This window comes from Ursus maritimus, unplaced genomic scaffold (assembly GCF_017311325.1).
Source record: "Ursus maritimus isolate PB19 unplaced genomic scaffold, ASM1731132v1 scaffold_7, whole genome shotgun sequence".
NCBI lineage: Eukaryota > Metazoa > Chordata > Mammalia > Carnivora > Ursidae > Ursus > Ursus maritimus.
The window spans coordinates 36,098,885-36,302,614 of record NW_024426885.1 but is presented as its reverse complement, the minus strand read 5'-3'; the positions used below and the strand labels follow the sequence as shown (position 1 = coordinate 36,302,614).

The following is a 203,730-nucleotide window of genomic DNA, read 5'->3' as shown; positions in this document are numbered from 1 at the left end:
GCCGTCGCGCAGTAGCCGCGGTGGACCGAGGTGGCGCCGTCGCGCAGTAGCCGCGGTGGACCGAGGTGGCGCCGTCGCGCTGAGCGCTGCGCGGTTGGGTGGGAGCGGCCGCTGGCCGTCCCGCGGTGCTGCTGTGGGCGGTGGTAACTGACCCAAACGGGAGGTCCCCGGCCGAAGAGCGTGCAGAAGCCGGTGAACGGGAGCCTGAGCTGTTGCCGTGCAGAAGTATAGGCTGTTCATTGGCGGGACGCCACCCCGGGGAACGGGGAGCTAATGCTCAAACGTCCGGAACTCCTCGATGACTTGCCCGAGGGCGTTTTTAAGGGTAAAATTTGGGGCAGGGGGTCTCCTGAGCAGGCGGCCCTGTGATTGGCGGCCCACCAGGTCATGTGAGCAGATGTTACTTAATAACGTCTGAGGCCACTTTGGTTTCCTGGAGGTCTGTTCCATCTCGAAATGCTGGGAATTGGAAACATATCTTCATTTTACATTACGACGATATCTTTAGAGTAGTGCTGATTAACCGCTTGGCTTACAGATTCCTTCGGCTGGTAAGCAGACACTCCTCTCCCTCGAGCGTAGGCCTGTGTGTTCCTTGGCCTGCACTGCGGGACTGCGGGCCATAGGGCCTCCAGGGTTAGTTCGTCGGGGAGAACACAAGACGGACACTGTCTTCGCAATTGGGTGTGACCTGCCAGAGAATCAGGAAGGTCTGTGTGACGTGTGCAAATCATTCTTAATGCTTGTAGCAATATAACCGTTAGTACAGTGATTCTCAAATTTTAAGTATTTAAGGTTCATCTGGGGTGATTTTTGAAAATGCATTCTAGGGGCGCCCGGGTGGCTCAGTCAGCTAAGCGTCTGCGTTGGGCTCAGGTCATGATCCAAAGGTCTTGGTATCGAGTCCCGCATCAGGTTCCCTGCTCACGGAGCTCCCTCGCCTTCTGCCTGCTCCCCCCCTTGCTTGTGTTCTCTCTCTCTCTCTGTCAAATGAATAAATAAAATCTTTAAAAATGCATTCTGAGGGGCGTCTGGGTGGCTCAGTCCGTTAAGTGTCTGCCTTCAGCTCAGGTCCTGAATTCCTGGTCCTGGGATCCAGCAGAGTTGGGCTCCCTGCTCACTGGGGAGTCTGCTTCTCCTTCTCCCTCTGCCCCTCCCACACATGCTCTCTCTATCTCAAATAAATAGATAAAATCTTTAAAAAAATGCATTCTGAGACCTCCCTCCCAGAGATTTAGATTCAGAAGGTCTTGAGAGAGGTCCCCAAACAGAACGTTAAGCAAACTCTCCAGGTTATTCTGAGGCCTGTTGGCCTACGCCACACTTTAAAATACTCTGTATTATAAGCAAGTTCTTCAGTAAAAGCCATCTGACGTCTGAGATGCTACCATTACTTAAGTAGTTGCGCTGGGTTAAGTTACTGAGAACAAAGCATTTGATTTACAAAAAGAAAACTGTCTTTGGTCTGCATCGTTTCTAGGGACAAAAAAATTGAACAGGAATAAACATAATTCAATAAAAATTCTTTTTTAAAACTATTTTTAAGGATGGGAATAGATTTAGAAGACAAGATCTTTATAATATAAATTATAATCATGACAAAGTGATAGGTCATTTAAAAAATTAATTAGCTATTGAAAAGAGGTTTATTCACTGAAACTAAAAATTGCATCACCACTCAAAAATTTAAATCTAATGAGAAATACTAAAAACCAAATACCATAATTTCTATATACTCTCTCACAAAATTTATAATTGAAAGATTAGTTAAAAAAAAGAAATCGCATCAAGATGAACTGGTTTTTATGAAAAATAAAATACTCAAAAGTAACATTAGAGCTTAGAAATGCAAGTTATTGAATAAAATAGAAAACATCTATTTCAAATTCATAAGAGAGAAAATTGACACAGAAATCAATAACCATTCCATTTTTCAAAAATAATTTGAGCATGGGTCTTTGCAATCACAAGTCAGTATTTTATAGAGTCAAGTATTTTTTCCTAGACAAGGTGAAATACATATTTTAACCACATAGACGTTTAGTCAATATACTTTTTTGTTTGTTGTCTGTTTTATAAGTACTCTCATATGTACAGGCCTGGCATCGGTGTTGGTGTAGAATGTGATGGAAGTATGAGGAAGGACAAAAGAGAGGCCAAATGGAAGAATGTTAGTATTAACTGAATAGCAAGGAAGGAAGGCACCTGGGCTAGGACCTCAGACCGGCCAATGTGAAACTGTGGAGAAATTTCAATGAGATGAACTGTAGGAGTGATAGTCACAGTCAGGCATTGCCTCTAGACACAATCCCTTTTGCAGAACAAGGGCAAATGTCTGGATCATTCAGACCCAAAAGAGCCTCAAGTTTCCCCAGAAGGCCGTTTCAGGATTCTTGGCTATTGGCATATGATCAGGGGCGTGTTCCTTTACCTCGTCGAGCCTCGGTCTTTTCCCCTGGGAAATGGAGATAGGAACCCCCACCTCCTTCATCGTCTGGGTGGACTCGAGGAGGTTACAGGAGCGCCAAGCACATGAAAGGCTTCATCTGTCAGCGCCGCAATTGTTAGGAACTCTTTTCCGTGTAAACACCTTTCATTCCCATGCAATAGCTTTGTAAAGGGCAGGCCCAGCGCCCGATGCTCAGAACCACAGAAGCTCAGGTTTAGAGGGTGTTAAAGGTCATCTCTGTTGCAAGCCTTCCCTCTTCATTCGGTGACAGGTCAAAACCTTTTGAGAGTTTAACAGAGTTCAAAGCAGGCTAATGATCTGGCACCTTCCTAAGGGACATTTTTTAAACAGTTGTCTAGCATTTATTTGGGAATTTTTAAATTAGAATGACAGCGGAAAGTCGAATTTTCACTTCTCATACTTGGTAACCTTACTTTGGGCAAGGCCTTTAGCATAGTTTTGCAATTTACCACTTGAGTGATCAAAGGTAACTTCTCCTGAGTTGAAAGATAAGACTGACTGCTTCCACTAAAGCTCTTTTGCAGCACTGAATCAATGAGCTGACATCGGAGCATAAGTAATAATTAATCAGTAATTAACATTATATAATGAGTTTATAAATCTCTAGATCTTAGAGTTTGCATGCCAGCATATTTAGAATTTGCTTGGCATCCCAAAACTAGGCAGTTTGGTGTTTCCTTTTTAAAACCAATCTTAATGCCATCTACCCTTTTTAAAAGGTTCATTTCTTATATCCAAGTGAGGTTCCATCTTGGTAGTATCTTTCTTGATGGCCACCAAAACAGATTATGCCACAGATGAAATAGCCCCTAAGGTTCTCTGAGAACAAGCTTTATAATGGACAGAGATCCTCACGGCCTGATTTTGCCAACACAGACCTCATGCTTAATTCACCATCATCGCTGTGATGGCCACAGACAGCGGAGGTCGGACACAGACCGGAGACGCAGGGACAGGAAGAATTGTGTAACCAACTAAATGCTCAGGGCAGAGCCAACAAAACTCAATTGTTCTGGACAACCAAGCTGTTTTCTCCAAAGTTGCTATAAATTGTGTGGGCAGGGGGCGCCTGGGTGGCACAGCGGTTAAGCGCCTGCCTTCGGCTCAGGGCGTGATCCCGGCGTTATGGGATCGAGCCCCACATCAGGCTCCTCCGCTATGAGCCTGCTTCTTCCTCTCCCACTTCCCCTGCTTGCATTCCCTCTCTCGCTGGCTGTCTCTGTCTCTGTCGAATAAATAAATAAAATCTTTAAAAAAAAAAATTGTGTGGGCAGGATCTACAGATAATCGCCTCCCTTCTCCACTCTGCTTTGCCTGTCTAAACATTGTATAAATAACTACTTGATAAATTCAATGTTGATGTTGGCACACAAACAGATAGACAGGAGTGACTGCTCATTTCACAATTTATAAATCCAATATAAATAGTAATCAAACTCCAAAGGAAAATGCTTAAAACTGTTCCTATTTAAAATTCACAATCACATTTAACTTGCCTCATTTCAACCCACACGCTTCTGGAGCTCAATACAAAAGCACTTCTGGTCTATATTTAAAAATAATGTGTCACTTGACAAACTATTCAAATATCTAATTTAAAAATATACTCTGCCAAAATTACAGTTTTGATATAAACTCCAGATCCATTACTTGCATGATTAACTTGGGGTATGTCTCTTTCCAAGTACACCACATATACAACACACACACACACACACACACACACACACACAACGTAAATACTAGAAAACACAGTCTGAGAACGTACTATAAAACATATTTACTATGTCAGGGTAAATAAACTGGAGTACTTAATGGAAAACAATTATTTTAGAATTTATAGTTTTCTTTAAAAGTAAAACTTAGGTATCTCTTAAAGACACACAAGATTCACCTGTCTCACTTACGGCATATGCTAAAATAGACCATAATTCGTTAGCCGTGTCATGGCAGCCAAATGGCATAAATTCTTCAGATGCCAAACCTGGCTAAAATAGCAACAGTAAATCTCATTGAACTGAGTGAAGGGAGGAAGAGAGAAGAGAAAGTGCAATATATTTTAAAAGGTCCAACTTTTTCATGTTGCTTTATGACCTAAGGGAAAATTTAAAACTCTCCTTAAGTTGCAACTGCAAAAATTAAAAAGGAAATCCATTTGTTTAAAAAAAAACCTCACACACCCAGCAATTTCCGTAACTGGCGCTGAGGCTATTTGCCTTTATATCACAGTGCCCCTACTGTCACCACGTCAACTTTGGGCCACACAAATTTGACTAAATGCACTTGGCAATTGTGTCTAAAAATGTGATCATTCAAGAAATGTACAGGGAAAAGAAGGTGGAAAACCAAAATAACAAGTAGACCATTTTGCAAAATTAAAAATGATGCCAGTTAGGTTTAAAAAAGACCATCCATGTATTAACATACATATTTTCACTTATGTGCAATATTCAAAGGATTTTTTGCAATCTTCAAATTTAACTTGCTTTTGAAAAAAGAGCTTTACCAAAATATAATTCATATGCCATTTAATTAATCCATTTAAAGTATCTAACTTGGGACACCTGGCTGGCTCAGTCGGTTGAGTGCCCACTCTTGGTTTTGGCTCAGGTCATGATCTCACGGGTCATGGGATCGAGCCAAGCCACACGTCAGGCTCCATGCTCAGCAGAGAGTCTGCTTGAGATTTTCCCTCACCCCTGTCCCGCCCCCCACTTGTGCTCACCTTCTCTCTCTCCCAAATAAATAAATAAATATTAAAAAAATAATGTGTATAACTCAAAGATTTCTAGTTGAGTTATACAACCATCACCTCAATCAATCTTAGAACATTTCCATCACCCAAAAAAGAAGCCTCATCTCTATTAGCAGTAACTCTTCATTTCTCCCAAATTCCTAGCCCCAGGAAGCCACTAATCCACTTTCTATCTCTATAGATTTGCCTATTTAGGACATTTTATATAGATGGAATCATACAATATATGGTCTTTTGTGACTGTCTTCTTTCACTCTGCATAATATTTTCGAAGTTTGTCCGTGTCATCATAGGCACCCGTACTTCATTCCTTTTTACAGACAAATGATCTTTATGGCCATAAATTTCCCCCTAAACACAACTTCAATGGCATCGAATAAAATTTTGACATTATATGGTCATTGTCATTGATCTCAAGACATTTTCTGAGTTCCTTTGTAATTTCTTCTTTGATCCATTGATTATTTAAGAGCGTATTAATTTTCACGTATTTGTGAATTCCCCAAATTTCTTTTATTATCAATATCTAATTTAATTCCATTATCATCAGAGACCATAACTAGAATGATTTCAATCTTTTTAAACTTAATGAGGCTGGGTGAATGGCCTAGCATGTGGTCCGTCCTGGAGATGGCTCCATGGGCTCTGAAGGAGAAGGTGCGTTCTGCTGCTGTGTCTTACAGCGTCTTTCTTTGTTCCGCTGGAGTGTTTTACAGATGTCTGTTAAGTCTGCTTGGTTTACAGTGTTGTTCAGGTCTTATATTTTCTGGTTGATCTTCTGACTAATTGTTCTGTGCACTATGGGAAGAGGGATATCGAAATCTCCAACTGTTGTTGAATTTTCTATTTCTCCCTTCAATTCTACCCATTTTTGCTTCATGTAATTTGGGGTTATGTTGTTATTTTATTTTTAATTATAAAAATTTTTTTCTCACTTGATAATATATCTTTGCCTAAATTCTTATGAGGTAATTTTCGGGAAGCCTTATAAAAGACTCTGAGATGACAACCATTTTTAAGGATCTGTCCCTTATACATTCATAATCCCTTAATGGATCCTTAAAAATAGGCAAAATTAGGTTGATCTGACTTATAATAATATAACACAAATACAGCAGCAACTTAGTTCATTACCTTGCAAAATGGATGTACTACTACCAATATTAATTCTAATGCATTTGTAAGGGGAATATTTTAACTATTTTGTACAGTTTCCAAACACCATTAGACATTTTAGAAATGAAGCACATTTTTCTATGAATAACTGTTATGTTAATTATAATTCATCCTTACCCACTTACTACAGAAGGCATTCATCTATTACACCAAGTTAGCTCCCCTGGAATAAAGCCACACTTTGGCACTTCCTGACTTTTAAAATCTAAATTTTCATCCAAGATCTGCTACCAACTTATTCTTTTAACCTAGAGAAGCTTCTTTGGCTTTTCATGCCTTGATTTTCTCAACTGTAAAGTAGAGATAATGTCACCGGTTTCCCTAGTTCATAAGGATACCATGAGGATAAAATAACCAATAAATGAGACATTTTGAACATTAAATGTACTTAAGAAGTGTACTTTCATAACCTATAGACCTTGCATAAAAGGAAAATGATTGCTTACACATAAAAAAAAACAAAAGACAACCCAGCATTTGCAAAAAGACAGAAAAGAAAGACAATGTGGCAGGTCACATCCATAATTCTTGGAGGCATTGGCAGAGGTGGTGTGAATGGGGGCGCCTGGGTGGCTCAGTCATTAGGCATCTGCCTTCGGCTCAGGGCATGATCCCGGCGTTCTGGGACCAAGCCCCACATCAGGCTCCTCTGCTGGAAGCCTGCTTCTTCCTCTCCCACTCCACCTGCTTGTGTTCCCTCTCTCGCTGGCTGTCTCTATCTCTGTCAAATAAATAAATAAAATCTTTAAAAAAAGAAGAAGAAGAAGAAGAAGTGGTGTGAATGGCAGCTCCTGCTGAGGTTGCCCAAGGCTGACTTTTACTGAGCATTAGCCCCAACGCACAATTCTCAGCTCCTTCTCATCATCATTTAATCCTGCAATCAACTGAGGGAATAACTAATTTTATCCCCATTTTACGGATGAACCAACTGAGGCTTCCAGAGGTTATGGGACTCATCCAAGGTCACACTCTAGCTTAAAGACAAGCTTCAACCAAAGCAGGCTCATTGCAGAGCTTTTTTGCCAACTCACCCAAGTGCGTTGCCCTCCCAAAGACTGTAAGATGGCTTCTCTTTTGATCTGACAAGTTTATTGTAATTCCTAACATTAGAATCAAGATCTCCAGATCGGGAAGATCTCAAAGACTTTCCATGCTATTCAAATGGGTTACCATTTCTCATCTATGCGATTGGAAAATATGAAAGGATTGATAATACCTAGTGTGGGTGAGTGTGTAGGAAAATAAGCACTACCAAAAATCATCTACAATGTGTATACTCGTAATGTTTGGGAGGGCAATTTGGCAGTAACTATCAAAAAATAAAATATAAAGGAGACTGTCTGATGCGGGGTAACTGGTCACCATGACTGTGACCACCATGACACTGTAAAGGTCAGCAAATTGGCAATGTAGTCCAGGTGTACAGAAAGATATATCCATCTACATGGAGTGGGTACAGCGTGAGAAGGCTAATGGTACAACTGTGCATGTGGGCATTCAACCCAGCAAGACTGATTTTCTCACCCCAAGAGGTGGTCATCACCTGGCTAAAACTGAACAAAGATCGGGAAAAAAAAATTCTTGAACACAAAGCCAAATCTTAACAAGTTGGAACAGAAAGGCAAATATAAGGAAGAACTTATTGGGAAAATGCAAGAATGAATATACCCTGCTGTGCAAGCATGGTTGAACTGTAGACTTTTAGACTGGTGTGTTCCTTTGAAACTTTTCAAGATGTCTCTCAAACATTTCTTTTCCTTCCTGTTTTATTATTGATATGTAGCTCTGTCGATCTGTTTTTGCTGTTTTGATAAATAATTTTGTGAAAACAAAATAGCAAATAAGAAATATTGAGAAAGCGAGAGACCTGGTTGGATCCACCACATTTGGCATTGTTGTGGATAAGGTATTGGGGAATTAAGTGAGTCTATTTATGATAACAGCCAACATTTACCTGCTGCTTGGGTAGTCTTTACAACATTTTACATGTATTAACTAGTTTAATCCTCCTAACAAATTTGGTTTGCTTTTAACAGTTGAGGAAAGTGAATCACAGAGAAGTTAACTTGCCTCAACTCATACAGCAGGTGGTTCCAGAATGCCTCTTATTCTAAAAGTTCAGGTTCCTCCACTCCCAGTGTAAGCTGCGGTCAAGCTTACACCTCCAGAGAGGAGCTGGGAAGCACCTTCTGTGGAGGATATCATCAATCCCGGAGAAAAGATCCAAAGGTACTGACAGCGGGGCTCTCCAAAGAAATGGTTGAGCCAGATCACCTTACAGTAAAGTCCAATCAACAAGTTCCACCCCTTACTTAAAGTTTCAATTAACTTTTTATCACACTGTGGAGGATCACAAGACATCTACGGAAAGCCTCTAGAATGAAAGACAGAACTGAGACCAAAACACAGAAAAAAGCAACTTAGAAGAGAGATTATTCAGAGATGTAAAAACATAAAAGACAATATATCTTTTGAGAAATAAAACATAGGCTACAAAAAAATCAAGAGTGGGAAAAGAGCTCTTGGGAACTCCGGCATCATGGTAGAAATAGTAGCAAAAATAACTCCATAGAAGAGCTGGAAGATAAAGTTGAAATGGAGCAAAAAAATTAAGATGAAAAATAGAAGAAAAACAATATGAAAATTAGACAACCAGTACAGGAAGTCCAACTTCTAAACAGGAGTATTTCCTGAAAGAGAGATTAGAGAGGTGTTGGAGTTACCAAAGAAATAATATAAAAAATTTTCTCAGGGGTGAAGGATACAAATTTCTAGTTTGAAGGAATCCATTATGGAACCAGCTTTGTCAATGAAAATACATTCACACTAAGGCCTATCATTACACATTTTCAGAATACTGCTGCTGCAGAGAAGTTTCTTTTAGTAGTTTAAATATTTTTAACCCATTCTCTTATTACTTGTGTGGTCTCTGAGTAGAAGTCCACTGTAAGTCTTAGCACCGTTCCCCAATATGTATAGTCCCCCCAACTCCTAGCTTCTTTCAAAGTTTTCTCTTTGTCTTTCATTTTCTGCAATTTGAATAGGATTTAGTAGGTGTAGATTTTTTGGTATTTATCCTGCTTAGATTATCAAGCTTCCTGGATCTGAGGTTTGGTATTTGTCATTAATTTTGGAAAATTCTCACCTGTTATTACTTCAAATATTTCTTCTGCTCCATTCTCTCTTCTCCTCTAGTATTCTAAGTATGTGTATGTTATACTGTTTGAAATGTGCCACAGGTCTTTGGTATTCTGTTCTATCTTTCTCATTCTGTTTTTTCTTTGAATTTCAGTTTAGAAGCTTTTATTGACATATCTTCAAGCTCACTGATTCTTTCCTTAGCCATGTTTGGTCTGCTGATGAGCCTATCAAAGGCATTCTTCATTTCTGTTGCAACATTTTTAATTTCTAAGATTTCCTTTTGATTCCTCATTAGATTTTTCCCTCTCTCTGTTTACATTGCCAATTAGTTATTGTTCTTTTTCCATTAAAGTCCTTATCATATTAATCATGTTTATGTTAAATTCCCTGATTGAGAATTCCAAAATCTATGTTATATTGGAGTCTGATGCTTGGTTGGTCTCTTCAGACTGTTTTTTTCTTGCCTCTTAACATGTCATATAATCTTTTATTGAAAGCTACATGGGATGTATTAGGTAATAGAAACTGAGGTAAGATGGCTTTTAGTGTGAGATTTATGTGCATCTGGTTAGGAGTTGGGCTGCATTTAATGTTTGCTGTAGCTGTAGGTACCAGAGGCTTCAAATTCATCTTGGGTCCTTGTTTTTAACTCTCCGTTGTCTTTGAGTTTCCCTAATAAGTCCTTCTTAAATAGAATCTGCACCTTACAGCTCTCTTTCAGCGGCAATCCTCTGTTATACTGAAGCTGTGTTGATGTGGCGGTAGGATAGGAGGAGGGGAAGCATCCATAATCTTAAGATGAAATCTCAGTCTTTCTTTCAGTGGGCCTGTGTCCCTGGGCTGTGGTCTCAAGTGTTTCCCAGCATTCCTGTTTCCTCAGAAATAGGTTTCCCCCTCCTCTTCCCCAGCAACCCCTCCTTCTCCCCTAGCCTTGGTTGAGGTAGGGATGCAAGACTAGGCTGAAGTTAGGTAATTTCCTTTCCCCCTGGGGTGAGATAAGTCTCTGATAAACTCCTGTCCCCTGGAAAGCAGCCCCTTTACATGGAGAGCACTCTAGATGTATTTTAAAGTGGTTACTTTTACTTTCCCCCCTGCCAGAGATACAGGAGAATTTTTCTCTCCTCTTTACCACTAGAACTGGGTGGGGTTCCTAGAAGAACAACCCATGAAAGTGTGGAGATGCTCCCTAAGACAGCGGGTCCCCAGGAATTTCTCACTCTTATGCTAGTCCACACTCAGCCTCCACCAGTTTATCAAAATTGCCATTTAAGTGCTCCTACCAGTTTATAGGTAGTAGGTAAATTGATTTCAGCTGTGATTTTCTGTATTTCTTGTCTCTTCAAATTTCAGTGTGGCAGTTTACCCTATGACCTTGATTCTCTAATAGGTCCAAGAAAAGTCATTGATTTTCAGTTCGTTTAGCTCTTTTCTTTTCTTCTTTAAAAAGATTTTATTCATTTAGTTGTCAGAGAGAGAAAGAGAGAGAGCATGAGCAGAGGGGAGGGGCAGAAGGAAAGGGAGAAGCAGGCTCCCCACTGAGCAGGGAGCCCAACTCGGGGCTTGACTTGGGGCTCAATCCCAGGACTGCAGGACCACGACCTGAGCTGAAGGCAGACACTTAACCCACTGAGCCACCCAGGTGCCCCAACTTTCTTCTCATAAGGATGGGAGTGATGAATTGTGAGCTCCTTACATGTTAGGGTTAAAACCAGAAGTTGAAAAGTTTCTAAAAGCTTCTAGAAAAGAGGAGGAAAATAGTTACATATGAAGATCAGGAGCCAGAATGACATCAGGCTTTCTCACAGCAACACTGGAAGCTTGGCACTAATAGGGCTATGTCTTCAGATCTAACCTAAAATTCTATACTTTGCCAAACTATCAATTGAGTATGAGCATAGAATAAGATTATTTTTAGAAATTTTTGGATATACAGCTACTCAAACCTTTCTCCTCATCACCGTACCCTTTCTCTGGGAAGCTGCTTTGCTCAGAACAGTGAAATAAAACAAGAAAGACCAGCAGCCAATGTTGAAAAATGAGTTCCTGATAAAAAAAATACATCCAGGCATCATTGGTTGGAATGCTGGGCATACCCCTCTCCAAAATCCTCCAATCAGGACAGTCCCTTTGGCTATGAGTCTTAGCTACAACCTTGGTGGTCTGACATGTCCAAGTACCCTTTCCTTGCCCTTGGCTTTGCCTTTATGCACTGAAAAAGTACCATATATCATAAATAAAGTGTAAAGAGAAAGAGGGGGAAAAAACAAAAAAGAAAACATGGGTATTGCTACTTTTTTCATAGCCCTATTATTGCCAAGCTTCTGGAACTATTTAACTTTTTAGATTATAAGCATATAAAACTTACTGAAATTAAAATAAATACTTAAGTGTAGGAAGATGAATTCTAACTGCAGACTGGTTGAGAATTGTTTGGTGACAACATTAACTGAAATCACAATTAATTCTAGTTGGGAATGTTTGGTGTTTACCTGATAGAGTAAGCATAAAAAGAGGCAAAGACTTTTAATACAAATTTTCTTTTATTTTTGTATTGCAAGTGATGAATATTTATAAACTAACCTTTTAAAGTTGACCATAAAAGGCACTACATAAATGGTTACACTGTGGCATCACCAATATAACACCTTTTGGAAAATGAAACAAATAATTGAGGTCATTGTGGGAATAGGTGCTCCTGGCTTGGTTAAAAAAAAAAAAATCCAGTGTCAATATCATAAGTAGATTCAAAAACTGCTGTGCGTCAGACTTGGTGTGCTCTGGAAACCACGAAATGACTCTGGCCATGACAAAGGCATCGACGATAAAGATTCAAGTGAACAGCTTAAATAATATTGTTTTGTGAAATGAGCGAGTAGTACAAAGGGAGCATTATTAAATTAATCTATTGTTTCATGTAACATACGATTTTAAATTCATATGGGAACTAAATTAAATTTTCTAAGTAAAAAAAAAAAGAAAATGAATTAGCTCTCAAACTGTTTCCCAAAAACATCTTTCATTTTCATTGAGGAGGTAGTAATGAATGAAAGCAAGAAACACCTGAGGGTCATTCCTCAAATGCTGAGGCCATGATTTCATATTTGTATTTCATGCCCAGCTTACTAAGGAAGTCCTTTGCCTTCCTCTTCACCACATCACCCTGTTTCTTCCCTTCACAGCTGCTATTTTCCTATTTGTTGGCTTATGTACTTAAAGTCTACCTCCCTCATGAGAACGGAAGCCGATGAAAGGAGGGACCCTGCTGTCCTACAGCTGAATGTCTCCTGAGAGTTACCCAATCTATGCCTCCCAGATCACAAGCATTCAGTTAAAATTAAATAGATGAAAAGTGCATCATAAGCACTGGTAGACCCAGTAGAAAATGTGCATTAATTTAATTTTTCTCACAAATTTGGGGTCATCTAGTCACTGGGAGGAAAAGAGCCCTCTCTCCAAACAATTCTTGCAAGGAATAGAGTTAATGGGGATCAGTGATGTTGAAATCTTTCTAGTCACTAAATAGAATCATAGCAGGGTGGTAGCTATTAGCAGCCTTGGTCCTGTGGGAAAATTCTCAAGACCTTATATAACCCTCTTAGTTACAGAGAAATCTGGTCCACTAAGCAGCTACTGCCTGAGGTTGGACACAATAGAAGAACTAAAGTAAACATGATAGTAAGAATGGTGTTGTGTATTCAAAAACACAATAACTGGTTTACCCATTTACCTCAGTAGGACACTTTGTTCTATTATCACTTTGAAGCCAGATTAATTCTAGTTTCACTTTACTTGAAACCCTTTGATGGCTCTCCACTGACTACAGAAAACACCAGAATCTTTAGCATGGAATGTGAGTCCTTCCATAATCTGGCTGGTTTCCTCTCTCCCAGTATCTGGTTTCTCTCTCACTAACCAAGGCTCCAGCAGAAGCAAACAGTTTCTAATTCCCTGAGTAACCCAACTACTGTTTCTTCTCTCAATGCCTCTCTCACCCCACTCTCTCTGCTTGGGAAGCCCTCCTCTCCAGGTCCACTCAGTGGCCTCTACTCATTGGTTAACATTCTATGGAAGCTTCTCGACCTCTCTTCTCCAGGAGAAGTGACCAATTGCTCCTATGGGTGCAGCCTCTACCCTCACATACAGACCTTATATTGGACTTGGCCCATGGCTACTCCCAAAACTGCATGCCCAGTCACTCTTGCCATCATTTATTCCACACACAATGGAATCCTTGCAGTTCCTCAAAACCTCCATTCTCCTTTGCCAGGAGTAAAAAATATTCTCCCAGGTATTTACACGGTGAGTTCCCAACTTCATCTGACTCTGCTCAAATCTCTCCTCTTGTAGGAGATGTCTTTGACCACTCTACCAAAGGAGTTTCTTTCCTTCCGCTTTCTAAATACAACTACCTCCTCTCTAGTCCTTGACCTTACCTCATTTTCTCCTTGTAGTACTGATCTAGCATTATCTACTTAGTGATTATCTGTCTTCCTTCTAGAATGTAAGCTCTGTGAGGGTGGGTCTTTGTTTTGTTCACTGCTGTACATACTGGTGAATGAATGAATGACACCCATGATACTTTATAATGTGAACTGGTTTGAGACTTGTCTCCCTTGCTGAACAGCAGGGGTTATAGCCAATTCTTCTTGGTTTCCTCAGCTCCTTCCTGGCACAAAATAACTTCTTATTCCTTCTATGACCAGATGATGTCAAGCATAAATTACCTGTAACAACAGTTCCCAACAAAGGGACTCTGAACTCATATATACTACCTAACCTGAAGAATACAACCATACCTTCACAATCCCTTTATCTAAAATTCTTGAGACCAGATGTCTTTCAAAATTCAGAATTGTTCACTCCTTAACATCCCTAGTAGGGTCTGGGGCAGCACCCCGTAATCAAACGCATTAGAAGCTTTGCAACAAAACATGTGAAGAATCCTACAGAGTGATAAATAATGCTCAAGTCAGCTTTTCTGTTAAGTGACTGTCAGGATACATTTTAAGAGTGTGGAATTTTGGAATTGTGGACACAGGACTGTGGACATGTACTAGCATAGGGAGATCTGTATCTCTGTGCTAAAATAGGTTCCCCACATTCTAGAAGATTAGATATCACAGATTTCACATGTTAGCTTAAGACATCTATTTTTCTTTTCCCAGTACAGCTACCATTTACTATTTGCCAGCCTTTGTGCTAAGCTCTTAAATATGGAGGTGAAAACTACCCCGTTTAATGAATGAGGAAGCTGGCGTTTAGAGAGAGGGTTAGTGGCTTGCCCACACAGCTAGGCAATGGCCGAGCTAGATCCACACTGAAGCTGTCTCACAATCAAGAGCCATGCTCTGGACTACCTGACCATCTTGAGTTCACATAGTTCATGATAAAAATTCTTTAGTCTTGTCAAGTTTCTTCTTAATGTTGAGCCACAGGAAAATCCCTATGATTCGAGTGAATGTAAAAATCCTCAGGCTACAAGTTTCTCATTATAAAAAAAGGCTGCCTATATGTACCCAACATGTACTGATATTTGTATAGTGGAAGAATTGATTTCCTCAGCTAAACCAATGTCTTACACATTTGCAATAAAAGATCAAGTGATTCCAGATAATTAAAAAATTATATAATTATACTAACTTGCCCTGATTCCTTTTGCAGAACCATAATCCAAGGTCTACTATTCCCTGGCAGAGGAGAGTAAGACTGATAGAAGGGAACAGTCAAAAAAGGCACTAATGTAGATCATATGTACATTTTTACAGTTATCTTTTTCTTTCTTTTTTTTTTTTTACCCTTATCTTTTTCAAGAACATCTTAGTTGCCTGAATTTTTTAAAGCCAGGTAGAAGTTAATAAAATGTATTTGTGATGACCAAATTTTGAAAAATTTTTTGAATTGCCAAATATAGTAATGATATTTTGGCGACGAGTCAGATGTAGAAGAACCACAAAGCTATTAAAACAAAAATCTCTGCATAGAGTTACAGCTTCAATTGAAGACACCCTTATGTGAAAGCCTCAAACTAGGAAATGTAGGGTAGCAAAAATACAACACATTCATTGTATGGTACAAAAGCAGATAATATGGACATGAAGATTAAGAAATGAAAATAACATATACACTAAGAACATCACAACAGAAACAGGCTTTATTTCAACCAGACAAGTGAATACTTCAATTAACATCAAGTTCTTCAAGACTTGAAGATATGGTAATTAAAGATGGTGCTCAGGAGGCAGAAAAGGAAAGATTCATCATGGAGGAATTGTACTGCCTTCAAAAATCCCTTTCAACAATATGCTCAATTCAAAAGATTAATCAGTTCTAAATCATTAGATCTCATGCGTTTCGATATTTGTACAAGACTCTCATTTGAAAGTTACCCATCTGTTCCAATGACATCTTTCAAAAAAGAAAAAAAATACGTATAGATAGATCAGTATCATGATTTTTTTTTAAATATTAGAAACTGGGATTGAAATACGGTTTTCAGTTTGAAATATATCAAATGAAAAAATGTTATTACTTAAGATGCCTTGTTACAAAGCTCCTGTGTACATACATGTACAAAACAAATAGGTATTATTACCTAACACCTCAACCCATGACTTCTCCCCCATCTCCCAATGTGAAATGTGAATCTCCTGGGAGACTTTACCTGGGAAGTTCCAAAGTCCTGGTGGGCACGAAGGAGGACATTTCATCAGAGAACATTGCAATTTCATATAACCTAACAGAAGATAAATCCAACAAAACATTGCATATTCGTAAGGGTTAAGACAAAATTGCATATCATTTTCAACTTTTGCCTGACTCATAAAATTCATGAACACTTTCAGGGTTTTCTCATCAAGGGCACTTTTGAGAGCTTTCGATCTCGTGCTTAAAACTTCGTATCGAGTTGGTCAGCACCTTGATTGATACAAACAATTAGGTTCAAGAAAGGTATTGGGGAGGAGAGGGAGTCATTTGAGGACAGAAACAGGGGGAAGGACTCTCTTTCTCCATAAGACATTCCAACAGAGAAAAAAAAAAGGAAAACAAGATGAAAAAAGGTATATAAACAAACAAACAAAATCGTGTTCACAGTAAAACATGCCAGATTTGTAGTTTCATTTGAAACCAACAGCAAATCATGAAACGTCATGAAGAATATAAGTAAAGGTAGAATCTCCTAGAGTAATTACTAAATGAAGTTAAAATTACCACACTGATCAGTAAACCCCAGAAGAAAAATAAACAGCACTTACATTTCGGGTCCTTCCTACACATCATACAACTTTTCAAGGTTAATGCATAAAATTCGTAGGTTTGGCCTCGCTGCACAAAATTTTTTTTTTTAAAAATACAGTATACAGAAAAAATTCGTCTTCCCCATTTTGAATCATCAGCTCAAAACCCAAGAGTAAAAGATCAGCTAGAAGGATTTTAAGTTATTTACAGATCCAGCAGGTACGTCTGCCATAATGGCTTAGCTTCCGTCCCCCAGCGGCATCGACCTCCTCCGGCCGCGGCTCTCAGCTCTCTGTTCTCACAGAAGGCGCTTCCATCCGCCGGTCGTCACTACTGGTCATCAGGCATCTTGAACAGTTCCAGCAGCGCCCCAACAGCTCCGAAATAACCCTACGAAAGCGATGGGAAAACTTGGGCACCATGATCTCTTAACAGCCAAGTGCCCACCGTGTTTAATAATTCTAGGAATGCTGCCCCCTAATGTTGTAGATAAGAAGAACTTACAGCCTGAACTCTGCCATGCACCATAGAGTAATAGTAATAATACTTATGAGATATACCTGTTTTTCTATCTTAAATACGTTAACGGATGTAAATAAAGTGCTTAGGGAAATGTCTGGCACTTAGCGCGCACCACGTGAGTGCTGGTACTGCTAGAATTACAATGATCGCATTTTAACCTGGGCCACGGCAAAATTCATACTGTGACCCCCATTTCACTGATGAGCAATGGAAGGTAATCAAGTAAGTTTCCCTTTCCGAGTCACACACTCGTGCCAGGGCTCAACGCCAAGTCTGTCTGACTGCAAAGTTGTATTTCCCGGGGGGCGAGCACTCTAAGTTCCCTCAGCAGATCCCGGAAACGCATCTAAATCAGCTGGGGCTTCACTTTGCTCCTCTGTAAATGCAAGCCCGTGTTTTTGTGAACGTGAAAGGAACTGAAAAATGAAAAGTTTTAGAGAACTTGGTTTCCAAAAGATCTGAGACTCCACTCCTGTTGCCTGAGTCAACAATCACCAACACAAATCAACGGGTGGCCGCGTGCCAGGACTGGCCGTTACGTGACAGGATCTCTGCTTGGGCTGCTGCCATTTACTGAGGCCTCAATATATACTAAAAATTGTTCTAAGCACTTTACATGAATTTACTTATTTAATGTTATTTACAATAACTTTATGAGGCAAATATTATCAGCCCATGTTACAAAGGCTAAAACAAAGATGGAGAGGTAGAGTCATCGTTCAAGGACTCCTAGTCAGTGAAGAGGCCGTGTCTTAACTGCTTGGCTGACGACTTCTCAATCTGGTTAGTTGAATGAATGAGACACCGTGAGTGGGGACTCCCGAAGCAGGGCAGGAAAACTGCCACACCAGAGCCTCCCCAAAAGTTCTCTCTCCACAGTATCCTCCAGGAAGGTCTGCCTAAGCCAGAGAGAATTTAGAACACAAAGCATTTTCTGAGAGATCCTTGTTACAAGGGCTATAAAAATGCTCTACTTTCATTAGCCGTAAGGACCGAGTTATGATACGCGCACGACGAAGCCAAGCCACAGTCCACAGAGGCCTAGGATTGTACAAACTAATGTACGTGTTTTCACCTGCAGAAGTGAGTCTCCCCAAAATGTTGGATCTCACCCCCTATTTTACCACTAACTAACTCCCCATGCGACCTCGTGGATGGCTTTTAATCCCTGATGGCTCCCAGAGTTTGCTTTCTGCCTTAGTTGAAGAGAATCTGGACTTGGGGTTGCCAGCTAAAATACAGATAAATGCCAGATAAAATAACTGTGTCCCGTATTTTTAATCACTAAATATGGCAACTCTAGCTGAACTGGAACAGTGGTTTTCTTTTTTCATTTTAATTGCTTTTTAAAAGCTGAGGTGCGTTTTCCTTTTTCAAACAAAATTTTACATGGAAACGATAAATAAGTAGATAAAAAGGGAGGTGCTCTGGTTGGGGGGGGTGAAAATTCTGGGACTCCATTCCCCTCACCCCCTAAAAGTTCTAACACTCCATACTTTAAGCCTGCTTAAAAAAACGGGCTTTCTTTAGTATTAAGTTCTATCACTGGGCCTTAACTATTTAGTATTTAAGTTCCTATTGTTTTATCCGCTTTAAGAAAACAAAATATGGGCTTAGGAAACTCTAAATAACTTAAAATTACACAGGCAGCTTTTCAGATAAATAATTTGGTTTGAAGATGAGAAAAATGCCATAGTAGTTATTCATTATAAATTTGTGATATTAGTTTTTTCAAAGTTTTTTCAACTACAATACATGCCAGGGATTAGGTACCCCCCATGACAAATAAATAGTTGCTCTCTACAGCACTGATTTTTTTTTAAATTTAAAGATTTTATTTATTTATGTGACAGAGAGCCAGCGAGAGAGGGAACACAAGCAGGGGGAGTGGGAGAGGAAGAAGCAGGCTCCCAGCAGAGGAGCCTGATGTGGGGCTCGATCCCGGAAAGCTGGGATCACGCCCTGAGCCGAAGGCAGACGCTTAACGACTGAGCCACCCCGCCGCCCCACCTACAGTACTGATTTTAAAGAAGGTGGCAGAGGAGGTAGGGAAAAGAGAGGAAGGTCCCTCACTTACTCTTAGAAACCTGATTTATAGGATTGTAGAAACTCAATAGAAGGGACTCTCTCAATTAACTGAGGCTCATATCCTCTGCAGACAGGCTGCTAACGCCCAAGGCCACCAGCCTCTCTGGGCCACCAGGCTACTCTGAGCAGCCCCGGCACTTCTGTTCTCACCAGTGGAGTTGTCTGCTTGAGTCAGCTGGGTTTATCCTCAGATTTGTTTATGACAGTTTTATGTTAATGTCATAATCTAAGTTAATTATATATCACCTAACAATAAAAAGAGTACAACATAAATTGGTCACGTCTATGAAAGTCCAGTTAAATTCTCAAAAAAGATTGAAAAAGGCAGTCACAAACCATTACTCTCTACTTAGGTGGATATCACACATGAAAGGTTGAGGGAAAAAATCTAGAAGGATTATGCAACCAAAGTGCTTCGTAGGTTATCTTTAATCTCTTGATCCATTTTAAAGAAATAAATCAGAAATCAAAGAAGGCATATTATACTTGTGGATCATGAAAAAAAGGGTAACAGCAGAATTCTAATCAGCAGAAGCCATGGTCAAAAATAGGCCTTGGTCCTACATCAAAGAAATTGGTGAGGGAATGAATATTTATATGTTTTATGTTACAATAAAATGGTTAAAGTAGAAAGATATTTTTTAATGATTACCTGTTTTAGCTGATTTTTTTTTTTTAATTAACCAGCTATTAGTCCTGATTGCTGGAGAAGAAAGCTTCCATTTTGTATATAGTTCTTCTTTATCGTTTGTTTAAATGCAAAGTTTAAATGGCAACTCTTTCTACTTGACCAATATTAAAACTGAGGGACTCACTCAAAAGTTAGACGACACCAAATACACTCCATGTAAGTCAACTAAGTCCATGCAGATTTGACCTACCTCATGTTCCAAAAACAGAGCTTTTAGCTGTCCTTTGGACCAAAAATCCATTGCATATGCTAGCAGCTTCATGGAGACCATATTGATTCTGAGAAAGTTCCCAACAAACACAACTCTGTCAATATTCTGGGAAAGAAAATGAAAGAACAATTAAATAATGGTATAAAAATAGCATTTTGTAAAGACCTAATGTTCCATACTTCACTGTACTCCCAGGATTTTGCAGAGTCAATTTGTTTCTTAAGTGAAATTATTTCAGCATTTCCAAGATGAAGTCGAACAAACTTCATAGTGCATTCCACAAGAACAAGATGGTGAGATTCTGGTTGGGCGAGGCAAAGACTTATATTGGGCTTATTTGCAGGTGTTATGTCAGATTGACTTAGGCCTGATATGAGATTCAGCTACCAACGCACATATATAAAATTGTAACTGGAGTTCAAGTTCAGCTAAATTTGCCCTTGCATTCCTTTCAATTCCTCCAAACTTCCAACAATAAAATGTTATTATAACCAACTCATAAATAGAATGGCCATGGTATGGGATATTCATCTAACAAGTTTGCTTAGTTTTCTCTATGCCAAACACCATAATACAAAAAGCAACAGTTCCCAGTCTCTATCCTTGGGATATATGGTAGACTATCCTATTTGATCGACATGTGGGTTGAAATATGATAACGAAAAATATGTCTATACCTTTCTTGATACGGATATGGATTTGCATTCTGTACACACACTTAACACTGAGCTCAGCCTGTCTACCACGCAGGGGCTGTCACCACCCACTCACTCACAGAGCCAGTTGCTATGGTCACTTATGCCAAAGGGAAGAGAGTCCTGGAAGCTGGCATTCTTTTCTGTTGAGTCTATCAAGAGTCATCAGATCTAGGAATATGGCCTCTTAACTGTCTCAAGTTTTGACAATGTAAGTTGATGAGTCCATTAAGTACTGTGAATATTTTCTACAGGTAGAGGGGTGGGAGGTGGTTTTAGTAAGTTTCCACCAGTAAGGACGGTAGCTACAAACTGCCCAGACTGAGATGTGACAAGAAACACTTGGAGTAAGTAACTCAGATTAAAGAAGGAGTTAATTAAATTTAGGAGTTCTGCCTTTTCCCCTAAAACAAAGGAGACCAACGTAGGACTTGCTCAAAGCCCCAGTCCTGCATTATTCTGGTAATGAGCCAGAAGGAATAGAATGGCAATAAAAGCTGATGGACATTTCTTATTTCAAATAAATTCCAGGTGGGTCAAAGATATGACTGTGGTGGGAGGAACAAAAAGGAAAGAAAGAAAAGAAAAAAAGACTAGAGGAAACCACAGGAGAATTTTTTTAAAAATAAGGTTGAAGTAGGGAAGGTAACACTCACATGTATTATCGTGTAAAAAGCATGAGGCAACATTTCCAGAAGTACATACTGAAGTATGTAAGGTAGACTGATGTAACCTCTGGGATCTGCTTTCGAATATGTTAGTAAAAGAGAGAGGAAGAGAAGGAGGAGGAGAGAGGAACAGAGGGAGGAGGAAGAAAACAGATGAAGCATGTGTGGCACAGTTTTGCTAACTGTTGAATCAGGTTAATGGCTATAAGGAGGTTCTTTATACTATTCTGCTCCTTTATGTATGTCAATTTTCATAATAAAAGGTTGATACACAACCAAAGCAAGACATAAAATAGTATGTAGAAGGTGAATTGTATGAGATGTGTGATTGTATCTCAATAAGATTGTTAAAAAAGCAAGAATGTGACGTAGAGTTTGCTGCCTTTGGAAGGATCTGTTTCTGCTATATTGCAGACAATACAGAATAAGAAGCCAAAAGTGAAAAACAATGGCTACCTTCAATAAGGCTAACATTGCAGGACAGGTGCACACAGTTACCCACTTCCCTCTACACCCTTCTGGTGTCTTTAGAACTCTGTATTACGTGTTTGTATTTTCTATGCAAAAATGTGAATAAAAACTTTGATGTTGAGAAGCATTTTACAGGATTCCAATAATCATAGCAAAAAAAAAAAAATATCTTAGAGTCAGTAACTGTGGTGTCGCCCTATGAAATAGCTCACTCTCCACTCAGTGAGTCCAGCGCCCTCAGCAATGACGGAAGCTTGCGTTTGGGCTCTCACAGGAAACACTGCTGCCACTTCCGGGGGCGCCCGCGGGGAGCCTGCGCTGGCAGGACGTCCGCTAATGCAGCTCTTGCCCAAGGTGATTGGTGATTGAATCCTCTCACTGGCCATACTTTCAAATAGCCATTTTTGCTTTATTCCAACAATAAATGGTATTGAAGTTGAAATCAAAGATGAAAAATAAAATCCGTTGTCCTCCCCCTAAAGTGAATGTGATCATTGTGAAAAGGCCTGCTGGCGCACTCAAGGTCTGTGGAAAGCAGGGGAAAGGGTATCTACCACTCTCTGGGGTAGGGGACATTAGGGCTCATTGACCTTTGAGAGTGCACGAGGACGGCCCACAGAACACGTATCAGTCAGCCTTGTTTGGCTACTTGGAAAAACTCCCTTTAAAGGTTAATGTCAAAAAATAAATCCTCTGTTAAAATGAGTCCCGTGACCGAAGTGGACTTTGAAAGGCACATGTCTGGGATACATTCTTTGCATTTCAGCCTGGCATTTGAACTCCCATCTCACACAGGGACGTAAAAAAGTTGTGACCCTGAGGCACAGACCAGCGACATGTTCTACTCAACGCTGTAAAGGAGCATGTTTCTCTCATAACCCCAGAGCTCCAAGGCAGGACTGGCACTGCCCATCAGCAAGATCGCCTCTTCCCTTGTTTAAACCCCTAACTGCTCAACTAGGAGGGGAAGGAGGGGGTTTCTGCAGTACTTGTAATGTTCTATTTCTTGATCTGAGTGGTGATTATACAGGTGTCTGTGTGAAAATCCAAGCTGTATACACACTTCGGATTTGACTGTCTTCTGTGTGTGTTTCTATTAAAATTATATTTTTAAAAACTCTATTACTGAGGCGACTATGATTCTTTAACCCTTCTATTACCTGTTGCATGTCCCAACCCCTTTCTTGTCTTCCTAACACAACTCAGTGAGAGCTGTTGTACTTTACAGGTCTTGTGTTACAGAAAAGGGTTCTAGTTTCCCAGAGGAATTTTGCAGTGTTTCAAAACACGTTCCCAAAGCTTTGTTTGTCACCAGCTCCACCCCTTCTTGTGCTAAGGGCTCTGGCTGGCCTCAGCTGTAGCAAGCTCTCTATGCTTTGATAGCCCTGTACAATGCTGCTTGAACTCCATGCCACAAGGCAACACTGTAAAGAAGCTGAAAGCAGAGAGAATATCGAATATTGCAAGTGGAACGTTTTACCTGCAATTATTTGCAAGGATGTGCCAAGCTTTTCCTCACACTTCGGTAGGTGGGTGGTAATAATGACGGTCAGAGAGGCTATGGCCTCTCTGGGTTGTGATTTTACCTGGACTCTGTGGTTGGTTGGCTTATCCTTTATTATCCAGTGCCTACTTAAAAATAAGATGCCTATCCCTCTCCATTCCCCAAAAGACATCCCTCATGACAAAGGGCAGGTTTTCCAAGGATCTATCATTTTGTTAAGGGTCAACAGTTTTGCACTGCTAAAGATGATGTGTATGAATGACACAAGGCTTCCTCTGGATTAAGGCCTTACCTCATTCAACGCACACATCCGAGCAATGGAGCCAATGTTGTTGGTGATGGTGACCAGTGTGGCTCGGGCGAGGTCTTCCTTGCTGATGGAATCTCGCTTTTCCTTACTCATCATGTTGCCAAAGCTATGTTGGAAATATTAGTGAGAGTATTCAAAATCATCCTCAGGCAGGCCCCACGCTTCCACCAAAGTACTGTGGAAAGCTTTATGAATAACTCTGTTAAAATTTAAATGACCTGATTTGGCCACCATGTTTTACAAGCAGACAGGATTACGATATGAATGGTTGGCTGCCCCCCCTTTTTTAATAGGGGCAAAATAGCATGGATATTAATGGGAAAAAATTTTTTTTAGTGCTCTCCAGATATATTGACAAGAATGGAACAGGGGAAACTGTTGCAGTTTTCCAGAACCTTCTTTCAAAGCTGCCCTATTTTAAGCACAAGCATCAAGGGCTAAACATGTCAATGCTTCGTAAAGGGCGGGAGATCAAGTCTGAGCTCCAATAACTACAGATACTTGCACCAGGCTGGTGGGTTGACATTTTAAAAGTAACTAAGTGAATGGCCAGGGTGGAGAGGTTGCCTTGTTTACACACTACTACTCCTAGCTACTTTGTCTCTACCTTGATGCTACAGCGGATCCTTGAAGGCCAAATCGTTCATAGTCTCCTCCGTAAATGTCCTTCACCAGCTTATCAACATTGGTGCTGTCGCCTTTAGCTGCCATTTCCAGAGCTTCTTCAAAGGTCTCACAACCAGTCAGCAAGCAACATAGGCCTAGGAATGTTCCACCTCCAAGACTGAAGGAACAATAAGGTTTATTTTTAAATTTTACTTTATAATATGCCCGTCCAAGTCCCCAACTACATCAAGATCACTAATAGGGGTTAATACAAAACAGGAGAAGAAAAACAAAGGGGCACTTGAATTAAAGTGTAGGGTGCAACACAGTCTTAGGGTAGATTGGATTTTTTAAAAAAGGGCAGAGGCTAAAAAGAAACATCAGGGAAAACTTGCCCCTGAATTTAAGAACAAAAGCAGAGAAAGACTCTCACTGATTTCCGTTGTGAGACCTTCAGCTAGCTGCTAACCTAAATACCTCATTCAGTCCTCTCACCAATAAAATGGGGCCGAATCAGGGTCTCTCTTATTTGGGTGGTCTGAAAGCAGCAAATTACCAGAGAAATGACTGCTATGAAAAAAAAAATGTAGCCGAATACAAATACTTGGAAGAAGAAACCATATGTACATGTAGTTCACAATGCAGCAAGACTGATCTAGGGCTGCCAGGAACGGCCCGCCCAGACACCACATCATTTACCTCGACCTCGATCTTCTAGCAGACATAATCTCATTGAACCTTCTCAGAAATTTCTAAAAAGAACCCACTGATTGCTTACACACTGGATTTTTTTTCTCGTAGACTATGGAAAAGGTTATTAATATTTTACTTACTACCCAATAGTCAAAAATAGTAACAAAGGTCATAAAGCGGTTTCAATGCTCAACTATGTTTTAAAAGCTTTCATTTGCTTTGGGGAAAATTCCTCTCCTTTTAAACAAAATTAGAAACTAATTATGGTGGTTGAGAATGAATTTAGTTGTGGATGAATATCACAGTTACGTGACAGGAAGGAAAGGAGACTGAGAGTAAAGCCGTCACCAGTGACCTCCTGACAGCACGGATGTGGGCGTGGGCTTTACTCTCTTTACCACGAGCAGATGCAGATGAACATATGGGAGGAGCCAACTGCTCGCATCAATTTGTTCTCAAGCTCCAGGGGTTGTTAGCCCCTGGTTTTCCATTCTGAGAGAAAATCCACGTCGAGATTGAGGTTATTTGGAATTTAAATTTGAAGAAAGAAGCTTTAGGGGAAATTAGATTTACTGTCAATAACTTAACAAGAAGGTGCCAGACTGTAGACAGGCACACAGTTCTTTCAATTACATCTAAAGTGAAACTGTACGTAATATTTCTTAAGTATTGATTGTCACAAAAATACAGACTTGATGGAAAGGATAACTCCTTGTGGAAAATTCCCTAGCGAGGCACCACCGGTGGCAGCTACCCAAACCCAAGGTGCGGAACCAGGAGGAGATCGAGAGCGCCACGGACATCACCACCTGGACAGCTCAGTCATGGTAGAGATTTTGAATTTCCTCTAGGAAAGCTTATCTTTATTTACATTTAACATGGCGTGTCACGCACGTTGTTGGGTTCGGTCTGCCCTACAAAGCTCGTGTATTTTAAGGGGAACAATTTTTGGCTTGCGTGCCCCCGGGATTTGTCTTTGTCTATTTTTAAGTCTTTTCTCACACTTCTAGCTGCTTTCATCCACGCTAATGAGGTCTCTTTGAACATCAGCTATTCGTATTCATCAAGGCATTCGATAGCCTACTCCAAGCATAGGCAACAGGAGACATTGGCTGACTTAGAAAGAAGGCCATTCATCAGCTGATGTGTCGGTATGAGTGAGAACGAAGTGCTTTGTGTGTCGGGAAGATGACCGGGGACTACAGACAACGCATCGGGGCTGCGTGGGGAAGGCGAGCATGCATTTGTACAGCCAGCGCACTGCAGGCAGGAGGCAAGAATGCACAGTCGCAGAAGAGCACTTTATTCATATCCTCAACCTGCTGACCGCTAGTTAATCCATGGGGTGCCCCTGCTCACAATCAGATACATCTGTCTGTGGAGCAGACACAGGAAGACCCGCAGCAGATCAGGGACTAAAACATCTGGCTAGAGACAGCTGTTGAATAGCATCATTATTTTTTGAAAAAACCAACAACCTTGTAGCGAGGGACTTTAGGGGAAAGTAGAAGAGACCTTCAATGACCGAGTGCTTGTGCTCTTAAAATAGATTCCAAAACAATGAGATGAGCTGTATTACTCCTTTCACCGAAGGAAATCCTTTACATTCCTCTTTTAATCATCTGCATATTGCAACCATGTCGGTTGCAAAGTCCTCTTTTTCCTTTGGCTTCTACAATAAGATTGGAGTAGCGTCAATAGAAAAAAAAAAAAAAAAAGCGTTCCTCCCTAAACTAAGATGCAATAAAATCACACATGACACGAAACAAAGCATTTAAAATCATATGTTTAAAAGAAAACTGATCTCCTGTAATGATGTGGCTTCCTAAAAATAAAAATGTCCCAGGAGAAACTAGGGTATAGCCTAATAACAAAAACCCCAGAGTTACACCTATCAGCTCACAGTAACAGTAGCAAACGTACAGCTGAAGCCATTTGCTTACATCAGTGATTCCCAGAGTGTGTTCCGCACACTCATGTTCGCTGCTCACTGTCATAGTTTATATCAATGGTTTTGTAACTTAGATCCAAAGAAGCCTTTCGCAGAACAGCTCCGGTTGGACCAGGAGGAGCTGCAGCCCACAGAGTTGACGATTCCTTCCCTTCCCCTGCCTCTCCATTAACCTTCGGTCTGCTGTAGCACATTTCCAAAACTACTGGTTGAAGAGCACTCGCAGGGGAGGTTGGACATCCAGACAGGATTTGTTGAGGATTGCAAAACACTGGTCATTAATGGACATTTACCAATAACTGGAATTTATGAGCACGATTACACATGTAATAGAAGCCAAAGACCACAATGAGCTCATAAGCTGCTGTTGAAGAAGATGATCCAGATTGCTGGAACTTCCAAGTTTGAGAAAATAGAACTGTGATCGTGATTGATGAGTTCGCTAAGTGTTAATCAACGCTTCGATAAATACCTCCAGTTGAGGACAGTGTTTAGCTTGTTGTTACCTTGGGACTCGCTCTATCAATTCAATGACTCCTTCTGGGAGGAAGTCTGTAGTTTCTTCAAAATTGTACTTTTGTGAGGAGATCGTCCACTAAGGTAAAACCAGCTCGGCTGAAACATTTCATTTGCTTTGATGCTCCTGACAGTCCTCATAAAGCCATGGGTCAGTTGTGACTCTTCTGTAAGCAAGGAAGCTTAGTTTCTGTGTGCTCAGTGAGAAAAGGTATGCCTAGGGGCAATTAACATCCTATATTCTGAACACAGGCAGGATTCAGTGAGAATGTGTGTGCGTGCACGCACATATGTGTGCACACACGCTGGGGTTTCTCATCAGCAGTACTCTATTGACTTTTGAAGGTCAGTACTTTTTTTGTTGTTGGGGGGCTGCCCTGTGCATCGTAGGGTACTTCACCATACCCCTGGCCTCTAGCCACTAGATGCCAATCGCACCCCACCTCCAATTGTGAGGGCCGAAAAAACATCTCCAGACATGGCCAAAATTCCCTGGGGGGCTCAATCTTCCCTTTCCCAGTGGTGAGTCACTGACTGATGTAGACCTGTCACAGGTCATGGATAGAGGGGAGACAAACAGTGCGCTCCTCCTAATGGAGGAGCAGTGCTGCAGAATTTCAGCGCTGGAAATGCCCAAAGAACCTAAGGAACAACTCTCTTCATGTCACAAACAAGGCCACTGAGGCCCAGAGAAGTTACATGATATCTTCATCTTTTAAAAACAATGGTGTTGATATCATGTCCAAAAGCACACGGCCACATGTTCCTTAAGTTATTCCTCCAAAAATGGGTTCTGTGGTCTCATAAGCGGGAGAAACACCTCATACCAAATCCTTCACTTGGAAGTGAGAAAAAGTCCTGAAATTATGTTTACACTAGGATTTCTCAACGATTTCTGACCCTGGATTCTTTCCCCAAGGCCGAATGGCTATAACAGGAAGCCGAGCACATCTGCCCTTGGGGCACGTGTGCACCGAACAACAAGGTACGCTGCCCGGCTGCGCTTGCGGGCTGTCTTCCTGTCTAGGGTTCTCCAAAACTCCTCGTGAGGCGTGCCAACTAGTCCAGCGTTCAGGTGGAACAGCTAACTGAGGGTAAAAAACATTTTTTGGTAAACCCAGTCTGGTTTCCTGGTTGGAATGATGGATTACGTCAAGCAATTCATCTTGTGCCAGGCACCAAGGAAATTCCAAAAGGTTTCCTTCGAAGCCCTCTCTGACCATCCCAAGCATCCCTTCTTCTGGATTCTATTTAATTCCTGTCCCCGCCATTCATCTGGCACTTACCATGTACTGCCTTTTGCTGTTGTGTGTGTGATCCTTCTTCCCTCAATCTGACCAGTTTCCAGCAGGCTAAGGACTAGGTTTTATGACCCTTCACATAAATTACCCTCTTACTATTTTAACATATCATGCAATAAATCTTTTTTGATTGGCCGAGAAGGGTAAGATCTTTCTTTGAAAAATGTGTTCGATACAAATCATCTTTGTATAAACTGGTCTTCAAGGAAGAGGCCTGGGTTTAGGAACAGAAAGGTTCTCCTAGTAGAAACTGTGTTTACCTGGTCCCTGTAACTCTTTTATAGTTGTCCTTGGAGTACACTGCTAGAATGCTGACCCCTGAGCCCATGTTCACCAGCAACATAGGGTATGGGTTATCAAGGCAGTACGGCTTTTTTTGACACAATTCAGGATTTGTGGGATTTTCAAAATAGTAACATTCCGGCTTGCCGTTGAAGCCAATGGAGTCAACGTAAAGCAGGCCCTGAATCAGACAGTCCAGTTCATCCAGTTTATGGAGCTGCAGGTCAGCAATCTGAAAGAGAACAAAACCTCGTGAGAGAGGCTATGAGCACCTCAGGAGAAGCCCCAGGGGCTTTTAGCTGGACTGAACACGTGTCATTAACTGTAAAAGCATGGAACATCTTTAAAAACTCCAAGTTGTGAAATCCTGTGGATCGTTAGTCGCTTTGCCAGAAAAGCAGCCTTTGCTGGACCTCTTCTCTGCCCACAGTGGGAACCAAAGTACAGGAAGTTGCCTGGTTGCTGGAAAAGTACCCACGAGCATGTGTAATGGGTTGACTTGGTGGCCCTTGAGAAGCAGGTGCAGGTCCTCATTTTTTAGGACCCGTGAATGTTACCTGATTTGGAAAAAGGGTCTTTGCAGATGTGATTAAGTTAAAGATCCTGAGATGAAGAGAACATCCTGGATTATCTGCATGGACCCTATATCCACTGACAAGCTTCCTTATGAGACACATGGGAAAGATCTGATGGACAGAGGAGAAAGCCCCGTGAAGACGAAGGCAGAGACTGGAGTACTCTACCACAGGCCAACAAATGCCCAGAGCCACCAGAAGCTGCAAGAGGCAAATGGAAGCTGCCCGAGAGCCTCAGAAGGAGGAGTGGTCCTGCCAACACCTTGATTTTGGTCACCTCCAAACTGTGACCGAACACATTTCTGTTGTGGTGGTAATTTGTTAGGGTAGCCACAGGAAACCAATACAGTATATCACGAAGACCAGGGTCTCCCGCAGGGGGAGGAGAGTGAGAATGTTCTGAAAGCAAGAAGAACCCCACACTTGCCCACATACGAGGTCCTGAGCAAGGCATGGTGAGCAATCACCTTTGAGCCCACAAAACCCAATTCTCCTCTTCCCAGGCCTGGGCTTTGCAGTGAGATAGACCTGGCTTTGAATTCTAGCTCTAGCACTTAACTGAGGGATGTGGGGCAAGTTATTTAACTTGAGAAGCCTCAGTTGCCTCTCTGTAAAATAGGGATATTATTCACTGTACAGTGTTGTTGTAAAGATTTCATGATAATAATATGTGGACAAAGGGCTCAAAAAAATGTTGGTTCTTTCACGAATAGCGGGGGTGGTCCCAAAGTGTCCTTTCATGCTCCTATGAGACAAAAACTTCCATTCTCCCAGGTATGGGGGGAAAAAGTAAATGGGGATGAGTTGGCTGTGGGGCAGCCTTAGGGGAAGTGGCCACTTCACATCCTTAAAAGTTTAATTCATGGTCCCCCAAAGTAGTATTATTTGATTGTCCAGATGATCATTTCTCATGAACAACAACGACAACAACAAAATAATAATAAACCTAATAATCACCAACATGATACCGACCCAACGAAGGAAGATAATTTGTAAGATCTAACTTAAATTTTTAAAGAAATATCTTTAAGAAAGTAATAGCTAGTATTTATTATTTATTACACACCAAGAACTAGATCGTTTAATTCTCACAAAATCCTCTAAGTAGATGTTTTATCCTTGCTTTATGGTCAAGGCTTGCAGAGCTTAAATAACTTCCCCTAAGTGATACAACTAGCAAAAAACACCCAGGGACTCACTGTTCTTCTCTTGTTTTCATAATGCATACTGCTTCTGGGATCTGGAAACAACCTAAACAGGTTATATACTTAGATATTTTACCAAAAAGGCATCATCTTCATTACAAAAGTTAAGAGCTGGAAGAACACTCTTGACTTCGTATCACTCATCTGAATTTCCCATTCAACGAACTCCACTAAATACATACCTATAGAGCAGAATCAGTTTGAATAGGTTACCAGCAAGGTGGTACAAGTTTTCTTGATACAAAGAAACAATCATCCTGGGTTTTTTTGTTTTTTGTTTTTTGTTTTTAATATAAAGATCTAATTGGCTCTATTCAATGACTCATGAATTGGACAGCATACCACCTAGCAAGTAGAAAGGGGGTCCCCAGAAGCCATCATCCTAAAAGACACTAGCTGATAAAGTAAATCTATCTCATAAATGATTCCAAGCATTTCATTTTTTACTGAGTGAAAAGTCTGGGTGAGATGCAAGTAACTACACGTGTTTTAAGGGGGTACTGTAGGTCTAGAACAACCTGGAGATCTGAAAGACAGTAGTGAGACACAGCAGTGTAAATGCTGTCTTTGTCCTCTCCATTCCACAGCCCCATTAGCCTCTTCCACTTAACAGCACTAATCACATTCCGCCTGGTTTTCTGGTTCATCAGGTGCCCCTGAGCACCATGCTCAAAGGCCTGTCCCATAATAATGGCTTAATAAACATTTGTTAAGTGGGACAGGGAAAGTTACCACTTCTTGCGTCAAACCAAACTGAAATTCAGTAGCAATTTCACCAGCCCGTTGTGGGACTATAGGTTAACCTGCTTAAAAATTAATCAGAGGCCCATCGACAATATTGACAGCCCATGCCCACAGCCAACATCACAAACACAGACAGAGACGCATCGTATTCACATGGACATCCTGAACCGATGCTGTGGAAAAAGAAAACCTATCGAGGCAAATAAACTAAGCACACACACAACTTTGATCTGAAAGGAAACACTGTTATCTCATCTTTCTCATCACATTCAGTTTCAAATAAAGTGCCAAACGCAAACAAACATCTCTGCTATACGTTTTACTGAAGGATAGATATTTCTGAAGCCTGGGTCATGCATTCCCAAACTGGGCAACAGAAACATTTGTCACTTTCACTGAGCCCTACAGAGAGCTCCCTTAAAAGTCTTCACCGTCCAGAGAAAAGTCCAGGCTCCCAAGTGTAAGCAGTGAGTCAAATCATAACTTGGACATTCACACAGGCAATCTGAAATTCCGAACATGACAGGAATTACTTCTCACACTCTGGAGTTTGTAAATACAACTGAACGGGCTCTGTGGAACATTCGGCATGTTCAGATCCTAGCTGTGGAGAAACACTCTTTCTCTGGGCTTAGTTTTCTTTCTATCAGGGGTACCAAATGCAAATGCCTACAGGAGAGAGTAAGAAAACATAAGAGAGTGAAGCCCTGGGCTAGATGCAAAGTAACAGAACACACACAGAGGACAATACATATATTTACAATTCACCTGCAGCCCATTGTTGCCATGTCATAATGGGGCTCAGTGCAATTAATTAGCTGACAGCTATTTAATGTTTTTTTTTTTTTTGTAAATATTGCAGGCCAACCAAACATATCTGTAGGCTGATGCTGACTTCCATCCTATTAATTTTATATATATTCTAATGCTGATCTCTATGATGGGTCCTAAATGATGACAGATCTGAAATATCAGATGTAGCTAACATGCAGATGAAGTTATAGCTCATGTGAACATAACCTTGTAACCAACGTGTGCTGGTGAATGTTTAACAACCAGCTCTCTGGGAGCAAAAGCCCTGGTTTATAGCATTTACCAATTTCTGCAGTATAATCGCCTCCACGACGGCTAATTTCAAGCTACCAACATGATGCCACTAAACACAGAGCTGGGAAGACGTGCAGAGAGACTGGCTCTCTTAAGCCAGTAGGAACTGGCCCCAGCACCCCACTGCTTGTAAGTCTCCTTAGCACTTTCAGAAAATATGGGTTCTGCCAATTCCTAAATCATTAAGCTTAAACCACTTCCCAAATATAAAAGCAACAAACCTCAGCTTGTCCTAAGATTCAAACAAACTGTGTAAATAATGGAAGCTAATAAAAAAAACTATATGGATCTCATCTGTAGGACTTCAGCCAAGGGAGCTATTATTATTACAACCCATTTTGCGGATGAAATATATCACCAGGGGTCAGTGTGTTAAGTGACCTATTCTGGATCCCAAGGCTAGCAAATAGGGAAAGAAGGACAGTAGAAAAAACTTTCAAATTACAACCATGATGAACTAACATGGTTGTGCCTAGTACTAAAGTTACTCAAGCAAGTGTGTGGGTGCAACGGGATTCTCCAATTACAGGAGCCATCAGAATCACTCAGAGGGTTTGCTGAAACACAGATCGCTGGGCTCCACTCGCAGACTGCCTGACTGCATTTCTAACAGTATCCCAGGTTACGTTGATGCTGCTGGTCCTCGGACCACACAGTAGTAGGCGCTGAAGAACTGGGATGAGTCCATGACCCCAGTACAGTCAGAAGAGGCATTGGATAAAGTCACATACTGTCCCTAATAGCACCCGCCCTAGCTAACTCACAGGGCCACCTTCAAGAATCAAATGAGACGCCTGTGTGGAAATGTTTTGGATCCTGTAAAGAACTATACACATGGGTTCTAATTATGTGAGAAGTAAAATAATTTGGGTTTTCTTATCTCAAGCTGAAATGTGCTAGTCTGCTAGTCAAAACACTATTTCCACACTGAAGACTCAAATCTGTAGAGGAAATTCAGGGATTCTGGTATGCTAATATTAGAAAAAAAAAAATGGATCCCAAACACAAGGCATGCTCAGGAGACAACTGTAAAAGCTTGTCTGTGTCTGCTTCAGCTCAGTCTGTCAAAAATAACTAAATAAAGAGTTAAATAGATAAATCCGGTAAAAAACCATCCCAAGAGATTCCATAGTTACTCCTATGGGGGTATTCTATGGACCTGCCCCAAACCAGTTATATTACTCCCTGTAATTGAGAAATAAGTCATCAAATTATATTTCAGAAGTTTGAAGAAAATACACATCTGTATGATACCTTACACTTCCCAAGGTGGTTTTGAGGACACTGACTCCATAAATCATACTGGAAATGGCAGAAAAGTTTATCTTACTAAACTGAGAGTAATTTGCATATAAAATAGTCCACTCTGAATTACAAATTTCACTCAGGGCTCTTTTCTCTTCCCAAAGGAGACCTAGGAGACCTGAGAGAGATGAATTTCAAACATATTCTGTGAGTGAGAAATATGACAAAACTTCCAAGATGGCTTCTTCCTCCCGCATCCAAATGATAAAGAGGCCATAGCCCAGTGGTCATACGTCAAGCCAAACCCAAGTGGAGAATGGTGCTGTCTACCAAAACTCATGCTGTTGTAATGCCACAAATCAGTCCCTGGGTTCCTAATAGGAACCAAGCTAATAAATGATCTTGAATGGTCCACTTAGATTTAGAATTTCCCATTCCACAACAGTCTCTCACCTCCTGATAATTTTTCCACTATTCTTAACTTTTTTCGATTGTTTCCTTAGAGATTTCTGGCTTAAGAAAGGCCAATTCTTAAGTTCTCACACCTTGAGAAAAATATAACAAAGCCACCAAAAGATCCTTTTCTGTTCCCTAAATCTCATGTCAACCAAATAAGATTATTGTTACATCCTGTTTGTTAGAGGATAGGTCTTTTTTGAAAAGTAACTGAAAGAGTCACTTCTAACTTCTAATTAAAGTTAGTCTTAGCCTGAACAAAACTCACAAGGAAAAGTACCTATTGTAATGAAGAGCTAGGTAGACAAAAAGGATGAATTTTTCCTATACATTCTCTTATGTTAGAATACTTCGCATTTTAAAGAATATTCTTGTTGAAGTTAGGAAGTGTAGTTGTGGATGAAAATACTAGATTTGGTACATAAAATATTCTGGTGGGTACTTCAAAACAAAACTCACAGAACAGAGACAGGGGATAGACAAGTCTTCCCCTTGAGGATCACTTTCTTCAATGGTGGGATTCCTCATTGGCTTATCACTTTCTTAGACCATTTGTAGTTAGATTAAGTTTTTCTTTTGTGTCCATTTTGGTGTATCATTAATTCAGAAGGCTAATTTTTGCCAGCCAGAAATTTATTTGTGACAGTGATCCCAAATGTTAAAAGAATCAGAGAGGAAACAAGGAAGGAAGGAAGGAAGAAAGGAAAGAAAGGAAAGAAAGGAAAGAAAGGAAAGAAAGAAAGAAAGAAAGAAAGAAAGAAAGAAAGAAAGAAAGAAAGAGACAGGGAGGGAGGGAAAGAAAAAGGAAACAAGAAATGCAGCTCTGTTCAGTTGAAGTCTTCTACACAGGGGTCTAACTCAATGCCTGTCTCGTAAGCTCTTTCTTGTACATTCCAAATTGGATGAAGACTAGTTGACATTATCTGAGAATTAAATATATTCACTATAAATGAAAAGGATGTAGTCATTAGATGTAACAATTATGAACTACTCAGCGTCTGCTAAATGTCTTTTAGTTAGCTCTATTTATTTAGGTTTTTAAAAACACACTTCTGCAAAGCTGTATTATACCAAAAACAGTGATTTTATACAATAACAATGACAGGACTTTATTATATATATAGAGAGAGAGAGAGAGAAAGAGAGAGAGAGAGGGAAAAAAATATATATGCAATGCTTTATTTTGTCAGATTGCTTAATACATACGGTAGTAAATATTGATCATCTCCAACCAGGTTTCAGTGTTCTATTCTGGAAAGGGGAAGAGGGAAGAGCTTAGATTGAGCACATCTAAGGGTTTTAGCATTTACTGTTCCTATGCCTAAAATACCCTTCCTGGGATACTGGCCTGCTTTGCTTCATTACTTCTGGTTCCTGCTCCAATGTTACCTCATCACCTAAAACTCTCCCAACTCCCCCAACCCCCCTTTGCCTTGCTTTTCCCCTCCCCCTTCCAGAACATATTATTTACACACACACACACACACACACACACACACACACACACACACACAGGATATAGTGGTATATTCTGTACTTCGATATTCAGTTGCTTATTTAATTACTGACCGACTCCCCACACTAGAATATAAGCTCCTGGAGGGCAGGGGTTTTGTTTTGTTCCTAACAGTACCTGGCGCACAGAAGGAGCACAATAAATACTTGTTGGGTGAGTGAATGAAGGCCTAGGCAAGAGGGTGAGAAGACCTGTCCATCCTCACACACTTTGGAAGGATAAGGGCACATCACTTCGCGCACTGACAGACCAGCTATGGGAAGAGATCAATTCTGTCCTCACTTTGGCTAAGCCTGAGCGTGGACACAGAAGGCAGCCCTTTTCCTTTCTTTTACGGATGTATGCCCCTAGCTGGCCAGGCTCTTTGGCAAATATTCCAGACTTGCTCCCTGCTCCAGTCTATTCATTAGGCTCCAGCAGCCTGCCTGAAGAAGTAGAGGCTTCTTTATCTTGGTTATTATAAAATATGACCTTTCTCAGTTCGGAACTTTGAGAAACACACTTGCTCATAGCCAACATATATTGAGTAACTTCTTCCCAGAATGTACATTACCCCGAGGAGGAAAAGAGGGATGTTGCATAAACGCCCAGGTCACCTGGATTCTTCAGGCTCCCTAGTGGAGATGTCCAGACAGGGTGACCTGGAGAGTCCTCAGCACTAGGGCTGGGTCAGCATATTCTTCTGAGTCAGAATTGAGCTGACACCCCAGCTCTTACTAGGAGGCACTACTAGAGCCCCTTAATCCTCCTTAGCTTTAGTTTCTTTGTCCATGTAGCACAAGAATGCTGTACTGCCTGGTCTCCAAAGGTGACTTCAGGTTCAATGTTCTAGAACTCCTCCCTCCTCTCTCCACTCTACTGCCTCCTTTTTGCAAATGATAATACTGAGGGCTCCAGTATTCTCACTCAAAGTCATCCAGCTAGGTCAAGGCAGAGATAACGCTAGAATTCAGGTTCAATGCTTTTCCAACTATGAACTCAAATTTAATTTTCATGCCTCTGGATCTCAGGCTTTTCAGTTTCAAAACTCTTTGATCATTGAGTCCCTTTGGTGGGAAAAAAGATGCCATGGATCATTCAGGTGAGAGGCAGCATCAAATTCCACAGACAGGTCGGGGAAAGGGGACCCAGAAGAAAAAGCCAAAACCTGTGGTCATCAGTCTCCCACAGGACACTGTGCTAGGACTCCATTGCCAGCTGTCCTGGAAACTACTTACTACACTCCATGGGATAAATGATGTTACTTTTGATGATACAAATAAAATTTGTATGTATAGCTTTATTAAATGCCATGAATAAGGTATTGATTCATTAATTTATTCATTAATGATAGACTTTACAGCAAGACTGGATATGCCAGTTCCATGGCAGAATGTAGTAATCTGCACCCCAGGCTTTGAAAAAGTGTATTTTACAACTTATCTCACTGTATTTTCGACTTTCTGGCAAGCCCAGTCACTTCTGTTGAACTTAACTAACTTCTTCTCTCTTTTCATTTTCTACATCCTTTATTGCACTTTATTCTCATTGTATTCCCTGTGAGTTGAGGCTGGACAGTACAGAGATTATCTTGACGGTAGAGATGGGGAAATTGGAACACACAGCTGTTAGAAGATTGCTAAATAAAAAGAAACAGGAGATATCTTATTCATCTGTGTCCTCCATTTAGCCAGAATTGTCAGGTGTACGTGAGCAATGTAGGCTGGTATGGCCCGCCACGTAGGAGACCGCATTATTCTTACCACGTAAAACCATACTCCTGAAACCTTACTCACTAGTAAAGGAAGTCACCTATGAATGACACCAAATGTTTCCTTTTTGTTTCCAACAAAACTTCTGAAGGACATTTGTAAAACAAAAAAGACACTTACAGCAAACAATAGGGAGACAGCAGTCACCATTTTTCACAGGATTTATAGAAAGCCTCTCTGGCAGGGCCTCAGTCTCTACAGCTATAAAACCGGAATGATGATTATGCTTTCCACCACATGGTAATAAGAGTCTGTGGAAAACGTTACAACACTCCGAAAGGGATTGATATCATCTTAACTTTAGCATATCGTGCAGCGGTAACTGTAACAAAAGAGATGACGATAGCTAATATTTATGAGCATTTATTAAGTGCCAGGGACGTATTTTCTCCTTCGATCCTGTGTGGAACAACCCTAGGAGGTACAAACTATCCAGACACGGGAGGGAACTGAGGCACAGAGCGGTGCCGTGACCCCATCTGGAGTCCCAAGGCTAGCAGTCTAGCTCTTCCACACGAGAAAGCCATGATTAGGGACACAGGAGGGGCTTTTCTTTCCTTCTCTGAGAGGTAGTTTTGTTGTGGAACAAGCACAGAGCCGACATACCATTCTGAAGTCCTTTTCGAACTTGAACGCCCCGCCTCCCGTGGCGCAGAGCGTGGTGTGAAGGCTGGAGAAGTTCTTCTCGCTGCCCATCTGGATGAACGTGTGCATGGCACAGCTGGGGAAGCGGATGAAGTGCAGGTTCCCTTTGCGCCCACACATGGTCAGATTTTTCAGTTCCAGGTGGACGTCTCGGATCCCGGTTTTCCCGTAGGCGGTGTTGGAAGTCAAATATTTCCTGATGCTCTTCAGGTTCTCCACCTCCTCTTGTTCCTCTTCGGCTGTAATATCCTTTGGTTCAAAGTAGACCAATTTAACCAGTGTTCCACCGATATCCATGCCGAACCAGGGGAATGCTGGAGGACAGAAAGATAGTACTGTTGAGTTCTATGCATTTAAAGAGATGCTCAATTTCCGAATATCTGGTAATGAAATGCAGTGGTGTCACATCTGTATGTGCATTTACCATCTGGTGCCTCTAATTTCTTTTTTTTTTCTTTTTTTTTTTTTAAAGATTTTATTTATTTATTTGACAGAGATAGAGACAGCCAGAGAGAGAGGGAACACAAGCAGGGGGAGTGGGAGAGGAAGAAGCAGGCTCATAGTGGAGGAGCCTGACGTGGGGCTCGATCCCGTAACGCCGGGATCACGCCCTGAGCCGAAGGCAGACGCTTAACCGCTGTGCCACCCAGGCGCCCCTGGTGCCTCTAATTTCAACGCTATGTGCCTAAAAGAAGAGACAGGCGAGGAGAAATGCACCATTTAAACGGTGCCTGTGATTCTGCCCATACTCTTCTGAGAGTCTGCCTCAGGACTGAGCCTGAGAAGAGAAACATGGACTTTGCAGTCCCTTAGGCCCGTCTCCATTCCCAGGGCTTCTTAGACCTCGAGTATCCTCCCAAGCTGAGTACAATTCCAACTCTTAAAGATCTATTTCTACATACGCCATGGCTCCCACATGCTGATGATTTTATCAGAATCTTGGCCAAGGAAACAGCGATCTGTTCCAATGCCAGAGAAAAACTGGCTATGCCAGGTGGACCACGAGGCGTGCCGGTCTCTAGGGTGCACTCCTAGGGCACTTCTCAATGACAACTGTTACAGCATTCAATTTTCACCTCCACACGCTGACACTGTAAGGCATGAGCCCGCCGCTTTAATCTACAGAGTAGGCAGGAAGGAGAAAGTGAGCGGGTTATGCGAGACGATGACCCTACGGGGCATAACTCTAAAGAGAACAGCTCCTGTCATAGCTCATTTCTTTCTCCATGAAGCGGACACTCTCTTCGCCTCATAATGGCCTGTTAAGGAGTCCTCAAGCCAGCTGTGGGCTAGAATCACCTTCAGCATCCCGATTCTCACCTCCTCTCCCACAGGTTCTGATTTAATTCCGGGCTGCAACCTGGGCATGAGTGTTTTCTGACAGTTCCCTAGTGGTTGCAGTCTGCAGGCTTGGGAACTGCAGAAGAACCATGGCCTCTGGCAGGCAAGCCCGGCAGGAAGCTTAGCTCCCAAGCAGGTGTGCAGCGTGAAGGCGTGCGCTCAGGGGACGACGCTGGTGCCTGCGTGTGTGTCCCTGCGTGTGTGCGTGTGTATGCTCAAGATGTTTATCTACAACAACATAAATCTCCATCATAATCATTTTTCTTGTTATTAACAGAACAGGCTGAGCTCCCCGAACGGGCCGACTTCATTTAGCGGTGACCTAGAAAGTTAATGCTGTGCGGTCAGATGCTCTGCGATGAGCACAGAGCAAACCCGAATGAGACCGCGAAATCTGGGATCTCCCTTTTCACTTCCCTCAGCAGACTCCATGGGCTCAATTGGAAACTGTAATATTGAAGCTGAGTTTAAAGATACAGGGAGCTCAAATGACTTCTTTCAAGAAGTTTATTTTATTCAGCCCTGGAGAACATCCATACGAGCCCTAGTCAAGTTGTGCATTGTCTCACCCAGATTACATTGCCAGGAACACCAGGGAGACCTCCAGAAGTTCTTTTTTTTCTGGGCTGCCCTCCTATTCTGCCCTCTCCATTGGTAAGTTGGGGAGGGTGGGGGGGGGGAGAGGCACATAGCAGGAAGCCATCCCTGCATATGCAATGTTTCCCTCCCGTGCTTCACTACTGTCATTTCAGCTGTAATCCAAGCCAGCTGCTCCACCCTTGGAAGCAGTAACTCTTAACAAGTATAGAAAAATAAAACCCCAAACTCCCCAAAACATTAAGAGCAGCAGATTCCACTGACAAGTCCAAGGTAACAAATGTCCTATTATAATTGTGGAAGTTTGTAAAGCAAATCCCACACAGCCTAGTGGAGGTTGGGAAGCTTGCTTGTCCTAGCAGGAAATAATAGAAAACTGGAACAGTTCACCCCTACTAGTCAATTCAACTCACAGATGACATTTCTTGGTCCCTTCTCTAAAACTCACAGTCAGCATGGCCCACAGTGTAGGTAATGGGTCGAACCTCAAATCAGGATTCACAACTGCTTCCCATAAACAGCAATCAGTAACCAGCTCACTGTCACTCCCTCTACCTCTCTGGATCTCAATTCCCTTATCTGTGAAAGGAATGGATTGGAGTAGAATGGTCTGCAGTTCTCTCCCTACCATAAACTTCCTACGGATTCTTTCAGAAGTATAAAAAAAATCACAACCACCCCCAACCATGTAGGCTGACCAGAGCCCTAATTTTCATCTCCACTGAAATACTTTATGGCGTGTCAAAAGGTGCCTGGGCTTTGCGATCAGTGTTGCGGTTATAATCCATTCTTATTATAGTAGGAAAGACACCTACTACTAGACAGGATGGGGGAAGGGTGTTCTGGAACATTGCTAGGCTAATCATTTGGAAGAACTCTAGCAACACCTATTAAAATCAAAAGTACACATACATTTTTAACCCAGCTAATCCCTCTGCTGGGCCATATTTAAAAAGCACCAGTATTTGAGTATAGGTATAAGAAATGTTCATTGCGGGGTGCCTGGGTGGTGCAGTCGTTAAGCATCTGCCTTCGGCTCAGGGCATGATCCCAGCGTTCTGGGATTGAGCCCCACATTAGGCTCCTCCACTAGGAGCCTGCTTCTTCCTCTCCCACTCCCCCTGCTTGTGTTCCCTCTCTCGCTGGCTGTCTCTGTCAAATAAATAAAATAAAATCTTAAAAAAAAAAAAAAAGAAATGTTCATTGCATACGACCCAGCAATTGCCCTACTAGGTATTTATCCAAAGGATACAAACACAGTGATTCAAATGAGCACATGCGCCCCAATGTTTATAGCAGCAATTCATAACAGCCAAAATCAACAGATGAATGGATAAAGAAGATGTGGTATATATATAATGGAATAGTACTCAGCCATCAGAAAGAATGAAATCTTGTCATTTGCAACGATATGAATGGAGCTAGAGGGTATTACACTAAGGGAAATAAGTCGGTCAGAGAAAGACAAACACCATGATTTCACTCATATGTGGAACTTAAGAAACAAAACGGATGAACGTAGAGGAAGGGAAGGAAAAACAAAATAAGAAAAAAAAAGAAAAAAAAGAGAGGGAGGCAAACCACAAGAGACTCTTAACTATAGGGAACAAACTGAGGGTTGCTGGAAGGGAAGTGGGTGGAGGGATGGGGTAACTGGGTGACGAGCATTAAAGGAGGGCACTTGATGTAATGAGCACTGGGTGTTCTATGCAACTGATGAATCACTAAACTCTACCCCCGGAACTAATAATACACTATATGTTAACTAAATTGAATTTAAATAAAAAAGGGGGAGAAAAAGAATGTTCATTGCAGCACCCTTTACAGTGGCCAAATTAAAAAAAACAAAAATGGGGGCACCTGGCTGGCTTAGTCAGAAGAGCATGTGACTCTTGATTCATGAGTTCCAGCCCTGCCCTGGGTGTAGAGATTACTTAAATGAATAAAAACTCAAAAAAAAAAAAAAAAAAAACCAAAAAAAAAAAAAAAAAAAAAACACCCACAAAAACAAAAACCTGAGAACAAAGTGCATGCCCTATAACAGGAAAACTGTTCAACAAAGTTTATTATTTCCAAGCCATGGAATATTGGGCAGCTGTTGAAAAGAATGAATGAGATCTGTACCAGTTGCCTGATATCCCTAAGCTTCTGTTAATGAGAAAAGCATTAGATGCCTAGAAGTGCAAATAATTTATTTACCCTATTTGGTTTGGGGAAAAAAAAAAAAGGAGGGAAGGAAGGCAGGAAAGAAGGAAAGCAGGTGGAAGGGAGACCCCTATGTTTATGATTACATGAGCCTGCTGAAAGATAGAGAAGGCTATCCCTCCAGGCTGTTAATATCTTTAGGAGGTGGCAGGATGGGCAGGCTGTATGGGTGGAGGCTAGAGATTAGGGGAGGGGATGAAGAAAATTCTACACTCAGATCGTTCAGTACATGCAGAAGTAAAAAACAAAGAAAGAAAGAAAGAAAGAAAGAAAGAAAGAAAGAAAGAAAGAAAGAAAGAAAGAAAGAATTCAGTGATAATGGAAAACAGGAGACATCCCAGCACAGAAAGAACAGAACAAGCTGTGTGAAACCCAGAAAATAATCTAGTTCTGTAGTAGAAATCCAGTATTTACCCAGCCACAGCTGTCACCAGCCCTCGGAAATGAAGAGTCCCTCCACGGGTTTTTATTTGGTTGGCTATTGGTAAGTACAAGCAACTGCAAAGAGGTCTCACTTTTAAAAATGTGACAGGGGACACTTAAACATTTCATAAGTCATTTAGAATCCTGCTGTCTTTCCTGCTTCACCCCCTGCTCATTTCAAAGCTCTTGTTGGCAACTCAACAAAACTGTGGGGAAAAGTGTAGAGTTCTGAAAATTCAGTTATGTCAGCAGTTTTGTTTAAGGTAAAAGGGAATAAAGATCGGAACATTGCATTAGTTTAAATGGCACTAGAAACTGCTTTCACTTACCTATGTTCATTTCTTACCTTTATGAAAAAAATAAATGCTCTTCTATTCACATTTTAATGCTTTTATAGAAACTGTCAGATTTTTGAATGCACAGTTTTATTCATCTTCCTGATATCAAGGTCTACCTAAATCTTACACTTCCCAACCATAAGCCGTGGCTGGAGATAAAAGACAAGGGGAAGGAAGAACATCTCGGTGCAGCTATCATCCATGACTCTTGTGTTCTTTAATCCAGAATATTCAAATGCTTTGATAAATTCAGCTGAACCACTGGTAATAATCTGTTCTGTGTTTGCCAGAAGTGATGCTGGTTCTAGATACAGAATGTCTGCATTCACTCTCTACTCCTTCTTCAACCAGATGGCATTTTTAAAGAATTTCTAGAATATTCATCAAAGACGTTCANAGCAGGAGTCAAGGCTTAAAGTGCACAAGAAGACTTTCACAAACAACTGATTTACTCATTCAAGATGGTTTCTACCATAGTGAGATGTGTATAAACAAGATACCAACATTCATAAAGCAAGGTGTTACAGATAAGTGGTGGACTTTAGGTCTACCTTCTCTCAGCATATTATAAAGAATCATCATAATAATAAAGAATAAAAGGAACTATTTCCCAAAGAAACTCTTGCACAGGTGCAATAGGAAACATACACAAAGATGTTCACTGTGACAATGTTTAGCAATGAAAAACTGGCAACAATGTAGACATCCATCAGTGTGTTAATAAAATGTAATATACTTACATGATGGAATACTATATAACTAGGAGAACCAACTGGATTTATATGTGTCAAGACCGAGCCCAAAAACAATGCTGAAGGAAAACTGCTTTAATGGTGAGCCAGTGACATATAAGTTGTCTCTCCCAGGCCAGAACATTTAATTACAGGCACGAGACCCTTCTGCACTTTCCCACAGCGACAGGAAGCATTCTAGATGTTGGCTGATCTGTCAGCTTAAGTCCTGGACGCGACGATGTAGCCGGTCTTCAATGCACATACAGCATTGACCACGAAATCAACCTTTGTTTTTTAAACCACCCAGACTTGGGTACTGCAACAGACCCTGATCTGACTGCTACTTGAAATGGACTAACTTTAACAGCAACAAAAAAAGGTCAGGCTGCAGGAGGGAGGAAACGGATTTTGGAAGCTGGCAAAGCATTTGGTAAAACCAACCTGTATGATAACTTGAAAGGCAGGTAATATACCTAAAGAATTAGTATGATATTGTGGAAGATATTGAAAGTCAAATGTTAGTAGCATGTGCTGGTTACTGTTGGCTGCAGTTTATTTTTTAATTTTTATTTATTTTTATTAAAGTAGGCCTTGAACTTGGGGCTTGAACTCACAACCCTGAGATCAACGGTTGCATGCGCTACTGACCGAGCCAGCCAGGTGCCCCTGTTGGCTGCATTTTAAAAGATGCGCCCAGAAACAAACTGAGGGTTGCTGGAGGGGGAGGTCGGGAGATGGGGTAACGGGGAGATGGGCATTAAGGAGTCACGTGATGTAATGAACACTGGCCGTTATATACAACTGATGAATCACTGACTGAACTCTACCTCTGAAACTAATAATACACTATATGTTAATTAATTGAATTTAAATTTAAAAGGGGAGTTTACCATTAAAAAAAAAGTGCGCCCAGAAAGTAACTGACCGGTTTACAAACAAAAAGAAGAGGAAATAGGTTCCATCAAGTCAGACTTGCAGGGTTGGAAAAAGCAGCTGCTTCTCTCCCCCAACAGATAAACAATGAAACGGAGAAATGAGAAGGCTTTGCATGAGAGAGGACAATTAGCACTTAGCTGTGGGATGAGGTTCAAAGGAAGAGAACAGGCTATCACACTCACTCTTAACACTTTGAAAGGGTTACGACGTCTCCAAGTAAAAATGCAGTTAAGGTCAAGGCTTCTTAATTAATTCTTTCAATTAGAAAACCTCAGGGAAAAAGAGCCCAGAGGTGTGGCTTCCCCATCAAAGGCTGACAGGTTCAAAGTATCATCAATTAAGTCAATAAAGAAATGTTGGAAGCAAAACTACAAAGGCATCCAGTGAACCTAAGTATGCCAAGGACTGAGGGCTTGGCATATGGAAATAAACTAGAGTTAAATAGATAGGAAACTTCCTTGTGAACAGAGTTGTACTGCCAGAGAACGCCTGAGCCCCCAACCCTCTAAAGTCAGCCGAGAATGCGGCTCAGCTTCTACAAAGGCCATATTCTTCAGTCTCACCTTAGTTGTGATCCAGGAGGTTATGGGAAAAAGCCAAGGTCTTAAGAGAGCAATGGACTGGGGGAGCCCCTTTCCGAAAGAACAATCAAGACCCCAAAGGTACATCCACGACCTACAAGTCAGGGAGCCCAGACGGATTTCAGAATTGCTTCAGCACTTTAGAATGACTGAGGATCAATGAATGGATGTCTCCCATCCACCTCCTTTCTGAATAGGAATGTATATTGGGTTTTCCAATCTTTCTTTCACTGGTATTTATTAATATATGATGTGGGCGAGGTGGCACAGCTGGTAACTGGCCTCTTTTAGTTCATTAGTCTCTAGCTCAAGAGGACATACATCCAGAGTTGATGTCAAAACCACTTTGTATCACCCCCTAATTTCGATCCCCTGCACGTCATCCAGACGCCATGACTGGGCGAGGCTTCAGGGCTGTCTACTTTGGGGCAGGAATGCCTATATTCGCCTGCAGTTGGGAGAGCAAGGCAATCATCTGGTAATCAGAAAAGTAAATTGTGGTAGTCACTAGTGCTGCTGGCCTAATATTTCTGGTTGTCTTCCTTCTGGGCCCATGGGGTCAGACTGCAGCTCGTGGGCATTTTATAATTGAGCTGGGCAATGTGCCTAATCCAGTCAGTGCGCTGTGCATGGACATGGTGTACGTCACTTCCAGGCGAGAGCACTTACGGCTGGGGTGAGACCCTTCAAAACGCTTTTCTCTGTTAACCACGATCAGCAAAATCCAAGATAACGACTGTTGCACCCTCTGGGTCAGGGTGAGGATGAGCCAGAATGGAGCCCCCAGACACCCCCTCAATGGGTTTATAGTGTGAATGAGAAATAAACCTTTGTTGTTTTAAGGATCTGAGATTTGAGGGTTGTTATGCAGATGATCTGCCTATCCTGACTAATACACCCTCCATCAAATCCCAGCTATTTTCCCCTGGAACGGAGCCCTACCATGCAGAACCAGATCCCGGGACTACCAGTATTGCTGATAAACATGTGGCAGCTGAGTGTTAATAAAAAGGTATATAGGTCCTGTTGCATTTATTTCTGTCTAAAAATTTCTCCAAACACAAACCAGGATCGGCAATCTGGTAGTAATGTAAACTGTGAAATAAATCTGTATTCCAAATACTATGGTGAAGATGTTTAAAAGTTTTATTGGTAGTTGATGGCTTGAAAACAAAGCCTGTTTATCTTAAACACCTTTCTGGAACACTAGAATAGTCTCTGAGAGGCACCCATGCTTCCTGCAGTAAATTTCAAGGGTTACACAGTGAACTCCAAATAGTATCAACGAACAAAGACAAAAAAAACAAAAACAAAAACAACAAACAAACCCCCAAAAACCCAACAACCACAACGCAGAAAAGGTTTCCTACCGGTCAAAGAAACAATTTTAAAGGGCTAAGGGAGCCTGACACTAGAAAATCTACCTCCTCTTGAACAACCAGCCAGAGCTTTACAGTATTCCTAGTGAGGCAAAGTTCACGAAGACCAGTATTTCTTCCTGTGTGTAAGATTAGTGCCTTTGGGCACAGGTCTGACTCAGCAACCAGTTGCTGTCCTGCACAGTTGAACACATCTCTCGAGGTTCCACCAAATTGGAATTTGTTGAAATAATTGTGAATAGGGAACAGTGGTATTGAATTTCTTTTCATTACTTGCGAATAGATTTTTTTTTTAAAGATTTTATTTATTTATTTGAGAGAGCGTGCAAGTGGGGGGAGTGGAGTGGGGGAGAGAGTCTGCTTAGCGTGGAGCTGAACTAGGGGCTCGATCCCAAGACCCTGAGATATGACCTGAGCCTAAATCAAGAGTCGGACACTTAACGGACTGAGTCACCCAGGCGTCCCACAAATAGATTTGTTGAGCTAACTAATGGGTAGAAAAGATATTTGAGGTTTGTATAATCAACAGGGGAAGAAAAAAAGACTTTTAAAGCGCTGACATTTTGGGGCCCCTGGGTGGCTCAGTTGTTAAGCGTCTGCCTTCAGCTCCGGTCATGATCCTGGGGTTCTGGGATTGAGCCCTGCATTGGGTTCCCCACTGAACAGGGAGCCTGCTTCTTCCTCTGTCCTTCCCCCCTGCTTGTGCATGCTCTCTCTCTCTCTCAAATAAATAAATAAAATCTTTAAATAATAATGAATAAATAATAAATAATAATAAATAATGAAATCTTTAAAAAAAATAAAGCACTGATATTTTTATGCTACATGAATACTAATTATGTTGAAGTTGCCTAAGGACCTCTCCATGTTTAAAAAAACCCAAACTTTGTTAACTTAGATCCTAGTGTGTAATAGAATTATACTTCTTAAAAAATTAGTTCTCTGAGGGCTAGCCTTCCCTTCACCATATCTAAATTTAGCTGGTAGTATAATGTAGTCTTTGCTAATATATTCATAGAAACATTTAACTTTAAGAGGTGAAAGGGACCTTAGGTCGAGTCCAACATCCTGTTTACAGATAAGAAAATTATGGCTCAGAAAGATCAAGGATTGTCCAAGGTCAGTCCCAGTAGTTTGGACCCATTTTCAGTTTCATGAGCCAGTAAGCTCCCCATTTTGCAAGGCTTGTCTGAGTTAAGCAACTTGTCACTTGCGGTGAGAGCACCTGGACCGATAGGATGGGCAAGTTTCTTCCTTGAGCCACTAAGCTGTAAGGTGGAGTTGGGCTCACGGATCACCGAGGTCCTGTCTACTTCTCACACCCCTTCAATTTCAACACACACACAGCTCACCAAAACCATACTTTTAACTGCATAAAACCTAACAGCTGAAAACCTAAGAGCTATTTAAGGGCTTTGAAGAAAGTGGTAAACGTAAAATTTAATAAAAGGGTTTCAGTAACACTGTAGAGGAACCCATAATTACTGCACACAGAGCAATCTGCTAAACATGAAATATTCTATGCGAAGAAACTTGAGTCATGCTCTCTTTCAAAATAACGCACACCAGGTTCCCTTCGTTTGAATTTTAGTCACATAGCAATCCCCAGCGTTGGCAAGGGGACAAGGACACAAGTACTTACAGAGTACCGGTGGGAATGGAAACTGGTACAATCTTTCCATGGGCTTTTTGGAAATATCTATTAAAAAGCTCCAGATTCCTCCTCTATTCTTTAATACATCAGTTCCACTGTACCCTAAAGATATAATTATGCATGCATTCAAAAATTTATCTTAAAAAAAAATCACTAAACTTTTGCTACCGAGAGTGAGAAAATTATTGTCCAAACATACAGATTGGGTTAAATAAACTAAATAAACGATTACCCATTAATACAAAGAAACAAAACACCACCATTAAAATAATTTTGTAGGATGGCATTTAATGATGTGAGGAGAATGTTCATTATATGTTGTTAGGTGAAAAGGGCAGGTGATTCAATGGTACACTGTACATGACTACAATTCTGTATAAAAATTAAATAGCTATTTGTGCACGGAAAACAAGACTAGAAACTTGAGGAAGGAATGTTAACAGCTGTTATCTCTAGGTCGTGGATTAGGGTAATTTTTTTCTCCTTCTGGCTTTTCCGATGATGCTTTTCAATTGCTTACAATAATACATTTAATCTTAATAATCAAAGTTATTTATTTATGTATAAAGATTTTATTTATTTATTTGAGAGAAAGCGAGCACGAGCAGGGGGCAGGGGCAGAAGGGTTGGGGGAGAGGGCAAAAGCAGACTCCCCGATGAGCAGGGAGCCTGACACAGGGCACAATCCCAGGACCCTGAGATCATGACCTGAGCCGGTCAGACGCCTAACTGACTGCACCACCCGGCTGCCCAGTAATCAGAGTTATTTTAGAATTCTCAATCAAAAACTTCACTGTAATGATGCAAAAGAAAAAGAAATCATTTTACCTTTGCTTCAGGGAGCTGACAGCAGATCCCGTGGTCCCGCCCACGGGAACCTGTGTGCCTGCATTCCCCAGCTCCACAGCCCCTTCGTGCTTAGGCAGTACCCTGCCCGTGGCCAGTCTCTTACTGAAATCCACTAGACACAAGCTATCAATGACCAGGAAAGCCTGACACCCTAGAACAAAGTTTTTTCATCAGTTAGACAGTTGACAGGTGGGATTTACCCACCTGCACCACTGTGAGGGCAAAACCTGTAGGTTAAACTTGGCCATTCATAACGCACCTATGGGGGCAGAGGTATGTCTGCAGGAAAGATCTCTGCAGGAAAGGCCACACAGCCCTGTGTGACAATAACCCTCCTGCCACTGGCACAGCCTCCGATTCCTGTCAGCTTTTCCCCTCTCATGCGCACTGGGATGGGAACAAAAAGGCTGATCATATTCTCATATATGAGAGAGAAAAAGGGAAGAGCGAGGATTCCTTTCAGAACGTCTGAGGCGGGCAGAAGTGTCATCACATCAGCCCCCAGAACTAACGCCTGCATTTCACCAACTCCGCTCTGCAGGCCCGAGTGGTCTGCTCCACACAACAGACTCAGTGCCTAGGGCCTGCGACCTTTTTGGGCACCCATGAAAATATTGTAATTTCTTTTAAAATTAGAAGAAAACATACAAACGTTCAGGTCAGAGACAATGTTGTAATATGTCATATTAACACATTCGTCTTTATATCAACAGAGTTAAAAACTGTAACTTTGAATTTCTTATGAAGGAAAGAGCATGTAAAGGCCCAGTGCTGGGGGTCCACGGAAGTGAGCCTCTGTTTACAGTTTGCGCCACACCCAGTCACAGGTTAGATATGACCAGATGCCAGATCAGAGTTGGCTTTGCATTTGCAATTTGAACCGGGTAGCTATGGTTTGTTTACAATTGTATTTCCTTAAAGCAACTTCAATTTTAGTATTTAGTGCAACTAAATTTAAAGTCAAAGTTTTAATGACATTTATTTTTAAAAACCACAGGCTATATTCAACCACATGCTTTCTCAACCTTGGCTCATTATAAAAACTGCCGAAGGCACTTGTTAAAAATATGGACTCCCAGGCCATCGCCTGGAGACTGAGATGCAGGAGGACTGGAGAATATGGTTTTTTTTGGGGGGTGCTGTAATTCTTACTGGTCAAGTTCAAAACTGCTGTTCTAGTTGAATCAAAATGAAAGTTGTAAGAAGCTAGACCACAACTTAAAAGTGAGAAATCAGAGTTTGAATGGGTTACTCTTGCTTTTAACTGTGAGGAAGCTCTGAGGTGGACCGCTGGGGTGGTGCCTGGCAATGACCTGGCAGATGGTCCCATTCCCCAAAGGTCCCATCCCCATCTAATTGCTTGTTAATGAAACTATTAATGGACAATTTATACCATGAATGCCACAGGTGATTTTTAAATTTTAAACCCAGGTTTTGAACTTCCAGGTATCACCCACCCACAACTAAACCCACGGTTATGGGTTTAGAAACGTTCCACGTATGATTAAGTTTCATCAGTGTGCTCCTCTCTCCCGGTGACTCCCATGTTAAAGGCAACCATGCGTTCCTCCGTGAAGAAGCGAGCTCACGACACGGTACTGCTGTATTTAGGTCAGGCAGGCAGATGTTCTTTGATTTGCAACCCATGTGGTCGACCTTTATACACACAACCACATGAAATCTGAACAACAAACAGAAACACCAACATAAAAGCTGTGTTACTTTTTTTTTAGGTTAAGATTTGAGAAAGAGAAAAAAAAAAGGTCTTGCAGGGCGCCATTCTGGTGTTAATAAATGTATTCTTAGCTTGAACCTGGGCCAGGAGGAAGCAGGGGCAAGATGAAGCTACAGATGAGGGAATCCAAAATGTCAACCTGTGATGTGAAAAAAACTTTCCTTGAGCGTCTTCCTCGAGTCCCTGAGCAGCTCAGTGAGGTGTGGTTTCCTTCCCAAGATCCTGGAGCCTCTCCCTGCCACCCTCATGAGAGAAAATCAGAGCTGAAGGAGGGATGTCACTCTAGTGACCATCGAGCTTATTCTGTTCCTGTCACCCCCACAGTCAATCCCTGGATTTCTGTCCTAGGTCCTAAGGAGGGGAAGTGATAGTCAATGAAATAGGAAATGAAAACTGTGCCCCACTCCTCAGTCACATTGTCAAGCGGGGGGGGGGGGGGGGACAGACAATCACAGACAGTTAAGGTCATTGTCCCTATTTCTCACCAAGAAGCTGTCTGTCCTGCCCCATATAGAGGCAACAGAAGTTGCTTATCGACCTTCCATGTGGTCCTCAGCTTTAATAACGCCACCTTCATCATCAGAAAGAGAGTCCTTTGGACTAAAAAGAAGATCCTGCAGAGATGTGCCAAGGGACAAGAGTACAGTGGCCCTGTGTGATTATGTCCAGTGTGAGCATTTCAGCACCCAGAGCTAACCAGAGCGTGCACGCAGGAATGGTTCCTCCAGCTACCTCACGCCCTGCACTGAAGCTCAACGTGGCAATCTCATTACCTGCTTAAACAAATCCCACGGTAGACCGCCAAGAGGTTTAGCTTTCTGTCTTGATCAGCCACCAAAGCATACGTACTTACTCCAGGGATGCTACTGACAATTTAATACCAGGGAGTGGCTAATTGGAGGCTTCGGGGAGAACCGCAGGGCTGGGTAGCACCACTGGGCGGAACAACAGGTTTATCAGAAATGGGCTTTATTCATTCACTTTAGCTTGACTGTGAAAGTCTGGCAAATCTTTAAAGTCGAGCTGAGTGGGGACTAAGGAAAGATGCACCCACTGTTCACATGGCATTGCAAGCTGAAAGAAAGAGGAGATCACAAGCCCCTCTCCAAATAACCTGCAAGCAACTGCATGCTGATGGAGCCACTGATTCACGAACAGCTTTCTATGACAGTGAGAGGCACTGTGGCACAGAGCTGGGATATGGCCATGAACCTGCCCCTGTGGCACTTACATTTGGGTCTGCGAGGATGGATCGTTCATCAAGAACAATCAGGAAAGAGTGAAAACTCTGCTAGGAGTGAAATACATGTTGTCCTAGGACCAGACACCATTGAAAACAATCCTTTAGTATTTATGAATGGCAGCTCTAAGCAGGGTTCCCTCTTAGGCACAATAACCATCAAACGTTAAGCTTGAGACTTCCGAGCCATTCAAGAACCTTATCATTAAACTGGAGATGACACTCAAACCTACAAAAAAGTTTAAAACCACAGATGTGAGTGTTGGAGGGACATAAGAGCTCTCTGAAGGAAATGCACATCAAAATCACAATGAGATACCATTTCGAACCCACTAGAGTGGCTATAATTTAAAAAATGGAAAATACCCAACTGTTGGTGAGGATGTGGGGAAACTGGAGCCCTCACACACTGTTGGTGGGGATATAAAATAGTGCAGTCACTTTGGAAAACAGTCTGATGTTCTGCGGGAGGTTAAACGTAAGCTAGTATATGATCTAAGAAGTTCACTCTCAGGTATATACCCAAGAGCGTTGGAAGCGCTGTCCACATACAAAGTTGTATGCGAATGTTCATAGCAGCGTTACTCATAACAGCCAGAAAGCGGAAACAACCTGAATGCCCACCAACTGACGAATGGATTAGTAACCTATGCTCTCTCCGTGCAATGAAGTATTATTCGGCAATAAAAAGGAATGAAATACTGATGTGCACTAAGACACAGATGAACGTTGAAAACACTATGCTAAGTGGAAGGAACCAATCACAAGAGACCACATATTGTATGACTCCAATATATGGAAGGTCCACAATAGGTAACTCTGTAAGAGGCAGAAATATTAGTGGTTGCCTGGCATCGGGAGTTGTGGGGGCAAAAAGGAGTGACTGCCAATAAGTTTTTGGGGGCGGCGCGATGGAGTGTTCTAAAACTGACTGTGGTAATGGTTGCACTCTGTGAATATGCTACAAATCACCTAATTGCATATGTTAAATGGGTAAATTGCATGTGAATTATATCTTAATAAAGCAGATTTTATGCATATATGAAGCTCTGGCCTAATCCCTTCATTTTACAGATAACTTTTAAAATATAAATGCCAAATTGGGGCACCTGGGTGGCTCAGTCAGTTAAAGGTCGGCCTTTGGCTCAGGTCATGATTTCAGGGTCCTGGGATCAAGCCCGGCAGGCATCAGGCTCCCTGCTCAGCGGGGAGCCTTCTTCTTCCTCTCCCTCTGCCCCTCCCTCCCTGCTTATGCTTTCTCTCTCTCAAGTAAATAAATGAAATCTTTTTAAAAAATAGAATAAAATAAAATATAAATGCCAAAGTATAATTGTTTTTGAAGCAAATCTTTCTAAAATGCATGACCCACTTTCCCATATTTTTAAAGAAAATAAACAGTAAAAAATTTTAGCTCTTCCTGATGACTGATGGCCATTTGAGAATCAATTTTTGTGCCCACTATAGACTGATGCCCTCAGGAACCACATGAATCTGCGTCCCAGGCTGTTATGACTTGAGGATTCTTTTGTCTCTCTTATAGCTTTCTCTGTCGTGTTTTTGGGCTAATGCTGTTAATTTCTTGCTGCTATCAATGTTACTGCACTATTTCTATCTCAAACCTGCCGTATATGAATGCAGATAAACCAGAAAATCAAGTCTGTTAAAAACTGTGCCTTTGGTAAGAGTAAATAGACTCAGAGAGAGCACAGGAAGTACTCTGAATGCAAAATGCAAAAGCATCTCCAATTTTATCTACTTTCCAACACTGATTTGGGTGGCTTGTAAGTGTTTGCTTCCTTCATGGTTCTCAGCTGCCTTCTGGCTTATCGCTGGCAAGTTTCCAGAAGTGACAATCACTGTCATTAGTAATAACTGTTTTCTTTTACTATAACAATTTTTATCAAAGGCACAGCTAAATGTAATATCTAGTTGGAAAAAGGGGTTACAACTTAAAAAATATAAATATGAGTATTCAAAATATGTTATTTATCCGGTGCCATTTAGTTTGGGGACAGAGTGCCCTTCTCCATCATTAAGGTGAGATTTTCCGAACAACTTAACACTGGAAATTTATTACATCTGAACTCCGGACCTCACATACGAAAGAGATAAAAGCAACATCTTTACATTGGTTTACTTTACAAAACACATTACACATTTAATGTAAAGTTCATCTATGAGAACAACGCTATTTTGATGAATGTAAAGGCTGGACAGTGGTCACTTACAGACGATAGCTGTAGTCTCATAAACTTTAGCGTCCAATTTATTTTTGTACTTTGTTTGGATTACACAATATGGAGAAAAGTTTGACTCACAGAGAGTAGGTGCAAATCCTAACTGTTTTTTGAACAGCTTTCCTTGCAATCCTGATTCAGTAACTTGGAATCAAAACTGATTCAGTAACTTGGAAAGATTTACTGAAAATGTTTCACAAAAAGCTGAACACTGAAAATAACTAACAACTCCTCAGTTTGCTTGTAAGAAACATGAAAATCAGACAAGAGCATCTAAACCTTATAGTAAGTGCTAAAAATCTCAACTGGACAGGTTATTCATTTACTTGTTATTATATAACTGACCTATGCCAGAGTGAGAGCATTTGCCAAGCAAAAACTAAGCCTTGCCTAAAAATTAATTGAGTGTGGTACACTTGTACTGAAGTAGTGTATTAGCCTGTGCAATTTTATGTGGACATATGTGTACAGACCAAACTTTTTTTTTTTTTTTTTAATTTATTTGACAGAGAGAGAGACAGCCAGCTAGAGAGGGAACACAAGCAGGGGGAGTGGGAGGGGGAGAAGCAGGCTCCCAGCAGAGCAGGGAGCCCGATGTGGGGCTCGATCGCAGAACCCTGGGATCATGACCTGAGCTGAAGGCAGACACTTAACGAATGAGCCACCCTGGCACCCCCAGACCAAACTTTTTAAAAGACTTCAGAGCTACCAACTTGGCAATCAATGGTCTATTTATAAGAATTCAGGAGAAGCTTCTTCCAAGGTCTACAAAAATTGGGTTAATCCAGCAGCAGCGCTGTAGTAACTAAGATTAAGGGCTTACTATGTGCCAGGTTCCATGCTATGAGCTTTACATGTAATATTTGATTTAAGTCTCATACCCCAATGTGGTAGGCATTCTTATTATGCCCACTTAACAGATGATAGAACTGAGGATGAGAAGGTAAGGAACTCACCCAAATCTCAGTTGGGTGGTTTCCAACATGCTTTTTAATGACAGCTTTTAAGTAGACAAAAATATTTTTAAAGAAGAATTTTGAATGACATATTTGGACCCTTTTAAAAAAGTTCCATCCCGTACTTAGCTGATGCATAGCAAATATGCACTGCTAAGCAACAGAAGAGCAGCCATTTGCACCCATTACTTACACAGCCTCGTATAAAACAGACACTAGTCATGTCCCTAAGGTACTAGAAGATATCACATGATTCTCAGTATTCTGTCAAAGAAGACGAAAATGTACAAAATGCATCTGAAGCACGTTTTTCATAAAACCGAAAACCTCCTAATACTGACAAAAGTAAGCCAGTCCTGGCAGTTACACAGATAAGAACTCACTGATGTTTTAACTGGTTAGATCCCCAGGAACGCTTGACAAACAAGAGTGATACTAAATAGATTCAGCATCTCTTTGTTTTTGTGGTTAATTTGAAGTGCAGGGTCATAGGTCTAAAGATTGTCTGCAATGGCGAACCGCACAAATTCCAGCAATACCCCTCCTGGGAACCTCCTGTAAAGCCCAAGCTCAACTTGAACACAGGACCTCCAGACCTCCAGCCTGAGCCCGGCCCTGCTCCCTGTGTGTGTTCAGGATGAATGAAAGCTCGCCCGCTCTCACCCCAGTGGCTGCAGAAGGAAGGGTGGAATTCTTTTAATACTGTTCCTAAGCTCTCAATCTCAAGACAAAAACTACATAGGAGATACAAGTCACTTCTAAGCCAGTGAGTCTGCAGTGATCCCCAAGCACCTTTTTGGAACAGGAGTATTTCATTACAAGAATGAGGTTTCAAGTCTCAGACCATGAAGAAATGGTTAAAAATTAATCATAAACAAACAATAACAGGGACTGGCAAAAGAAACAAACACCACCACCACCACCACCCCCTGGCAAACTGAATCCTTCCAGGAAACACAATTTCAAATTTTCATCTACCTATCAACAAACAGGATGCAACAATTTTATCCATAGTTAGATAACTGAATTTAGCCCTCTAACTGTGCATCATAAAACACTATAGTTCAACTGAAAATAACACATTGTTCACTTTTTTCAGCAATTAACAGATTAGGGTTATGTTTTTAAAAAGAGTTCTCACCTTTTAGAAATACATACAAAAACACTTACCATTGCAATGATATATCTGAGATTTGCTGCAAATCATCCAGTTGGAAACGGGAGGTTTGGATGTAACAGATGAAATAGGATAGGACATGAATGAACAGAGAGGTGAACACTGAGTGATGAGCACCTCTTGGGTATATATACACTTTGGTTTTGTATTTGGTTTGAAACTTCCCTGGCTGAAAAGATTTCTTTAAAATCCCAAGCTCTCCAAATATTCTTACCAGACAGTGAGAGGAGTGTGGAGCATAATGAGTCACCTTTGGAGTAAAACTCAAATGGGAATGAACTGGGGAAGTCCCTGTTTTTGCCCCACAGATCCTGCCTGTGGAAACAAACATGCCAAGCTCCTTTCCCTCTTGGCTGGGACAAATTTCAACCTGCCCGCCCTAACCAGAACCATGAAATGAAGATACTCTGGCAACTCCACCCTGCCATTTCACCAACAGTAAACTAACTTTAAATCACCCTAGATAGGTGCAAGACTCATTGAGGCCCGACTTAACACCTATTTAAAGAAGAAATGTTGGTGTTTCCCAATCCACGTGTATTGAACAGATAGCTCAAAACAATTCAAGTCATTCGAAATAAAAACAACAGTGAATCATAAAATGAGTAGAAAGAAGCCCAAAGTTATGATCTCCCTGTGATTAACACTTCGGTGCATGCATGGATATGTATCTGTATACATAAAGTCATGTATACTATTTTCTTCTCCTTTTCTTAGCTCTCCTGCTGCTTTGCTGGTACACTAACACCTGCTTGTTCTACCTACTGGGTGATCCAGCATGAAACCCAGCTGTATTCGGGGTAGGCATTTAAGAGGGACAAAAGGAGGCAGATAACAATGCGATTCTAAATCCCACCCTTACACTACAGCGGGCCCTCAAATATCTGTAGAATACTTGCTTTCCTGAGAATGAAGCTCCTTTGTCTAACTCCTCATCTTTTGGCATTGTCCTACTTAGCAGAGGACATCTTGACCTTTTCCTCCCCTTCTGACTCAAATGCCTTATTAATTCAGCTTGTATTACTGATGCTCTCTGGGACTTTCCTCTGCATGACCCATGACGCTTTTTCTAGTCAGTGGTGTACTGGTAAATGTTTAGCAACTGGCTCTCTAAAAATTAAAGCCTTGATTTTCACTGTTCACCAATTTCCACAGCGTAAATACACCCACTGTAGCCAATTTCAAGCTATTGACACAAGGACACTGAATGCAGTTAGGAAGTAATGTGTACAGCCAGCTCTCAGAGCCTGTAGGAGCCTGCACCAGCACATCATGGGGACCCGTCGTCGTTTGCCTCGGAAAATCTCAGTTTATGCCTGTGGTCCTGGCATAATTATTCATGATACCCCTTATCACTCTTTTAAAGTGTTGATGATAGGGGTGCCTGAGTGGCTCAGTTGGTTAAGTGTCTGCCTTTGGCTCAGGTCATGATCTTGGAGTCCTGGCATTGAGCCCCACGTCAGGCTCCCTGGTCAGTGGGGAGTCTGCTTATCCCTCTCTCTCTGCTCTTCCCCCCAACTCATGCTCTCTCTCAAATAAATAAATAAAACCTTTGGGGAAAAAAAGTGTTGATGATCTATTATGCAGTCACTCCAAAGAGTAAACCACATTTGGACCACTTTCTCATAGTAAAAAAGTTTCATACAAGATAACAAGATGTGGTATCTCCTTGACCAAATAGATAATACCTTCCTTCCCCTAAATACACAGCATGTCTTTAGATGTTTTTCATCAAACATTGGTAGCTGGGAAAGTATGAATAGTAAACAGACAGCTTCAACAATGTTCAGGTCCTCTGATTCATACACAGAGTTTAGTGACTTTGGAAATGCCATAGTATTTGAGTAAAATCAAGCCAAGCAACTGGCTTCAGTCTATATCCCAGCTTGGAATCACATGAAGCCAAGTATTACATGTAGAGTCTAGCACAGGGATAAAAACTGGTTAGCCCCTGTGGGGCTGATAGGCTTATTAAATCTGAGTTCAAGGTCACCCAGGTCAGTACTTATCTAATCCCCTTTATGACAACCCCAAGAGGCCATCCTCCCATGTAAGCTTTACTACTGTTGGCAACCCAGTACAACCAGTACTGAATTACTATGATGATGGAGTCTGGCAGGTGAGTGTGTGGGTCTTGGTTTTTCAGACGGTGGGACCCCAAGGAAAAGTCAAGATAGAATAGCTGTCTTTAAATGGTCTAGTGAGCAGTCATGGAGAAGAGAGACTGGACACAGTGTATGGTCAAGGTAGAAGTTACGGGAATCTGATTTCACTTCGTGTAAGGAAGGGCATTTAACACCACCACCCATGATAGCTAACATTTGAGTGCTTACATTATGCTGGAAGCCTCATCACACCGCTGACCCATATCAAGCTTGAAGTCACACAAGTGCACCCCTGTCTCTCTCACTCCCGGACTGCCTACCTCAGGCTGTAAAGGAGTCGTCAGTTCCGAAGTCCCAGAGGATTCCTAGTAACCGGCACTGCCCAGGCTGGCCCCTGCTCACAGAGGTTCATGGAGGCTCAACTGTCCAGAGGCACAAGCTAAAGGCCCCGCAGCCCAGATTCAGCATAGAGGCAAAGCCAGCTGCACCAGAAGGTTCATGTGCTAGTCTTAAAGGCAACAAGTGCCCAGAAATATCCATCTCTTCATCTGCCAGAACAAAGTTTGCTAGGCTGCGGGTTAAAAAGGCCTACGAACTCCATGCAGCTGTTCTGAATTCTGCAGCCTTGTCCGATTCAAGCAGCATTCACAAAGGCGAAGGGCTCACTTTCCTAACCCTTCTCATCTCTTTGGTGCATTATCAGCCTCACTCGAGGGCCGAGGTATCAAACCATAAAGATCAAAGGAAGAAACGTCCTTTTTAAAAAATAACTTTGTCCTGGTACTAGATTAGCAGTAAAATAAATGACAGTCTTCTTAGTCACGAAGTTGCTGATATCACCCTCAGACAGGGCACGCTGTACTCCATTTCAGGAGTTGCGATGGGCAACTTAGGAAAGTGACAATGAGGTCATTGAATTGTGACACAGGCTATGTGTCCTGCTTCTAGAAACATCAGAGGGAGTTACGGGAGCTTCCACTCAGGATGTGATGTTAGGTCAGTTTGGAAGATACCCTGACCCTCAGGCCCAGTCTCAGTCCCGGCAAGATGAGTTCATGGAAATTCTGAGATTTCACAAAGTTTTGAAAGCCTCTGTGACTAAGTAACAGCAATAATATTAACATTAAATGTCCTTTATTAACAGTTGCTAGTGTTAATAGCAAAATCTCTTTTACTATGCACACACCAGTGTCTAGTCATTCTATTTTACATTTACCTACATTTCCACATTTGGTCCTCACAATTAATAAGATGGGCCCCATTATCTCTATTCAAGAAGTAGTCCCAGAGGGGCACCTGGGTGCCTCAGTCGGGTAAGTGGCTGCCTTCAGCTCGGGTCATGATCCCAGGGTCCTGGGATTGAGCCCCACATCTGGCTCCATGCTCAGTGCGGAGTCTGCTTAAAATGCTCTCTGCCCCCCCTCCCCTTTCTCTATCTAAAATAAGTAAATAAATCTTAAAAAAAAAAAAAAAAAAAAGCAAAGACAAAAACAAAAAATCAACAAAAAAAAACCCAAGTGCAGCGAGGCTCTAAATGTAGGTCTGGTGGCTCCAAAGCTCTTTCCACTACAGAACACTACTCATACTTCCCAAGAGCCCTCTAGGGTCCTGAGTCTAGCTCCGCAGAGTCAAAATCTGAACTCTGACGGTTTTACCCTGAGCCCTTGTGCCCTCCCTCCATTTCTTCTCTGAAGAAGGAAGATCATGATAGGATCTGTCTTACCACAGTTTGAGTATCTTATAAACAACTGAAATTTATTTCTTATAGTTCTGGAGTCCAAGATCAAGGTGCTGGAGGTTTCGGTGTCTGGTGAGAGCCTGCCTCCTAGATGGCTGTCTTTTGGCTGTAACCTCACATGGCAGAAGCAGGGATTGGGGGGGGGGTGGCTAGCTTTCTGAGGTCTCTTTTATAAGGACACCAATCCCAGTGGCTCTACCCTCACGACCTAATCACCTCCCAAAGGCCCCCACCTCCTAATACAATCACCTTGGGGGTTAGAAGGTCAATATATGAGCTTTGGGGGGACATAAGCATTCAGTCCATAGCAGTACCCATCTCATAGGGCGCTGGGAGTATTTGTTCAGATAATCCACATAAAGTGTTTAGCTCAGGGCATGCACATAGGAAGTGCCCCATAATGCTGGCCACTGTTACTTCCACAGACACACGGATCAACTTTTTGCCAAAGGTGTACAGATTGCATACACTTATCTCTTCTGAAAATTTTACAGAACACACTTCTTTTCCTGACATAAATAGTAGGTTTACTGTGGCAGAAAAGAAAGCCAGCTTGCTGTCAATGGACTTAGACCGGGTCTGAATTTTGGCCCTGCCATTCACTGACTAAGGTCTTGGGGCAGGATACTTCACCTCTGTGAGCCTCTCTTTCCCCATCTGTAAAATGGAGAGTGGGGTTGGTAATTTGCATACTTTCATAAAAACACAGGCATATAGCTGTTGCTCAATAACAGCTACTCTGACTACTCAAAGTGACTACTGTAAGTACCCGCTATCATGAGTTTTTCCATCCTCTTTCCAAACTACAGAGAAATCTGCTAGAGGTCCAGATCATTATTTTGATGTAACTGCCTCTAAAAATAACATTACCTCACCCCTTCGAATGACGGAGGATACGAACACACGCCCGCACACACACGTATGATTAGCCAGCTCTAAGCATCTAAGAGATGGCATGAATTAAGTAACGAGACACCAAGCTTGACAGCTGCACTATCTAGAGAAAAGGTCTACTTAGAAATTCTGTGCACCACATTGGGTACGCCGAACAGTTTCCATTTCTGAATCAGAGTACTGCCATCCCAAGGTGAATGCTGACTTACCTATTAAAGCTAAGGCACATGTAATTAAATATCATAGAAGTCAAACCTTGATTTATTTTAACTTTCATAGCACTTGGTTCGTATTAAAACCATACAAACATACACAAGCCAGGCTATCACAACAAAACAGAACAAAACAAAACCCCAAAACCTGTCAATGAAGACCAGTGCTCCTTTGTTTCCCTACTAATTCTGTTTCCAAAACCATGATGAATTTTTGCTTTATTCACTTGTTAAGTGTCCCATATGCTAAAAATTAGCAGCACTCTTTCCATCTTTGGTTACCATGCCAAACAAATATGCTTCATATTAATGTTGAAATTCACTTACCGGTCTTTTGAGGAAAAGTGTTCATGTGTCTAACAGACCCTGATACCTGACTTAGATGCTGGACACTTGGGCCTTAAATTCTTAATCTTCTGTTCAAATGTGCATTGCACCACTCATAACTTCATTGACAAAGTTGGGAATCTGACCATGTCCCAGAAGGTAGCAACAGAACAATGTGCCCTTCCTTTCCATTTGTCTTTTGTTCTTGAATTTGCAATCTCAAATTTGCAAATTTGCAATTTCCCATCTATCTAGAAGCACTGAATATGGTTGGTCAGTTGTTTGTTTTAAACGCATATATCTACATTCTATGCAGATACAACCAGAAAATTCTACCTATTATCTTTTTGTCCTGGTTTTTCTAACTAGCCCGATTCAGAGGTAGCGGAAAGCCCAGATGCCAAAGCTAAATACCCCAATATTTAGAAAATTGACACCTCTTATTTTCACAATGGTGGCTTGCTAAAACTGGTAACAGACTTAGGTTTCTTCAGTTTGTACCCATGATTATGTTCTGTGCATAACGAACTCTCACCCATTTTCTGCTAGTAGTGTCCTATCTAAATGATTTGAGAAGCCAGAACCCCCCACGCCCACCCCACAGGAGGCTGCCCCACGGATCCAGTCCTTATTCCTGCTTGTTGCAGCACAACAGAAGAGGGAATGGAGAGGGGCAGCACTCAGCCCCCAGCATTCTGATGATGCCCAAATATTTGTTTTTCTGCAGCATAGTGTTTGGTGACTCCAACAATCCCCTTGGCATTTTTTCCTCCCTCCACGAGGATGGCTCATCTAACAGTGTCCTTGTGATCTAAAATATCCAGCATTTCAAGGCAACATCTAAATACCACTTTGTGCCATTTTTGTTCCTTCTCCAAAAAGAATGTATTTGCCAATCTCAACAAAAATAACTTAAGGGACTCCTAGGTGGCTCAGTCGTTTGAGCACTGGACTCTTGTTTCCCGCTCAGGTCACAGTCCCTGGGTGGTGAGATCGAGCCGCAAGCCAGGCTCCCACTCAGCGGGGAGTCGACTTGAGATTCTCTCTCTCTCCCGCTCTTCTCTGACCCCTCCCCCTACTCGCACATACATGTAGGCTCTCTTTTTCTCTCCCCCTCTCTCTCTAAATAAATACATTTTTAAAAAACAAACATACAAAAAACAACTGAAGAAAGAGTTACCTACGAAGTTGCTGCAGCAATGTTTATGATATAGAGGCCCTCCCTACAGCCTAAAGCTGCAAGAGAAAGGTTAAATAAATTCTGGTATATCCATATAATGGAATATTGGGAATATAATACGACCATTAAAAAAGGACGTTTTAATGCCATAAGAAAATGCTTATGCTAAAATTTTATTTTTAAATAAAAGTTATCAAAATCTTATCTTAGTATGATTCAAAATTACCTGTAAAATATGGTACATTTTAAACATGTGTTTTCTCTGAGTGATGGGGCTGTGACTACTTTTTAACTGCTTTTTTCCCACATGTTTGTATTATCCACTATTTTTATTGGGGAAGGGCAAAAAAAAAAAAACATTGTAGGACTGAGTGTTACGGCTAATCAAATAAAACTTTTTGGTCTTTCTTATTCTGAGCCTGTATTTTTTTTTAAACTAAGTCAGTCTGAGGTTGTTTCTACCCACTCAGTTGTCCTGTCCTATGGATTAACAGTGGACAGTATTCTGTATGTACCAAGCAGGAATCTAAATTCTTAATCTACATTATCTCATTTAATCCTCACATCAACCCAGTGAGGTAGTATGATTATCTCTATCTCATCATACTAGAACTGAAGCAGGAAGGTGAAACAACCAGCCTCAGGCCATCCAGCTGCATTTCAAACTCAAGCCCTTCTGTGTACGAACGGCTACCCCATTTATAACACATTAGGTCCTCACAGCATTTTATTAGGACTATTATTAGTTTCAAAATATTTGGGAAATGCACTGACTCTGTAAGGTTCTACTTATGTGTACTTCCAAGAATCAAAGCACCAAGGAGCAGACCAAAGGAATCTCCCAGTTGATAACTTTATGGAAATTCCACTGAAGGACTTTTGCCAAAGTCTATCTTATGGATGGACACGGCTACCTCAATGAGGTGGCAATAATGTCACTTGTACCTTTTCTCTGTGGCCTCAATCAAATATTCATGTCCCCAAGGTGCATCGCGTAAGAGAAAAAACTATATCATCTATAATCAGACTTAATTGAGGAGATAAGACAAATAACACACTGAAACAATTGGCACAAGGCAAAAAAAACTTCAAACCATAATTAAATGCTTAACCATGTGGCAGAGTGGATAACTAGTGTAGAAGTCATGTGGAAAGAACTATCAGCTCTGAAGTGTCAGAATTCGAAAGGTACAAGAAACCACACTTGAAGATCACCTAGACAACTCCAGTATCTCAAGATGAGAACTAGTAACTTGGTTGAGGTCCCACAGCTGCTGAGTAGCAGAGGCAAGTCAGGTAATCAAGGAAGCTTGATGAAGCGGTTAGTCTTAGAAAAGACTTCCAAGGATGGCTTTAGCAAAATCAACCTGCCACTGGTTTAGATTACAAGCTTGTGAAGAGTCCCTGCACTGAGATTTACATTTTCAAAACAGTTAGAAACTACTGAATTGTTTGTTTCATTCCACTCATTGTTTTCATACATGAAGTATTTTACATACTGCACTCTAACCTTGATATTACCAAACAGAAACACACCTACTCACATCAGCATTGCAGATGCTTATCTGAGAGAAGTGAGCTCTGGCTGTCTTTAACACACCTCTGGTTTAGGCAGACTTTAGTGTCTGATGTTGTAAACTGGTAAGAAGGAATTATTTGCGTAGCTTCGATGCTTCCACCCCCAACATACTCTTACATTTTATTTACAGCACCCAATACTCTGTTATAGTTGCTTACATAAAAACCTATCTGTCATTAGAAAATAGGGATATACTTAACCCTAAGTGGATTAAAGAACCTAAATACGAACTGATTGAGCACTATTTTTTTTTATAAAAAGATACCTGAAGGATACCTAGGTGAGGTATAAAGATATTAAACCTAGTTTTCACTGAGAAATTTTGATAGTGAATACAGCAGATGTGACTCAGAACATGTAAAATTTATTTCAGAAATGTTTGTTCAAATTTGAGAAAATTTGATATTTGATATCCTACAGGGTAGGATAATGAAAAGTTGATTTCAATGAATCCCTTTTAAAAGTTTTTAAGTTAAGTGTCCTGGTCACTGAATTTAAGATAACTAAGGTTTTTATTTTTGTAAAAAATACAAACCACTTTAATTTCTGACATCAAACATACAGGTATAAAGTTATATTTTCTTGTATTCTAAAATAATAATCCCTGTGGGTTTGCAAGCTCAAATTAAGGCTCAAAATTATTTTTTTTCTATGCTTCCAATCTATTATTAAGAGTGTACTTTTTTTTTTTTTAAAGATTTTATTTATTTGACAGAGATAGAGACAGCCAGCGAGAGAGGGAACACAAGCAGGGGGAGTGGGAGAGGAAGAAGCAGGCTCACAGCAGAAGAGCCTGATGTGGGGCTCGATCCCATAATGCCGGGATCACGCCCTGAGCCGAAGGCAGACCCTTAACCGCTGTGCCACCCAGGCGCCCCAAGAGTGTCCTTTAAATTCCTCAAAAATTACTTCAAAAGGTGTTATGCTCTCTTGATCATTCACGCTAGCTGTAATACACAAAAACTCAATACAGTTCTCTTTCAATGTTTTATCAATTTACATCGCAAACTGTTATACAATTTGTACACGTGGATCAGAGAAATAACTAAAATGTGGTTTTGAAAGAAGAAAAATGGGTTAGTAAATCATAAGTAATCAATATTAAGTCCATAAAGAAAGTAATTTTCTAACAAGTCTCTAAAAATAAATAAATACAAATTCAAGGGCGAGGTAGATGTCCTCCTTACAACCATTGCCAAATCTGCTGTGTGGCCTCAGAGTTCCAGACAAGACTTTTAACTTTCAACCTAAACATTTCAGATCTACAAAATACAAGTATCAGAGTCACGTCCCACATCGATACTTCCCAAAGCCTCAGAGATTTTAATTGAGCGCAAAAAAGGGAAAAAAAACCACCAAATCCCTGAGTCTAAACAGAGAAACAAAAAGCTTTGCCAAGTATCAAGTTTTTACAGTTAAATCCAAAACCTATGCCAGCAATTTCAGTATCAGGCATATGACAATGGTGTTGAATGCAATCTAATTAGTATGCATTCTACTTAACTTTGCCTTTTGCCATTTATAAGCTTCATTAAAGGCACCCAGAAAGAGGTAACCAGTTGAATGAGGTTCGGCTCAAATAGGAAAAACCAGTTGGAAACTCTATCTACAAATTTTCATCTCACAATGTCCTGCGGGGAAGGTACTCTTTATAGCCTAACATCATATACACGCTTTAGATTGTGAAATAGCGCATTTCAGCTTTTTACGCCGCATACTACCATTAGAAACCCTCATCCCCAGTTCCCGAAAAAAAAAAAAAATCCACCTCCAATTCTCATTGGTCCACATAGTTCCAGCCCACATGGTATCAGTGGGTGTGTCGCTGCCAACAGGTCCTCTCATTGGCTGCGAAGAAAAAGCATTTAATAGGCTGTGATTTGGGGGGTTGTCAAACTCCACGCCTCCAGGCCTGGAGCTTGCCAATAGACCCGAGGTACTGGCGGCTACTCTGCGATTCAAAGGACAAGGTGGCTGCCTGAGCGCCAACCCCAGAAAGACGAACTCTGAGAAGCAAAAGGGGCAAGGAGCAGGGAGAGGGCGGCTCCGGCTGTCCCTCCAGCTCTACGCCTACTCCCACACCCCAAGAAATGTTCTCACACGTGCATTTTCCCATCAAATTAGAAAGGCGGGCAGTGCGCTAGCCTTTTTTAGAGTCGTGACGGAAGAAGCAGCGCAGGATCCGCATTCAGTCGGCCCATTCTACAGACTGAAGCAAGCAAGAGTGAGGCTCAGGCAGCGATCTTGGCGCCCCTGGGGAAAAAATCAGTCCCGGGAGCCCCCTCCGTACACTCCTCCGACAGCGGGTGCTGAGGCGCACCGGGCTCGCTGCGGTGCCTGCCCCGCCGCTCCCGGGTGCCGGGCCCGCGGGGTGCGCCTGCCTCGCGCCAGCGCTCCCCTCGCGATGGGACTTACGCGGCCTGTTCTTTCTCCCAGAGTCCATCCTCCTCCGCAGCCGGCATTTCTTGGCCGGGGAGTCGTGCTGAGGGGGCGGTGGCTGCGGCTGGAGCTCCGGCAAGAGCGGGAGGCGAGGGGGCGCCGCGTCGCCACCGCCCGCGGGGCCCCGGCTGCAGAGGCGCGGCGGCTGGACTGGCGGCGGGTGGAAGCCGTTGTGCAGCAGCCCATTCACGGCGGCAGCGCCGGTGTCGGCGGGGGCCCCCGGGGCGTGCGTGGCCGAATGCTCCGGCCGCCCGCCCCGGTCGCCCATGCCAGGAGCTGGTGCGGCGGCGCGCGGGCCCCGGCTCAGGCGGCCTCGCTGGAGGTCATTCTCGGGCGTCTTTATTTCCCCGGATCCTCCCTGCGGTTTCCGATTCAGCAGCCGCAGAGCCGGCGCCGGGGGATGGCGAGCCCGGCGCTCCTCCCCTTCTCCCACCGGCTCCCCCCGCTCCTCAGCGCTCTGCCCCCCGCGCGCCCGCCCCGCGGCGCCGGCCGGGAGCATTACGGCTCCCGGCGCGGAATCGGGGATCCCCGCGGACCCCCAGCCGGGGACCCCACAACCCGCCTCCTCCTGATCCCCGGGCAGCGCGACTTCAAACGCGGCTTCCTTGCCTCCCAGACCTGTCCCCGCTACTGAGCATGCCCAGTGCTGCCCGCCACCGCCACCGACGAGTTTCAACATGGGGACTGAAGTTCTCTGGGTTTGCAAAGAGATGGGCGGGTTGGGCTTTGTATCTCGGAGCAGCCCAGAGGGGACTGGGCGAGGCTGGCGCTAGAGGAGCAGGCAGCTTGGAGAGGAATACGGAGGCACACAAATATTTGTAGAGGTTTCAGGTTTGCCAATCCTGTCCGCAGTGGGCTAGACACCTTTGCAAGGTCATTCACGTTGTTCCCTCCAACACCCCTCCTCTCCTTGCTTTGTGAGTGTGCGTGTGTTTGGTTAAGTGACCAAACTATTCACAGGCCTGAGTGAAGGGAGGAGAACGATTATTTATAGAAAGGAAGGCCGATCTGGGAAGCGAAGGGAGTGAAATTTCTTTACTGGCACACATGCAGACACCATGTGGTTCCCTGGAGTTGTCTTTGCAGGGAGGAAACCTAGGAATACAGGGTAAGGACAGTGAAGGACACAGCTGCACACGGGATTAACCCGTGCTGGAAGAGACCAAGTAAACAGAAGCAGTCCCAAGCTATAAAAAGCACTTTCCTCACCCAGAAAGGTCTTCAAGAGACAATGTCATCCTATTTATAGAGTAAGGAGTTGCCTGTGTTTTAAGAAGGGAAGGCAGCAGCATGGCAGGGTGGTCAACACCATAAGCTTTGGAGTCAGAGCTGGGTTCAAATTCCAACTCAGCCACTGAGCAAACCCATGGAAAATTGCCCGAGTTAACATACCTGGCAATAGGAAATAGGACTGGACATGCTCAGTAGGCAGGACAAATTTGGGTGGTGAGGACCTTACCAAAGTTATGTAATCCCTTGAGGCCTCAGCTTTTGAATCTCACAAGGAGCTGTTGTGAGAAATCGTGTGGTACAATCCTGGCACACGGTATAGGCTTCAAAGAGGTAGTTATTTTAATTACTTCAAGTGAGGGGAGCAAACCATGCTCACAACCATATTTACGGTGTGATTTAGTATGTGTGATGTTCTCCATCATTTGTATTGACTGAATCTGCAGAAGAGTCAGAGGCCGGCAAGCGCCATCTGGGCCAGTGGGTTGCCAACCCCCTGGGCCTCAGTGCATTCAGCAGCAGCTGGGGCCTGCACCCCAGACTGGCAATTGCTTCCAGGAGAGGCTTACCCAGAATCACAGCTTTGGAACCACAGGCGCTGATGTTTTTGAATATAGGTGAGGTTTGGTGGGGTCCAGAGCCAATGGCCTAGAAAGACTTCTTAAGATGTCTTTGGTGAAAAATGGTGGGTTTTTATCAAAGCACAGGGACAGAACCAGTGGACAGCAAGAGCTGCTGCCTCCTGCTGCCCCGGGATTGTGAGGGGCAACTGATTATATGCTTTGGGGTAGGGGGGAAGTAAAGATAAGGGAAGTTCTTTCATATGCTAAAGAAGACTCACCGGATACTGGAGGCCTTGCTTCTTGTCAAACCAAGGTGGCTCCCTCCCTCCCCCCAGCAAGGCATTCACATTAAGACAGTTGGGAGCTCGTGGAGGAAGGTTATACTCTGCCTGCCTTAAGTATTTGTCAGTGGACTGCAGGTTATAAAGACATTTAATTTCATCTACATTTTCTTCTGCCTTTGTTTCCCACATCAGGGGCCACTTGAGAACTCTGGTCCATCCACTCATTTTTCCAGATAAGGAAACAGCCATGGAGAGATGGCTGAGGTTATTAAGTGCAAAAGTAGGACTAAGCCCTAAATCTTCTATCTCTGACCTTATCATACTATTTGAGACTTAGAGGAAAAACAAATATACAAACTTGGGTGCTATGGCTCCTGCCTACCTCTCCTGCCTCATCTCCAGCTCCCTGCGCTCCTGCTGTAGGGCAGCCTGCCAGTTCCTCAAATTATTACCCCTTTTGCACCTGTTATTTCCATTGCCTGAAATGCTCTTCCCCCAGACCTCTTTGTCCACTAGATTCTGACTCAATCCTCAGACCTCTGCTTCAACCTCTTATATTTGGAGAACTCTTCCCTGACCCTTAGGTCAGGTGTTCCTATTCCGTACATTGTATCTTCATGACTCTACCAGTTTGTAACTCCACAATGCATCCGTTCCCTTATTTGTCAATGGGGATAATAATAGGGCATCACTGAGTTGTTACAATGATGAAATGAATTAACATATGCGAAGTGCCCAGCACATAACTGCTAGGAAAAAGCTAGATATTATAACGGGGGCCCAAGGGTGCAAGAGCCCCTGGCTCACAGGGTCCCAAACAGACCAGGTCTGGCCACTTGCCTCTGAGAAAAATCCAAAGGCAGAGAGTGGAGCAGTGGTGAAACAAGAAAGGAATTTATTTCAGTGAGGCCAATACTGGCAAGACCTTGGACTAATGTCTCAAAGACTGCCTCCAAAGTGCTGAAAACACTTCCAGGTTTGTATAAGGAAAATGTGGGACAAAGGTCAGTGGGTTAATGCAGCAGGGTAGTCAAGGTCAGGTTGATCAGGTTGTCTTGGGGGTCAATCATGCAAGCCTTGCTGGCTCAGGGCAGTCCTTACTGCTTGAGTAGTTTTGGTTCCCATCAGGGGATGCTTTGCCCACAGGGTCTTTTGCCTGACTTAAGAGATAAGATGGAAAGAAGAACTTAATCAGTAAGAAAGTTTGAGGTCAAAATGGAGGGAGTTGAAGTCCTCTTCAATATTACTATTTGACTGTTGGTCTCCACCTCCCCCCCCAACAACATGCATGCACATGCGTGCACGCGCGCGCACACACACACCCCGTGATCTCCATTAAGGCAGATGACTCTTGTTCCTCATTGTATCCTTAGGAAACTTCTGGTAATCATCTGTAACTGAATAAATGACTCGCATGATACTTTACCCAGGATCTCTCTCACTTTCTACTGTAAATTTGCTAAAAAAAATCTCCATTGCCTGGGTGGCACAGCGGTTAAGCGGCTGCCTTCGGCTCAGGGTGTGATCCTGGCATTATGGGATCGAGCCCCACATCAGGCTCCTCTGCTAGGAGCCTGCTTCTTCCTCTTCCACTCCCCCTGCTTGTGTTCCCTCTCTCGCTGGCTGTCTCTCTCTCTGTCAAATAAATAAATAAAATCTTTAAAAAAAAAAAATCTCCATTGCTATTCCTAAATAGTCAAAGATATAGTTTTCAAATTCTCACAAAACTTGAGCTGAGTAGTTTAGGAAGCAATTTATATCAGAGATGCAAGTAGAAGCTTTAGCAATGCAGTATCTCAAAGGACATACTCTCTCCAGCTTGATTCCCAGGCATGGTGAGGAAGGCCTGAGCCAGGTGGCTCAGACCCAGGCAGGGCAGAAGTACTGGTACTGGGACAGAACGTCCTCCACCTGCTTCCTTGCTCCCGTCCTTGTCAGGTTGGTGCCCTGGATCAGTCATACCGGGCATGTGGTAAGAGGAAGTCAGGTGGCATCTCACAGGATTATTCAGGGGAGGTGTATCTCGGAAGTCTAACTTTGAGGTCTGAACTCTCACATGCTCCAGCAGGGGTATGGAACAAATGTTTGGAAAAGTGTGAGGGAGGAAAGAACCCGCAAGCCACTTCTCTCCCTTTATTCATTCATTTATTGATTTATCAGTCATTCATTTGGTGTGTACTATGTTGTAGGTACTAAAACAGATGGTGGGAATATAGAGACAAAACAGACGCCTTCACTGCCCTCTAGGAGTTTACGGTTGGTAGCAAGAGAGATAAGTCAATGGTTCTCCATCAGTGTGCACAAAATAACCTAGGGCATTTTTACTTTTTAACTCTTCATTGAAAATATTATAAATACAGAAATGTATGCATATCCTAAGGATAGAGCTCAGTGAATTTTGCACAAATAACCACTCTGTGTAATTAGCACCTGATCAAGAAAGGAACATTGCCCTTAATCACGGAGATTTTTTAAAAGCAGATTCTGGGCCCTGGTCCAGGCACTGGTTTGGAGTACAGGAGTCTGCATGGTGATGATGATAAGTATATTTTATGTATTTTATTTAATTTTTTAAAAAGATTTATTTATTTGTGAGAGCGAGCACACGTGTTTGTGTGCACAGGAGGGGGGATTTGAGGGATGAGGGACAGGGGGAAGACTCTCAAGCAGACTCCTGCTGATGATGGAGCCCCTGAGCGGCAGATCCCGTAACTCCATGATCACAGCCTGAGCTGAAATCAAGAGTCGGTCGCCCAACCAAGCGGCCCTAAGATAAGTATTTTTTAAATTAAGAAAAAACAGTAGCAAAAAACTTTGTTTTTTTTTTTTAGCAAAAAACTTTTTAAAAATCGAGATTATGATGAGATGGTCCTTGATTGGAGAAACAATGAACAGAGCACAGTATCAGCTCCGCCACAGAAGGAACTCCAGAGGACTGCAGGGAGTGAGCTCAGGGGAGGAGAGAGAAGGGAGATATGCTAAAATGGAGGTTAACACTGGCTTCAGAGAGGAAATAACCCTTTAGCTGAATTTTGAATAATAATGGGATTTCTTTAGGGAAAGTTGAAGAAAATCCATCCGGAAGGAAGGAAATGGAGACTCCGTGGGTGGGTTTGAAACCTTCTGGACTATTTGGGAATCTGCCAGGAGTTCAACAAGGCTGAAGGATGGCTTAGCAAGGGAAGAGGTGAGTGCTTGCCCGTGAAAATGTTCGATGGGTCCAAATCTCAGATGGCTTCTGCCAGTAGGAAAGAGTTTGAACCTCTTCCTGAGGGCCACGGAAAACTGTTAAAAAGATTTAGGCTATAGAAAAACTACAAGATTTGCATTCTGGAAGGATTTCTGGTAGCTGCATAAGAGAACAGATTGGGGGAGGAGGTCCTTATTTAGGGAGATCAGAGAGAAGACTATTGGAAAAGTTCATGTAAGTGGTGATAAGGGTCTGAGTGAAGGACATAGCAGTTGGAATGAGAGCATTGGGTAGATTCAAGAGTTTTTTAAGGGTAGAATCCATAGGACTTGGTGGCCGTTTGGAAGGTGAGGGAGAGGTAAGGCTAGGATGATTTCTGTTTCCAGTTTGCGTAAATAGCGAAGTGGTGGTTTCAACACACAAGATAAAATACGCAGAAAAGGAGAAAGACCTTCTACCTATATTTTCTCTGGATCTTACACTTTAAAAAGGATTATCCTTTAAAAATATAGATCTGACCCTGACATTTTTTTTTTAAAGATTTTATTTATTTATTCGACAGAGATAGAGACAGCCAGCGAGAGAGGGAACACAAGCAGGGGGAGTGGGAGAGGAAGAAGCAGGCTCTTAGCGGAGGAGCCTGATGTGGGGCTCAATCCCATAACGCCGGGATCACGCCCTGAGCCGAAGGCAGACGCTTAACTGCTGTGCCACCCAGGCGCCCATGACCCTGACATTTTTGAACCTAAATTCCTTTATGGATGCCCAACAATTCTTAATATTCCAAACTCTCTAACGGGGCTCATCCAGGTCCGTACTCTGCCTGCCTCAGCCTTTATCTCCTGCCATTCACGCTTACAGCTGGTACTCCTATGAGATCACAGGTACAGTTCCCCAAAGGCCTTTTCAGCACATCCCCCCCAGGATGGGGGGGGTGCCCTTCTGGTGTAAGCCATAGCACTCTCTGCCTATCTCAGTCCCATTCACACTTATCACATTTCATTGTAAAACAAGAAATTTTTTTGGTCTCCTCAAGGATGAGCAAACAAGAAACCAAATCCTGGGGTGCCTGGGTGGCTCAGTGGGTTAAGCGTCTGCCTTTGGCCCAGGTCATGAACCCAGGATGCTGGGATGGAGCCCTGACTCAGGCTCCCTGCTCAGCAGGGAGTCTGCCTCTCCCTTTCCCAACTACCCTTCGCCTCAGCTCTCTCTCACTCCCTCAAATAAATAAATAAATAAAATCTTAAAAAAAGAAAAAAGAAACCAAATTCCCCTCCCATCCAAGATTTTTGACCAACTGGATGTTATAAATTGAAAGTTTGGATTAGAAAGCAAGTAGGCTATATGGTACATGTATACAATGGGAGATTTTCTGGCCATTAAGAAGAAAGATATCTTGCCACTAGTGACAACTTGGATAGACCTTGAGGGCATTATGCTAAATGAAATAAGTCAGACAGAGAAGACAAATACTTTAGGATCCCACTTCTATGTGCAATCTGAGGAACAAAAACAGAAACAGAACTCCTAGATACGGAGAACAGATTGGTGATTGCAGGTAGTGCAGAATGGGTGAGGGTGGTCAAGAGGTACAAACTTCCAGTTATAAAATAAATAAGTCATGGGGTGTAATGTACAACATGGTGACTATAGTTAATAGTGCTGTGTTGTATATTTAAAAGTTGCTAGGAGAGTGAATCTTAAAAGTTCTTGTCACAAGAAGAAAAATTTGTAACTATGTGCAGTGATGGATGTTAGACTTTTTTTTCTTTAAAGATTTTATTTATTTATTTGTCAGAGAGAAAGAGCACACACAGGAGGAGTGGCAGACAGAGGGAGAAGCAGGTTCCTTGCTGAGCAAGGAACCCCATGTGGGACTCGATCCCCAGATCCTGGGATCATGACCCGAGCCAAAGGCAGATGCTTAACAGACTGAGCCACCCAGGCATCCCTGTTAATTAGACTTGTGATCATTTTGCAAAATATACAAATATTAAATCATTGTGTTGTACAATAACAACAACAACAACAACAACAACAACAACAAAGGCACGAAAGGAAGTAGGCTGCACTTACACGTGTGTTATCTCCTTGGCCCCTGAAGCACTTCGGACAGCTCTCAGCCTCCCAAAACAATCATAGGGGCTCCCATCTTTCAATCCCCAGGACTAAAGACAGTGCCAGACACGTGGGAGGTGAAAAATGTGTGTGGAATCATCAGAGAATGCAGTTCCCTCACGGTACAGGGGACGGACCTGAGGCCTCGGAATGAAGGGGAGGAGGGGCCACAAGCCTCCCTGAGGAGATGGGCTGAAATTCAGGAGAGCAATCCTGATTAGCTTATGTCTGTGATTGACTTTGGAGCGGCCAATGGAACATGGGAAAATTCTGGTGGTCTTGGGAAAAGGTTTCCTTCTAGAAAAAGAGGGAGGTCAGTAATGTGGATTTGTAACCTAGTTTTTAGTTACTCTAAGTAAGACTGGTTATTTTCTGAAGACAAACATAAAACCTGCCTGCCATGCCATCATTATATGGTATCCCTGCAGAAATTCTAGTTATTTGCCAAAATGGAGATAAAGTCAAACATGCTCAAGTATTCATCTAGGTAATTATCACATTGATGCTACAGTGCAAGCATAGAAATAAGGTACGTTTCAAGACATAGTGTAAAAAGAATTACTAGGGGCGCCTGCCTGGCTCAGTCTTTGGCGAATGTGACTCTTGATCTTGAGGTCGTGAGTTCAAGCCCCATGTTGGGTGTAGAGATTACTTAAAAAAATAAAATCTTTAAAAAGAATTATTAGAACTTTAGCTGCCAGAGTAATATTGAGCCAAGATGAACTTCTTTATTTCATTTTTGCTTTTGTTATAGGTATTGGTGCCTTGCTTAGAGATTTGCTATGAGGCCATCTCATACAAGAGATATAAGAGACGATCTTGGCGTATAGCACTATTTTCGATGACAGTGATTTTCATACCGCTTTCTGCAGGGCCCTAGGGAGCAGAGCTGCCTCAGGGAGTCAGAGGCCAACAGAAACAAGCCTTAACTGTCCTGGTGTCAGGGTGCCTGGGTGGCTCAGTTAGATAAGCGTCTGACTTTGGCTCAGGTCATGACCTCAGAGTCCTGGGATCCAGCCTCACTCAGCAAGGAGTCTGCTTGTTCCTCTGACCCTCTCCCCACTTGTGCTATCTCTCTCTTTCTCAAATAAATAAATCTTTAATAAAAAACCCTGCCCTGGTGAATTAGTAGTGTTAGAGTGAGGTTCTGATGACCCCTTCAATCAGGGCCTCGATCTTTTCCTTTCTTCAGAATTGAGCAGCTACTACAGAGCAGACACCAAGCTAAGTACCCGGGATACGTTCTTGACCAAAGCCAAAGTCCTTGCCCTTGTGTAGATCACAGAACAGACATGCAGTAAGCACATAATCACCAAAAAAGCAAAGGCGTAAGTACATTCTGACAAGTGGGAAAAGGTAATACTTCCAGTGCCATGAGGACACCTACCAGAGTGACCTGGCCTAGTTTTAAGCGTTAGCAGAGGAAATGGTATTTGAGCTGAATTCTACTTTTTTTTTTTCGTGTCGGCTCTATGCCCATCATGGGGCTTGAACTCATGACCCTGAGATTGAGAGTTGTTCACTCTACCGACTGAGCCAGCCAGGCACCCCTGTACTGACCCGAGCCAAAGGCAGATGCTTAACAGACTGAATAGAGGTTAACTAAGGTTGGGGTGAATGCAGAGGAGGCATTCCTAGCCTATTCTTTCTACATCATAAATTTGGTAGGCACTTCATAAATACTTGCTGAATGAAAGAATTGACCCTGTCCCTCCTAATTGGCCAAATCAAATGTGAGGAAAATTATTCCCTGAAATGCATCACTGGAAAGGTTTAGGCCAATCCTTCTCTCTTTTCTGTTCTTTTATATTGGTTGCTTTTCTCTTTAATGATGGAGTATTTTCTACCCAATCCTCTTTCTTTTTTTTTTTTTTTAAGATTTTATTTATTTATTTGACAGAGAGAGTGAGCACACGCAGGGGGAGCAGCAGGCAGAGGGAGAGGGAGAAGCACGCTTCTGGCTGAGCAGGGAGCCCGATGATGCAGGGCTGGATCCCAGGACCCCAGGATCGTGACGCGAGCTGAAGGCAGACGCTTAACCAACTGAGCCACCCAGACGCCCCTCCACCCAATACTATTGTTGCCCGTTTAAGTTTCTTGTTTGTTTTGTTTTGTTTTTGGTCAACAGAGATGGAAAAATATAGCATCAGCACCACCAGTAATAACTGTGTTTACAAGAATGGAACCCCACATGAACAAACTTCCTGTCGGTCACTAATATTTTTTGAGTACCTACTAATTATGATTTGGTGTGGCCGCTAGAAATGTAATAGGCTATAATCAGAGTGACCCCAAGTATTGGGCATAATTTCAGGAATGGAGCTGGGTTTAACAAAATTGTAATAGTCTTATCTAACTTTTTGAGTCCTCACAGGCCATACACTATACTAAGCACGTGTCATCTTTTCTTTTAATTAGCACAGTAGGCATGTGAGTTGGGTACTATTATTCTCCTCATATTCCAGATGAGGGAACAAAATCCAGAGAAGCTCATTAACTTACCCCAAATCACACAGCAGACATGTAGAGCTGACATGTAAACTCACATTTAGGTGGCTCTGGAACCTGCACACTCCATGACCACGGTGCCTCCCAGAAGGCAGTGTATCTCTCAGAGTTTATGGCATGGTTGCAAATTGCCTGCTGTCCTACTCCACTACCTGCACAGTGTTGCCTTTCATCACAGTTGTTGGATCCCTTGATTTTTCATTATTTCTTTGCAGTCGAAATTAATCTTGTTTACAAAAGAGAATTTTTCCCTTTAAAAAAATTTCCTAGCTATAACAGTCTCTATTTTGCATTTATTCAACAAATGTTTTTAAATGATGCTACCATGTGCAAGCCACTGTTCCAAGTAATGAGGTTACAGTGAGGAAGAATGCAAAAAAAGTCCCTTCCATCATGGAGCATACATTCTCCTGGGTGGGGGATGGGGAGAGGAGGTGGGGACAGGGGAATACAGAAAATAAACAAATCAATAAATAAATACAGATTGTGCTAAGTAATGTAAAAATGAAACAAAATGTTGTGAAAGAGACTAACTGGAAGGGGAGCAGTTTAGATGGGGGAAGTTGAGGAAGCCACAATTGATGATGGTACCTGAAGGTTGAGAGATTAAGATGGGAACTATCATGTAAAAAGATTTGGAAGAACATTCCAGCATATGGAAGAAAAATGTATGTGTGGTGTGTGTGTGTGTGTGTGTGTCTGTCTGTCTGTCTGTCTAAACATTTCACCATAACCAAAGTCCCAGTATTTGGGAGATGCTGGTGATTAGGGTATATGCACCTTCCTTTGAGAATAACAGCAGCAGTAGGGAGAATTTTATATTAGTGTCCCAGCATTCAGGACACTCAGATTTGTTATACAGCCTCCCTGTTTTCCAGAGGAAATCCCTACTGAATAGTGAAGGTTCTTTATCTGCAAAAAATAAAAGTCACTTGAACTCATTTCAGCATAAAATGAATTAATACAGTGAACTGAGTGGATAAAAGTCATGGGAAAGGCTGAAGAAGCAGCCTCCAGGCTGAGTTCCCAGTAATGACTCCCAGAATTCCACACAGAATCGGCTTCCTCAGGGACATGGGAGCTACTACTTCTGGTACAACGGTAAACCAAGAAATCAGGAAGTCACTGCTTCTACTGCCGGGACCAGGACTGACTGGCTCAGGCTGAATATACACCTGCAAGATGCATGCCCGGATTCTGTCTCTCCAAGTCCGTGACATCCAAGATGAGACACTGGGACCTGCGCTGCCACTGCACTGCCCAGCAGATAAAACAGCAGAAAGGCAGCTTCCTGTTCAATCTGACCTTCCAGATGCTGTCCGAGTGCATCTGCTTGGCCAGAGCTAGACTATATATTGGACCCAAGATCTAAGGGACTCTGGGAAATAAAGTCTTCAATTCTCACTTCTAGCATGCACTATGGCACATTACAAGGGGATGAAATGGAGTTGAGTGAGCCCATCTATTTACCTGCCACAAACCTCAATAGAGAATTTTGATAAATAGGTAGTATCGTGGTCAACGAAAACCACAGGGGGTAGCTGGCTGGCTCAGTGCAAATCTTGATCTCAGGGTTGTGAGTTCAAGCCTCATGTTGGGCATAGAGCCTACTTAAAAAGAAGGAAGGAAGGAAGGAAGGAAGGAAGGAAGGAAGGAAGGAAGGAAGGAAGGAAGGAAGGAAAAATTTAAAAGAGAAGAGAAGAGAACCAAAGACCCCAAATGTAGTCACTTATGCTAGACCAAGTCACCAAACCAGGGCTTCATACCTCACCTAACTGCATTTTCAACCTCAACCTGGAACTGTAGTCTTAACCAGTCAGTCAGGAATTTTCTGGTCAGCACCAACGAAGTAATCTATCATATGGACCCTCTCCCTCCCCAACAGAAAGATGAGGACCCCTCAAAAAAAAAAAAAAAAGATGAGGTAAACTATTTAATAAGACCCCCTGGCCTTCCCCCTAAGGAAAGGTGACTTTTCTTTTTGCTACCAACTTCTTGCCCCCACCCTTTTTCCTATAAAAACTTTGCATTTTGTATACTCCACAGAACTCCCTCTCTATTTGCTAGAGGGGATGCTGCCTGACTCACGAATTGCTTAATAAAGCCAATTGGATCTCCAAATTTACGTGGTTGAATTTTGTTTTTTAACAATGGTTTGCCCAGAACTTTTCCGCATCCTGGGAATACCCTCAGGCCCAGGCAAATTAGGACAGTTGGTCACCCTGTGAGCTAGCCAGGCTTGAAGCTCCCTGTAAATTCCTTCAGAGGGACTGAAATTGAAAACAGGACTAAGCAAGTAATAACAACAGTGATGACTAATGTTATGGTGTTGAGTTCTACCTCTGAAGTCACTCAGACACAGGTTTGAATCCCAACTTCTCCTCTTAGTAGCTGTGTGACCTTGGCTAATTTATCTCTCAGCCAGTTTCTCCTTCTGTCCAGCACTTTCCAACAGGATTCTGTGATGAGGTGAATGCACTCTCTCTACATGGTGGTAGTCACTGGTCACACGTGGTTTTCGAGTACTTAGTATGTGGCTAATGTGACTAAGAAACTGGATTTTAAATTTAATTTAAATTAACTTGCATTTTTTATTTACTTATTTTTAAAACCACTTATTGAGGAATGACTGACATACAAAAAACTGTACATATTTCACGTATGTATCTTGAAGAGTATGGAGATAAGTATATGTCCATGAAGCCATTACCATAATCTATGCCATATACTTCTGCATCACCTGCAAAAGTTTCCTTCTTCCCTCTTTTATTATTACTTTATTGTTGTTATTATTATTTATTATGTGATAAGAACACTTTAAACATAAGAACTACCTTCTTAGCAAATTTATAAGTACACCATTCAGTACTAATCACTATAGACATCATCCTGTCTATGTCATAGATTTCTAAGACTTAACTTCCATAACTGAAACTTTGTATGCTTTGATTAATACCCCCCCCCCCCCCCCGCCATTTCCCTCTCCTCCTGGCTCCTGGTAATCGCCATTCTATTCTCTGCTTATGCGAGTTTGACTCTTTTAGATTCCTCATATAAGTAATATTTGTCCTTCTGTGTCTGGTTTATTTCACTTAGTATTATGTCTTCTAGGTTCATCTATGTTGTTGCAAATGGCAGGATTTCTTTTTTTTATAAGGCTGAATAATAATATTCCATTGTATTTATATATAACATTTTCTTAATCCTTTTGTCTGTTGATGGACGTTTCAGTTGTTTTAATGTCTTGGCAAATGTGAAGAGCACTGCAATGAGTGGGGGGGGGTGCAGATAGCTCTTTAAGATCCCAATTCTGATTCCTTTGAATACATACCCAGAAGTGGGCTTGCTGGATCATATCATAGGTCTGTTTTTAATTTTTTGAAGAACTTTCACATTGTTTTCCATAGTAGCTGTACTACATTAAATTGAAATAGCAACAAGTGGCTAGCGGCTACTATATTGGACAGCATTGTATACAATGGAGATAATAGTTGTGTCTACCTCATTTACTTATTTATTCAAAAAATATTTACTGAGTATTTTCCATGAACATCTGCAGGTATTGTGCTAGGGGAAATGTCATGAAGCTTACAATCCAGTGAGGCAGTCAAACCTTTAACAGGTGAACAAATAAAATAATCAGAGTTTACGGTTAGTAGTGTAAAGGGAGTGAACAGGATAGAGTTCTGCAGAATATAGGAGGTGTGATCTTTAGATGGGGCACCAGGGGAAGCTTCTTTGAAGAGATGGTGAATGACCCAAACTTCATCCACCATCATCATCCAGCTCAGGGTGGCCGTGTGACATAACTCTGGCCAGTGAGATAGATAGCAATTACAAGTTTTGGTCTGATTTGGATGCTTTAAACTATAAAAAAAAAATATGACCTTTCTGAGATGATTGGAAATTTGAACACGGGCTGTTTGATGATATTCAGGCATTGTTCATTTTTTGGTGTGATAATAGTATTGTGGCTATATTTAAAAAGGAAGAGCTTTATCTTTTAGAGATACATAATGAAACATTTTGGGAAAAAATAATACAATGTCTGGGGCTTGCTTCAAAATACTAAGTGGAGAGGGAGAGGTGTGTGGGGAGGGTTTAGGTGAAATGAGACTGGCTGCAAGTTGATAATTATTGTGGCTGCATAATGGGTCCAAGAGCGGCTGTTATACTATTAAATAGAATATAATCTTATATACTCTATTTTTTATGTTTGAAATTCTGCATAACAAAAAGTTAAATAAAAAGGGGGTTTTGCCCCTTACCTCTCCTTCTTTCTGCCTGGGATATGGAGTTAAGGCCTTAAGGTGCACGAGGCATCTTCTAACCATGCGGCGGCAAAGATAAGGCCAGACATGGGAGGTCAATATATGAAGGATGGTGGAGCCAAAATCCAGGAGGAGGCCAAGTCCCTCTGATCTCATGGAACTGCTCTGCCAGTCCTTGAATACTGACTTCTGGAAATTGTGTTATAAGAGATAAACCTCCACGTGTTTAAGCCTCTCTTAGATGAGGTTTCTTTTATTTTCAGGCAAGACTATTCATAACAGATAGAGTTAAGATCCAGAATATAAGAAGGTACAGTCTAGGTGAAGAGCAAGGCAGAGGGCACCGCAGTCCAAAGGCCGTGGGATAGGAAAGAGTTTGGAACTTCCAGAGGGCCAGTGTAGCTGGAGAATCATGAAAGAGAAGAGTAGGGTTAAGAGGAGGTTGAAGGTGTAGGCAGGGGCTTGGAGGATAGAGGCCTGGCAGCCCATGGCAAACAGTCTGGATCATTCTAAGCATGATGGGCAACCACTGACAGTTTTGAAGTAGACAAGTGACAGTAACTGACTTTTTTTATGTTGAGAAGGAGAACTCTGGCTGTTAATGGGGAACGGGCAGGGGCAGGAGCAGGAGGGAACGCACTGACAGACCAAACCGTAGGCAGGCGTTCAGATGAGAGGTGATGAGAGTTTGGCTGCAGAGATAGATAGAAGAGGTCAGTTTTGAGACCGACTTTGGAAGTAAAATCAACAAAAATTATTAAATTACTGGGGAAAATTAGGAAAAGGAAAAGGTCTAGGATAACACTTAAGTTTTCTGATTGTAGCAAGAAAGTGGAATTAGAAGAGGTAAGCTTCAAAGTAGTTACATGAACGGGCAGATATGTGAGTCTGGAGGTGATAAGAGAGGCCTGAACTACAGACACACATTTGAAAGCATCAGCGTGATATTGTATTTAAAGTTGGTGGTGGATGAGGTCACTAGGGAAATGTGTCGGAGTAGAAGAAAACAGGAGTCAGGATCAAATCTTGAGAAACATCAACATTTACACATGGTGTTGAGAAAGGAAAGGAGACCAAGGATGGAGACCCTCACAAAAGAGAAGGAAAGCCAGGAGGTTATGGTTTTGAAATTAAGAGAGGAGAATATTTCAAGAAGTCCAAGTGAGCCTGCTGCTGCCGAGAAGTGGAGAAGAAAAGAGTAAAGTGGACATTGCTGTTGACAAGAAGAAAGTCACTGGTGACCCCGACAAAAACAATGTCAGAGGGTTGGTAGAACTGGAATCCAAATCTGGGTGAGCTGGCAAGTGAAGAGGTGATGGAGCAAGACATGGCGTCTGTAGAAATCCCTTTGAGAGTCTGCAAGGAAGGGAGCAGAGAAACAGGGCAGTACTTTCAGGGAGTTCAAGGGTCAAAGTAAGGTTTCCAAAGATGAGGGATACTGGAGCCTATCTGAATGCTCACAGAATGATCAGTGGAGAGGGGGAAAGATGGTGGGATCTAGAACACAAATGGTAGCACAGGTCTTTAATAGGAGGAGGGGTCCTTCCTCCACTGTTGAAAGAGGAAAGGAGAAGTAAATCCAGATGCAGGGAGAAGTCTAGATTTGGTGACTGTAAGGTGAGGTAGTTTCCTTCTCTTCTATCAGTGAAACCTGAGGTGAGGTCACCTTAGAGTGAGGAGAGTGAGGGTCTGGCGGAGGTTCAAGAGAGGAGGGTGTGAATGTGAAATAGCACAATATTCAATTTATTGTGAAATTGCTAGGCAGTGTTTCTGCAATTGCAAGGCGGTGTGGAGGAACGACTTGAGGATGGTGATAAAGAATTTAAAGTCATTTTTTGACGCTCAGTAAACATTAGCTATCATGATGAAATGCCAGATTGCTACGGATCATTGAACCCTAACAACACACTAAGTTAGGTGTTATTGTCCTTATTTCAAATGAGATAATCCAGTGCCTCCAAGTTCAGTAAGTTGCTGAGAATTATACAACTCGTTTAGGTGGTGGAGCTGAGATTTGATCCCAGATTGGGTTACCATTAAAGCCAGGGTTTTCCCTACTGCATCACTGAGGTTGCGCGGTGGCTGGAGCGCCCTCTGGCAGTCTGGGGGAGCACCAGCTTTCCCGGATCACCCCTGGTCCTCCGGGGTAAAGGAGAGGAAGAAAACTTGGCCGGGATAAGCCTTCAGCAGCTATTCCTGCTGCTGCTCTGTAGAGGTCACACATGTGACTTTGGATCAAATCAATGGCAACGGCGAGCAACTGCTTTTTACACAGAAGCCAAGTCAGCGGCTAGGGTAGGAATAGCACTCATTTTCAGCCAGCGTTTCTCATTCAAATATCTTTTTCAAATTCCATGGTGAATTAAGAAAAAAAAGGTTTCGTTGGTTTCTTTGGGAGTATTAAACAGCGTTTGATATGCTCCCGATTTTGTGGATCTGGCATTTGCACTGCACTCAGGGGAAATAGCGTACCTATTTCACGAAGCCTGGGTGGCTGGGTGGCTCATATGGCTCTAGATGGTGGGTGGTTTAACTGGAGCCACATATCTGAGGTCTGCATTCTGGTTGCAGTTTGTTTCCTCCGTTTTTCTCCACACTGTGTCTACTGGAGCTGAAATGTCCAAGGTAGCTCCTTTATTTCCACATCTGGCACCTAGGTTGGAATGGCTGGAGCAGCTTGGGCTGGCTGGCCATCACTCTCTCTCTGCAGGGTATCTCTGCTGGGCTAGCTTGGGCTGCCTCACAACACAGAGTCTCAGGATAGTCAGACTTGCATGGTGGCTAGCTTCAAAAACGTAAATACATACTGCTTAGATTAACCTTCTTTGTATAATGAAAGAATGTCATTGAGAAGATTGGTGCTATAATCTGGCCACTAACTCATTATGTTCATACATTTTTGAGAAGAAGCAACATAGAAGAGTTTTCCATTCTTTTATCCTAAAATTAGATCAGAGATTGTATTGTGAAGTTAAGCCAGCTGCCAGCCAAGGCTGGTTCCTACCAGCTGGACCCTCCTTGCACTTGTCCTGCAGCCATCTTCAGTCTTCGGAGTGCTTGACCCCATCTGGCGATCCTGTATCAGCTGGGATGGCTGATGGCCTTGAAACTTTCACCTCTCTAGCACAAGCTATGTCATGGTAAATAAAGCTGTTATTGGATACAGGAAGATCCAAAAAAATGTCCCCAAGTCAGGCTCCTTGCTAAGCAAGGAGCCTGCTTCTCCCTCTGCCTGCCACTCCCCCGCTTGTGCTCTCTCTTAAATAAATAAATAATTTTTTTTTCTTAAAAAAGATTTTATTTATTCATTTGTCAGAGTGAGAGAGAGCACAAGCAGGGGGAGCAGCAGGCAGAGGAAGAAGCAGGCTCCCTGCTGAGCAAGGAGCCCTATGTGGGACTTGATCCCAGGACTCTGGGATCATGACCTGGGCTAAAGGCAGATGCTTAACTGACTGAGCCACCCAGGCATCCCTAAATAAAATCTTGAAAAAAAAAAAAAAGATCAAGTTTCTTTTTTTTTTTTTTTTAATATTTATTTATTTGAGAGAGAGACCACAAGCCAGTGGCTGAGGGAGAGAGAGAATCCTTAAGCAGACTCCCCAATGAGCGCAGAGCCCAATGTGGGGCTGGATCACAGGACCCTGAGATCATGACCTAAGCTGAAATCAAGAGTCAGCCACTTAACCAACTGAGCCACCCAGCCACCCCAAATGTCCTCATCTTGTAATGCATCTTTAAATTCTACTTATAGGGATTTATCTTGAGCCAGATTCAAAAAAGGAAAATAAGCTATATATACCATTTTGCTACAGTGCCATTTATATCAGAGAGAGAGACAGAGAGAGGGAGGGAGGGATGGATAGATTACAAGTAACTATGAATATGACAATAAAGGAATGGTTTACTTTATTTGTTCAAGGGGTAGTACAGTGTAGTGATCAGAAGCATGGAATCACACTGCTTAAGTTCGAATCTTGATCCTGCCACTTACTAGCTGTGTAATGATTTTGGGCAAGTTATTTAACTTCTTCAGTTTTCTCATCTTTAAAATGGTAATAATAATAGTACTTAAACTTACAGGATTGTTTACTTAAGTACTTAACCTTATAAGATTGTTGATTAAATAAGATAATATGTGAAAAGTGATTTGCATACTGCCTGGAAATAGTACTGAATTAGCACAGTAATAATTTTTACATTATTGAAATAACATTTCCTGGGATGTGCTATGTGCCAGATGCTGGAGTGCTGGAGGTAACAAGCTGAAGAGAGCCTAATTCCTACTCTGGGGAGAGAGCTAAGCATGGAGCATGCACGAAGTACAATATAGAACGGGGATATGTACAAAGGTATCTAGGAGTATGGAAGTGGGAGCACCTCCCTCCTTCTGTGAAGAATAGGAGATGCTCCTTGGAGGAAGCAATGTTTATGCCAAGACTTAGAGGATAAGTAGGAGTTTGCAGAGTGGAGAGGAGAGGGGAAGGGTGGTGGGTAAGTTATTCTGGGCAAAGTAAACCCCAAACACTATGCTGTATGCATTTCAGTGAACACAGGGAATATGGGGAAGGGAAGGGGGGGGCAGGTAATGAGGCCGAAAATGCAGGCAGCAGCCCAAACTTGAAGGGCTTTGTGAACCATTGGAGGGGTTTGGCCTCTAATACATGGTTGGTTGGGAGTCATTGAAGACATTAGTCTTAGGCCTGGCTGCTGTGTGGAGGATGGATTGCTAGAAGACTACGAAAAAGCCAGGGCACCAGTTAGAAAACCTTTGCAGTGATTTAGGCAAGACAGTATGCTGCTCTGCACTAAAGTAGCGGCAGGAACAACACAGATGTAGCTCAGGTTTCTGGTGTGAGTGTCTGAGTGGATGGAGGAATGTGGTCGGTTAGGTGGAATGTCATATATTCTTCAAAATGATCACAAGGAAAACTATGTAAGCAAGATGGAAAAATGTTCATCGTGTAATATTAACTGATGAAAGCAACCTACGAATCATGTACCACTGATGACTATAAACTGAGCAAACATACTCAAAGATGATGTGAGGAAGAAACAAGAAATAAAATAGTTTGCTTTCTTAGAATATTAAGATAGTGGATGATATCTTCCTTTGTTTTAATTTATAGAAATGCTCTTGTATCTTTGAAGAAAAAAGTGTATACAAAAATTATAATGAAATACTGTAGTTAAAATTTTGCCTTTGTTTTGGATTTCCTTTAATTTCTGAATTAGTTTTTTAGTAAGAACTTAATGGAGATATAATTCATATTCCATACAATTCACCCAGTTAAAGGATAAATTCAATGGTTTTTAATATATTCACAGAATTGTACAACCATCACCAGAATCAATTTTAGAGTGCTTTTACCACCCCACAAAGAAACCCATATCTATTTGCAAACACTCTCCATTTCCTCCTAACCCCTGGTCCCACTCAAACACTAATCTTTCTATCTCTATAGATTTGCCTATTTATATTTCACATAAACGAAATCATACAATATATGATCTTTAACAGGTTTCTTTTGCTTAACATAATACTTTCAAGGTTCATCCATGTCGTGGCGTGCAGTAGTCCGTTTCTTTTTGTGGCTAAACAATATTTCACTGCATGAATATGGCATATTTTACTTATCCATTTGTTAGTTAATAGACATTTGGGTTATTTCCACTTTGGGGCTATTATGAATAATGCAACTATGAACATTTACATACAAGTTTTTGTGTGGATGTATGTTTTCATTTCTCTTGGGTATGTATTGACTCCAAGTATAAAAGTGCAAAGGGGCACTAGGGATAATTTTTGGGGCAATGGATATATTCTGTATCAGGATTGTGGTCATGGTTACATATCTATATACATTGGTCAAAACTCACTAAATTGTATATTTACCTTGATGAAATTGATTATATTTAATTTACATCTCAGTAAAGCTGACCATCAACATAAAGGATGGAATGGTAGGGAGACAGATTTGGAGGCATATTCATATGTATAATGTTCCAACATTATATAACGCTTTTCTATATACCAGTATTTCACATACATTGTCTCATTAAAACCAACCAACCAACCTAAATGAACAAAAACTATGATTATTCCAATAAGCCAATGCAATAAGTAAGAAAGTATTATTGCGTCCACTTGAGGGATGAGGAAAACAGACCTGCAGAAGTCAGGTAAGTGGTCTGCTCATTATCACAGAGCTGCTAAGCAGCAGAGGCAGACTTTGTTCCGCCATCCACTTCCGCAGTTTTCAGATGCTTAGTCAAATTTGCTTACAAGAATTGAGGGAGAAAGAAGCTACATCTGACTAGATTTCATATTTGAACATAAGAATAAAGTTCCCCCACATGCTGGCTCTCCCATGACCTAGAATAAAAATGAAAAAGTGATAACTTAAATCACAACAACTAGAATAGAATCTCTGAGAAGCAAGAACATTTAAAAATGTCCCACCTTTGATTACAATGCTCTTTTAAGTCGCTCTAACCCTTGCGCTTTGATTTTATTGAGAATAAAGTGTTCTACATCTCTTCCTATTTTTCCGAGTTTTTGGATGTCCTACGCTTTTGGATGCTCAGATCCTTTGCCGGTGGTCCGCCTACCCTGCTCAGTAAGGCAGGAAGACTGGCTCCTGTAAGACTGTCTTTCTCAGACCCTGGGGTCACTTGCCTTCCAGCTGGCGTTACTGGGAAGCACGGGTGATGGAATGGTAGAACCTTCCTCTCCTTCCCATGGGTGGCTGTCCAAAGTTGCTGCCCCTCTTCCAAGCTCTCCAGCACCTATGGGGATGTGTCTGCCTTGACTGTCTCTTCTACTGGGTGATCTTAACCCCTGGGCTCCAATTAAACCACCCTCTCCCTGTATTTTACAGTCGAAGGCTGGTGATGGCTTCATGCTGTTGCTAATATCTGCGCTGCCTCACTGTCCTCTAATTAGTTTCTCTGCCTCTTCCTCTTTCCCTCACCACAGTGTCTCTCCTCTAAACACCCAGGATAGTTTCTCTTCCCCTTGGACTTTGGACCATCTGTGATCTTGGACTCAGGACTAGACCTAGGCTTTACTCACTCAGGCTTACCCACTTCATTTGGCATCCCTTTCTAGCCCACCCCTCAGGCACATTCAGACCTGACATCTATTATTCCATTATGGGTGGGTATATTTGTGCCCAAAAGGCAATCTTTAGAAAATTAAAATTTATTTATCAAATTGACGGGTCTACAATCATCTAACTGAAATAATGTATTTAATAGGTCTGGAATCTCTGACCTAAACATTTAGCTGCCCATTTGTTGTATAACAGTTAGCATGTTAAATTAGCATAATTAACACTAGTTTCTGTAATTTCAAAATCTCAGTGACTTAATACAATAAACATTTATTTGTTGCTCACAAAGAGTTCAACGTGGTCAGCTGGGGGTTTCTGCTCTGTGCAGTCTTTTAGGAACCTAGTATTGCCCTAGATGTTGACACCAGGCTTGCAGATGAGGGACAAAAAAGAGCATAGAGGATTGTGGGGGATGTTTTATGGACTAGGCCTAGGAGTATCATATAGCAACTTTGTCCACATCTCATTGGCCAGAACTCAAGCAGGTGGCCCCCATCTAATCATAGGAGAGGCTGAGAAATGTAGTTTAACTTAGTGCCTAGGAGGAAAAAGAAATGAGCCTGGAAACACATGGTCAGTCTGTCACAATTTGCCCTCTGGCCAATAAATTTCCCTCGCGCTTTCCTCCCATATATAGAATAAATTCCCCCCCCCCCCAGCCCTGAGAATGTTATCCAAAGTCACTGAATCCAGCTAAGAGCCTTGGGAGAAGCTCAGGTGTCTCCATCTGGTACACATGTGGTTCTTTTTGGTTGAGCAATTTATAAGCTAAGAAGAAGAGCTATCTGTCCTCTGCTCCTTTCTCATCCTTAAATATACAGTAGTGAACAGAGAACAATAACCTCAGTGTCCCATTTGGAAAGAGAAAAAAAGAAAGATGTAAAGTCAACGCTGGTCCAAAGCCACAGAGCAGGCATTCCTCTCCCTGATCAGGAAGCATTGTGAAATGTTTTTGACTGTACTCTCTTTCTCTATGATAGGAATGATTTCATCCATATTAGATGTTGGCCTTACCATTTAGATAGTGCATTCAAATAAAATTTGTCTGCTAATAACTTTTACTCGGGGAAAGATCCCTAATTTAGATTCTTCTACATTGTTAAAAGAGGGGCAAAATTTCTCTTGAGCCTACAGGTCTTTTTTTTTTTTTTTTAAGATTTTATTATTTGAGAGAGAGAGCATGAGGGGGGGAGGGTCAGATGGAGAAGAAGACTCCCTGCTGAGCAGGGAGCCTGATGTGGGGCTCGATCCTGGGATCCTGGAATCCTGAAACTCTGGGATCATGACCGGAGCCGAAGGCAGATGCTTAACCAACTGAGCCACCCAGGCGCCCTAAGCCCACAAGGTCTTGATTGCCTTTAGCTCAAAACAGTCTGCATGCTAAAGTGGCATTTTGGGGAAGATTTGTCCTGAGCCCCTTCACTACAATAACAGTAATCATCATAATTATAATAACAGCTAAATTTTACTGAGCATTTATTGTGTGCCAGACACTGTGCAAAATGCTTTATATTTATTATATTCACTATAAAAACTCTATAAAGTAGACTCTATAATCTTTATTTTATCAATAAGGGAATTGATGCTCAGAGAAGTTAATTTGCTTAGAATCACACAGCTAATACCCAGTGGAGCCAATATTTGATTTTGGGTCTGTTTGACTGCAAAATTCCTGCTCTTAGTAGATTATACCCTCAGGTTGTAAGATGTTTCTCAACTACTTCTGGGGAGTCTTTTTAAACTTAATTCTATTTTTTTAAAAAGATTTTATTTATTTGACAGAGAGAGAGAGACAGCCAGTGAGAGAGGGAACACAAGCAGGGGGAGTGGGAGAAGGAGAAGCAGGCTCCCAGCAGAGGAGCCCGACGTGGGGCTTGATCCCAGAACACCGGGAGCCCTGAGCCGAAGGCAGACACTTAATGACTGAGCCACCCAGGCACCCCTAAACTTAATTCTAAGGCTCAAATCTTGATCTCAGCATTTGGCCAATACCACACTAATAATTGCTGTAGGTAAGAATCACCAACAGGTGGTAAAATTAGTGGGACAAAGTTTGATAAGAAACAGGATATATGCGTATTTTCAAAGTATCTCAACACAAGATATTTACCAATTATAAAGAGAGTAGGAGTAACTTTATAGGGGAGAAACCAGGCACACAGCACCATAAGCATGTAATGAAAATTAACATGTTAACATCATGTGACTCCTGAAATGATGTACTGAGAAGGGCGCAGCATCACTTCTGTGGTATTCTTGCCAAAAACGTGTAACCTGAATTTAATCATGAGGACATTGGGTACACTCAACTTGAAGGTTATTCTTTTTTTTTTTTTTTAAAGATTTTATTTATTTATTTGACAGAGATAGAGACAGCCAGTGAGAGAGGGAACACAAATAGGGGAAGTGGGAGAGGAAGAAGCAGGCTCATAGCGGAGGAGCCTGATGTGGGGCTCGATCCCATAACGCTGGGATCACGCCCTGAGCCCAAGGCAGACGCCTAACCGCTGTGCTACCCAGGCGCCCCAACTTGAAGGTTATTCTACAAAATAACTGGCCAGTACTCTCCAAAAGTGTCAACATCATAAAAGACAAAGAAACACTGAGGAACTATATTAGATTGAAGGAGACTAATAAAATATGAGAACTAAATGCTATCTGTGATTCTAGATTGGATCCAGGACCATAAAACCCCGAAAAACATTAGTGCAACAATTAGTAACATCTGAATAAGATCTGTGTATTAGTTAATAGTATGATATCAAATTTCCTGATTTTCATAATTGTACTATCTTTTTTTTTTTTTTTTGAAGAATTTATTTATTTATTTGACAAGAGAGAGACAGCACAAGCAGGGGGAGTGGCAGGCAGAAAGAGAGGGAGAAGCAGGGCTCCCTGGGAGCAGGGACCCTGACATGGGACTCCCTCCCAGGACCCTGGGATCATGACCTGAGCTGAAGGCAGATGCTTAACTGACTGAGCCACCTAGGTGCCCCTTTAATTGTACTATCTTTATGTAAGTTGTGAAGCTGGGTGAAGGATATACGAGAACTGATTTTTACTTTTCAGTGATAAGTTGTTGGTTGATTCCCCCCCCCCCTTGGCATCTTTTTTGTAAGTCTGTAATTATTTTAAAATAAAAAGTTTTTAAAAAGCCTTATCTCCCCAGTATACTTGTTAAAAGTTGTTTACCCATCAAAACCATGTCTGAAGTAAAAGTAAATGGACTGTAAGTACGTCTCCACCAGCTTTCTCATCTGTTTTGCATTCTGTGTTCTGTCTCTAATAGGCTGTCACGTTCCTTTGTCCAGATGGTGCCATGCTCAATGGTGCCAGATCTAAGAGAGAGATATTTACATCCTAGATAGCATACGCTTGTATATTCATTATGACAATTTTCCGGCAAATGAAAGAAAAATGTTTTGTGCTAATGAAATCACTGTATTATGACAGTTTACCATCGTATGGAAGTAAAGTGTCTTGGGAAGGGCATTTTCCCCCCTAATTCACATAAAAGAACATTATGGGCCAGCAGCATACCTGCAGGCACTCCAAAGCTACCACCAAGGTACAATCTCTTCTCCTGTGCATTAGATCTTGTCACAGGCCATCTCCTCGCAGGAGGGATAACCCCTTTCCTCACCTAACCCTCAGCAACAGAATGGAAACCTGTCAGATTTTTGAAATGTCCTGAGCCGTGACGTCCCCAGGTTGGTCGTGGGACCAGCTGATGTATACAGAGGAATTGCAACAGGAGCAGTTGTTAGACCTCAGAGCTGGGAGATAAGACAGTTGATTCTCAAAGTTTTTTCCAAAGTTTCCAAACAGCAGAGAGCGTTGTATCAGGTAGGATGCTGTGGGCTGCCAGTTACAGAAAAATCCAGTTCAAACTAGCTTAAACAGTGAGGAAGTTTAGCTCAGGCAGTCTAGAGCTCAGAAGGGTTTCAGGCCCAAAGCCATGAGGGCTCCACTCCATTTATTTGATATTCTCTTGGTTTAGTCTTCCTTTGTGTATCAGTTTTGTCTCCAGACTAGGGCTCTCACTGTTAATAAATGACTTATAGGAGCCAATGGTGACATATGTTTCTTTGTTCATATTCTACAGAAGAAAAAGAAAACCTTTCACCCAATCATTCTGCGGAAACCTTTCCCTTCCAACTGATCCATGTTAGGTCACCTGCCTGCTCCTCTACCGACAACACTTCTCAAGGGAAAGCTGTACCGTGCATGACCGAAGTCTGAGTTCCAAAACTATTCACTGGTAAGGCAGTGGGATTACCGAGAGGGGTTTAGAGTAAACAAGATACATTTCGAAAGCTGAGGATAAGGTCAAATTCCACTGGATCTTCTGAAGGAAGAGTGAGCACGTGACCCAAATCAGGGCTTTGTCAGGAAAAGGAATGGAGACAATGGAAGCTGGGGAAGTGAATTCCTGCCTCTTGTGAATCTAGGGTGGTGGTCCAACGTGACCCTCTACAAACAGGATATTTCTTTGCCACTTCTTCTTTTTTTTAAAAATGGGTTATATCACTGTGGAAAATAGTGTGGAGGCTTCCCAAAAAATAAAAATTAGAACCATCATATGACCCCACAATCCCACTACTGGGTATATATCCAAAGCAGGATCTCAAAGAGATATTTGCACATCCGTGTTCACTATTCACAATAACCAAGAGGTAGAAGTAACCCAAATGTCCACCAATGGATAAATGAATTAACAAAATTTGATATATACATAAAAAGGAATATTATTCAGCCTTAAAAAGGAAGGAGATCCTTGTCACAAGCTACAACATGGATGGACCTTGAGGACATTATACTAAGTGAAATAAGCCAGTCACAAAAAGACAAATATTGTAGAATTCTATTTATATGAGTTATCTAAAGTCAAATTTAACATCAAATTTATATCTAAAGTCAAAAAAGAAAGCAGAGGGGGGCGCCTGGGTGGCTCGGTCGTTAAGCGTCTGCCTTCAGCTCAGGGTGTGATCCTAGAGTCCTGGGATCAAGCCCCACATCAGGCTCCTCTGCTGGGAGCCTGCTTCTTTGTCTCCCACTCCCCCGCTTGTGTTCCCTTTTTTTTGCTGGCTGTCTCTCTCTCTGTCAAATAAATAAATAAATAAAATCTTAAAAAAAAAAAAGAAAGCAGAGGGACACCTGGGTGGCTCGGGTGGTTAAGTGCCCAACTCCTAATTTCAGCTCAGGTCATGATCACCTCGGTTGTGAGACTGAGCCCCCCAGGGGGATCCACCCTCAGCAGAGACTCTGCTTGGATTCTCTCCCTCTGCCGCTCTCCCCACTTGCATGCACGCACACTCACTCTCTCTCTCTAAAATAAATGAATAAACCTTAAAAAAAAAAAAAAAAGCAGAGGTGCCTGGGTGGCTCAGTTGGTTAAGCGTTTACTTTCAGCTCAGGTCATAATCCCAGGGTCCTGGGATCGAGCCCCATGTTTGGTTCCCTGCTCTTTGGGGAGCCTGCTTCTCCCTCTTCTGCTCCCCCTGCTTGTGTTCCTTCTCTTGCTGTCTCTCTCTCTGTCAAATAAATAAACAAAAATCTAATAAATAAATAAATAAATAAATAAGGGAGATGCTTATTTTATAACAATAAGCAGAAACAATGGGGTGCCTGGGTGACTCAGTCAGTTAAACATCTGCCTTCAGCTCAGGTCATGATCCCAGGGTCCTGGGATCAAGCCCCGTGTTGGACTCCCTGCTCAGCGAGGAGCCTGTTTCTTCTTCTGCCCCTCGCCCCTTCACACTTGTGCTCGTTCTCTTGCTCTCTCAAATAACTAACTAAATAAACAAAATCTTTAAAAAAACCAAAACCAATAAGCAAAAAAGAGAATGCAACAGTAGCCCAGGACTGCAAAAGAAACAGGCAAAATTAATGGTAGTGCAAGCGTGAAACATACGTGGACAACAACGCCCCAAAAGAGAGACGAAAACGCGAAGAGTGGTATTCTTTGGGTGGTAGATCTTCAGGATCTACCTGAAAAAAACTCAGGAGAGTTTTTCTTTGTACTTTCAGTCTTCTTGAATTTTTTCCGTAATTTATATGACACGTTCAAGATGTTTAGTCTGAGATGTTTAGAATTGGGGTAAACACAAAGATCGTGGGTCCAAGGGCCTCACTTACGAAAGCGTGAATGTTACAAACCCTGTTTTGGCCGTTCAAAGGGCTCATGCACCTCCCCCATCCTTGCTTTTTTATTTTTAATGTGTTTTTGGCAGTTGAGGTCAATATAAAAATACTACTGTAAACATAAAAATAAAGATAGATTCAAAGTTCAGGGGCTGTTTTCTCAGTGATTTAACTCCTTAGCCATTAAAAAAATAGATATCTCATGCTCTCTGTCTCTCTTTGTCTCTCAAATAAATAAAATCCTTTAAAAAACTGATTTCTGAGAAATAACAAAAAATTGCAAGTAAATTAATTCAGAACAAAATAAAATTCTTGGTTGAAGCCGGATCAAAATAAGTCTTCCATTTAGAAATACGAAATTATTGTTCAAAAGAATATAATTCAAGAATCTCCTGAAAGCCCATCCATGTGTAAAAAGTCATTTTGTTTCCTTCTCCCTTACATAATGCATGTATTACAGTTTGCGAAGCTGCCTGGGTTTGTTGCATTTAAATGCTCTTTGACAGTGCTGTCACTGTGCTTCTGGCAAGCCCAGCTCTACGGAAGTATAAACCATATGGAAATTCCAAGATTAGAATAATTTGGATTCTATCCTTGGGACACACTGTGTTGATCAGTGTAAGATGATGGAATGTCCCTCTGTAGGTGAGACAGGGGTGGGTTTGGATTGCAAACCCATCTCTGCTAAGACTAAAGTTGCATGATCTCATCCACTGGCCACCTCCATCAGAGTAGCCAGGGGGCCACCTCGCCTGGAATCTACGGCTGCGGCTCTCCCCTGCCCTGGGGCCCCTGCCTTGCAGCAACTGGAGTGCGCGTGTGCATTCTATTTAGGTGTTCTAGTTAACTGGAAGAGCGCTGTGAATCCTAGCTCTGTCTTTTACTGCTGTGAGCTTTGGATCGTTCAGTTACTCAATTTTTGTGGCAGGAAAATTCACTGAGAATCAGTTTTTCATATTCTCCATATCCTGTGCTCACCACTCCCTTGCTAAGAAGATTCTTGGTATTTTCTTGCCTCAGAGTTTTTTTGCACAAGGAAAGCAGACATTTCCATGGCGCAGCTTTTCCTTTATAAAAGTTCAAATTCTTCTAGATTCTGCCAGGTGTCCCTAGGAGGAGAGGAGAAAGGGAGACTCTTTGGGGGCAATAGGGAGGAAGAGACGAATACCTCCCTGTCACTAAAAAAGGGGTGTCTGGGGGAAAGAGCTCTCCCCTAGAGAGATCTGTGCGTGCTCGGTGCAGAGGCCAGAGGAGGAAGCCAGTGCTCAGGATGGCTGTGCAGTGATGTCTATCTCCAAATACTGAATCTCAGGGACTGGCACCCCAGCCTCTCAAAGATCCTCGACGTCCTACGTCACACAGAGCCATGGGCGTGCCCCAATCCAGAGGAAACTTCTGGTACAGAAAACAGGCATCTAGCAGATTCTTGTGCACATTGAAGAGGGATGAGAGGACAGGCCCTCTCCATGCTTTGGCTCACATGGCAAGATCCAGAATCCTGAAAGGAAAGCCCGTGAATGGTTTGTTTGTTTGTTTTTAAGATTTTATTTACTTATTTGAGAGAGACAGTGAGAGAGAGATTGAGAGAACAAGTAGGGGGAGGGGCAGAAGGAGAAGCAGTCTCCCCGCCCAGCATGGAGCCTGCTGTGGGGCTCGAATCCCAGCGTCCTGGGATCAAGACCTGAGCCAAAGGCAGATACAAAGAGGAGTTCCAGAACGAGAGAATAGAGGGAATGGAGGAGAGGAAATACTAAAGAAAAATAGAAGGATGAAATATCTCATTGTCAATGAAAGACATGAAACTCCCAATGAAAGGGCCTATGAATGCTGCTTAGAATGAACAGAAAAACAAAAAAATCTCAGATCACAGCTAGATATTTGATGGTAACATTTTAGAAAACTAAGGATAGATGATACTTTTTCTTAGTATCCGTAGATAAATTAACAGCTAATGTAAAGCAAATTATTTGAGAGAGGAAGGAGAATACTATCTTTCATTAGAATTTTGTAAAAATGACAGAAAAAGCCTGATATAGGAATAGGGTCCACAAATTTAATTACATAAGCCTAGTTCCTAGGGTCTGGCTCACAATACAAAGTCTAATGTCTTCTGGTGGCTATATGTCAATGGGGCAGACTTTTAATCATGTGCCTGGCTGAGATTTCCAGGGCAGAACAGTGACTCCAGGCATTTCTCAGTTCACACCTGTTTTGGTGACTAATCCCTATGAGATTGGATAATACTGAGGACACCCTTCTCCTTCTACTTAGGCATGGAATTGCTGTTGTTTGCCTCCCCACTGAGACTCTCTCTCTCCCTTCCATTCCATGCCTCTCCTGTACAGCGTTAGCTCACCCCCATCCAATAGCCAAGCTCAGTGGAGAATGGGAACCAATTGCCAGTAGGTTATATATGGGTTCACATGATGGTGAGGATTAACTATTCCTTATAAGAGCAACTAGGAGAGAGCTGGGCCATGAGCTAATGGGAAATAAGAAGGGCAGTTCTGATGGGGGAGCAGTGAGGACAAGAGGGAAAGGAAGGCTAGTCAGATAGAGGGGATGCAGGATAATGTGACTCAGGGCCGGGGAGTAGCAAATCCTAGAAGTAAAGAGGATACACTGAATGCAGTGTAGGAAATCAGATTTGGTGAGATCAATAGGACAGATACGGGTAAATGCTCCCAATATAGTGTTAATTAAAGATAACATGGCCAAACTGCTTGGTCCTTGAATATATGAGTGTGTGTTTTCTTTAAATCTGTTCTTTGCCTGGGGCGCCTGGGTGGCTGAATTAGTTAAGTGTCTGCCTTTGGCTCAGGTCATGATCCCAGGGTCCTGAAATCGAGCCCTGAATCGGGCTCCCTGCTCAGTGGGGAGTTTTCTTCTCCCTGTGCCTCTCTCCCTGCTTTTGCTCTCTCTCTGTCAAATAAATAAATAAAACCTTAAAAAAAAATCTGTTATATGCCTGCTGCTGTGAGATGTGGAGCACAGGAATGAATGAATGCACGTGGTTCCTACCCTTACAAGGTTCCTAGTTAGGACAATAGGTAGCTTTGAAAGGAAACAAACATTACAAAAAAAACAAACAAACAAAAAGGAAACATTAAGAGTGATTATCACTGGTTGTAAGATTAGAGGTGGGTTTATTTTCTTTTTATAAAGTGTAAGTAATATTTTCCATAAAGTCTATATACTTATTATATGCCTTTTATAATGAAAGCAATAAATCTTATAGACACTACAAATTTATAAAGCAAACTTTACTTATAAAACAAAATGCCAGTTTTATTTATTCAGGTATGTTCAAGTTTTTACGATAGCAGCTGAGGGTATACACAGAGGATTAAGAATAAATCCTTGATCACAAGGAAGATTAAATCATTGTTTATGGGGTGCTTATGGCAGAGGGAGCTGAGGAAATAGCAGACAGATAAGCAATTATGTTTCTTTATTTTATTAATAAAGGTTAACTGCAGGTATATGTATTTTATAAAGCACAGTGTAGCTTGTTGTAGCAGAACATTCTTGTATCCTCCAATTTGGGAAATGCTTCTATCTCTTGGATGAAGATTTACGAGATTCCTATCAGCAGCATATTGCCAAAGGATCTCTTAGGGTGATAAAATTTGAAGAATGCTTATTATTAGCTAGGCAAGGTCAACTTATTAACTTCAAAAAGACCTTGTCCTACATTTTTCTTTTAAGAGTAGGGGAATGGAATAGTAATAACAGCAATTACTCTGTTTAATGAGCATTTAATGAGCATTTACTCTGTGCCAGGCATTTTACATTAATTATCTTATTGGGTCTTCAAAACAAATCTCTAAGGTAGGTATTACAGGCCCACATTCTCTTATCCAAAACCCTAGGGACCAGATGTACTTTGGAAATGTGAATTTTTTGGAATTTAAAAAGAAATTTGGAATATGGTACATACACTACTAACTTTGTAACATTCCAAATGGTTATGGAACACAATATTTCTACAGAGAAATGTATGAAAATTCTCACTAAGTGGAATAAAGTCCATAAATATTATAATTTATTTACATAAATAAATTTATTGGAAAACGAAATTTGTTGGTAAATAAATTTACTGGTAAATGGAATAGCAAGATAAATATAGACAGGAAGTACTGAAGCTTTTCATCTCTTTTGTTGCTCAGTAAAATTTTAAATTTATATTGATGAAAACTAACCTATAACACATGCAAGAAATATTTATCACTTCTGTTTGTTTGAGAATCTTGAAGAAGGGGTTAGCATTGTCTGTGAAACCATGTTGGAGCTGGAATCTGAGGATGAGCCACAAATGGGATTCTCAAGTGACAAAGAGGCATTACCACAAGGGGCCTTTCTACAGACTTTTCCCAGTGTCACTGGTCTCCTTAACATAGGTTTCAGTCTAAGCAGTTTCTCTCTAATTGAATAAACTGCCATGATCTCTTGCTCACTGACAGATGTACATTGTTCAAGGCTAGCAATTAATTGGTCACACATTTTCACCATATGCTCTATGGAGAATTTTTTTTGCCTGCACTCATGTCATCATTATCATTATAACTACTATCTTCATACTGATCTGTACTTAATACCGTCTCTGAAATGTCCCCATCACTGAAAGAACGCACGACAGGTGCATCATTATCAGTGTTCACCATTTCTTCAATGTCAGCTTCTTCCAACTTATTGGAACTTCCAAATTGGAACTTCCAACTTCTTCAACTTACTTTTGGCTGATAGACTTTTGGCATATAAGTAATGATTTTTTTTTTAAAAAAGATTTTATTTATTTATTTGACACAGAGAGAGAGAGCACAAGCAGGGGGAAGAGCAGGCAGAGGGAGAGGGAGAAGCAGGCTCCCCGCTAAGAGAGCCCAACATGGGGCGTGATCCCAGGACCCTAGGATCATGACCTGAGCTGAAGGCAGACACTTAACTGACTGAGCCACCCAGGCATTCCAGTAATGAGTTTTGATAACATCTTCTCATTACAATCTCTGAATCTTTTAAAATCTTCATCGGCCAGGTCATTTTCAAACATCATTGGAGCCCAATGCTGTGCCAAGGATTAGTTAATGTTGACTTACCAACATCATTCCAAGCATGAGCAACTGCACCAATGGCAACTTTAAGACTAAATTTTTAAAGAAAGTCTGGGATTTTCAAATGTCTGTTAACTGAAGCAAACATGGTGTTTAGGAAAAAAGTGTTTATACTTGCTCTTCATAAATCTTTTTTTTTTTTTTTTAAGATTTATTTGAGAAAGAGAGAGCGAGTGAGAGAGAGATCACAAGCAGGGGGAGTGGCAGGCAGAGGGAGAAGCAGGCTCCCTGTTGAGCAGGGAGCCTGATGCGGGACTCGATCCCAGGACCCTGGGATCATGACCTGAGCCAAAGGCAGATACTTAACTGACTCAGCCACCCAGGCATCCCCGCACACACCTTTTAAACACCTTGGATGTAGGTTTTCCCAGTCATTGCTGATTTTCTCTTGTGTGTACCTGCAGCGTTAGCACACTCAGTAGTCAACCTTTTCTTGGCATCCTTGAAATCTGTTGGTGCCTTTTTGTCAGCCATTGTTAAGGTTTTCTAGGAAAATAGCACCAGGACAGAGCTGTTTCATCAGCATTGTAAATTTGTTCAGGGTTTAATCAGATATTATCTTAGCAAATCATCAATGGTTTTATAATCAGTAGGAGCTTTTTCACAGATTATAAGATACTTGATACCATGACACTTTTTAAATTGCTGCAGCCAGCCTTCTGAATAGTCAAACTTTCCATGCTCAGTTTTTCATGGCATATTCTAGCCGTTTCACGACCAACCAGTCAGTGGCATATCTTTACTTCTTTGTTGTCTAATCCGTTCAATCAACACATGGTCAAGATCTTTGTTTTTGGCCTCATGTAATGTTTTTCTATTTTTCATCAGTTCTTGGTTATGACTGTCACTATACAATTTCAACAGCCCATCTTTCTGTCTCTTGAAATCACAGATGGTGGTCGTTTCCACGGCAATATTCTTCAGTAAGACGTCTCACAGACACACTGCCATCAATCTCCTGTAATAACTCCACTTTCTGAACAATGCATAAAGACTGATGCTTCCTTTTCTTCTTCTCACTGTTACCCATAGGCATGTCTTTAGCTCTTTTAGGCATTTTCACAGTGAAGTTAATCCCCAAGTGACAAAGTGTCAGCAAACAGCAGAGGGTGTGTGTGATGAACAGGAGTGCTAAGACATAATTGAGGCTTCATGTTTGTCCACAGCAGGCTTTTCTGCCAAATAGTCCTGGTGCCAGGCTTACAAAAATACTTGCGGGTTTCAGAGAGTTTTTGCTTTTTTGTTTTTATCCTATTTTGGAATTGCAGAGTAGAGATTATGGACTTGTATTAAAAATATCATTTTTATGATGAAAAGACTAGGCTCAATTAGTAAATTGCCCAAGGTAACACAGCTATTATTTGTCTTTTCTGCCTCTATTCAGCCTCCTAAAATTTGGTCACTTTACTGAACAAAGACTTTTTATTTTGGTATCATTGTCTGCCAAGATGATTTGTGTTAAAATATTTTTAGCAAAGGAACCTGATACTCCTGGCTGTTTGACTGGCATAGTCAGTAGCTGACCTCCATGCTGGATACTGTGAAGATGTCTTGGCAAGAGGTGGTTAGAGATGCTACATTTATAGTCATTGAATATAGATGTTTCTTTTTGTATCGAATTATCTGTTTGGTACTTATCTGCCTAGGTACTTATTGCCCCACAATGAGCAATCAGGAAAACTGAAAGAAAACCACTCATTTCCGATTATGTCCCAAACACTCCCACAAATTTCCCTTAAATATCCACTCATTTGAAACGTTTTTCGTTTGTTTTTTTAACTGTTCCACAAATTATATATCCCAAGTTGGACTCAGAATTATTGTTAATCAAGTTCAGAATTAAAACATATTTTAGACACTCTACTAATAAATTTCCTCCAACTTAGAATTCATGAGAGTTTTGAAGGACTTCTGTGGCTTGGGCCCTATTTCATGTGTTATTTTTATGAGTTCTTTTTGGAGAGCCAGTTTTTCTTACTCATGCTCATCACCCCCATATTTGTTTAGCTCTTCATCAAACAGCTACTAGGAACTACAGGTTTCCCCCGCTATCTGAAAGTAGAGCGTTCCTATGAAATCTTTCCTAAGCCAAATGGCATAAAGCATAGATACAACCACCATTAATTCGTATGGAAAATTTTTTGAGGGTACCCAGACCCAAAAAATAACCTCTCCTGGTTTTTCTGATACCTTAGGATACAGCTAACTAATGCACAAAATAAATCTAGACGAAGCACAAATGCTCACGGACAAGACAGTTCAAAGCTATGGCGGCTGGATCCTGAGACGCCGAGTGTAGTTCCTGAAGAAGGAGCTTGGTGGCGCCACTTTCATCGCTGGGGCCAGTGCTGCCCCTGTAAGGACTAACTCTGAAAACAAATGCTGAACGCTCTTTTCGCTTTTTCTCAAGACAGCAAAAATCCTCTTGGGATTTCTTTTGGTTAGCGACAACAGGTACTAATGTAGATCTTTTGTAAAAGTGAAGTGGCAAAAGGTGAACTTTCAGGGGTGCCTGGGCGGCTCAGTGGGTCAAGCGTCTGTCTTGGGCTCAGGTCAGGATCCCGGGATCCTGGGATGGAGCCCCCCAGCCTCTGCATCTGGCTCCCTGCTCAATGGGGAGTCAGCTTCTCCTTCTCCTATTGCCCCTCCCCCCACTCATGTGTTCTCTCTCCTTCTTTCAAATAAATAAAATCTTAAAAAAAATGTGAACTTTCAAAAAGTGGGAGGTGCCTATATAGTAGAAGACTGAAGACTATTGATTCAGTCCCAAGTCCTCCCTTTTCCTATTAGGTGCAAGAGCAGTCCCTAGGGCTGAGGGGTTTATAAAATGAGTAAAGCACAGGTCCTGTAATTGCAGAAGAGTTTAAAATCTAGTAAGTAAATACCAGAAATGTATAAAATCCAATGAGGATTCTCTCCTTTAGGAGAGGAAGAGATCATATTTGTTAGGTGGGTCAAGATCGCTCTCACACTACTTTTCAACACTGGTGTCTCCTGTCTGATTGTATAATAACGACTATTTATTGGGTATCTTTTATGTTCCAGGCTGGCACACAGACAAGCTGGCATTAAAGAAGCATCAGATTCAGAAAGGTCTGTTGACCTTGCCTAGTGTCACAAACTTCTAACTGACAGAGCCTGGAATCCACCTCTTTGACTCTAATGCCCTAACTACTTTTTCCTCTTACTTCAGCATACTTTCCTTTTTCCTGAGCAAACATACTGCATTCTCACCTCTCCCTTCATTATAGTCTAATCTCCTACTTTATGGCACATTGTTCCAAGGAGTAAAAATCTCCTGGTTGCCCAAAAAAAGAACAATTCAAATGTCTGGTTTCGGGGAAGTCTCCTTGAACAATTAAAGCACATAGAAGCCTGACTGATGTTTGTCTTTCTTATACATATTTCTATTAAGAGCACGTGTTGCTTTGGAACCAGAGTATTTTGGCCAGTATTGGGATATTGTGAATTAAATTAGAATGAGCAGTGGGGTGGTGGCTGTGTCTCTGGCTCTTTTTAGACTACTACCAAAAATGCGATGCTCTTGTGAGTTCTATGATAGCAAAGAAAAGAGAAAAAAAAAAAAAGCCTTTTTAAATGTAAGCAATTCTTTTCAGCTATTTAAAAAATACTCACCTTGGTACTTGTCTTTAGCTGGAAAGAAAAGCGCCTCCAAACAGCCTGAACAGTAGTGGTAGTAATGCTGATTATTTCTTAGTGTAACTGAAATGTTTTTTTAGAAATGCCAACTTTTATTTTTTAATTTTTTTTTTTAGATTTTATTTATTTATTTGACAGACAGAGACAGCCAGCGAGAGAGGGAACACAAGCAGGGGGAGTGGGAGAGGAAGAAGCAGGCTCCTAGCGGAGGAGCCTGATGTGGGGCTCGATCCCATAACGCTGGGATCACGCCCTGAGCCGAAGGCAGACGCTCAACCACTGTGCCACCAAGGCGCCCCAGAAATACCAACTTTTAAAAGAGACATTTGGTTAACGCTCACAGATACAATTTTTACAGGATTTCTCGTGGATACGTTATATATCATCCAATAAAGCAGTTAAACCTATTTTATCAAGTCAGATCAGATATTTATTTTGATTATGGTCAATTCCCATTTTATTTCATCTTCTGAATTATTTAATTTTCACTATCTCCCAATAACAACACATGAATTTGCTAGCTGCTGGATGAATTAGTTATTAGCTATGTGACAGAGATTGGCTATTGCTCATCAGCTGGGTTTCTTCTTCCTGAATGTGTAGGAAAACCACATTTCCCCTTCTCCCCTGCAGTTAGATTGGGTTCCTTCCAAAGGAATATGAGCAGCAGTAACGTACATCACTTCCAGGCCTAGTTAGAAATCCTTCTGGCACCCTTATTTCAAGTTCTCTCTTTCCNTTCTGCTAGGTCCATGGAGGTCAATACTGCAGATCACCAACTGAAAGGAACCAAGCTAGTATTTTGAAGGCAGTTGCCCAGGGCAGTCATCCCACTCACAATGGGGCTATATATGAAATGAATGAGAAACAAATCAGTGTGGAGTTATTTTTTACAGCAGCTGGCTTTAATTACTCTAATTAGTATATACCTTTATCTTTTATTAAACACATAAGGAAAGTTTGGTTGTGATGTCTAATGCAGTTAGTGACTTTATCTCTGATTTTTAAGCATCTTTCTATTATGTTAAAAAATTTAATATTAGAATTCAAATTATGCATATGTACATTTCTTAAAGAATATAATACCTACTCTCATAGGTCTTGCTTCATCAATAACTTCTAGATTTGGCTGGATACTACATTGCATTACTGCAAATTAAGTAATAAAAAATGTATTATTTTGTTTTAATTAACTAATGTAAAATTAATGATATTAAATCTATCATTTTAATCTTTTTTTTAAAGATTTATTTATTTTAGAGAGACAGAGAGAGAAAGAACGAGCACGAGCAGGAGGAGGGGCAAGGGAGTGAAAGACTCCTCAAGCAGACTCCTCTCTGAGCATGGAGCTGGACTTGGGGCTCAATCCCACAACCCTGAGATCATGACCTGAGCTGAAATCATGAGTCAGACGCTTAACCAACTGAGCCACCAGGTACTCCTGTATCATTTTAATCTTGACTGCTTTGGGAAATATATCATACAACACAGATTCTATAACTTACTTTTCAGTGTTTTTCATATTATTCCTTAAAATTAATTAATGGCACAGTAACACATTTATTTAAACTGAAAAATAAAATCAGACTTTTCCTGACAGAAAATAAGTCTTACCCTGTGTCTTACAAACTGATTAGTCTGACAGTGAGGGCTGGCTTTGTCAATTAGGTTATATGACATTTTCCCCATACATACAATAAATGAAACCTGTAAGATTTCGACATAAATATATTTCAAACACATGACGAAAGAAATTTTATAAAAAATATTGCATTTTCACAGATATTGAAAACAATACTTCCGATTTTTACTGAGTATATTGGTTTAAATGAAGTGCCACTGGGTAAAAGAGTAAAAGGTATAATTAATAGTTACTTGTTAATTTTTGAGAAAGCCTTCTGGTGTAGTTTAAGAGATTGAGATTCTAATGTCTGTGTAATAAAACTCTAAGTTATAGCTTTCAACAAAATTAAAAGAGGACCTAATTGAACTGTTAGGTGATAAGTCTTTAAAAATAATTTCAGATAATAAGTCACTCTTGTTTTTGGCATCTAATTTGAAAGATGTTTAAAGAATTGGGTGGCGTTGTCATAAAGTCTTTCTATTCCTATATTATTTTTGTGTATAAGGCAACTTTATGCTTATATATATATAAATGAAAGATAGCAATAGAAGTGATAATCTGTCCCATTTAAGACATAATATTCTTCCATGAGCACATGAACTAATGGAAAAATAAATCTCCATTAATCTCAATAAATGGTACATTTCTGAAAATTTCTAGTTAAATGTTGGTAATTATAAAAAATATTTAATATATTTATATTGTTTTAATTACTTGTATAATAATAATAGTTGTCATAATAACTACAGAACTGTGCTTTTTAACTTAGAGGGAATAAAAAATAAAATCTATATGAGGACTTTTGTTTGAGAGACATGATAAGGTGGCTAATAAAAGCCTCTTTAACACAAACACTTCATTAGGGTAAAAAATTTATATTAGGGTAAAATTCTGGGGGAACTGGGATGAAAGGAGTTCGGGAAGTAAAAAGAAACAATGCTAATTTTCTGATTGTTAAAGAGGAGCTTGTTCATAAATTTTTAAAAAAATTTGTGCCAGCCTCAAAATTGCTAATATGAGATCACACTATACAAATTATTTATAACTTGGTATTTTTTTTCTTGTGTAATTATTTTTAAGAAATTGGTTATGTCCTTTGTATTCATATTCTGACTTTGCCATTCACTAATGATGAATGCTTGGGCATGTCACTTAATTTTTTAGAACGCTGTTTTATTCCCCCCATAAAATGAAAAAGTTGAACCAGATCGTTTGTTGGGTCCCTTATATGTCCCTAATATTCTATATCTCTGTGACCAAAGACTCAAAAATATTCCTTTAGGTAACTGGAAACAAAAAGTATGTAAATATGCATTTCTTTTCTTTTTTCCTTCTTTCTCATTTTCCTTCCTTTTTTATTTTTTTTTTTTTAAAGATTTTATTTATTCATTTGACAGAGATAGAGACAGCCAGCGAGAGAGGGAACACAAGCAGGGGGAGTGGGAGAGGAAGAAGCAGGCCCACAGCGGAAGAGCCCGATGTGGGGCTCGATCCTGCAACGCCAGGATCACGCCCTGAGCCGAAGGCAGACGCCCAACCGCTGTGCCACCCAGGCGCCCCTCTCATTTTCCTTCTTCCCTTCCTCCCTCCCTCCTTTTCCTTCCTTCTTCCCAATCACTAAGGCCCTGTTGGCATATAGCAAAGATTGTATTTTTTGAGGGATTTATTGAAATTGGTCTCATTATTTATCAATTAATTACAGTAATTCAATGGCTTTCTTTAACCAAAAATGGCCATACTATTCATGACATCATTATTTTCCCTAGCAATTGAAATATGAAAAGTATAATATATTCTACAATAAAAAGATCATATTGGCACAATCCTATTTCCTTCTTCTGAAGAAGCTAGAATCTTAAAATAGGTCATCAGGAATAAAACTCTTTGGAATAGATAAATGCAGCAGAAAGTCTATAATTGTTGAATATGTATGTGAGGTCCATTAGCACTGCCCTGTGCTATTTGCAAAACAATGCAAGATATAATCTATAAATAGTGCCATTTTGGTTTTAAGTAGTTTCATTTTGGTAATGGAATGTTGTGGTTTTCCTTATTTGCTATGTTGTGAGCAGTGATAAAAGGTCTTGAAATGTTAGTGCTGAGCTTTTGTTTCTTGCCCTATACTTCTATGTGGCTACACCTTTCTGTGTCAACTTGTAGAGAACTGAGATTGTTAGATTAGGGGTACAAAAAGAAAGAAACAGTTAATATCTGATTGACTGACATCCAAAAAAGGGCAGAGTCATAGAGAGAGCCCATGTGTAGAGATGGTTGCTGGCCAGTGACTGCAGACCACCCCCAACACTGGAATGAGCATGCCACTCTGTGTAGAGGAGCCATAAGTGCTGTTGTCAGCACCGGGAGGCCCTTATAGCACCTGCACTTGGCTTCTTGAACCATCCAGGTGAAGGATGTCCATCTGTGCCCTAAGACTTTGCAAGGCTCCCACTTGACCTGCTCTCTGTGGATTTCACCTTTGTCAACAGGCCATAATTTTCAAAACAGGATGAGTTCCTTCACCATCAGAGGACACTGAAGATGGAATAGAAGCAGAAACCCCAGCTTTGGCATTCAGAAGGGTCTAGACAGTGGGAAACCCATTCCTGGTTAAATGTGTATATATTTTTATTAGGAAATACTAGGGTGTTAAGGCTAATGAGATGGCATATAAGAAAGTACACAGCATTAATTCATTTATACATTCAATCAATAAACTTTTATTGAATACCTAATGAAAACTTATAATAGCTCATATTTTGAATCAGGCCCTGTGCCTGGGTACTACGGATAACAACAACAAAAGCCTACACCATCATAGTCTTCAAGGACATTATAGAATGTTAGAGGGGCATAGAACACCTGCAAGACTACATTCACTGAACAAATATATATTGAGCATCTACTGCATCTACTATGTATCAGGCACTGTTGTGGGTACTAGGGATATAGTAGTGAACAAGATGGATGAGATCCCGGTCTTGTAAGCTTACATTGTGGTGGGGAAGGTATAGCATAAACAAATAAATAAGGTAATTTCAGTTGTTGTAAGTGCTATGAAGAAGGTAAAACAGGCCAGTGTGATAGAAAGGAACTGGCTGGGGGGTGAAGGGAGCAAGTTCAGGTAGGGTGGGCAAGAAAACCTCATTGGGGAAGGTGTTTGAAATGAACACTGAATAATAAGGAGTTAGTAACGCCAAGACATTTGGAAAGAACAGGTGGAACCGAGAGCACAGGAACTCTCAGACAAGTACTAGTCTCGTGTGTTCTAGAAAGATAGTCAATGGTATAATCTCTGCAGGCTCAGGAGTGGGGAGCCTCATTCACTAAGGAGGTGATGGGATCTTTATGGCTTGACATAAAATAAGTGCTTAATAAAAGAATGGTATCTTTCCTGTAACGTATTACTTTAAAAAATGTTTATTACAAATTTAAGAAGAGTTGATAATACCCTCCCCTATTCCACACTTCCAGTCCTGCTTCCCAGAGGCAACCACTCTTACAATTTGTTTTTAGTTCTTTTGGCAATTACCATACATATCTTTGCATAGCATGCTCCTAATCTTATTTCTTCTCTGATCAATTATAGGTATCATCTATTTACTTCCTACAATGACAAGCATTTAGCTAAAGAGCCTCATGGTTATTTTTTCTTCCTCTACTATTTATCTTTGCACCTATACATAATAAACTTCTATGTCCTGGCCTTCATCTCTTGGCTCCCACATTGTAAGACTGCAATGCTATGGACCCAGTTCTCCCCATTGCTTCTCTTCCTCCACTTTTCCCTCCATGTCTCTACAACCTCCTATGGCTCATAGAATATAATTCCCACTCTCTTTAGCATGTCGTGCAGAGGCCTTTAGGATCTAGGCCCAGCCTACTTTTTTCATCTCCTGTTGTCATCCATAGTGAACTACATACTCACAGTAGTACCTAGTTTTGGAAACTTTGGCGTGCTCTTGTCTTTGTTCTCATTGCCTCATATGTTTTCATTGCCTGAAATGGCCTCCCCTGGCAGTTTCCTGCAAATCCCATTCATTCATTTTAGCCTACATGGCACTTTTTTTTTTTAAGATTTTATTTATTTATTTGACACAGAGATAGAGACAGCCAGTGAGAGAGAGAACACAAGCAGGGGGAGTGGGAGAGGAAGAAGCAGGCTCCCAGTGGAGCAAGGAGCCGGATGCGGGGCTCGATCTCAGGATGCTGGGATCACGCCCTGAGCCGAAGGCAGATGTTTAACGACTGAGCCACCCAGGCGCCCTTAGCCTACATGGCACTTTAAGAAATCTTCCCTGGCAGATGACATTTATGAAATTGAAAAATATTTATCGAGTGGCTGTTTCACGCAAGGCACTGTCTAAGTGTCAGGGCTCTAGTGGCCCAAGACACATACTCATGAGCTTGCATTCTAGTGACTTAAGAAGTAGATCTAATAAAAATAACCCCCATTATTATTATTATTATTATTATTATTATTATTTATAAATTTTCATTTATTTGAAAGAGAGCAAGTGAGAGACAGAGAAAACGAGCAGGGGGAGGCACAGAGGGAGAGGGAAAAGCAGGCTCCCTGCTGAGCAGGGAGCCTGACATGGGGCTCGATCCTGGGACCCTGGGATCATGACCTGAGCCGAAGGCAGATGCTTAACTGACTGAGCCACCCAGGCGTTCCCCTCATTATGAAATCTACTGTGTGTCAGGACTGTACTAAATAACTCACATGCGCTATTTAAATCTTCACAACTTCAAGAGACTTGAAGAAGTGACATATTCTTGCTGAGGTCACTTCCTGTAAGTGAGCTTACATTCAAACTCAAATCTGTCTGACTTCAGAGCTCTTACTTTTTTTTTTTTTTTTAAGATTTTATTTATTTATTTATGTGACAGAAAAAGACAGTGCACAATCAGGGGGAGAAGCAGGCCTAGGGAGAAAGAGAAGCAGACGCCCCGCTGAGGAGAGCCTGACACAGGGCTTGATCCCAGGACCCTGGGATCATGACCTGAGCTGAAGGCAGATGCTTAATCAACTGAGCCACCCAGGTGCCCCTCGAGCTCTTACTCGTAAGCTATACTCACTCTGCTCCTATTATTCCTTGTACGCTTCTGTCATAATGTTTGTCACACTGTTGTGAAATTGTGCATGGGGTTCCCCACATAAACCACAGGGCATACAAAACTATTTGTGTTGATTATTTTCTCAATGTTCTCAGATGGTACAGAAGTAGTACACTCTGGATGCACAGGAGAGAAATTAATGCATCACACATATTGGGTACCTTAAGAAATGAAAGATTAATTCTTTCTTGAAACCTCAGACTGAGAAGGGCTTGCTTTTGACTGAAGGCCTCTTAAGGGTAAAAGCATTTGATGCATATTGAGTGCTTGACAAATTTTTGTTGAATCTGTTATTCAAACCTTTGTAATCAATATCTCAGTTTTGGGGCTGAAAAACTATGTCAGTCCCACTTTTGGAGGTGGCTTTGCATAGAAGGTAGGCACTCAGTGTTCTTTTAGCTGAATTACCGGGGTGTTGGGTCTAAACTTTGAGAGGCCATAGAATGCAGTGGTTAACTGTACACACTGTGGAGCCAGACTGCCCAGATTCCAATCCCATTGTTTACTATTTACACACATTTAAGAGGTGACCATTAAACAGGTGTCAGGCACTTTTATAAGTACTTTACAAATATTTCCTGAATTAAACTTCTTAACACTTCCATGTTAACCTCTTTGATAACTTTACTACTCTTTACTAGCTCCATGCCTCAGTTTTCTCTCCTGTTCAAGGGGGATAATAACAACAACAACAAAAAACACTTCACAGGTTTACCATTAGATTAAGTGTGTAAAAGTGCTTAGAACACACTCTGGCACATGGAAAGTTAGCTGTGACTGGCAGCTATTACCAGTAGAGGCTGTGACAAAGGAAGGAAATCAGCTTGATGTAATTTAATGATTTCTTCATCTTACGCTAATCCTCACTTCAAGGGGACAGATGAACTTATTTGGCATGGGGACAAAATTTGAAGCCTCTCTCAGTCAAGTTGGCTCTGTTTCTAAGGGAAAACCCAGTGGCTGGTGCCGAAATGGAAAATATAGGAAAAAGAATACCTCTGAAATCTGTCCACTTTTCTGTATCTGCCCTGCCATCTCCCGAGTCCACGTCATCATCTCTCGCTGGGATGGCTGCAGTAGTGTCCTAACTGGTTCAGCGATTCTTCCTTGGCTGCCTCTATTCTCTGCTCCAGGAGATTAACCTTTTCAAAATACAGAGGCAAATTAGATTGCATTGTGCTCACGCTTTAAACAGTCCACTGGTTTCTCATGTTTCTAGGATAAGGACCCAAATCAGTGCTTAGTTGACTGCATCTTGTAGGATCCAGTCTTGGCCCGTCTCTCCGAACTTGCTTCCGGCCATCCCTCCCCACAGTCTTCATCCCAGCCACATACGCCTTCATTCGTTGTTCAATAAATATTCATTTGATCACCATGGGTTTATACAGTCATTGCTGACACATCAGTGACCAGGAGAAACACAGTTCTTGTACTCAACGAACTTATATTTGAGGAGGTGGGGGAACAACAAAGACAACAAAAACCAGATGAATATAATAACTGCTGGTTATAATAAGTATGAAAATGGAATTGAGCTTACAAATAAAAAAAAGGGCCCCTTGGGATAAGGTGGACAGGAAGTCTTCTCTTAGAAGGTACTATTATAGAGAGATCTAAAGGAGGAAGAGCAGTGAGCCACATGATGGATGGGGAGGAGGGAACAACCTATGCAAAGGTTCATACATGCGAGGAGAGAACCTGGTGCAGGTGAGGTACCCAGAGCAGACCGCCTCATTGCACAAAGGGAAGAGGGAAGTGAGGTTGGCCAGCGGGTGATCCTGCAGGGCCTGGTAGGCCATGGTAAAGAATTAGAAAATTTTTCCCTTTCTTTTTTCTTTAGAAAATCTCGAAGTTATTTTTAAAAATAAGAAGTGTGGCACAATGTACATCACTATACCTTTCACCTAGATCGAGCAGTTATTAACTTTTTACAATTGCTTTTTTGGTCCTATTTTCCCTGTTATATTTTTTTGTTCCCTCTCACTTCTGTTTTTTTTTCATTTTTTGCCAAATCTTTTGAAGGTAAGTTGCTGCACAGTGAAGCAAGTATCTTCCCAAAACAATCTGCTACATAGTCACAAATTATCACAGGCCAAAAATTTTAATATTGATTCAGCATCATCTAATATATAGGCCATATTTAAATTTCTCCAACTGTCCACAAAATGCTTTTCTGTAGTTTCTTCTTTAAAAAAAAAAAACCACAACAATGAACCAACCAAGATTTATGAATTTTGTTTGTAATGTTTGTTTCCTGACTAATGCAATCCTCCACCTTTTTTCTTTTTCCCTGACACTGACACTTTTTCCCTGACACTTTTTTTTTTTTAAGATTTTATTTATTTATTCAACAGAGATAGAGACAGGCAGCGAGAGATGGAACACAAGCAGGGGGAGTGGGAGAGGAAGAAGCAGGCTCATAGTGGAGGAGCCTGACGTGGGGCTCAATCCCATAACGCCAGGATCACGCCCTGAGCCAAAGGCAGACGCTTAACCGCTGTGCCACCCAGGCGCCCCCCCGACACTTTTTGAAGACCCTAGGCATGTTGTCTGGTAAAGTATTCTATATTCTTTTTGTTTTGTTTTGTTTCCTCATAATTAGATTTAGGTTAAACATTTCTGGCACAGAGACTATCAGGTGATAAATTGCTCCATTGTTGGTGATGCTAAAGTTTCCTCATTTGGTTAAGGTATGTCTAATAAATAAATCTCTAAGTTGTAATATTACCCTTTCCCTTTATAATTATGAATTATCTCAAGGACACTCTTTGAGATAGTGTTAATGTCCTGTTCCCCAACAACCTTTCAGCCAACGATTTTAGCATCTTTCATCCACTGTTTCAGCAAGTATTGATAAGGTTTACCCATATCAATTTTTATATTGGGAGTTGCAAAATGGGGATTTTCTATTTATTGTTTCATTTGTATTTATTAACTGGCATTCTTGTGTAAAGAAGAACTTTTCATTTTTATTTCATCTCTCCCTCTTTCTTTCATAGAGAGAACTTAAAAAAATATATCTGTTTTGGTCTCTCACCATCATTATTATTCTTTTTGATGCTCAAATTGCTCCAGGTGTGGTCAACAGAAGCCCCATTAATCCAGGTCTAATATCCTTTGAAACAACCCTATTAATCTCTAAGGACTTCTTTGCTTTCTGAGAAGAACATTCCAGGCTCATTTTGCAATTTCCTTGCTCCAGATGTGAATCAGCCTTCTCTCCAGGGAGCACTGATTCCTTTTAGTGAGGAATGGTGTTCAGAAACCATATGAATGGCTTGGTGCTAGGTGTGCTCGTTCCCACTGGGGTGTCAGGGTTTCTATGCCTCTAGGCCCTATCAATGGACCAACTGAGATTAAAAAAAAAATCGTAACTTTATTCTACTACCACCAATTCAAATCCAACACTATGGGGGTTCTTCCTTAGCCTCTATCATTCCATATTTATTTTCCAATCCCACAGTGAGAACCTAGGTTTTAAGCAACACGAATATATTTACTCATTTGCTTTTTCCTATGATGCACGCATAGTAGTTTCAAAATTGGTACACCAATACCCCTTTCAACATCAAACATGCTAGATGAAGTTACTGATTTCTCTGCACTTTTTGCTCTTACGCTGTATCCCACAACTTCTAACTCCCGTTCATGGAGTACTGTGCTCAATTAATAGCGTGAACTCTTTTTCTCTCATGGTTATGCTGGCAATTTGATATTCAAGTATGTTCATTTCTTTCTTTGTATTAAATTTTAGGACTTGCTCTTATTTCCATGGCTTCAAATTTACTGTTTTGAAATGCAAAACTATATTTTAAAAAAAAGTTTATTCAGAGAAGCCACACTGCCATCACTAGTTCTTGCAAAACATTCCCACCCTCATAGGTAACCATTTTCAGCTAATTTACTGATTTACAGTTTTTGACTTTATCTCTTAAAAAACAGGTCAAAGGCGTGTATGTGGTATATATGCATGTAGACTTTCATTTCTCCTTTCTTACACAAAAGTTGGTGTATTTTGTAAGTTCTTTTCCATCTGTTTTCTTCCCTTAAAAATATAAGCATGATTTTCTTCTGAAATCACTAAAGGGCTTTAAGCCAGGGAGTGACTTGATCATTTACATTTTGCGATCAGTTTGGATGCTCTACAAAGAATGTTGTGGAAGAGAGCAGGATCTTAAGCAGGGAGACAAGTTGGGAGGCTATGGTGGTCTGGGCAATGAAAAGGTAAACAGGTGTTTACTTATAACACAAAAGCACAACAGATGCATTTGTTTATGAACTGGAAAAGACTGCTGAGGGCAAAAGAGGACCCAAGGATGATTCTTTTATTTGTTTTGAGTAACTGGGCAGAGACACGGTGGTGTTATTCACTGAGGTGGAGATTAGGAAGGAGAGAATTTGGGGTTTGGAGTGAAAAAGCAACATCCCATATTGACTATATTAAGTTACTGATATCTGTTATACATCCAAGTAGAGATGTTAAGTGGGTACTCAGATATTTGCATCAGGCTGGTGTTCAGAGGAGAGGTCTGGAGAGGATGAGGAATTTGGAAGTCACCAGTAAGTATAAAGATACTTAAATCCATCAGAGTTGATGAGGTTGCCAAGGGGAAGACTATAGAGGAGAGAAAAAGGTGGGCTCAGGACCAAGCTCTGAGGACGCACGTAATTTAGACCTTAGGTAGAAGAGATAGACAAGGAGTTTAACATAGGTGGTTAGTAAGGTCAGGAGTAAACAAGGACGAAGTGACTTTTTGCTGACCCAGAAGCCAAATGAGTGTGGCAAGGCTCAAGCATTTAACTGTGTAGCTGCATCTGGGAGAGAGATAATAATAAGAGAATCCATTGGATTTTATATTTATGCTTCCCCTGTGTCTGGTATTATTTTTCCTATGCCTGGAATGCTTACTCCTCTTTCTCTCTTTTTAAAACCGGGTTAAGTTCCTAATGAGCCCTGGAGATCTAGATCAAACATTATTTGCTCAGATTCCCTTTGACATAGTCTTACAGCTCTTAGAATATTTTCCTTCAAACTACTCAGTTGTAATTTTTCAATTATTTGTATTTTTTAACTTGATTGTCTCTCCCATTAGAATGTAAGCTCCTTGAGGGTTAGCGTCTATTTTGCTCACTCTCTTCCACTGTCTCCCTAACTTCCAGCCTTGTGTTTGGCACATAGCAGTTTTTCAGTAAGTATTTGTCAAATAATAAACAAACATAGCACCTGGAGGATTCAAGAGGTGGGAATCAGTAACAACTAGTAAAAGAAAGGCAGGGTGCCTGGGCGGCTTAATCGCAGAGGCATCTGCCTTCAGCTCTGGTCAGGATCTCAGGGTCATGGGTTGGGCTCCCTGCTCAGCGGGGTGTCTGCTTCTTCGTCTTCTTTTTTTTTTTTTTTTTTAAGATTTTATTTATTTATTTGACAGAGATAGAGACAGCCAGCGAGAGAGGGAACACAAGCAGGGGGAGTGGGAGAGGAAGAAGCAGGCCCATAGCAGAGGAGCCCGATGTGGGGCTCGATCCCACAACGCTGGGATCACGCCCTGAGCCGAAGGCAGCGCTTAACCGCTGTGCCACCTAGGCGCCCCGGGGTGTCTGCTTCTCCCTCTCCCTCTGCCCTTGCCCCTGATTGTGCTCGCTTGCTCTCTCTCAAATAAATAAATAAATAAATATCTTAAAATAAAAGAAATGAAAGCATTATGAGGTATGACAAGAAACACAGATTTAAGGGTAGACCTGCCTGAAGGAGCAATGGAGACTTTGACATAGAGCCCACTAAAGACTTGAATTTCATCCTGGACAGGAAAACATAGTTTTCATTTTACCTTTCCTCCTGTCTTCCCCTTTTCATTAACTTTCTCTGTTCATTTTAACTCCTGGCCCTGCATCCTCTCCTCTACCCCAAACTGGCTCACTTTAAATGATTATTTTGTGTGGAAAGAAGGTGAACTGAATGAGGAGACAGTGGGAAGTCAGCTAAAGAAGGGGTAAATTGAGGGAGATATATAGAATGATAAGGTAAGAATGACCCTAAGCTCATCAGAGTAGGGTTTCTCAAACTGCTCCTAACCAAGTAAAATAGTAAAAAATAAGACCACACGTAAGAGGGTGGGTCTATGAAATCATTCCGCTGAATTCGATTCCCAGCTCCTTCCTTAATAGCCATACACTTTCTAGCAAATTACTTAACCATATGAACTCAGTTCCCTCTGAATCTATAAAATGGGGATGATAATAGTACCTACCTCAAAGGGCTGTTCTCGGGATTAGTAAGGATTATATGCTTAATACCATGACTGGCACAAGGTAAAATTTCCATTAACCTTAGCAGTTATTTTTCTTTAAAATCAACACAGCAGGGAGAGACGGCCTAAGTAATAAATGCTTGTCATGAATATTATAGCACCACACTCGAAAGAAGAGGATCACTTTAACAGAAGCAGATAAGGCTGTACTGGCACTTACGTTTTGAGCAAAGACCTTGGCTGAGCATGGAATTTAGACTGTCACAGCACAGCGCCTGGCAGCGGTAGGTGCTTTATATTTGCAGAGCAGCAAAAGAAGAAAAAAAAAAGAAAAAAGAAAATGCCTATAAAAGTCTATTCCGGGAGAAACTTATTTCGTCCGTCCATGAGGGCCGCTGGGGATGACAGGTGGGGGTCAGGCAGAGTTCTAAGTGACTCTCGGTACGCGAAGACAGGTCCCGCCTGCAAGGACGCGCCGGGGCAGAGGGTAGCTCGCCATTCCTGGCCCATCCCTGGGGGAGTCATGGCGCTAAGTGCAGTGGCAGCGGCCTCACCTCCAGGCCTTCGCTGCTCCTCTTGTCTCCAGGATGGTATCGAGATTGGCGTCCGTGCCAACAGAGGTGGTACCGGCAGCTGCCACGAGGCAGCGCCCTAACCCGCGCAGCACACCTGACTCTGCGCGAAGCTCCAACCCTCCCCTCGCGGGCCGCCCACCAGCCCCTCCGCCCAGTCACTGCCGGCGTTCGAGGATCAGCCCCAGATTTGAAAGCTTCTTCCGGGAGCGGGTGGGAAGCCCACAGCTCGAGCTTCTGCGCTCCCGGGCGGTGTTCCGGAAGCCCCGCCCACTCCCAGCGTTCCGTGCGGAGACTTCGCCGCCATTGTTTGAATTTGAAAACGAAAACATCGCGGTATCGCGCGCAGGTTGGGAGGGCCAGACAGCTTTCTCAGGTGAAGAGGTGCGCCCAGGTGAGGAGGGTGCGAGGAAGGAGGTGGGTGACTGCGCACATAGGAGGCCTGAGGCTGGGAAACGGAGCTGGCAGTGTGAGTACCTTCCCACGGGGATCGCGATGCCCCTGAGGTTACTCTCAGGAACTGAGTTGTAGAGCTATGGGTGCTCCTGGGGACCGTGGGCACCGCCTGCGCATCGTAGGGTTGAGCCATACTACTTGGGTTGGAGCTTAAATGTTGTCTCCACCGCATATTAGCTGAGTGAGGCAAGGCAACATATTTAATCTCTCTGGGTCATCTGTTAAAAGGGGTATTAATAATAGTACTTACTTTCCCGGCTCTCGTGAAGATAAAATAACATGTGAAGTTGTTAGAAACAATGCCAGTATATGTTAGGCACCACGTGTTTGCAATCACTAATGTTTTTATTATTGCTTTTCTGCTGCTGTTGAGGCGCAGATCTCCAATGCCAAGCCTACTTTTCTGAATCCCCGAGGTGAGCAGTTTGCTTGGCCGGTGGTATGACCTCTTTTTACAGGGAGGACCCCTGTCTTGGCCGTCAGTGCGTTTATTTCCAGGCTGCTGTCGGTGCCTGGGGCTTGCCCTCCTCGGCTTTGCAGTACCAAGCGGAAGGGGGCGTGTGTGCCGATTCAGTGACTGCTCTCATCCCCCTCTTTAGACTGTTTCCCTCCATCTCTTTCCACTTTCTGCTTCAGTGATTCCTGCCTGACACACTCTCTAATATTCTTTGCTGAAGGATTAGTTGACACAAGTTCGTGCCTTAAGCATTCCTTGCTTAAAGTGACCAGATTCAGGTTTGCTTTTGTTATTGAAACCAGGTAGCATGTTTACCCAGTAGCAGTATATATATTTTATTAGATTTTCAAGACCCAAGATTTCAAGTCACAAAATCATTTAAGGGCTTATCAATTAAATGATAGACTTCTTTTGAGACTGTATTATGTGGATGACATTCAGAAACCTCATTCAGTAGCAAATTTGTTATCATTCACCAGTGTTAAACCATGGAATCTCACTAGAGAGAAGATAAAAGATGCAGTTTTTCAGTCATGGGAACAGCCTTCTGAAATGAGAAATGAAGTCTTGAACCCTGCTGTTGCTAAAGATAGTATCACTGAAAGAGTAGTACCAATTTTTGTATTTCTTTGGTTTAGAGGATTTTATTATTTAAGTCATTTGGGAGTTTTTATCACTCATACGTCTCTGAATTTGTTGTAGGGGATACAGAGTAGTATAAGACAAAGTTCTTGCCGCCAAAAGATTCGTAATCTATTTAGGGAGAAGTTAACTTCTCACACGTAAGTAGAAGTTAACCAAAAGTACAGGATGTGACAGTACGTCTCAACAGTTTTATAAATGTTAAGAGGCAGTTAGTTTATTGAAACTGAACATACGAACAAGTACAAATACTATAACCTTACTTTTTGAAGGAGGTATAATTATTCTTTTTAGTTCAGTAATTTAATAAAAGGTTTATCTTTTTTTTTAAACCAAAAATTAATTGAAGGCAAAGAGTGAAATTTATCTTCCAATTTCGTGGGCATTTCCATAAAATCTGAGTTATGTAATGTCAAGCCAATGCTTTAATGTTTTTGCAAACTTTTCTCCTATGTTTTACATCAGTGGTTATTTTTACTCTATCAGATACTCCTTTTCTTAATTTTCACCCATACATTGCATGTTTGAAATATTCTGTCAAACTGCATTTAAGTAATTATCCCATTTTTATTACATCAGTGATTAATACAATAAAGACAAAAGCAACTAAGGTACTAAACTTGTTTAAGTATATGGTTGGTTGATCGTGTAGTTCCCTGGTCTTTGTTGACAGTAAATAATTTCCTTTGTCTTTTTGAGATTTAGGAAAAACAAAAACAATCCTGTTGTATTGAGTCTGTGGGTTTCAGGGCTGATCAAGGAGAAAGATATGACCCAGTGTGGCAGTATCGCACAGGGAACTTCATTGGCGTAGCACTTTGACAGGATTGCACGCAAGGGAAGTCCCCCACAGTGTGAGACCTTCCAGAAACTAGACTGAAGGACCATCACCTAGAAGGGGAAAAAGGCAAGGGAATTAGGGAGTTGGGAGGGGAAGGAGAGGAAGAATTAGGGTTGGGGGCTTATGGTCTTAAGGGATTTTGCTCAGCAGCACAGCAGGGAGTCCCGGGGTCTGAGAACTCCAAAAGGCATTAGTGGTGTGGGTCTTTATAGTCCTGAATTTGTTGGTGACTAGCAGAAGTTGGGTGCAGTTTCCTGGGATGTGCAAACTAGTTAGGCTCTAAATGACTTAAAAAAAAAAAAAAGGTTATTTGGGCTATATTAAAAGCAAATTGATGTGTAAAAAATTGAGTCTGGCACCTAATGGGTTTTTGAATTAACATTTCTGGCCTTCTGTGAAGAAGTAAACAACATAGGGCCAATATACCAGGGCCAACTTTGGCTTTTTTATGTAACACATACGGATGCCCATTACTACCTTCCTGAGCCAGGAACCCTAATTTGGGAGCCACTATTCTGGATATTTCATAATATTGTCGAAGAATAGCAGGGAGCTCTCTTTCTCCCTGGTACTATGCACTAGTAGATTGTCAATAACTATTAGAATGTTAAAATTTTTTTAGTTAAGGTTTAATTTAATTGTAACATTTTGATGCATTGTTCCGTATTCACCTAAATTTTTAAGACTTACAATGTGTCAAATACTGTTTTGAATGTGTTCACGTACATTACTTCACTTTTCACTTGCATTATTTGGAAGAATTCAGTGGAAGAAGTTCAGTTGTCCAGATAATCGAGTTTAACTCCTAAATGCTAACACATTACGGAGTTTGTAGGTAACGTTCTCAGACGACATTAAATAACTAAAATAACACAAGATTATAATTTACTCTTATTTGATTTCTGAGAGGATTTCAGGCAGAGATTGTATATTTTATACTGTCTTACATAATGGACTACCTTTACTCATGAAATCTCTTCGGATGAATCTACCTGTAGGTTGGGTCATATGAATAGTAGCGGTAGACTGTTTCCAATATTATTTGATTCAGAATCTGTAAATAATTTAATAATTGTCTTTTCCATGGGTCATCATGTTATAAGTGAAGCAGTCTAATGTTTTCCTTCTCTGGAAATCTAGTTATGTGGGGGTTAGTAGTGGACTGGACTCAAGAATTCTTCAACTACGGGTGGCTTATATGCTAATTTATTAAAATTATCTAAAATTACTGTTATTCTTGCAGAATGGAATCTAATTTAAATCAAGATGGAGTGCCTAGACCATCTTATGTTTTTAGTGCTGACCCAATTGCAAGGCCTTCGGAAATAAATTTTGATGGCATTAAGCTTAATCTCTCTCGTGAATTTTCCTTAGTTGCTTCAAGCACTGAGGTAAGTACAAGGAAAGTATTATGTTGATTATCATGATAGAGTGGAAATGTGTGTGACACACACACATTTGCTGATAGGTATGACCAGAGCTTTGTAGACTTTGTGGGTTTGAGGCAACCTTCTATCTTAGTAATTTTTTCATGGCACCCTAAATACATAACAGTTCTTCTAAGTAGTAAGTCCAAACTACTTAATATATAACTGTCTATACCTTAACCAAGAGCCATTTGAAAAAATAATGTACATAAAAAAAATTACTTTCTTTAAGATAATACCTTTTGGACGCTTCATAGCTTTTCAAGCTTTGGAAAGTATTGCCAACCTTATTTCCTATTCCTCTTTGTTTTGGGGTAGTACTTTTTTTTTTTTTTCAATCACAGCAACCATTGAAAAATCCAGCTTCACCAAGATATGACAACAAAAGAAATAGTGTGATCTAACATTGAAACTGTGAACTACTTCAAGCTAATAGTTTATGGTGTTCAACATACGTCGAGTACTGTGATTCCCTCAAAAGTGTAAAATATTCCACTATGCCCCTAGGAATTACAGGCCTTAGTTAAATTAAAATAACTCAATAGTGTTTAAAAAGTAAAAGTCCTTCCTTCTACTACCATACCTACTACGACTTTTGTTGTGTGTCTTTGTAGGCTTTATTCCTTTTTTTAAAAAAAAGATTTATTTATTATTTAAGAGATGGAGGAAGAGGGAGAGAGGAAGCTTGATAAGGGGGAGGGGCAGAGGGAGAGGAGGAGGGAGTCCACAAGCGGACTACCCAGCTGAGCCTGCAGCCTAACACAGGCTTGATCCCAGGACCCTGAGATCATGACCTGAGCTGAAATCACAAAAGTTGGCTGCTTGACTGACCGAGCCACCCAGGTGCCCCTAGACTTTATTTCTTACACATTTACTTCTCAGTCCATTTATATTCTATTTGTTACGTTTTCAGTTATTAATTTTGATGCCTAAGAGAGTTGGACTAACCCATTTTATAAAGAATGGTGGAAGGGGAAAGGCTACATAAATTAAAAAAAATAAAACTTATTTAGTTCCCATCATATGCCAGGGTTTTTCACTTGAGCTCTTTTAATCATAAGAAAGAGGGTGCTTGGGTGTCTTAGTCAGTTGAATATCTGACTCTTGATTTCAGCTCAGGTCGCAATCTCGGGGTCATGGGATCAAGCCTCACATTGGAGCTCTGCACTCAGTGGGGGGTCCACTTGGGATTCTCTCTCCTCCTTCTGCCCCTCCCCCCACTCATATTCTCTGTCTCTCTCTAAAATAAATACATAAATCTTAAATAAATCAAGAAAGAAAGTAAAGAAGGGAGGAAGGGATAAGTGCCTCTTGGTATATGCGTGGAACCATGCATTATGTAGTCTTTTACATCTGCCTTCTTTCACTTAACACAAGGGTCTGTAAGCAATGGCTTCTTTTTGTATTGCTCACAAGCTAAGAATGACTTTCGTGTTGAATTTAAAAAGTCATCGCCAAATCCAAGGTCATTTGGATTTTCTAGGACTTTAATAGTTTTGTGTTTTACATTTAGGGTTGTATCCATTTTGAATTCATTTTTGTGAAGGCTATAAAATTAATTTTTCTAGATTAGTTTTTTTGCATGTGGATGTTCAGTTGTTGCAGCACCATTTGTTGAAAAAACTTGTCTTTGCTCCATTGTATTGCCTTTGCTTCTTTATCAAAGATGAGTAGACTATATTCATGTGCATCTATTTCTGGGCTCTATATTTCTGTTCCATTGATGGTTTCTGTTCTTTTGCCAATTCCACGCCGTCTTGATTAATGTAGCTTTATAGTATGTCTTGAGGTTGTGTAGTGACAGTCCTCCAAATTTGTTCTTCTCCTTCAGTTTTATATTGGCTTTTCTGGGCAGTCTTTATTTTTAGCCATTCTAATAGATGTATTGGTATCACATTCGTATTTGCATTTAACTTAATAACTAAAGATGTTGAATATGTTTTCATGTGATCATTTGTCATTAGTGTATTTTTGGTGAAGTGTCAATTTAAATCTTTGCCCATTTAAAAAATTGGGTTGTTTTTATATTATTATTTAATTTTAAGTGTTTTTTATGTTTTTCAGATGTATCTGCTTATCAGATACATACTTCGTAAGTATTTTTTCCGTCTATGGCTTGCCTGTTATCCCTTAGTAGTGTTTTTTGAAGAACAGAAGTTTTTAGTTTTATCAATTTTTTTCTATTATGGATTGTCCTTTTGATGTCATATTTAAGAAATCTTTGCCTAGGGGCGCCTGGGTGGGTCAGTCGGTTAAGCATCTGCCTTCACCTCAGGTCATGATCCCAGGGTCCTGGGATCAAGCCCCATGTTGGGCTCGCTGCTCAGCGGGGAGCCTGCTTCTCCCTCTCCCTCTGCCTGCTGCTCCCCCTGCTTGTGCTCTCTCTCTGTCAAATAAATCGATAAAATCTTTACAAAAAAAAAAAAAAGAAAGAAAAGAAATTTTTGCGTAAGTCAAGTCCACAAAGGTTTTCTTTTGTGTGTTCTTTTAGAAGTTTTACAGTTTTAGTTTTATATTTAGGATATGATCCATTTTGAATTAATTTTTATATACAATGTGAGCTGTGTATCCAAATTCTTATTTTTTTTAAGTATAGGTGTCCAGTTGTTCTAGCCTGATTTGTTGAAAAAGCTACGCTTTCTGTACTGCATTTCCTTTCCACCTTATCATAAGTCAGATGTCCTATGTGGGGGTTTGTTTCTGAATATTGTTTCATTTATTTGTCTGTCTTTCTGCCAGTACCCCACTGTTTTGATCAATGTAGTGTTGAAATCAGGTAGTGTTATGTTAGCCCACCAACTTTCTTTTTCATAGTTGTTTTGACTATTGTAGGTACTTTGCCTTTCTGTGTGATTTTTCTTTTTTGTTTAAAGTAGGCTCCATGCCCAGCATGGCACCCAATGCGGGGCTTGAACTCAGGACCCTGAGATCAAGACCTGAGTTGAGATCAATAGTTGGACGCTTAACTAACTGAGCCACCAAGGTGCCCCCTATGTGAATTTTTATTAAAAAAATTTTTTTGAAACTTTAAAATATATATACTTTATATATGATAAATAGGTTTGCAAGATATACTGAAAGGAGTTTTATATTTGTTCAATTTTCCTGAAATTAAAACCCACTTCCTTCTCTTCCCTTTTATTGAAAATCTCTCAACAGAATTATTTTGACAATTTAGAAGCTGGTATAGACAAAACAGGCCAGTGAGAAATATACTTCTGTGGTTGTCAGGTGTCCATAAGTGGACTGGACATTCTGTCATTTTAGGAAAAAGAAAGCAACATGCTGGGCATGAGAATGTAGCTTTTATTTTTAAAGTTTTTCCTGTATGTGTTGTGGGTTGCTTGGGCCTCGATATTGTTTTCATGTTTTATTTATTTAACTTTTATTTTTATTTTATTTTATTTATTTATTTATTATTATTATTATTTTTAAAAGATTTTATTTATTTATTTGACAGAGAGAGACAGCCAGCGAGAGAGGGAACACAAGCAGGGGGAGTGGGAGAGGAAGAAGCAGGCTCCTAGTGGAGTAGCCTGATGTGGGGCTCGATCCCAGGACCCCGGGATCACGCCCTGAGCCAAAGGCAGACGCTTAACGACTGCGCCACCCAGGCACCCCACTTTTATTTTTATTTTTTTAAAATTTTATTTATTTACTTATTTTGATTTTTTTAAAATTTAAATTCAATTAACATATAGTGTATTATTAGTTTCAGAGGTAGAGGTCATCACTGAACTCTGTGAATTTTTAAATGAGCTTATCAATTGCCACAACAAAAGTCTCTTGGGATTTTGATTACAATTGCATTGAATCTGTAGATCAGTTTTGGAAGAATTGACATCTTAACAATATCGAGTTTACCAAACAGTGAGCAAGGTGTATCTCAATTTCTTTTAGTCTCCTTTAATTTCTCTGAACACTGTTTTGTAGTTTCCAGGGCATAGGCCTTTTACATCTTTGTCAGATTTATCCCTTAAGTATTTCATGACTTTTGATGCTATTCCAAATAGTATTGCTTTTTAAAATCAATTTCTGACTTTTTTCCCAGTATATAAAATAATAATTGATTTTGCATATTGATCTTATATCCTGTTACATTGCTAAACTCATCTAATAGTTCTAGTAACGTTTTTGTAGATTCTGTTTGATTTTTGTATGTAGATGTTAATGTTGTCTGTGAATGAAGACAATTTTATTTCTTCCCAGTCTGGATGCCCTTCTTTTCTCCTCTTCTCTTCTCTTCTGCCTGATTACATTTACTAGAACCTCTAGTACAGAGTTAGATAAAAATGATGAGAGTGGAAATCTTTGTATTACTTATCTTGCTACTCATCCTAGATTCAGTCTTTCACCATGAAGTATGATGTTAGCTGTAGGTTTTTGTAAATGTCCTTTGTCAGGTGAAGGAAGTTCCTGTCTATTCGACTTTGCTGAGAATTATTATGAATGGATGTTGAATGCTTATGTCAATTTCATGTCATCATTCAAATGCTTTTTTTCCCTACATCTATTAGTGACAAACATTTCTTTTTTTTTTTTAAGATTTTATTTATTTATTAGAGAGAGAAAGCATGAGCAGAGGTGGGGCACGGGGAGAGGGACAAGTACACTCCCCACTGAGCAGGGAGCCCTACCTGGGGCTCCATCCCAGGACTCTGGGATCATGACCTGAGCTGAAGGCAGTCACTTATCTGACTGAGCCACCCAGGTGCCCCTAGAGATAAACATTTCTTTATTCTTTCATGTGGTTATTTACCCAAATTGATTTTTGAATGCTAAATTGACCTTGTATTCCTGAGATAAAACATTTTTGGTCAGTCTGTATTATCCTATTTTATATATTGGCTAATACTTTGTTAGGGAATTTTCGCATCTATCTTAATTAGGGATATTGTTCTGTAATTTCTTCTGGGGATATCGTTGTCAGATCGCGGTGTCAAGGTTATGTCATACTCAAAATTAGTTGAAAAGTATTCTCTTTGTTTTCTTAAAGTCCTCTCTATGATTTGTATGATTATATTCTAAAGTGTTTGAGAGAATTGACTAATGAATTACCAGGGCCTGGAGTTTCTTTGTGGGATTATTTGGTTATTTGAACATAAGTTGAATTTCTTTAATAGATATAAGACTTCAGATTTTCTAGGTCCTGGGTGTTGTTTTTTGTTTTTTGTTTTTTGTTTTTTTTAGTAAGTTGTATTTAAGTAACTGGTTCCTTTTTACTTAAAAAAAAACACCACATTTCTTTAGAATTATTTTAAGAAATGAACTAAACTCAGGACACTTGGATGGCTGTCGGTTAAGCATCTGCCTGGCTCCGGTCATGATCCCAGGGTTCTGGGATCAAATCCCGCATTGGACTCCTTGCTCAGCGGGGAGCCTGCTTCTCCCTCTGCCTACTGCTTCCCCTGCTTGTGGTCTCTCTCTCTCTCTCTGTCTCTCTGACAAATAAATAAATAAATAATCTTAAAAAAAAGAACTAAACTTGTTTCTTCCCCAAAGGAAGGAGTAAAGAGAATGCTGTATAGCAAAAAAATTTTAGTTGGAATTGAACATTTGGGTTAATAGATTATTCTGATTGCGTGGAATTTATTCTAGAGTACTATGTTTTAGTGACTGAGAGCCCTGTTATTTGTATTTAGCTATAAAGATTAGGATTTTATGGAAAAGAGGTATATTGTAAACTTCAAGTATAAATATAGACGGTAGAGGAAACTGAGTCTTTTGTAGTGTTTTTTTCTAAGTAGATTTGCTTCTCTTTAGACATATAAAATGGTTACAAATGAGAGAATCACTGTTTGTTTAGAGGTTCTTTATAGTCTCAGTTATGTAATAGCCACTTTAAAGAAAGGTGATTTCTGAAAAGCCCTATTTTGCATTTTTTAAATACAGTTATTTTGTTCTTTTTAAGGCAAATAGTTTGGAATCCAAAGATTATCTCCAGGTTTGTCTTCGAATAAGACCATTTACACAGTCAGAAAAAGAACATGAGTCTGAGGTTTGTGGTGACTTTGATTGGATTTTACTTTCATTAAATGGACAAAATACCATTGTTTTTATTTATTTATTGTGGGATTATTTATGTGTTCTAGGGCTGTGTGTCTATGCTAGACTCACAGACTATTCTGCTGAAAGATCCTCAAAGCATCCTTGGTCGATTAAGTGAGAAAAGCTCTGGGCAGATGGCACAGAAATTCAGTTTTTCCAAGGTAAGTACTTATGTGAAACTGAAGATTTTTCTTTTAAGTAGAAGAAATTTGACTTAGGCTAAGTAGCTGCATAATTGTATATAATGAACTATATACATCATGTGCTTATGGAACTTAGGTGTTAGGCACTGGTATTTTTTTCTCAAGAGTAGGACTCAAATTTCAGGTTTGTAAATATATAATTGGAAGTGAATAAATTACTGTATAGTTTTTTAACCTTTTTTGTTATAAGAAATGTTCTTTTCAAAATTGAGGTGAAAACTTGATGGACTAGGTCAGATTTCTATCTTGAAAACTTTCTGACAGTAGTTAATCTATCATGTATATTTATGAGAGTTGGGGATATAGCACCTATGTAAGTATATGAATCTTGTAAAAGAAATCTTTTAAATTTTTGAAACACGAGGGGTGCCTGGTTGGCTCATTCGGGGGAGCACACAACTCTTGATCTTGGGGTCATGAGTTTGAGCCCCATGTTGGCTCTAGAGATTACTTAAATAAATAAACTTAAAAAAATAAAATTTTAAAACATGAGTTATGGGGTAGAACTGATTGTAAAAATTTACTTGAATTTTCTAAAAAGACTTGTTTTAAAAAATGCTTATTAGGTTTTTGGCCCAGAAACTACACAGAAGGAATTCTTCCTGGGTTGCATTATGCAGCCGGTAAAAGACCTCTTGAAAGGACAAAGTCGGCTGATTTTTACTTACGGACTAACCAATTCAGGAAAAACATATACATTTCAAGGTAAACTGTATTATTTTTGCTGGAAAGGAAAAAAGTACTAATAGTCACTCATTCTCATAATACTTGCATGTAGTTATATTTCCATTACCTGGTACATTTGCTCCATTTTTAATAGTAATAGCATATTGAATATGTATTGCCGATGGCTTTTGATTCAGGTTGATTTAATTCATTTGTGAAATTGCTTTACACGTATGATAGAGAAGTAGATGATAACAATTCAGAAGAAGGATTTATGTGACGTAGTGAATTAAGCATGGATAACCAGGGAAGCATTTTGTTTACCTTTTATACTTTGTGATATGGGTGATTTAAGATGTTATGGCCTGATGTGAATGTAAAATTTCAGGTTTTGCATCAGTATATTAGTTGATAAAATGTCCGTTATACAATGAAGAGCAAAGTGATGGAAAACTGAGTAATCCTTCAACTTCTCTCGCTTTTGTCTTAGCTATTTATTCTTGCCTGTTAGTGGTATAAAAAGAGCCTTGGTAATCCAGGAATGTTTCCACTTTGCTAATACTCTAAGAGAGTATAAAACAAAAATTCTTTTCACAGGCACAGAAGAAAATATTGGTATTGTGCCGCGAACTTTGAATGTATTATTTGATAGTCTTCAGGAAAGACTGTATTCAAAGATGAACCTTAAACCACATAGATCTAGAGAATATTTACGGTTATCACCACACCAAGAGAAAGAAGAGGTTGCTAGCAAAAGTGCATTGCTTCGGCAAATTAAAGAGGTATGGAAGTGGTCTAGTATGTGAAAAATATATACATCATGACCTTTTATTAGCTCTTTACTTTGTTTCAGCCTATATTTGAATATTTTGTGGTAGTGGTGGTGGTGCTGGTTGTCTTTTCTTTTTGAGAAAAGTATAAACTTGTTTGAAGACCTCTCTTCTTGCTTTACATTGTACAAGTAGCAGAAATGTTTAAACAATACAAATGTAAATGGTTCTGAAATTTTTTTTGGTGGTTGTAGAAACAGTACTATATGTGATGATTAAAAAAATCTTTTTAATTGTTAATTTGTATACACAAAATCTAAACAAGGAAATGTGAGAAATAAAAAGTGAAAATTTCTGATAACATTTATCTTTTAGGTTATATTGGCTTCTTTTCTTTCTTCTATTAGTTTTTCACAGAAAGTTTTTTGTAAAGATATATTTGTCTATTCTTCCTGTTTCTTGTGGATTTTATGTTATGTTTTCAGACTATCCTATTTAAGATTGTTAAAACTATTTACAGTTTTTATAGATAGCTGCAAAATATTGATAGAGTTTTTCTTTTTTAAGACATTTAGAAATCAGGGTTTCAAGGTGATAAAATATTTTTGCTCAGTGGAGTTCACAATTCAGCGTCCATGATTATGATCTCTGAAAGTAAAATAGTGAGTATAAATAAAAATTATGGAAATTGGTAGGTAATTGCACAGAAAATTCTTAGAGGAAATTGAAGTCATTAATAATGAAAAAAATTTCCCTTACAGTTATCCAGTTGAAACATCATATTGCTTATGAAGTTACTAAAATATTTAAAAAATGAAATCATGCTTTCATACGTTGAGTGTAAGATGTGTTTTTAGAAAACAGTTTGGCAATACTGTGAGTGAGAACTTAAAAATTTGTCATATCTTTTCATCCACTAATTCATATTTAGGGATATATCCTAAGGAACTAATTAGAATGCAGAAAAAAAAATTATAAATGAAGATATTTATCTTAGTATTATTTTTACTTACAAAACTTTGTAAATAATCTAAATGTTCAGTAGTAGGGGAATAATTATTTTACATCTATTCAGTTACATAGCCACCATTATTTGTTTACAAATAAATTTTAATTATAGCAAGTAAAAGTAAAAGCTCTCAATGTAGTAAATGTGGGGAATAGAATAGAAAGGAGTATATTGAAATATCACTAGTAATTGCCTGTGAGTGGCAGGGATCATATGTGACGATATTCTTTTTAATACTCTTCTGTGGTTTCCCAGATTTCTTATTATGAGACTGTATTATTTAACTGGGGGAAAGAATTAATAGAGGTCATTGAATTGTGTAGATGACAGGTTGTGGTTTGGTTGGTGACTTATTTGGATAGATAATCAATGTACTGGTTATTTAACCTTAACTAAAAATAGTTTTTAACTTAAAAAATTGTTCCTTTTTAGGTTGTGTTGCAGAATGATAGTTATGATACTCTTTATGGTAAGGTTTCCTTTCTCACTTTTCAAATGTTGATTATATGAAATACATTTGAATAGCTTTTAATTTTTGAATCACTCCTAGTGATTTGATTTTTTAAATGACAGTAATTCTTGGAAAATGGTACATACTATATGAAATAACAGTCACTGTAAAGTTTTATTTGGATTTAATATCACAAAGAATCCCTTTCACTTGTAACTTTCATGTGAATTCAAGAGAGTTACTATTTTTTCTTTGTCCTTTACGTGTAACTTCAATTTGATTCATTGACATTCTTTCAAAAAGAAAAGAAAGATAAAAAGAAGCCAAGCTTTGATTAATACAGTTTTGTTTTTTTTTTTTAACATCTGCTTTGGTCCAAAAAATGTTTAACATTGCTGGTTAAAAGATTAAGGATACTTGTTTTTCAAGTCCGAGGTCTTGATCTGTCTTGTCTCATTTTTAGCTAGTTTCTTAATTTTGTGATTATCCTTTTTTATTTTTTGTAGGAAGTTTAACCAACTCTTTGAATATCCCAGAGTTTGAAGAATCCATGAAAGACTGTGAACAAGCTAGCTTGAATATGGATAATAATATAAAATTTTCTGTGTGGGTTTCTTTCTTTGAGATTTACAATGAATGCATTTATGACTTGTTTGTTCCCGTATTATCTAAGTTCCAAAAGAGAAAGATGCTACGCCTTTCGCAGGATGTAAAGGGCTATTCTTTTATAAAAGGTATAGTAATGAGTGCTTTTTATCTTACTGCTCTGAAGTTTCTTTCTAGGCTTCTTTAGAGCAAACTGGAGATTGAAAATTTTTATATTAATTATTTACATCAACATAGTAAGAGAAGTTTGTGCTTTGGAGGTATGTTTTAGTATGTTAATTAAACCTGAGTGTAAAGAGGTAAGTGTTGATATTGTTTTGCTTGAATATCACTGATGGAATTTTGGGAGGTGGGAAAAGCTATGTGTGTTGGTATTCACGTTATTCTGCTGCTTTGTAGTGGCTATGAAGCTATGAAAATGTATCTCTTCTTCCACAGTGGTGTTTTTCCAACTTTTTAAAACCACCACTCAAAGTAGGAAGTACATACATACATTAATAATGTCATGATCTAGTACTCGCATATGTATAAATATGCATACATATTTACAACTCAGAAGTTTCATTACTTATACTTACCCTTAGTACAAGGAATACACTTTGATATTTTTCTGTATTCTACTTCATTTTTATAAAATGCTGGTTATGACTAAATTTGACTTCATGATTCACTAATGAATTACAATCTGCAGTGTCTCACATCTAGGTAATTTTGTAGGTTTAATCCATAGTATGATTTGTCTTTGTCTTTTTTCCTCTTGTGTATCTCTTTTCTAGTGGAATATAGAATACCTGAGTGGATTCCACCTAGAGGGTGTTATTAAAAGATTTCATTATATGTCTTTGGGAATAGAGGTTACAAATCTCTAAAGAGATTACATTGTATAACAAATGCTGTTTTTATAAAGTGATATGTGTCCTCTTTACTTTTTTAAAGATCTACAATGGATTCAAGTATCTGATTCCAAAGAAGCATATAGACTTTTAAAACTAGGAATAAAGCACCAGAGTGTTGCCTTCACAAAGCTGAACAATGCTTCTAGTAGAAGGTAAAGAGTAAACCCTGCCGTGTGAGCTCTGAGCACCCAGGGTGTTCTGTGCTATTGTAAATACAACTAATTTAAGATTAAAATGGGCAGTAGGTTCTCTGATGTGTTAAATGAATTCATGGGCATAAAAAATATTTTGTTAAGACCACTAAACACATAAGATTATCAGGACTATTTATTGTTCTAACAAAATTTACTAATTTGCATGAAGTCTTTTAAGTATTTTTATTCTTTATGTGAATAAGCTCAATATTTAAGAGTTTTAATATGCTTCTCAAGGGGTTAAGGAATGATGTTTTTGAAGGAAGGAATTGAGGCATGAGAGACAAAAGGAAATAAGTTTAAGCAGTGAAATATTTAGAATAGGTTGTCTCTTAAGGGGGAAAGAGCCCTATCCCCCATACTCAGTATGGCGTGAAAATAGTATATGATCCAGATAAGCCTGTATTTGGGCCTAACGTATGCTTTACTTTAGGAGTATATTAAAAGAGAATTAGCAGTATATATAGCATTTTAACTAATAGTAAGATCTTTGCAAGTAAATTGATATTTTATTTTAAATGATCTCTCTAATAGAAGTTTGTTAAGGGAAGGAGAGGGCTCAAAGAATTTGGGGCAAAATGAAAGATAAGATATTTGGTTTTAGGGAGTTAGGTATGTAGGTGACAGTGGAACACTGGATTGAAGTTTCTGGCAACTAGTTGGAAAGTGCAGTGCTGGAGGTACGGCTAGTATAAGATATAAATAGGTGTTGATTTAGATGCTTGCTTTGCCTATTTTGAATAAAAAGGAAAGATAACATTTGATTTTTCTAAATTTCTTTTAGTCACAGCATATTCACTATTAGAATATTACAGATTGAAGATTCTGAAATGCCTCGTGTAATGCGAGTCAGTGAGTAAGTTGAACATTCTTTAAATTGTAATTATTCGGGGTGCTCTGGGTGGCTCAATTGGTTAAGCATCTGACTCTTGATTTCGGCTCAGGTCCTGACCTTAAGATTGTGAGATTGAGTCCCCTGTCAGGCTCCATGCATGGAGCCCATTCAAGATTCTCTCTCTCCCTCTCCCTCTGCCCCTCACCCCCCACTAATGCTCACTCTCTCTCTCACTTAAAAAACAAATTGTAATTATTTTGAATTGTTTTGTTTTGAAGAACTTTTTATAGTTTTTTGTTTGTTTGTTTGTTTTGGTTAATTCAGATTGTGTTTATGTGATCTTGCTGGTTCAGAAAGAAGCATGAAGACACAGAATGAAGGGGAAAGGTTAAGAGAGACTGGGAATATCAACACTTCTTTATTGACTCTGGGGAAGTGTATCAATGTTTTAAAAAACAGTGAAAAATCAAAGTAAGTGTTGCTGGAAGTGCTATGGGTATGTTAAGTGTTAATATTTAAACTTTGAACTCTAATTTTAGGAAGTTCTTTTTTGTTTTTAACCGGCTTTTATATAATGACTATATATGAAGTATGATAGAAATACTTAGAGTTCTTGGATTAAAAAAAATCGAAATAAAAACAATGTCAGTCGATGCCAGTGACTCAAGTAAACACAATATTTTCCATAGCAAGTGTATGTCAGCAGACACTTGTAATAAGCTTTTCATGATCCTGGCTTATTATCTACAACCATTCTATTCAAACAACTAATCATTGTGGTCTTCTAGACGTGATAGATTTCTGTATTAATTAGCATTTTAGGCTGAATAAATTATAATTAGCCTTTATCATTTTTAGTAAAGGTGTTTCATGGCATATGTTGTAAAATTGCTTTACACTAGAAAATACAACCCACTTCAATTTTCTTAACATTTTTCTCTAGCGAGTTACTGTTAGCGTTAGTATTATTATTAGCAGTATTTAAAGAAAATAGTATAAATAAACAGAAAATGACTTTTATAGGCTAATCACCAATCTAGAAGTCCATGATAGCTAGATTAATTATTTCTTTGTAAAATTTATTAGTGTTCTGATTTCATGAGATTTGTTTTAACTTAGAGTTTTTTGAAAATTTTTTCCATAGGTTTCAACAGCACGTGCCTTTCCGGGAAAGTAAATTGACCCACTATTTTCAAAGTTTTTTTAATGGTAAAGGGAAAATATGCATGATTGTCAACATCAGCCAATGTTACTTTGCGTATGATGAAACACTTAATGTGTTGAAATTCTCAGCCATTGCACAAAAAGTAAATATACTCAAATTTCTGCAGAATTTATTAAGTCTCTTATTAAGTCTCTTATTAGAATATAAACCATTTTTTCTCAGCTAATACATTTTGCACTTAAAACTGTAAACCTAGGAAATAATTGAAAATTAAAAATGTAAATGTTTGACCAAGTAAGAGGACATGTGACAAGATTGAAGGCTCCCCCTGGTATTATTATTTTCTTTAAGATTTATTTATTTTAGAGAATGAGAGAGAGAGAAAGAAAGCAAGCATGGGAGGGGGAGGAGCAGAGAGAGAGAAACGCAAGCAGACTTCAGGCTGAGTGTGGAGCCTAACAATGGGGCTCTATCCCACAACCCTGAGATCATGACCTGAGCTGAAACCAGGAGTTGGATGCTCAACCAACTGAGCCACCCAGGCGTCCCCCAAATTACGAGATTCTTGTAATGAATTGTCTGCTCTGCCACCCGCCTGCTTCACTTAGTATCTAATCAGGAAGCCCTCTGCTAGGAATCCTTCTTGTATGTTAGTTTGCACAGGTCTTTCTTAAGCACTAGATTGCCATTTGACTTAAATTTATGAAATTATTTTTTAGTTGACAGTTTTTCCTTTTCTGTTTTAAAAGTCACATTGGATATTTTAACAGGTTTATGTTCCAGACACTTTAAATTCTTCTCAAGAGAAATCATTTGGACCTGTCAAGTCTTCTCAAGATGTATTATTAGATGTTAATAATTCAGTTAATAAAATATTAAATGTAAAAAGATCCACAATTTCATGGGAAAGTGGTCTAGAAGACGTGGTGGAAGATGAAGATCTAATAGAGGATCTAGAAAAAGGTGTAGAAAACCAAAGTGTGGAAACTGAACCTACAGATGAAGATCTAGATAAAACATTGGAGGAAGATAAGGCTTTCATTAGCTACGAGGAGAAGAGAGTATGTATTAAGAACTCATACTTCTAAGCTTGGCTTATTATTATTGTGAAGTTAGGGTTAACAATACTTAAGGCTCCCTGTCTTCCAATTTTTTTCAACAAAATGCTTAATTTTTTATATATCTCAACTTCATATTTTGAAAAAAAAATTTTTTTAAAGATTTTATTTTTAAATAATCTCTGGCTAACATGGGGCTTGGACTCACAACTCTGAGATCAAGAGTTGCACGCTGTACTAACTGAGCCAGCCAGGCGCCCTATATTTTGAAAAATTTTAAACCCACGGAAAGACTAGTACAATGAAAACCCATTGAGTTTGTCAGTTAACTTTGTTCCATGTTTAATTCTCTATGCGTATGTGAATACATTTTTTTTTTTTTGCTTGTACCATTTGAAAACAAGGTGTCTACATAATGAATGATACCTTACAATTAACTACTTCAGCATGTTTCCTAATACTGTAGACATATTCTGATGATCATAAGACCATTTTCACACCTAAGGAATTTAACATTGATAGAATAATATAATCTGTTCTACTATCCATATTAAGATTTCTTCAGTGATCCCAGTATATCCTTTATGGCCATTTGTTTTTCATCTACAACCAAAGTTAAAAAATTGCTTTTGATTGTCAGGTTTCTTATGTTTCTTTAGTTATTTGTTATCTAACAAAGATATTTTTGAGAAGTTGAGGGTAGTTGTCTTGCAGAATACCCCCAGGTATGTGGATTTCTCAAATTTTTCCTCACGGTTCAGGTTTTACACTATTAATATAGGTCAAGTTGTGACTTTCCTGTTGCATCCTATCTGGAGACACATGTCTGATTTCGCCATTCTTGGTGATGCTAAGTTTTGCTCATTTGGTTAAGGTATTATGTTTCAGATCTCCTTTCATTGTGAAAGTATATTACCTGTGGGATGATACCTTGACACCATGTGAATATCTTGTTCCGCAGTATCCTTTCACTCAATGATTTTTGCATACTCCACCATACTTAGTTTGCAAACTTGAGTACAAGCACTCAAAATGGCCACCCAGTACCAATTATTCTTTCTTCAAAAACAGGAATTGGTTGGTCATCTTATATTTATGGTAAATAAATAAGATTGAACAGTGGTAATTTTAGCCTCTGTCCAAATACAGTTCACACATTTATTTACATTGTACTAATCCTGAGATTTAGCTCATGTTCACATTACTGGTTCGCCTCATTAACTGGCCATAACTACATCTATAGATATGGAGTCTTCTTACCATTGTCCTAGGAACACTGATAACCTTGTGCTCATGGTTGTGCTTTAATGGTGTTGACAAATCTCACATCCTAGTACCCTTGGACTGTAGAAGTCCACGTAGATGGATGATGTATTGGGTTAAATATTCTCATTTTAATAATTTACTTCATTGTCCCTGAAAGCCATCATTGCACCTATATTGTTTGGAGATGAGAATGAAAGCTTCAGATGCTAGTCCCAATTTATCTGGTCACTATGTGATGGAATCTTGTTTACCAAGGACCTCTGTAATGTAATACTTTACCTCAGGGACAAAAGGAGTGATCAGTAGACCTATTTTAGTTTGTACTGATCTTCTCAAAGCTGAAGTTTATGTATAATGTTGATTAAAGTTGAAATGTTAGTAAAATTCCTGAATTTACCAGAGAAAAATAACGCTATAGTTTATAATTGACTACATAGTGTAAGTGCATATCTTCCTATAACATTGATAAAATAAACATTTCATCAAAGTGTATTCTAATATTTAACTTTTAAAAATGAAACTGATTAGACTGCTTGCTTTATATTATTAGCATTTTAACTGGCATTAAAAATCATTGTGAGATACATTGATATTAGCATATTAATACTTATGGTTCATTTAGCTAGAAAGACCAGAGTTTTTTTAGCAAAAACTGTCATATCCTAACAATGATAAAAAATGAATTGTTGAGAATTATTTAAATAAACCAATTTCCCAAGCTATTCCTACATTCATGTAGATTTCTCTAGGTCTCCCACATTTCTTCTTAAACATTACAGTTTATTGTTCCATTTTATTTTTTTAAATTTAAATTCAATTAATATACAGTGTATTATTATTAGTTTCAGAGGTAGAGTTCAGTGATTCATTCGTCTTCTATAATACCCAGTGTTCATTACATCACGTGCCCTCCTTAATGTCCATCACTCAATTACCCAATCTCCCCACCCCTCTCCCCTCCAGCAACCCTCAGTTTGTTTCCTATGATGAACAGTCTCATGGTTTGTCTCTTCTGATTTTGTCTTGTTTTATTTTTCCCTCCCTTCTCCTATGATCCTCTGTTTTGTTTCTTAAATTCCACATATGAGTGAGATCATGTGATTGTCTTTCTCTGTCTTATTTCGCTTAGCATAATACCCTCTAATGCCATCCATGTTGTTGTAGATGGCAAGATTTCATTTTTTTTGATGGCTGAGTACTATTCCCTTGTGTGTGTGTGTGTATATATATGTATATGTGTATATATATATATACATATACATATATATATATTCATTCCACATCTTCTTTATCCATTCATCTATTGATGGACATCTGGACTCTTTTCATAGTTTGGCTATTGTGGACATTGCTGCTATAAACATAGGGGTGCCTGAGTGGCTCAGTCAGTTAAGCTTCTGACTCTTGATCTCAGCTCAGGTCTCGTTACAGCTTATTGTTTTAAACAGTGGGAAAATGTGATTGTTTGAAATTATAAAAGTATTATTTAATCATGGTAAAGTCTGGAAAAAGAGAAAGAGGGAAACAAATATAAAGATCCCTACATACCACTCACGTTAATGGATTTTTACTGTACATTACTCTTTTGTATCCTGATTTTCTTTACTTAAAAGTAAATTGTGCAAAGTATGAATTATTACTATGTCATCATTGTTCATTACAGTAGGTTACTGTGTGATTGTACCATAATTGAACTAATCTTTTATGTTTGACTTTTGAATTAGGTTTCACTTTTCCTTAGTTAAATATAACTGCTACCACAAAACAATACTCTGATAATCATTTTCACAGCCAAAACGCTGGGTCCTGTTTTATAAGTATTTCCTCAGTATAGGTTCTTAGGAGAATTTCAAAGTCAGGATATCTATAGAAAATATTTTCAGATATAAAATTGAGACATTGCAAGATCTGTAGCTTTGAGAGAGTTTATTAGTTAATTTATTATTGAGAAACTTTAAATAGAAACCCTAAGGAATATAAGGCTATTATCTGATGCTATAATTTATTTTATTATACATCTATATTGGCCATGTCAAGTGTTAATTGCTTTATTTATTCATTGTCCATATTACGTGATTATGTATGCTTTCTCCAAGGTCTTGGAGTTGTTGCTCACATTTGGATAGTTATAAAAGCCAAATAAGATAAGTTTATGTAACATCTCTTTTTTCCATTTTTGGAAAGTGTTTGGGGGTTCTTAGTAACTACTCTATGTAACTCTTAGGCTTTAGATCTTGACTGATTTAAAATCCAACCTTTAGCACTTTCCACAGACCCAATCTTTACTTTTTTCACCTATGAGGTATGGATGCTGCTACCAAGTTCACAGAAGGTTGTGTGGATTGAAAGGCATCAAATATGAACTCTCCAGAGTAGTTCCTGGTAGATAATAGATTTTCAGATTTTTTTCTTTTTTTTCTTTCTTAGTGTAGCCGTACAGTAATACATTTGAGTTACTGTAAGTGTATTTTTAAAATGTGGAAAGGTCCACCTGATATTTCAGATTAATGAATTTCTGCAAATACATAATTTTCCGTGAGAATATTATCACTATTAAAATAGGATGCATAATTATAGTCGACTAAATGAAGAGTTATTTTTGAATGCTCAGACTGTAGTATTTCGTTTGGGATATATTTGTTCTTAGGATTTTGATATTTTTGTTTTAGAAACTGTTGGATTTAATAGAAGACTTGAAAAAAAAACTGATAGATGAAAGAAAAGAAAAGTTAACGTTGGAATTTAAAATTCGTGATGAAGTTACACAGGAGTTTACTCAATATTTAGCTCAACGGGAAGCTGACTTTAAGTAAGTTATTTCTTTCATGTCCTAGTAAAAACGGACTTTTTAGAAGTTATTTACTTATATTAAGTGGCTTCTGAATTCTGACCTTTATGGCTTGAAAGTAACTTGCTAATCCTCACAGGGACTCAGAGTTGTATATGAATGATTAAAAATCTGCTTTTAATTTATAATGTACTTAATCTTAGAAATTTATTTTTATTATTTTTTTCATCATGATAAGTGTACTCTTAAATCCCCATCACCCATATGACCCATCCCCCCCACACCTTCCCTCTGGTAACCATCAGTTTGTTCTCTGTGGTTAAGAGTCGGCTTCTTGGTTTGTCTCTCTTTTTTCCCTTTGCTCTTTTGTTTTGTTTCTTCAATTCCACATATGAGTGAGATCATATGGTATTTGTGTTTTTTTGACTTATTTTGCTTAGCATTATAATCTCTAGCTCCATCCATGTTGTTGTAAATGGCAATATTTCATTCCTTTTCATGGCTAAATAATACACACACACACAACACACACACACACACGCACACCCCCCACATCTTCTTTATCCATTTGTCTATCGATGGACACTTGGGCTGCTTCTGTAGTTTGGCTCTTGTAAATAGTACTGCAGTACACATAAGGGTGCATGTATCCTTAATCTTGGAAATTTAAAAAAACACAAAGTGTTGCTTTTTCTTAATGGGATTAATTTGTGTTATAAAGGGAAACTCTCCTTCAGGAACGAGAGATACTTGAGGAAAATGCTGAATGTCGTTTGGCTATCTTCAAGGATTTGGTTGGTAAATGTGACACTCAAGAAGAACCAGCGAATGAAGATTGTGCCATGAAAGTTGAAACCAAAGTATGTTAACTGAAGTGTTAAGTTCAGTGATGTTTTTGGTGCCAGCATGTAGTGTACCGTATCAGTAATGAAAAAACATTAATGTGCTTTAGAGTTAAACAACTTACTATGTAGCTTTATTATAATTAAACATGCTTTGTTAGGAATGTAAGCACGATTAGTTTAAATATAGGTATTAGACTAGAAAAAAATTATGCGTCTGTTATGTTTATATCTCATTTTGGTGTTGCTTTTGAGTTATTGTATTGATTATAGGTAGGTAGGTTCCTTTGAGTCTGATTACGGGATGCCTCTCTCAGATTTGTGTTAAACAGTTCTAAAGGGACCTAAGAGTCCTTTATACTGCTCTGATTAAAGCAAAAACATTATATGTAAAAAGGATTGCTCTTGTTGGCTGACCGACCATTCCCTACTGTTGAGGAAACATTATCCTTTTCTGCTGCTTCCACTGAAATTGATGTCTTTTGGGGATTCTTTGATTTTGTTAATTTTTTTAATTACTCAGTTTAGGGGCCTGGGATGGTGATGTCCTGGCTCTTGCTGTCACATCATCTTTATGTGTCCTAGACATGGTTTGGCTCTTGGACTGAGTTGTGATAATGGAGATTTGTTTCCTCAGCTGTCCCAACAGAGACTTAGGAGACATATATATGAAAGTATACCTGAACTGATTGTCATAATTGTTCTACAATGACTTGTAGCTTATGACATTTTTTAAATGGAACTGTGTCTCACATTCCGTAAAACAGAAAATGAGTAATGAAACACAGCTTTTTCATAAGTGGAAATACTTTAATATACTTAATTGAAAAGCATGTTAAGTTGTGAATTTTTTGCTACATGTTCTTAAAACTGTGTAAATCAGATAGTGCCACATTGTAAGAGTGAAAGCCACTGTTAACATTAGGCATGTGGTTTTTGCTATTTTTAGGAAGCACATAATTATGTAGGAATTGAAGATATTATTGATTCTCTTCAAGATGATGTCACTGATATTAAGAAACAGGCTGAAATTGCTCACTTATATATTGCATCTCTTGCTGACCCCCAGGAAGCTATTGCTTGTTTAGAAATAAAGTTTAATCAAGTTAAAGCTGAATTAGCTAAAACCAAAGAAGAATTAATCAAAACCCAGGAAGAGTTAAAAAAGAGAGAAGATGGTAAGTAGATGTATTTTATCCATATTTAGATGTTACAAATGCGTAAAAAGACAGTTGGTAAGTAAGTAAAAGAGATTTATGCAGCGTATTTACCGTAGCGACTAGAAGATACTTTGATCTAGGTAACCTATTTAAAGTTTAACATTTTAGTGGCTTTGTAGTAATTTACTATTAAAATTTTTTTTTTGCCTTCATTTACTTTCAGACTAATATTAGTAGAAAATGGACTTCTCAAAAAAAAAAAAACCAATAAAATACAATAACCACCAAACTAAGCATTAGTTTTATCAGCAAATTAAGAAATCTTACAGGAAATTGCAATGCTGTGAATTTTGTTCTGTTTCTTTTATGAATTATCATAGTGTAGTAGATTCTGCTCTGGGCTTCTAAGTTTGGGATAAAGTAACTCCTATGGAGTGGTCTTAAGTTTGTTAAATTGGCGCTCCATTCCAGCTCAGAGCTCTCTCTCTCTCTATTTTTTTAATTTACATATGTATGTTTATAATGTCATATCTGGTTTTTAAAAGTGTTAGATGAAATATTCTGCCCTTTTCTGTGTGAAACAAAGTGGGTAGAAAATAGCAGGTAAATGTCTCTACATGACTAAGTGGACTAGAAAGGTACTCTCTGAAATTATACCAGAAATTTTTTACAATTTAACATATGTCATTCATTTTTACCTTGGGTGGGATGTTGAACGTGGCTTTTTCAGAAACATTGCCCTCTGGAGGTAGAACTAGTAGCCGAATGCTGTGTGCTTTTAGTGCTGTCAAAATAATTTTTCCCAAATGTAACACATTTCATGATTATTCAGTGATATATATTTTTTAGACGCTTATTTATTTTCAATTTTCTTATTTTTTCAGAATCAGAAATTAATTTGAATTCATTGGTTCAAGAGCTTGAGAAATCTGATAAGGTAATACTTCAAGTTTTATTTTGTCTTGATAAGGAACTTAATAATTAAGCAATTGAAGGAGCATAATTTATGACAAGGTACATTTATTTTAAAAATAATTAAAGAAAAAGTAATAAATGAATGTGATAAAAAATTGAAAATTATAAGTTTTCAGTGATAGCCATTAGAAAGTTTCTTCAGTCTTTCCAGAGGATATTTATTTATATAGAGAGAACATATACACACATCTTTTAAAAAGTTTACACAAATTAGGAGTGCTTGGGTAGCTTAGTTGGTTAAGCTCTGACTCTTGATCTCAGCTCAGGTCTTGATCTCAGCTCAGGTCTTGATCACAGGGTCATGAGTTCAAGCCATGTTGGGCTCTACCTTAGGCATGGAACCTACTTAAAAAAAAAAAAAAGTTTACACAGATGGGATTAATTAGTTTTGTGTCTTGTTTTCTTCCCTCAAAAGGTATCTTGGAGATAATTCTACATTGGCACATAGAGATCTGTGTTATTCTTTCACTAGATGCATGGTGTTGATTGATGCATTTAAATGGTGTTTATTTTATCTGAAATTACTGACTTTTAAAGTATGGGATATGGCTTGAGCAATGTGTAGCATTGAATTCTGAAGATCTTTGGCACTTTGGTGAGATAATCATTCCGAATGGTTGTAGGTGGGTTTGACATTGATAGGTGTAAATATGAAATTATAAATACACATGGAGGTGAGGTGAATTTAGAGATCTAAACTTGATATTTTTTTCTGACCTTCTCTGGTATGGGTCTTATATCAGTTTACATTTATACTTCTCAAGAGCTAAATATTTTAAGATATCAGACATAAGTCAAGATCTTTGATGTCTAATATCTAGCATTTAAAGAAGTAACCAAAATAATGTACTTAGCAGAAGACATTACAGCTACTGTTTAGATGATTCCTAATCTTTTCCTTTATCTTTCTAGTTATAAAAATAGTAGATGCTAGTTGTAAAAATTCAGTTATATTAAACTCTGTAAAATAGAAGATAAGAAAGTCCCCATAATCTTCCTCCTGAATAAAAATAAGAGAGAAAACCAAGTTGGTTGGTAGCTTTTTTTAGACGTTTACCTTATATTTATTTATGTATTCAAAAGATTTTATTTATTTATTTATTTGAGAGATAGAGTGCGTGCGAGCAGGGGTGAGGGGAAGAGGGAGAGGGAGAGAGAGAATCTCAAGCAGACTCCCCAGTGAGTGCAGAACCTGCTGTGGGCCTTGATCCCAAGACCCTGACATGACCTGGGCTGAAATCAAGAGTTGTACACTTAACCGACTCAGGCACCCAGGCACCCCATATGTATTTATTTTTATAGAACACTTACTATGCACTCTCTAAAATGCTTTACATATATTAACTCATTTAAATCTCAGAACAACTTTATGATGTAGATACTGTTATTATTTTTTATTTTTACAGAGACATAAAATAACATGTCCAGAGTCATACAACTAGAAGGTGGAAAAGTTAGGATTCAGACCTGGACAGTCTGATTCCAGAGTCCTCTTATCCAATATATTATATTGCTTTTCTTTCCTTTATTTAAATAAACATGTTATTTTTTAAGCAAAAATAAGGTCATACTATGCTACTTAATTTTTACTTCGTCTTAAAATTTGAAGTAATTCTAAAATTGCATCAGACTTGCATTTTATGTATCCCGAAATACATTTATTAAACATTGCTATTTTTCTTTTTTCCAAAGAAAATACTTATGCAGAGTCAAAGAATTCAAGAGTTGGTAGATATAATTGATCAGAAAGAGGGTATATCAACACATTTCAGAACCTAAAATTTCATATGGAAAACACATTTGCAAGCAGTGTAAGAATTTAACTTTATTTGTCTGCCTTACAAATTACATTAAAAATCTATGTTTTGGTTCAAAATAAAGTAATTTAAAATAGCTTATATAGCTAAGATTAATTTACTAAGAATGTTGAATTATTTATTTTGTTGAATTTAGTTTACCATTGTGCAGATCTGAGTTTTTGAGAACTTGCAGGGCATTTGACCTCTTTGAACATAATATCCCACAAATTACACTGGCATTGCTTTACATACGTAAGAGAGAAGAATATGTAGCTCTTGGAAGTGTAAGCCTTAGCTCATTGGAAGGGGAGCTCTGGGGCAAAAGGAACTTAATGTGCTCAGATATCTGCAGGTCATAAAGATTTCTCTCTCTCTCTGTCTCTGTCTCTATCACTGTACCTACCTTTATTTCTGTGTCTCTATATAGAACTATAAATGAAATTCAGTGGAGTTAGGGTTTTTTTTTTTGTTAGAAGCTAATTTTTTTAAATGTGCTTTTTGCTAATGTTCATATGGTTAATAGCAAAGATATACTTTTTTTAAAAATTGCATTATATACTATGCCATGTAAAGCCTTTAAGGGTTTTAGAAGTACACATTTAGGTAATTTCATATTTAGTTAGTTTAGGATAATCAGCCTGCCTTTTAATCCTTTTTTTTAAAACAATGGTTTTAGTTTTCATTTATGCTTTTTATTGTAAACTCCTTTAGATTATTGCTTGAATTTAAAAAGGCAGAATATATAGACATAACATTATAGGCTGAGTAAACTAATAGCCAAACCTCTCTGCTTTGTTTGGAGGTGCTTTTGTATGTCTTTTCTGTGACCAGGAGGGAAGATCAGTATCTTGTAAAAAGTGACTGTTGACTATGCTTTCTGTCTTGACAGTCAAGGTCCAGTACTCACCAATATTCTCTGATCATTTCAGCATAAGTTGGGCTTTTGATACTCCAGGGGTAAATAAGAAGCCTTCTAGAAGAGTAGCTTACCTTCTGTGTACTCTCTGGTAGCAGACCTCTGTTTTGGTATTCTTTAGATGCATTATTCAGTCTATCTGACTTTTTATTTGTACCTGAACTGGGAGAGACATCCTTGTAATAAGGAGAAGAGCATGAATGAGAAGCATAAAATGATTTATTTCAGTCAAGAAACACTTGTTGAATGTCTACTGTGTGCCAGGTACTGTGTTAGATTTTGAGAATTGTGTAGCTGAGTAAAAACTAGTACTCTTTTTTTTTTTTTTTAAAGATTTTTATTTATTTATTCGACAGAGATAGAGACAACCAGCGAGAGAGGGAACACAAGCAGGGGGAGTGGGAGAGGAAGAAGCAGGCTCATAGCGGAGGAGCCTGATGTGGGGCTCGATCCCATAACGCCGGGATCACGCCCTGAGCCGAAGGCAGACGCTTAACCGCTGTGCCACCCAGGCGCCCCAAAAACTAGTACTCTTAAAGACTCCTCAGTAAGAGAGAAACCACGTAAACAGAATTGTAATGAAATGTGCAGTGGTAGGCACTATATACAAGAAGCTGAGAATAGGTGGAGGTTAGGGAATACTTTCTGGAGATGAAAATGATTAAGTTGAGCCATGAAGGATGATTAAAGTTTAGCCAGTTGAAAGTAGGGGGAGTGGGCAGTCCATAGCTGTGAGGGACAAGAAAATAGGCTGGCCTTCCAGGTACAGGATTCAGAATGCGCAAAGTTATGGAAATGAGAAGCCTTTCAGTCAGTGTAGGAAAGCACAAGTATTTATTGTTCAAGGGAAAGTTTGAATCAAGGAGAGGTGAGAAGTGAGGCTGGGAGCAGTAGGTTGGGGTAAGATGGTGGAAGTCCTTAAATACCGCATTGAAGAGTTTGGGTTTTATTCCAGAGGCAGTGAGGAGTCATTAATTTTAAGGAGAGCAGTAGCAAAGTTGATTTTTTATTTTGAGTGATGTATTTGGATATTTGGAGAATGGGGTTGAGATGGAGTTAGACTGGAGGCATAGAGACCAGAAAAGCTTCTTGGAAGAGTCAGTGACAGTTGATGAGGACTTTGATTAAGGGTAGCTGGGTAGTGGCAGTAGAGATTAAGAAGAGGGTATTGACTTGTGAAATAAGAGGAGGTAAGACCTTTAGGGACTGGGGGCTTAACTTCTTACAATATGAATTGCTGGGCCTTCAGACTCGCAGCACTTTCGTTTGGCTATTCATCACATGCTTTTGCTCTGCACTTGATTTGGATTGTAAGTCTTGTTTGGTTTGGTGAAGGAAAATAAAAACAAGAAAAAAAAACCAGAGACATCACTCTGGCGACTATATCTTTGAAGAAAATTGTTGGAAATTTAAGTTGGAATTATATTTTTTTCTGTAGTATGTTTATATACCACAGTGTGTTAGTCACATTTAAGTAATAGTAAAAAAGCATTTAAATTAGCAATGTTCCTAATTTAATAGTTCTTGCCTGTAAATAGACTTTTTAGATAGGTTCTAGATTCTGTTACCAACTAGGTTAAAACAGTATGTGAAAGTATTCACATAAATACTAAACAAATGTGAAGTAATATGGAATGTAACCTGATGTGCTGATTAACTGTTGATCTAGGGTCACTATTCCAAAGCTTGTCTTGAAAGCAGACCCTTCTTAATGATAAAATTTATTTTGAATGGTGGTTCTTGATCATTTTTCCAACCACACGTACGGTAGGGTTGTGTGAAAGACTCCTTTCAATAATAATTGTGGAGGATAGATTTTTTGGGGGGAAGGTTGTATAATTTGAAGGAGGAAAAAAATGATCAGATCATTTTGAGAGGTCTAAGAGTGAGGGAAGAGACAACTTGAACCTGTCACGGAGTATTTGAAAACTCTTAGGCTCTGTCAGAGGTGTGATATGTCTATTTCAGGATTTTGTTATTTTTCATTGACACCAGGGGCCTAATTGTGAAAGTGGAGGTTTTTCGTCATGACATCCTCTGTTTAGGGATATCTAAAAAAAAAACTGCTTAAAAAAAAATAAACCTCATTACTTCATGATTTTAAAAACTCATCTCATCTATATATCCTGAATAAAATGTTTGATTTTATGATGGAAAATGGCATTTTGTTTTTTTCATATACTTCCCCCCCCCCCCAAAATGGATTGCTACCAGCAGAAGGGATTTAAATAATCTTTGCATTTAAAAAAAATCCCTGGCTTTACCATACCTTTGATTACTTTATAACCTTGTCCTTAACTGCTGAGTTTCACCCATCCCTCTTTCTGGATAACAGTATATTGTATCTTTCTTTTCTGCGAGCCTTTTAGGGAGGCATAGTATTTTCCTTAAAAAATAAAAATCTAAATAATTTTTATTGTTTAGATAAACTAGGAGCTCAGTTTTAAGGCTGTATGTAGATTGTATATCTTTAAATATACATAGGCTAGAAGCTAAGGCCAAAACTATTTTTCTGGGAGTTGTTAAAGTATAAAAAAATGCTGCTTATCTATCAGAGGCTTTGGTAACAAAACAATTGTTAAGTTTCTAGCGTGGGACCTCAAGATTTTAAGTTCAAGTATCTAGAAGAAACAATTTTATCAATAGTGTTTTTGTATTTTTCTTTTGAAAGCACATTTTGAATGTGACTGAGGGGTAAGTGTTTTAGGGTTGTCCAGGTATCCCTGAACAAGTCTCTAATCCATTAACGTTGAATTTGTTTTTAGGTATCAGGATAAAACTATATGCTTAACTGACTTTAATATAAGTGGGTTTTTTTGTCTTCCTGAATGCACAAGTTAGTTAATATTACTCACTTGCCAGAGCCATCAGTTATTTTTAGGGTGAGACTTAAGAAATAACTTAGAAAATGTTTCAACAAATTTGAAAATAAAAATTTTTTTAAAGACTTTATTTATTTATTTGATAGAGCACAAGCAGGAGGAATGGCAGACACGGAGAGGGAGAAGCAGACTCCCCGGTGAGCAGGGAACCCGACATGGGGCTTGATCCCAGGACCCTGAGATCATGACCCGAGCCAAAGGCAGACGCCCAATCAACTGAGCCACCCAGGCACCCTGAAAATAAATTTTTTTTACAATTTTTTTTTTAAATTTTTAAAAGATTTTGTTTACTTATTTGACAGAGAGAGAGACAGCCAGTGAGAGAGGGAACACAAGCAGGGCGAGTGGGAGAAGAATAAGAAGGCTCCCAGCAGAACAGGGAGCCCGATGCGGGGCTAGATCCCAGGACTCGGATCACGCCCTGAGCCGAAGGCAGATGCTTAACAGCTAAGCCACCAGACGCCCCTGAAAATAAAATTTTTATGATACACTACTGAAATATAATTTATATAACTTTTACATTTATTATACCTTTGTATGTGTGAACTAATCTTTATTTTATTTTAGGATAAGGCTGGTACATCTTCTTTAATAATAAACAATAAATTGGCTTCTAATGAAACCACTGAAGTGCCTGAGGACGACAAAACCAAAACTGATTTGGGAAGAAAAAGAATAAATAGAAATGAACTTCAACTAGAAGAGCCGCCAGCAAAGAAAGGTACTACTTCACTTGTCAGCAGGAGGACTTTAAGAAAGTTAATTCCTAAACCAGTAATGGGAAAAGTTGCAGATAGGAGGAAATTTACTTATCTAAGGAAAAAACCTGAGGAAATATACATGATTGATTTTTATGCTAACATGTTATAGACTGCCCAGAGGATGGGTATATGTATTTACACCTGTCTTTTATTTTAATAAAATATTTGCTTGTTTGAGGTCATTGTATCTGTACTTTGGGAAAGCTGGTAGCCATGTAAACAGTCTGAGAAATAAGGCTTCAAATAGCAATAAAAGAGACAAACCAGACACATGATAGTCTCCTTACTTGTGATTTTTCAATCAAAACTATAATTATTATAGCAAAATATAAGCAGTAAAAGTATAGGTTGAATGTAGTATAAATATTGAACTAAAGTGTTAACTGCATTTTTGTTGTTTATGTTTAGTTTTTATAAGTTAACAGTAGATAATTAAGAGATTTCCCATCTCTATTTTGCTGGACTAATACTTTAATTTTTCCCTTATAAGGCTGTCCTGAATATGTTCTATAAATCTTTTGATATAAAACATGTAAAGTTTACCAAAAGAATAGTATGATTATCTGAAAAAAAAATTAGGTACAAAACAAATTAGTTTGATTTACCTTATTATGTAATTATCCTAGTTCTTGAAATAGAGTAAAATCAGAACATTACTTGATCACAAAAGTTTTGTTGAGCTTTCTGTTTTCACTTAAGTGTTTACGGATTACATCTGGATGGTATGCATGACTCAAATCTCTTGACTCAGGATAGATAGGATCTATTTGTGAGTTCTGAATTTCTGATTGTTGTCATTTTAAGCTTGCTTAGATCCCATCTCTCTGTCCTGATGCAGGGTTCAGACAATTTTATAACTTGTTTTTTTAAAGAGCAAGAGGATTCTTTTTTAAAAAAACCATTTCTAAGTTATGAAAAAAAAATCCATCCTCATTCAGTTTTCTTAGTCATTTCAGCAGATGAAGTCATAGGTATAAAAATAGCATCATAAGTAGATAATTACATTAAATGGAAAGTAGAACAGAAGTCTGAACCAGTGGAGAAGATGGAGTCATTCCACTTTGGGATGACTTGCCACAACTTTGTAAGATGTTAGAAGACAATCTGATGGAAAAATGATATAAAAATCTATAAGTGTAAGTGGGCAAGGTTGTTGTAAAAACAGGGTAAATCTTTAAGATTCCAGAGTAGCTGGAATACTTAGAATAAATTATGAATCTTAAGGCAGTAATTTAGGAAAATGTAACTACAAACATAAGAAAAGCTTCAAAAATACACTCATCTGCTTTGAAGAAAGTAAGGCTCTACAACAAGGGTGATGCCACGTTTTCCCCACACTCTTTGAGGCAGAGGAGACAATGTAAGTTATAGATAATAAAACCTTATTCAGTGAGCTTTTAAAGTTAGTCTGTATTAAAGAAAAGAGATCTTGGGATTGCATAATGGGTTTGCACGATTACAGCTGTACAGGAGTATCTAGACAGTTGGGTGAAGGAAACTAATATAGATTGTATTTGAAAACTGAAAACTTACTAATAAAACTTGAAGATGTGGTCCATATATACAATGGAATATTACTCAGCCATCAGAAAGAATGATTACACAGCATTTGCAGCAACATGGATGGGACTGGAGGAGATTATGCTAAGTGAAATAAGTCAAGCAGAGGAAGACAATTATATGGTTTCACTCATTTATGGAACATAAGAAATAGGAAGATCGGTAGGAGAAGGAAGGGAAGAATGAAGGGGGGGTAAACAGAAGGGGGAATGAACCATGAGAGACTGTGGACTCTGGGAAACAAACTGAGGGCTTCAGAGGGGAGGGGGCTGGGGGATTGGGATAGGCCAGTGATGGGTATTAAGGAGGGCACATATTGCATGGTGCACTGGGTGTTATATGCAAATAATGAATCATGGAACATTGCATCAAAAACTGGGGATGTACTGTATGGTGACTAATATAACAAAAATTATTTAAAAAATTAAAAAAAACCTTGGTTTTGCATAAATACTATGGAAACTGAAGTAGGTGATATTATTTCTGTTTTACATTTGAGGAAGTGGTCATAGGGTTAAGGAGTTTGACAGTTAACACAGCTAATGAAGGGTAAGGCTGCATGAGAGTTCCTAGAATTTCAGCCATTTCCCCCCTAATTTAACTATGAAAATATAAGGTACTCAGTTTTCAAGTCATTCATTTAGTAGATCTGTAATATAATTGTGCTTTAAAATTATCTTTAGGATTTGGAGTGTTTAACTTGGGGTGTCTCAAGTGATTTCCTTCCCTCTGTTCCATATTATAATGATAACAAAGATTTGTAGTAGATAATTGAAAGAATATTGAAAGTTATAAAGAGAAAATAGGAACAGCTGGTAATCCTACTTGGGTAGTTCATGTCAATTTTGGTGTACTTCCTTTGCTACTAACTCTTTCTGCATTAATTGAAGGAACTATAGCTTTTACATAAGTGGGCTTATATGGGTGTATGTTTTGCAACCTGTTTTTTCTTTTTCACTCAATGGCTTATGTTTGTTTTACATTAAAAGTTTGCTTTTAAGTTTTTTTATGTTTAAATATTGGCTTATATGGTAACTTCTTGGTTTTATTAAGGTTTGCCAGATTAATAACAATTTTCTTATTTTTAAAGGACTTATACATGCAAATCCAACTATCACTGAAGACGAAAAGAAAAGTGAAGAAATGCAAAAGAGCATTTCAGAAGATGAGGAAGGCATTAGAATTTTACAAGAAAATAATGAAGAGCTGAAAACATGTTTACTTACTGCTGAAAATGAACTTAAGAATGAAAAGGAAGAAAAAACAGAGTTAAATAAAAAGATTATTAGTTTGCAGCAAGAACTTTCTTTTTCTGAAAAAAAGAATTTTACTTTAAATCTAGAGGTCCAACAAATTCAGTCAAATTATGATAATGTAATTTCTGAATTACACGTGCAGAGAGGTATAAATCAAGAACAGGAGGAAAAGATTGTGAAATTGTCAAAGGAGATAGAAACCGCTAGGAAAAACATCGCAAATAATGTTTCACAAATAAAATTAATGCAAGCAAAAATAGATGAACTACGAACACTTGATCCAGTTTCTCAGATTTCAAACATAGATTCACTCAATCTCAGGGATCTGTCAAGTGGTTCTCAAGAGGATAATTTGCCAAATACACAGTTAAACCTTTCAGATAATGATAATTTGGTAAGTAAGCAGGTTAAAGAATATCATAACCAGGAACTCAATAGGGAAAGCTCTTTCCACTCTAGTATTGAAGCTATTTGGGAAGAATGTAAGGAAATTGTAAAGGCCTCTTCCAAAAAAAGTCATCAGATCCAGGAATTGGAACAACAAATTGAAAAGTTACAGGCAGAATTAAAAGGTTGTATAGATGAAAACAGTAGACTAAAAATAGAGGAAAGGGAGAATAAAAATCAAGGTGACCTACTAAAAGAAAAAGAAAATCTTATACAGCAGCTGAAACAAGAATTGCAAGGAAAAAATATTGCTCTTGATGTTCAAGTACAACATGTAGTTGAAGGGAAGAGAGCACTTTCAGAACTTACAGAAGATGTTACTTGCTATAAGATGAAAATAAAGGAACTTGAAGCAATCTTAGAAACTCAAAAAGATGAATGCAGTCATTCAGCCAAGTTAGAACAAGACATTTTGGAAAAGGAATCCATCATCTTAAAGCTAGAAGGAAATCTGAAGGAATTTCAAGCAAATCTTCAGGATTCTATCAAAAACACCAAAGATTTAAGTGAAAAGGAAGTCAAGTTGAAAGAAGAGATCTCACAATTAACAAGTAATTTGCAAGATGCAAAGCATTCACTTCAATTAAAGGAAGAAGAAAAGGAAATCAACCGGCAAAAAGCAGAAAAGTAAGATAAATGTTATTAAAACATTTAAAAATGTGCAAAGCGTTTATTTTATTGGTTTTCCTCTCTGTAGCTTTTCAATAATGTAGGTGGGTATAACTTAATCTAGCATAGTATGTTTGAAGAGTAGAGAACCTGAACTTAGTTCAACTAAACCTCTGGAACCAAAAGTTATATGCAAAAATCTGTTTATAAAATCACATGAAATCCTCTCTGAAGAACTCATTCATTGATTGGACATTCCAAGTTTGTGAAAATTTAGAATTTTGTAGGTTGTTACTAGCTCACACGTATGATCCGGTGTGGTTTGTTGTGAGTCACTATAGAGAAATGATTTGTGTTCTTTAGGTTGAAAGAGGAGCTATCTGCAAGCTCCGCTCTTACACAAAATCTGAAAGCAGATCTTCAGAGGAAGGAAGAAGATTATTTTGAGCTGAAAGAGAAACTCGCTGATGCCAAAAAACAGATTGAGCAAGTACAGAAAGAGGTAGGTTATTTGAAAAGTTGCGTGGCCAGTTTAAATAATAAAGATTGTTTTCATTATAGAACACGTTTTTTAGACACTAATTTTAGAATTAAACAGAACATTTATCAACTCCATAATTTTTTTTCAAATGGTAAGAACACTTATTTCACAAAAGAAATAAAGCTTAAAGTGAAGAATGTCCAACATTAAGAAAAATATGTGGGGGAGGTCATGGAGGAATGGGTAAAACAGGTGATGGGGATTAAGAGTGCACTTATGATGAGCACTGAGTAATGTATAGAATTGTTGAATCACTGAAACTAATATAATACTTTATGTTAACTGTGCCGGAATTAAAATAAAAAACTTAATAACTTTCAAAAAGAAAAAATGTGCCTCATGTAGTATTAGAATCTTTTTTTCTCTATTAAAGACTGACAAGTTTATTTCCCCCCAAAAAGTAAAAAACAAACTTTTGTTTGCAGATAATATTCATGAGAGTATGTAGTATGGTTGTAACAAGTTTTTATCAGAGTTTAATTTTAAAATAGGAAATACAATCACTGATTCCAAATACAAAATATACAAAAGTATGTACAGTGAGGAAAAACACTCCCTAACAACCCTCCCAGCCTTCAAGTTTCTCTTCAAGGCATCAAACGACACCAGTTACTTTCTTTCTCTTTACTTCTTCCTCTTTCTGTCCTTTTTTTCTCTTCCTGTAAAAAAATGAAAACATCCTATAAACACTGTTGTGAATCCTAGTTTCTTCACTTAATAGTGCATCTTGGCTGCCATATCAGGGTTATATAGTTATTTTATGACTGCAAAATGTAGTTACCATTAGTTAACTGGTTCTGGATTAGTATGAGAATTAAGAGTATTTTTTCCATCCTTATCCACAAAGTAGTATTTTACCATACTTTTTGATATTTGACAGGTAAAGAGTATTTATCTCAGGGCACCTGGGTGGCTCATTGGATTCAGCTGGGGTTGTGATCCAGGGTCCTGGGATCGAGCACTGCGTTGGGCTCCCTGCTCCGCGGGGGACTTGCTTCTCCCTCTCCCGTGCCCCCTGCTTGTGCTCTCTCTCTGTCAAATAAATAAATAAAATCTTTAAATAGAAAAAAATATTTACATTAATGCTATCTTATTGTAGACATTTTTCTTATGTTAAATGAGAAATTGTTCCAGAACTTCAATTTCAAGTAGGTTATAATAAACTACCACTTGGGTGGCTCAGGTCATGATATCAATTTAGGTCGTGATCTCGGGGTCCTGGGATCAGGCCCCACATCGGGCTCCTTGGGATCATGACCTGAGCTGAAGGCAGACACTTAAATTGACTGAGCCACCCAGGCGTCCCTAGAAATATTTTTTAACAAATGAAGATACAAATGAAAGCCTTCTCCCCAATCATTTCTCTCTTCTTTTTAAATATAACCATTCTTGACAGTGTTATACACTTTTTAAAAAATTTTTTTTAAATTTTTAAAAGATTCTATTTATTTGAGAGAGCACGAGCAGGGAGGAGAGGCAGAGGGAGAGGGAGAAGCAGACTCTTTGCTGAGCAGGGGGCCCGACGTGGGGCTCCATCTCAGGACCCCAGGATCATGACCTGAGCCACCCAAGTGCCCTAAAACACACTTTTAGATCATGAAAACATACAAGTATGTACAGTAATTATTTAGATACATATATATGTTGTATTTAACATAGTGTATTAGATTTATGTTATATATCTAATTAGATACATATATTGTATTTAATAATATATGTAAATTATGTACTTATGTGTTTTTATTTTTATAAATAGGATCATGTGTATATAAATAATGCTTTTTAACTCTATTTTTGATATTTTTTTTCATGCCACTTTTTATAGGGGTATCTTTTTTAAGTTATGTTACTATTACTCTAATAATGGTTATAAAGAGTATTTTCCCTTTTTTTAAAATAATGTGTAATGTCAATGCTAGTACTAATAACAACAACAATAGTAATAGCAGCTTATTCTGGGTCAGTTATGCTGAGTTTACATATAACATCTCATTTAATTCACAAATATTAGGGGTAGGCACTGTTTTTAACTATGGCTAAGGAAACATGCTTGTCCAAGTTCACTTAGCTAGTAAATGGTAGAACCAGGATGGAAACTGAGGTGGTCCTTACGTGCATATTGGTGCAACACGTGGTCTTTATTTATTATTGGCTGACAGTTTATAACTATGAAGTTGATAAGGTTGGTGTTTATTACTACAAGTCTCACATTTTTAAACAAAATAAACAGATAAAAATATTCTTAATGTATGATTATAAAGGAAATGTGTATTTATGGTAGTAAATTTGGAACATTCAGGAAGTCTAAAAAGGAATATTAGAATTCCCTCAAACCAAACCACTCAGAGCTAATACTATTAGGTATATTTCCATGTTTTTTATGAAGGAGAACTTTTTTCAATTAATTTCCTTCACTTTATGAAATCTCTAGGATTGGTGTGATGGAAATTGGGGTAAAGATGTTTGAAGATTATCTTTTTTTTTTTCTGAAGATTTATATACTAGTTCATAGTACTTTTGATTTCTCTAACAAGTTTGTAGAACTAGGTTACTAGTAACATCAAAAAATCAATTGACTTCCACATGCACAGATAACTTTTGATCTTGTCATTGTTCCGTTTTCATCCTCTGTGGGCCATTATTAACTTTTAAAGTATTTCTTGTATTACTGGATCACATTGCTCAATAATCCTTGGAAATCTGAGCCAGTATTTTCCTCTTAGGTATCTTTATTGATTTCTCTGTGATAATGGTTTTGCTGTTGCAAGTTACCGGGCTGATTCTTTTTTGAGAGCACTTACAGAGTTTGAGATTCTTAAAATATTATGAGAAGAAAGTGATCTTTTCATATGCATTCTCCTTTAGTGTATTAAGAAATTTCCTGATAATTTGAAGCCATATCATATAGTATGTTAGAATCTATAATTTTTCTAATGGGTTTTTCTTTTTTAAAGATTTTATTTATTTATCTGAGAGAGACAGGGAGAGAGAGGGAGAGAAAGAGCACAATCAGGGGGGAGAGGGAGAAGCAGGCTCCCAGTAGGGAGCTCGACATGGGGACCCTGGGATCATGACCTGAGCCGAAGGCATATGCTTAACCGACTGAGGCACCCAGGCACCCCTCTAATGGTTTTTAAAGTATATGAATCTTTGAACCACTGGCCATGAATTTTAAACAACAAAACAATTAGTATTTTAAAAAATATTTAATTTGTTTTATAAACATTACCTTTTAGGTATCTGTAATGCGTGATGAGGAGAAATTACTGAGGATTAAAATTAATGAACTGGAGAAAAAGAAAAACCAGTGTTCTCAGGAAATAGATATGAAACAGCGAACCATTCAGCAACTAAAGGTAACAGTCTTGTTTTTAAAAATAGTTTAGGTAGATTCTGTTGGTATATTTTAGTGTCTGTTTACTTCGATGTATTAGTTCTTTTTTTTAAAAGATTTATTTATTTGAGAGAGAGAGGTGCAAGCGGGGGAGGGTACAGAGGGAGAGAGAGAGAGAGAATTTCAAGCAGACTCCCCAGTGAGCATGGAACCCCATGCTGGGCTTGATCTCATGATGCTGAGATCATGACCTGAGTCAAAATCAAGAGTCAGACACTTAACCAACTGAGCCACCCAGGCACCTCAGTGTATCAGTTCTTTTTAACAGAATCTCTTTTGACTATTTCTGGAATCTAAAAATTAATTACTTAAAATTAAATAAGGCTGTAGTAATTTGCTTCTTATGAAAAGAGTATGGAAAGGAAAAGTTAGTATCTTCATATTAGAGAAACCTGGTAGACACCTTAACCAGGTGTTCAGGAATAGCATCACCAGTAGTAAGTCATATTGATACCATGTGCTTCCTGATTTGATGTGACCAGAAGGGCACATCTCTTATGTGGTGTTTTTCCCCCAAATCCATAACCTCATTCTAATCATGAGACAACATTCAGGCAAATTCAAACTGAGGATGTTTGTACACAATACCAGACCAGTAAACAGTGTCAGGGTCAATAAAGAAAGGGACTACCAAGGACTTCTCACAGATTGGAGGAGACTAAGGGGGGACAGGATTACTAAATGCAGTCTTGTATCCTGTATGGGATCCTAGAAGCGAAAAAGGAGATCACTGGAGAAACTGGTGAAATCCAAATACAGTCTATAGTGTTGTTAATATTAGTGTAGCAGCGCTAGTTTCTTTTTTTCATACAAAGATGATTGTTTCCATATTTTAAATAATAGAGCATGGAGGCTCAACTGCTCATTTTTTGGTCCAGTGTTTCTCAATCGTTAAATAAATGTACCATGGTAATATAAGAGTTAATATTAGGAGAAGCTAAGTGGAGCTTATACAGGAAATATATGCTATTTTTGCAACCCTTCTGTAAATCTAAAATCATTTCAAAATAAAAAGTGAAAAGAAAATGAAGCTCATGTCTTATAAAAAATTATTTTTCAAAAGACGCTTAAAAAGCAAAATCCTTTTACAAGTGGTTATATTTTGCTTGACATCAATTAAATGGATTTGGCAACAATTAAAAAATGGATTTGTTGTATTCTTTGCATGTTGGCTTTTGAACGAAGCAAACTAATGAATATTCATGTGTAAACACATGATTTTAATTTTTAACTGTATCTAATCCTAATAAAGCAGTCTATACTTTCCTAATAGGTTTCTGAGATTTCCAGGTTTTGTAATGATTCATTCCAGGACTTGAAAAGTAAGGAGATAGTGTGATGTTAAATGAGATAGGGAGTGAAAGTTGAATTACCTGATAGGTTAAAACTAGAGTTGGAGGATTTCCAGTGCCCATAATTTACTCTTTTGCCTCTTGTGGCTCCTGTTATTTTTTTCAAACTCTCCAGCTACTTCCTACATAGAAGGGATGGAGGACCTTATTTTTCTGCCCTTTAAGTTTATTGATACGGAACTTTTTTTTATGGCTTTCCTTGTTCCTCCTATGTTAAATGCATAGTGAGCCTCCATTTCCTCATTTCTGCTTTTTCTGGTGTGTAAGAGAACATGGTAGCTTAAAACATTGAGTAAATAAAAGGACTGGGCAGTAACTTTCAGGTAGATTAAAGGTATCAAGTTTTGTGCTTTACTCTGCTCTTTTCTCCAAGGCAAAAGAAACTTGGAAGCCTGAGACTAGTACTCAACCTTGTAGGAGAGAGATTTCAAACCCAACATTGAACCCTGTTTTCAAGTCCCACTATTACATATTGCTGTGCATTTAGTTACATTTGCATTTAATTCATGTTCTTTCATCTTGCAGGAGCAGTTAAGTAATCAGAATGTGGAAGAAGCTATACAACAGTATGAGAGAGTGTGCAAAGGTCAGGAACAAACCTCTACTTCCAGTACTAAAATAACTGCAGAATAGGTAGTTGCAATAACAATTGAGTTAGCATTTTCCTTTGAACATTATAAAGTAAGGTCAACATAAGATGTAACTCTATCAAAAGAGATTCTAATGAGTGACTCGTCAACATAAAGTTTACTTTTTAAAAAGATTTTATTTATTTATTTGAGGGAGAGAGAGAGCACAAGCAGGGGGTAAGGAGAGGGACAAGCAGACTCCTCACTGAGCAGGAAGTCTGATGCGGGGCTCGATTTCAGGACCATGGGGTCATGACCTGAGCTGAAGGCACACGCTTAATCGACTGAGCCACCCAGGTGTGCCCCAACGTAAAGTTTATTCTTAGAAAAATAAAACATTAAGAAATATTCAGTTAAAGGAATTTTGATTTCTTTTTTTTTTTTTTTTAAGATTTTATTTATTTATTTGACAGAGAGAGACAGCCAGCGAGAGAGGGAACACAAGCAGGGGGAGTGGGAGAGGAAGAAGCAGGCTCATAGCAGAAGAGCCTGATGTGGGATTCGATCCCGCAACGCCGGGATCACATCCTGAGCCAAAGGCAGATGCTTAACCGCTGTGCCACCCAGGCGTCCCAGGAATTTTGATTTCTAAGTAATGGCCAGTATTTTGTGAAAAATAGTCACATTGGTCACAATGAATGGAATAGATTTCTAGACAAAATCATGTAAGAATATATGTCAAGTAAAACATCTTTAAAATTAAAATATTTTTAAGAAGTTTTTTAAAAACATTAAATATTTTAGTTTCAGATCTTATGTGCTGAATTATGCTTTTTTTTAACTCAACTTTTATTGATTTTTTAATCTGAAATATAAAATTACCTTTGTAAATGATACATACATCTTTCTGTTCATAATATGCACATTCCTTTCCTCTCCCTCACTCACCCCTTAATCTCTTGATTGTATGAGTAGTAGAGCTGGGATTTAAATCTAAGTCTGTTTCACTCAAGTTTCAGATTCTCTTCGCTAATCTGTGCTGTTTGTACTTGGCCAACTAAAAAGAAAGGGGTAGGACAACCAGATTATTGCTTATTTAGATAACTTCAACATTTGTGGGATTTACTTGGATCAATAAGTTGAGCGTGTGTGTGTGTGTGTGTGTGTGTGTATCTCTGCACACTGTCCTATTTTCTCTTGCCTTTCTTTTAGGCTTTTGTCCTTTAACATTTCCTATTTCCATAATCTTTTTAGGGATTTTCTTTACTTTGGCTCCTTTGTCATTGTTGGCAAATGTGAATAGATCTTAGCTATTTTGACCAAGGTATAGTTTCTATCATATTTTAATTTTTCCTCTTTGCCAAATATGAGAACTGTGGCACAGGCCCATGCTGACCACTTTAATCTGACTTCCATCTTCTCCACACTCTTGAAACTTGCTCCCAAGTCTCTTGTAACCTACATATTTTCAAGTCTATTACCTTTTTGTAATCCCTCCTTTCTTTTATTTTTTATATTATTTTGACATAATTGTCCACCCTCTTCCTTTTCCTCATTTTTATTTTTTACATAGTACTTACTGTGTGAGTGTATTTTTTTCTAAATAAAATGGTAATGTGTAGCTTCTCCCCCTTTGAAACTTGTCTCAGCTATTGTGATCTGTTCTGTACCAATTACTGCCTGTCTCTCAGAATGAACCTCAGCTACTTTGGCAGCTTTCCTGATTAATGCGTCATCTTCTTTTTTCTCTTTATTTTCTCACTGGACAGTCCATTTGTTCCTTTGATTTCAGTTGTTCATAGGACATTCCCCAACAAACAAAAAAGTGCATTTTTAGTTCGGCTTCTATATTTCTATTTAAATATTGAAAGCCATTTACTTAGCTATCTTAGTGTAAAATTCTTTTTTAAAAAATTGAGATACAATACATAATTATTACCTTTTAAAAATGTACAGTTTAGAGCATTTTAGTATATTCACATGGTTGTATAATCACTACCACTATCTAATTCCAGAACATTTTCATCACCCCAAAAAGAAACCTTGCGCTTATTAGCTGTCACTCCTCAGTCCCTGTCAACCACTAATCTACTTTCTGTAGATAGCTCATAGCTATATTTTATTTTATTTCATTTTATTTTACTTTGTTTTATTTTGCTATCTTTAGATAGTAGTGAAGAGATATTTGTCTCATAGCTGTCATTATGTTGCTTTGTTTTTTTAAAAAAAGATTTTATTTTTTTATTACTGTTTTTTAAAAGATTTTATTTATTTATTTTGGAAAAAGGAGGACATGCACACAGGCGTGAAGGGGGGAGTGGGGTGGGGGGAATAGAGGAAGAGGGACAAGCAGACTGTGCTAAGCATGGAGCCTGAGGCAGGGCTTATTTCCATAACTCTGAGATCTTGACCTGAGCTGAAATCAAGAGTCAGACCTTAACTGGCCAAGCCACCCAGATGCCTCCTAAAGATTTTATTTTTAAGTAATCTCTACACTTAGTGTGGGGCTCTAATCCACAGCCCTGAGATCAAGAGTCGCACCCTCCACTGACTGGGCCAGCCAGGTGTCACACTTTATTTTCTGTTTTATTTGTTGCGTATTTCTGATTATTTCCTGAAATGAAACGTAAATTATTGGAGGCAGTGAGTGATAAATAGTTCTTTCTCTCTCTCTCTTTTTTTTTTTAACTACACCTACCTTTCAAATAATAGGTGGACAGCCATTAGTGAAATTATCATTGGTGTCACAAACTTTCTCAATTGATAACTAGTTACTTAAACCTTTTTCTTTCTAACCTTCTAGTTTAGAGCAAAATATAGGGTGGAAGAGGGAAGGGATTCTTTGAATAAGCTTTTATTAATTGTATGATCTGAATATATTTGTAATCATGCTTTTTGAAAGAATGAGTTTAGATTATGATACCAACACTCCTTTAATCCTAGGAGGAATTCTGTTTTATTAGCATTCCTGACAGCTTATATAAAGGGATAGAAATACTGAAAATTATTCATATAATTTTTTCTTATTGTTTCATTAAATTTTTCTTTTTTTTTTTTTTTTTTTAAGATTTTATTTATTTGTTTGACAGAGACACTGAGAGAGGAAACACAAGCAAAGGGAGTGTGAGAGGGAGAAGCAGGCTTCCCGCCGAGCAGGGAGCCCGATGTGGGGCTCCATCCCAGGACCCTGGGATCATGACCTGAGCCGAAGGCAGACGCTTAACGGCTGCGCCACCCAGGCGCCCCATTAAATTTGTCTTTATTGTTTTTTTAAGTTTGCTATTTATGTGTACCTTGAGGGAGCCATTTTTTGGGATTTTTGTTATTTTTAATGTTTAGTGACCTGAGGTTGAGCTACGTGCATTTATAGGTTTATTACCTCTAACATCAGTAATAGTTTTGGTGAGGTGTCTGAAATGTGCCCTGCTACAAACAGTGGCCGTCACCAGAGGCAACAAAGTAATTTCCTTCGTACCTCTTTCTAGCAGACAGCGCTAAAATGGAATTGTTTATAAGTCATTATTGTAGTCCTTTTTTAAGGGCCAGAGACAATTTTAAGGCTAGTAGCACAGTCACTCCTGAAGAGTTGGTTTTAAAAATACTGGAGATTTTTGGCTTTGGAAATTTTTGTAGAAAACATAATTACTTGAGATTAAAAAAAAAAAGTCAAATTGGGATGGAGCCCTTTTTGCTTTTAGGAGGCAAACGTTTTACTTTTGCTTTGAGAATATTAACACTGAAAAGAAATGTTTTGCCAAATAACATTTTTTTTCTAAATCCCAAGATTTGTGTTTATTAGTATTAATAGTTTAATAGTATAAAAATTGTTAATTTTGTCCGAAGAGATTGTCTTTTCCATCCATCTATCCCTTCGTGCAGTCTTTCCGGTCTCTATCTGTCAGATGCTTATTTGATGCTTCATAGCTGCCACTACTGTTCTAGGCCTCGAGGTGCCACAGGCAACAAGACAAAGCTTCTGTCTGCATGGAACTCAGATTCTATTCTGGGTAATAAAAGTGTATTTTAATTTTAGAAGAACTCAAGACAAAGTGGGTATCTAGATGTAAATGTTAGTAGTTTCTAAAATGTTCTCCCTAAATTTTTAGATCTAAATGTTAAAGAGAAAATAATTGAAGACATGCGAATGACCCTGGAAGAACAGGAACAAACTCAGCTGGAACAGGACCGAGTGCTCGAGGCTAAGTTGGAGGAAGCCGAAAGACTGGCCGCAGGTACAACAAGACTGCTTAAGTATCTCCAGACCTACCTGCCGTTTTCTGTATTTCCCTAGATTTCTTTCCTTTTTAAAAGTTGTTTAGTATTTATAATAATTCATAGTGAAAAAGTATTGGTGTGTTTTTGGAGTGTCCGGTCACTTGCCATTTTCCAATGTGATGAAAATTGTTTTATCTAAGTAAAATTGTGTGTAGTAAAGAAGGAATAAGGACACTTTCATAATAACTGGATGATAACTTGCAATGTTTCCCAGCCGTTAAAAACAAATTTTCAACTGAGTTTCAGCTCTGTCCAGCTTCTTAGTATCATCTTGTATGTTTATCTTGGTAAATACTCTGATTCCATACTTCAGAATACTATCACATTTTTTTTGATTTTTGAGAACCACGTGAGGTTTCCTATATAATTAAGATTGAGATGTGTTTATACTGTATACTCTGAACACTATTCATTGGGTTCCTGAGAGGTCCTTGTACTTACTCTTCTCTAAGAATTTGGTAAGAGCTCTTAAAAGTGCAGCCCTTGAAATTGTCTCAGTTCTATCTGTGTTTATGTTTTTCCTCTGGGTTCTACTGATTCTTGTCTGTATCTCATGCCACATGTATCTCTATATGGTATAACTTTTGCATGTGCTTTAAAAAATAATTTTATGTTTTCAAATTAGAATTGGAAAAATGGAAGGAAAAATGCAATGTTCTGGAAGGCAAAAGTAATCAAAGGTCAAATAAAGAACTTGAGGATAACACAGATGTACTTAGTGAAAAGCTCAGTAAGCTTCAGGACGAGTTACAGGTATGATTTTATGTATATATGTATCTAGCCATGGTATTTCTCATGAGAGGAGAGTTCAGCAAGTATTTTATAATTTAGATATGGGTGAAGTGCTACCTGGGAAATGTGAACATACAGGTATAGTTTTTCAGTATACATTGAATCGACATGGGGCGGAAATTTCCAAGACACAAACCACCAGTTAGTGCCAATGAAAATACAGTGGTTGGGTCTTCTCTTTTATTTTCTATGTATTTAATTCTTAAATCACTAGTTATGTGTTTGTACCTATTTTTCTACTCCTTAAACTTCTTAGTCCTCAAATACTGCTGTGGAAAAGAGGACTCTTAGGAAGATTATTTTGTATATAATCATTTTAATTTTTAGTTATGAAGTTGGTAAAGAATACAGTTGTATATCTGGACACAGGAGTATATTTGAAACTCTATTATATAAAGGATATTCTGTTTTGCATTTGTATTTATTCCCTGTTCAATTCTAAATACTGTATAGAATACCACATGTGGAGGAAATATTTTTTAATGGGGTTTACCAAATACCACTTAAAATTTGATACATTTTACTAGAAGGAACTAGTTTTGAGATTGAAGAAAGCATAATAGTGATTTTAAAAAGTTGGCTGCATCTAAATTATTTTCTTAAATACATGCTATATGTAATCAGATACTGAACAAATAAAAAGTCTTTCATTAACTATTAATTATATATTCTAGAATTTACCCTAATTGGGAAAATCCCAAAGCAGGTAGAACAAAGTAAATACTCCATTACTTATGAAAAAATATTAACTATATTGGGAATGTTCATATTAAGGAGTATTCCTTTATTTTATGTTCTTCTCAAATGATGTAATCACATAGATTATGAACTTTGTAATTCTGGAATGGAAATTACTGATCAGCTTTATTCTCAGTCTAGCCATTCTCAGTGTTCCTCTGATTCATGAATATCCTGTTGCACAAGTTACTTTTTGCATCCTGTATACCCAGGAATATTTTATTTTTGAAACCATACAATTAGAAATGACCATCACAAACCAAGACTTTTTCTTTTCTGACATGTAGAAAGACTTGGGTCTTTGTAACTCTTTCAGAAATAGAGATTGTTTATTTGTTCTTAAGGTCACTGATGAAGGAGAGTCCTTAAATGGACTTCATAGCAAAATAGGTTTATAAAAGGAAGTCCATTTAGAAAAGGAAATCAGCAGCATTCATTTTATAATCTGAAATAAACTCTGATTTTATCATTGTTTAAGGAAAAACACTTATTTTTAATTTTCAAAACGGTAAAAAAGTGATGGTTTATATGAATATGTTCTAAAAATAAATTTGTCGACTATGACTTAAGTATTATTTAAGCATGTGATAGTTACTTGTATTATTTTTATATATATAGGAATCTGAACATAAATATAAAGCCGACAGAAAGAAATGGCTAGAAGAAAAAATGATGCTTATCACTCAAGCAAAAGAAGCTGAGAATCTACGAAACAAAGAGATGAAAAAGTATGCTGAAGACAGAGAGCGTTGTTTGAAACAACAAAATGAAGTGGTTGGTAACAATTATACTTTATCTTTGAAGTATTTCACCAGCTGCTTTGGTTTAAGTTTATCCCTGGGATTCTTACCAGTCTTTACATGGTTGCCTGATTTTCTTGCTCTTTTAAAAGACAGTTTGTCTATTTGTAAGATGACTTTTCTGTCCCAATTTTGAAGTTCACTTACATTCTTATTTTAACTTTCTTCAGTCCATTTAGCAAGTTGGGAAAATGCCTAATTACATCTCAGTATGTAGGTACAGAACTTAAACATCTCTTCCCTTTGATTGCTATAGGGTTATCTCTATTATAAAATTTTGCACTGTGAACTGTAGATTCTATTAACATGGTGTGTGTATGTTATTTCATAAGCTGATTTTATCAGGGCTTTAAAAAAGTCAATTATGGGCACCTGGGTGGCTCAGTTGGTTGAGCGTCTGACTTTTGGTCTTGGCTCAGGTCATGGTCGTGGGGTTGTGAGATCGAGCCCTCTGTTGGGCTCCACACTCAGCACAGAGTCTGCTTTGAGATTCTCTCTCCCTCACCCTCTGCCCCTCCCTCTGCTTGTGCTCTCTCTCTTTCTAAAATAAATAAATAAAATCTTCTTAAAAAAAAGTCAACTAAATTGTTTCTAGAAGACAATAGGTAGAAATAACCTTTGGTTTTATCTTGACTAGCTGTGGCTCTTGTAGCAATTCTATCTTAGCTTGTTTTTCCCTTCCTGTTTTACTTGACTGCTTAGCCTGTTTGACACCTCCTGTTGCCAACAGAAGAAAATAAGTTAAAAGGTATTGTTGGTCTTAGGAAAGCTATTGTGCAACACATTGACACTATCTTTAAATGAAAAGCTGATTTCCTCCTTACAGTAGTAGTAACTTGGCAGTGTCACATTGTCATTGCTGGTATTTTTATTTGTTTATGACAGAGTTTTACAGATAATAGCTGAGCTTCCCTGTGAAGCCAGGATGTTAATTTTCAGTAAGTTAAGGGTGATTTTCCCACTGATTTTTAAAAATAATTTTACCTTTTTATTTTGAAATCATTTTATTTATAGAAAAGTTGCAAAACGAATCCAGAGTTCCTGTATACTTACCACTAACTTCTCCTGATGTTAGCACCTTAGGTAACAATAGTACAATGATCAAAATCAACAAATTAACATTATTGTATTTCTGTTAGCTAAATTGTGGTCCTTATTAGAATTTCATAAGTTTTCCCACTAATGTCTTTTTCTGGGTCCAGGGTCTCATCTAGAATGCTACATTACATTAGTAGTAGTTGTTGTTGTTGGTTTTTAAAGATTTTATTTATTTACTTGAGAGAGAGAGTGAGAGAGAGAGCATGAGGTGGGGGAGAGCGGGAGAGGAGAGGGAGAAGCAGACTCCCCGCTGAGCAGAGAGCCCGATGTGGGGCTCTATCCCAGAACCCTGGGACCATGACCTGAGCCAAAGGCAGACGCTTAACCGACTGAGCCACCCAGACACCCCCTAGTTGTCATTTTCTTAGAGTCTTGACTCTTTTTGTCATATGCTAAATCATGTGAGACTAATAGCTTCTCATTACTACAACTCTGAGATGGCAATATATTTCATGTGCCAATTCCACGTGATTAAATGTACCTTCAGAAGATGGTGGGTTGAGCCGGATACTGATGCTGCATTTGTCTCAACAGGAAAGGTTGCTACTAGTTCTCTGCTCCTGTCCCACAGCCCATCATACCTTCCTGGGCAATAGTAAGAGGCAAGAAGTGAAATCAAAACTGTTGGCACTGTCAGCCACTCCAGCTCTAAATCAGGAATAGAGCTATTTTCTTTTCCCAGTCAGTGATCCCTCTGGCAGCAGTGCTAGCAAGTAAACCAACTTTAACTTGTTTTGCTTTTTAAGAGGTAGAGAACGTGCTTGAGGGTGAGGAGGGAGGAAGGGGCAGGAGAGAGAGACAATCTCAAGCAGGCTTCACATCCAGGGAGGAGCCTCACGTGGGGCTCCGTCTCATGACCTGAGCCAAAATCAACGAGTTGGAAGCTTAACCCACTGAGCCACCCAGGTGCCCTAAAACCTACTTTTAAGTTTTTAATCCTAGACAAAGCTAGCTTCCTTCTTTTTCCCATATATTTCTTTGCAGTCATACCTAGGATGTATGTGTCTGCCATATTAAGGTATATATTGTTAATTTGTAAAATTGTCACATGTAACACAGTAAATCACAGTAAATAAACAAAACAATAGTTCGGTGAACTGTTGTAGTCAGTATCCACTTAAGTACCACCTAGTTCAAGAAATAGAACATTACCAGCCCCCCAGGGGGCTCCTCTTCTATTTCTTTCCCTGTGGTAATAACTATTCTGTCTTTTAATGTTGTACTTTAGTTTTGGCCAGTTTTGAATTTTATGTAAATGGATTTATTCAGGATGCATTTGTTTTTCCTGGCTTCTTTCAATATTATGTTCATGAGAATTCTTCATGTCACATGTAGCTGGAATTAGTCCATTTTCATTGCTGAATATTGCAGTGTATGAATATACCACAGCCTATTCATTTTAATGTTGGAGATATGTGAATTATTTTCTGCTTTGAGCTGTTACATGTAAATTCTCCTGTAAACATTTTTATCCATTTCTCTCAGTCACATATGCATGCGTTTTTCTTGCATAGTTAGCCAAGAATAAAAATGTTGGATGATAAGGTATACACGTATGGAACTCTGGTAGAATGTCAGATTGGTTTCCAGAGTAGTTGTACCCATTTGTACTCTAATTAGTATTGGAGTTGCTGTGTATTCCCACAAACATGGTGGTGTTGGTCATTTTTTATGGTTTTAATGTGCTTTTCCTGGAGTACTAATGAGGTTGAAGATTATAAGGCTCCTTACCTTTTTCCTATGGACTGTCTGGCTTTTTCTACTTGATATGTAGGAGCTTCTTAAACTTTCTGGATCGGAGCTCTCTGTTATGTGTTGCAAGTACCTTTTTTCAATCTCTAGTTTACTTTTTATGTTGCCTTTTTATGAATATGAGTTCTTAAATTTACTTTAGTTCATTTTCCTAACTTTTCCTTTATTAACCCCAAAGACATGAAGATGTTCTTTTATGCTATTTCCTGTTTGAGTTTTACCTTTCATATTTTGATTCTAGTATTGAGTTTTGTGTTGGAGTGAGTTAGGCAGCAAGACTAATTTTTTTTTTTAATGTGGATTACTGATTTTCCTGGTAGTATTTATTGAAAAAAAACTTTCCCACTGCTCTACCACTTTTTGTTCAAGGATTAATTTTGGTATATGGTATGAGATTAGGATTGGGGTTCTTTTTTTTAACAATATAATCTCTTGTTTTGTTTTTTTTTTTAAGATTTTATTTATTTATTTGACAGAGAGAGACAGCCAGTGAGATAGGGAACACAAGCAGGAGGAGTGGAAGAGGAAGAAGCAGGCTCCTAGCAGAGAAGCCTGATGTGGGGCTTGATCCCAGAACGCCGGGATCACGCCCTGAACCAAAGGCAGATGCTTAACGACTGCGCCACCCAGGCGCCCCTGTTCCAGCATTCTTTGTTGGAAAGACTGTCCTTTCCTCCATTGAATTACTTTGGTGTTATTGTAGAATGCCAGTTGACCATGCACTTGTGGGCCTTCTTTTCTGTTCTGCTGATCTCTGTTCATAACATTATCACATTGTCTTGATTATTATAGTAGGCTTGAAATGACAGTGTGTTTGTTCCTACTTTGTTCTTCATTTTCAACATAATTTTGACTATCCTAGATCATTTGCATTTTCATATAACTTTCACAGTGAGCTTTCCCATTTCCACACATACGCTCTCACCTGCCTGGATTTTGATTGAAATTGCTTTGACTCTATAGATCTATTTAGGGAAAACTGACATCTTAACAATATGGAGTCTTTTAATCATTGAGCACAAACTATCTGTCCATTTATTGATGTATTTTTCTTTTCTTTCAGCAGTGTTTTGCAGCTTCTCATGTTTAGGTCTTACCCATATTTTCTTTAATTCACCACTGTTTCTTGGTTTTTGAACTCATTGAAAAATGGTATTTCAAATTTTCATTTCTCTATTGTTTGTTGCTATTAGTTTTGTCATTTGCTTGACTGTAGTTTTACCCTCTCATTTCCAAAATCTTGGGGGAAATGCTAGTATTAGATTAAAAGCCATAATTTCTTATTGAAAGAAGTGACCAATAAACTGATTTTTGGAATGAGGTGGGATAGGAATAAATACAGCATGTGGACAGTAAATATATAAAGGCTTTTTTTTTTTTTTTTTAAACCAGAGAGAGGGGGGGAGAGAGAGAGTAAGCACAAGCAGGGGGAGTGGCAGGCAGAGGGAGAAGCAGGCTCCCTGCTGAGCAAGGAGCCCAATGTGGGACTCCATCCCAGGACCTTAGGATCATGACCTGAGCCGAAGGCAGCTGCTTAACGGTCTGAACCACCCAGGTGTCCCTGTGTATTTTGTTTTACAAGTAAATATTTTATCTAACCTTAACTATGTAATTTGTTACATGTCTTATTCATAGTTGTGTTATTTCTAGTAAAAATTTCAAAAAAATCTTAGTTTCATAACATTTTCTTTATTTTCTGGTTAGGACATACTTACAACACAACTGGCAAAGAAAGATGAGAACCTTCAGAAGTGGCGAGAAGAACGGGATCAACTGGTCGCAGCTTTAGAAATACAGCTGAAGGAACTGATCTCCAGTAATATACAGAAAGATAAGGAAATTGAGCAATTAAAAAAGATCACATTGGAGCCTTCTGAAACAGTGAGTAGAATCTTGTTCTTTCATTACTTTTTTTTTAATTGAACAGAGGAATTTTTAAAAATGATTTAACTCTTAGAGGATAAAAAAGTAAGTTTCAATAGATTACAGGGGAATCAGAGTTTCAAAAATTACTTGGATTGTTATTACATATTTCAAGTTTTCAGAGTTTTATGATTATGATCAATTTGCCAACTGAGAAATAGTACTTTCTCAAATATTTTGGTCATATCTTCCAGGTAGAGTAATTAGAAAATAAACAATTTGTGATTTAGTCCCTCATCTACCTTTCAAATGTGGGAATGTGATTCAACCTGAATTCTTGGTAATATTTAAATACTTGGGCCCACCCTAAGTTTACTATATAAAGGTATGAATTGTTTTGAAAATGAATTGTTTTGGTAATGACTCACATTGGTGAGTCATTCTGGAGTTACTTTTGTAATGTTTCATTGGGGTTGGGAACCCTGCATGGAGAGAGGATTGCATTTCACAGATAGTTACTTCCTGGTATAATCGAATCAGGGTACATTTGAAGCTAGTCTTTCCAGAATAAATGATCTATACTTAAAAATTTGCTGCCTTCAGACAATAGGAAAAGAAATGTATGTGCATGTCTGTCACAACAAAAGACTTCATGACTCTAAGAGGAAGACTGCTAAAAAAGAGAGGTAGTAGCATGTGGTACATATAGCACAGACAAGAAACTTAGAAAAACTAGGTGTCTGTTGCTGTCACTGTGGTTTTGGGATCTTTGGGAAAATTACTTATTATATCTGAACTTCTCTAAAACAGAGATAGTAATGTCTTCCTACTAGAGTTGTGAAAATTAATTGAGAACATTTGTAAAACAGCACAGTTTTATTTGGGTAGGTGACATAAGAGATACATTTGACTTCTGCTTTTGATGGCAGTCATGAGAAGGCCCATTGTGGAATTTATTAAAAATATAATCTGATACTTCTTTATAGATCCCTTAAATAGGGTATAGGAATAGAGCATATCCTATGACTGAGAAAAAGGGATGAGTTGTGCAGCAAGAAAAGGTTTAGTATCAATATGGTCTTTTCTACTCTGATACTACTCTGATATTACTACTCTGATAGTTGCATTCTCAAGACTCCTCTAGTTTTTCAGAATGGTGTTATCAAAGCAGTTGTTGGGGTTCCAACACTTCCAACTTAGTACAGACCATGGCCATGTGATTTTACATCTCTCGGTTTTGGTTTCATCTAGAAAGTGGGAATAATGATTCTTGCCAAATCTAGCTGAGAGAGTTGCAATGAAAGTAAAATGAGAATACAAGAAAACCTTGAAAATTGAAAGTAATCTTTCAGATTTCTCTTTCAATCAGGCTTAGAGGCTGGCAAGGTGCCCAGCCTTTCCTAAGTCTCTGAGGATAAAAGAGAGGAGGAAGTCTTTCATTACTTCCATGATATAATCCACCCAAATCTTGGTTTTTTGTTCTTTAGGTGAAGTGTTTTAATATATTTTTGGTTACAATGGCTTGTTTTAATATTTCTTAGGAAGAACAGAATGTGGATATCAAGCCTACACATATGAGTTCAATGGATCCTGGCAGAGTTGAAACTGAACCTCTATCAACAAGTTTTGAAATGTCTAGGAATGAAGTAGAGGTGGGCATTTGGTAACACTGTCCACTTTGTTACCCTCTTTACCAGTGACCGCTAATTAATAAATAACACGTGCAAGTTTAATTTAATCAATTGTTGTACCTTGCTGTGCAGTTAGCTGTATGTGCTCTTGGCTGTGGGAAGGAAAACCTAAAGGCTTATGAGAAGTGAAATTCTTTTGGAAGATTAGATCCCCCAACGATATTAATCTCCTCTCAAAATGATACTTATTGTAAACAACAGATTTGTTAATATAAACAAACTTGGTGGTCAGAAATAGGAAATCCTACAAAAGATAAAATATGGATGAATATTAGCCCTCATAAGAGGTCCTTTTAATAAGCATTCTATTTAGTAGTTTTTTGTTTTTTTTTTAAATTGTACCCGTTTAATAACTTTGTCACCAACTCTCAGTAATTCACAATGAGTTTCCTTAATCTATAGTGGGTTTAGGGTTCTGTAAACCACTTTGGATAATAGAGTCTTAGATTACATATGAAATAGATAAAAATTCTATGTCACTTAAAGTTTTGAAGACAAATTCCTTTTTTGCATTTATTTTTTAAACACATTTATTGGGAGTTTTTAGTGTTGGTTGGGAACATTGCTAAGTTGTTCCCAACTGAGAGTTCAAACGTAAGACATGATTGCCAGCCTCAAGGAGTAAAGACTCTAGTAAAACAGATACTTAAGTGAGTACTTGTTTGACTTTATCTTATGGGCTAAGAGTCATGAAGAGAGTGCTAAGAAGGAACATTGCCTGCGGGGAGGATGTGATGAATTTTTACCTGAGTGGTTGTGAATGTGGGTTAGAGAAGGTAACGTCATCCTGGGTCTTGAAGGTGAATAGACTTTTACCAAGCTGTGAATGGGAAGAGAAGGGCATTTTAATCTGGGGAAATAGCACAAGGCATTCTTTTCTCTTGCCCTTTCTTTGATAGTTTTTGGTGGAATTTCGGATAATTGGCATTGGCCTTAGAGACAGATCATATCATTTGAAGAGAAATTTGGAGTTGATTCATAAACAAGATTAATCTTGATTGCAAAGGCAGTTATATATGGAACATTTCTTTATAAATTTATATATAACTCTATATTTATACAAATACATATGTGTATATATATAAATTTATGTCCTAAAACCTCCTGATTCCAATTCTTATTAAGAATTCCAGCAGTTACTGTATATTCCAGTTTTGGGGAATGGTTTTATTATGCTATTTTGTTTTTTGGGTTTTTTTTTTTTTTTTAATAATAATTTTCTATTATGTTATGTTGGTCACCATACAGTATATCCTTAGTTTTTGATGTAGTGTTCCATGATTCATTATTTGCGTATAACACCCAGTGCACCATGCAATATGTGCCCTTCTTAATACCCATCACCGGCCTATCCCAATCCCCCACCCCCCTCCCCTCTGAAGCCCTCAGTTTGTTTCCCAGAGCTATTTTGTATCTTTCTCTTGCCTTCATGAACTCGATATGCTGTGTTGGAATTAAAGTCTAAATGATTCATTCATGTAGCTGATAGTTGATTCTGGGAGCTCAGTTGAACCTATATGTGGCCTCTCCCTGTGGCTTGGGCTTGTCACAGCACAGTGGCTGCATTCTGAGATGAGGCATTTTGAAGGGGGAGCGTCCTGAAAGTAACTTTTCAAAGAGGACAGGGTGGAAGTTACAATGCTTCTTATGATCAAGCCTCAGAATGATGAAGTTATTTCCACCAGATTCAGGGAAGAGAAATGAGACTCCATCTCTCAATGGGAGGAGTAACAAAGAATTTGAAGCCAACTTTAATCTCCCTTAATTAGGGTGCTTATTAAAAATCCTAGACTCTTTCCTAGGAGATTTAGTAGGTTTGTGTCAGGGTCCAAGAATCTTTAAATAAATTGTTTGAATTATTCTTATGATCATACAAGTTTGGGAAATACTGATCTCTATTTCCTTGAATTTTAACATATCGTATGTAAACCTGGAGAGGGTGGATGGTAACACCGATCTTTCTGTCCTTGCTGTGGTAAATTCGAGCCAGCACACTTTTAATCTTTTCCAATTCATTGTCTCTGATAAGTATTTGAAAGAGTTAATTCTTTGCGATTCATGAATTCATATTCTGCAAATAAGATTTGTTTTTCTTTTTAATTATGCTGTAGGATGGCTCTGTAGTCCTTGACTCTTGTGAAGTGTCAACAGAAAATAATCAAACTACTCGATTTCCAAAACCTGAGTTAGAGATTCAGTTTACACCTTTACAGCCAAACAAAATGGCAGTGAAACACCCTGGTTGCACTTTACCTGTGACGGTTAAGATTTCCAAGGCCCGGAAGAGGAAGAGTAATGAAATGGAGGAGGTAAGTACTTAAGTAATGAGTGAATTTAGCAAGCAAACCTTAAGCTCAGTTATTATACATAATTAAACTTTTATACTGCCCTCTTGTTCATAAGCACTGCTATTGGAGACCAAAATCATAATTTGTGGCATATTTTATACTCCTTAAGAATATTATTATAGTCTAATAGTCCTTAAACAAAAAGCTTAGGGTTATTAAAACTTAGCCCTTGTTTCATTGAAGCTGTGCTAGGTCAGGTGATGGTGGATTTCCCCGGAGAGCTAGTTCAGTGCACCAGTCCTGGTCAAACTCCAGTGGAAGAGAAATGGGTTGATAAATTAGAGAAACCAAATGGCTAACTTGCTTGAATATAATCTTTGTTGTTTAACTAAAATCTTAGCTCTCTATGGTTAGAGTAGGTTTTGGAAGAGAAACTTTTTCTATCAGCCGGTATATTAAAATTTGGGCCTCTATTTAGTGGTAGGATAAAAACTCTTTACTACTTCCTACTGTAGCTCTCTGATTGTGGGGTTACCGAACCTTCTGCCATATCCTAGCCAGGTGGGTTTGGCTGGTCACATAACTTTCTCGTTCTCAGTTTTCTCCTTTTAGAAATAAAGGATTAGAGATAATATGTTTAAAATGCTTAGCGTTTGTTCCACATGTGGTGGATACATAATAAATGGTAATATTTAGTTTTAAAAGTAACTTGTTTTAAATTTAAAACTAACTATAAACTCTCTAGCACAATAACTTTTTCTTCAACTTTTTTTTTTTTTTTTTTTTTTACCTCTTTAAAGAGTAGTATATTTTCAAGCTGGTGGAAGAGCAGAAATAGTATTAACCATACTCCTGAGGCTCTCTGTCAGGTAATAAATTTGCTGAATGAATATTATTTAGCATCTTTCCTGCTACACCTAGATTACCTTTAGTGATTGTTTTGTAGAGCCTTAGTTAACTTTTATTCAATATTTATTTAATTTATATTTATATTTTAGACAACATTAAAATAGCATTTTAATTTCATTATGATCTCTGTTGACTTTTTCTTGATTCGTTTTTTCAAGGGAAAAGGAAAAATTGGTTGTGTACTCAGAGGGTTAAACACCAACTATTTTATTCATTTTACTGTTGGTATATACTCCCCAAGCGTTTTTCAGAATAGATATACAGATTCATGTAGTTAAATCATGTAGAAACTTAAGGTTTTTTCCTGTTTTTACTAGCTCTTCACTGCTCTAATAAAGTGAGTGTTGTAAGGTCCTCATGAGAACCGTTTATATAGTGCTATATATATTCTAATCCAGTGACAACTCCAGAGAACTCTTTATTGCACACTGCACGTATGATGGAGTTATTACTCTTCATTTGTTTTCCATTGATTACCATCTGTCTTTCCCCTTTCAGGAAGTCTGCTTCTTATTACCCTTATGACTTCTACTTTGTAACTTGAATTCTGAGGTTCAGTCATGATCTTTTCTTTGTTTCTTTCCTTGCCTTTTTTTTTTTTCCTTTTATGCTTATAATCTTTGGTACAACTAGGATTTGTGTAAGTTTGATTCAGTTAATATACTAGAAGAGACTTTGTCCTAAAGAGAAGTTATGTGGGAGAAAGAAATGTAATATGTCATGCCTATTTAGTAGGGAAGATAGATTATATTTTTTGATTTTAGCATTTTGCCTGTGCTTATATTGAAGATTTTTACTTGCTCTGTTTTGTTCTTGATGCTACCAAATTTCAATTAGAGTTCTTAAACATAGATACTCTGCATGATTTGGGAGTTGGGGAAAGAGTAGATGTATTGCTATATTTTAGAAATGGGGTTCAAATAAAAGATGTTATGCCTTCTATTTCTTATTTAGCTTATGTAATTTCATTATTTATGATATATGTGAAAAATTCATACCTTCAGTCATGTTGCAGTATATGTGTGTATTAAATCCTCACATTGTACATCTTAAACGTACCTATGTTATGTCTATAATACCTCAATAAAGCTGGGAGAAAAAGTCATACCTTCAGTCAGGTTTCTCAACTTCAGTATGATTGGCATTTGGGTTTGTATTCCTGTTCTGGAAGGCTTTCCTATGCATTTACAAGGGTGTTTAGGAGCATTCCTGGCCTCTACCACTAGTTGCCAATAAACATCCTCCTCTCCCAGCAGTGACAACCCAAAATATCTTCAGAGAACCATCATCTTTTTTTTTTTTTTTTTTGAGCCTAGAGAAAGAAAATATTGTTAAGAAATTAACCAGTGAATTTCATTAATTTTAGGACTTGGTGAAATGTGAAAATAAGAAGAATGCTACACCCAGACCTAATTTGAAGTCTCCTGTTTCTGAGCATAGAAATTCTTCTGTCAAAAAGGAACAAAAGGTTTGTCTTTTAATGTGTTCAGAATTGACCATTTTCTTAATGTTTATAAAGTAGAATATAAAAATAAAGATGTCAAAGTTGATCAGTAATTACCCGGAAATCCAGTTTTGTCCAGTTATAACTCATTTATCTTCCATTTCTTACTCATCTAATTCAGCTTAGAATATAATAACCTTTAACATTAGGCCAGCAGCAGGCCCTTCGTGATACTTCTGAGTTAGCCTATCACACCCATTTTGCCATTCTTTGGTTCTTTCACCCTCTCCTCATATACTTAATCCTGAATTAACCTGCCTGCGAATTTGTGACCTGTGTCTGGCCTCTTTAATTCAACTGTGGTTACAGTTGTTTTCTTCTAACATTTCTCATCGACAGTAACAAAAAATGTTTGTTTTTTAGGTTTCCAAACGTCCGTCATCTAAGAAAACATACTCTTTACGGAGTCAGGCATCCACAGTAAATACAAATGTGGCCACTAAGAAAAAAGAAGGAACACTACAGAAATTTGGAGACTTCTTACAACATTCTCCAACAATTCTTCAATCAAAAGGTTTGCAGAAAACTAAATGACCTTTTATATTAGGTGTTTTTTAACTCAACAGCAGTGATTATCATAGTTTGAATAGACATTGTCCTATGTTGAGTACCATGGGACGATGCATGAGATGATGACATGCTTAGATGTTCACTGGAGTGGAGGAGAAAGAACGATATGTAAGTGCAGTTGACCCTTGAACAACACGGGTTTGAACTGTACAAGTCCACGTATATGTGGATGTTTTTTGTTTTCTTTTGTTTTTAGAGGTGGAGGGGCAGAGGAAGAGGGGGAGAGAGAATCCTAAGCAGGCTCCATGTCCAGCATGGAGCCCAAAAGGGGGCTTGATCTCACAACCCTAAGATCATGACCGAAGCAAAAATCAAGATTCAAAGGCCTAACTGACTCAGGTGCCCTGTGGATGTTTTTTGATAAGTACATTGCTATGAATGTATTTTTTCTTACTTATGATTTTCTTAATAACATTTTGTTTTCTCTGGTTTATTGTGAAAATACAATATATAATACATACAAAATGTGTGTTAACCAGTAAGAGTTCTGATCAACAGTAGGCTATTAGTAAAGTTTTTAGAGAGTCAAAAGTTGCACTCAGATTTTTGACATTATGGGAGGGTCAGCACCCCAAAGCTCTGTGTTGTTCAGGGATCAACTTAATTCATCCAGAATTCATCCAGAGCAGCCCACTTAGTGTAGTTACAGGGATCCAAGCAAAGTGCTATGGTGGTATCGGAGGGAAGAGAGCTATTTGATTCAGAGGCTAAGGGAAATTTTTTATTTTTTTGAAGATGTAGGATTAACTTGGGTATTGAAATGCTGGCAGGATTACACCCTCTAGAGGTAATCACTATATTATGGTATATATTCTTATAGTATTTTTTTTCTATGCATTGACAAACATTACCCATTCATATATATCAAAAATATGTATTTCTATAAGTAGCTATTGGATTTAGTTGCTTCATGGTTTTTTCTTTATGATGTAACATTAACCATATTAATTATCTGTGTATAAACACATACTAAGATATATACTTCTTTTGTATATAATAAATACAAACAGACATTTATATGTACACACACACACCTACTGGAGGGAACAGTTTTAACACAGGCAGAGTACCAGGAGAGTGTAGGGCATGTGCAGGCACTGGGGTAACAGTATACATCTGGCATGGAGAGTGTAGACAGATCGTTGCGGGAAGAGGCAGGCGGTGGACTCAGGATTTTCAGGAGATTGCCTCAGTGGTGGCAGTGGGATAAATTAGAGACTAGAGGTGAGGAGAACAGGGAAGGATAAAGCTGGAGAGAGTTGAAGTGTAAAAACACTTTCTGTAAAAACTTACACAGAGATTCCCAAACTTTCTTGGTTCGCAGTGCCCTTAATGTCTCAGTGAGTTTTTTTCATTGTTCCCCTACACCCAAAGAAAAACACAAATATTTTATCCATTAGTGCTAAGGCCAAAAACCACAGAAAATTCAGCTTCTGAAAATCACAGTTGTAAAGATACATCATCATCAAAAGGAATGTAATGCGTTATCATTTGAAAGTATGAACTCCTTGAGCTATTGTGTGTCACTGTTTTCTTCGAATATTTAAAATATTTCGAGGTGCTCTTGTGAGTTTGCTGTAGTACATCTTCGTGCACAGCTTGGGAACTTCAGACGTACCAGACCCCGTTTGTATGTGTTTTTCAAAAAACACGTATTTTTTAAAGGTGTAATTAGTATAAGCATAGAAGATATCTGGAGGGACAACAGCAAACTGTTAAATATCTATATGTGGAGAGGCAGGACTTGTTATTTTAGATTCTTAAGTATTTTATTTAAATTATATTGATAAGCACTTCCATAGCAAAAGAAAATAGGTTTTCAAGGAAAGGGAAGTACCCATGTGGTAATTGACTCCCTTACTTGGTTGACCCAGCTCTTTAACAACTTCCCTAATTGTATACGTTGTGTGGGGTCTTTTTTTTAAGTTTATTTATTTAATCTCTACACCCAACATGGGGCTTGAACTCACCACCCCAAGATCAAGAGTTGCATGCTCTTCTGACGGGGCCAGCCAGTCGCCCTTAGTGTGGTTTTTTTTTTTTTTTTTAAGATTTTATTTATTTGACAGAGAGAGACACAGAGAGAGAGAGGGAACACACGCAGAGGGAGTGGGAGAGGGAGAAGCAGACTTCCTGCCGAGTAGGGAGCCCGACTCGGGGCTTGATCCCAGGACCCTGGGATCATGACCTGAGCCAAAGGCAGACGCTTAATGACTGAGCCACCCAGGCACCCCCCTAGTGTGGATTTTTGAACATTTATTTCTAGGAGTATAAGATACCCCTATTTTGGATTATAACTATACTGTGTCTGTTGTTGATCACTTGAAAACGTAGGGAAAAAATAGAGATTAATTTTTAAAATTCTACTGTTCTTGATAACCAGTTACTTCATTCCTTCATTCACTGGTTTCTCAACTTTTCCCTCCTGTCTGTCTCCTGTTCATCCAGTGCATGGCTGCCAGAAGGATCTTTTCAAAGTGCAGATTGAATTATTTAATCTCTAATTTTTGTTTTCTTATCTTTTCCACTACAGTTTGAGCTTCACAAGTGCAGTGAGTCTGTGTGGTTCCCATCCTCAGCTCTTAGTATAGTGGCTGGCACATTGTCATGAGGAGTTTGGCGGCTCCCGCCTGGCCAAAATCCCATGTGTGACTTTTTTTTTCTTTTTAGGCTGACCATAGGCAGTTACAGAGGCTTTACATGTTAGGCTTCATGGGGAAAAGCCGCCTTCCCCACATCTAAGGAGAGCAGTCTCTGAAGGGAGTTACAGTCAAGGACTCAGGACCCTGGCCACCTATGTCCTGATACATATCTGTAGTCCTAGCCAAAGTGCCTTCATTCAGAGCCTCTTTACTGGGGGCCTTTAGCAGAGAAATTCCTCAGGCACCTCTGCCTGGGACCTTCTTATGACCGGAAAGGGGAGGGAACCTTGAAGACACTTTCTCCACTCTGATTTTACTTTTCCACTCTTAGCCCTTCCTTCTGGCCTCCAGCCCCAAGGTGCATAAAACTGCAAGAGCCAGAGCTTTCTGTTCAGCGCTCCCTTGGCAGGGGCGGACATCCCCACCCCTTACTGATCTTCCTGACCTAGACCACCCATGGGGAAGGATGGAAGGTGGGGGTGGGAGTTGGCGCTTTCTCAGGTTTTGCCTCCTGCTTATTCTATTGCAGTAAGTGGTTAAAGGCTTAAGAGTTGCTTTTATTTTGGCTTATTGACTTAACTGGCTGCTCTGACATTGGGCAGCTCAGCTCTTTCAAGCCCAGATTAACCCTCGACAAGTAGACTTTCAATTTAGCATATTTCCTTCAATGTTTTTTCTATTTAAAAAAATATATAGTTGATATTATATGTATAAGGATTTTCTACCCAGGAGGTTTCCCAGATGGAAATATGTTTTCTATTAAAATCAGTATGTACCTGTTGAAAGACAAACAAATGTACAAAGTAAGAATTTAAAATTTTTATTCCACTTCCTAGAAGCAATCAACTATTAACAATTTGATTTACTCTGTGTGTGTGTGTGTGTGTGTGTGTGTGTGTGTGTGTGTGTTAACGGTAAGCAAAGGGCTCAAAATTCTAAACTGCTTTCACTTAATATTGATTGTGTTTGTGTGTAATTGTGTATTGATTACGTATGAGTACTGCTGCATGGTCCGGGATATATGTATCCTGCTTTTTTGCATAACAGCATGAACCTTTTCAAGTCATTAAAAACACCTGAGTTTTGTTGGTTGTACTATAATTCACGAAACCTTTCACCATGTTGAACATTAGTCAACTGATGTTTTATTTATTTGCTTTTTTGTTTTTGCTGTTCATCATTATTTCATGTATTTATGAGACATTTAATTTTTTCTTTGTGAATTGACTAGTCATGTCCTTTCACCATTTATAAGTTGCAGTGCTTTTTCTCTTTAACTTGGTATGTTTTTCTTTATTAAGGATTTCAAAACTTTCCAGTTAGAAAGTTATTTATTTCAGAATTTAAGTAATATATGTATTTTTTCACAGCAAAGAAGATAATTGAAACGATGAGCTCTTCAAAGCTCTCAAATGTAGAAGTAAGTAAAGAAAATATGTCTCGACCAAAACGGGCCAAACGGAAATTATACACAAATGAAATTTCATCTCCTATTGATATATCTGGGCAAGTGGTAAGCTACTCTTTTTGGTTTTCTTAAAAGTAAAACTGTCCATGTTCTTTTTAATTTGGAGGTATTCATAACAATCTGAATTTTATAATGGTTTGAATTTTTATTCTTTAGATCAGTTCTCTTGGAATATGCTTTAAATGTTATACTTTTGCTATTTGATGTGTTAAATTTGTAATAATTATAAGTGTTGCATTAATGTATACAAGTGTCACGTATTTACATTTGTAAATTAATCAGAGAAATTTTAATTCCATCATTAGAATTAATACTGTTTAGTAGTTTATTTGCTTCTAACACCTATTTTTCTTGTTAACTATATCATAAGAGTTGTACAAATCTGGACCTAAGTGAGCCTGGTAAAAATACAAAATTGACATTCAGTCATTTCCTCCCACCTTTCCTCTAAGCCTTCCAGGTTCTTTTAAGAAAAGACTGTAGTTTGTCATCCTGACTTGATGACTCATTCTCTTCACTCAGAACAGTCTGTGCTATTACAGGGGAAGTTCTAATTTTCCATCAGGCTTGCATTTGCCTAGTGGATGAAATGGATGGTAGAAAAGTAATTTAAGGAGAAGCCTTCAACAGGAAGTGGCTCAGAGAAATCAGGGGAGAGACTTTCTGCAACAGTACCTATCAGATACAAGACACTGGAACGCAGGTGGTGAAGAATTAGGGTCAATTAGGACATGCTGTTGGAAATACTATTCTCTTGGTCACTTTTCACTCTCTGTCTGATTAGTACATAATTTCTTCCCTTGGCTGAAGTTCTTTCTTTTCTTAGTTGCAATATAATGCTCTTTCTACTTTCCTAAGTTATATACAGTAGTCACTTCTTATCCTTGCTTTTGTTTTCCATGGTTTCAATGTCCTGTGGTCATCGTGGTCTGGAAGCAGATGATCCTCCTTCTGGTATATTGTCAGAAGATCAGTAGTAGCCTAACAATATGTCACAGTGCCTACACATTCACCTTACTTCATCTTATCACATAGGCATTTTATCATTTCTCATCATCACAAGAAGATGAGAAAGTACAGTATGATATGTAGACAGAAGAGACCTACAACATTTACATAACCTACTACAGTATATTGTTATAATTGTTTTATTAGTGATTGTTGTTAATACAATAATGTGCCTAACTCATAAATTATAGTGTATCATAGGTATGTATGTATAGGAAAAAACAGTAAACATAGGGTTTGGTTCTATCCTTGGTTCAGGCATCCACTGGGATCTTAGAACATAGGCCCCACAGATAAGGGGGGATTATGGTACTTGTTGCTGCAAAAGATCTTTTCTTAAAAATTATTTGAGGTATTTGCCTCCAAATATTTCAGTAATTACTTCAAGCTATATATGTCCTGAATTCAATATGGGGTGTAGATTATTTTAATCCTATGTTAGGTAGTATTGAAAGAATCTTTATAAAATCTATTACTTTTTAATAGATTAGTATACTTATAGTCTAAAAGGACAAAATATTATAATGTACCTATTATTCCAATTATTAAGCACTTGAATAGATCTTACTAAATTATAAATAAGCTTTTATTTATAAAGTATTGTGAAATTGTTAATTTCAGATTTTGATGGACCATAAAGTAAAGGAGAGTGATCATCAGATTCTCAAACGACGACTTCGACCTAAAACAGCTAAATAAATCACTTATGGAGAATGTTTTAATATAAGTTTTATGTTCATAATCATTGTAACTTGCATCCTGACTTTTCAAAGATAATTGTATATATTATGATGCATTAAATCCTGTGTATACATTGCTATTTTATACATAGTGTAATTTTAATTGAATAAAGACAATAAGTCAACAGCACTATTTGTCTAATGAAGACTTTTTTATAATAGATTTTTTCTTTCTTTTTTTTTAAATTTGAGTATAGTTCATACACAGTGCTACATTAGTTTCAGGTATATAACGTGGTGATTTGACAAGTTTATACATTATGCTATATAATAATTTTTCAAACTGTATTCATTTTCCTTTTATCCTAGGCATAGGATCAGTGAGGATCCTAGAAAAGATGCTGGGTTTTTTTGTTTTGTTTTGTTTTTACACGTGTCGTAGATCAGATATTTGGTTTATTTACATTTAACAGTGTCTTATGAATTGTTTTTACTTCATTTGTTAGGAAATACAACTGATTTTACATGTCTCTTTGGATTATAGCTCCTAGTTGCCAGAATTTGTATGCACATAATTTAGAAAAGATCTCAAGTCTTTAATTAGAATGTCTTTTATTTGTTAGTGAGCAAATAGAGTTGGCTTTCCTATTTTTTGGAACACAGAAAATCAGAAGCAGAAAGGAAGCAGCTAGAGGCCGAAAAGGCACAGCTATCTAGAAAAGATAGAATTTTAGACTTGGAGGGACCTTAGAAATGCATTTTCTTAATTTTATAGATAAGAAAACTGAGACCCATAAAGTTTACTTTTCTTAAGATCATACAGCTAAGGTTTATTGAGCTTTGGTTTAAAAAAAAAAAACAATTAGAGGCAAAAAACAAAGCAGAAGCCTCAAGAATTCTTGCCACCTGGGGCTTTTAAATCTAAGAGCATACATTGATATATGTAAAACCTTAAAGGTTTCATTGGATTTTATCATTATTTATTATAATGATGAGCTTGAGTCAGAGAAAAAAGTTATCTTTAGTGTCTTAAGAGACACACCATGTTTAGGGAAAATTTCCATCAAAATATTTCATTAAAACTTTTTAAGCACTAATATGTTTTTATTCTGTTACCTGGTCTCATTATGCTAAAAATAGATACACATTGATTTTCATTCATCGATTACATTCGCAAATTTGCTTACTTGCGAAAATGTACTTGTCAGTGCTCTAGGCACTTTTGTAGTCATTCTCAGAAATGTGCAGAATGGCAAAAACTTTGAGTTGCCCAGCATGCATGTTCCCAGCTAAGGCTGAACAAGGTGACACTGCCTTCTTGTTCCACCTCTCAGAGTATAAATGAGTGTCCTCGAATATAGACTGAAGTCAAACCTCAAGATTTGCGAGGGAGACAGAGTTTACCAAATTAGAAGGGCTTGAGAAACACCTTGTGCTTTCCAAAGATTCATACTAACAAAGTATAAAACCAAACCTACATAAATTGAAAGTAGTCAGTAATCAAAATGCCTCCTGGAACAAAAATCAACATCCTTCGGAGGAACATACAATACAGATTCTCTGTAATGTATCTTTTATAATGTGTGATACAGAGTCAAAACAAACCTTGACATGGCCCATGTTGAATTTTGCAGAAAACTTTAAAGCAACCCTTAAATGTACGTTCAGGGATTTAAAGTAAGTGTCATCTTAGTGACTATAGACATAAGGAATCTCAGCAGAGAAATGGAAAGTATAAAAAATAAAATGGAGTTGTTACAACAGAAAAGCAAAATAAGTGAAATGAGAAATATACTGGATAGATTTGGCAGCAGAAATGTCAGAAGAAAGTGTCAGTGATCTTGAAAATATCAATTTAAATTGCCTAAACTGGCAGAAAAGAGGTTGAAGAAAGAACAGAGCCTCAGGGTCCTATAGAAAAATATCAAATGGATTGACATGTAATTGGAGATCAATAGGCTAAAAAAATGAAAATAAGGCAGAAAAAATATATTTGAAGAAAAATGGCCATCTTATAAGTTTTATGAAGAAACACTGACTTTGAATTTCTGTAAACCCCAATGAAGATAAATCCAAAGAAGACTACACATCAGAAGATCATAGTTGAACTACTGAAAACCAACAATAAAGAAAATGTTGAAAGAAAAATCAGCACAGTCTTAAAAACCATGAGAGAAACAACACAATGCATATGAGCCACTGACTGGGAGAAATATAGGAATATGTAAACTTGTAATGAGAGCGCAACCAGCCCAATAAAAATCTGGTAAAAGAAGACTTGCACAGATTCTTCACTGAAGAAGATACAAGCAGTGGTCAATATACATATGAAAAGATACTCAAAGTCATTGGTTATCATGGGAAGACGAAGCTAGAAGTAGAGGCAAAACTATAGTGATTGCTTTGAGGCTGGGGTCAGGAGATGGGATCAGAGGACATGAATAAGCGGGGATCAGTTTGAGAAGTGCTTAAAAAGGGTGACCAGTTTGAATCTATCTTCATTTTAATATATTCTGGAGTATGTAAGAAGCAATAAATAAGATGTATTTTTTCATGCTACATGTTTAATAAGAACTATAAGTGTCTATGTGCCTTTGATGTATTTTCCTTTCAAGATTATCAAGTGCACATTAATTAAATCTATAATCAGTTGAAAAAAAAAGTAAGCTGAGAAAAAAGCAGATCTTCACAAAGTCAGTTTTTAAAAATTTTCAAAAAACTTTACATTTGTAAGTAATTTCAAGATACCAGAAAGCTTGCATGAATAAAACTATTACATGGAATACTTACATAATCTTTACTCAGCTATTTCTATTTCTTCAGCTTTACTGAGATCTAACTGACAAAATTGCAAGATATTTAAAGTGTACAAAGTGATGATCTGATATATGTATACATTGTGAAAGGATCCCCCTCTCCATCAAATTAATTAACACGCCCACCACCTCACATACTTATCCTCCTCCCCCCTTTTTTGGTTAGCAAGTTTAAGTTCCAGTAGGAAATTTCAATTAAACAATACAGTGCTGTTCGGCAAAGTTAAAGTTTTAATGAGAGAAGATGAAGGGAAAAGCAGGGTTTGAGTGGGCACCTAAGATACACTAGGGCTCTCTGTTCCTAGATGAGTGCCGATACTCGTGGGAAGAAGGAATACCCACCTTCATAGTTCTTGAGAGAATTAAACAAAATCTGTAAAAAATTGGTCTGTAAACACCTAAGTTATTAAAATCAGATTGAGACTGTTTGACAGTTTTGCCCAGGGAAAGTTCTGATTGTGTATTTGTTCAGCACATTGTCTCATCATAGGGAGAGTCACACAGGAAGTAATTTAAATTTAGATTTCTCACATTCTTAGCATCAACTTGCCGAGTTCCCCTCTGGAAGGTGGAAAAAGGCCTCGGGAAGATGATAGAATTTACCTGCATAGATGGCTCTTTTTCTTTTATGGCAATCTTACAGGAGGGATGATTGTCCACTATCATCACCAATTTAGACCTACTTATGACTCAGTGGATCTTAACCCTAATTGCACATTAGAATTATGTATCTTAAAAAACCAAAAAGTACTGCTGCCTGGATCCTTTCCCAGACCTGACGGAAACGGTCTGGGGAAGAGCCTGGGTATCCAGTTTACAATCACCACAGGTCGGAGGGGCAGCCAGGCCTGAGAACCGTGGCTGACGGTGCAAAGACGAGATTGTCCACCAGATGGAGACAAAGCACTTCTCTGTGGCAAAGGCTACCCACACACAAAACCCATTCTCTGACTTTACATCTGTAACCAAATTCCAATTTCTGTCATGTACCAAGCAGGGCAAACATGCGGGAAGGTAGGTAAAATTATCCATGGTACTGTTGCTTGCCAACCACAGATATTCTTGCCCCCGCTGGGGAAAATTCCAGGAACCAATTTAAAAAATAACATGTGGCTAAAAATATATCCTATTCACCCAATTACCTGAGCTAGCATCTGGAAATATTTTCTATCCTTTTCCTAGCTCACTTTGATAAAGTAGACCATATAAAAAAAGGAGGGTAATATTACTCATAGAGAGTGGAAAATTTTGACATCACTCTAAGAATTATGCAAATAGAAATCAACATCAGCACATGTAAATTAGATTAAAACATGCTCACAAGATTTTAGGAAATAGGCAGATATAATAATGTGACTTAGATTTATTCTTGTCTGAAATACTTGATTGACAGTTCCCAATTTTTATTTCTCCCACCTCTTCCCAGGTTCTGTCATGGAAGCTAGAAAGCTACAAACTTGATCTCTGTCCTCTTGTGGCTAGAGGTGGTCAGTGAGAGGTAGGTGAAAGTCGCTGGGGGGGGCTTCCCTTCCTGACTAAAACAAGTTCCTGTTCTTCCTTGCCTTAACCCACTTTCCCCTGTCTTCTTAGGGACATGAACCTTGGAGGTGGAGCAACCAGCAGTCACTGCCCATGAGATGACAAGTGTGAGGACAAGTGAGTGTAACTAAGGATGGCGGAGAGGACAGGCAGGAGGAACCCGGGTCCCAGTGGGTCCCTCTGGGCAGCTACTATGCTAACAAGGACTGCCTATCTCTGAACTTGTTATGAGGGAAAAGGAGGCTTCTTGTGATTTGCAGATGAATTTATTCTTAACTGATCCATCACTGAAAATTATATTAGCACATAGACATAAATATATATTTATCATATTGACATTAGACATTTTCCTTTCTAGTTATTATCTTTTTAATCTTTCTAGTTAAAGAAACCCTGTGGGTGTTTGACAAAGCTAGGAATTTAGAAGCTCAACTTCCTTTTTTGGTTATTTCTAAAAAAGCTTATGTCATGCCTAATTGTAAATACCACACAATCTACAAAGCATTCCTGCCCTAACCACATTTTCTGAGCCAAAATGCATAGCTTGACATATCACCTGGCTATAGGGTGATTTCAACAGACTGATGCTAGAAAGTCCAGGATGTCCCATCACCCTGCTTGACACAGCCTGTGGTCTCTTCAGGGTACACACTAGGTCAAAGCACACAGAATACTGCTGTGGCCGAACACACAGTCAACAGAATAGAAACAATGCGCCAATGAGTCATAGAAACAGATGTTTACACAGGCCTAAGTTGGTAGATGACAAAGATATCTGTTTGGAAAAAGAACTGGTGAAGTGTAAGAGTTCAACATTTTGATTAAGTAGAATGGCAATTAGTGATTCAAAGGCTAGGATATTCAGGATGATTGCTCTCCTGTGGTCCATAGGAAGATTTCATGGAGGAGAATTTCACAGAATTCAGAGGTTGTTTAAAGAACCCAGAAGAATTGAGTTGGTGAAAAGGGGGGAAAGATATGCATATAATGTTGCCTTAGGAAAGTCATAAAGGCACAGGTGGGCCCTCCCTGGGGCACAACCTAGAAATGTGTTCCTGAGTTGAGTCATTTGTTGGCTCTGTGAGCAGCCCAGGGGCAGGGACGGTGCACTTCTGGAAGGCAAAGGTAATTCACTACAAAGTGGGAGGAAGTAAATCCCTTTAAATGTTGAATTTCATTAGGGTCTGCTCCTGATGCTTTTCTCACTTTCATGCTTTTATCACTTGCTGGTACCTCTGATATCTTTGTCTCAAAACCTGTTCTGCCTCCAAGATTCAGACTTGTTTTCTGTTGCCTCTCGATTATCCACACTTGGTTTTTTTGCACAGTCACTTCAGGCTCACCATCCAGAAGGCAATTTGTTAAATTAGTGTCTTTTTTTCTTGTATATTCCCTTTCTCAATCTGTAATTTTTGGCATTTATTTATTTATTCATTCAGATTTGTTAACATATAATTGACAAATACAGTTGCAAGATATTTAAGGTGTACAACATGACAATTTGGTTTCCGTATACATTGTGGTACCGCTAACACATCTATCAGCTGACATGTTTACCGTGTGTGTGTGTGTGTGTGTGTGTGTGTGAAAACATTAAAGTTCTACTCTCTTAGCAACTTTCAATTATACACTACAGTGTTATCAACTGTAGTCACCATGTTGTACATTAGACCCTAGACCTTATCTTCCAACCGAAGGTCTGTATCCTTTTCCAATTACTCCCCATCTCCCCATTTCCCACCACCCCTCCCCCTTCCCTAGCAACCACTTTTCTATCCTCTCTAGGAATTCAGGTGGTTTTTTTTTTTTTACATTCTACATACATGTGATACCATGCAGTATTTGGTATGTGTCTTTCTCCCTGACAATTATTTATTGCATGCTGACTCTGCACCAGCTGCAGTGCTGGTGATGCCAGGGCCTGCAGACCCGACGTGGTTCTGCCCCCTGCGTTCTCAGTCCAGAGGGACGGGCTGCCATGGAACAAATACGCACACAGTAAGGACATGTTTCAATCTGTGAGGACACAGTGTGCCGTCTGAGAGTACCGAAGGGGACCTTCCCGTCTCATTTGACAGAACTTTACCCACCTGGTCACCCAGGCTAGAAAACTGGGCTTTGTTCTTTCCTTTCCCTCTTACCATTCATTCACAACCAGCCACGTCTTGCCTCTATGCTCTATGGCTTTGTCAATATTTCTCAAGCCCAGATCCTCTTTCCCTTCCTCATTAGTCTCGTGAGACTGTCTCCCTCTTCTATGTGGACCATACATGACTCTTTGATGCCAGACTTTGTACACCGTCTCCCTTGCCCTGCACTCCACCCCATCCCTTCCCAGACTGCCTCCAGTCAGCTTTCTCCAAAACCTCTATCTGACCGTGCTGCTTTTCTGCCTAAAGCTTTCCTAGTAGTTTTCTATTTTATATTATAGAGTCAGCTTAGATTTCTAACCTCAACATTTTTTTCCTTCATCGTAAATTTTGCACTCAAGCAACACCAACCTATTCATAGTTTTTTGAACACACTATTATGGCATTTCGGGCCTCTGAGCCTTTGATCCTACTGTCCCATCTCTGTGGTTCCACCCCACCTTTTCATCTTTGACTTCAATTTACTTGTCTCCTATGGCCCTCCTGTGTATATAGTGGTTCGTGCTTAACATCCTACACATTATATTTCACATTTGCCTGCCTTTCTAGAATGTGGGCACCTCAAGGACGGGGGCTTACTTTACTCATCTCCATGTCCAGCTTGACAAATGCAATTTGTAGCAGAGCTCACTATGCAATGAGACCAGAAGTGAAGAAATACTCGTTTACATCGGGAGAGATGTGATTCGATGCCTAAAACAAGGCGGCGATTGATGATTTATAGTTTGATTGTCCAACTGGCCTCAACAGTCAACAGCACAGATATTCCAGCTCCCTTACACACACGTACTTTTCATCCAGATGGGCACAACCACTTGATCCACTGAATTGTGAGCACGTGCAGGGCATGATCTTCAAGGTCAGGCTGACAGGTCATACCTTCCACTTACAGTACGGAAGGCTTCATGTTACCCCGATGAATGGTCAGGATTATTGTGATGGCCGTTTGATCCTGACTGCATCCGTAATAGCACATGGACAGTATGATTTATGGGCTGGGTTTTTGTCGCTCAAACTGAGGGTTAAACAATAGTCTCCTGATAGCAACACACTGAGGGCCCAGGTGCTGCAGCAGCTTCTGAGATGAAGCATTTATGGAGCCTGGTGTTTGGACAGCTGGACAAGTGCAGCTGTATTTGAGACATATGAAAAAATTTTGTTTATCTGATATTCAGATTTAATGGACATCAGGTGTTTTATCTGGCAACTCTACGTGGAAGTGACTTGAAACACATACCCCAGATTAGGGGCTATTTGATGTGTGAGGAAGAAATTTGGAAAAAGTGTCTAAAGAACTGGTTTCTAGCCACAGCTCTACAACTGGTTTCTAGCCACAGCTCTACAACTTTTTAAATTTTCTTTAAAGATTTTATTTGACAGAGAGTGAGAGAGAGCGCGCACAAGCAGGGGGAGCAGCAGGCAGAGGGAGAGGGAGCAGCAGGCTCCCCACTGAGTAAGGAGCCCAGGGCTCCATCCCAGGGCCCCGGGATCATGACCTGAGATGAAGGCAGATGCTTAACTGACTGAGCCACCCAGGCGCCCTACAGCTCTTTCAACTGCTGTCTCCTTATGAAGTGAGGGTTGCCAAGTCCATGGTTTTCAGATTTTGCTTAGTTTCAAAAACTGCAGAAATGAAATTTTATTAGAAAGCCCACTACATAAAACAGCAGCTGTGTTGCGGACTGAAGCGGAGTATGGGTCACTCCCCACCACAAGGTGGTAGAAGTGAGCACAGTTTGAAAACCACAAGACTTGATTTCTAAAATCCCTTCCACGAGTGACAGTCTGAGTGTCCAAATGAATCATTTCACAGGGACTGAGGATCCCATTGGTGGTGGATCACACCTGTCCTTCCCTATAGTGGCAGAGGCTGCAGAAATAAGGAAAAACAAGTATTATCAATAAAGGTGGCGTTTAGGAAGGACAAAATAGAATTACTAACTACCTCTGTTTATTTCGCCAGCAGACATTGTTGAGCACTTACTGCCGGCAAGGCAATGCATTTGGTAGGCACCTTGGAGGGAGAACAAGAGAAAGCTTTAGAATGACTTCCTAATTGAGTAGGAGAGCTAAACCTTGCGTACAAGGAATCACATTTGCATTTATTGGGATCTGCTCTGTGATAGGCATGCTATTTCTTCCAACTTTAAAAAATACCTCAGTGAGCCTTGGTCCAGTTCACAATTCTTGTTCCTTTCCACCTGCTCTCATCACAACTTATTTCCTTTCAAATGTTTTTCTAAAGCATAACAAGACGATTCCTCTACTTGTTATCTCTGAATTTGTCTAGCTGATCTAGGCTATTGCTATGTATGAGAAACAGTGCCTCTGCTAAGTGTAGGATGAGAAAGCCATAATGTATGTTCTTCCCAAAAAGGTATTCTTGAGATGCAGTTTCCTCCCACAGCACGGTGTGTCCCCAAGTCTGTTGCAGAAGAGTTCATTTTGGACATTGTTCTCATTTTCACCCATGCACATGCTGAGGCTGTTAGCAAATTTTGCCATTTCTTGTTCTGTAGGATTCCCTGACTTTTCTCCTCCCTTCTTGCCCTGCTGTACCTAATTGCTCATTTAAGCTCTGCTCATCCCTCATCTACCTCACTGCCCCTTTCTGTTCCCAAGTCTCTCCCTCCCTTTTCTCTAATACTTTGCATGGCTTAGCAAAAGTTCTTCTTAGGCACTCTAAGGCTCACAACAAGGGCTTTGAACCCACTGCCCTATCCTTGTCTCTCTGGTGCGTGTTTGAACAAACGCCAGCATTTTGACCTGGCTCTAAAAGGCCAGTTATTTTTTTATTTGGTTTTGGTTTTTAAAAAATATATTTGTTTTTCTTCCATGGATTATTTTGTAATTTCTGTTGATACAGAAAGTTTAAAAATGCAAATTTTTAAAAAAGTAAATGAAAAGCATATATTAAATCATATATATTTGTATATTATATAATATCAAATCTATTTCTGAGGGGTGGGAAATGTAGGATATCCTTTTGGGCTGTTTTTCTATGCCTATATATTTTTTTCTTTAACAAAAGAATAGAAGCAAATACATACTCTTTCTGCCTTGCTTTTTCATTTAACAATATATAGTGAGCATCTTCTGATTTTATGCGATATTTTCCTCAATTTCTTTAAAGACTGTGTGGCGTTCCCTCGGATGCCGGTGCTGTAATGTTTTTAGCCTGCCCCATTTCTTTGGTTCTTGGGTCCTCGGAGTTCCCAGGATCCTGGCGTGAAAAGCAATGGCGCGCTGAGCCGTATTGAACTGTACATAAGTGCTCTCTTTCCTTAGGTCAGTTGAGAGACAATGTTGTCGCTGAGCCCACTATTACAGCCAGCTTGCACTCTGTGGTTTGATCAACCTTTGTCGCCGTGCGGCTTGATTAGCCCCTGGCTCTCTCCCTCCAAACCGGCCAAGACCCGCTTCCCCTCCTCATCAGTCCCGCGTCTTCCGTCGCCTTTAAACCGCAGCTGTGCCGGCAGCTCTCACCTGACGGCGCACGACTCGTTTTACTCAGCTCTGCAGACGGACGGAAAGCAGAGCCACCCACTCCCCTTCTCCTTCCACTGTTACTGTTATTCCCATCTCTGGCTGGAGAGCATGGCAGGATGGCCAAGTTCCCTAACTTGAGCTTTGCCTAAGATCGGGTGAGGGGAGCCTCTCCTCTTGCTGTGACTCATGACACACACACTCACGTGCACACCACACTCTGCAGACACTCATCTCTGCTCCGAGTCCCCAGTGATGCTCCCACAGGCAGGAGAGTCCTGATCCACGACCGGGGAGCTGGCTCCTGTCTTTGGCTATAAGAAGAAAGATGGGCACCACGCAGCGCCAAGTCAGGAAGTCTCAGGGCTCCTTTTGTAATGTTAGCAGAGGAGGGAAAAACTGGTTTTTCAAGCTGGGTTCTGTGACCCTAGGGTTCTACCTCAGAATCTTGGGGGTCATCTCAGCTGGGGACCAAGAGGCAAAGATGATTGTGGGGACCTCAGCTGGTTTGTCCTCTGTCCTGCCAGAGAAGAAGATACAAAGATGCTGGAAGGAAGTGAGGGGCTTTGTGAAGTAAGCAGAAGTTGTGTTTTCACCCAAGGCTCTTACTCTCTTTTTCTTTCTGGGTTTTTGGAGGAGGCAGCTGCTGGGCCTGGGAGGGAGGCGTCCAAGAAAATCCCCTAGAGGTTGGGAGCTGACACAGAGATATGGGCTGGTGCTGGTTTCATGTTGGGAACCCCATGAATGTGGACTGTGTAGAGGGGAATCATGTGAAGGCATAGCTGAGGGAGCAGGGGAAGGGGACAGCCTGGTCCCATTGCATGGCAGGGCAGGTGCACTTGAGGCTTTCTGTGGGTCCTGAGCAAGCTGGGGAGTGAGTGGGGAGCAGAGACTGTTTTGTCACCTTTTATTACTGCTTAGGCCTGTGCGGTCAGTAGGTCAGGCTGGGGCCACTCACAGGGTTTGATGTGGGGGGAAAACCACCCAGGACACCTCACCAGGTGGGAGGAAATGAGTAGAGGAATAACAAGAATCTGATGAGTGACTTCTTTATCACCTTGATGCATCTGGACGATCGGATTGTCCCCAGGAGATCAGACTGTGGGCAGGAGTCAGGTGCAAGGCCCCCTGGAAGTGACAGATTGTTAGGGGTTGGCTGCAGTAGGCCAGGAACTTAGTGCTGTGTGGTGACTGACAATCATGATGACATTACTTAAGAAAGTGACACTTTAAACCCAAAATGATAGAAAATGACTAGATTGGGCCAAGTTTTTCAGATTGGCTTAAATCTAGTTTTGTCATTCCTGAGAATGAATGAGTACTCATGAAAGAAAAATTTATAAAAATAATGTGGATTTTATGCTTGCATATCGATTATTTATGACTGCCTAAGTCACATCTGCTGTTCAATTTTTCAGGTGAGAAAGGAGGCCCAGAAAAAGGGAGTGATTTATTCAAGGATTTAGTCAGTGAGCCACAGAGTTGGTGTGGGACCCCATTTGCTCACTCTCAATACCCTCCAGGGCAATGTCACCAGCAACGCACCTGTTGCCGAACAGAATCGGACTCACCGAGTTGTAATGAGGGAGAATGGAGGCCACAGAGAAACATTGCAGGGGCAGGAGAGAAGAGGTCTTTGAGTGGACTTACAGGATTTGGGCTTGTGGTAGGTGATCTGGGGGCAGGTTTAAGGAAGTGGGCCTTTACTCTGAATTGGATGCTGTCTGAAATGACATTACTGCTCAAGAGACAGATGATGGATCTGAGGAAGCAAACCGTAGGTCAAATATTCTTTGAAGCAACTTCTGCTACCACAATCAGCTTGAATAAAAATACACCCAAGGTAAAAAGAACAGCAGATAATTTACAGTGAACCTGTAATTTAATGCAATTATTCCCCCCTATATTGGAGGGGGGGCAGGTTGATTTTTAGAAAGCTGAACAATGTGAATACGAATTAGATTAGGTGTGATGTGTCATCACAGAGAGCAAACTGTCCGTAAACAAAGAGATCCAAAGTACTAGTTTCTCCACTATTTGGCCAGTAGAAATTTTTCCTGCTTTTCTTTTCCATGGCCCTCACAATATAAGACTCTGAAAAAATCTCTGCTGGTCATCTGATTATAAAGTCCAAGACCTAACCTAGACACAAAAGAGGCAGTTGAAACAAAGAGCTTGGACATACATTTTAATTTTATTATAACCACAATTAAGATTAAATTTTCCTACTTGCCTCGGGGCAATAACCAGATATTCAGAGCTCCTCTGGAAAATGTCATTGGCATCATGCCTCAGCTTTTTGGAGAAGAGGAAGATGGAACATGTGAGGTGGAAATGGGGACTTTTTCCAAGTTCCCTAGTTGGTATCTGAGTTTGGCCTCTGGCAGGAAGAGGATGAGCTCCTTAGAGAAAGTGAACCCTACATTTCAGAGTTGGACCAAAGCTCTACCTTGTGGAAAAGGCAGGGAAAGCTTATGGATGTGATATTTTGTGGGGTTGCATAGATTAATTCCTGACTAAGTTCTAGGGCCTGATGAACAATGAATGGCTTGTGAACACTAGATAGACCAATCAGCTTTTCCATATACCAGTCAATCTAGATGGAAACACCATTTTTTCTTAAGCCTTATAAAAAACAGGGACATAATGTCTGGGGAGCCTTTATATGAATAACCTCAGGTGCAGAGGAATATGTTAGAGCCTCTGGAAACATCCAGCAACTGAAACAGCTAGGAGAGCAGCTGGGAGGGCTAGGAGGAGCCTGGGATTTGGCAAGGGGAAGATCACCCGTGAGAAAGGCAGTGTCGACTCCCTGCCAGAGTCAGGAAACAGGACCAAAATGGGCTGCTCCTTTGGAGGCAAAGCTGAGAGAGTGGCTGCATGCTTTCCAGCTGTCTAAGAACCCAGGTGCTGCTCAGAGGAAGGGAGATATCCCGGGAGCTTCCACTCCTGAGATCTAGGTTTTAAAACGCTCCCTCCTTGCCTATTCTGTGTTAATTAAACTGAACATGGGAAAGGAGCAGGGACCCTGTGGGAGAAGCAGAGGGAGCCAGGTGTGGGAGAAGCTGCTGCTCCAACATTGTAGTCCTTTTCTGCTGGTTGACTCTCTGCTCCATGTCGTCTAGCTGTGTAACAGGGACTTTGCTACCTGAAGTCTTTGGGTGTCAAGTTCCTTATTTCTCCAAGAGCATTGTGAATGCCTTCTCCCTAGGGGGTGATTCGAGGATGAAGGGAGAATGGGCTTTTACAATAGCTATGGCAGGTCCTAACGCATAGATAGTAGATTGGCTCATTTCTTCTTCCCTGAGAGAAAGTAACACTTTCCTTCTAGGTAATCTAGCAAGCCTGGGTTTGCAGGGGCTAGACTCAACTTGGAGGAAGAGGGATTTCACACAGAACCCTCTTTTTTTCTAATTCTTGCTTTAACACAGATTACAAGGGTTGGAGCTGCTCTCTGGAGGAGGCCTGTCATTTGGGTCCACTACAATCCTTCAAGCCACAGGACTGAAGACACATTCCTCCTAGTTACCTGGAGCCAGAGAGAGAAGGATCTGATGGGGTTGACTGACAACGCTTATGACCGTGGACACTGGTGTAGTAGTTATTCTCCCTTCTAAACAGCGTGAGGCTCCCGTAAAACTTGGCATTTCCAAGTCTCTGCAGGCAGCCAGCAGCTAAAATTGACAAAGGGTTTTTAAATTCTAGTTAATAGCCTTGTTCTTGTTCCTGTTTCCATGGATCTAGGTGGAAATTAGATGGATGAAAACAAAGGAGGCTTACAAATGGTTAGGCTAAAGAGTCTGGCCCTGCTAGGCAGCATGAACTAGGGCCACCATTTTAGCTCTTCAAATGCCCTGTTTATTGAAAGCCAAGTTTCCTGCTGGGATGACTGGCTCATTCTGGCCTACCTATTCTTTTCCCAAATATATTAATGGAAGTCCAGGCTCCTGTAAACCTCTTTGTCTTGGACCAACCGGACAGTTGATTATCCTACTGGAAAAGACCAAGACAAATCACTGAGAAAGAAACAGTTTCAATGGACTCTGAAGCTATAGGCTGGGGTCAGGGGTAAGGGAAGTCCAAGTAGGGGCTTAGCTGCTAGAAGTAACCCCCAGAGTCACAAAATAGAACTAGTCAACTATTGGGGAAACCCAGAAGTTGGAACAGTTACTGAAGCCACTTTGTGTAACCATAAACAAAATAATCAAATGCCACAAACACACAGAAACAAACAAAAATTCATTCCCTACCCTAAATTAAAATGTGGGCTAGCTGTGGATAAAGACGTCTTTTGGGACTTGGGGCAGAGGAAATAAATCAGCTTCGTAGAGAACTGATTTGCAGAGCAGGACTCATCAAAATCACCTGGAGTGTTCACTAAATAGTTTCCTGGATCTCACTCCAAATCTACCAAACATAATTATTACAGGCGAGGACTGGGAATCTGTCCTTTCAATAAGCACCTTGAGGGATTCTAATGCGCAGTGAGGTTTGGGGATAATTCGCTCTGGGGAAATGTTCTTCAAATTCTTTTGACCACTCACCCCTAGAAGTGAAAAAAATTTAAAAATATTTATCTTCAACATATGTAAATGCATTTATTGATCAGGTTCTCTCTATTATTCCTACTCATCTTTTGAGTTTCATATTATATTCCTCAAGGAATGGCTCAATTGGCTCAGTTTATGTTTTGATCATACCTTGGATCTTTCAAAACACACTCCAGTCTGTTAGACTGGAGTTTCATGAGGGCAAAGGACTATGTCTCTTTTGTTCACTTTTGCACTTGGAGCAGCTCAGTCCTTGGCCCATAGTAGGTGTTCAATGAAATATTGGTTTAAATTGAATGTGGGACTCTTCCCTAAAAGAGAGAGAGAGAGAGAGCTCATCTGTGGAGCAGTGCTGGTTAATGCTAACATTGCATGTCCAAACCGCTTTATGTTTCCATGGAAACACAACCGCTAGTTCATGTAGACACATCCACCTGTCAGTGCCAGGTACCCAAAGAGAGTTTAAAATCCTATTTCCTGGCCTCCAGCCAGTTTTCTCTGGCAGGGGCGGAACTCCTGCTGCTGGAAAAAGGACCTCCGTTGAAAGAGCAGGAAGAGGCATCAGCAAGAGGCTTTCAATCCAGACAAGTAAGGAAGAAGGTAGTGGACCAACTTCATTCTTCAAACAATACTTCCACTCAGGTGGCAGGACTCCGTGGGGAAGCCTCCTTGGACAGGGAGGCGAGAGAACAAATCCACTTCACTCTCCTGGGGGCCTTATTATTGAAGTCCAGTGACTGCTAACATCAATTATGCCATCACTACTTAGTAGCACCTTTGAAAATAGGGATTGCTGGCTTTGGAAAAACCTAGTCAGTTTCTTTATTTGCTACTGATGGAAAAGATCAATATCAAAATGAAGATTGAAAGATATGGAGCACTTTCATGATTATATAACTGTTTCCAGGCTTGGGAGGAAGATGCTGTGCCCATTTTAGGTAAACTGCAAAATTGTGGAAAGCTGTAGCTGGAAGGATCTTCGAGATTTTGACCCTCAGTCTGCATCATCACTGAGGTCGGATGTTGTGAAGTGGCCCAAACTACTGCTCACGTATAACCATTAGGGTTTTTTGGGCAAATGTCAGTAGTTTTAAATGTTCAATTTTGGTGAGGATTATATGGCCTGCTTACCACTTCCTCCTAGATTATAATGGAAGCAAGTTTCGGACCAAATATCTTGGCACATACTTACATTTAATAACAAGCTGGCCTCAAAATGACCAGATCTGATCTTTGAGATCCTCTGACCACTGTTAAGGAAAAAAATTATCCATGCCACTTGTTAAAACAGTAAGGTAGAACTTATTCAGGACTACTGAGATAGCTATAGAGACTAATGCAGTGAGATTTCACTGTAGAAGAGAGAGATTGGGCTCAACTCCTAATACAACAAGAAAAGGTAGGAATTTATAGGCAAAGAACAGTGTGTGTATGTGTGTGGGGCGGCGGGGGGGGGTGGAGTACTGGTGGACGGAAAATTACTAAGAGGAACCATCAAGGGTCAGGGGGGTTTCTGGCTAAATCAACCTAGTGGGATTCTTTTTTTTTTTTTTTTTTTTTGAATAGGGAACACAAGCAGGGGGAGTGGGAGAGGAAGAAGCAGGCTCGTAGCGGAGGAGCCTGATGTGGGGCTCGATCCCATAATGCCGGGATCATGCCCTGAGCCGAAGGCAGACGCTTAACTGCTGTGCCACCCAGGTGCCCCCAACCTAGTGGGATTCTTACTGAAGGCAGGCCAGGATGATCAGACATCACCTGGGGGATGGTGGAGGATGAAGAATCTAATTCGATACTGAGAATGATCAAATATGGAGGATGGGAGGTTCTAACTAAACTGACTTAGCAAGATTCTTGCTAAAACTGGGCTCTTGAGTACATGCCCAAGGATGGGGCCTAGTTGAAAAAGAGCTCAGAGGTGCCCAACTAGTTTGGTCAAGGAGAGAATCTTTGTCTCCATAGGTGGTTGAAAGGTCCATGTAGGTCCATCTTGGCTCAGGCCTTGATCTCAAGGTTGTGAATTCAAGCCCTGCGCTGGGCTCCATGCTGGGCATGGAGCCTACTTAAAGAAAATACATTCCTCAGGGACAGAAGTTGCTTCCAGAAACTCTCACTTTCTCTCAACTCCCAACCCTAAATATTCTTCCAGGCCCAGTTTCATTTCTCTCCACCTCTTCTGACTCTTCTTGTCTCTCATTATTAACTTTTGCCTTTCTTGTGGAAATCTAGGCTTTCCNNGCTGATTTCTCACCATTTTGACCATCCGCATAGTGAAGCACAGAAGTGGGAGGTGGGTGGGGATTTGGGGAGAAATGCAGGACCAGTGTTGGAATTGTTGGAAGAGGGGAAGAGAGTGTGAATATTTATCCCCCACCCCGCTAGATAGCTTACTCAAACTCTAGGTTCATGGATAAGTATGAGATCTCTGGCACTGGATTTGTTTCACATCTCTTATTTCTCTTAATCACTCCCCTCCCATTACTACACAGGATACTACTACAATTTAAAAATATGCCTATGTTTTAGATTTACTATAAGAATAACATATATGCCAATGAAATCTTACAAATTGCAACCACTAATGGAATTACTATTTTTCTTGTGCTTAGAAACGATAGCAATAAAATTTATTCTCGGTTCTACCACAGCAATGTGTAAACACACAGAAGATGATAAATACAGCAACGGGGGCCCTGTGACTGTATAAATATCCTCAGAGAATATTGGCTTTGGTCCTTCTCATGGGGGGAGGGAGGAGTCAGGTTATTTGACCTGAAATTAGTGGGGCATAATTAACAAAAGATGGAGAATCCTTGGTCTCATTATTCTTCACCTCTCTGATAAAGAATATCCAGAGAATGTCGAGGGTTTTCCTAAGATTAAACCAGCTAGCTAGTTGGTCAGACTCAGGACCAGAACCAGGTACTCCTTCCTCTCATGCTCTTAGCCAGGTCTTGGCTGGCAGGATACAAGAACATAGGAATTTACACATACACAGAATTTCGCTTTGAGTAACTGGAACATTTTGGATGGACAGAAATAAAGGAAGAGTGCATCCTCGCATGGCATAATGCAATTTTGAATCTGTTCTGCATGTTGTCTGCTCATGAAGAAGGAACTCCAGTCCATCTCCCCGGCTGTTGCTGTTAGTTAAGTTGTGAAGGAGTAGTTGGGAAACTTCACTGCAAGACATCTGTTGGCCTTCTGAGAACAGACTGGGCAGTATCCAGAGCCTCAAGAAGAGGAAGTCTACTTAAAAGAGAAGGGGTTGTCAAAGAGATTGCACTGGATGGAGTTAAACAGGCAAAGGAGACTTTATTCAAGACTATTGCACAGGGGTCCACGGTATGCAACAGGGGAGAGAGTGAACTCACCTCCCCTGAAACAAAAGCCGAAGGACTTTAAGCATTGAGGTGAGCTAAGAGGAAAGTACTGGAGGAGGTTGTGGGGGAGGTTAGCCAATGTGATTAAGCCATCTGTATTTGCTAATTGATGCTTACTGAAGTTAGGCTCCTATCCACTCACAGAGCCTGGGAGATAGGTGCCCTATCATTCTTGGTTATTTCGAAGGGCTAGCTCCAGGTCTTAGAGAAAAATTTCTGGGTTGTAGAAGATTTTTATCTCAAAGAGGCAGAGAAAGAATTTACAATTGCAAATTTTCTAAAGTTTATGCTTTATGAAAAGGGAGGCTGGTCAGGGGCCTCGAGTCAGAAGGTCTAAGGGTTACTCAAGCTGATGGGCAGGTTAAGGTCCTCTTTGCCAGGGGTCTGAGGTCTGGAAGCAGGTAGATGCAGGTGTGTTAACCAAGATAAACTGGGTTATACTGGGAACAGTTCCTGTTCAAAAATTCCCATCACAGGCAAGCCACCAATACCTGAAGTCACACGGAAAGTGGCTCATTCTTCTGGTGTTCACCCTCCCAGTTCAGTCAACTTTTAAAAAGAAGCAGTGAATGGACCCAAGGGATGGTGGAGAAAAAGCCCCACTAAAGTGGCCACCTCAAGGGAGTTGGAAGGGGAAATGTGTGAAGGGGTAAAGAAAGATGGTTTTGAAACATTTTTGAAATTTTGAACATTTGAACATTTTGATTTTATTGAAAATTTACCTTCAACTTAGAGAAATCTAGAGCACTCCATTTTTGCACACCTGCATACACATCCAGTGTTCCACTTTCCTCTCCTGGATGTGACTTCCCTGTACTTATTTTCATATTCACAGGCACAATGCTCAGCACTGGGCAGGGCACAGTCAGTGGCTGCTCCAAAGCTATTCTCCTGGGTCTGTCGTTCATGAGCTTTGGGGGCCTGAGTCACAGCACTTCTTGGGTGAAGGGAATGCATGGCTTGGCTTTTCTGATACCTGGTGGCTGTGAGTGCTCCTCCGCAGGGCTGCTCTACTGCTCAGCCCCAGGAGCCATACCTTGTACTGCCAGAAGGAGATGCTGCACTGTATGTAAATTTAAGGCATACAATGAGACGATTTGCTCCACATATGTATTATGGAATGATAACCACAATAAAGCAGTTCACATCACCATCACCTCCCATAATTACCATTTTTTGATAGTGAGAAAATTTGAGATTTACTCTCTTAGTAACTTTCAAGTATATAATACAGTATTGTTAACTATAGCCACCATGCTGTACATTGGATCACTTGGAATTTGTTCATCTTATAACTGGAAGTTTGTACCCCATTGGCTAATATCTCCCCATTTCCCTTTAACGGATCCCCTGCCAACTACCATTCTACCCTCTGTTTTTACGAGTTTGGCTTTTTTTAGCTTCCGTATGTAAGTGAAAACATTCCGTATTTGTCTTTCTCTGATTTATTTCACTTAGCATAATGCCCTCAAAGTCTATCCATATTATTGCAAATGGCAGGATTTTCTTCTTTTTATGGCTGGATAATATTCCATTATGCACATATTCCACATTTTTTATCCATTCATCTCATCCATCAAGGGAGACTTAGGTTGCTTCTGTGTCCTGGCTATTATGAATAATGCTGCCATAAACAGAGGGGTGCAGATATCTCTGTGAGATAGTGATTTCGATTCCCTCAGATACACACCCAGAATTGGGATTGCCAGATTGTCAGGTAGTTCTATTTTTAATTTTTTGAGGAACCGCCATACTGTTTTGAGGACCTCACCAGAGGCTTTTGCCCTTGCATTTGTAATAGACCTTGACAGTGCTCATAACTTAACAGTCTGAAGGGTTTTCATAAATGCTCTAGACTCACATGTCTGCTGTGGAATCTAGCTTTATTATAAACCCAATGGATGAGGACCCCCTCAACTGCCTATTCTTACCAACCTCTTCCCTGCTTCTTCATTGTCCCCTCCACCCCTCAGTGATTTCTGTTCCTAATTGATCTGGACTGGACGCACTGAGATGGCCTAGTCCCCACCTCTACTGAAGCCCCTGTCTTGAAGCATCTTTTTCTTTATACAATTATGAGCCACATTCAAATGCCAAGTGCTGTTTTTCAGGAAAGATGTCTCCGGAGGGATGTCTCAAGAGGATAAGCTTGACTGCCCAAGAACTAGCCAAGAAAGAGGAGACATGCAGGGGGAGGTACATCTCTTGCAAATCTTTAAGGTCAACAGTCTGGTCTCAGTATCATTAGAGACTGTTTCACCAAGTCCTGAATGCAGGAGAGAGCAGCCTTCTTTGCAGTTTAAGTGAAGCATGCTTAGGATAAATAAAAGGAAATACTACTTCCTGTGGTTGAAAGTAAGCCAACAGAAATAGTATGAGATTAAAAATGGGTAGAAGAGTCATGATTCAAAGGAACTGAAATGCTTGGGAAATGATGTTCCTGGTAAGATTGTAATCAGGGGTAAATTATATTCCAAATGTATTGTTGAAGATGCTCTTGGACTGAGTGGGCCATTGGTCCAATCCAGAAAAGTTATCATTTCTTGTTTTCATTTTGGCTGGACGTTTTTTTTTAAATCATGATAAAAATTACAGAGAAAGAGGCATATTACTTACTTAGCATTCTGTTAAATTTCCCTATGATAAAGGGAAGTGGGGGAGAATGGTCATGACGAGGGTTGAAATAGCGTTATACACCATTTCCTAAGGTCTTTATCATTAAGGTTAAATAGTGCAGTGGCTCAGAGTTCAGAGTTTGAGAGCCTGAAGTCCACCCATGTATAGTCATGAGTCTTTCAGCAAGTCTTTCAGCACTTGACTTTGCTCAACCTGTTTCCTCTTATAGAAATAAGATACAGGGTGCCTGGTTGTCTCAGTCTGTTAAGAATCTGACTCTTGATTTTGGATCATGAGATCGAGCCCCAGGTTGGGCTCTGTGCTCAGTGGGGAGTCTGCCTGTTCTTCTCACTCTGCTCCTCCTCCTGCTCACGCATGCGCTCTCTCTCAAATCAATCGATCAATCTTAAAAAAAAAAAAAAGAGAGAGAGAGAAACAGTACCTTCTCCAAAGTGTTTGGAAGTTAACCTGCTCCCATTTTGTTTTTTTCTTTGCATCACTTTCTCCTTCTTTTGGTAATAATTTTCCTTTAGGAATAACTGCTCCTTAACTTTTCCAAATAGTTCAAGTAAGACTAATCTCACATACCAGCTCAAAGTGTCAGCAGATGACCCAGGCCAGGTAATGAAAACCCTCCCCACAGTGATTGGTTCAGTTGTGGACATGTGACCTGAGCAAGACCAATTGGAATCAATTCTGGGACTTTGCTGAGTTTTTTGGGAAAACCCTTCTATAATTTATTTCTTGCATTTCTAGAGGCTGAAAGTGCAAGATCAAGGTACCAGTATGGTTAGTTTTTAGTGAGGCCTCTCTTCCTGGCTTGTGGGTGGCTGCCTTCTCTCTGCTTGCTCACACGACAGAGACAGGAGGTCTCTGGCATCTCTTCTTTTAAGGACACCAATCCTATTGGATTAGAGCTCCACCGTCATGACCTCATTTAATCTTAATTACGTTCAAAGGTCCTATCTCCAAACATAACCGCATTGTGGGTTAGGGCTTCAGCATATGAGTTTGCTGGGGAGTGGAGGGGTTGTGCTCACAAGCCAGTTGATAGCAAGTTGTTCTGTTGATCGGATATAAGCATGGAGCTAATGGCATTCATCTTATAATAACATAGGGATAGCTTGAGAGTAAAGCGAT

The 203,730-nt window shown here is 39.5% G+C and overlaps 2 protein-coding genes across 5 annotated transcripts; one reads left to right on the top strand and one right to left on the bottom strand.

Moving 5' to 3' along the window:
* Positions 1-15,675: 15,675 nt before the first annotated feature.
* PANK1 (pantothenate kinase 1) lies at positions 15,676-117,314 on the bottom strand. Of its 4 annotated transcripts, XM_008696234.2 has the most exons (9): positions 117,117-117,314; positions 116,783-116,853; positions 111,314-111,459; positions 38,493-38,845; positions 29,266-29,519; positions 24,546-24,722; positions 23,921-24,044; positions 20,270-20,395; positions 15,676-17,168 (listed from the first exon to the last, which is right to left on the bottom strand). In XM_008696234.2, the coding sequence occupies exons 4-9, from the start codon at positions 38,826-38,828 to the stop codon at positions 17,109-17,111; spliced, it is 1,077 nt and encodes a 358-aa protein (XP_008694456.1). In that variant the 5' UTR covers positions 38,829-38,845; positions 111,314-111,459; positions 116,783-116,853; positions 117,117-117,314; the 3' UTR covers positions 15,676-17,108. The 4 variants fall into 4 exon arrangements, 3 of the variants coding, with proteins under 3 accessions (XP_008694456.1, XP_040480061.1, XP_040480060.1); XM_040624127.1 differs by lacking the exon at positions 116,783-116,853; XM_040624126.1 differs by lacking the exons at positions 111,314-111,459; positions 116,783-116,853; positions 117,117-117,314 and adding an exon at positions 67,364-68,066.
* A 121-nt stretch (positions 117,315-117,435) lies between these two features.
* Positions 117,436-182,243, top strand: KIF20B (kinesin family member 20B). Its single transcript, XM_040624125.1, has 33 exons — positions 117,436-117,603; positions 120,774-120,921; positions 126,869-126,955; positions 127,050-127,166; positions 127,775-127,913; positions 128,472-128,656; positions 130,086-130,122; positions 130,611-130,838; positions 131,647-131,758; positions 132,585-132,656; positions 132,960-133,106; positions 133,780-133,942; positions 134,571-134,861; positions 138,794-138,933; positions 139,634-139,772; positions 140,824-140,932; positions 141,799-141,851; positions 148,054-148,207; positions 150,898-152,137; positions 152,483-152,621; positions 155,897-156,016; positions 157,932-157,992; positions 162,082-162,207; positions 162,876-163,003; positions 164,399-164,554; positions 169,135-169,311; positions 170,835-170,945; positions 173,096-173,293; positions 174,073-174,141; positions 175,548-175,649; positions 176,049-176,199; positions 180,268-180,410; positions 181,995-182,243. The coding sequence occupies exons 2-33, from the start codon at positions 120,775-120,777 to the stop codon at positions 182,070-182,072; spliced, it is 5,319 nt and encodes a 1,772-aa protein (XP_040480059.1). The 5' UTR covers positions 117,436-117,603; position 120,774; the 3' UTR covers positions 182,073-182,243.
* The last annotated feature ends 21,487 nt before the right edge of the window (positions 182,244-203,730 follow it).

What these genes read in the sequence shown, in the direction of transcription:
- PANK1 (XM_040624126.1), bottom strand. Translation starts at nt 68,066, where the DNA reads ATGTTGAAACTCGTCGGTGGCGGTGGCGGGCAGCACTGGGCATGCTCA. An exon ending in TGGGAGAAAGAACAGGCCGC is followed by an intron (nt 38,846 to 67,363) that starts GTAAGTCCCATC and finishes TCTGTCCTCCAG; the next exon opens with CATTCCCCTGGTTCGGCATG. An exon ending in TCGAAAAGGACTTCAGAATG is followed by an intron (nt 29,520 to 38,492) that starts GTATGTCGGCTC and finishes GTTCTCTTTCAG; the next exon opens with ATTGCTGACCTGCAGCTCCA.
- KIF20B (XM_040624125.1), top strand. Translation starts at nt 120,775, where the DNA reads ATGGAATCTAATTTAAATCAAGATGGAGTGCCTAGACCATCTTATGTT. An exon ending in AAAAAGAACATGAGTCTGAG is followed by an intron (nt 126,956 to 127,049) that starts GTTTGTGGTGAC and finishes TATGTGTTCTAG; the next exon opens with GGCTGTGTGTCTATGCTAGA. An exon ending in TCTCAGCCATTGCACAAAAA is followed by an intron (nt 133,943 to 134,570) that starts GTAAATATACTC and finishes ATATTTTAACAG; the next exon opens with GTTTATGTTCCAGACACTTT.